Source organism: Spea bombifrons, chromosome 10, assembly GCF_027358695.1.
Source record: "Spea bombifrons isolate aSpeBom1 chromosome 10, aSpeBom1.2.pri, whole genome shotgun sequence".
Classification (NCBI taxonomy): domain Eukaryota; kingdom Metazoa; phylum Chordata; class Amphibia; order Anura; family Pelobatidae; genus Spea; species Spea bombifrons.
Window position 1 is genome coordinate 8,010,102 of NC_071096.1, and position 288,358 is coordinate 8,298,459.

At 37.2% G+C, this 288,358-nt stretch overlaps 1 protein-coding gene across 1 annotated transcript; it reads left to right on the forward strand.

Annotated features, from left to right (window-relative positions):
• The first annotated feature begins 39,981 nt into the window (after positions 1-39,981).
• On the forward strand, positions 39,982-187,230 carry LUZP2 (leucine zipper protein 2). The gene is made up of 12 exons (XM_053449640.1): positions 39,982-40,311; positions 111,250-111,367; positions 111,795-111,865; positions 114,173-114,254; positions 114,765-114,827; positions 139,012-139,074; positions 139,718-139,780; positions 161,582-161,656; positions 162,486-162,635; positions 173,112-173,207; positions 184,112-184,186; positions 186,782-187,230. Exons 1-12 carry the CDS (start codon positions 40,244-40,246, stop codon positions 186,881-186,883), a joined length of 1,026 nt encoding a protein of 341 aa, XP_053305615.1. The 5' UTR covers positions 39,982-40,243; the 3' UTR covers positions 186,884-187,230.
• Positions 187,231-288,358: the final 101,128 nt, after the last annotated feature.

Here is a 288,358-nt window from a genome sequence, read left to right on the forward strand (position 1 = left end):
GCAATAATTGAAGCTGTACTTCTAATAAGAAACCCGAAGCAGAGAGGTTTATCTACGTGCAACAAAGACATTTCATGGACCAACTCACCAATGTCAATGATTTAAATGCAAGAGTAGTATGAAGTCCTCTTTAATTTCTTAGCATTCTGAAAAAGTTAATGCTTAATAAAAAGTTAATAAAATGATTAATATAGCATAAAATAAATGGTAAAATAAACGTAGGGGGTGTGAAGTCCAGGGAGCTATTGGTCATTCCCTGGCTCCTTATCCCACACTTGGGTGGGTTCTTCTTATAAATTGAGTTTATCCTGATCATAGCCACAGACAAGAATTTGTAGATGGTGTTAAGAGAAAGTGGTGACAGTTACTGTAAAGACCTTTAAAAATTAACCGAATTGGTAGAAAAAGTATTAAGGGGTTAATATAATAATTAACACATACTACTTAACCTGTTGATCTAAGAAATATTATGAAGGAAGTCATGAAGGAACTCCCCCCTATAGGCATAATTGATGTTTTAAAAATAAGTTTTAAGGCATGAGTTGTATTAAGGCTTGACTTATGCCTTAATAACCGTAGTATAAAACAGTTAAAACATAATGATTTACACAAATTGCAGGGTCATATTTAAATAGTAAAACTTAATGTTCCCATTAATTCCATGTAAACTAACACTTCTATAAAACCTTTGCTGTCTTACCAAACAACATAGTAATGACTATGTCTTAACAGTTTCAGGTATGGTACATAAAATCTAATAAATCGTGGATGTATTCCTCCCATTTTATAATTAAGTGTCGAAGTTCTTTTATAGCTAAATTAAAAAAAAAGCAGTAATGTTTCTAGGTTAAAACTTCCTGTGACATGTTGCCTCTGCCCGTGTCAATATAATTTATCTTAAAGCAAGCTTTGTCTCGCTCTTGGTAAAAAGTCAGAACATGTGTGAAAGGGAATGGCAGTCAAATTAAGCAATTTTTTTCATTTTTGTTTATTATTATTATTATTATTATCTTTTATTCATATAGCGCCAACAATTTACCCAGCGCTTAATACAATACATATATTCAAGGGGTATGACAAGACGAGAATTGACAGACTAAGACAAACCGATACATTCAGTGGAGAGAGCCCGGCTCGCAAGCTTGCAATCTAGAGGGAATGGGGTGACAAACATAAGGCACAGAGAAAGGGTGAGAGGTAGTGTGGTTTTTGTATCAATGACAAGGAAGTTCTAGCAGCTAAGATGGTGCGGCTTCTCTGAAGAAGTGAGTTTTGAGATGTTTCTTAAATGTTGGGAGAGAGGGTGAATGCTAAAGGTTTGGTGGAAGTAGATTCCAGATATGTTTATGTTCCAGTGCACTCATTAACATGCAGTAGACTGTATTGGTGTGGTAAGTAGAGTTAAAGATTAACGAGACTGACCAGACTTTACTCCAGTCACATGCACTGGGTGACCTCGCATGTCCTTGCCTGAAACTTGCAAAATATAAACAGCCTCTACAGTAAATGTTCTAAAATAAAAAAGGAATACATTAAATAAATAAAAAAATGGGTGTTTGAATCAAAGCAGATGGAATGACTGTCCCCTCTTCCTCTATCCTGTGCAGTGGAATGCAAGGTAATGTATGAATGTGGTCGGGTATATTGTCCTATATACCCCCCCATTTACATCCCCTGCTTAGAAGGGTTGAATTATATAGAAAAATCCCCACTGAAGCATGGGCACCCAGCCTTGCCTCTCAATCCCTTTCCAGACGGAAAAACAAAATGACTTACCTTTGGAGAGCATAGTTACAACCATCCAAAAGGCTTTAGATATGGTTATATACCCTTCAATAGTCATTACTGAACACATGTGAAAGGTAAGGGAATTGGGAAGAAGACGCTATAGTTTTAAGACTTTAAAGCTTTGGCATATTCCAAAGAAAATCATTCTTATAATAAGATTTATGCCGCTGGAGTACAAATGAAGAAAACATTAAATATGAAACTAAAGATTGATCTAAGTTGTATCTGTCAGAGATTAGTAACAGAACAAAATGATTTCATCTTCTTTATAACAAATGGCATTTTGTGTAACTGCATAAGTACGGATGAATAAGCTTAATTATATTCTTTACAAGACTTACACACTGACCTGTTGAAGTGCTGGTTATGTTCATAAACTTTTCATGGCAAATGTAAATTGTAAATTAGATAAATCAAGTCAAAGAATGCTAACGCATGTACCGTACCTTTTCGTGTATGCTAATGCTTCTTTAACTTCCACTTGACTAAATAAAAGGCAGTATTTCATATTTTAAAGGTGATGAGTAAGTCTGGTCTACAATAAAATCTGCCACATAAAAGCGAGCCAATTGCACTATTGGGTTGTCAGGATCCAGTCGGAACAACCGCTCTATGGGATGGTTAAAAGGGAGATCACAAATCTCTCTGACTGGCCCACTAACAGTTAATTTCCGCATGACAATATGCATCCGTTATTGCCATATCCTAATGCCCCACTTCTTAACGACACATGGCAGTAATGACAGCGACAACGAGGGACCAGCTGGTGGTGCTGTCCTGGGTTAGGCCTAGGTCAGCTCTGAAGGTAAATAAAGCACTGATGCTGGCAAATTGTGAGGATGTACTTAAATAGGAACTGACATTCAGATGCCATAAGGGAGCTCAGTCAAAGGGGGAAGACAAGGGGTGCACAGGGGCATGTCTAGTCCCTTATACATCAATAATGAGGGGAGTAGTAGTGTATCTCATAGATTCCATATTAGCGCGTCATATAGATGCACCAAACTGATACTTGGAGACCCCAAAGAAAGTCCAGAGACATAGTATACATAATTAAATATATGTGGTACCTACCCTATTAAGAAAATAATTTTGCTAAAGAAGCACACCGGTTCATGAGTGTGTGGGCTGCTGTGATCTTAAAACAAAAAGATGTAATTATGGCCATGATCTTACATCCTGCATTTCAGATCCTTGTAAGTTATCAAAAGAATGGAATGGGAAGGCGGTTGCATTATGGTCTTTTAACGTCCTTTGAAAAGGTGACAGGGCTTAGAGAAGCAGCAGAAATATGTTCCAGCAAAAAGAGTAATTATCAGACTAAAAAGCCTTAATTATTGGACCTATAATTTTTCACCTTCAAGCCATGTCATTTATTAAATCTTACAATGTTCGCAGGCTTGAAAATGTTAATAGGAATGAGATTATTAAAATAAATTCAGACAGGGTGATGGTTTCGATAGAAGGATTGTGGAGAGGGTTTAAGAACTGTCTGCTCACTTGATCTCAAAGTCATCAAAATATAATTCAAATGATATGAATGAGCATGGCAATGAATAATGAAGGTCATACGTAGCTCACAGAGAGGATCCAACTTGCATTGAGTGCAATGAAGGCAGGTTCCTAATAGGCCACTGAATTACAATCCTTCTGGTTTTGACTTCTAACACATTCTCAATAAAAGGGTTATTATAGATTGAATATTTTTTGTAATAAGTGTTATTACTTTTGGTCATATTCACATTTTTAACACCTTAAGGACAATGGGCGGTCCCAAAACCCATTGAAAACAATGCATTTTAAGCCCGTATATGTACGGGCTTTGTCATTAAGGGTTAAACATAACTAAATTAAAACCAAGACCAGATTAGGACACTTGGGGCCCTAGAACAGTTATACAAAAAAAGGCCCCTCTAGTCCTCCCCTCCTCTCTCAAGATGCTGACCACATCTCCTTCCTCACAATTCCGTGGCTGGTGGCTCCCTCACTGTGCTGCAAAATGACATCACTTCCAGGAATGAAGGAGTGAACAAGCATCGTTATCAGTGCTACATTGAAAGAGACCATGTATCGGGAGGTCAGATGGCCTCCTCATGGAATAATTACTCCATGTTTTCTTTTATCAATCTGGTACTGATTAAAGCTTTGGCTTTTTGTATGACAATTAGTATAATGGCTTTGGAGATATATAGGTAAAAAGCTTCCCCCAGGGAAGCTGACATGCGTGGCATATAGTGACAGCTTCAACTAATGATTAGCTACCTACGAGCATTGTTGAAATAATTTCCTGTCCTGAAGTCTTCTCCTTTCACTTCACTTTTACAAAGGCTGCTTGGACCAATCAATAACGATCACCAACTTCATGAGTCATGAGTCTAAAGTAGACCAAGTGGGACAAAAACCTATTTTCAGAAAAAATTGTCAGTTTGTTTCTGGCCCAATTGGATTTGGCCCAAAATTTGGCAAACAAAATGTGTTGCCCGGTGCCCACAGTCATGCTCACTCACACAATCATTCTTTTTCACACTCTCATGATCCTTTAATATTTCCAAACTTTCTCTGCTGACCACTTCCGCTTCTGTTGACCACTTCTACTTCCACATCTTCTTCTTATTATTCAATCTGCTATATTCAATCTTCATCCACATCTCTGCGGACATAACCCGGAAGGAACTTCCGCCAAAATGGCAGCCCTTGCAGTGATGTCTTTTTCCTGATCCTCCAATTGGAGAGGGAGAGGATGTCACCAAAAGCACAGTGATGTTGGTCTAACTTGAACTCGAGTTTAGGGTAATGCTAACACTCCCAAAACAACTTGCACATTTACTAATATATGAGCTATTTGCTATTGCATGTGAGTGTATGCAACATTGGCATGTTGTTGGCGAGGGTCCCAATTCTAAACCTGAAACTACACCCTCTCCCAAAAAAATAACTACATAGAAATCTACATTAATTTCCTTGTATCTGCTCCTGGAGTGTACGAATGTTGGAGGGCAGAATGGCTAATTTTTCTATCTCCGGGCCATTAGCGGTTGCCTCCCTATAGCTTAGCAGACATGAATCAGCAATCAAAATTCAAAATTGTGTGTAAATAGTGTGCTAACATATACACACCAACATATAAGTAGTACATAAAATCAATACTTAGCTTATTATATATTTCAGGGAATCCAAGATCATCAAAAAGAAAATGGAATAGTGTAATATATCTAGCATAGATATAAAAAAACATAAAAATGCACTGCAATATACTACTCTATAACATTATATAGATCAGCCCTTTAAGGTATCTGTACTTTAAGGGACAGGAGATTAGTAGTATACAAAAAAATATTTAAAAAAACGCTTACGTTAAAAATAAAGAGCAGCAGATAACTACAACGCGTTTTACCCAAGGATATAATATATAATATAATATAATCGTGGGCTCAGCAGTCATGCCTCTCCCATGCCGTCCAGAACAGAGCTGCCTTCTCACTTATTGATTGAAAGATTTCGGATTTCCAAAGCCACATGATACCTATTTTACTAGAAGCTGCCAAAAATGTGTTCTATCCAGAAATTAATGTAAAAATGAATACAACAGAAATGGAACTTTAATTACGTTTTCTACCAGAGCCTTTAAGCGTTTAACGAAATATTGTTAGTTGCTTCATCTGTTTTAATAACAAACTACAAAAACTACATTAAACCGCAAATAATGACTGTTAACGCATGAATGCTGTTATTTCAAAAGAATGCTTTATTATTTCAGTTCTGCTGGATTACTATTTTCCATATATAATGAAGACTTTCTAAATATCACAGAAGAAAAAGGTATGTCGGCCTGAATGGATTCATTCTATTTCTCTACCTATGAAGCAAGTTCTTAATTTTTCTTGTGTTTAATTATGTGTCCATTGGCTTCTGTATTTAAATACCAATTTAAATTTAGAGAAATCTCAAGTTTGGGAGTTTTTAATAACATCTGAAACGTCTGACATTTGCTAGTACAACGGTTACATGGAAACTCAAGATTTAATAAACAACTACAAATGTAATTTATTTTCTTACAGCTGGGCTGCCTCCTTGGATATATCGTGCCAGTACCGCAGAAGCCTGAAAAAGGAAAATACATTGTAATTGTATATGGGTTTTTATTTTTTATACCTTTCCCTTAAATGACGTGGAATATAGCATAAGTATGCATTATCTTCTACTGTAGCTACAACGAGGGGTTAAAAATAGTCCTGCATTCATTTTTGAGTCTTATGCTATCCAAACAGAAAAAAACTTGACAGGTAATCAGTCTGTACTGTATATATACATAGTCATTACTTTTGTACTTCGATGTGTTACATGAGGAGCCTAATGAGTTGTGATATCTTAAGACATTGTACTGTCTATCATGTGTAGCACATACAATATATAGAATACACTGTAGCGTTAGGGAATAAGGGGCTTGTGCGGGTGAAGAATCTTAATTCTTTTACATCTAGATCACCAGGAAAGAAACTCTATACTTTCATTTGTGAGCTATAGTGTAGGGATTGAAGGGTTTTTTATTCTCTTGGAAACCGGTAGAGGGCTGAGAGCATTTAGCCCAGGGGTCAGGCTTAGCCATGTGACCCAGTAAATCATCCCAGAGAACACGGCTACTGTTCTGTCCATGGCACATGGAAAGCGAATTAAAAGAAATACACATTAATGATCCAGTCGTGATGTAAAAGGTCTTATTGCTCTAGATACCCTTGTGGCTATATGTGGAATTGCAAGCAGTGGTGTATTCTGGCCTAGGATGACATGGAAGTCTCTGTAGGATGATCCATGGGCCAGTGGGAGAGATCAGAGACTTCCTTTGTAACCAGGTCATAAACAGTATGGAACACTGGGATATGACATCAGAAGAGTGGGCAGCTGAGACGTTGGTCTGGGTTAGTCCTAGGGTAACAGCCAGCCAAGATATGTCACATAAAATCTACAGTCAGTAGCCCAAAATGCTTAAACCCGAGCATTGCAGGAAGCAGCTAAACAATAGTTTCAATTTACAGATGATGACTGTAGTAAGATCAGTGTTAATACCTGGTTAGTACAGACGTTTTACCAAGAGAATATAAAAAATAGATTTTTGGAACTAAAGGTTGCCGTTTCAAGGAACCCCCTATGTAGACAGGTTGTCTGTCTACATATGTCAATCAGATATAAAAATATATAACCTATAAACATCCAGTAGCAACAGAATAAACTACAAATAAGTAATTTGTAAATAATAACAATCTCACCGTAAAAGTAATCAGGTGTATGTAGACACAAAGTTGGAAACTTGTAAACTTTTATTGTGATTGATAGCGGATCGTAACTCTACTTTAAAACTAGTGTTCGAGGGAAGATAAGCTCGTTATTCTTTATTAAAGATAAAAATCTCAGAGGAAAATGTGAATGCTTTGCCTGCTAATAAAATGTTTTTCTGCATTAAAAAAATAATACTATTAATTGCCTAATTTTCCTTCCCAACTGTGATTTACAGATTAATCTAGCATCTATGGTTAAATTCTGCGTGGAACAGATCACCTAAATGTAAATCCTATTCCCAGTTACATATGTTGTGCTGCAACATTGCATCTTTTGTAGCTTTTTGTGCCATCAGTGTCACAGCGCTGTCATAATCCATCACCACTTCTTAGAGGAATGTCAAGTCTCAACTCACACTTTCCTTTTTTCTTCTTTTCCCAAGGAGTACCGCTGAGCTTTCATGTTCTTGTATTAAATTTGTACAGACCTACAGCAAAATCTGTTTCAGGATCCTTCACTTCATGGGTTAAATAACTAGCTGCATTCTGTTGTTATTGGTTTTAACGGCATTATTTTAGCCAAAAAAAATTGTTACAAAAATGGTGGAACCCCGTACCCTACTGGGAGTTTGAAAGTCTCAAGTACCAAGATAATAGTTTTCTTAGGAACAGATGGGAAACAATGTATACGTTCTACATAGTGAATAAATTATTAAAATATTTCACCATTTTTTTTAATTAAATAATATCTTTTGAAAACAGTTGATTACAATAAATAAAACACAATGCATAAAACAAACAAAAACATAAAACAGCAGGTTCTCTTATAAATATATGTATTCAAAAAATCTGTATAGCTTATAACGAGCATGGTTAATGTTGTGAATTTGCATTACAGATGCAGTGTATAAACTATTAGCATTGTATTTAAGAAAATTCTAAATAGGATTAAAAAGTTGCATGAAGAAACAGTGTATTTTCACTTTATAAACAACGGCTCCTATTTAGAAAGACCTTTACTTGCTCCAAGTTCTAAATGTAGGGAAACAGTAAAAAACATTCTATTGGTTTCCATGGTGATTGCTTGAGATTTAGACATTTGCCCCAAAAGTAACTGCTGCAACAATTTTATTTCTATAAATTAAAAAGATTATACTGCTGTAACAATTTTATTTCTATAAATTAAAAAGATTGTACCTACTTTACACCAAAAATGATCCAGGCAAGAAATAACACTGACAAATCTGCAACTTATCTTGCAAATCGAACTCTGTATAATAAATGCTTTATAATATGTGATGTGTGATCTTTGACCATATATACGATTGCCTAAAATGCCCTTCATGTTCTATCAGTCCATTCTTTTAATATTCTACTAATATTCTACTGCTTTCGAATTTCTTTTTGAAGTTGGAACACACTGCCACATTACCACTTCCCTCCACGAAAGTATCAAGGCCGAGCCAAGAGAAATTATTTACTTGGCTTCTGCTCAAAGAAAGAATATCCTGAGCCAAGCTGTCCAGTCATACCCCATATGTTGAGTTCCATTTTCTTCTTAATTATTTTTTATGAGCGTCTTCTTTCCTAAAACTACCCTGTTGACGTCTAGTCTCAAAAGCCTACTTAACAAGAGAACAGAAGAACATACACCGATTTCCTCAATGTCTGTCCGTAAGTATTTTTAAAGGTTAGATGTATTGCCCTGAAATATGTTTACAAAATATTTAAATACCAAAATACCAATATATTTAAATATGTAAACCTATTTTCAAGAGATGTTCTTTATTTCCAGGAGTTCAGAATTTTTAATGGGTCTGGGGGTATCACTGTGTTCTATAGCCCCAAGAGTCACAATAATGGATATGTAGGAAGCTTTACATTAGTTTCAAAAGTCCCACAAGACGTCTTAACTCCTAGCCATGTCTTTAACAACATCTATGAAGCAATTTGAAATGTTGAGAGGGATGGTATAAAATGTTCACACAAACCGCATATATATGACAAAGGCACTGTGTTTGAATCTGGTGACCTAGATTCAGGTCTTGACTTTCTGACTTCCGCCATTTTGCTTTGATACCTTTTGCTTCCAGATTTGACCTATACATTTGTTGCTTGGGTGACTTGTATACATCTACATACTCAATGATAGTGTTGTTTTTTTTCAAGAATGAATATCATTTGTGCAAAACATGTTTGGCTATTTATGCACCACATGTCCATCCTGGTCTCCCTGCCAGTAGTGTTATGCTGCCAGCTTCTGAATTGCTGCAACTCTTAAAGGTCCTAATGAAAGATGGCATAGTGATGGCACAGAGCTGAAAACAGTACATGCGAACCTCAAATATTTTATAGCACTTTACTAGAGGATATTTTAGCTAGCATGCCATAACTGGTATGCCTTCTTGAGGACTGAAGAGCTGATGTATGGGGATGAAGGTCATCATGTGACCATTTTGATGTGTGCTTTTATTTTTAAAGTTAAAAAATGGATTTGAATCATACACCACTTGTTGATCCGCCTAACATGTAAGTACATATACCATCGTCAGGTTCTAAAGGAATGAAACATCTTGTTGTAGAATGTTCAGCTTTTTAGATCACCGCAATAATAGAGAACATTCATTGATGAGAAATTATCAGCATGAGTTTTGTGCAAATCACATTTCTATTTGCATATCGTAACAGACCAGAGTCGCACGCCATACATATAAAGCAAACAATTAAACGAGGTACCACAACTAAATCAACTCTTAACAACTGTTCAAAAATACATTTGACATTCTTAATAATATATTCTTCTCACTCAACCAATTGAATTTAGATTAGTGGTCTTATCTAGAAATTTGCATTTTAATGAATTAAGCCACGCTCTAAATGTCACATAATGCTGGAAATATGTGCTTTCCCGTAACTACTTTAACCTATAGCTCATTTTTTTTTCAAATAGCTGATATTGTTTCATAGTCATAGAGCTATTTTAACCAAGTACTCCCCTCTGTGGCAGTAGTGACGTCTTGTGATGAATGGCTACCTACTTGGTTCCACTCAGCAGTAGGAAGCATTCAGGTATGACTTGCGGTGAGTGATCAAGCACAAATTGCATCATCACCTCTATCTGACCTCAATTGAACCCAAAAATTAGGTCCCTATACACTGTCCGCCCGTGACAAAAGCTGATTGTATGGCAAATTGGGCCAAACTGGTATGTTAAAATAAATTCCTGCCATGAATCTCGCTCCCTTCTCCTCCCCTACACTTACCAAGGCTTCTTGAACCAATCAATAGTCATCAGCAATTTAACTATAGTAGACAGATAATATAATGTGAATTACAGATAGACTTGAATAACACTCTATAAAAGTATCAACTTTTATGCTAAATCTCACCAGCAAAGACATTCAAGGACAGTCCTTCTCTGACATTTGCATGACTACAGGACCGGCAGGAGTACAGTTATGAACTGGCTCAGAGGCCCGTGGCTCTGGATCTCTCAGAGGTCCCTCCATTGATCATTGATGGGTCCAAGATGTCATATTATGTTTTGTTCTCTCAGTGATAGAATGCACGCTGGGAGACTGGATCTGCCATTTGAACAGTTGTAAAAGTAAGTATGCTGTGTGGTTGGCCAGTGGCCCAGAGGGCATTTGTCCAGTTTGCTAGATAGCCAGGTATATCTAGGTATATCCTGTTCTATATCCTATTATTAGCACTATAATAGAAGAGAATCTTAATAAACATACCTTTTTACTTGATTTGTCACTTATTTGTATAGAATTTTATTTTTTCTGAAATACCAAATTTAGGCCTCTGCAATTAGAGCATCTTTATAAAGAGCGACCAGCTTGTGGTTGACCTACAGCTGACCATTTTCAGCTTGACTCTATTCAAAATAATTCAAAGATGCACCCATTGATGTGGAAAAAAGTAATAAAGCTCTCTAGACGTTAAAATCCATGCATAGTTGAGGCCAAGACAAAAATCTGTTCCTTATTTCATTGCAAATGTAGCTGCAACCTTGGCAGATACTATCATAATAATGCTGATCCATATATTTTAGATATCTTTTGAATATATTTATATATAACGTAGAAGCTTGATCCAAATAACGACTTATCACTTTTTCACATGGTGGCAAGCAACTCAAAGAGCCCCCATCAGTCCCTGTGGCCCACCTACATATAAACATACACTCTAACACTTGCACTCATATGAACTCTTTTACACACAACACATGCACATAGTCATGAATATAACACCCAGTATTCTTCATAATTAAACATCTATTACCCTTCTGTAAAATATCACTGAGGTTAATACATGATCGTGTTTTTTAAAATGTCCGCAGCTAGTACTTCATGTTTTCATATAACATGTTATTAATATTCAGCTCAATTAAATGTAGACATCTTCTTTTTGGATTCTCGTTCTTGTTGATTTCTGTCAACCTGCCGTCAAGTTTCACCTCATTAATTGCTGGTTTGGCGGAATGAGGTAGACATCATATGGTGCAGTGAAAAAAAAGATATTGTTTCATGAGAAGTCGAGATACTCAGTTACGCTGCTCTGCCATTTGCTTTGAATCTCATGTTCAGCTGTGCCGCATAACAAGTTAATTCTCTCAGATGAGATTTACGTAACCATCTTCTTTGCAGATGATGTATTTTCCTTTTCAGGTGTCTTACTTGTTAATAATGACATGTACTGAAAGATGGTAGCATTCAGCAAAAAGGGAATTATTAATGGGTAACCACAAACTAGCACAGACAATATTAATCAAAAAATACGCACTAATAATTATTTTGATATACTTCAACTGTTAAAGGTGATGCCTAAAATAATTCGCCAGTCTCAGGTACTCATCAAATAAGAAATGTGCTTATTGAATAATATTCTTTACCAAGTCAGAGGCCAAGTTTCCAGCCATCCTCAGTGGGCGGTCCCGTTGACATTGCGGGAAACACCCACATTTAAAGGAGAAATGGGAGGGGAGTGGGTTGTGTCAAGACCCCGCTCCAGTGACACAGAGGATTCGGGAGTTGACCCAGAGAACTGGAGAAGTGATGCTTCTCCTGGAGTTCCTCGGGCTGAACCTGTGATTGATTATAAAAGGTAAATATAGAAATGTGTTACTATATTTTTTATCAGGACACCAGAAAGTAAGAATAATATGTGTCTTTTGGTTTTGAGTCTGACTAATATATAATCTGGGGCTACTTAATCTCCGTCGTGGCAAAATGTGACAAATATGGCATAACATATAAATCCATGCCCTGACATACTCTCATTTCAAAGTGGAGCAGCAACATAACAAATCAAGAGAAATTGCTTAGTGGGGAAGAATAATCAGTCAGACTCAATGAACAGGAAGCTAAGATGGCTATGATATATAAGGTAGGATTTAAATACATACATTTTTCTTATTTGATTCTCCAGGAGTTTTTTTCCTATTCTTTTGTCAGCTGGACTCCTGGTTATGACCATATTATGCAAGCCTCATTAATTATTAACAACATTTTTGCCATCAACAAGGTCCAATATTTCATAATACTTGTTTTCAGTCAAATAAGTTAAGAGAACAGAACACAATGCAACCATAAAAAATATTGTATGTTTTATTTCATTTAAAGTGTCAGATATTTTCAGATATTTGCATTAGGCTTCGTACCAATTGCAGATTTATTTTAGCAAAGTGGACAGACCCCCCCACAAAGAGAATTAAGAAGAAGCAAAACGTTCTGATTGTGCGTCGAAATTATCGTGCCTTTCAACTCACATTCTTTCACTCACTCTCTCACATTCTTGTTCACTCTCTCTAACGCTCTCTAAATGTTTCCCTACCTTCTCTGTCGACCACTTCTGCTTCTGTCAACCACGTCTGCTTCTGTTGACCACTTCTCCATGTTCTTGATCTTCTATCTTTTCTCTTTCATCTTCTCTCTTGTATCTTCTATCTTCATTCGCAATTCTGCAGACATAACCTGGCACAAACTTCTGCCAAATTGGTAGCCCTTCCAGTAATAGCCCTTCCAAATTGGTAGCCCTTCTTTTAGCCCGATCCTTCAATCAGGTGGGAGGACATCACCGAAAGTGCTGCAATTTTTGCAGAAATTCACCTTAGGGCACCTTTCCACTCTACATGCGTTGCACATGCTTGCATTTGCACAATAAAAGTAATGAGGACTATTTATAGGAATATATCATAAAATCAGACAAATTGGCAAATAAAATCCCACTTTTTTCTTTCATCACAAAAATCCCATTAATTTCTTCTGTTGGATAGATCTGAAACAAGGGGAGAGAGAGAGAGTGAGAGAGAGAGAGAGAGAGAGAGAGAGAGAGAGAGGGGGGGAAAGAACAAATGTGGGAGAAAGAAGGAGAGAGAGAGCAAGAGGGAAAAATAGAGAGACAGAGCAAAAGGGAGAGCAAGGGAGAGAGTGCTATTAGGTAAACTCGTAATTTAGACAAGCAAGTCTACCACTGACAGCAAAGATTTAAGATCTCCAAAGAATGTTATCATAAAACACTATGAAACACTAATAAAATTCTGTACAGAGGAACAACAAATGTATTAGAGTCTTTAAATATTTAGCAAATGCATTTTAAATTCACAAAATTGGCATGACTTTTCTTTTTTAAACGGATCGTTCTTCGAGATCCATCTTCATCACTGAACACTAAAGGCTTGCGTTCATCATGTTTCACGAGCTGACTGTAAAGAATATTGCTTTGATAAAGAAACAATAAGAACAATCAATGGCAAATTATACTTTAAAAGGCAAATAAATGACTCAGAACACTTTAATGCTTCTATACAAAAAAAACAAAACAATTCCCATTGGCATATACAGTGATGGGAATTCATTAAGCAAGACATGTTAATGATATCCTAACTAGAGTAGTAGATGTCGAAATATAAAAATAGTTTGCAAATAAAACTGAAATGTGCGTGGTGTTATCACTAAATGGCTTAGGAATGAGAAGCACGATTAGTTATAGTTATTTGCAAAGATTTCCAATTTGCGTACGCGTTCCATAGAGGACTGAATACAATTCTTGTTTCCTTCAAACAGACTGACAAACCCAATGGGCAGCTCAACACTCAGCTGGTAGAAACATTAGAACCTCTCAGCCTGTCTAGTCTGCTTTTTTCCCTTATTTTGGTTCGTGGTCTTATCTTAGATTCAGGATCCATATACCTAACCCGGGAGGCTATTTTACTTGCCTACCACCCATTCAGTTAATTAAAGCTTCCTTACATTACATCTAAGCCTCAGAACCCTCTGAGCTTTAACCTATGACCTCTTGTTCTAACATTTTTCATAACTTTCCCTCTTGATCGTTACTAAATCCCTTTGTTCATTTAAATGTTTCGATCACACCCCTCTCTCTTCTCCCCGTACACAATGAGATGCCTTAATTCTGTTGCCAGTCTTCCAACTCAATGGTTGTCTATATTTATATCTATTATGTGCATCTCCACAAAACTGTATAAGAGGGTTGAAAATGTAAACTCAACAACACTCAACAGCATCTCATCTTTGGTGAATAACCAAGTGCTTGAGGTAACTCAAGCGACTGACCACTCAGCCTTTAGTGAATGGACCTGCGTGTGAAATACCATCTCATTATGTTAAATTATATGTTATATGTTATATTATATGAATGAGGTGCTACTTAGGTCACGAGGTGCGTTAAGCTTTTCTCTCACTGTTTATGAGTGTGTGCCAGTGCTTTGTTGCACATTAAAGTACTTTACATTTATTCTTTATTCTGAATTTGTTTTTTATCAGTCTGGGTAGCCTTTATAAAGAGAAAAGAAGGCACTTCAAGACAGGACATTCATTAAAGATGCAAGTCATGCCACCATTTACTACTTTAATAAGATTAAATTGTCCATAAATGCTACACCAAATAATTAGCAAATTAAAAAATATCAATTAATTGTCAAAGATATATATTATAATATATATTATTATAATATATATATAATTATTCAAAATGATTTGCTTTTGGATGAAAAAGTACAGTTATTAACATTATTTGATGCTAAAAAAACTGTGTAGGTGATGGTCCCTCCATCATTAACTACCTCTCTTTATGTATTATTGAAATTCGCTGTGTTTTGCTTTGGTGATATCTTCAAAACTTTGAAGTCTCCGATCTTTTAATTCCTAATGAATGAAGTGTGTGAGCCTCTTAGAACCTCGGGCCTAAAAAAAGGAGTAGGCTTGATTAACTATCACACTTAAACCGAGATACTCGAGTAGTCTAAGACAGCCGAGATTGATAGAACTATAGACTGCAAATGTCCTTATGTGACACAGAACTTTAGCTGTAATGAGGAGGAAATACAAAGCTAGGCGAACGTTAATATATTAAACTCAAGCATGAAAACCTTTCACAGGTTCATATAACCATGTCTATGAAGAAAATGTTCTGTCAGGAAATCAAAATGGCAAACCACGGGATTAACAAGATTCGGAGGGAAATGTAATATCTCGATACATTCACCTTGTTTCAAGGACCTTTAATTTCTAGTTAAATCGATCACAGAAAAATATCTTTTTCTTCTGAGAAGAATGATCGAACTGAGTGTTGTAAAACCATTTTGGCTTCTGTTCTTTAGTTGGGGAACTTGTGTTTCTTGCTGATAATTCCACAGTATAACTTAATAAATAAATCATCCTTTCAGCGTCTCTTCTTCGAAAACTCAATTTCCTTTTAATGTACAATGTTAGTATGTGGCCTTACGTTTTAAATTAGTTTTGTTATTTTACTTCAACGTGAAATTCTAGCTTTTGTCACCTTGGATTGTGTGGGAAAAAAACACACACACGCACAGTATGTGGGTACTGTTGAGTCTTGTAAGCAACGGCTACAAAAACAGTTCTTTATATACCAAAACGTGTCCCCTACTGTTCCTAAATAAATAATGCTCCCACGGATATGTGTAAGTCTACTTTTAGTAAAACACATCATGTACCACGTATTAATGAACAGTTTCTGAAAAGCATCAGCGCTTTTGAGGCTTATAAACAACAATGTACAAAGATGGTTAAAATAGACAAACCTATTATGTTTACCCTGCTGTCTTTATTTCCGAGCATGGGGACGGCCCTCCATAGCATTGATGGTACAGTTGGGGAGATCAGTGATCTTCTTTTTAACTGGCTCATTGAGTACTGGAGTTGTAAGGAGCCCGAGGCTCGCTGCGGCCCCTCTGGACCAGCCAGAATACGTCACTGACCATATTAGAAGGCTTTGGGTGCAAAGACTATTGACTCCTACAAGCTACAGAAAAAAGGTTGTGTTGGGGGCATTAGGTAAAGCATAGTAAAACATAGGTTGGGTATGGTCAAAAATTCTCCGAACACTGATAGGAGAGCCAGGCACGTCAGAAGAGTTGACAAAGGTGGAGATATGCACAGAAGGACTTGATGAGTACCTTTTCTTGATTCCTTACCAACTTTTATTTGTTCTCTTAAGGCTTCACATGACACCATGGTCCCTATTTTATCCCTTAACTCCTAATCACCTAAATTGTAATTGCTAAGAACATCACTAAGCAAATTACCATTTTTTTTACCATCTCATCTTCTAAGAGCCAAGCCCATTAAACCGATGAACTATGTAACCCAATGCGGTAATGAGAGGACCACTGTCCTTCAATAAACCTGGCAGCCTGATTATAAGTGATTCTGAGAAATAAAGATGGATGTCTTGGTCCAACAAGCAACTCCTTGAGGAACTGCCCCACCTATTAGCTGTTCAAACGACAACTCAATGTATTGGCACTTTACGTATGTAACAAAACACTAGTTTTTATGTTCATCGCTACAAGTGCGCTTCATAAATTCCCAGTGATAAATTATTAACCATAAAACACACTAAAATCTTACTGAGCAAACAGAAATTCAGTTTAAAGTAATCTCATTAATATTTAAAAACGTTAGGTTCCTAAATGTAGCGTTTCATATTGTTATTCATAATCTTAATAGCCCTAATGTTGTAGTAAGCAGATCTGATTGGTAACGTGGTATCTGGTGTTATAATCATTTTTTTTTGCTGTATAGTTTTATTCCAGTCTGCTAATATCAAAGGTAAGCTGCGGGATTTTTATATTTTGTATACCCTTTTTGTTTCTTTTTTTTTTTACAAATGGTCTAATGTGATATTTTACTGTCACACCGTGCATTATCAAAGTTTGTTTGATGTAGAACTCTTGCAGCTGCAAGCAAAACTCGACTGAGAGCTATTAACGGCATTTACAATTCACTCACAGGTACTGAAACAAGACTCCTGACTCTTTTAGTATACAGGAAAATAACAGATGATTGGTATAGTAGAAAAACAGTATTTGTGTTGTGTATGATAAAGTACAGTTAAACCATTTAAGGTTCCATGACGAGTAATCGGATCTATGAGATTGTCAGATGCGTCTAAGGGATTCTAACCAAAAAAAATGAAATGGAGATCAACCCTGTACCAAATTATGAAGATGAATCTATCCCATGTGGATGCCAGGGCTCACAAATGGGTGGGTAGGCAACAGGCAGCTCTGTAGCTTAACTGGTTATGTGAAAAAGAAAGTACGCCTTCTTTGAATTCTGTGGTTTTACATATCAGGACATGATAACAATCATCTGTCCCATAGCAGGTCTGAAAATTAGGTAGAAGCAACCTCAGATGAACAACAACATCTGTGTCATGATTTATTCAACAAATATGAAGCCAAAATGGAGAAGCCATTTGTGCAAAACGAAGTACACCTTATGATTCAATAGCTTGTGTAGCCACCTTTAGCAGCAATAACTTGAAGTAATCATTTCTGTATGACTTTATAGGTCTCTGACATCATTGTGTAGGAGTTTTGGCCCACTCTTCTTTACAAAGTTACTTCAGTTCCTCAAGGTTTGTGGGCATTTGTTTATACACAGATTTCTTGACGTCCCGCCACAGCATTTCAATCAGGTTGAGGTCTGGATTTTCTGGTGTGTTTGGGATCTGTTTTATGATCCAATCTCAGTTGTCAGACAGATGGCCTTACATTTGACTCTAAAATAGTTTGGTATACAGAGGAGTTCAAGGTCTACTCAATGACTGCAACCACCATGCTTGACAGTTAAATGAGGTGTTTTCGCTGATATGATGTGCTTGGTTTTTTCCTACTGTAGATTGATGGGCTATGATATTGATGAGAAGAAACAATTGCTTCTCTAAGATCATTGCTGATGTCTTTCTTCCTTGGCATTGTGTTAACAGACACACCTGAATGATCCAGATCAGCAAACCGCTAAAACTGCGACACTTGCTGATGATTAAATAATCAAGGACATTTGATTAGCAGCGTCTGTTTGCTACTTAGCATCTTAATTCCTATGGAAGCAGTAATGATGTACTTAGCTCTTCACCCATGGCTTTTCCATTTTGACTTTATTTTCGTTGAATAAATCATGACACGGTGTAATTTGTCATGTGTTGTTGTTCATCTGAGGTTGTTTTTACCTCATTTCTAGACCTGCCAAGGAACAGATGATTGTTATTATGTCCTGATACGTAAAACCATAGAATTCAAAAGTAGTAGTAGTATGGTAAAAAGGTATACTGTCATTTTCACACGACTGTACATCTACCAGAATGGACAGCCAGCTGTAGGTGCATATTCTTTCCTTAATGGGACAGTTTAATGCTCCAGATAACCTCACCAAAACAAGAATACATATGAACAAGAGAATGCAGTTCCTTTTCTTAAATTTCAATTGCTAATTCTATCGTTCATTTAGGTTGATGAATTCACCCTTCTGTGAAGTAATGAGCTAGAGGTTGACAGATCACCACCTACAAGCATTTATTTTGCAGATACTTCAACTATACTCTGCTGCCTTCTTTGTTTTCAGTAATATCAATAAAGCTTTTTGAATACAAAAAGATTTAACAAATCAGAATCATGGAACATTAACCTCTACCTACCTGGGGGATATTTTTGTACCTCAAATTCTGGAGCTATTTTGTCATTTCTTCCATACGTTGGTTCAAACATTATTACCCTTTCCTGTGAATAGCGTACCCATGTAAATTATATCTTGTTTATTCGAGGAGAGTGAGAACTTCTTTTTTATACCATAGTTACATGATTAAACAAACATTTAGTATGAGTAGATAGAAAATAACCACAAAAATGAAACAATTCAGGCTGGTTGAACATGGCAACCTGGGTAAGGTCAATGGAAACCTTTTTATACAAACTTTTGGTTTTCCGTAACACCAGGTATGGCTGTAGAAACTGATCAGAAAGATCTACCCCCCCATTTTTTTGCTGTAGTTGATGCACTGACATGCGCCATGCATATTCTTTTTGTTCCGTGTACCTAAGTGCCAATATTTCATAAAAAGTGTGAGTGAATATTATTCTTTCTTTTTATTTTATGCTGGAATTTTATATTTTATTGTCCCATGGGGTTCTTGTTTTCTTCTTCGTGTATATGTGTCATATTGGATATGGATATTCCCTTAGGTGAACGTTAATTACATAACATTTCTTGTGTGTTCACGAGGCACTTTGTCTAGCGCACCCTACCACACGAGGTATGTGTTGGTGCTCAGCTAGCACTTGGCGCTTTTTGTGTATATAATTTCCTTTATAAAAATAACAATAAACTGACATTTTATGGATTAGCTAAATGTTTTCCTTTTCCATTGATTTGTGAAACACTTTTGTACCATAGATGACAAGCGTTACTAATAAAGTATAGGGAAAAAAACTTGCTTTTGTATGGGTCCAAGAAAAAAAAACATTTTTAATTGCTTCAATGATCACAGGTCTCAATTTTTGTCAGTGATAAATTTAATTTAAATATCCTGAAAAATATATGCACTGAAGAAAATGTACAACGTGATGCCTGAGTTTCCAAAATATACAGTCCCAATTTTTTTTGGATTTAAGTAAATGTTATGTGATTGACACATATATTTGCTGTGTGAATGAGATACAGAACTAGGTTCCTGGATTCCTTCTCTATGCCTGTTCGCTGTAATAGTAGAATATAATGGTTGTGATGCCTTCCCTGGGTATTGCATGTAACGTGACACTTTTAAAAGCATTATGAAGTGAAGGCGGATTGCTAATCCATGGAGTGCCAAAGCAGTCAACATGGTACATGGAAAAGAAAAAGTGTCGGTGCGCTAAGCTAGTCACAGGCTCAAATAATACAAATGTGTAATACGAGGCCTACCAAACAGGTGTAAGCATGCTGCAAAAACAGTGTATTGGCTGTACAATGTATACAAAAAACAAAAACTGTCTGCGCTTCTTACCCTAATAAAGTTGGCAACAAATATATAAACATAATATAAATGAGAGGTTTTGGTTATATGAATTGGCCAAAGCATAATTAAGCTCACCCGCCACGTCAAGGCACACTCTCAATAGGGTGAGATCCTACTCTCACCTCCTACATAGTGGGCACACAAAGCAGTTTATACTGCTACCAAAACCTTATTAATGTGTTGGGGGAGGTGTTGGGGGATGTAAACATGGTACATGGCCAGATCAAAACAAAACGTTGGAAAATACTCCAATAGGGCAAACCAAATTTTTTTCCTGTTTAAGTAAAAGTGGCAGATATTGCCATTTTCTGCCATAAGACATTACAAGGCTGCTTGCATTATAACTTCATGAGTCGTCCCTTGGAGGAAATGCCCCTCGCAGAAAAAAAGTGGAAACTCAGCTGTGGTAACCTTCCACCATTTTTTATATATGGATCAAAATGGTAGATTCTGTAGCGCAAACCTTAATATTTAATGTAGTGTTTATATATGTTTCATTAATTCAATAGCTTTCAATTAAAGCATACAATCATGTTAAAAGAACAATTTTGTATTTTTTTTTTATTTTTTTTTTACACAAGATAAGTAGTAGAGTTTGATATTACTGTCAGGGAAGTCTCCAAAGTAGGTTTTTAATGAAACACTGTGGCAGTCATGTTTCAGGTCCTCATATATCAGTATAGGTCAGTATATAATTATATACTCAGGGGCCCTTGCCATCTATATATATATTGAGGCCTTTACTTTTATTTTTCCTGCACGAGGGGGCTGGGGGGGGTGTTGTGTTGTTCCATTCTCAATAATTTATCTTGATTTTGACATATAATTGTTTTTTTTCCCTCTAAAACACTTTGGGGAAAAAAAATGAAATTGCATTTACAGTAGTCTAATCCAAACAGCTCCTAACAAGGGGATTGAATTCTCCGTTCTAATGTGTCTGGGTCTGTCTCCTGCATTTTCACACCAGCTGCACTGCTACTTGCTGTCATCAATTGTCAGTATCTCGACTGGATGCGAAGGCTCTGTGGGATAGATGTAAGGGGCTAGTTGTTGAGTATAGATCACAAAAATAGGACAGAGAGAACCAGTGTTATTTTAAACAGCTCCAGTAGAATACACCGCAGCCACTCTTAAAGCTATAGTTAAATAAGATGAGATTCCAAACGAAGTTGACTAAGGAGTGCTTCCAGTTTGATACTGACAGCTCAGTTGGAAGCTAATAAGAACATTCTAGGTCAGCAGCAAGAGGTCCTATGTGCTACAATGTTTCATTGATCATCTCCGGGTTTGTGTTGACAGCTAGAAGGTGAGGATGGTCTACCCTTTCAGGGGTAAATTACTGTTTTTTGCACACACTAGCATTTATCCCCTTTTCATCACATTGTTTTAGGAATAAGATCACTCGAGAGGGCATCCCTTTCTACCAAAAGCAGGTCTTCTCCAGGCAACAGACTAGATAACAATTAACAAAACATCTCTTACAAATCACCGTTATTTGTATACCAAGAAAGCAGCCATACTAACATCCTCTGGGTGTGTAGGATTTTTGGGCCCCCAAGTTATTCCTGCCCTTTGGTTCGTGATGTTTCTAGCAGGATAAGAAGAAGGAGCCAAGGTGTCTTGAGTTTAGCACAGATAATTCCTTGCCTTATAATCAGAATCAAGTTGTAAAGCAATTATAAACAAAGAAAACAACATTACAACAGTATGAGCTTCAGACCATTTTAAGAAGTTATTTTTTATTTTTGCTAGTTGTGTAGATGACATCACACTTAAGTGCTGGAAACTGAGTCACCAACTGCATGCTGAGGAAAGGGCAGGTGACGAAAAGTTTTTGTGCTTTAGGTTTGTGTAGTAGCTGAGAAAACACTTTTGATTTGATGCTTGCTGTTTTAAATGAAAGCCTTAAAATGTAAAAGCTCCAAAGGGTTCATTATTTCTAAATCCACCTTAGGGAAGACTGACATTTGCACCGACCTTAATGATGCTGGATATTATGTGAAAAGGTCGACGGTGTCCAGCTATTCAAACTAATTCCACCCTGAATGCAGTGTGAACCAACCTACAGTGTCCAAAAGGCAGGAATATTTCACACGGTTCACGTTTTAATGTTTTTTTTTTTAAGTAAAAACTTTTTTGATGAAAATGAGGCAAAGTAATTGCAAGTTTTTTTTATGAATTCTGTTTTCTGCATTGCTTGATAATCTTATATTTAGTCTGTAGTTTATATTGTCTATGGAGTCATTCGATTTGTATTAAGATCAGAGGTTAGGTCCACAGTGAACTAAGTTGGCTGAAATTTAGTAACTTGTGTAACCACTTGTGTTAATTTAGTTATCAAGCTGACTACAGTTCATGTTGGTTCGCACTCCATGTAATAGTGATTTGCTATTGAAATAAGGCAACGTATCTATTCACAAACATTTGACTTGAGGCGAGAAGGTCTTCTCTTTAGTAACCTATCTCTCTTCTTCAAGTTATTCTTCACATTCCAATCAGCCTGCGATGCTATACAATTCCAACGTACACCTGTTTCTTGTTTAGGTAACCTATTTAACTTGCCGAGTCCTGTCTTCGTTGATCAGTTGCTCAGGTCTTGGCTTGGGCACTACAGTTTTATATTTTACCCGTTCGGCTTTGACTCACTGAATTATCTCCTTTATTAGATAAGTGGCCTTGGCTTGGGTTACTGACTACTCACTTGCTTATGATTCGGTGCGTCTTTCCTGTTACCCACTTGAGTCAACCAACAAATCGACCAAATCAGTCACCAACTCAGAGGTCTTGGAAGGCCACTTGACTTTGTGCAAGTAGATGATCTGCTATTCAACTTGGACATTTAAGTCAGTTGAGTTACCACTACAGCTACAACTTAAATTTTAGTGGGTTAAAAATCCCAGCATTTTTATGTCTGCTTATTTATCTTTGTAATGGGAACAGAAAATAATGAGACTGCTACAAGAAGCACAACGCATATATAAGCCCATAAATATATACAAACATGCTGAGTATATCGAGCAATGTTTTTTTTCTGGCTCCAGATGATTATTAATCCAAAAACACGCAGGTCGAAGCTCTCTTTTCTCTGGATAAATGTAAAGCTCTAAATAAGTAAGTCAAGAAATGTCAGGGCACGCATGTGAATTGAACTGAAAAGACACCCGGTTTCATATTCATCTAGTCTATAATCTTCCTGGTAGAGGATGCGATATGAAAAGTTCCAGCTGTAATGAATGGAATTATTTGAAGTGTGAGATAGACAGACAGACTGCACGGTACGTAATGAGCTCTCACAATGCCCAAGGCAGCTTGAATAAGTATTGAAACCCCATAGTCCTGCTGGCTGCGTCGGGGAGTATAGGCTATTATATGACTTCATCTCTTTTTGTACCCAGTGGGACTGCGTTGAATTCTCTCCACATATATTTTGATTTGATCCTGAATTGTTTGTTGTATTATCCAAGGAACTGAAGCCTTTGCTACCTGCGATTAACGTCATGCTGTAATACTAGAGTAGGTAGAGTATTTATTTTTGGCAGCACTTTCATGGGACTCGTACCTTCTATTAATATTTTATTTTCTTGCTACTTTTCAATGTATTATAGTGTTATAGAGCAGCATCATAAGTGCAAATTACATCTTATACCAACTGTTGTGACGTTAATTGGTGGTTAAGATAGGACTGTTTCCAAATACCAAACAGAAAAAAATGTGACTAGAAATTTTCAACTAAACAGCAATATTTTAGAATGCATTTTTTAGATTGGCATCCTTACCGGCCATTTCATTGTAACATATCACCATGGAGGTAGCAGGCCAGAAGTTAACGTATACAGTCAGCTTGGAATGTTGGGCAAATAAGTATTTTTACATGAAAGATTGGTGAGAAATTGGTGGACTTCAGCCCGGGGCGGAATATCAAAGTTTTTCCAAATTCCTAGGTAGTCAGATCTTAACATCCGCTAGAATATTAATAGCTCGGGCTGAGTCACTTTTCTCTTGGACCGGTAGCTCAAAATGGAACAGAAAAGTGTGATGAGAAAGCGTGTAGTCTAAATGAATGATTGGGTTAAAAGTTTATATGCTTTATATGTGTCAGATTTTCACATTCCCAGTATATATGAAAGAGATTTCCTTTGGCTTTATTACATCAGAGACGTCTGACTGTATCTTGAAACATTTGGATACGGTAGGGTACCATGTACCAAAGGTGTAAAACTTTATGAAAGGTTTCAAACAGAATTGAAAAGCTTTCCTAGTCATCACCCAATGTTAATCTAAATAAAAGTTTTGATCTATATTGTTTATCTATGAAATGTGGGGAGACAAGTTCATAAGATTTATAATTATTATATATGTATAAAGTTGGTGCACTGGAAGAGAATATTCTCTTAAATTTCTTTAAAGGATAGAATACACTGTTCTTTTAGAAGATCGGCAATTGATTTAATCCCACATATTGTCCAATTACTTAAATTAATATCAATACTCAATTTGAAGAATTCCCAACATGTTTTTGTAAAATGGACAGCATAAAAATCTAAAGGGACCTCTTGGGTTTCTTATACATTAAAGGGCGTATGATGGCTGGAGTGTCCCTTTAAGTGAAGAACAAAACCTAGAAAAAGTAAGAAAGTTGCTAGAAAAATAGTGACATATGTATTTGATACACAAATAGTTGCTGTCAAGAAGAGCTTGTAATATTACACAGAAAGAACTAGATGCTCGGCTCGGCTCTGAATTTTGAAAACGACCAAATTACTTTTTTCACAGATTGTGCACCAGGGGACTATTGAGCATTTCAAGGTTTTGCAGTGGAGAAGGGAAATTATATTGTCAGTAAGTATCAAACTGGGAGAATACCTTAACAGTGTCTCATACAATTGAGAATAAATGAGTCCTATCTATTTTTTATGACAGCTACATGGTTTAAATATAGAAATCACAGAAACAGCAAATCAAAATAGCTTCAAAAGGTCAAATATAACATAAAAACTCCAGGAAAGGTTTGTACGCTATGACAAAGCAAAAAAAGTGCTAACAAAGTCCACACATCTGCAAACCTCAGGTACACAAAATAGTGTTTTATATTTTTTATTTTAGATTTATGGCACTATGTTTTTCTTGGTTATGAGCTGACGAAGAAGGTTGAATTCAATCATGAATTGAGAAATTTAAGTTTAAAAATAAATCAATGTCCATTTAGACCGTAGTCACTTTGTAAGTACTTTAATATCTATTATTTTTCATGCCTCACCAAAAAAAAGAACTTATACTGGGAAAAATTCTGCACATTTAGAGATATAGTGTTCTGTCCTCTCTGCTGTCCATGTTTGGAGCAATTTTGGAGAGTGTGCAGCTGCAGAGAGAAACTTACAGGAGAGAGAGGAGGGGGAGTGCAATTGGGAGGGTGAGTGAAATAGGGAGGGTGAGTGAGCTTGTGTAGTGAACACAGTGCCTGTAATAGAAGATGCACTAAATTATAATATACCCCTTGCTTGCCTGTAGAGGTAAAATAATGCACAGCATTCATTACAGGTACTAAAATGGGTAATTTGACAGTTTTCAAAAGATGTGTTGATTTAAAAACATTACCAGTACCCAATATTATGGAAAGATATACCTCCCTGGAATGTTTTTTGTAGACAATCATGAAAAAGAATTTGACAGCACATTGTCCCATCTACCCTGCCTTTTATTTTCTCCTGTAAATGCTCAAACATTAATCAGACCTCGGTCTTCTTTTAAATCCAGACGTGATATGCCTACCTCATGCATGTTGGCCATTGTAATACCAGGGATACTTATACAGAATCATTCTAATCCTTAACTCTTAATTATATGTTTAGAAAATCTGAACTAAAACACAAATCTATAACAGGTGCAAAAGTATCCTTCAAGATGAGAAAATGAAAAATAAAAAGCCCTAAAATATAATATAATTATTAGGTAAATTAATACACGGCTTTTCTTACAGGCACTGAAATGGTTAGCGTTCAATTGCGTATTATTTCTGCTCTGTTAAGAACTACTTGAAACCTTGCCCAGATTTTCTGGGAACTCTGCCAAAAAGCCAATTACATTGTGTTAAGCTTCCAAACGTGACATTTGCTAATTAACTGCTGGCAAGACTGTCAGAACATGTGAGAGGGAGAAAAGGGGCCTACTGGGCTACAACAGACTAACTAAGCAAATTGGCCCTTTTCCATTTTTCATTTATTTAGTTGAGGGTCCATCCTTATCTTGGGAGATTCGTACAAATTCACCAATTAGTAAAAATTAATTAAAGTTAAAGTGCGTATGACTCTGAATGAACTCTAGTGCATATGATGGCTGGAGTGCCCCTTTAAACACAACAGGCTTAAACGTAAGAAAGTGCTTCTTTACTGAGAGTCCATTTGATAAGTGGATCAGTCTCCCAGCAGAAGTGGTAAACGATAACACCATGCATTAGACAGGGATTCTGAATACAGAAAAAAGCCCAAAAGAGTAAACCAACTTTTAACATCAGATATAAAATGGATACTTGTATAATGGTTCTCATTGGCTGTCGTTTTATGTTATTCATCAGGTATGTGTATACACCGCTTTCCCCCAGAAAACACCATATATATATCAAGGGATTGAGATCCTAAAAAAACAAATTTGGATAGCAGGCGTCACTAGTCTGGAAATAATCTTTATCATCTCGTTGATCCAAAATACCATGGCCAAACCATTTCAAGTCACATTCCTGTCTCTGTGAAAGTAAATGACAAGTCACACAGCCAGTGAAACGGTTAATTCGCATAAAAATCAATCTGACGATGATATGCAGAATTGTCAAAACAGGAAAAAAACAGTGCTATCCACATGAGCGAGCCAAAATAATATAAATCAAGGCAAGTTTTAATTTAACTAAGACAAATACTGGCCATGGAGATCCAGCTTCCCGTGCTTTAGAAAAATATTGTTAAATTCAGCAAAATTGGAAAACTAATTTCAGATACATATTGTCAAACGTAAACAAAAATAAACTTCTTGCAACGAATAGGCATTTGATTTAGGAATGATTACAAATCTAATGCTGCTAAAATTTACAGGTTCAATATTTTTAGTACTGCCAGCTACTTAATGTAATTGCGATGCCTAATTTTGTTGCCGATCAATAATTAATTTATTTTAATTACCCAACATATGCATATGTCAAAACACTGCTTTCTCTTCCCTGTGGTTTCAAAGAGTTAATATCCATCCCTGTGGTTATTTTTGTTGTAAAGTGATAAAAATGATAAGTAATAAAATGAACAGCGGAGTTTGAGCACTTATTGCCACAACGAAGAGTTTGCTAAAAACCTGGAATTATTCTTGTTATTGAATTTCTATAGTGACTCAGCCCAAAGGACTGACAAAGCCGGCATTTCTATACACACGAGCCGCCTTCAAGCAAATGCCAAAAGCTGTCAAACAAATCCCTTATTTATTGTGTGTTTGGATAATGTGATTGCTTTGCCCTGTTCAGTCATATTGAGGGAAATGATGCATGAACCGCCGTGTTTCCGTTGGTCACACTGCATCAAAGAAAACTGCCAAATGCCAACAAATGATTCACTCGCCTCAAAACAACAAGAAATTAGAAATAAAAAACAAATGTTCTTCGAAAAACTCACAATAGTTGTTTGGTGGCCTTGAGATATTGCAGAGGGGGGCTGTCCAGTGAAGGCCCCCCAATACCAGTGCCTGCAATACCCCCCACAGGGCCGGGCATACGATGTCATTTCCCAAAACTCAGATGCAGGCAACATGTGAGGACCAGAAGAGCTGCCAGCCACTGGATACTGTATCTCCCTCCTCAGCAAGCGTGTTACTGTGTGTGTGAATATTTTTCTGCATGTTATTGTGTGTGTATGTATGATACTGTGTGTGAAAGCATGTTATTGTGTGTGAGTATATGTGTGTATGTGAGTATGGTACTGGCTGTGTGTGTCTATCTTACTGTGTTTATGTTTTAATGTGTATGTAAGTATGTGTGTGTAAGTATGTTACTGTGAGTGTAATTTGTTACTGTTAATGTGTTCCTATGTGTGTGTGTGTAAATGTGTTACTGTGTGTAAGTATGTTGATGTATGTCATTTACCTGTGTGTGTATGTACGTTACCATGTGTTTATGTGTAAGTAGGTTACTTTATGGATGTGTGTGTGAGAGTATGTTAGTGTGTGTGTTAGTATTTTACTGTTTGTGTTAGTATGTTAGTGTGTGTAAGTAAATATATGTAAGTGTGATTATGTGCGTATTGGAGTGTGTAAGTATGTTAGTTATTTGTATAAGTATGTCACTGTATGTGTTATTATGTGTGTATGTTAGTATGTATGTATGTATGTTAGTATGTTAGTGTGTGTAAGCACGTTACTGTGTGTATTACAGTGTAAGTATGTTAGTTATTTGTGTAAGTATGTCACTGTGTGTGTTAGTGTGTATGTTAGTATGTGTGTATGTTAGTATGTTAGTGTGTGTAAGCACGTTACTGTGTGTGTAAGAGGTGTTTAGGAGCCCCACTGTAAGTCTTGCAGAGGGGCCCTGCATTTATTGTTTTACAATTGGGGAAGGATGTTGCCTACCAGCCATGAATCCAGAAACTGCTGTGTTTTATTTGAATCAAATTCTAGGAGCATATCTGGGCACTTTTTAAATGAGCTGACCCTGGCACTTTTTAAATATTAACTCTTAGCACACGTGAGTGTATGTCTGTAAGCACTGTGAGTTCTTGATTGAGTGTGTGTTTGTGAGCACTATGAGTTCTTGTGTGAGTGTACATCTGTGAGTGAAATGTATGTTCTGCCCACCTCTGATTGTTGAGTTGTATAGTTGTGTCTCTGTGTATACATATGGATGCTGTGAGTTGTGTGACTGAGAGTCTGAGTTGTGTCTGTTTATGAGTTGAGAAAGACCTGTGTGTTGAAACGTTACCTGTGTGAAATAAACTCACCTTACCATTTGAGTGCTGAGCCTCTGCTTCTTTATTTTGGATATATTGAAGGACTTGGATCTCACAACTGAGTGCTGTACTCCAACCTGTGTTTCTGTGTTTATGAGTTTTTGAGTTGTGTGAATGCCCGGAGAGTCCTTAGTGTTTAAGATGTAATGTATAGCTCTGAAATGGATAATTTTATGGCATACCAAGGGTATTTACAAATGTGCAGCTCATGACAGGTGCCTGTAGATTGAAACCAGACCCAAATCTGCCGTTTTGAGTGTGACACCCCTGCTTTCGATTAATGTCCCCATGTGACGATTCCACATAAACCGCAAAACCGGAAACAATAGTTCCATGGTAGTTACCTAAGTTCCTGTTCCGCTTCTTCATGTTACATGAATGAAGTAGCGTCCAGTTTCCGCCCCCCCCTTCTAAATAAGACAAGAGACAATTCTTTATTTCAAAACTTTATTAATCGTCAACTATGGATTTTATTTTGTCTGCGGTGCGGACCGCATATAACACAGCACCGCGGCACTCAACCTTAATTAAATGTTTACATCATTTATAAGTTTTATAACCATTTATTAGTCAAACATATTTTGACACAGTATATAAACATTTTACCTTCAAAATAACAACAACAATGATAACCAATCCTAACCATGAAGTAACCTGCTGGTATGGGCGTATCCACCTGTATCCCTGCTGGAACTGCCGGCTTCCCCCAGCGCGGCAGTCACATGACCATACGATTCACAGGGGCAGCTGCCCCTGGAGTATCCTGCACTTATATATATATATCGTATAGATGGTTAGCTCCTGTACCGTACCAGCTTAAAAAACCTGAGCCCCCGGCCAATGCAAAAAATAGGGGAGGGATGGGCGGGAAAATATTCTTTAAAATGATTGCCCCTATAGCAAAAGCCCCCCTTAATATATACCCCTCAGGGAGGGCAATAACCCCCTCCCCTCCAGTCTTGCACGTGCCTCAAAGCATTAACACCTTAAGTGCCAAAGTTTTGCCTAATCATCCCTTAACCCTTAAAAACAGGCATTCAGCAGGGTAACTCGTCCGGCTCTTCATTCATGGGGCCCCTCCGTCCCATTCTTTCCCTACGGGGCTGTTCTTGAACAGTGTTTGTAGTTTGGCTTCTAAATATATATGTATCATGCTCAAATAAACTGTGTAATTACAGAGGCTAGAAATAAATACTTCATTAGTGTGAATGTAAATGTACGCTAGTAACTAGAGTAGGGCTGGGACCTGTAGCACACATTGCACTTAGCTTGTAATGAGTATTACTCGAATTCTCCAAACAGCTACATGCAAGTGGTAAATTATTTATTATTCGCATCGCTCATCAGATTATACTAATTGCAATGCTTCATGTTTTATTCAGTTGTTCAATATTCAAGTTGAGTAAAATATGCTGTCAATATTTAGTCAATAAAACCTGGATGTTCTGGAAAGTGGTTAAAATGGTTAAAATACTTTTTTTTTTCAATTTGCATAAAAAAAAACTATTGCCAGTAAGCACAATTTGCATCATATGATATATTTTGTTTTATTATTCTTGTTCTTACTTTTTTAGATGCCCTCCATTTGCATGTGAATGCTCTAGCATTATGATGCCAAGTGATGCCAACTCTAAGAGGTTCAGCTGCACAGCCAACAGGTCATCAAAGTCAACAAGGACCATCTGGTGATAGCCCTGGCCTATGCGGGGCTAGCTCTGGACAGGTCTAGCTTCACCTACACAGCCAGTAAGCCTCTCTCCCTCAGAAACTGTGTTATCATTAGTGAGAGAGAAAAAAAATCTAATTTTTCTAAAGAAAATCACAATTTTGCCAAACCTTTTGACATACCCTTCTGCGGATGTCACGAGATTAGGGACTGATCTAGATCACTTTGGAGAACTAGACTTGTTCATGTACAGAAGTTCCAAAACATCTTGCTGGGTTTCTTAATAATGTCAGTAAAATAGGTAGAAATTATCTGTGCTATAAAAAAATTAAATAATGGGTAAAAAAAAAAAAACCCCAAAAGTCTATGTTTCATTCTTTTCCCCATACTGAAAATTGGAACACCTACTCCTTTAAGTCAGTCCCTGGGTGAAGTGATTAAATTAAAACTGCTTATGGTTTGCAAAGCCTTTTTGCTTGTTCATCAGCAAGGCAGTTTCCGCAGTCCTGGAGAGTGTAAATACATTGGAACGATGCTTAGCTATTACAATATTTTTCAAATTGTAGTAATACAGCCAAATGTACTATTTTACTAAAGAGTTTTCCCAAATTATTCTAATGTACAACACAAGAAAAGGCCACACAATTGCCTTTCTGATTTGATGTTACAAAAATCGTTTTCCTTTCCAGTTTTTGACTGTTTCCTCTCTATTTAGCAATTGCTACAAAGGACAGAGAACTCTTCTCGCTTCATTTGCTGCACATTTGAATGCCCACCATGCTCAGCCAGTCTTACTACATACAATATTTAGTGTCTTATGTATCTTCTGCACTGCCCTAGGCTTAACCCAGGGCAGCTTCACTGGCCATCTCTGTCATGGCCCTTAGTGATGTCATTTCCTGGCACTCCACTGTTTAAAGACATGCAGCACTGGGTGGAAGTAATCCATAGCGTCCATGGTGCCCACACACTGCTGTTCTCATTAGTGTTAACAATCAGTGATCTCCCTTTTAACAGGCCCATTGAACAGTGGTGCTACAGGGACTCTGATCGCCAAAAAGAGTGATTGACTTCCTGTTATGCGGCTCCCCTGGACCTGCCACCCTGGGCCTAGACCTAGTCACCCTAGGCCAAAATGTGTCACTGACCATAAGCATACCTGGGAGCTTTCTAAATGAGCAGACCATGATGCACTGGAACCATTAACCATTTAATAGCCCATTGTGAAGATTCTAGGTAGTTACTCGCCAAATCCAAATGGCGCTAATCATACCTGGTAACTCTACGGGTTTCGCCTGGAGACTCCGGGAGAAGCGCTGCGTCTCTGGTTCTCCTTGTCGTTACCCGAATCCTCCAGGTTGTGGGAACAGGATCCTGACACTCCCCACTCGCCACCCAGTTCCCCCTTAAATGGAGATGTGTCCCACAACATCGGCCACAGACGTATTCGGGAATGTCCACTACCTTCAGCAGGACCACCCACTGATGTCAGCGAGTAGTCCTCGCCATGTCTCGCAAGGGTGGTCTCTGGATAGCTGGAGCTCAAAAGTTCTCAGGTATGGCTATAATACCTGTTTTCAAGGGAACCCTTGCCTTGTGATTAATTAAGTCAACTGCATTCAACCAGGGATATCAACAATAACATACTGCTAGAAAAAGCACCAATTGGCAGTCTTATATCTGAACACATTTTTTCCACTTTTTGACACACCTCTGAAGTATTATCCGTTGTCTTGGATAATTCTAAAAGTATGCCTGATAGTTAAAAAAAATATCATTCTCCAGTTACTTTCCAGACTTGAGGAGAAAACAATGTGTCCTGCTGTCACTTCATACTGTAGAAGTAAAGAGATGAGTGAATATTTTTCCACAGGTTTTCCAAAACATCCAGAAATCGTAGTAAATGTCAAATTTTTCACTTAACAGATAGATGAGGGAGCATTTCTGTGTATGGCTGATGAGAGGGGAACTCCTGGGTTTGCTGTCAGCAAAGTCTTCTGTGACATTTTTTTTAATGCCAACTATACCATTTTATCAAAAAGGTGCTCTCAAATTATTATTATTAACTGCTGGATCTTTAGCATTGAAACGGCCATATTTATATTTTTAAGTAGATATTCATATCTGAAATTTAAAATGACAGTTAATGGTCCCTGACTGCCTTACCAACATAGTCAACGTGCACAGATAAGCAGATTCATTTTATTTGTAATTACAGATGCATTATCAAGTGTTCTTGCAGTGTAAGTAAGTTTCTTACCGTGGTTCAACATTAGGTCAAGCACAGTAGCCAACTATGCTTGGAAAATTGGCAGCAGCACGTGGCGGCAGGGCCTCACTAAGGAGGTGCGAGGGATGCACTTAGTACTAGGTGTCCCAGGGCTCCTTCTAACTGGCCCAAAATTGATAGAGCCGGGGGTCTGTCCCTTCATATTTCTGCTCCAGCGCTCCCTAGGACTGTGTGCCGGCGATTGATGCCGAGCATAACGCTATAACATCATAGCCCAGTGTTCTCTATTGAAGCCATGTCCCCTGGAAGGGAGCACTGAAGCAGAGGTTTGAAGAAATAGACCTCGCACTCCTGCACTGGATTGTAGCCCATGGAACCAGCATAGCTAAGTGGAAGGGACCTTGACTGGGTGAGGAGGTGGGCATAGGTTTATGGGGTTAAGGGACATTGATTAGGGGACTTTGAGAGGTCCTGTATAAATAGGTCCCTTAAAGTTGTGTCACTTTTAATCAGTTTTTCTTACCTGAATTTCCAACCCTCCCCCCTGTTATTAGTAGGATGATTGGGGGTCTTCTCCTCACTGTCACAGTGGCAGGGCTGGTCAGTGTAACGTGGGGGTGGAATAATGGTTGGTTAATAGGAAATAGTGTATTTCTGGTTTGGTTGGTGGTTTCGAGCTGGTCAGTGGCTCAGAACCTGGTGTGGGAAAGGTGCATCTCGGTATGATCTTTCCCGATTGGTTTTGGTGTTGGGGTTAATGGTGTTGTTATATGTATGGGAAGGGGGGTGTCATTGTTAGGTGGATGATTGGAAAACAGTGGGGAATTCTGCTATTGACTTTATTGTGTTAATAATTGATTCATATACATATTAAAATCTGTGGTCAATATAGGGGTATAAGGCATTTCTGGAGGCAGGGTGGCATATAAGGGGTTAAAAGGCATATCATGGGGCAGAGGGGCATTTAGGGGGTATTAGGCATTTCTGGGGGCAGAGTGGCTAGCCTGGGGGCACATGTGCATAACTAGGGGGCAGGATGGCAAATACAAGGAAATAAAAAACAAAAAAAACAAACATTTCTCAATCATAGATTTTATTAAATATGAAAAATTGTTTACATTGAAGAATGATGTGATCACTGTTTTGTTCCACTGAATAAAATTGAACTTTTTCATCTAAAAATGTTTGCAGTAGCAAATGTTTTGATTCCAAAATCAAAGGGCAGTGTACATGTATATGTGTGTGTGTACGGGCAGTGTGTATGTGTGTATAAGGGCAGTGTACATGTATGTATGTGTGTACGGGCAGTGTCCGTGTATATGTGTGTAAGGGCAGCGTACATGTCTATATGGTTCTTTAAGGGCAGTGTACATGTGTTTCTGCGTGTGTAAGGGCAGTGTACGTGTATATGTGTATGTAAGGGCAGTGTATGTGTATATGTGTGCGTGTAAGGGCAGTATACATGCATATGTGTGTGAGGGCAGTGTATGTGTATATGTGTGTTTATGGGCGGGTGTGTATAAGGGCAGTGTATGTGTATATGTGTGTGTAAAGGCAGTGTATGTGTATATGTGTGTGTACAGGCACTGTATGTGTATATGTGTGTGTAAAGGCAGTGTATGTGTATATGTGTGTTTATGGGCAGGTGTGTCTAAAGGCAGTGTGTAGGGGTCCTGGGAGGGAGGCTAACATTAGCCTTTTTTAATAAAATAAAAAAATCTCTGCTGCTGTGGACTACTCTTCCAATGATGCTCAGAAAGCATTATGGTGGACACCTGGCTGGCTAAGAATCATAGGAATTTTAGCTCACAGCTAGCATCTGCAGCTTTACTGTTGCTACACTTCCCATGACGCTCAGCCAGCATCATGGAAGTAGTATGTCTGGCTGAGCCTTATGAAAATTCAATTCAATGGGGTGGTTATTTTTAATATGCATAACTGTGCTGAGAAAAATGAAGCGTGTTTTAAGTGGCGATGCAAGCGCGACATTTTAAAGTGCAATTGCTTGTATTGGTGAGTTCCGTGAGATTTAAAAAAATGTTTTGAAATGTTGGGAGGTATGCACTCACAATCAGCCAACGTTGTGAGCTCGTAAGGCTAGGTTTCCACTTGGGTTTTTGTCCGGCGTTTTTTTCTTGATGAAAAACGCCAGGAAAACTGCCAAGAAAACTGCCACTGCATTTACCTGCGTTTTGGCGTTTTTCTGCAGTTTTTTCTGGCGTTTTAGCCTTTCTGTGGAAATTGCTTTTTTTGACCTTAGGCAGTTTTTCCAGCCTTTACACGTTAGAAGTTTCACCCAGCTAAAAGGGATTAGGATAAATGGCAAGTATCTGCCCTCTCCTGATGTCATTTACTTGGTAGACCCTTTTGTCTCTTTTCTGTGGTTTGTAAGGCATGCTTTATTCCGAATGTCTGCTCCTCTGGGAAGATTGGCCCCAAATGATGGTGCAAATTGTTTGCTGTTGCTTTTGGCACGCAGGATCCGGTCGCGTATGTTTGTTTGTAATGGCATGTTTGTTCCAAATGGTGTAAAATTCAATATGAACCAGTCCAGGACTTTGTTTTGTGTGAAACTGTTTGTTTTCAGCCTATTTCTCGTAGGACACACAGATACTGGGTCCATCCTCTGCATTGTAACTGTGGAAAAAACGCCATAAAAAACGCCAAGGCAATAAACCCACATGGCTTTTTCATGGCGTTTTTTCTCTCCCATAGACTTCTATTGGAGAAAAACGCCAAGATTTCTTGCAAAAAACGCCAGAGTGTGAACATGCTGCGATTTTGAAAAACTGCCACAGAGCCCAAAAAAGCAGAAAAACGCCAAAGAGGACTGAAAAAACGCCAAACAGAAAAACGCCAAGTGGAAATGGCATTTTGCGATTTCCTATTGAAGAACAGCTAACATCTGGCTGCAGCGTTTTTCACTAAAAAAACGCCAGGTGTCGCTATTGGCGTTTTTATGGGCGTTTTTAGCAAAAAAAAAACAAGTGGAAATCTAGCCTAAGAGACATGAGATGAGGACAGGGGCAGAGAGAAGTTAAGATCCAATAAGGGACTATAGGGAAACTCTAAGCCTGGGAGGTATAAATGAATGGCCATTTAAAACCACTCAAGCAGTTAGAAGTATGATGTCTTTTCTTAGGTTACAAATCTTTTACTGCAAGGGGTTAAAAACAACTCAACATTATTGATGTCGAGGGCTGATTGGAAAATCTATTATACAAATCTTGAAACCCATATTAACAATAGAATCAGCGTAACAGGTACAAATGGTTTCATTGAATCTCCAATTGCTTTCTTAACACTGGAAAACAAGTTTGTCAAAAGATGTCAAAGAAGGAGGTGGGGGTAACGAGTGGTGTTATTGTTCATTTTTGGCACAATCTCTTACAATGCGGAGAGAACATTATTCACATTGTCTAAGCTGCTGAACGGGATTGTACATTGTCCAAAATATTTAGGCGAGGAGGCATTATTCTGCCAGGAGTATGTACAAAGTGTATTTAATGACACTTAAACTTGAATATTTTTTAAGATGTTTAAAAAGTCATTGCATTTTCAGTAAATATTTCTAGAATTGTTTTACCTTTCGCAAGTTTGCTAATAAAGGGGTTAATTTGTTGCAGCAAAATGTCCTGTTTATTTTTATAGTTAAGTGACTTAAGAACCAGTGATATATATTCTCTTTAATGGTTAATACCTTAATATTACAGTTTTCTTTATGATGAACTAAGAAAAAGAGAATCTTTATGAGAAAAGAGAATCTTACTGCTGCATTCGATTTTCAGCAGTTAGAATACTATAATATATATATATATATATATATATATATATATATATATGGGTTTTATTGTAGATGATACTGAAGGACTAACGATTCACACGCAGTATGGTCTACAATGGAATCCTTATTATAATGCATAGTTACATGTATTACAGTTAATAATATTTAACCCTTTTTTTTTTTTACAATATTACCATCTCTAATCACTCCAACTCCAATATTAGATTAATTATGTGTAATATTATATGGTGCTTAGGATAAGATTATGTTTGTGAATATCTGTGCATTCATCCCCAGCATATAAATCACTGAAATGGTACATTTCCTTGTACACCTTTAGTATGGGTTAGAATGCCCAAGAGCTCCCCCTACTGGACATTTTGTTTAACTATTAAATAAAGTACATATTCACAGAGCATGTGGCATTCTATTCAGTATAATATTTCACAAATGTAACTTAAACAATAATATGAATAACAAATGTTTCTCAAATTACATTAAAAAAAGATTTGATCACACACAGAATAATGCTTTGTATGGAATGGTGAGATAGGGAAATGAATTACAGCTAATATCACCATGGCGGTGTCAAAAATATAGTTTGCATGTAAATAACTCTGTTCACCTTACAGCTTATTTTGAAATATTTGAGGAAGCAGTTTTGGACACAAAGTTTCTCAGCCATAAATTGATGTCCCCTGAATTATTCATTGTGCATAAAGCTCTTACAAAGCATGCAGTGTTTGAGAATATATTACCCCATCCATAACTGGGGTAGGATTATCGCTGGTGCAGTAGTTGCAAGATTGAAAGAAGGGCTGATTTAAATTTGAAGTTGAAATGTCATTATTCCCAACCTCCTAAAAACACACTACTTCTAAAACAGGTTAGTATGAATTAAAAATAAGCAAACTGTGAGTTTTACTGCATATTTTGTTTAAGTTTTTAAACATGTCAAGAAGTTAAACATATTGATGTTGTGATATTTTTATTCTAAATGGTACAGAACTAAATGTATTTTATTAAAGGTCCTGCCCCATGTTGGCATAACATATGTTTTTTGGAAGGGGGCCAGGGGCATCGCTGCCAGACAGCTTAAGTGTGTCGGTCACCTTGCGGCGCCAGGGTTGGTGTCCCTTCTTGTCCCATGGTAGTTACAGCCCTGCACCTGGTATAGAGAGTTGCACCAGGTTTTGCTACCATAACCATGTCGCTGCAGACTTAAATGTTCCAACATCCCTTCTCCCCTCTTGTTAAGGTAGATATGCTTTAGAAATAAGGACCATTATGTTCAGGATGTAGCCTTCTCTAAAATGTCGTGCCTCCCTTGATATGTATTTAAGAAAATTCATCGCTTTAGCAAAATAACGGCAATATCTAAAGATAAAGGACTGCAGAAAAATGTAAAGAGTGCAATGTTAAGGAAGGAAAGGGCATGCAGCTTGTCCATAGGATACACACCTTGCAATCTCCTGCCGATACCCTGCAAAGGATGGATGTATCTATCACATTTGGTGTCATCGTCACAAGAGGTGGATGGGCACAATACCTACCAAAATCATATTACAATTTATAGCAGAGTTCTAGAACTTTCCTTTTCCCTAATGCAGAAAAGTAACACAGCTGTCATTCCATTGAAAAAAGAAGGGTGCACAGTCCTCGAGGGCAGCAAACAAACCAAGAATTTTGTGTAGTTTAATGAAAATGCTGTGCTCAAGATGGGATACCCCAAAATTGTGACCTTCAAGGACTGCAGTTACACAGCACTGGAATAAAGCTTGTATAATGCAGACAGTTCCAAATAGTTTGAAGACCAATAGGGGCCCTAGGGACCTTCCAAAGTCATCTTCAGAATGATTTAAGAGATGCCACCAATTATATTTGTGTATCTGCAAAGATTGGAAACTAGAAGGTAGTAACATTTTAGGCTTTGTTCCAAACTTCTTGTTCTGGCAAAGGTGTTCCTTGTGGAGCAATACATTTCAAAACTGGTCCCAGTGGTGTAGAACGCATATAATTGCCTTCATGTCAACAAAAGAAACCACCAACTTTCTGCAGCCCTGTGTCTCCCAAGGAGGCAGTTAGATAATGGTACCTACGCCTTAGATATGTCAATAACAGACAGTATTTAAGCAAATAAGAGGGTTATCATTGATTTTAAATTGCAGTCAGTTAGTGAGATATTGACATAGATAAAAAGATGATCAATAGATGGAAATTTCAACTTTTCTGCATTTTTGAATATCCATATAGTCTTTAAAATATTTATTAATATTACTATAAATGGGCAAAACAAAATATTGATGACATAACGATGTGTGCCAGTCCAGATCCTGAATTTTTCCGGATTGCAAAAACACCCTATGCACAATGATGGGTTTTATTAGACCCCTGTCCTTAGCATTAGCGGAGCCAGCTCTGACCGGTGGTAAATAAATCATGTGTCAAGAGATGTGTTTGGCACATCTTACACATCTCCTGTAATGCAAATAGCTTGAGGGTTGGGAAACAGGGAAAATGCCTATGGGGGGCTCCTGCAGAATCCCTCCAAGAATTTGCATAAAGAAAAAACATACATTTAAAGGGAGGTCTCAGCTATAATATTCATTAAAGTGCATATGATGGCTGTAGTAACTCACAGTATATTTAGCTAAGACCCTGGACATGTGTTATAGCTGGTACTGTATTTTCTGGGTGAAATACACATTCGCAGGACCTATTAACCCTTTCAGAAGTCCATTTTGCAGAATCAGATGCTCATGATTGAGAATTCCAATGAATTGGCTTTTTAGGAAAAAAATTGGATCCCCATTTTTAAAGAAAGAGTTAAGTAGCATCCAGCAGACTCTCCCCTCTTTTCTCCCTGACTGCCACTTAAACTGCTGGTAAAAAAAAAAAAAAAAGACACCCCCCCTGGGGATATGAATAGAGTCAGTGTGTTGAATAATCACAGACTATCAGGCAGGAGCCTTGCAGCAGCAGCAGGTCCATAGCCTGTGACATCACACTTGGAGCTCAGATCCAGCTCAGAGTTGCTTTCATTAGCAAGTCTGTGGGTCTCTCTTGCATTTGCCAGATCTGTGGTATCTTTTGTACTGGATCATCCTGCTTTGAGGAAGGGCTACTTCAAAACCAGGAGAGGCTGGGTGGAAAACAATCTTACAATACACAACAAGCACAGACCAGGAAAGCTGCAGTATGAAATCCATCTCTGCTTGCTACTTATCCCTGTTTGTTCTGATGCCTGCACTGGTTTCCAGTACCAGGTAAGCAAAGATGCTTTTTTTTTGTTTTTTTTTTTACTAAGCTTTGTGTTCACATACACTCTGCATGTGTGTGATTAGAATGGAGAGATTGTCTTTTATTGGTAACACTGAAAGCATTTTGCCTGGAGATACACAATAGGGGCAAGTTTGAAGAATACCTTTGTTGATCTTAGGACTATTGTACTGGTTTTATGGGATCTACTCTGGATGAGGGATAGTGGGGGGTGACTTGGGGGGGATAACATGACTGAAAGTTGTTTTATTTATAAATGTGCATTATTGAATAATAAATCTGAACAATGTGTATGTACATTTTGAGACTTGCTCAATAAATGTGTAATAACACAAAATGCACCATACAAATATGCCAATATTATGTGTTGTTGTGTGTGTGTGTAATAATTGCAGTTGTGATTTCTGTTGCCAAACTGTGTTATAGCTGTGATTATATTGATAAAAAAAATCACCTTTGCTGATTAAAACTAAAGGATTATAATTATAACCTTCCTGGTTCATACATATTGAGATGAGGCAAAATTGGGGGGGGGGTAAAATGATCATCAAATTAGATGTCATAGGTGTGGGGCATCTAAATATATAACGTGTTGGTATTCTTCATATTACATTGTAACGTTTGGGATTAAACATTAAGAAGTACAAAGTTACCCATGCTAGTTTAAAATGAAATATATGTTGGAATAAATCCAAATTATTTAGTTCTTCTCGGAATTAACCCATGCATGTTTTTGTTTTTTTTTTTAAAGTTGGTTAACCGGATGTATTTAGATATTTCCTGTAGGACAGAAGAAGCTGACTGGTACCCTGTGCTGGTTAAGTTATATGAACACAAAGTGTGTCCTTCACAGCAGTCCAATTTAGAAGGACAGATTGTGTGATCTAACTCTGGTTATTCCCTCTAGCTATGAGGTCCCTTTATAGTTTTGTGCTGTGTTTTCTCATTAAAGCGATTGCGTGTCGATATATGGCGCCGTGGGACTTTACATTTAGCCGGCTTCTGTGATAACAATGACAGCATCCACTTTGTAACTGGGTGCTGAGACTTCTTTGCAGATAGAGAGACAAAACCTTGAGGAGCTCAATGAAAGTTATTAACTCCATTGACTTAAAGGGCATGTGGCGAGGGTAAAAATTGACGTGTTTATACAACTGGATTAGTTTTGAAGAAGCTGAGGCTCCATATGGAAGTTTTGATAAGAGACTGTGTATTTTTGTCACGACACCAAAGCGGAGATAGACCAAAGCATATCTTGATGGAGAGTTCTAACTCGAGTTGGAGAAGCCTTTCAATTTATGCAAGCTTGCGTACTGGGAACTTAAATATGGTAGCATATAGACTATCCCATAATATAATACATACGATTTAAAAATATTATCACATTTCTTATCTACCCCGCCATGACTCTATGAAGGTTAGTTTCAGCGTTAGGATCTTAAGTTAGAATCAAAGGTTGTCCGGTTGTCATGACGGATACTATGGACAGTCCAACTGTGATTATGGATCCTGCGCATTTACATATGTCATAAAACATACATATCGCATAATAAGAACAAAGGGACTCTGTTTAGCTTTTGTTGGAGAGAGACCGCTGTATGTTCTCAAGTTTTCAGACATTCCACCATTAGTCACTTTCTCTATTGTTGATATCTAAAATTGGTCATTTTTTGATGATTAATTATTACCATGATATTTCTGACCAAAAAAAAAAAAAATAATATATATGATAAAACGTGAAAATGTGATTCTGATGTAAAGTTTGAAAAGTGGTTTTGTCAGCCTAGAAACCAGTGCCATGGACCAGTCATCAGGAACATATAGTTGGTTGCTATGGTGATAAGAACACTTCTAACACTTTTGCACCAGAATCACTTTATTTATACACTACCTTCGTGCTATTACGTCATCAAGCAGCCAAGCTTGTTCCAGATTCTGAATATCTACATAATCATACCATTTGGCATACAATTGGTATTTTGAGTCCATTCAACCCAAATCAACCATTTACATGATGCGTTTAAAAAAGGAAAGAACATGGAATTGATTAGATTACAGAGAAATATCAATAATATATGACAGTCATAATATAGAATGCAAAATGGTATTTTATTTCCGAATCCTCTGTGTTTCTCTTGTCATTTGTTCTCAAATATAATTTGCAAAAGCTTAAGCAGAGGATATTGGCTGTTGCCATAGCGATTATGATACAGTAGTTTTGATTAGCGGCTTTTATTCTTTTGTGTTCGTTTTACAAAACCACAAAAAAAAATGGCTGTATTCCAAAAGAAACCATAAATTTAAAAAAAAATACGAGTTTTCTCAAATTAATTCATTTTCCTCTGAACTTTCTTTGTTGTTTTTATTCCAAGAAATCAATGCACACACACAAAAAAATCAAGGTTAAACTACATGGGGGGAAACAAGCTTTTTCATATGTTAGGATTGTCTCTGTTTAAAAATATCGGTCCATTTAGAAAAAAAAAATAATAATAAAACACAAATCAATTGCAAAGAATGAATATTCCCGAAATATCACAGCATGCACACGGCTCCCTCCATCAATACAAAATCAGACTCAAGACTATTTTAGAACAAAATAGCAATTTTAATACTTTGGTTATTGAACTTATGCTATTTTCCATCATCTGCTTCTTCGTACAAAGTTCAGGCAAAGGCGTGGAGTTTTAGGCAAAAGGTTTATTCACTAAAAGGAGCTCCTTGGCTTCGCTTTTCATTATGAAAGAGTCTATTCACAAAGTGTTACGGGGGGAAAGTTAATTTCAGAGGAGAAATGTTAGAAGAAGAGGTCATAATCTAAAACGGAAAGGTTAGACGTCTTATACGTGATTTAAGGAAGTTTTATGCTATTTAGAGCGTGCTAGAAAAATGGAACAGCCTGCCATTGGAGGTTTTCGAGGCTTATACAATGAGGGAATTTGATCATGCATGAGGCATATGGCTCCTGAGTCTATGGCCAAGGACTGATTAAGCTCTGAGTTTCTACATCAGAATAAATGGGCAGACTTGATGAGCTGAATGGGTCTCATTTGCCGTCACATTCTATGTTGATTATCTTGTGGATTGTGTTGGTATTAGAGGAATATGCAGGATTATAGAACGTTCGACATGTCACCTTGACACTGAAACCATAAAAGGTACAACATCTCCCTGAAGCCATCAGTTGTTCTATGTTGATGGCAATTAAGAGTATCCAGATGATGTATGAAGTCTGTTTACCATCTTGATAAGTAGTGGAATTAAAGCTAGATATTTTTTATACAAATGAAGAGTTAGAGAAATGGAGGAACCAGATCAGATAACGCGAGGATGTGTTTTAGCGATGATGTCGTTGTGCGTGAATCACTAGAAGACTTCTGGTAGTATCTGATAAGCCGGAGAAGTGATACCTCAGCTGAAGCACCTAAACAGATAATATGGGCTCGTCTTTCAGCTATTGAATTGATTCTTGACATGACATGAATTAACACATGTATCTGATCAGATGACAAGATGACAAAATGAAGCAATGACACCCACATGGAATATAATACATGTAATATATAAAGGTAAGCATGATGAGATTAACAAAGAAGTCCCTTGTTTTCAATCACTAAAAATATAATTAGACATATTTCCAAACCTGTCTCTCTTTTCTACATGCGTCTCTTTTTGATTCATCTGCTCCATAAACATTTCCATTGTTGATTTATTATATGGCAGGGACCTTACGAAACCTGCTTCTTCGGAAGATAAATTTTTACCGTCCCACAAAGAAAATGTATGTATATCCCAAAGGCACAGCCGTCTGGCTCTGCAGTACAGTATAAAATGTGATATATTGGAATTCTGTGTTCTTTTTTTGAAGTTGCTTGACCTACCATAGACATGAATTTCCTAGCAAAATATGACACCTTCAAAAACAGCTGGTATTAGTCAAAAAGTTGTCGAACTCTTCCAATGCACGGGAAGCCCAGCCTCTCAGTAGTAATAGTAAATATATCTAGGACAGGGGGGTAAAATGTGTTGTTAAGTTTCATAGTGTAATTTCTTAGCCCAATTGGCTGGACAAACACACTGACTCTTTGTCGTACTGCTAGAGGTAAACACCTGAATGGCTCAGTCTTACTCACCAAGTCTATACTGGAACTGACTTCATTAGCACTGCCGTAAAGCATCAGCTCAGTGTGGTGACTAAGCAGGGAAAGTCACCCAAAATATACCATGACTGACAACAATGGCGGCCTCCAGGTCTGCAGATAAAGGGAGTTTAATGGATCAAAATGAAATAAGACCAGGTTTTTGTCAGAGCCGATCTACATTACTGTATACAGGGCTGGGGTTTATGCTTTCATCGTTAACTATAATTCTACATCATCCATGATTCTATGTACAATGATGTATTTATTGTCCGAAGTTTAATATTTTGGTTGCCTTTCAAAGTGATTGAAAGTAGTAGTTTTTATAAATGAATCGCAGAAACATAGAAATCAGTTCTGTTCGACGATTAACTAGTGCAGTATTGCGCATGTCAAAGTTGAAAATGGTCTTTGATTGTTCCTATGTTGTTTTTTGTTTCCTTAGGAACAAAATGAAGGCGTTATTATGAAAGATCAAAAGGAGAAATACACATTTAGATAGGCTGTATCATTTGTGTCAACTTCATGGCTAAGTAATTTATTAAGGGATTCTTAGAATCAAATCGATTTGAGTCCTTAAGGAACGTCTATAAATCATTATGATTACTGGTTTAAAACCTTCTCATTATAATTAATGTTCATTTAATCAGGATATCAGATATCCACCCAGAAGTACCTAAAAGGTCAACCTTGGACTGAATGGGGCCAGCGTCATATCTCGCACCTCCTCACTGCTTTAAGTTTGGGGTCATTCTTAAAGCAGGGGTCATTTGCAGACCCTTAAACCCCTATATCCCAGGATTTAAAAAAATCGGAACGCGCACAGGCGTTAAAACATATAACAAGTCTGCATGGTTCATTCTAAAAGCTTGTCCTATGGCCAGTGGTGTATTCTGGCTCAAGACAACTAGGTCTAACTCCCCGACACACTACTGATCTACTGCACCTACTCAGCCACGCATGTCCTTCAAACGCAGGGTGTCGAGATATAACATCATATGGCGAGATCAGCATACAAGGAGGGGGGGCGTAGATTTAAATGGTGGGGGTCGACTGGGGCATTACCCTGGGTCAGCGTATAGCACTGAATTTGGCCCAACTGCTAATCTGAGGCTTTGGATCATTTGTCCAACCTGCAGGCATTTATGACTTTGTTTAACCTTGCCTTTTTTTTTTACCCTAGTACAAAATGGTTAATTAATCGCTACTTTATAGACAACAAACCAGCATCTTTACTGGGTTATTGGTCTTCAGAACACAAGTGTCTCATTTTCTAATACTAAGAAATGGCAGGATTGTTATATTGAATGTACTGTTGTCAATTGGTTATTTAAATGTTATCCCAACTCAACAACTCAATGGCTTTACTTCTCAATATATTTATTTGTTAGTTTTATAACTTTGCACTGTAGTTCGATGACGTCTAAGGCACTAGGGTTCATCTAGAGTCCTACTCAACCACAGATATACCAATCGAATCAACAGATCTCCTGATTAAATCACTTGTGCTCAAACGGGGATTACCTTGTAATGTTGACTTGTTAAAAGCTTTTGGGAAACTGCCCTTACCCTTTCCCTGCCTTGAATTGCTTAAAAACCATACCTAAAGCTAATTGTTTCATGGAGAAGACTTTCTGGCCATGGTGATAAACAACCCAAGATGATAAGATGAATTCATTTTGTGCCCTAAAGTCGTTTCTATACTAGTAGTTCCATCCGTACAAAACAAAAGAAGCAAGAAGTCCTAAGAATCTCGATAATAGGAATTTTAAATGGCTTTGAGATTATAAAAATATATAATTTAGTTCTATATAGAAAGAGAATTTGACCGCAGTTAAGAACTCATCTAATCTACCTATGTATCCGCCATCATCCGTTTATTTAGTATACTGCTCTATAAACCGTACGGCTTAGAAAAGTGAAATATCTGCTTTAATATCATGTTTTTTTTTATTACTATAGAAAATATAGATAAAAAGACCAACAGCATGGAGCGGTGGCGTGTATGGTGTGTAGGAGCTGGATATTTGTTCCAAATGTACCAATAAAGTCAAAACCATAGAGGTGCAATCCAGGAGAATGAACTGTAAATTTATTTTAAGGAGGAAGGGCGGCCTACACCAGCAGATTAAAAAAAAATATATATCTGCAAACGCAGCACGACATGTAGAGATAAGGGATTAAAGTTTAATCTGTTTTGCAATGGGGTATTATGTCTGGAGTATTAAGAGTTCACGGTGTGCAGACAACTGCTGGAAAGTGAAAGGTTTCAGGAGTCTCAAGATTTATAAAGAAGTGCCCTTAGAGCTGAATGTACACATAGAAGCTGGAGCCATAGCAACGCTATTGAAGATTATTGCCGAGATCAATGTAGACATCAATGTTCGAAAAGGGGAAACCTTCAGCTTTACCCGTTTTATAATGTAATCCGGTTTCATGATCTAATATTTATATATATATTTATAAAAATATTTATATATATATATATATATATAAATATTTATATATATATAAAAATATATATATTTATATATAAATAAATATATATATATATATATATATATATATATATATTTATATATGTAATATATAAATATATATTTATATATATATATATATAAAAATATATATATATATATATTATGTATAATATTACAACATAATGGGTAAAAACATGGCTTAGCATTTGAATCATTCACTTATATTTCTGCTTATTAAATGGACCGTGGAGATTTATAAATGTACGACCAATCAATTATTTTTTAAGACACGGGGCCTTAATTATTCTTCTATTTGCCAAGATATTGGCCAAGTCCTATCCTAGAAAAGATAATTGGGGGAAAAAAAGCTTATTATGTGAAGCGTTGGTGGGATCAAGGATAGAATGCAAGGAAAAAGGTGTGGAACCCAGGAACCCAGTCGGGTTGATATGAGTGGACAGATCTGCCCGGCCAGCTATTCTTTCTATAGCCCCCTATAAATTGCTCTGGTAGATACTATATATGTATATTAGAGATGTTATAGGCAATCTAGCCTCATGTATGCATTTAACTCCTTAAGGATAATGGGCGGTCCCTAAACCCATTGAAAACAATGCATTTTTGAGCCTGTACATGTACGGGCTTTGTTATTAAGGGGTTAATATATGGCTTGTTTTTTTTACTTTCCGGCCCAGTTGACATTTTCTTAAGTATCTAAGTAGATTGTAGACAAAAGCTTCTTAGTATGTTCATCAGCCCTTTCTTTCGACCTAGGGCCACCCTAGGCACAAATGGCGTGGGGGATATGAAGAAGAAAGTATGGAACAGCGGTGGAGCCTCTTCCCTTTTACCTCTTATAGGAACTCAAAACATGTTGCGTCTAATGGACACTCATGAGATGTTTATCAGGTCTCCAAACCTAGATTTAGTTTTTTTCTATAGAAATAGTGTGTTGAGTAAAAACAATTCAATATGTGCAATGGTTTTTTCTGATGACATCAGTATTTTGGGAAACTGCCCTTACCCTTTCCCTGCCTTGAATTGCTTAAAAACCATACCTAAAGCTAATTGTTTCATGGGAGAAGACTTTCTGGCCATGGTGATAAACAACCCAAGATGATAAGATGAATTCATTTTGTGCCCTAAAGTCGTTTCTATACTAGTAGTTCCATCCGTACAAAACAAAAGAACCAAGAAGTCCTAAGAATCTCGATAATAGGAATTTTAAATGGCTTTGAGATTATAAAAATATATAATTTTGTTCTATATCGAAAGAGAATTTGACCGCAGTTAAGAACTCATCTAATCTACCTATAGATCCACCATCATCAGTTTATGTAGTATACTGCACTATAAACCATACGGCTTAGAAAAGTGAAATATCTGCTTTAATATCATGTTTTTTTTATTACTATAGAAAATATAGATAATAAGATCAACAGCATGGAGCGGTGGCGTCTACGGTGTGTAGGAGCTGGATATTTGTTCCAAATGTACCAATAAAGTCAAAACCATAGAGGTGCAATCCAGGAGAATGAACTGTAAATTTATTTTAAGGAGGAAGGGCGGCCTACACCAGCAGATTAAAAAAAATATATATATCTGCAAACGCAGCACGACATGTAGAGATAAGGGATTAAAGTTTAATCTGTTTTGCAATGGGGTATTATGTCTGGAGTATTAAGAGTTCACGGTGTGCAGACAACTGCTGGAAAGTGAAAGGTTTCAGGAGTCTCAAGATTTCTAAAGAAGTGCCCTTAGAGCTGAATGTACACATAGAAGCTGGAGCCATAGCAACGCTATTGAAGATTATTGCCGAGATCAATGTAGACATCAATGTTCGAAAAGGGGAAACCTTCAGCTTTACCTGTTTTATAATGTAATCCGATTTCATGATCTAATATTTATATATATATATATATATTTATATATACATAAAAATATTTATATATATATATATATATATATAAATATATATATATATTTATATATATATATATAAATATATATATATATATTTATATATGTAATATATAAATATATATTTATATATATATATATAAATATATATATTATGTATAATATTACAACATAATGGGTAAAAACATGGCTTAGCATTTGAATCATTCACTTATATTTCTGCTTATTAAATGGACCGTGGAGATTTATAAATGTACGACCAATCAATTATTTTTTAAGACACGGGGCCTTAATTATTCTTCTATTTGCCAAGATATTGGCCAAGTCCTATCCTAGAAAAGATAATTGGAAAAAAAAAGCTTATTATGTGAAGCGTTGGTGGGATCAAGGATAGAATGCAAGGAAAAAGGTGTGGAACCCAGGAACCCAGTCGGTGACTATTGATATGAGTGGGCAGATCTGCCCTGCCAGCTATTCTTTCTATAGCCCCCTAAAAATTGCTCTGGTAGATACTATATATGTATATTATAGATGTTATAGGCAATCTAGCCTTAAGGACAATGGGCGGTCCCTGAACCCATTGAAAACAATGCATTTTTGAGCCTGTACATGTACGGGCTTTGTCATTAAGGGGTTAATATACGGCTTGTTTTTTAGTTTCCGGCCCAGTTAACATTTTCTTAAGTATCTAAGTAGATTGTAGACAAAAGCTTCTTAGTATGTTCATCAGCCGTTTCTTTCGACCTAGGGCCACCCTAGGCACAAAAGGCGTGGGAGATATGAAGAAGAAAGTATGGAACAGCGGTGGAGCCTCTTCCCTTTTACCTCTTATAGGAACTCAAAACATGTTGCGTCTAATGGACACTCATGAGATGTTTATCAGGTCTCCAAACCTGGATTTAGTTTTTTCCATAGAAATAGTGTGTTGAGTAAAAACAATTCAATATGTACAATGGTTTTTTTCTGATGACATCAGTATTTATACTCAGAGGTATAATCGTACAGGACATATTCTTTAGGCTTTTCATATCTGTGCTACAAAAGAAATGGTCGAAATTGTTATTCTTTTTGAATTGCTATGATCAGCTCATTGTGGTGCCCTTTTTGATTATTTTAAAATAAGCGGTTAGTTCACTTATTAATGACTGAGTGAATTTACGTGTAATACGGAAAATGAGTATTGATTTATTTTCTGCAATTTAATTGCAGCCGTTCATCTGGTGTGCCGGATGTACCAAAACAGTGATGCATGTGATGTGCCTCCTATACCCCTTTGTAATTTCATAAGACGTCTTCTGAACGATGCGGATATTTTATTAGATGTATAGTAATTATACATTTGATGGGGTGGCATCACTAAGCAGTGTTAAAATGCAATATATATATTTTTTTTTACTGACAAAGAAATTTTTTTGGGGTGATATTTATTTATTTATTTAAATCTACATGTAGTGTAAGGTTCAATTTTCTTTGTTGAGTCTAGATTAAAATGATTGTATGAAAGCTGGCTTGAACTTCTCCGTCATTGACCAAGGAGTCTCCCGAGCACCGGTATCCGAAGGTTGGAAGCTTTGTGAGCTGAGCATTTTTTACCAAATGTATTGGCTCGTCTTAGCCTGTGGCTTCTAGTTTTGTCGGACCCTTTGAATGTATGGACTGTAAGAAGAAGCTCGGCAGAAAATGTTGATGCTATATAAATAATAATATAAATAAAATAGACTAGTGTCTGGTGAGTTCAGGTTCACTCTTTCCATTAAAAATAGTATTTTGACTTTTCCTTTTAATATTTGCTGTGGTATGGATATATTATATGCCATATTATGGTATATGTCACCTGCTGTCATCAAAGAATAATCCTTGAAACTGAATTGGCAGTTGGTTATTTTCTGTAATTACTTATTGAAATTTCCATTTAAATGATTTGTGTGTTCACGGTATCATTAATCTATTGTAATTCTGAGATCGTCTTATTATTAAGGTCTCCAAATGCTATCCATTCCACCTAATTTGGGAAACTCGTTTAATGAATGAGAAATGACTTATTAACACAATGCTAGCACTTAAATTCTTTTGATTTTGACGCACCCCCCTGGGAAGTTTAGAAATGCTTAAAAACGGATAATTAACGAACGAGAATGTTTCTTTTCAAGACAAAATACCACATTTTTAGAAAGACTTGACGTATTGTATTTTAGACCCATATATCCACTTATACAACCAGCATATGTGAATAATAAAGGTGCGCTAATTTACCTAAAGAGGCATTATTATCTTATTCTTATTCTGTTAACTACATGTGGCGTGGTGAAAGACTAACTTTGCCTTGTCCCTACGATGGGGATAATTTATGCAGAAGGATAATTATAATGCTGTATGTATTGTTTCTCACATAATTATCTTGCACCAGCAGCAAAGAATACTTATGCTAATAGAGTTGTGTAATTGTATTAAAGAGGGACTAATATGCATATTTTACCTTCTAAAATGAAAGACAGCGTTAGTTCACATGTGTCTGCTTTTCCTGATACTTTAGTTATTGCAACTGTATTTTCTATATCATAAAGACTGGCATGATGTACCTTCTGGTGAGAAAACCACCACTTTTGGCTTCACAAAGAGTAAACCTCTATGATTTGACGCTAATGTTTTTATGTTACTTTTTAGAAAATAATTATTAATTAGAACATGCAAAAGCAAAAGAAATATAGGTTCATCTCACACATCAACAGACAACTAAACAAAGTGCCCACACTACTGGCATTACCATATTGGTTGTAATGAGCTTCTGCTGTAGCAATAATTCGGGGGAACACAATTATTGTAGTCTGGGGAGATCAAAAAGTTTGCTAGGACAGTAGACATATTCCTGGAAATAATTAGACTGAAATTATAGGAATTTGTGGTCTCCCTTACTGACCATCCTGGCCAAATCAGACCAAATATACGTAAGAGTTATAATGCTGCTTTGATTGCTAGGCAATGAATCATTTATCGTGGTACGCTCTGTGATAACGTTTATGTGATGTTCTCTGTTTTTCTTCAATTATCAGTGCCATGCACTGCGTGAACATTTATCAGACCCTCCAGTCCTTTGCAGAAATATACTTAAGAGTTTCAATAGCTCATTGTTACTTATCATACATTGGATATAATTACTATCTATTCCAGCCTTTCAGGACAGAGCATATTCGCAATCCAACTGGGAGTTCACCATCTAGTGTCAGACAATGAAAGATAAAACAAAATAATTGGTAGATTATGTTTAAAGTTGTACAAAAAAAAAAACAGAATTACATAAAGATGACGTTAATGGAATTTTAATGACTAATTCAGAACTTATTCCAAACAGAATACACGCAATACAAAACAAACAAACATAAATCAATCAAGTTCAAACTTCTCAAGGCCCTTAATTGCATTGATCCACAAAATTCACGTCAACTTTGCACAGTAGAGAGAAAAAAAATCAACTGTTGAGTAAGGTGGACCCCTGAAAACCATTAGTTACCAAAAATCAATATCAGTTTATTCTTAAAAGCAGCCCCATCACTTGGCATGGAGTTCCATAAGTAGTGTATTGAAGAGCTATAAAGTTCGTATTGTGGAGAATGCCGTTCTGTTTCAGCAGACGTCTTCAGGTTTCATATCTTGGATTAATATTATGACAATCGTACACTCGAATGTCTCCAGCTCAGCAGTAGTTCTAGGTGATACTAGGTGGTATCAATTGGAGGAGCTCAGACTGTTTGGCACCACAGATGGCGCAGCTTTAAAAATCGGGCGATCTTACCCCATGTGATGGATTAACGTGGGACCTTTTGGATCGCTCTCCATTGTTTTTAAGTAAAGATGGATTTTATAGTATTATCAAGGGTGTCAAAATCAATTGGCAAAGGTCCGGCTGGAATCTATCAGGGACGGCACATTTGTAAATGCACTTTACCAGTTCATACCTATGTTTAGTTATATGATGTAAAATAACTACAAGTACATTTTTTGGGTTGAACAAGCACTTTAAATCATTTGACAAAATACAGAAAAGGAGGCACCCCCTAAAGGATCCTGTGTGTGTTTTAATGATTTATTTCATATGTACATATCAAATTGGAGTTTGACAGAGCCCAGTACATGTGTGAATGACACGGGCACTTTCTATACAGACTTTACTTCAAACCATAGTATTTCTCATATGTAAGGAAGGTTTACCTTACTGGGAGAACTATAGATAAATGGAACAGCCTCCCAGCAGAAGATACTACACCGAGGAAATACATTTATTGAATATGACAAATTGAATAAATATACGTGTAAATAACTAAAAACACATTATTATTTTAAGTAGTAAAGGTAGTATCAGTTGAAAAATATGTTGTAACCATATAAATGTGGTCAGAACTCCAGAATATGAAAAGCTATTCTTTCAAATTTGGATGAGGCAGAAATGACATATAATATTATTTATGCCTTGGCTACTAAAATGCAGAATGCAGTGGCATTTGAAGACAAGGTATTAAAAGGTAAATAGCATAACCTTGCTGGCTTCATATACCTGATTCAGCAAGAAACGTAACACTTTGTGAAAGAAATATTGTTCTTGAAATACATTACACTCTGGATCAAAAGAGCGCTTCACAGATTAATGGAATCAATAAAGCTAGGTATAAGCCTGATGCTTAAGCCATCCTGTCTGGAAGGCATATGATTATATGATCACTCCGAATTAAATACATCTTAAAAAGTGTATTAAGGAAAGGCATACCCCTTCTTGGGTAATTTCATGTCTGCCAGCCAGGCAGGGGTGGGCCAGTCCGAATGTACAATGGAGGCAGGAGCACAGTGGGGTCAAGTAACTTGACCTTACGTGACCCTGTGGTAATTGCGTGGCCACTCGCCCTGGTGAGAGCACCTATAAAGAAAGGCTGCAGGTGAGGTGTGATATAGAGTGAGGTGTGATATAGAGTGAGGTGTGTATATTGTGCCTGTTGATGTGAGTAAGTGTGTGTTAGAGTGAGTGTGTGTTAGAGAAAGTGTGTTAGAGTGATTGTGTATGTGTGTTAAAGTGAGCGTGTTTGTGTGGTGCAAAGGTTTAGAAAGTATTTATGGAATCGTTCCGCTAATTCAACCATTCATTGGTTTCTATGGTGACTGAGACAACCAAAGGCCAGCAGGTCCCTAGACCTCCTCAAAACAACACTGCAATGACCGACTACCATAGGAGGGTCTTTTACCTCCATCCAATTTATGTCAATAAATACAAGGAGGACCACTTATTTTAAAAACATATAGTGCAGGCATCGTTATAACAGAATCATGTGGAATTAATCCATTGGAATCTAAGGCTGAGTGCTCAGCAACATACTGCTTGCTATATTTATGTACAGATTTCAATAGATTGTAAGGCTACAATGTACCAATGCGGCTTCTAATCATTCTAAATAATATTATATGGGGGGGGTTTTCCTAACATTTATGGCTGTAGAAGTGGCATCTAGGACATTGTCTAATTGTCGAGCCATGCAATGCTTTCCAGCTGCTGTCACCCAACCTTATCGTAGACGTTTTTCATTCTGTGTCTTTTGCTATCACTTAAAGATTACGTTTGTCCCATGGCTGGAGTTTCCAGCACATGGCGAAAGAGATTTTTTTCATGAAACATAACGAGAAGGTGGACACAGACTGGCTAACCCGACCTGAGTTTTCAAACACCCGCTTAGTCTCTCTCACTATGGAGTCACCCGGACCCTGAAGTCAGGGTTTTATTGATGCACGCAGTGCTTTTGTTGAGTGCTGCGTATCTTCAACCGATAGCTAGGAAGCATGCTGCTCTATTTCCAGGTGGCAGAAGGAAGAGCGGTCTCTCAGGGGACAGCCTTGTCTCCATAGCATATATTTCTTCTGATAAAAAAGCCCCGATGCACACATTACATCCCAGCAAATTGAGACAGAATAGTATACACGACTGTTCACAGCTTAACGTACGGGACATGTATATATTTTGTTTAAAATCCAGTGTATTCATTAGTGTTTGAAATATCTCTCCGAGTGCTGATGTCTGTATTATAGAGCACCGGTTTTGTGCCTAGAATACCAGATTTCTATTGCCTTATTGCTCTCTCTCTCTCATGGTTTCTCTCCTGTGGTTTCGTTTCTATTAAAATAACAATTATATGAAAGCAGACACACAACTCAGGTTAAAGTGCTCACATTTGTGGTGGTACGGCATGACCTGTGAATGCGTTATCAGTACAGCCTACAGTCGCTATAGGGAAAGCTAACACTTGTTAAGATCTGATTACTCTAGGATTTACAGGAACTGAATGAAAATGTTTGGGTTTAATACATAAAACGCAAGCAAACCATTTAATTATATATTTGCATGAAAAAAAATAATGTTGCAAGATTTGGATTAATCTGGTTCACACTGAAGAATTCTTAGCCTTGAAGTCATAGTCCATCCATTACTCCAATTACTCCATTACTCCAATTACTAGACATATCCATGTAATTCACATCCACGTTCCAGCGTTGCTCTGCTGCCTTCCCACTCTCACATGGAGGAAAATGGAGCACTCTCTGTCTCACTAAAGGGATACTTGTCAGGAGAGTTTTCATTAGAGTTGATTTTCAGCTCATTGACACCATTATACGCTAGAAAGGTGTGCTGGTCCTATGTGAAGTATAGTTAAGTCACTGAGACTTCAATCAAAGTCTTTTGACCCATTGAATGATACATTTTACAGGACCCACTCAGCTCTTCTTGCTGGAGAAACTTGGCAGTGTTGGCAATGTAAGTAAGGGAGTTGAAACTAGAAATGATATTTCCTTCCCTTTCAGTTTGGACAAAATGTAGAGGGCCTTTTCCATTCCGGAAAAAAGTTGTCATTTACCCTCACTCACGCTCTCTCACACTCTCTCATGCTCTCTCACATTTTCTCTCAAGCTCTATCTCAATGTAAGCCTACCTTCTCCACTGGCCACTTCTGTGCCCCTCTCTGCTTTTCCTCAATTCCCCTTCTCTTGCCTCTTTTTGTTCTTCTATGTTCTTCATTCTGTCCTCGTTCTTTATCCGCTTCTCCCCGATATCAGCTACGTTATCCAGTAAAAAGTGAGAAGCCTCCGTGCACGCTCTCTCCCTCGATTGCCTGCCATGGCTTCACCCTTTTGCGGAAGTGTTCCACAAAGCCACAATATTGCAAAAGAGTTCATGGAGAAAGAGAGATCCAAAAATGCTTCTCTATCTTCGCAAATGTAATATTCTGGTCTCCTGGAGTACTTCCGCAAAAAGGCTTATGATACTAGGGAGAAGCGGAAAAAGAAAGAAGACAGAAAAAAGGAACACAAGAGAACAAGAAGAGACAAGAGAAGAAGCAGGGGTGTGGAAATAGAGACAGAAGATAGGTGAAGAACATAAATAGACATTGAGACAGACCTTGAGATTGAGAGTTTTATGAGAGTGTGAGAGAGAGTGATGGTGTAAGTGAGAGAAAGAAAGAGTGTGAGAGCAATGAAAGCAACAAAATGCAAAATTCAGAACTCGCTGCTTCATTTTCATTTGTTTTGTTGGGGGTCCACCCTAATTTTCAGATATTCATACAAATTAACAAAATTGGCAAATTTGGGTAGAATTAATAAGAATCTGAATGCAACAGTCTAATTAAAACTGTATGTCTGTTTTTAGTCAATAAAATGTGTCTAATATAACAGTCAATGTATATGTTTCAGTTACTAATACTAAGTAAAACATTTTGGAATGTTTTAGTTCCAAAAAACTATCACCAGTTCTGAAACACTATATTCTCAAAAACCTTCAGGCAAATAAACATAACAGGTTAGTTGGAATGAACTGTATCTGAAGAACTTTTCCCCGCTGTAGTTCACAATTTGATTCAAAAATCATTTCATTGGGACAGCCAAAAATGTTATATTTCACTGAACGATCCATGAGTGCCAGAAAGGAAAAATATTGATTATCCAATATTTCAGCAAGCAAGCAATACGATCATGTACTTGCCAAAATATTCTGTGATTAAATTTAACAAGTCCCATGATTCTTCATAATATTTAACTACGAAATAAAAACCTGCCCAATTGGATTGTGAGAATGGGCCCATTTCAGGTTTCAGAGGTATCTTTTGCACATTAATGCTCAGTAGATTTCTCTTGGAACTCTAACCCACTCAAAGGGAGAGGGCACATACAGCGATGTCATCATAAATATCTGAAATCCGGAATTTGTGATGAAGAGGTGTAATATTTCTTAGAATTTGTTTGTATTGTTACAGCGCTACAAAAATGGAGGCCATTGATGGAATTTCCAAATGTGACTCCTAGGATAATTGTGCCGAGACACTCTTGGCGTCATTGGAGTAGATGTTTGTTTTGGCCGTTAACGAGCTAACAAACAGTTTAAAAAAAAAAAAAAAAAGAGATGAAGCCAATCTGTTAATAGAGCTTCCATTGACTGCCATAATATATACTAATAAAAGCTTGGCTACCGAACAAAACAGTAAGCTGGAGCTAAGCATTAATCCTTAATAAAAACAACCGACAATTGGATCCATGTGAACTAGACTACATCTTCCTTAATAGCCCAAACAAAGGAAATAGATGTTAAAAAAAAGATACCTACAGAAAATCATGTATCTTGTTAAACTGTTCTCTGGTAAAAAGATATAGGAATGATGTGTGACAACAGGGGGGTGTAGATCTAATTGAGATGTTTAGTTTTACCAGTTGTGTTCGCTTATGAAACATTAAATTGTGCACCTGTAAAGATCATTTATGATCATTTAATCTTACTGTTCCTGAGTTATTGAGGTTGTAAAAGTCTTCATGCGCTGTTAAATTTTGTTTATGAATTATATAATTCGTTTTTTTTAGAATTTGTAAATTGTTTGGAGAGACAGACCCCCACTTGGGGACCAATCCAGACACTCTATGGGAACCAAGTCCTTTAGTCCCTCTTACCACCGTTGATGTCCCTCTTTAGTAGGATTTCAGAACGTTTGAAGGTTATCTTCATTTGCTGAGGTTGAATGGATAAGTGTAATATATATATATTATACCTCCATACTCTCTCATTCACTTCCTTTCACAATCTTTTTTGGTCTAGTCTGCAAACGCTTTTACATAAAACTCACCAATGCTCCAGGGGCAAATAGAAGATGAATAAGGATACAACAAAGAGGTAGGGAGAGGGAAGTCTGTTGACTGAGAAATATCTCTGTCATCTGGTTGATCCACATATCAACGAGGGGCGCCAACCGGTTGCTAGGAGCCCCTCTCTCTCCTCCGCATCAAAAAAAAAAAAAGACAGCGTTGGTGCCAGCTGCTTCACTGCTGAGTGCCGAAATATGGCGTCATATTATGGCGCTCAGCATGAAATGCCGGCACCGGGACGGAGGTATAGGCCTCGTGGAGGAGAATGAGGGACGCCGAGCAGTTGCTAGGCACCCTTCTCTCTCCTCCGTATCCAAAAAAAAAAAAGACGGCATTTGAAAGCCGCTTACTGGGTCCCCCTTTCAAATGGTGCCTATGGCACGAGCCATAGGTGCCATACCCTAGATACAACTCTGCTCCCTTGACAGAGAAAAGAGAAAGCCACAAGGAGAAGTCTCTGCAATGTCTGAGTTGGGGTTAACAGCCTAATGTAGAAAATCCTTCTTGATGTTTGTCTGACAATGTCAGGGGCTATATTCCTGAACTATTTCATTTCCAAGAAAACATAAACATTGTGCGATAATAATATACATGATTCCGTTTACGTTTAGATTCTTAAAGGTTACCTATAAATCGTCTAGAAGTGTCTTCGTCTTCTGATATTACGCCCGTGAACCGGAATGGCGCTTGGAGTATTTTGTCTAAAAGAACGTTGCTCGTTCAGTCAGAACTGAAATGCCATGTCTAAAAGATGTGGCATTTTACTTAGCAGTTACAGAGCACAACAAATAAGGCTGCTTCTCAAGACTAAATGTATTTGAATTCTGTAAGTTTGCAGTAAAATTCAGCCATGCGATTCCCAAAAATTAGCCAATTTCTTACAGCTCGCTATATTCAACAGAGAACTACATATCTACAGATGTGAGCATGAAATAATTACTTTGAAATTCTGCTTATTAGACTTGGGCGCCGGCCAACGCTTCATGTTCGTCTTCGTGGGGGGAAAAAATCTTTGTATTCCGCGAATATTCGCCCATTGCTGTGTTTGGTTCGGGCTACGCAGCAGCTTTGGCACCAGGAGTTTAAATGTCCATACGAGCAACTCTATTGGTCACCTGCAGGGGCCTCCTCTACCATCAACCAATTAAGTACACCTAGTATTCATTGGTTGATGTCAGACAAGCCCCCTGCTGGCGACCAATAAAGTCGCTCGTACAGACTTTTAAAATCCTGGTCCAGCAACTTGGCCAGCAGAGACCACTTGGTTGATGCCAGAGGAGGACCCTGCAGGCGACCAATACAGTCGTTTGCACGGCCCCTTAACCCCTGACAGCGAACCTACGGATTTCCGCTTCCATCAAACCCTGCGATGCAGCCTAGATAAGGTAGGCTAGATGGGGAAGGGACCAGGGAGATTAGTAGATGAACTTTGTGTACGTTTTACCGTACGTTTTATCTTCATAGGCGTACAGAGACCCTTTATCACTCCCATCACTTTTGTGTTCCAATGGCACGTTGTGTTCCCTGATCCAAGTTTAAAAGGCTAATTGATTGGTAGAAAACCCGTTTGCAATTATGTTAGCACAGCCCGAATATTTTTTCCAAGTAAACAGCTAAGTGACGCCAAACATTTGAACGGTGGTGTATATACATACCTGGGAACTATCCAGGTTTGGCCTGGAGAACTCCGTGGGAAGCACCGCTTCTCCGGCTCCCCAGGTCAACACCCGAATCCTTCGGGTCACAGGGTCCTGACACGCCCCACTCCTTGCCCATGTGGGGGGTGTTTGCCGCGTCAGTGGGAACGCCCACAGACTTTGATGGGAACGCCCACTGACGGTAGCAGGCAGTCCTTGTCACGTTCTAACGTGTCAGCTGCTACTTCCATTAATTGGCAGCTGCATGTGCAGGATGGATACCATAGTATGCTTTCAGTAGAGTTAAATGAAACTGAAGAATTCCAAGTAAAGAATGGCAAGAAAGAACAAAAGACGCTTCATTACCTTCCATTGCTTTCTCCACCAGCGTCTGTGTGTTTCCAGTTTTCCTTTTTATGTTTTTAAAGAAGACTTAAAGGGAAAGGTTTGAGTCAATGTGAAATGACAGCTGAGATTTTAACCAAAGGCTCATTCAGTCATTCATCCAAAATAAACTTTTTTATTTCATGGCTGAGAAAACAGCTTTGTCGGGTGTGCAGTTGAGTTTCGTGACCTTGCCAGCCACTGACTGTTAAATTATGAACCGTAAAGACAAGTAGCATATGCAGTATGTCTACCCTGTGTCCAGTATGCTCTAAAAGCAGAACTAATTGCCAGATTCTATCTCGCTATTTTGTAGTGATGGAGTTCTGCAATTGTCACAGCTCTGTACACAGAGATGTGATATCATCCCTTTAACTGGAAGGTGGTTTATAACTAGCAGCCTTGAATGAGCTCTTCCATTTACGACGAGACCGAAGACTGATTACGGGCTGATTCTTTACATCAGGAAAAATGGACAGACTAGATGGGACTAATTGGGTCTGATCTGATGTCATATTCTTTCTATGAAATAAGAAGGTAGCCTTTGTGGGACAGTTAATATTGTCTTAGACACACGATTGTAAGATGACACACAGCTCATCGCGGCTTCAAGAAATCCTAATTAAATGAATCTAAAATCTTTGGCAGCATGATGGTAGCTGGGGACTGAACTTGATATTCCCAGATAAAATGTATTAGTTTAAATGCACAAACCAGTGGGAAACCAGATGTGTAGAATACACCTGCGGTAGCTATAATGGGATATAATTGCCATTAGACACCAGTAAATACGTTTAGACCACTGTGTTTACTGGTTCGCACCCAGGATCCAGCCTTCTCCATCACAAAGTAAAACCTACGACAAATGAAGGATATATCTGCCAGCACTCAGTGGAATTGCTTCTTAAAACTGCAATGTGTCACGTAAATTGACAGTGCGTTTCAATTACATTTGTATCATTTTGAAAACGAAGTACCTTCTAATTGTATGTTGGCCACAAAACGTTCACAATTGCCATGTAAAACTAAGTAACCAAGCATTATTTTAATTAGAAAGAAGTATTTACGGATTGAAAGTTTAATAATTTGGCTTCAGTGAAGCAAACCGTAATCAGATAACAGCTGTGTTACATTTCATAACAGATGGCTCCATTCTTGTGTTTAGTTGTGCAAAAAAAAAAATCCAAAATGATGTATGGTAAGTTATCGGCACGATGCCTGGAGAGAGAAGATGCAGAATCTTGTGAGAGGTTTTGTACAACAAGATGTGATGTGAATGTAATATAATAAACGGCTTCGTAGATACCTTTAAAGTGGACCTATCACAGCTTAACAGTATATTACACCCAGTTGATATTAGCAAATCCACCGAGTGCCTCACTTTTGGGGGAATGTGTCCTCGGGAATTAGCATTTTTGAAAAATATTTGGGCGTATCTTGGAGGACACCAGTAGTCTTTGAATTTAGGCACAATGGGAATACAAGTACATAGATCAAGAGATCTAGTGATGCTTTGCATTACAAAAGGCGGTCCACTCATAGAGGCAGGAATATTGAGCGGCCAATTACCCACCCATTCTTTTTGGGGCTGCGTTTCCGCTCATTTGGTCCCACATTCACTTTAACTCACACTCTCATTCACTCTCTCTCACTCTCTGAATGTCTCCCTACCATCTCCGCTGGCCACTTCTCTGTCTTGAAGCTCTACTTTTTCTCTAGCATCCTCTTCATCGGAACTTCACAGGAGTTCATCTTCAGTAAAAATGGAGGAGCTTCTGGAACATGTGTGCTGACAGCCTGAAAAAAGCTGTACAAGTTAAGGGAATGAGGGAGGGAGGGAGTAGGTGTGTATGTTAGAGTGAAGGTGTGTGAGTGTGTATGTGTAAGTGTGTTAACATGAATGTGTATGTGTGTGTGTGTTAGCATGAATGTATATGTGTAAATGTGCTAGCGTGACTTTGTATGAGTGTGTTAGGGGCAGTGTGTTAGCATGAGTGAGTAAGTATGTTAGCTTGTGAATGTTTTAGGATGAGTATGTAAGTGTGTGTAAATATGTGTCAGTGCGTATGTTAGTTATGGGGGACAAGGGGCCGCGTGTACATGCAGCCTGAAAGAAAGACAAGCTGCGCTACAATACCTTATAATACCTTCCACCCATTGTACAACGGAGAAAGGCTTTTAAGGTATTGTAGCGCAGCCTGGGTTTGTGTTACTTTGAGCCCCTGAGGAAGTCGATAGTTACAGATGGAACACGTAGGGCACTGATCCTATCATTTTCTTGTTTCGGCACTGAACCAGCGTGTTAAAATATCCTGTGAAAGTACTTTGATATCAGTGTGGTGGATGTATGTAAGGCTCCTGCTTCCGAATCCTCTATACCTCTTGTTTAAAGCGACAGTGTACCGGTGACCTGCATACTTTCTAAGTTTTTTTTGCACTTGAGCTGGATCTCAGTGCAATTTAACTTGTGAGTGCATATGTAATAAGTTATCTACTATATACTATTGTTTCTTCCTTCATTCCTATTAACTCATTTTGGTTCTAGGAGCAGAAGATCGCTTTCGCTGTATCATTACACATATATTTTTTTGGGGGATCGGAGGAATTCTTGCAGAGTTTGGCTTTATAAGGGGGGTATTTTTTTCCTTGGCTTTTTTGTAATTTTTAAGTTTGCTCTATACTATATTACACCATATAACATTATTAGTACATATAAAAATAATCTTAAATCGTGTACATAAATATGAGCTAAGTATCGAGCAGGAACTTCCCTGAAGAGGCCAATAGTTCATTAGGGAAGTTATATCTCTATAGCAGCCGCATGGAAGCACACTGCTGATTGGACCATTCCATTGGTTGCTATGGCGGCAAGAGCTCCCTGCAGGCGTGCATAAATATAGACCTAGCACTTATAAGTTAAAGATAGTTAGAGAATCTCATGTGTTTTGAAAACAACAGAGCCGAGGATTTACAGACGACTGTAAACTGAGCTATATTGATCTGAAATGTATGCACGTTTAAAGCTGTGCTTAAAGGTAACTACAGTGGTAATGAACATAAACATAACACATTTATATAACGATTATCTTCCCAAAGGAACACAGTAGTAATGGGAGAATGCCATCATAATGTGCTTTTAAAATCAATTGAATAAGTATGTGTTAATCTCTGTTTTCTAAGTCATTTTTTGCCCATAGATATCCCAGCATGGAGGTTATTCAGTTGGCTTTTTACCAATGCGTGCTGTACAATAGGTCCATTACATTTAATAGGAATGGATAAACATGAAGTCTAGATGTGCATACTAGTTATAATAATTTACGATAAAGTGTATTTTAAAACCATAATCCATACAAATGTTCGTGGCTTCCAAAGAAATGTAAATATTAGTTTGGTTATCATAATTAGCCATTTAAGGTAATGGTGAGAAAGTGGGCAGAAAAAAATTGCTCCATATGGTCTGAAACATGTCTGATAAATACAATTATTTACTAATAGTGGTTTTATGCTCACTATTACTAGAAGTCCTCCTTTTAATAAAAGGTTCTTTATTCTGATCCCTTAAGGTTATTTTGGTGACCTTATGTTTAGCCAACATAATCAAAATTGTTGGTAATAACAATTAAACTTGTGGTTAGATCAATAGAGTTAAAATAACGAGGACTACTTATAAAGCAGCTCTAAGGAAACAATTTATAGGTATTTTTATAACTCAATGTAATTCCCACTCTGTTCATATTTACCATGCCATTGGTTGCTAAGAAAATAAGACCATAAAAAAAAAACTTTAAAATGAACCCCTGACATGTCCCGAAACCTTGCATCTGTTATGATGTCATGAGCTGTGATGTAACATAAATATTGGTGGAAGCCTAAATCTGGGATCAATGTTTGTCCCACAAGAGTTAGGGCATTTTTAGAACAGAATTATTATTATTATTATTATTATTATTATTATTTGTCTTTTATGGGATTATTTTTCTAAAAAGAGTATGTATGATGTCACATATCACCAGCTGCCTGTCTACCATGTTTTCCATGATTTCTCATGCCCACATAAAATGAAAGTAATATATTCAGCCGATGTACAAGGTGGTTATATGCATCTTGCATTATTTCTGTTTAAAGCATTTAGTCAAATGCAATATACATGTATATATATATATAGAATGATGTTTTTGTAGAAAGCCTTTAGTATTTAGTCGGTGACTACTCGAAGCCTGCATTGGTCATACAATTTAATGTAATACAACTAATTTAATCAGGCATGGCACCGCATCATAATGGTGTGTCTGCTTCTAAATATTCATTTGTTAATAGACGGTGGTGTTGTTGAACAGGATCTGCCACCATCCAACCACTTGTCTGTGTAAATGCCACAGTGCAAAATGTCTAATCTGACGGCACTTCAGATGCCACAAATCGCAGCCATTCTAAAAGTTCGATCACATGACACTGACAGGTGCTTTTTTCCATTCTTGTGAAACAGAATTGCTTAAAAAGACCACAGAGTGTTTTACCGGCATTTGCTCTTCAATAATTGATTGCTGTGAAACTGCGTTTCACGTTGTTATAAGACGTCAAGGGAGGAACGACTTAAGTTTTTAAGTTTATGGGACTATACATCCATTTTCATGGCATCACAACTGTACACGGACGAAATAAACCAGTTTTTACATGTTCTCTGGAAATTACTATTCTCTATGCACATAATACAAGTAATGTTAATAACAACCTATTTAAAAATAAAAGCCATTGAAACCAATCAAAGGATGTTAATGCAACACCAAATGTATTCATGGATCTAAAAGTCTTATATGCTAAGGCTTCTCTTTAATGTAAAGCATTTTACATCTTCTATTCATACCCAGGAGTAATGTTCTTGCTCATCTATAGGATGTAATTTGCAGTTACATAATTGGAGCATTTTATATGAAAAAGGGTTTCAGAGCATGCATGTAGTACTGGTAGATGTGGGGGTTCAGAATTATACAAATGGGTACATAGTAGACTTAATTGCACAAATTGGCACGTTGTTAAATATACGAGCTGAAGATAAATTACGGTTGATACTATGTTGTCTTTTTACTATGGAAACAAAGTAACGGTTCTAGTGGGCTTTATAGTCTATTCTATGTTTGGTTAAATAATTACATGGTTGGAAAAAAAGTCCAACAAGTTCACCCTTTTCAAGTAGCAATTTATCTGTTGATCGCGAAGAAGATCTTTTAATATTGTCCCAAAGAAAAAAAAGTCCTTATCAACTTCAAAATCAAGCAGATTCTACCGTAAATTGACCTGGGTTACCATGGTAAAGTCAAAATATCATAAACTCAAGGTTTTTTTTGAATGCTCATTAAATTTGGCCAAAGCACTTCACTTGGTAATAACTTACCTGAACATGAAACTATGAAACTTCTCTTCTTCTAACCATAATGGATACCCTCATTATTGGCAACATTCTATAAATAAAAAAAGGACCACCAAGAGTTAAATATACTTGAAAATGGTAATTATGTCCCCACCTAGGCAAATTTTCTTTATCATAAACACATCAAATCTTCAATTCCTTTAATTTTTTTGGTTGGTTTCCTATGAACCATTTCCAGCTAAATGGTATATTTTTGTATGAACCAGTGCCCAAAATTGTACTGCATATTCAAGGTGCACCAGTGTCTAACCAACGATATATTGAGATATACAACTACATTATCATCCTGTACACTCATTCACCTTTGAATAAAGGCTAACAACTTACTTCTGCAGCAACTGCTGAACATTGCCCACTGGTTAAAGCCAATTATTAACTGGTATTCACAGATTCTTCTCTATAGAGGATTCTCTAAATAAGCAGCTCTTCAATGTATAATTAGCATGTGTTCTTTTCCTCATCAAATGCACACTTTTACATTTTGAAATACATCTGCAATTGAACTAACCAGTCTGCCTATAATAATGTATAGTATGGTACGGTATCAAAAGCCATTGGGAAACTCATGTAGATCACATCTACTACAACTCCCAGGTATCTCCTTGGTCAATACTGCTACTTACAGCTTGACATGACTGTATGAAACCATGTTGACCCATATTGATGATATTGTTGCATAGAACTATTTCCTAAACAGCACCTGTTCCACTTCCAGTTAGGAATTCTTGAAATAATGTTCCCGCAACAGATGGTAGGCTTAACCTTATATAATTTCCAAGCTCACAATTTGTCCCTTTTTTTAAACAATAGAAACAAAATTTCTTAATGTTATGTTTTTAATAACAGTATTATAAGTTGTTCCTTTACTGTCCTTTTTAAACGTAAAGACTACAAATAAAATAGGGAGCAGTATGTATCTATAAGTAAATGTAGGACTCACCCCACCTGCCACACAGGTGCCTCAGTTATGGAGTCTACAGAAATTGCTTGGTGGGTTAAAATGCAACGGAGTCCCACTGATTCAGCTCCTTGGTAAGCAATATACCAATGGTGTAAAATTAGAGAGGACATAATTGGTCTACTTATTATTTTAGCAGCCACCCGGGAAAGTAAATATATATTGTTGTAATATGCTTTTACAGTTGAGCTTTCCCTTTGCTATTGGTCTGTAATAGGCTATTTTATTAGCGGTTAGACTGTTGCTCTCGTGAGTCGTGAATTAAATATATTTTGCACAGTCGACTCTAAGTATATTGGAGTTTAGTCACATATCACTGTGTTTCGGTCTTCAGCCGCACTTCAGTTTTCTGTTTGAAGATGTTCTTATCCTGCTACTTGAATGTGTCAAAATAGTCTCCTTTACTTGCCATAAAAATCCATATGTTTTGTCGGTTCTAAGTTCTTAAAGCTTTTATGACTTGACACCGCTTCACAGTAAAGTAAAAGGAAGGAGGACAACTTGAGCACAACACAGGTGTACTTGGATTGAGTGAAACAGACAGCACTCAACACCAACGATCCTAGTGGGACTTAGCAGAACTTGATACTCGTTACTCATTGGTTCCTTCGTGGACAATCCTCCATAGGATCAGGTCTGTCTTATCTTAAAGACCCATTTGATGTCAGGTCCTGGGCAAATTCACATATTTCTATTTCAGTAACGCAGATTGTGAACGTTCTGCCGATAATTAAGGGTTTAGCAATGAATGTTATATCTTTAAATATCTATCATTCAACATATTTTTATGTTAATTTTCCTAAACTATTTGCCCTCTGGGGAAATTTAAACTCACTTTGTATTAAAGTAAATCAGAACGCCGTATGCTTCTTAACAGTTATTCACGTGGGATTTCTAGATGCTTCAGATAATATTAGAAGGTTTTTGAGAACACTTCAATTATTGAGGATAGCTTTTCTTATAATTCCTCAACTGGTTAAGAACCATTTTTTACAGCTCGGCCTCAGAGCACCATATGATGTCTGGGTACCTTGCTTAAACTAAAAATGTTGTGTCTGCACTCCTATAAAGCAATGAAGACAATGGAAATCGCAGAAAAAGTTGTGTTTTTACTATAGAGGCAACATAACATATAAATCAGCCAAGTAGCAGACAGGCATATGGGATCAACACAAAGTTTCAACATTCAAAATGAATTTCTCCATAGCAATGATGGGCCATAAAAATACAAAATACATCTGTAAATACGTATATTCGTAGCAGAAGGTGACCCAATCCAACATGGGATGAGGAGAAGCCAATATGTCACATTTCAACATGATGATAACATCACATTCCTTACCAGGATGTCTTACATAGTAAGAAAACATCCAGAAGAACCTGCCAATATCATGGGGACATTGTTAATCTCCATTATAACAATAAACATAAAGAAAAACCTGAATACAAAGTGCAAATGGTGATATAACATGCACTTAAACAGTCACCGTCATGCTAAATTGGCATATACGTATTCATATGTCACAATATATACACATAAATAAGAGGGCATCTGAAAAAAGCAAACAGTTTATAGTAAATAACAAGTCTAATCATCATAATCTAATAAAAAAATGTCTATGTAATTACAAATTTCATCGTATCACTTACAAATACCATCAGTGTAAACAAATGTAAGATATCTTAAGTAAAATAAGTGCTGCACCTGGATTATTATACAGTACATGTCATGCAAACACCGTCCCGGCACATGCATGAATGTGAAAGTTGTCGAATTACAATACAAATTACCTACCATAGGTGCATAGGCTTCAGCATCCTCAAGTATCTCATGCGTCAAACTGACAAGCAGCATAAACCGCCACATGGTGTGTGTAAACTTCATCTGTTATGTTAAAACAAAACTTTATCTAGGGGATTCATGAAAGAGCAGTACTTAAAACTATCAGCTTTATTACATTTTGAAATAAAAATTAAAAAACAAAACAAAAGACATACCTTGTGTAATGACGAATGTATCATCAGTCACTATACTTGCCTACGTGTAGAGGCATAAAACAGGACCTTCCAACGGGAACATTATAGAACGTGTGGTGCGATACCAACTTGTTAATGTGGCAAAATTCATTCTTCGCCAAAAAATACTGTCAACTTAATGATGCAGCATTCAATAATGCCATGAAAACCTAAGAGGGCTTCAGTTTTTTCTTCTATATTGGCTATAGTAGCAAATATGAAGCTTTAAATGTGAATATTTAATCGTATTAAGATTACATTTTTCTTAAACTGCATTGTAAGAGAATACAGAAAGTGTCGAGACTTTTATTCCTCCTTGACTGCCATTTTATGTTGTGTTTGAATATGTTTTCCCGCATGTACATCGGACCTTTTTTTGCAAAAGCAGTCCAGATCTTTAAAATCGTGTGCTTAGATTTTAGATGATGAAAGAAAGACGCGGGTACTTGGAATGTGCACATATAGACTTCATACAAGGAACTCCATGCAAACAAGTTTCATCATGTACTGCTTATAGGATGATTTCCCTGGAGACATTGGGGTTATCTCCTCTACATGGAGGAATGATCCAGCCACATCATACTTACTGGGAATTGGTATCCAAAAGAGAAGAGTTTTTAAACATAAAAATAGCAATTGTAGAACAGAAGAACATGCTTTGAAGGTGGAGGAAATAAGACTGATGAATGGACTTTATTTCAGTAAAGGTAGTAGATGTTCAGGATAGAAAACAAGTAGGTTGAATGAGTTGTTAGCAAGAAAACTAGATGGGGCAATCATTTATGCTGTCATAGTCTTCATTTCTGCATTTTAGTGTATTTACTGTTACTATTTTGTAATAAATGGTGTTGTCACCTCAATTCATGTAGGAGAACATAATTTAAAGTTAAAAATATCCCAGAAAATCTAAAAAAAAATACTTTATTGACTTTTCACTGTGTTAGATCTATTTACTTTGGCCACAGATTCCATTATAGAATTCTGCTGTCATGACATTACACATATTTTTGAACATTGTTTCATTTTCTTTTAAAATGAACATCTTTGGGAACTTTTCTAATTATCACTGCTTGAATTATACTATGTCTCGCCAACAGTTATAAAGCATTTCAAAATAGCAAGAATCAGCACAAGCTCATTCATCATAAATAACTTGTTACTTCTATAGCATTACAGATGCCAACAGGCCAGGCTTTATCCTACTCAAGAGTTCCAATGCACAATTATTCATTGATTTGATGCCACATAACCCCCTGAGTTATGATGAGTGGGTGAATGATGGGACATCACACAAGAAAATGGCCTCCCAATCAAGATGGTACAAAGAAAACCTACATTCAAGAGTCTGCATTCTTTTAAGACGCTATGCCCCAGACCTGACACCTCCAAAAGTATAATGTCCATTATAAAACGTCTAGGCTCTGTAGAGTGAGGTTGGCCAAATTAACTCAAGAACAACTATATTGTCATCCATAATGCAAATCAGATGCTCAAGGGGTAAAATAATATGAAGTTGACTTCACTGCTTCAGCAGAAGAGAGTAAATGACACCTGACAGCCAAGAACATCGCTGGTGTGACTGACACATGATTACTCTGGGTCATCTTCGGTATCATTCATCCTTGATTTAGTAATTCCAATCCGCTCACTAATATACTTTTCGCTATTGAGTATATTTCATCATATTAATAAAATGCAATTGATCCAAAATACAAAATAATTTCTCCAGACATTATCAACAAATCCAAATGTATTAAAGACAAAAAAATATATATTTTTTAATTAATTACCTGCCTACGGTAAAATTATTATATAGATGTAATGTAGAAAATCAATGTATGTGTTGCATCTGGTTAAGCAACAAAGACTCTTCTAAACAGAAACTAATAAGTATATCAAGATTCCAAGTTTTCTGAACTAAAGCAAAGTTGTACAAATCAATAAAATCATGAAATATTGAGAATAATTGACTAGCAAGAGAAACTCCGTCTATTTTTGTCCTCACCCACCACATAGGGCTGCACTGGCATTGACGCGGGGGGGCCTGGTAAGCAGCCACCTGATGATGCCATAGCCGTCTAATCCTAGGCATGCGGGCCTTAGTACGCAAAACAAATGATGTCATTTTATGCCCTGCCGCCTCAAATTATTTAATTTGTATTAATATGATTAATTAAAAATGAATTGATTGATCAGCTACAGCATGTAACCCTTTACATTTTATAATAGTTCCCATTTTTAATGAGGGGTGGTAGATATCAATGTGTTTGTTTTCAATTAATATATAACCCATTATTTTAAATTACTTTTTGCACTTCTAACTAATTATTACCTGCCTATTAATAACATGAAAAATGTGCAGTGTTTTCTTTGTATCTCTCTCAACTGCTGCTCTTGAAATGAAATTATTATCTAAGATCTGAGTAATCATCTTATCTTCAGATATTTGAATGCAATTATGAGTCTGTCATCTCGGATGAGAAAGCATCTCTGAAAAATTCAAATGCCAGACAATTTAGCGTGCGTTGTCTGAAAGTATTAAAAGTGTAGCCACACTATTTCAGTGTTAACATTTTCTGTATTGTATGATTTGGTATAAATGCAGATAAACAATATATAAAACAAAAATATTGAGAAAAATGTATTGCCAAAAACCTTAACTTTCTTGAGACTGCCCGACACATTGGGTTTATTCAACACAGTGGGAGTCTGAGGGAGAGTTACAGTTTGAACTCATAGACTTCACTATATCTTATGAAGAGCCAACCCCAGTGAGCTTCTAATGCTGTAAGGCTGAGCTGGCTCTGTTTCTTCATCTTCTTGTTCTTCTGTCTTCTATGGGGGAGAGGGTTTTGACAAAGTTCACTGGCAGGCCAGAATAAGGAAGACAAATTTGTTGAGAAAGGGAAGCGTATATGCACCTCTCTTTCCCTTCTAAGCTAAGTCTTATTTTGGCCTCCCTGTGGACTTCCGCAAAAGAGCCACAGGGAGAGCTTCCGTTCCGCCGATTGGAAGTTTAATGGCACGTCTAGTTGTTCAGAAAAATACTTTTTAGAGCAACCGAAAAATTAAAGAAGACAGAAGAACAAGAAGATGCAAGAGAATATGTGAAACTGCACAGCAAGGAGGCTGAGACACAGAAAAGGTCAGTGGAGACGTTATGGAGAAAGGGCTTGAGAGATAGTGAATGAGAGTGTGAGAGAATGTGTGTGAGAGAATGTGTGTGAGAATGAAAAATGAGATGAGAGAGTAAATGAGGGTGAGTTGTTTGCTTTGTTTTTGTTGGGGGTTCCTCAGTCTACTAAGCAGATGCTTTTAGGAGCACATAGAAAAGATCTTAAAGGTGGCCCCAAACACTTCTGCTTATGTCCTACCCATTTTAATCAACCATGCCATCTTGTTTTACCTTTTCCTCCTACAATCCCTCCCCTTTTTATTCTTGTGCCCTCCTTATAATAAATTAGTCAATAAAAACATACTGTGGAATACCCAAAAACTTGTTGTGAGAAGAGCGTCTAGGCAAAAGTTTTAGCTCATTCTCTTAGACTTGTTTACCAAACCATTACTATAATTGCTACATATTACTAGCTATTTTTGTTAAATGTCTTTCAGTTGCTCTGTAGATTATGAGCTGTAAGTGCTCTATTTCGCTTTTACTCCTCTGTTATCCCCTAATAGGCCTCTTTTATAGACCATAATGCTCAATTTATCCGATTTTTGGTCAGCATTTTGAACGTAATGACCACCCCTTTTATCTTTAGAAATGCTGGTCAGGTAGAGTCAGAGGTTTTTTATAAAATTGACAAACGGCATATTTACTCCATGATGAACAAGAAATCCTATTTTACCTTCATTTCTCGAGGTTCTTTAGTATATAGATATTAGGATATCAACATAATGGTCAGAGAATATAGGGTTAGGTAAAAGACCTCAATTGTTCTGCCCTTCTGTGAAATGCTTCGCCATTATCCTTTATGGTTTCCATGCTGATTGCTTTGGGAAGAATACACCATTTTCTGGTGATAAATGATCTTTTGACTATGTATCGACAAAACCTGCAGAAGTGAGAAAACTACATGCTGTAAAACTTACACATTGTCCAAATTGTTAGACTGTGAAATAACCTGCCAGCTGAGCTTTATTAATTAAAGTGAGAAGCTCCTATCTTATAATGGCATAACAGCACAAATGGCTATATATTTAGCAAACTGCATTTCAGGTAACAAGATTAATCCCTGCATTTTAATTTCAAAACTTGTATATAATGCATTCTCTGAGCAGTACAAATTAAAGCAAAGCTTTTTACCATTTAAACAATATAGAAAACATATAGAAAACAACAAAAGTAACAAAAAAATGTTAGGTTGACTTAGAAAACCATAATTTTTTTCTCATTGGAGAATTCAGAAAATAATATATTCTATATTGAAATGGCAGACAATAATGACCTTCCTTTTTTGCTGAAGGACAAGAATCCCCAGTTTTGTTTTCTTGGCTAGTTATTGTCAACATACAAAAAAGGTTTAAACAACTCGCTGGTTCCCAAGGAAATTTGCCTCACCTTTCAGTTCTAGAATTTGTGGCGGAATCAGGCTGATATGTTGATGGAGATTTTACCTCTGTAATGACATAAAAAGATCTAAAACTCGAGATGCCTCCGGGCAGGGACACACCATAGGGCACGCTGTGAAGCGGCTGCCTGTTCTCAGTTGAGTTATTCTCAAACTTTTTTGTATGTAGTTATTATTGATATTATCCTTTATTTCTTCACTTTTTCAAACCTCTTCGGGAACGATAGTTTTCATTTTATATCTACATAAGATTTTTGGGAGCTTAAATGTCTCTCTTTGGAATTGCAGACTAAGCAATGGGAGTTCTTAAACGCACACATCATGAATAGAAATAGACAGTGGTCGAGACGATTAACAGATAGTGATAATAAATAGGAAAAATCAGAGATGGGGATGGGATTGATTAGAACAGTTTGTAGCCTTTTTTTAGATCCATCTCTCTGAAAGACGAAGATGTTGACTTATGAACAAATGATGCTCGTGATGTCACCCTTAATATGAATAAAGTGAGGTGTTAGACAATGTGTCAAATATGGGTATATCCAATTTTCTTTTTTTTCTTCTTCTCTGGGACCCAAATCATTGCGCACCTCTTTACTATCCTGATGTGCCTCTTTTTTTGGGAGCTCAGAATGTTGGCTGGATAGGAGGGTATCACAGTATTCTACAGCCCTAAAAGACACAATACCGTGTCACAAAAAATGTGTTTAGAATTTAAATTGTGTCCACACATAGCTATTGACAGGTCATAATGTCACAAGTCCTAAAAGACGATTGCCCCTCTTTAGATGATGGCAGGGATGCTATTTCCACCTGTTCTTTGTCTTAAGGTCACAGGTCACTTATACAATATGAAAAGCTTTTACGGTTCTGTTAGTGCTTTTTGCCAGCAACAATCGGATGACACCAGCATTTAAACTCTTTTATTTGATTTCTGGATTGCAAACCGTCTTTTAGTGTTGGTATAAAATATGTAGGCAGCCCAAAACCTACATAAAGGTTATAGTGGTTTTCTAATATAAATATGATATCCAATACAGCACGTAGAGCAATAAAGACTCAGCCTTCACACAGTAAGATAGGAGAAAGCATATCTCCTCAGAAGACATTAATTACCTTTTTAACACTAATTAAGGTGACTGCTTTGTTTTTGCTACAAATATAAAATTGGACTTTATCCAAATGTATTGAAAAATCTTAAAAAATGAATAGGAATAAATGAGTGAACCAGAAAATAGTTCAGGTAAAATAAGGCGTTCTAAGCCAACTTTATGGAACAAAGGTCTTGGTGGGTGACGTAATTAATTGAGTGCAGGGCAACGATGATATTGCGTGAGTGATCATTTTTGAAATTATTTGTTAAATCCAAAAATAGAGTCATATTTTAGGAAACATTTTTTGGTGGTTATGGCTAAAACAGGCTTTTTAGAATCCGAATTCATACAAACTAGAATTGTGACCTAAGAGCAGTAAACATGTCACTATAACACCAGCATGAGATGGTAGAAACAGGGAAGATTAGAAATCTTTTAGAAGTGTATTGTACAGGTCGATGAGAAGACATTTCAATCAGTTCTAATCAACGTGTAAGAGAGACCTTAGACCATAGGAGCCCTTAAGCAGCTGCTTAACCTTCCTATATGGTAGTACCAAGCCCTCTTATGAAAAATCCCAAGCATGAAGCTTAAAAGTCACTTTGACAGCAAAATAGATTAGAGATTATAAGAATCCACTTGCTTCAATGCATCTTTCTGTTAAATTTTGTAGACAGCCCATAGTGACATATTTTCCTTTTGATGGCAGAATATATATCCATGAAGTGCCTTTGTTATGCTCTGTGTTTCACCCTGTATTCTTCTTACTCTAGTTTATATAGTAGAATATAGTGCACACTTTTTTATTTACCCAAATAAAGTCAAATTTTATGAATATCCTTTTTTCCCCATTTTTTCCTTTTTTAATATAAACATGATTGTGTCCCAGGAACTTGCAGGAGGGTCCAGCTGCCTCCATATGCTTTATTAAAGGCTTCTCCTTCAAGAAGCATTGAATGACCCTTTATTATGTATTAGACTTGTGCATTCAGATTTGTATAAATTTTATTTTTAACAAAATTTGCCAATTTCAACAATTTGTAAAAATGTACAAAAACGAGGAGGGACCCCAAAGAAATAAAACAAAGCAGGGAGCTCTGAATTTTCCTTTTTGTTTTTTAGTATTTTCTTGTGCGCTCTCTCACTCTTTCACACTGTCTGTCACTGTCTCACATGCTCTCTCACACGCTTAGTCAATGTCTCCCTACCTTCTCTGTGTCTCCTCTTCTCCTTAACTCTGCTTCTTCCCTCTTTGTTCTGCTTGGTCCTCGTGTGCCAGCCCTCCGCAGCATTCTCCCTGCCTGGTGTTGTAGTTTTGCAACAAGACGGAGCCGTGGCATACACCAATGAGCAGCCTATCCCCAATTGCTCCAATTGGGGGCGAGGGTGCACCCTGAAGCTTTGCCTTGTTGCAGAACTATGACACCAGGTTGTGATAAGCAGACCACCAGAAAAGATAGAAGAAAGAAGACAGAAAAAAGAGGAAAAAGAGGACAAGAAGCAGACGAAGTAGGAGTTAGAGAAGCGTAGGCACAGAGAAGGTAGGGAGACATTGACAAAGAGCATGAGAGAGTGAGAAAGAGGGAGAGAGAGTGTGTGACAGAGTGAATGAAAGAAAGAGAGTGACAATTAAATTTCCGAATTGGAAAAGCCCTCTGAATTTCATCCAAGCTGAAAGGACAGAAAACATAATTCAATGTCCGAAAACGAATGGACCAAAAACAAAACAAAAAAATTATCTGAACCGTTTTTGATCCAAGCACACAAGTCTATTACGTATGGTGATATACGCTGAAATGTTAACTCCTGCAAGTCCAGAGTTAGTGAATGCAATTCTCCGTGCTTCTGAACTCTATAGGGCTATTGGGAGCGTAGCAAACCTTCATATCCTGCACAGGTATAGACTAAGTGGACTAGTTTCGTCTGTGGTTTAGAACTGGTTGCCCCCATGCTGTGTTAAGCTGTGTCGCGAGTCATTCATTTGTAATGATTAGTTGTCTCTAAGATAAACCTTTGTTTTTCAAGCTTTCTCCGCTCGCAGAGATGTTTTCCAGTGTAATTTAGACCAGTGGATTCACAGTGGGATTGCAAAGCACCAGCTAAAGCTAAAATGAACTGCCTCAGCTAAAATCACATTTGGGTTTGTTTAAAACTCAAGGGTGTCTTTAAGTTGCTTGAATTTTATTATAACAACACGGCTTTCAGGTTTCCGGTTAATACAGTAGACCGATTCTTCACTGGAACTGTTGCTTTTTTTTTTTGTATGTTTCATGCCTCATTGACCTTCTGCTGCAGTGTGAAGTCTCTCCAATGACATTATGAAGATATTATCATGGTTGGGTTAAAAGAGAGGAATAAGAATATTTTCTGTTTACTACATATTTTGGATAAAACCAATAACATATGCAACTGATTGAAAAACAATATGCCTTGATGTACTTTACATTAGGGTGGCAAAAAGTAATAATTGTAATTCATCTAATCATTTTAAGTCTAAGTTGATTACAGTTTTCCAATGAAGTACTGAGTACCTTTCATTGTTTCCATTTTTCTTGAAGATGATTATTAAAGTGAAGCTATATTTTTTCCCCAAATCCTATATTTTTACAGTTCTGAAAAATTAAATATATATATACCTATTGAAAATCTATCAAATCTTCCTTTTCTCAGTATTTGCATGATAATTCTACACCATTATGTTATCCCTCCACTATTAAGTCGCTGATTGGTTCAGGCAACCTTTATAAGATATGAAGTGGGCTTTTGTTATTGTAAAAATATAAGCATAACTGGGAAGTTCTAGGCTCCAGCTACCCGGAGCCCTCCCTCTTTGGGTTTGTACGGGGGTGGGATTAATGACAGACATGGATGGGGATTATAGCACACATGGGCGGGGATTATACCATATGTGGGCAGGGTTAGCCACATATATGGGCATGACTAGCCCCAAGCACCTTAAATAGTTTGGGGGTGAGAAGGGTATAAACATAAGGAAAGTTTTTAATGCATAGAGTTTTTGATAGATCCACAAGGAATTTTTCTACCAGTAAACCACGTTACATTTTTTTCCGCAGCTTCTATACGCCAGAAATAAAAGGACAAAAAAAAGATTTCATAGCTGTGATCACTGAAATAATGGAAAGTCTAATACATTATCAGCCCTCTGCAAATAGAGTGGATGCATAATATGTGCTCTTTAGTACAATTTAAAATTAGTTTTAACTCATTTGCATACAGACAAAGACTTTTGCTGATGCATTTTAAAATTGAACTTGGTACTTACCGTATGTAGATGAAATCATAAACCTACACGGGAAACCCTGATTACTTTTTATTTTAATGACTTACACCGTACCTATCCAAAAAATATATTTTTGATGAAATCATTAAGAAATCTGCAAACTTTTGTAATCGTCGTTGACCCAGAAGTGACGATCAATAATGAATTTAAGGATTTCCAGGTCTTATATTTTATGATTTGATTGATTATATTATTAATTGCACCAATGTTTAAAATATGCAATATATTTGTATTTAGAAACACATCTTATCGTGTGTACCATAGAGACAGAGATCTTAACTTTCTGCTTTTAGCATCTGCCTGGCTGCGGTTCCCCATTCAGTTTTTCCTTGTTTTGCGTTGTTATGGCTCCGCTTTTGAAGACGCTGATATGCCCTGGCATAAGAGATTGATAAATAAAGTTTTATTATTAATAAATAAGGTTATGCTAAAAGTGATTCTTCTTTTATATATAACTACTGTTCAGAAGTTTTGTTCACTGAGCGGTTTGCATGGAAAACAGGACAATTTCCGTCTGTAACTTCATTGCGAAAGGGTTTTCTAATTGGCGAACACAACGTGCCATTTGAACACAGGAGTTATGGGACGCCTATGAAGATATTCTATTAAAAAAAACAGCTGTTTCAAGCTACAATAGTCATTTACAACATTAACACCATATGTGCTGGATTTCTTATCCATTTGATGTTATTTTAATGGACAAAATTTGCCTTTCATTAAAAAACAATAAGACCATTTTAAATTTCTAAGTGACCCCAAACTTTTGAGTGGTGTATATATATATATATATATATATATATATATATATAGATATATATATATATATATATATATATATATATATATATATATATATGTGTGTGTGTGTGTGTGTGTGTGTGTGTGTGTGTGTGTGTGTGTGTGTTTACATTTAATTCCCTTTAGGCCCAACTGTTTATCTGGAAGCAGACAAAATGGTAATTAAACAGTTTCTCAGCAAGGGTTGCTCCAACAGAAGCTGATATAAATGCAAGATTTTCCTAGCTTTTCTTTTTGTTTTTTATGGATATCTTTTTCACATGAGAAGACAGATTGCAAAAATTGTGCAGAATTTTACTTAATATGGGTTAAAATGAATCCCAGAAAATACATACTTTCAAATTTAGTAACTACTAGTATAGGTACTGCCACATGCACATTTACACACATATTGTGAGATACAGATATATACACACACACTTACACGTCAACACACACTCTAACACACATAGGCATTGAAACGAGGCCCAGGCCTCAAACCCAGTAACTAACCAACACCTTAGTACACATATTTGCACGCACTCTAACACACTTACACATGCGCACCAACACACACACTCTAACACAAACGTACACATACACACTCACACACTTTTACGCATGCACATTCAGCGTATACAATTTTTGTTCAACAGATTTTGAAGACACCACTTTAAACCCGGAGCATTTTTTTTGTCCATGCTGCAGTTCACATCAGTTAGAAGCCTGACCTTTCAGACAAAATCCCCTTTCACTTGAACTGAAAAAAGTCATAGAAGGTACGTCATCTCTCGTCAAGAACAGAAAGGAAGGCAGTTTCTAGAGACCGCAACAAGGTCAAAGGTTACTTCAAACTCAACGTTAAAACCTGCAGAAGAACAACTGTGAGCCGACCTGAAATCTGTTCCGCTCTGGTGATCTTAAATGAGAATATCCTACTATCCCGGCAGTTCATAATTTGCACTTGAAGCCTATGAGTGCTGTTTAATAGATGTGGTTTTCCAAATAATATTACTTGAGCGTAACCTCAGCAATCCTTATTTATTTTCAAGAAACGAAGAGCATTTTATTACTTCTCGCAATAGTTATTCACCCTTAGAACCTGAAGAACAGACTGTGAATACCGATTTGCTCCCGGAAAGAATCTCAATTTTAAAGCTTCTATAGTTTTAAGAAGTATTACTACTATTTTACATAACAATATTTTTTTTTTTATGGTGACTTATTTGCGGGTTGTGAAAAGCAATTTCTATGTTACCGAAACACCTGAAAAAAACCCTTCTTGCAGGTTCTGTGAAAAAATAAAGTTGCATGGAAAATGAAAAGAAAAAAACGATGCGCTAGTTATTAAATTATGAAGCCAGAGAGAAGGGGTCAGAGGAATAGAATTCAAGCAGTTTAGAAATGGAATAAATATCTCAATAATAAAAGTAAAGTAAAATGGCTAAAAACAGACTATATAAAATCCACCTAATATAAATTTGGAAATATGCCACAGTCCACAAAAATACTGGTCATAAAAAATATTAAATACATGAATACATGCATGCATACCTTCATACATACATACATACCTTCATACATACATACATGCATAGCTACAGACTTTAGACTCATGCATTTTGTGTGTTTGTACAAATCTACAAGAACGAGAAAGACCCCCATTCATTTGCCTGCTATAGAGAGTCATCTTTCCGTCTCACACATTTTCTGGGGAGGTTGCCAGCTAATTAGAAGATGTTACTTTGGTTGGGGTTTACAGGCTTAAACATGGCATAATTAGTATTTTTTAATTAGTATTTTTTTGTGAATACAAGCATTTGGGAGTCTAAAAGGTGCTGCTTATTAAGTATTAGCAAATGCAAACTCCCCAGGAAAGAATTAAGGACAGGATGCTCAAGAGGTTACATCACAGTGTAAAAGATTCTAATACATTTTCTAACCTCAATTAAGAAATGGACCATATATAATTATTGGTATAGGCAATAGTCAAAGATATGTAATCATTGTTCATAAATAAATGATTATTAAGATATATTAATATGTTTCAATAATAGGCTTCAAGGTTTCCTTGACCTTAAATATGGAATGAAGGATTTGCTGAACATGCATTCAATTTTGTGTTTGGCCTATATTTTCTTACACACAGCAAAAGGAAACAAAAAATAAAGATAACCATTGTAGTACCAAAGCTTTCTTCTGAGAGAGTGGCTCTGTATGGTGGTTTGGCTAGCTGCATGTAGGGCAGACCCAGCCTTCCAAAAGCCTTACGTTGGAAAGAAACTGGGCAAAAACAGGTGAAAGTGGGCAAGGAGTAGGTAGAACGTGGTTGAGAAGTGCTCTGCCTGAAGGAAAAAACTGACCGGGAAAAGCAAGCTTCACCTAGATACTCTGGATCAAGTATGTGCTTGGGAAAGCTTTGGTGAAGCAGCCTAAGCACCGTTAGGAGATGTTCCATATTCAGATGGCCTGGTTTTTTATGATCTATAAAAAATCAGCCTTGCCAAATCAATATTTTAAGATTTGCATGTAAGATTTCTCATAGGAGACAGTGATAAATACATATTTTATATTCATATGCAATTTTAACTCATTCACATTCAAAACTTTTAATTGCTTTTTTGTTGTCCAGCCGTGAACAAAACAAAAGAGTCAAAGTTAATTTCACCATTTGTGGGGAAAACAGTATTTAAATATGCTCGATTATTTATAAGTTTACTAAAGCCTTAATTAGTTCTTAGACAGCTGTGTATCTGTTCTGCTCTGCAATGATCTGATTCGGGTTCTTAGCTATAGCTATCATAAATAAGTAGTCTTTTAATTTATAATAGATAAATGATCAGCATTAAATGCAATGGGACAGTTGTTTAATTTGAATACCTACCACAATGTCAATCTAAATTTACTTCTGCTGATTTAATTAGCGGAATTTAGCATTAGTCAGTTTCTAATTAAACATCAGCAGCCACGCTGTGAGGAACAGAAAATAAAAACCTTAAACAAGTTTTAAAGGGGGGAAAAAAAATAATAATACTAGCGCAATAAAGCTCATTTGCATATTTAAAAAAAAATTGTCAAACCGCTCATGAATAATTCACCAAGTGTTTTCATATTAACATATTTTAATAAGCTCTTTAATCCGGCTTCACTTTTCTCACTTGTAACAGTAAAGCGATTGAGTGCTTTTTCGCATCATGTGAATGTATTATGTGAAAGCTCTTGACGTATGGAAAATGACATCATTAACCTACTAATGGAAGGGTCCGTCACTCTGATAAACGGTTATAATGCTGATGTTACGGCATAAAGATAATCACTTTTTAACATTACTCGTAGGCAACACTGCTTTTTTTTACTTTTTTTTTGCTGCACGTGATATTAGGGGTTTCTGGTTGGACTAAGTTGTGCATAATGATCCATTAAGCCTGATTTTTAGACACCATAAAGCAACAAGCACTAATCTTCCGCTTGTGTAATATACAGTATACATTCATAGGAAGTCTTGTATTTTCGTAGAGATGAGGATAATTAAAGACTCTATGGGCTTTCGGGCAATATATTTTTATCTGAGAGAGAAAGGGAGACTCAAGCTGGACCAAAAGGGCACAGGAAAAAAGAAAGATGGATCCCACAGAATATTGGGACAACCTAATATGAGGCTCAGAGCTGCAGCCCAATTTCCCTCTAGTGTTCCTGTTCTTGAGCCACCGATTGGCTGCTTAAATTGGCCAATCACTGGAGAGTACTTCCCCTGAACTCAATGGGAGTGCTTTCTACCCACGTGCATTGACAGGGGAACTCTCACTGAGCCAGTACTGGAGCTGACTGGTGGTGAGTATGCCGGTGGCATTTGCATGGGGACCACATGAAAATGTCAAGGAGTGTCCCTTTAAAAATAGTTTTTATATAGAATATTTTATTAAAAGAGAATGGGAATATTTCCTGTTTAGGGCTCTATAGAGCCTTAGCCCAGCTCAGATCCAGTATGAGGAACATCAGACATACCAGTCAGAGTATAAATATGCTTCTGCACTGGGTCCTCCACTACTTGTTATGCGACTAATCATACATTTATTTCTTTAGGCCATCTTAAAAGATTCAGAATTCATCCATTATTTAATATTCATAAAATAATTATTCAAGCCCACCTATGGCCTGTCACGGCACAACAACAAAAAACTGCACCTCCCTCAGCCTTAGGGAAATTAAGGACGTGGCTTCTTTGTAGAACATCTTCACAATGTAGCATAGTTAGCACTCTTCAGTTCTGTATAAGCTAATTGTAATTGCCCTGATTGCAGCTTCCATTTTTGTACATGTACATGTCTTAAATGATTTATTTGTTTCATAAGATCTTGTCTTTTCTTTTTTTTTTTTTTGGCAAAAGTGAAACAGTTGCTGCCCAACAAATAATTTGCAGTCCAGCAGAGAAAACATTTTTAGAAACTTCTCTGGAGAAAGACACATCAAATAAAAGACACAGATGAAAGCAGATCCTCATTTGCATTCAGAGCCTTGCGCCCGTGCTTACAATGTCACAGTCGGGAATGAAACTATGTCAGTGGTAGTACGGTCAGAGCAAATATACATACCGCTAAAAAGATTGTGCACGGTCCTTTTTTATGCCATTGGGGCAAATCTGTGCTACAGGAACCCTGCAGTCTCTTTATATCAGTCTTCGTAACACATACTACGTGTGGTTATGAGGGCAAGCAACATGTAGCATACCGTCCAATATTTCAATTTGTCAAACATGTCACTTGGACTGAGGTGTAATTAGGTAGTAACTGTTGTAGTAAGTGGTGTATTTTGACCCAGGGCAGCGGGTTCATGGGGTAGCAGCCCCTCTGCCTCATAACAGCAAAGATCTCCCCCGCCAGCCCATTAACATTATGGAGGGCTTTGCCAAGTCAACACAGTCCTCCATAGTTTCTTTCCACTCAACGGCACATATTACTTAAAGCGGTGGGATATGACATCATTGTTGGGGGTACCTTGGTTCCAAAGAGGGAATTTACACTTGTGATGCATGGAAGAATCTGACTGCATTTGGTTAGGGGAGGAAAAATGTCTCAAAACAGGAAAGAGGGGGCGAACTAATTTTCCACCGACCTCCAGTCTACTCGGGTAAAACCTTTGGGTTTTGCTCTGCGACATTGCCCATACAGAGTGATAGTGAAAATCTGTAGCTGAAACTCTCTGGAAATCAGGTCTTGAGAATCATCTCAAGTAATGCACACCCGTGTATCCAGCCAACAGCCACAAGTGCATCATTTAGTAGCCGCTGGTCTTACATCGAGAGGTTCACTTCTTCCCCCAATTCCACTCTAGTAAAGTAGGTGATGTCCCTATAACCTTCATTTGTAACATTGTATCCATCGTACCCTTTGTGATGTGCTCAATGTTATTGTACGTTACTGTATTAACACTATGGTGCTGGGGTTGTGGAGTAGATTAAATATTTTATGAATGGTTTGATACTCTTTTCTTTTCTTCCCAACGTGCTTAAAATATATGCATTTTTTTCATACAAAAAGGATCTTTTTGAAGCTTACACATAAATCTGGGACTGTGCCAGATTTCTGTAAACAGAATAATTCCAAATCTGTGCAGTGTTAATACAGTAACAGTAACATGTTATTTTCCTTTTCATTACGCATCCAGTATTATTAACTCAATACTTTCTGCGGAGTCAAAATATGTAAGAAAATATACAATATACAGAGAAAGTGGATCAGGGTAGGGCTTGGAAGCTTTTAGAAATGGGGGACAAGCTCAGTCCTCTAGAATTCCAAAGGACAATATACAGAGAACTCTTTCATTTGCCCCCACGCCCTCCCTAAAATATTAAATTATTTTGCTACAAAAAAAATCACCAATATTTATTACACTTTGGTGTTGTATATTGTATTACATTATATATAAAGTGCCAGCAGATTCCATAGCAGCAGTTCAACAGGGGAGAGTGAAAATGAGCAAAAACATTCAAACTGGCAAAAAACGCATATTAAGACATTCTGGTACATAATGTGATGACCCTGCACTTGCAAACAGGGGCAGCACCAACATTGCTCATGGTGGACTATTTCTGGGGTCTGTGGTGGACAATTTAATGATGTGCTATGGACCATCAAGAACTGTGCCACAGACCTTGGTGTCCTTGTATTTACACTTTGCCTATCCTTGCTTACAAACTTACACTTGATTAGATTTATGTAAGATTTAGATTTTTTTTTTTTGGCCATTTATTATTTTTTGATTGTATGAAGCTATACTAGACTAGGACAAATGAAAACTGGTCACAATGGTTCCCATCTGAATCCCTTGTGCTGGTGTTTGGAAATCACTTCTCCCTCCCTTCTATTTCTCTTCAAAGAGTACAAAACTAGCGTTATCACTATGTTCTTCTAAATTTAATGTTTTATAGAATTTAAATAATTAGGAGTCATCTCTCAATAGTCCTATCTTTATTGAATATCATATAATATCTAGTATCTGGTACCGCATTGCAAACTGTGGTACACCAGCTTTAATCGTCATTTTTTTGAAGTTCGATCTCATGGCATTGCGTAATATAATTAAGTCTATTCACCTTTTAATAAAAGCCCTTAGCTATTTTTAGGGGACATGTACTTGAAAATCACTAAATATGTGTTCTGTGATATTATTAATGAGGTTTGATCCGTCCAGCCTAGGTGTACGGAAATGTCAAAAAGTTCTGCATAGGCTGATTTTTTTTGCAGACGTTGCAGTTATTTTTGGCTCAGTCAGACACACCTGCAAAGACTTATGAAAAAGTGCAGGTTACGATGATATGATGGCAATGTCAAAGCACAACAGTATAGACAGAACGGAGTTGAAGGACGTTTTTCATTGTACGATGGCTACATGGAAACCATCTAAATTAACTCAATCCATTACAAGGTTATAAAGTCATATACAGTATAGAGGGACTGGCTCGTTATGGTAATCAGAGGGTTTTTCAGGTCTGACCTTGATGAACTTAAAGACCACGAGAGCTACATGAACTTCTTTCTCACCATGACTTGATGTGTATCATAGAACATCTGAGTCATGCAAATTGCAACTGAAGAGATTTTCCAATCCTTTGATCGAGAAATACGCGTCTCCCCTTGATGTCTCATGGTTGTGGGCAATTTGCTGCCGGTTTCAGAACTGTGTCTGACTAATGTGTTTTTGGGTTTGCTTCTTCTGGAATGCCCTCCGCTAGCCACGGCTGTGGCAGTCATGCCTTCTGTTACATTTGACTCCCGATTCCATTTATTGGGAATGATCTCAACTCACACTTTGTCGCTTTGTTGGTAAAACAAATCCGGAAAAAAATACAGTAAATGGTAATGTCATCGTTTGGACAACATAGCCAGTTTGAGCTTTAATGGATCTCATTCTTGGCCCCAAACTTCTTCTCTAGCTAATTGGGTATGATCTCAATGTTACAATGTTATAATTAATACTTACATACTTACGTACGTAACATTTACAATGAAAGTAACATTTAAGGGAGGGTTATAAATGCTCAGGTTACTCTGAAGGCTAAATGATCAGTGTAACAACTCAGGTTTTAAATGTCATTGTATTTAATGTCTCAGACGTTGGAAGATATCTTCCAATGGCTTTATATCTATCGATCAATGTTTCTGGCAGGCGTACCGAAGATTGGGAGAGAAATATTTAACTCTAAAGCCAATACGCCTGTGGCAGACACATGTCATGGACATATTTATACCCCAGGCTTCTCTAGGGTTGTTATCGCTCCTGTGTGTTGTCTGCTTTATGTACAATCTTTGAGATGTTTAGCTAGACGTGTCTTTAAAGCCAGCTATATTTTTTGGGGGTCGACTGCATATTTTATTTTAGAATACAAGGTGTTTTATGAAAAGTTAGAAATGTAATTACATTAAAAAACAAAACATAAATTACGTTACAGGTTAAAAAGGCTCACGGGGTGAGTTTTGGTCATTATAATCAATGAAAATGTACGATAGCTCTGTCTAGTTGCTCATGTGATGTGAAAATATTTAACTATAATGTTAATTGTTTATAAAAAAAACATTTTCCACTTTCTGTTAAATGACCTTAGACAGAATTATTTAAATGTGTTAATGTTGTAATGTATTGTAATAAATAATTCAGCAAATACAAAGAATGATTGTCCTAGATTAATATCATTTTTTCACAGATCATTGGAAACTTCACTTGTATTTGAAATGCCTCATGCTGATAAATTTCAGCTTTTGTGCTCACATATGTCGGGTTTCCTTTCAAGATCATTACAATGTTACAATTAATTGATTCACTTCTGAAATAGTTTAGTATGATGTATTAGTACGTTGCATCAGTACGATGTTATTGTGAATGCTTAATGAAAGTTATTTGAATTTTCTTCACAGAATCTCATGATCACATGATATAGAACGGGCAAATCAAGGTCAGGGATGAGTGAATGGAAAGATATTAATAGTCACCTGAATTATGAAGTCTTATGCCCAAAAAAGATTCACTCACTTAAGGCACTGGAGGAGTTCAAATTCGTATTAGGTGGTAGATCATTCATACTTGGCCAGAAGTAGTTGAACCTCTTAGTGGCCTTTAGCTTTGTAAGGCTTTCTTTTCTCCTGCTCAGCTTAGTATATCTCGGAATGTTACATTAAGCCAACCTAGAAATCTACCATTGTTGCAGCTTGAAAATTATATGTCTACCGTTTCAGTTACTTTGGCCATCATAGCTATAGCTGAGCAAATTGTTTTGCCCATCTCCAAAATATCATAGAAATTAGGACTTTTCTTTTCTTGCACTTTTCATTGACATTTGAGTCACAAGTATTGTAATGCTTGACCATTCGTAGCTTGGAGTGCGTTGTGTTGTCAGTGGGAAGAGGTGTCCGCTAAAGTGGTTTTGAACGCATTTATCAATTCTTCACAAAGTTCTAATCTTTATAAGCTAATGTTGGGGCCTCACAATAGTCTTCCTCAGGGTCATCCTGGTAAAGGCATATCAGGTTCAGCTGTGGTAACATTTTTTGTAGCATGTGTCTTGAAATCAGGAACAGTAAACAGTAAACAGATAGATATTAATGTATTTTTTAGGGAATACTGTACAAGAAGGATATCTAAATTCTGTCCATAGTATCTACTTAAACTGACACAACCCCCAATCTTACTAGAGGATATACAGAATGCAAGCAAAGATACAAAAGACATGGACAATTATCAAGCGAAACAGGTATGAGATGCTCAACCAAGAGCTCACAGGCCGCATTATAACCTGTCCAACGGTGCATCTCCCACTTGGGAGCATCTCAAGTTATAGCTCTCTTGTGCCATTACAGAAGAGAAATCTCCATCATCATATCAATCTGATCCTGCACAGAGGCAGTCCAAAACCGAAATATGAGGCAAATTCCCCCTGCACTAGGGAACCTACAAACCTTCGACATATGTCTGGCCGCCATTGGCTTCATCAGTGGGGCATAGGTGGTGAAAGATAGTTTAGTTCTTGAGAACAATAAAATAGGACTTAAAACATAAGCAGGCATCGTATATAAGGGCTTTCAGCCTGAGTGTTTCTGACACACTGAGGGGTTGCGTGTTTTTTGGCCAAGGGTGATGTTAGGATATAAGAATATATAAGACTTACAAACTGGTTTTGCTGTGCAACTCCACATCCTAGTGGAATAGTGAATTTATTTTAAAACAAGGTAATGTTTACACCTCGTAAAGCACAGATTGCATATCAAACTGGTAAAACGCACTGCTCGGGTCCTCGTCAACACAGCGGGCCCCCGGAAAAGGTTCAAGTCACCAAATGATATTGCCAGAGCATGTAATCTTCACGTAATATAATTCTACTCAAAGCAGATGGCACTCAGTCTGATCATTACCGCAAATCCATTACTTCTGCGTGATCCAAACTACCAGCTGAGTGTCAACAAACGGCAGGAGCATCCAGCCTCAGCGTACATGGAGGAAAACAGAAAATACCAAATATTTGAGAATAAAGCATAAAACATAAAGTTATAACACAAAGCTCATCTATATAAATACATATTCTACTATAAAATGTATCATCCATCATTCCAACAACAAAAAAAAACGATATGCAATATGTAATCATGTTTCTATATTACAAACATTATAGATACACTGTACAAAAAGTATTTTGCCAGGAAGCATATATCAAGATACTTCCATATTAGTTGTATATTGATTTTTAGAACACAGAAATGAATGTTTGACTTAAACTGGTATCCGATGTTCTATGTATAAAATGCGGGAAGAATAACTCCCAACTTTCCTTTTTTGTTAGGAAGTACAATCCCTCTATGTGGCCCCAAATCCTCTGCCCTGCTTTGCTTATGTGTAGAAATAGTGTTCGCAAATTAACAATTGTAATTAAAAGGCATTGTTCTTTTATGTCTTTATAAATAGGATAAAAGAATGAGGGGCAAATTGCTCCCTGGAACTCAGGCTGTGCGGTGCACCTCTTACTTAATGCGATCAGCATTCTCCATTTGATCCAGATCATATGATGTGGAATGCTAGTTTATGATGTCATATCCCAGCTCTCTCTCCCCAGCCTAAATACACCATTACAAACAAGACCTACAATAATAATTGTAGTTGTAAGGTAATAAAGCGAGCTCTACCTAGTGCGTTCAAAAAGTATCAAGTTAACTTCAAATTTAAAAACCTTCGATTGGATTCATTTTACTTCTTTCATGTTTTTTAATTTCTGTGGAGTGTCCAAATAGTGAACTTTGCACCTGGTGCATTGCGCAGGAAAATGCCTGAAGGATGCTCATTCCCTTTGATGCCTTTAATGTTATGTATAATAAAATACAAAGTTGAATTTCAAGGGCTACATGACATACATGGTCAGCCTTTAAAGGTTTTTTGTATTTTGTTTATAAAATCGCATTGATTTTCCTTCAATTTAGATATGTTGCCGAATTAAAACATGTATAGAGAAAATATTGAAATATTTATATGAAGCATATGAAGATTAAGCTAGTGTCAACAATCGAAAAACCAAAAATGGACTATGTGCCAAATGTCTCAGGACCATGGACAGCAACCAGGATAATTGGAGTAGAATGATCATCTGTTATCCATTATTTATTGACTTATACGGTACCATCATATTTCGAGATATTGTAAAATGGGATGTATAGACAGATAAACACACTATGGAGGCAAACATATTCTTTACTGAAACCATACTCCTTAATCAGCATACATTGTATTGTATAAAATAATTCAATTTAAGTAAATTTGAGGATGGTCCTAGTACAGGTTGCACATTTGTGACAAATACATCTTGCATGTTTAGGTCAATATAGAGTATTGTACCCTTGTTTCATAATGCTAGTCCAATTATGTTTCAAAGTTTCAACAGTGATCAGAGCCATCATCATAGGACAGCTACATGTGCTTAATCTTCGTAGGCCTTTTCTATGTCGGGGTAGGACAGTCCGTTCTAAGTCACTGGGCACCCAACTGCATTCTTACTCCTGCAAGCTCTGCCCCCGAGGACCCAGTGTAATGCAGGAAGATTGATGCCTCTGTCAATACAAATATCTCTTCTCCTGCAATGCATATGTTGCCACAGTCATGGGGGAAGTTGGGATATGATGTCATTGTTTGGCTATTTTACTGTTGGAAAACAATCTGCAATTCATTTTGTTGAGTGGATAAAGGCTATGGATCAACAGGTTGTGAGTCATATTCTACAAAAAACAGCACTAGTACTTTTCACAATATCGCTGGAGGAGGATCTGCCTCCCATTGCTTTATAAGAGTAACTGTATGTATGATTCCATTAGAAAAGATCTTAGTTCATAGAGGTAAATACGGGTAAACAGTTTTAATGAGTGTGATGTCATTTACATTCCCCTTGTAACAGCCCTACGGAATCTGTTGGCGCTATATAAATACATGTATTGTAATAGTAGTTGACACATCGATTTATTTTTCCTTTTGCACATGTTTTCAACATTTTCTATAAATACGCTGTTTCAGAAGATTTACATAATGGATTCCCAGATTTCATGCAATTTTATACCATTTTATGATGATTGCATCAAACGAAATATAAATGAATGCAGTTCCAACAAAAAAAAAAAAAACATATTTCTATAGAAGCGGCTAAATAGAAAGAAAACTTACCAATCGTTTGCAAAGTATAATTCGAAATAAAAAATGTATTATTCTGCACGACATAGAATATTCTATTCATTAAAGATGTTAAAAGTTACTGTCTACCGATCAAAATGAACTTTTGCCTTAACGTCTTTTTGTTTCTTTCTTTATTAATCTCATTCTTCTGCCTTTTACTAATTTAACCTCATCTAAGTTGTACCTGAGCTGCATGCAAATTGTGTAGAACAAATAAAGGAGACTCCAATGAATGTCATTAACGGCACTTATAGTCGTGACTCATGTCCTCAACCTACTTCCGATACTAATTTCGATCTTAACCCCTTAAGGACAATGGGCGGTCCCTAAACCCATTGAAAACAATGCATTTTGAGCCCGTACATGTACGGGCTTTGTCATTAAGGGGTTAAGGAGGGACTGAACCTTGAATGGCGGCCAATTAGGACAGAAGTCTAGTCTTTTTTTTGTGTGACTGTTTCTGTTTTATGGGATTTGTTGATTAGGGAATGAAAGGATACAAGCTGTTTGGGAGCTGGATAACATGTGTTTGCTGTAGATGTTACTGAATTTACTATTCAATTAGGCAGCTCACTCATGTTTAGCCGGGGACAGGAAAACCAACTTGGATGTCACTCACTGATGAAGTTCAAAGCTGAAACACCTGCTTCCAGGAGAAAGAACCGCAGATGGTTTTTTTTTAGTCTAGTTTTATTATTTTTCTCGTCTACGGCAAAAATACCTGAAAAAAACCACTCAGAATATCCTGTTATTTTCTTTATGGGATTTGTAGCAAATTATTGCTTTCGGTTCAAGCATTTCCTGCCAAATTGTTTATTCTTTTGCCAATTAAAAATATAATGAGGCTTGAGCTGGCCAAATGCAGGAATTTACACTTGAAACTAAACTGGGTGGTCACGGTATCGAAAATGTATTCTTTTTTTGTATCATTTTTGCTTGTCCTCTCTTTTTAAGATTTTTGATAATTTTATTCATCTCACTGCTCAAGTGCATTTACAAAGCTCTTTGCAGCTTTTCTAGAGGTAAAAATCTTCTCCATACTGATTTGCTCACCTTATTCTATATGATCCTGCTTTTTGGAGCTCATCTTTCCTATGTAGTCCTTGTCTAAGTAGTTCAGAGAGCTGTCAAAAATAAAAGAAATCAGGGCTCCTTGTTCTAATGACTTTGTCTGTTTGTTTTGGGTTGTTGTCACACTGCAGAATACTGTACACTTCATGCCGATTAGCTGCCTCCCTGATGGTATTGCATGGTGGATAAGTATCTGCCGGTACTTCTCAGCAATTTGCAGAAATGCTGTCCTTTCAAGGAACGTCCACCATGCTTCACTGTTGCCTGCAAACACTGATCCTTGTACCGCACTCCAGCACTTTGGCAAACAAACTGCCTTCTGCTACAGCCAAGTATTTCACATTTTGATGCATCAGTCCAAAGCACCTGCTGCCATTTTTCTGCACCCCAATTCCTGTTTTCATGACAGTTGTGTGACTAAGCAAGTCTTCCATGAATACCACTTTTGACCAGACTTCTCATGGCAGTAGATGGTATATCATGGTCCTACAGTTTTCTGCCAGTGGGGAGCTGATGGAACTGCCTGACATCTTCGAGGGGAAGTAAACATGATGTGTCTTTCATCTTCTGTGTCTTTCATCTTCTGCACTAAGTTTCCTTGGCTGACCACTGCATCTACTGTCCTCAGTACAGTAATGTCAATATTTGAATATTAATATATTGAGTTACTTTCTCCAACTTGTACAGTCCATAGACATCTCTACCTATAACAACAATGTTTTGGATTATTAAAAGAAACAAGTATAATTGCCTTGTATTATGGTGGTTATCTATTCCACCACATGGATTATAAAAGTTATATTCAATATAATGTACACTAGGTTCATGTCCTTCCAGGTTTGTTAGAATGTTCTTCTAAGTTCTTGATTCTCCCCTACCTAAAATGTCTTTAATTTAATTTGTAAATTATGGTTTCCAGTAGCATTTTGTGCCAACTGGTACCTGGTATGTAAAGCAAACTAAATTCTTACAAGCAAAGACCACATTTGAACTAAATACCATGTAATTAAACTACACAGGGCTCCTCCCCCCCAATGATCCAAAGTTCTGGTCTGTATGTACCTTGTATTCCCATGCAAAATACTATTTCAGAATTTGACCCTCATGATCAGAATATCTATAGCCTGAGTTAATTTTAAAGAAGAAAAGCTAGAATATTTTTTTCACATGTAAACATCTAAGACCTTAGCAGAAATGACCCCAGAATTCCCAGTCCCCAGGTTCCCTATGTTGAATTTTTAATATTTGGTTTCTGGATTTTATACTCAGAACTCTGAAACACAGCCACTGGGCAAATTGCTAAATGTTCTGAACAGGAAAATTCTGGCCCCAAATCATAACATTTAACAAGCTGATGGACGTGAAAGTGCCTGCAAAGATGTAGACTACGTTTCTACTGCCTTCAAAGTAATTAATTGTACACGGATACCTGGAGGCTTCTTGGCTGTCATTTATATATAGCTATTACAGAATTTACAGCAAGTTTTGGCTAATATCTCCTTTTTACAAACAGGTTCATGTCTTAGGACCATTTTTTCATGTTTTTGCTTAAGAAAATAATAAATGTACAGTTCCTATATTCCAGGGCTGAATTTGTTTTAGGTGAAAATTCAAAAGAAACATTACTGTCTTTGAGCCAATTTAATTAGATTAAATAATAAAAAAAATAATAATAATAATAATAATAATATATATATATATATATATATATATATATATATATTAAGTATATATTAAAATATATTTAAATGTAAATTCACTTGGTCTTTTTTAAAATTGTAACTTATTTTTCATATGTTTTTATAGAGGGACATTAATATACTTTTATATGTCATGTGCCAACGTCTTTGAATCTGTATATTCTGTATCAGTTTTAATTCTAGTCTTCAAAAGGTGTGAGAGAGCAAAAACCAAGAAACTATGATAGTTTCTGTTTACATATTTCTGCAAAAAATAGCTGTGGTTTTGAAACTTAGAAGACCAGACCCACATGCAAGTTGAAAATTGCAGTTTTTGATGATCTATGTTTGAGGAAAAAAAGGGCAACCATTGTTCATAAAAGTATACTTTCAGAAGATGTCCATGTAGGTGGGGAATATTGCGTCCTTCTTGAAAAACAATCACAATCCCCTTTATATGAATCTTAATAGATATATGAGAATTGTACCACAATACTAACAATGTTCAATTGAACTAACCACAATGGTATTCAATTGTATAGCTTGATACAAATGTAACATTTGTATTAAAGTATACCATTAAATAGTTTGGATGTGGCTGGGTCAATAACTCTTTTACTGCTTTGGAAGAAATCTCGGAAATCTATGAAAGGGAAAATAAATACTAATTAAGTGAACTGTATTTAAGTTTTAACCCTCTTAAGACTGGTACATGTGTCATGTCTAATATTGAAAGGGTCAAATAATCCAAAGTAAACTGTGGCTGAACTACTCATATGCTTTTACCTTTACCTTTACGCATGTTAAACTAGTTTAGACTCTTCTAAAATGGTAATGATCTAGATCTTCTTACTAAAATGTATCAATGTAATATGTACTAATGTTTGAGCACCTCAATGTATCACTTCAAGTGGTCTCCTAATAATCCCTGCGTAAGCTTTTTCTAGCACGAGCAATCTTAATTGAGCCACCGCTAACTAGATTTTAGACATGTAGCAAAATGACAAACCTTGCTTTTTTAACAGCTGTTAACATCAATGAATGTGCCGATTGTATCAAGCCTGATGTGTTTTATTTAAAGAACTATATATTGAATTTGTTTATGCATTACTGTGACTTTTATGGTTCTGACACACTGTGGATACGGTTCTTGAAGGAAGGGCAGAGATATTTGGAACACAAAGAGGGAATGTCCCTAAAAAACAAGGACACTTGGTTGGTATGGAATCACTTGGCTTATCCACAATTGACATTATTGGATATACCCAGCCGCACATAAAAACGTAGCATGCAGCCGCACATATCTAGGAGTCTTATATGGACGCTGGCATTAAAGTGCCGGGCCGCCTCATGATCGCCAGTCCAGGACTGTTAATATTTCATATACCTTTACATTTAACGCTGAATCTTGATTTACATGCTTTATGAGCTCTGTTTACGATACATTCAGTACACCACAATCCAAGTGAGGTGAATCTTTTTGTTTAACAAACAATATTTGTATTAATTTTTCCCATGTGAAAAAGTACAATCCTCTCTGTATAGTGAATTGCACACAGTTGGTATTGCTGAGCATCTTCACAAAAGTTAACATTAGATAAAAAAAAGACAGGATTTTCTGGATTACCGGTGTTGACGGAAAACAAGCAAAAGAGCATAAATAAATAGATAAGGAACCATCGCCTTACTCAGTTTCCCAGCAGGATTAAGAAAACTTGATCAGGGGTATAGAGAAACTGGCATTTTATTTCTTCTATTCTCTACCTGCACTCTAGATAAATGGATTTTTATTTTCTGGCTGTATTGATCTGGCGTGTTTTATGAGCACTAAATCTAGTAGGGAAAAAAAAAGAATTTTGCTGAAAAATGGCCACATTCAAAAGTATATTAATTCTGAGATATTGTTCAGCCAAAGGACACAAGCTTTTTTTTTTTGTGTTTTTACTTTGTATATTTTTGTGTTGATTGTTTGCAGAAGACTGTGGATTTAAGAATGATGTCTCATTTGACGCTGAAGGAACGGTTTACTGACTAACAAAGCACAAAAAATAAAAAATGATTAAGGATTAAGGATAAGCAAATAATAAATGTAACCAAATTAAGATTATATTAGCAGGGCTCTAAACAGCTATGTTATTCTGTATTTAAATAATAATTAAAAAAAAAATAATAATAATATAAAAAAAATAATTTATACTTGCATTAAAGATAATGTGTAATTAATAACAGTGAATATTTGTAGAGTTTTAAATCTTAATGAGACACAGCATAACAATGAGTTAAATGATGAAAGTAATGAGCTCAGCATTTTAACTCCCGCATCAGACATTAGAGGAGTACCTATGAACTAAAACGCTCCCATCTACTTTGGGATTTTGGGCACTAAAAGAAGAGATGGGATCCTCACTGGGATCACTAAAGCATATTGATGTGGGAGACATTAGATTCTATACGTCATCGTCTCTCCCAATGCCTTCCTAGTCCAACTGGACCGCATTGGTTATGAAGGTATCCAAGTGGAGACTATCCTTAGGTAGGCAGATATGTTTACTGCATGTGTTCCACCTTTTTGGGTTAAAGGGGTTTCGTTCAGTAGGTATAATCAGGATTATTACAACAACCTTGTAAAAGTATCAATAAGTAATATGAAAGCCTAAGTTTGGACTGGGATAAATAAACCTATTCAGTTAACTGATTGCATAATCAATACCTATATGTCATGAAGTGGATATCATGTAACCTAAATCTTTAGTATCATTTAACACAGGGCCGGACTAGGGAAGAAAAGGTGCCCCCGTCCGTGGCTATTCAAACAAAGAGGCTTTGTGGTATATAGTTAAGAATGCAAAAACACATCTAGAATTCCGTAGATACCCAGCGAAGAAAATAAAACACCTTGGCAAGAAAGTGAGGACTTAAGTAAGATGTTATTGTGTCTATAGATGGTACTGCGCGAAGGGGAGTTTCTGCGTGATCTTTACACTGTTGTAGGTGTTTCATTACTTTATATGACACGTAAAGAACTGTAAAAGAAGCGGCAGGTGACTGAAATTCTAAAGAAAATGGATACGATGTTAAAGTTTCTCTGTAAAAATAAAAAAAAAAATTACAGCGGCAGGCTTTTTTTTTTTTGGCTCTTACACATAAAAAAGACAGAATGATTTAACCAATATGTGATATCACTCAGTGTAAACATTTCAGCGCCCTGCCATGCATTGTGTAGAAACACAGGCGTACAACGGGGGGTCGTTTTCTAACTCAATATACAGTGCTAGCAGATTTTCCATGTGGCATTGTTAACCCCTTAAGGACAATGGGCAGTCCCTAAACCCATTGAAAACAATGCATTTTCAGCCCGTACATGTACGGACTTTGTCATTAAGGGGTTAATAAGGCCATGATGTTTTCCGTTACACTCTGTCTGATGAGAACATGATGTTCCTTTCTGCATTTTTTTACAATCATTTTTTATCCCTTTATAGAATTTTCTTTAGAAGCTGTGTATCTTTTGTTTTAAGTCCCCGAAGAAGAAGGTTCCCTTTTCAACCTTTCTTTTCCTTCAATAACTATTTGGAAATCTGAGTTCAGCTTAATAGAACCATGGGGTTCGTTAATGGGGGCTGGGGGACTGTTTTGGCAGATCTTCGCAAGGCAATTAATGAAACAGCAAAGAGTCGAAGTATTATTGTATGTTTCTTCTTATGTGCCGACAGTTTCTCAATAAAGTATAATTATGGGCAAATCAGTACACCTCATCTCCAGTAGACCCATCATACATCAATTACGATATAAAATGCGAACAGCGCGACATACATTGCTTTTGGTTACATAAAACATTTGTTTTTGTGCTTAGAAGAGAAACTTTTTCCCTTCTAATTTGACCTGAATTCTAATTTAGCACAGGCACACACATATATACAATATATAGATATATATATATACAATATATACATATATATATATATATATATATATAGTCCAAGGGGATCAGCGCAATCACATCAAACTGTTTTTTTTCCTAAAAACTACAGTTAAGGCTACTTAAAAACATCTTTCCAAAATAACAACATTTGAGAATTAGTCACATTATATTATATGTTATACTTAGCCCATCACTACACCAAAGTACTCCAATATAGGTGGGTCCCAACACAACCCTAAATACTGTTGCTTACATGGAGCTAAAGCTCTTCAATTATATTTCTTACCAAGGACCAAAATACCTTCCTATTTTGCGCATACAAAGACATTCCAGCAACTCTTAGGGTTCTCTGGACACCATTAATGGAGCATCTGTGATGGCAAGGGGCGCCAAACCCAAAGCTTGGTCAAAGCTTCAAGTATACAAACAAGTGGAAAATGGAACAAATATCATATTCCGTTACAGAATGTGTAAGTCTGTTACATACATGCATGCAAATCTTAACATAAACATTAAGTAGCTGTGGCGTGCCGGACTTGTGTGACGTAGAGGAGTCTGATGCAGAGCCAAATCAATTTGTGTTGAAATATATTTGCAGGTCAAGAGCGATTTCAAATACAAGTACTTCTAAGGTTTTATATCCATCTTTGTAAAGTACATTTAAAACTCGTTTGTTATTCCGCGGACTTCTCGAAATAATTGTCTTGTTTCTTGTCCTTCCATTCACTAGCTACAGTTTCAGAAAGGCGGACACACACTGTTGCTCCCCAGGCTCCCGAAATATGCTGCTTCAACAGTCTTGCTTAATAAAACTGAACCAGATTAAAGCGTACTTGTAATTAAACTAGATCAGGTACGCAATCAACATCCCCATTAAAGGAACAGGGCTGACTTTTGTGTCACTGCGTTAATTTGTATTTATTTACCCCGTTCCCGCCCTTCTCTGCATGATTGAAACACTAATTTAAAGTAAAGCTTCGTTAGCGGAAGATGACACCCTGTCACTTGCTGGCATCAGGAGGAAGCTGCTATTAGTTATGACTTTTCAAACTTTCAATGCTGTTTTTGAATTTAATGAAGCGCTCATTTTTGTTTAACAGTTCTTTATGTACTGTTTTACAATAATTTTGTATGACAGGCGCATCGTCAAGATAGGGCTTAAGAAAAAGCACCATAACCTTTTTCCCCACCATAAACCCAATAACGGAGACCACACCGATATGTTGGAAAATAGTTGTCCACAGCTTTATTACAACCATAAAATTATATATATATATATATATATATATATATATATATATATATATATATATACACATATATATATGATATAAACATATATACAACATACCAAACAATAAGTCATTGTCCACAACAGATAACATACAACATAACCCCTCACACATTCCCAACATGTCAACACATCAAGACAATGACACCCCAAGTAAATTATATATAACACATAAACCTCACCATACCTGTAAGGTGCCACTAACATTACCAAACCAACAGTAGGGGCATACCGAGATACCCCTACCACCCCAGGTTCTGAGCCACAGACCAGCTCGAAACCTAAGAAACATACCAACCAACCATACCAACCAGAAAACCATAACCAACCAAAACACCCCCATTCTACCCCCCACCTAACCAATCCAGCCCCGCCACTGTGACCAAGCGAAGCTAAAGAAAAACAGAAAACAGGGAGGAAGGGTGGGACAAAAACAGGTAAGTGGCTCAAATTAAATGTGACAGGAATCTAAAATGTCCGCCCATTTATACCTCTCACCAAACCCCACCTACTAAGAACTGTCACCAATCCCAAACCATTAACACCCTAAAGCCCTCCTCCTAGCTCTGTCAAGGCCTGTTCCGCTAAGCTGCGCTGCTCCTCTGGCTACATGTAGGTAAAGTAGGCAACATAGTACATATAATTATAACTATAACTTGTTCGTGATAAATTACATTTAAATTATTGTTTTTGCAAGAAAAAGGATACCTGGATAAAGCAAACTGTTCAATGGCTACTGACCTATCCAACATGTTTCCAAAAAGGGATTCTTAATCGTGTCCCCGTCAAATAAAAGAGTAATTGGATTGATATTTCCATAACATGTAATAAATCACTGGCTGCTACAGCATATGATGGAATGGAAGTGACAATGGAACAGATGTCGTCATGTTGCTAATAAGGAAATATGTCAATGTCTTTTTAAGATGATGTATACGGGTTCGGCAGGATCCTTTATCTCCTTCCTCATCTTCTACACACTCTTCCATACCATTTTCCAATACTGTAGTTTACATTTAATGAATTGATTCATCTTTATGAAATACAGTTGCTTAATTTATAAAATTGAATGTATCTGCCATTTTCCTGTTGTTAACATTTGTATTGTTTTGTAAAAATCAATAAAAATTGTATGGCAATAGGCAATGTTGGATTTATGAAACTTTTGCTAGACCAGAAGGCCTATATCATTTTAGTCTACTACATGACACAGATATTCTGCTAAACAAGGTTAAAAAATAGTGCACAAAGTGGCTCAAATCTTAGGTACCTTTTATTTTGTTATTTTCGTAAAACGAGTAACATGACTTATGAGTAATAAGCGACTGACGCTTACTATTTTTTTCCACATGGAAAACTGGGGTCATATGACTTCACATGCTAACACTTATTTGATAAAATGCAAAGTGTTTTTCCGAAAATTTGCCGGTTTGGGAATTTCAGGCGAGGGCATGTGAGCTGAGTGAAAACTCTTATGTCCTGAAACGTACAAAATTGTACTTTTAAAGACCATCCCCACAGTATATTAAACAGTAAAAAGTACCAGTACCCCCTATTATCCTAGAAGGGGAGTGACAATCACCCACTCCCACCAAGAGTGGTGGAGCAGGGGACAACAATTCACTCCAGAGGGTCTAGTCCCCACTCATACTTTCCTCACGCCTATCAATTGCCCAGAAGGATAAGGAAGATACAACCAAAATTACTGTATGGGAGGTACAGATCATATCCAATGCCTCCATCTCAACGCTATCTCAATGGTATGAGTAAGGTAATATTGAAACCCTTGGGGACATTAATTTACCCTGAGAGGAAAAAATGACCCCTCTAATTCTCACAGGTAGGAGAGTGAGGTCCATTAAAGCACCCTTTGGGTGACAGTACCATGTTGGACAATATTGCAATGGGGTACTGCAATGGAGTAAAGACTATCCAAGCACCCTTTGAGTGCCAGTTGGGTGGACAGTGATGGACAGGACTGCAAGCTCCCATTTTTGCCAACTCATAAGCACTCCCAGTTTGGTCACTAGACTAAATAAATCTTAACCGATTTACTGGTTGCTAAATTCTGAGTTCTAAATGATGTGTTCTGATACATCTCACATCTCTATGCTAAACAGGCTGGTCTGTTTTCTAGGCTTAATGTTGGTAATCAGCTGTGTGGATGGCCCTGATTGTCTATGTGTGAATAACATCTAGTCCTTAAGAAGTCATGCACTTGTGTTTAGAGTACACCGTACACTGGCTAACCTCGCTGTATGGCAATGAAATATGAAAAAGTATGACCAGCTCTCTGCATCGAGCTATTACAATCCAGTGTTTTAAGTCAGAAAAAAGGAAAATAATATGATATACATTCACTGTAATGTATGATCTCCAGGGGACATAAGAGAAAAGTTTCCACTTGGTATGCATTGGAAAAAAGGTATTGCATTATACATCTATATACAGCAGGAGACAAAAAGACGTTTTTCGTAATCACGTTCTACCTTGAGAAAAGACTGGATTATGGATAAGTGAAGGGCATTACTGTCAGAAGCATCGTTTGTCATGACTTGCCCTATGTAGATTATTTTAGAAAAATGTTTCAATGCATATCAAGTACAATCTGATCTGTAGAGTATATGGTGAGATCAAAATCTATATATACATCTTAAAGGTATCTTTGGTAAGTGGCTAGCAAATGTTTAAATAAAAAGAAAAAAAAAAAGAGTTACTTATTTGCATCCACACTAGAATGTATAGGTAAACATATTTTATACTTGTACGCATAGGTCATTTTAAAGGTCATTAATATAGGGCTCACCTTTAGACCCCAGCTTTGTTTTATTATCTTTTATTATCTTTTTTTTTATATACTTTGGATTCCGCTCGTCCTTCGATGCGCTTGTTGAATTTTTAACCATTCTTGGTGCATTTTTATTTTATGAAGCCTGTGAAGAAGCAAAACTTGAAGCAAATATAGTTTATAGAACAAGCTAGAGGCAATTTTTTCTTTTCTTTCCTGGTCTATCCACAATTCTCTTGTAACGCTTTGAAATGCTGAGGGTATAGATTTTAGCTCTGCCACATAATTATAATAATGCCTGCGTACAATACATGGCTTGACCCTGGCAAACCTCAGTATATTCAATTAAAGTTTTTTTCTGTATGATAAAGCAAAGACACTATATATATGTATGAAATATAATATTTAAGGCTCATCTTGTTGACCATAAAATTAACCCTTTGTCATGCAAACCAAAACTCTTGCCACTTTGTATAACTGGTGGCCCCACACATAATGCTTCTGATGAGGATGTGGTCTTAACAAAGGTTTGACAATGTTTTGATGGGCCCTATGGTCATTGACAGTGGTGTCTGGACAGACCAGAGGGGGGAGAATTTGGGGGCCCACAGCACCTATAGCTGGAAAATGTTTAGGGCAGGCTACCCGGAGCTCTTCCTATTTCATTAAATGGTGCCACGAAGGGAACGGACAAACCCTACACGAGGTCAGGGCATGACATACAAAGGGCACGCTTACACAGGGACAGGGCTGGCTGCAGACAATGGTGGGGCTAGACCTAGCTAGTATTAAATTGCTCCGGAGAGAGGGGAATTGGGCAAAGAGTGGGCATGCCTAAAGGTTACTCTCCTTCCCTGGAGAAAAAAGAGAGTGACCTAGAGACCAGGGAACGCACCGCTTCACCTGGAAGCCTCAGATCAAACCCAGAGAGTTCTTATGTATGCAGGCATCCGCTACAAGAATAGTTGTGAAAGACTTTATTTTCCACACAGATTAATTCACCAAAACTCGACAAAAGCAATAAAATGTCAGAATTGCAGCACTTTCTTTGCATTGATGCTGGGTCTTTCTGAACATGCAGCCTAGGGGTAACTGCATGAGTTCTACCTTTGAATCGGAATGACAAAAGCATTAAACTGGTTTTCTTTTTTGACAAAATTCTTAGCATTTGTAGTTGAGTCTTTATTGTTGATACTAAATTCAACAACACTGCTTACCTGCAATTCTCTTACAATAAAGTGGCTGGTTAAAAAAACTTTCCTCTTTTAAGGAACTTGTAGTAGCGCGGACACCAAGCAGTGGATATTTGGCAGCTCAAATCAAGGTGATTAAAACATAGTAAAGACAAAAAGCCAGGAAACTGTTCTTAAATAATGTAGACAATGCCCTTATTGAAATAATAATAATAATAACAATAATAATAATCTGAGTGCATTATCCTGCTGTAGCGTCCTTTTTAATACCAGAATGATAATTCTATGAATGTAAGTTTTCAATAATGGTTCTTTTAACAGTTTATGGGGATGAACACAGTCAGAAGAACCTTATTACCTCTACTCACACAGTGTGCGTGTGTGTGTGTGTGTGTATGAAACACATAATGGTTATTGACACATTGTCAAATATAATTGCAAGCAAATGTACAGATCAAAAGAAAATGTTTTGTTGAGCGAGGTCCCTTATTTTCAAACCTTACGGGACATCATTAAAACTATCAATAAACTAATATTAATTAGGATAAAGAAATAGGAATGTCATATGAGTGACCAATCCTGAACTTGTACTTTTGAGTATTTGTATTTGTTTTGCGTAAGTAATGTATTGATATTAGCTCTCTGTGCTTCATCTACAAAGTGTCAATCTAAGTAAAAGTAAATATTTAGTGGATAGGCCACTGAATACAGAACAGTCAATGTTTTTATACGTATCACAAGAATAATAGAGTTAGCCATCCAACGTCCAACGTTCGAGGGCAGACAACTTTTACTGTAGTTGAGTCAACGGTTACATTCACTTTCCAAGATGAGTAGTTCACTTTCAGCCAACTCAGTTGACCTAGATTACCACTCAACTCGACTGCCAATGCAACACAGCTCCAATGTTTGTATATAGACATGAGAGGACAACAATTGTATAACGTTCGTGGCTCAACATTGCATGAAGCAAGGAATCCACTAACACATTAGTTTAACAGTTACTAATATGTAGTACTCTATTGATGCTGTATTAGTTTTAATAAATCCTGCAAAAAGGAATAATGTTTATGTTTCTCTAGAATAACTTGACCCATATAAGCAGTATTTGTTAAAAATGTTGGCGCTTGTGTAAATGCTTAGTTAAAATACAGTTGATAACCTGTAGCTCTGCATCGGTCATAGTTAATGGGAGTTATATTCCTCCATCTAACATCTACTCTGACACATTACAGAGTAGGGAAACTGCTTTTTTATTTATTTTTTCTTTAAAAAAAAACTGTTTGCAACAATTTGGGGAGACATTTTAATTCTAAAAGAGAATTATGTGTCTTGGGAATATATTCTCTCATTCCAAGGTGTCCTGTCAAAATGAGATGTTGACGATGTTTAGAAACCTAATTTAGTCAGACAGTTTTGCAGTGGTAGCAGCTGCGCCATGTATAAAACGGTTCAAAAGCAATATCCATGTTGTGACATTAGATGGCATCTGAATTTATACAGAACATAGATCAATAGATTCGACACAGAAGCCAAACAATGCCTGCTATTATATTGCAAATGACCTCCACAAATTGGCACATAACCGAGTGCCGTTGCTTTTCACCTTCATTAATATAAATTCATGCCATGACTCCGGCTATTACAAGGTGACATTTTGTATCTTACAAACCGTCTGGCTATTTTTCTTTTTTTTTTTCTTTTCTTACATCATACATTTAAACAGAAACTTTAGGCAGAACAATTACAGCCATGTCTCTGCTTCTCTGCTTTGTGATCCAAGTGGCTGTCTCTTGAGAGAGATTGCAAGGTACTTAAACGACATCGCCACAACTAGAAAAAAAACACGCCGCGTTACACTTATTGACAGTGGTATATTTAGCCTGACGGCTGTCCCGTCGCTTGCGTCTGTGCAGCCGTCCACTTCGTCACCTAGGTCTGGTCTAGAATACGCCGCTGATTGACACACTACTAGATACACAGTGATAATTTTAGCTGCGGCCAGCATACTTTCATGGAGGAAATAGGGAGTATTTGCTCCTATTTATGGAAAATAGCCAAGGCGGCAATATGTCTTGTTTAATGATTTTATTAATATGGTGTATGGAGTCTTGTTGAAATGTCATGTCAAAAAACAGGATTCTTTTCCATCTCACACAAAGGAATTTCTCCTTCTAGGGCATTAACTGTGTCATCATAAAGAAAAGAAAGACAACATCCTAACATCCAAAGATCCATGTTGTTACCCAGGCATGGTCATTGTGCCCCTCATGCATGATCCATATTGTCAATATATCTAAATATACAGATGACCCAACGGAGTATCTTGGAGCATCAGTGACAAAAACACAGGAGTTTGTAATGTTCCAAACTAGACTTTTGCATGTCCATTGGAAGGACCCACCCAAAACAAGCAAAAACAAAACAAAAAAATTTTTGTTTGCATTTTGTTGCTTTCATTGCTCTTACATTCTCACACTCCCTCACTCACACTCTCTTACCCTCTCCCTTAATGTCTCTATACCTACTCTGCCGACCACTTCCATGTCCCTGTCTCCTTTGCCTCATTGGTCTCATTGCCACAATTAACCATTACAATTTCATTTTTATATATAATAATAATAATTACAAATGCCTTGTTCCTTCGTCACCTAGGTCTGGTCTAGAATACGCCACTGATTGACACACTACTAGATACTAGATCCGGAATTATCTTTTCTAAATTTCTTTGTAATGTTTTTGTCTTCCTGCTTTATTATTCTGATAAGGGTCTATAGGATTAGCAAAATCCTTAAAAAAATTAAATTAACATGCAAACTGCCGATGCCTTTAGCCTCTAGCCTACTGAAGAAGCCAGTGCATCTGTAAGTCTTTATCAGAAAGCTCTGTAGGGGACAGGGATGATGGCGTTTAAGAGCTTTAATATTTAATAAAAGAAGAGGAACCCTTGGGTAGAGACACATAAAAAATAAACCTACCTTATAGTAATACATTTTATTGAGTCTTTAATGTTGCCTTTAAGTAAATACAAACTCTTGAGCATCTTGAAAATGTGGTCCCATTGAGTGCAGTAGTAGTGATCATTACATGCAATAAAATATTCATCTTCATCACAAGTATATTTACTGCTTTAAGAATGTCATATTTGCATAATTCTTCAATTTCCATCTGGAAAATAAAATGATCCGTACCCACTTTCATTTTCTCTTTAAACCGGGTTTAGATGAATTGCTCACAAAGGACAAACTGTTATATATTAATGTCGAACTGGCATATAATATAAAGGCTATTATTTTGCTTTGCATATAAAATGTGACAAATGTACATTTGCTATAGTCAGACAATTTATCTGCTCTCCATAAAAGTTCATTTTAGCAATATAACAAGAAAGACAATAAAATGTGTGTGTGAATTGGAAGCTATCCCTCTGATTAGAGTGTTTGGTGTTAATATCAAAGAGTCTGGAGACAAACACATTTTCCTATTTCTAATGGAAATGCGGGAGCCAGACAATGTTTTTAATGAAACTCTGAATAAATGTGTACATCATTGGTATCTTCAAAATTTACCTATGCACTACTACTAGAAAATCGATTGTTAGTTTTACTTTCCCTTTAAGAAGGTTTGTTCGACCCAGGGCCAAGAGAAAACTTGGTGATAATGCCCCCTAACGGACAGATGCCATCTTCAGATACCTAGATCTCCTGTGTGGTGGAGTAATACCTAGTTGCGGCCAGCATACTTTCATAGAGGAAATAGGGAATATTAGGTGGCAATATGTCTTGTTTTTAATGATTTTGTAAATATGGTGTATTTTAATTTTCAAAAAAGACATTCTGTCCCATCTGAGAGTCTTGTTGAAATGTTATGTCAAAAAACAGGATTCTGTTCCATCTCACACAAAGGAATTTGCCCTTCTAGGGTTTTAACTGTTGTCATCATAAAGAAAGACAACATCCTAACGTCCAAAGATTCTCACTCTCCCTCACTCACACTCTCTTACCCTCTCCCTTAATGTCTCTATATATTCTCTGCCGATCACTTCCATGTCCCTGTCTCCTTTTCTGCAGCTCTGCTTTTTCTCTTACAAATTTACCAAGGGTCTCATTGCCACTTACTCTGAAATAGTTCTCACTCAATGAAGCGTGTAGAAAGGAGTACAATTAACCATTAAAATGTCATTTTTGTAAATAAGTATTAAAAATGCCTTGTTCCTTCTGCCAAACTTCAAAGAAAATACAACCTCGTTTACTAGGTTTTCCCTTCAATGGATTTTTAAAGGCTGAAGTATGAATAGTAACCACTAGGGGCGCTCTAGCATCAATTCATGTCTAGTCACGGGAGGCTACTTTCTCTGATGAATTGATGTTAGAGCCTTATTCCAAGCTATACCCACTAGTCCAAGTCCATCTACGCTCGTCTCCATTGACATGTAGAAGAGCAGAATAGTAGAATCGGCTTAGCTGCAAATCAGTATAATTGCATAATTTCAAACAGCTCTGTTTCCAAAGATACTTAAACAAGAAAACCCAAAATATATGGAAGGTTAAGTCACAAATAAAAAAGCTATTGTGTAAAACAATACATGGTTGACCACTGTCCTGTTATAATTAATAAAGTCTTATCCTGATAGAACTTAATAAATAAGAAAGTGAACCAACGCAGGATAAAACTCTCAAGTATTGTACACAGTAAAATGTATTATTTATGCTTGTACTAATAAATCTATTTTACAGTTTTATCTAAAAGAACTCTTGTGTTCTTAGCACATTGCCACAACAACCTTTCCCTTCCTTGGAAAACGAACTAATATGTGAAAGGACACATTTCATTATACATTATAAAATGAGTTACTTAGTGTCTTGATCCAAGGTCATGCGGTATTTTAGAATAGAAATAGGATAGAAATATCAGATTTTTGCCCATACGCATTCAATTTTTATTCAAATCTGTGCAGTAACACAATGCAGAGATAATGTTACTTACGGAACTTGCAATGTATTTGTCATCCGTTTTATTTCTCCTGCTTTTTACAGTCGATTACTACTGAATATGATTTTAGAAATAACAAAAGGTCATTTACATCATTTCTTATTTCTTTCTTCTTTGACCATGACCAGTATGCAAATGGATGATTTTCGCTAATGCATTTTTTCTAAATAGAAGAGTTATGTGTGTAACATGGCGCTAATATTTGCGGTTCTTACAAAGATTACAAATATTGCCGTAAAACAACTAACAATAAAATTAAGATCTGCTGCTATGTAATTAGCGGCATATTGTTTTATATTCAAGTTCATTCTTGTTCTTTGTTTCTAAAACGGCTGTGTAAAATTGCGAAATACGTTATTCTCTGGGGCTTTGTTAATTATTATAAGCTATAAAAATGATAGACATTCAGAGAATTACAAGTCCAGAAGGTTAACTGGAATAAACAAAGGTGTTAAATAATTATGATTTGCAAGACGCGTTTATAGAAAACTGTAAATTTTCATTATTTTTTAAAAAAAATAACTAATGTTTCGCATTTCTTCAAAGAGTTAACATTTTTAGACTTTTCTTAGTGGTTACTTTGTACAGTGCAAACTCTGTAGAGAATTTTCAAACATAAGTTTTATGAGTTTTATTAGGAATAATATATCCTTGTAGCCATACACAATATATATTTGTCAGAAATGTCACTAGAAAAATATACACTTGATAAATGTTTTGTTCAGTCTTAAATTTTTTTACTGCCAAAATAAGTTATGGTTTTCTATCTATCTGAATTAATTACATATATTTCTCAGGAATTTTCTCAATGATTTACTTGCATATTAATAAACAGCAGTGATTTAACAGCAGAGTAAGTTTTGGGTAGGTTGAAGAAAATTGTAACTATACTGTTTTAAGGATAAATACAACGTACTTAGCTCAAAAAATAGCAATGTCGAACCAAAATGCAGAATAAATTATGGATATAGCCATATTAGTTTAAGAGTTTTTTAGTCAAAATTGACATGGAAAAACGTCATATTAGCTTTTTGGATCTTGAAGGCTTCTTCTTGATCTGACATTGGGAACTATGAGGTCCCAAAAGTTAATACGACTTTTTATATATTGGCTCAATAAAAGATCTCAACTTTGACCAAAAACTCAGTGTAAAGGGAATCATACTAACGTCAAGAGGAGAGGAAATAATAAGACTCGGCCATTTGGATTTGTATGAATTTAAATTTTAATGCATTTGGTTAAATTTGTTCGTGCATACAAATGTTCAAAAAACAAGGAGGGACGAAACAAACAAAAATTTAAGACAAAAGCTCAGAATTTTCTGGATTTTTTCCTCACTCTCTCCGTAGCTTCTCTGCCAACCATTGTTCTGTCTCCACTTACAAAAAATTACTGCAGTTTTTCTGAAGTAATACTGCAGTTTTTTGGACATGAAAAAACTGCAATACTGTACTTTTACTGCAGTATTACTGCACATTTACTGCACTTTTTTTTTATATTGCAAACCTACAGTTGTACTTCAATGTACCGCAGCTTTATTGCATTTGTACTTCCGTACAAAAATAACTGCAGTAAAACTGCAGTACAGTGAAGTACAAATGCAGTAAAACTGCAGTAAATGTGCAGTAATACTGCAGTAAAAGTGCAGTATTGCAGTTTTTTCATGTCCAAAAAACTGCAGTATTACTTCAGAAAAACTGCAGTAATTTTTTTGTAAGGGCCCTGTCTCCACTTCTCTGGGGGGAAGAGGTGGTCCTGCGGTGTGTGCAGATTGAGAAGCGGAGATAGGTAGCGGAGACACGGAAGTTATTGTCAGAGATGGTAGGGAAAGAGAGAATGAGAAAGAGTGAGGGGGAGTGTGAGAGAGAGTGAGTGAGGAAAAAAACAACAAATATAATTTCTAAATAAAAGAAAACCCTTGAATGTTTATTTCATATTGGGTCCGAGTCATTTTTGGTCCATGTGCACAAGTCTAATGATTATTACTGATGAATTTTAGATCATCAGACTATGTAACTGTGCAATTAAAGCAAGTTTATATAGGGAGAGACATTAAAATGAGAAAAGAAACATGCTTTTACTATTTACTGGTCATTCCTCAATTAGATTGTTGAGTACTAAAGTGAAAACAATTTTTAGAAGGGTATACTGTACAGTAGATGCAGGATTGTTTTTAATGATAATGGCTCCTTGACAAGCCACTTCTATGCGTGTCTCTTCTAGAAGATTCAGAGAATAGTATGGTTATGGAACTGAGGAACTCATGCCGGTCTCAACCGCTTCTAAGAAGCAGGAGAGTGAGCATTGTGTGGGACCAGCTCTGGGAGCATCAGAGACAATGTATTAAACAAAAAAATATACCTCTAGACATCTAGAACGTACACATTTTTGAAGACATGTATAAGTTTTTTTTTTATTCATGGGGTGATACCGTGTTCCTGTCAACACTTCATCTGTTATTGCAGCTATTCTCAGGAGAAACAGACTGACTGGCATAAAATGTCACTGAATATGATTTCTAACATTCCGTATGGCTCTCTCTTTTTATGTCTGTGACATGTTATTTAATGTGTAAAATGCAATTTTTCTTTCTTAAAGTGAGAAGAACTACAACATTTACAATCACTGTTAATGGAAATGTACAAACTTAAGAAAAAATAAAAAGGCATCGTAAAAGTGTAATAGGCATAAAAATGGCGGAAGGGTGTGGATTAAGTAGCATATGTTTAAAACCCTGGATATACCGGAGTGGGCAATAGCCAAGACCTATAAAATCTGAAGGACACATACATTGGGAAATAACGAAGAGTTAAATATAATATATATACACCAAGGGTATCATAAGCCAGTATGGGGCTGTTTTGCCATGGATGGCACAAACAGTCAGTATCAAACGTAAACAAAACAGCTAAAGTATTGATGCAAAAAAGTAAGAGAGCATTAAGTGATCGCTTTCCTTGGTAAAATTACCAAAACACTGGAAAATCTCATGAATTTCTACCTTCAATAGCGCTATTTTTGTGTCATTGTGTCATTGTATATCTATATTTTTGGTATGATGGACTTATTTAGTTTACATTTCATCATAGTTAAGCCTTGTCACTCTGTTACTTGTGCTACCCTAACAACATATGGTGTCTAGAATCTCTGCTATGTTCTTAGATGACTGATGAGTAAAAAGTAAAGAGCCACTGTTTTTAATGCTTTGGAGTCATCATATGCCAAATAAAAAGTGGGTACGCTTGTAACCCTCTAATGTTGTTACTTAAATATAGTTACTTAAAATAGTTTTTCTGTAAAATTTACTGATTTCGGGAAAGCCATCCCGTATATCCATCATGCGTGAAAGACATAACTTATGGCAAGCATTCTGATCAACTCAACACTACCTTTAGGAGTTAATCGTGTGATCGTGACAGTTTTTCGCTGAATAAAAAATTAAAATGAAGGCAGACAGACAGGAGTCTCTAAAGCATTTCATGAGTCAAAGTAGAGAGGCTTAAGGATAACTCCAGTGGTTTTTGCCCCGTATCAAAACTGGACACCTTCCACCCACGTCTGAGACATGACTTAGGGTACCTGGAACTGAAATCTAGCCTTGTATAAAATCTTCAGACTTCTTTTCCTGGATATTCTAGGACCTCTTTTCCTACATGTTCATTTTTAGGTCTGTTCTGGATGACTCTATATTGGTTCTACCATAATATGGACACTTTAAATGTTGCTTTCCATTCATTTCTCCCAGTTCAAGCACAGAACAGATTAGTCACACTGGTATATTTCTTATAATTAATACACTTTGCATTTAATGTTCTGTGAGGCAGTAATATCTGTCTCGCGCCAATATACAGCTTAACCTTTCTCTTTACCTTACATTTGAATACTGAATCACAGACATTTATCTGACCTGTGTATTTTCTTTGCTAGACAGGGCTATGGCAACTTGGAAAAACAACTGAAAGAGGTGTTTATGGAAAGAAGCAGCATTCTCCACCAACTTTCCAAAACATCAAAAGAACTGGAAGGCATCAAAGGGAATATTCAGGTTAGACTGCTCTAGGCTACTCAATGTACATTCTTCTAACCCTTTCAAAATATGTGAAAACTCATCAGCAAAAACACGCATTGAGCTTTTTTTTTATTCAACACATAGATCAGGTCACACATTTAAACATTTGAGGTGAGTAAGTGTGTATAGAGGCTGGAGGAATCACTCTGTAGCTTAAAACCTGGACCATGAAGTGTTTTTTTTAACTTAGGAGGAACTTGCTGCTGCTGAGGCTGCTGATCTAGAACCTCAAAGTAGCTGGGTTCTAAGGAACTCACTGAATTGGCACACGTTAAGATTGTAATCTAGTGCAATTTGGAATCTAATAAGGAATTTCTTATATGTTAAAAGCTCTATGCAGTCTACATATCCCATCGTAATATAAGGCATCGCACTCAAAATGCTGTTTTGCTTGTGTTTCTAGACACTGAAAAGCAATGAAGCCTCATCTAAAAGTGATATGCAAAAGCTTCTGGAGTTAGAAGAAAAACAAAGGTAAGGTCTTTCAAAATATCGGGGTGTCTATGCATTCAATGTGAGTTTATTTAGAACAGTCTCGCGTCTTTCAAGAGTACCTGAAAGTGTGGAGCTAAAGGCTCTACATGAATACACAATCCGTCCTGATTCCATCTTCAAAGAATGGTTGCAAGAGATAGAAATGGCTACTACTCCACTATTACCTAAGCAAGTTCTAGACAATTGGGTTGTTGAGTATAAGGAATTAGGGTAGTCTAGAACGCCTCCCAGCCTTTTCCAGTAAAAAAAAACATGTGTTTACCTTTAAACAAAGATAAAAATGAATTGCACAATATTATTGTGTTACTATATTACAGTTATAATACATGATATATTTATTTCAAATACTGATATGTCTTTTGTGTTTTAGTTATAGGGTATAAATAACTCCACTTATAAATGTATATTCTTTTCTGTAACAACTGTTAGATTAATGTATGCAGACTAACATCAGATATCTGTCAGTTCTGTCACTCACTAGGAATAAATGAGCACTTTATTTTCTTTAACTAGGTCACACAATATTTTAAATGACTGCAGAAAATGCTGGAAATTATTTATTTTATTTTTTTTGTATTTCCTTAATCTGGAATAATTTGTGAATTTAGTAGAAGGAAAATAAAATAAAGTTTTGAAAAATGCTGCTTCTTCGAGGTGGGGAACAGTGAAAACGATGGAGATGAAATTAATAAAATTGCATTATTATTGTAAAGCAAATGTAAAAACTTGAAATGATAAAAAGTATCACCTTTTCAAATAATTTATATTTTTCTGCTTTGATAGTCTACCTATATTTTTATAAAATATTTATTTCCAGTTGTCCTGTTATATTATGTTCACTTGTGTACAAGCTAAAATATTTTTTCCACATATTCTTTAAAAAAATAGCACTGAATAAAAAAAAAAACTGCAAAAAATATGTTCAATGTTTTAATGTAAGTAATATATTTAATGATTTTTACTTTTGGAAAGAAGAAACAAGAAATATTTGATATTGTTGGCATTATATTTTTTAATACATATCCCTAGATACAATTCATATTTTGATTGCTAATGACCTGCATAACATTACTAAATCTGTTACTAAAAAGTAATAACGATACTTTATATGCATTATGATTTTTTTTTCATGTAAAGGAGATCTGTCACCAGCACAGCTTTTAACATAACTCATTTTTAAAACAGATTAGTGTTCTTTGACAATTACTAGAATTGCTTTGGGAGTGTTTAGTTTTATACTTAGTGATGCCCTTTGGCACGGTCATTATTATCTAATCAGCTTTCCTGTGTGAAGTTCTCTCTTGTCCCTTTACCTGACCTTTTAAAGGCTTTCTGAACCAATCAACAACAACCAGCAACATAGGGGAGAGGAATAATTATACAGACCCTGAGATCAGGAAGTTAAGATTGCTCCCATATGGGAGTATACAGGGCTGGACTGGTGATGGTTGGTGGGCCCTGGCCTGATGACGTCAATGTGGCCAATGGCTTGATATTTGCTGCCGCACGCTACTTTTTTAAGTTCATGTAGCATGTGGCAGGGGTTATCCAGCCACTGGCCACATGCTGGAGCAGCAGATCGGTTACGTTTGGGGAACTGTTCAGCCAACGTTCCGTCGGGCATTTAACCTCTGTGTCAGATAGCCTGTCCAAGAAACTGAGTATCACCTTTAAACTAACATTTTTCTTTAAAGTATAAATGCATGGAAGGATTCGTCAGAATTCAGTAGGATCCCACTCTATGCATTTTCACCGTTTCCCCGTCCCTCAGCATCTTGGCTTGCAGTAGGTGCGTTGAGCTGAGTGCATCTCGTATGCACTAAGAAACACGTGGGCCATACTCACCGCCAGCTCGAACACTCACTTGTGTAATAGCCTCAAACAAGCCCTCGCATGCACACACCAAAAGCTTTCCAAAAAGCAGACAAAACTTGCTCCAGCCATGGACAGCACAAGGTGTGTCTTGTAGTCTTTTTAACCCCTTAAGGACGATGGGCAGTCCCTAAACCCATTGAAAACAATGCATTATGAGCCCGTGCATGTACGGGCTCATTTTTTTTACAGGTAACTAATTAGAAAGTACTGGTGTATTCTGTGTATGTGAGGATATATGGAAAATGATACTGTCCCTTAGTGATATTTTTTATATTTGTTTTTTTCTGAAAACTGCACATATTGGCTTTATTTGTTGTAAAAAAAAAACAAGCATTAACTGAAATACATCTATATATTTTATATAATTCTACCCTTTTCCTAAACGTGTCTTGTTCCTTTTTAATAAACTAGGAAAGAAATGAAATCCCTGCAGGACGCGTTTACAAAGCAGCTTAATGAGGTGACTGAAAAGGCTGAGCAGCAGCAGGCCACAGTAAGTATTTGTTATCAGGTGACCTGCCAATTACCGCTTCCTTCCATTTTTCCAATTTCCTGTTTGCGATCTGCGTGTGCAGGCAGAGCACCTTTGTTGGGTGTTAAAGGAAAGCATTGTCGCTTTGAAGTCTTATGAAATCTCCTTCTTTTGTAACGCTCTGGCTTTGTGAGCAAGAACTGAAAATGATGGAGTAGCCGTGAGTTTAACATTAATAGAAAGACGTGTATCTGCAGGGTATAAAAGAACTTCTTATCTCATTACCGCCAAACGCATTTCACGGCAAAACCTCAAAGCGAATACAAAAGTATTATGTGCACCATCAAAGGGGATGTTATTAAGTGGGCACATGTATGTATATATATATATCGGAATATTTTTTTCCCCATTTAATTATTGCCAAAACATTTAAATGCAGTTTTAAAAATATATAAATATATATTTGACTTGTTAACCCGTGCATTAACGCCTCGCAGGGAATACATTATATCCCCAATTCATATTTTTCAGATTAATTTCCTCAAGACTGAGATGGAAAGAAAAAGTAAAATGATCAGAGATCTTCAAAATGAGGTAAAGAAAATATTAGATTATTGAATGGTTTCTAGAAAATCACGAAATGTCTGAATATTATGTTTGTTTTTTCTGTAGTAACATTCGATTATTGGTAAAAGCTTCTTAAACTTCACAAGACCTGCTGTTTTTAAATTCTAAAGAGTGTTGCATCTTTCATAAATAGAGCACTAGCAGATTCTGCAAAACTATTACAACACCGGGGAATACAAATTACCAATAACATTAAAACTGATGATATACAAAAATAACACAGACATTTTGCTGTTCTATCACCTACGCTAAATGTAACACTTTTAGGGCTTCTTGCAGTTTAGGCACTCAGCGGCACTAGGAGTGAGGCTGCTAAAACTCTTCCCAGAAATAATTATTGAATCGTGTAAAATTCTGCCTTATTTATGATTTGATACGGAATGCTTAATCGTTATTTGACAAAGGAACATTTGCGTAACATTCTAGAGAGTGTAGTGAATGGTTGGAGCAGCAGCCTTAAAGGGACAATTAATGAAACATGTTTCTTAAAAACTGATGTGAGTTGCCATATGTGCTCTGCAGACAGCTTCTATGAGAAACACACTACAAAGCTACTAAAGCGGCTTTCTATTCCATGTACCTGCTTGTTAACGGGATACTGCAGCCACTATATGCAGTTTATTACATGTGACGGCAGTGTTGTCCCTATTCTATATGCCTGAGATGTTTTCAGCTGAACATTTCTCCCTGCATGCGTTATACTCAGCCAGTTCCAGCGCTGGCTATGAGACCGCTGTGGCTAGGGGTCTGGTCACATCCTATGTGTGAAAAAGGCTCCTAGCAATTTCAACGGGAACATTTTCCTGCCACTGATTAGCTTGAACCACCCAGTCACTGACTACTGTTGTCGGGCCACAGAGGAGGAGGGCAGCTGCACCTTCTACCTCACTTATTACTTTTTATTTTGAGGAATACATACTAACATATTCGTTTAATATGCATTCTTCTTTGTGGGGCCACAACGGGTCACTATCGAGTTCATCAGATACGTATCTCTTCTTTAACAAAAGAAAAAAGTAGATACAGGGCCAGACTGGTGATGACAAGGAGGACCTGGCACTTTAAGGCCTGCAGGCTCCTGATGGCGTAAGTGCAGCTGAACATACTCACTGCCTGCCAGAGACTGTGGCACTGTCGGGCAGATGACCAAAAGTATGCGCCTGCATATATACAAAATACATGCTAAAAGTTTAACAGGAAACCAGCCTTTCTAAATGTGTAGTTGTAAGACACCAGCATCTATAATTATTGACTTTTTTTGGATTATGTTTGTGTTTGCTGTTCTACAAAGGAAGTCATTTGCATGTCATTATATTTAATGAAAAAAGGATGCAAGCGCAGCAGTCGTACATTGTGCTCCGTGTCTTTTGCCTTAGTAGGTTTTTCTAAGTCATTCAGCACAGCTCCAGGAATCAGTCAACTTCTATAATTTCTAAAGCTTGAAATTTTCATTATTGCATCTGTTTTAGAGAACATAAATTCATCTTCTGCCTGTCTTAGCCCAAATGACTTTCAGGTTGTTCATATCTAATATAATCACGGAGCCACCGGTTTTAATATTGAAGGGAAATGTTTTGGTGTGATTTAGATTTTAATCCTGATAAATCTCTAAAAAAAAACAACATTTCTCATAAATGTTAGATTTGATTTATAATTCTTTTTTTTTGTCTTTATAAATCAAACGATTTGCTTTTTCACTTATCTGCAGTGTAGGCTTGAACATTTTGAAAACCAAGGTTTTTTTTTATGCAATTATCACATAAAAATTCAAAAATCATACTAATATAATAATCAGGGACTGCAGAATACGGGCCTATTGATTGTGTGAATGGATTAAAGACAATATTGTTTTCTGTATATTCTATAAGGGGATGCATATGATGAAATAATATGAAATAAATACCTGAGGCAGAAGCTGCAGCCCTGCCGCTGCCCTCTTACAGTAAGCATAACATGTGCATGGCGATATGTTTGGCTGAACACATCACCTGTATGCAAAATAGCTGGTTGGTGGGGGAAGTGGGCAAATCCATATTGGGGGATTCTACAGACCCTATAATACAACATTTACTGGGTTAACATTAGAGGTAGTAATTTATTTTGGCTCACCCAAAGCATATGTTGCTCTATCCAGGGTACTTTAGGATTCTGCAGAACCCCCTCCCAATGCATTTCCAAGGGGAACACCATGAAAATGTAAAGGAAGCATACAACTATCATACTCATTTGAGTGCATATAATAGCTGGGTTGTACCTTTAATGCCATGATTGAAAATAAGCATCCTTTGACGAAGTATGTAATTCCATTGATTGCATTTTACACAGAAGGTGGCATATGCATAGCTCTCATCAACCAAAAAACAATAGCTCATAAACAAGGGCACTTTACATTTTTGTAAAAGTGTATTAGATGACATAATGTAGGTCAGTACAAGGGGAAGCTGCTCCTCAGACTCTTTGGATGTGACAAGGATCTAAAATGTTGATTAGTAAAGGATGCCTTAATGACCCAGAATACTTATAACCTTCTATTTATTATATAATAACATGATGTGTCACAGCACCAGGCACTTGTGATGACTTAGTAGACATTATTGGAGAGATGAATTACTAGGCATTAAAATACCTAAAAGTATGTGCTTCAACCCCTATTTTGTCAATGGGTTTTTTTTAATGCAAGGAAGAAGAATGAAAAGACCAAGGCTGCGTTGTAATTCTGTTTGAAGAATAATGGCAACATTGTATTAGCCTCTAGACTAGATATCTGGGAAAAGATCATAGGAAATTTCATTAATGTTTAAGGTTGTTTAAGGTTTATCATTGTATATATATATATATATATATATATATATATATAGCACATGGATGTTATAGAAGGTAAAGTACCCTCAATTTACTATTAACCTAATGTTGCTCAGAACCACCAATAGAGACCAAATCAGTGACTTTAAGCTGGAAAGTTGCCAGCACAGTGAGATCAAAATGGTGCAAGTCCAGAGCATTTCTGGCAAAACATTTTTATGTTTCGCTATGGAAAATTGGGTATGTATTATTTTTGTGTTATACGAACATAGATTTATGGATAAGGCGGTAATGGACAAATAAACCCACTGAGAGACTCCAGGTGTTTCCAGATCATGTCTTACAGTTCTAAAGACCCCAGGGGATGATAGGAAGCATTGAAACTTCAAAGGGTATAGACATTACGAGTCTTGGGCGGAAAGTTCATATTCATATTTTGGGGGAAAATGTGTTAGTATTCAATAAAATTCGTCCATTTCTGGCTTCCTATTCGACGGAATTCCTCCAACATTTTTGTTTCTGGAAATTCCATTCATTTGTCCGGTTGCTATGGAAACAAGAAATAAATGCGTAGAAGAACTTAGTTCAACAGGGAATTTGAGAACAATAGAAGGTCAAGATTAACTCTCAGCAAGTATCTCTGACTTGGAGTTGTGGTTAAGGTGTTGGACTTCCACCCCGTTATTCGTAAGTTTGAATCTGGCCACTGCCAGCTTGTTCCCACGCCAATAATCTCATTATTAAGGTTAACTGACAGTTGAGGATAGCAGTGGACTGGTTAAATTATTTACATTAATTAATGATCCTAATTAAATCAAAACTTTAGAGAGTCCTAGATACTGTGAGAAATGGCAGGCTGAGGCTCACTGCGTCTCACGCAACACAGCAGTTTCACATAAAGCAGTCACAGTGAAATGAACGGATCCCCAGCCAGCTCTGCTCTTATATAGCCTCTCTTCATTACTAGCCTGCTTTTTTTCTTTGAACAGCCATTGGACAAGCCCTTAGCATGATGTGACAGGAGTGAGCTGATTGGACAAAGATCAGCTTACTCAATGTCCCTCCTCTTAGTGCAGGCAAAATGGAGAGATTCTCCTCCTTTTAGTGTAGCTAAAATGGCGGCTGCAGTGATGGAAGGAATGAACAAAAATGTTTGTATTTTGCACATTCATTTTTCATTTCTTTCATCCAATGTTGCATTTGTTGTTTTGTTATTTGGACGAATAGATGAAATGGCAACATTTGGCACAAAAACGCATATCAAGGGGCAGCCATCTTAGTTACAATAGACAGTAGGTATGTGCAAATGGGCCAAAAACGATTTAGACACATTTTTTGGCTCGTTTTTGGCCCATTTGTTTTCGAGTAATAAATTTCCTGCCTGTTTGTTTTGGACGACAATTGGGGGGCATTTTCAATCATGAAACAAAGTTCTATGTCCTACACTAACATGTACTTATTTGCTCTCCCACACTCTCTCAAACTCTCCCTCACATGCACATTTTGGCCAAAGTTCACACTAGGTTACCTTAGGGCAAACTGGTGTAGCTTCCGGTGATATCCCCAATCCTCTAATCAAGGGGAGAGGATGTCACCATCCTTTTGGTGGAATTTTACACAGGATTATTTTAGGGCAAAATGGCAGAACGTCTGTTGACGTCCTCTACCGTGACCCTCCAATAACCTTGGGATGATGCTGCTGTAGAAGTCCAGGAGTCAGGGATAAGGCCCCTAGAATGTTGTTTGTAAATCAAAAAATACCCCCCGGATTTTGTCAGAGTCGAAAGGCCAGGAAATTAAATATGTTGCCTGAAAACTAATGCAGCAAATGTGAAATGCAAATTTCGTCTGAATCAGTTAAGCAATGTTTGTTTTTCAGAAGGGTATCAAGTAGAAGTGGTCTGAAAAGTTTTTCCAATCTGAATAACTGAGTTAAGCATTTAAAATGGTGACAGGTACATAACATAAGGCTGCTTTTTATAAAGAGCATGGAATAGAAGTTGATTAGGATGTATGGTCAGGGGTGAAACAACTAACACTGAAATACAAAAATGTAAAAAAAAAATGCCAGGATATGATGTCATATTATAGATCCTGGTCTCTGCAAGTTCCCTGGAGCAAAGGTAAAGTCTTTATGGCCCATGAATCTAAGACAAGACCAAGGACTGATTAAGGTTTGGGTCTTTACATCAGGAAAAATGGACACACTAGATAGGCCTAATGGCTCTTATATGTCATCAAATTCTATGTTTCTAGTATCTCTGCTCCATTACAATCCCCCACCATAGGACAGCCCACCCACCTTAGCAGAGGTTGAAATACCCATTATCTACCTCAACACCACACAATCATACACAGCTTGTGTAGTACATGGCATCAAAGATAACTATACATTGTCCTAAGAAGAGTAGCAAGAAATGCAAATTGTGCATACTTTAGCAACCATTTAGAAAATCTAAACTGAAAATAAAATGGAAAATTGATTATATCTCCTACAATATTTTGTATGTGAAGTCTATTTTCCCTGCTGGGTAATATAAAGAGCATTCCTATTTACAAAAAAATAAATCTAATACCATAAGTGCCAAGCTGTGTTTAATCTAAAAAGGGCATCGCTTTATCTGGTTCCTCTTGTGAATGCAATCAAGAACATCTTGTTCTATTATTAAATATGTGTGCTATTTAGATAGTGACCTATGGTTCATGCATGAAAAAATGGCAAAATGCTCTTTTTACTTGAGCATGAATACCATAATCTGTTTTCTGACATACTGGTCTCATTATATATACCGTATTGGCTCGATTATAGGCCGCACTTTTTTCCCCCACTTTAAGTTTTTAAAGTGGGGGTGCGGCCTATATTCGGGCTCTAGCGCCCGACGCCCGGGACATGCAGTCCCGGGCGCCGGGCAGGCAGCGGGGTTAAGATACAGGTCCCCCGCAGCGGTGCAGGGGACCTGCATCCTTCTCCCCGATACGCTCAGACAGCCTCCCCTGCCAGCACTTCCCACGGGGGGGGGGTGCCGGCACGGGAGGTTATCTAAGCGCTTTACCTCTGCCCACCCCCGACTTACCGGAGCAGACTCCCGGGTGTCTTGCGGGGCCGGCGGGAGACATTTACGCAATACGCGCATGCAACTTCCGGTACCGGAAGTTGCATACGCGTATTGCGTAGATGTCCCTCGCCGGCCCCGCAAGACACCGGGAGTCTGCTCCGGTAAGTCGAGGAGGGGGGGGCAGAGGAGGACAGCGGCAGCGTATCGCGGGGAGGGAGGACGGCGGCAGCGTATCGCGGGGAGGGAGGACAGCGGCAGCGTATCGCGGGGAGGGAGGACAGCGGCAGCGTATCGCGGGGAGGGAGGACAGCGGCAGCGTATCGCGGGGAGGGAGGACAGCGGCAGCGTATCTCGGGGAGGGAGGACAGTGGCAGCATATCTCGGGGGGGGGGAGACAGAGTGGCAACATGTTTTTTTTGGTGCTTTTTTAAAGAAAAAAAACTTTTTCTTTAAAAAAGCACCAAACTTTTAGGGTGCGGCCTATATACGGGGGCGGCCTATATCCGAGCCAATACGGTATATATATATATATATATATATATATATATATATATATATATAATTTATCTATTATAAATATAATTACTTATATGCCGTGTTAATGGGAGTATAATATATGAAGAACGTTGAAAAGTGGGGAAATGTCCAAAGATCCTAGCAGATAATCTCACGTTTATTGTTTATTATTTCAATGTAAGCACTCTTTTAATATACCGTTATATATTATTATACTTGTTTTTGGTTTGTTTTTTTTTTTGTTTTTTTACTTTTTACACAAATTATCTTTAACAGTACTATATAAAATGTAATATAATAAACAGTGCAATTCTACTGTGTTGCAGCTCTAGTTTTATTCTTGTATTTGAGGATTCTATCAAACATAACTGTTCTGTGTCCATGAGCTTCCGTATTATTAAACCCATACGTTTTCTTAAAAATGACCCTGTCCCCCAAACTTGGTATACTGAATCTCAGCAGACGTGCCTTGTGGGTTCACCTTTTTACAATGTGATTTGGTATAATAGTTTAAGACAATTGAGCTAGAAGTCCCCTTAGTACTGTAGGGATTCCACCCTATACACTTGACTGTGTATGTGAGCAAGAAAAATATTATTTGTAGCACCTTGCTGTTGACTGATTAGTCTTTTGGGTTGTAAGATCTTGGAGCAGTGACAAGTTCTACTGTACTTTTCTTAAAGACAGACAGTAAAATGTTATGGTATGGTTCTCTATAAACCAAGGCATCCCTGTTCATCTGGCAGCAGTTAAATTTATCTGCCATCCCAATGGAGCTCAGTAAAGTTTTCTTCCATCTCGCCGGCAAACTGAGGTTATTAGATGTTTTGCCCCTTGGGTAAGAGTAAGGTACATAATGATGTTCAGCGTATAACGTCAAATACTCATGTACAGAAAAAAAGAGTTGGAAATGAGTTATATCCCTGTACCATGTTCAGAAAATCCTACCAGATTATATAAAGTTTTAAATGTAGCCTCAGATCCAACCCATGTGTTGTTTTAGGTGCAATAGAGCTCTTCAATGCATGTTCTTTTATTAGAGCAGCAGAATAGGTTCATACTTTTTATTTTTAACCCTTTAAGGACTATGGGCGGTCCCTAAATCCATTGAAAACAATGCATTTTGAGCCCGTACATGTACAAGCTTTGTCATTAAGGGGTTAAAAATAGAGACATTGCCCAGTGTATATTAAAGGGACAATGCAGCAATCACATAGACTTTAACGTACATGATAGCAGAAGTCCTCCATTTGCATTTGCCCCTTACCCCATACCCAGCTATTTTCCATGCAGGAGGCATGTTAGACTGAACATATCTTCCTTCATGTGTTATGTATAATGGCAGTCAGCTCCAGTGCTGTTTCAATGAACACTCTTCGGTTGGGGTTCACATGAATGGAAAGTGCTGCCATTGATTTCATTGGGGCAGCTTTCTTGCCTCTGATTGGCTGCTTAAAGCAGACCATGGACGGGATGGGGAGCTGCAGCTATGAATGTACAGCTTCTCTCTAAATTAAGTACTTTTTCTTACTATCACATGCAATCATTCTTCAGGAGCATCCCTGGGGCACTGATGTGTCCCCTTAACGGCCCAGTATTTGAAAGATATGCACACATTCGGTTGAACTTACTAGTCATCCCTGGTTGAAATGCATTACACCAAATACTTTTTAGGTGTTGTCTAGAGAGTAATAAAATTCTGCTTACAGTTGCACATACAATACTGCATTAAATAAAAGCTTAATTAGGGTTAGGGTTAGTTTAAGATATGCAATATACTGTACATAAATACATTCCCAGGGTTTTGCAGATAAAATGTAATTATGGTTACAACATGTTTTACTGTAAAAACTTGTTACTGCCAAATCCAAACAAAATCAATTTAATTCTATTAAAAGTGACTTCAATGTATATATCTTAGCATATGTCTATGCTAAAGGGAAGAACCAGATCTTTATTAGGAATGGTGGATACTTTCACCATGATCCACTGATAACCATTTTATCATCTGTAAATTGTTATGATCATAATCAAAACCTGCACAGGATCTATTAAAACCCTTGCTTTTAAATACGTGAAGGCTAGGATATTTTTTAAATGGAAAATACACATGAATCAGTAACTTTATCCTTGAATGTAATATTTATGGGGAAAAAATATGTGATTTGCAGTTTCTCGAGGAGTGGCACACTATGTGTATGGTGAATCTGGGGATCAGTGTGTGTACACGGTGTGTGTGTGTGTGTGTGTGTGCCTCTAAGATGCTTGGTCACTGAAGCAACTGTCAAAATTGTAGATAATTCAAACATAAATCAGAACGAGCCAGGTAATCTTATACAATAACATTCCAGTAATTGTCTTAGTGTTTATGTTTTGTGTATGGTCCTTTTAGAAGGCTCGTGTAGCCTTTAATATGTTCATGGTGTCCAACAGACACCTAAGCCAGTCTTCTTTTTTTGGCCAGGTATAATAAATTTTTGTGATAGAATTTGGCATTTCTCACTAGTGATCATTTTTCTCCCATTATTTGCTCACCTTTCATGTCACTAAGCACTTACCTTTAAAAGCAACTTTTAAGACTTTTACATATAGTGTTGTTACCGAAGTGAAACCAAAGTAGAACAAAAACCCACATTTAATAAAATAGAAGCAATTTCACCTAGATGTTCGACATACAAACTACTAAGGTTTTAAAGTCCTGGGTTACGTTTCCATCAAAATGATTAGTTATGGGAAAAATTCTGACTATGATGTACTATATCCCTGGGGCGTGTATGAAATAGTTTTAAAACAACTTTTAATAAAGAAAAGGTTAGATGAGAAAACACAATTATTTCCTTACACGTAGAGGTAGAGGCTTGTAAGTCTATACAACTTAAATTCAAAGAGCATTTTTTCTTAGCATCAAATATCTGTGAACTCTGCTGGATATAACATTTTTACAACTTAATAAAGCATTAGAGAAGAATGTCTAGTGCTGTTGAATTTTCAAACCTTGGAAGAAGAAATAATTCTTTAATCAAGTTTCATTTTTTGTGTCACGCGATTAGGACAAGAATTAAACATTCCCTGGAAAAATCTGGATGTAACAAAATGTAACTCTTAGGTTAAAATACTTTATTGAATTAGAAAACAGCCTTTCATCTTTATAAATTTGTTTCACATTGACATTCAGGTTCAGATTTTAGAAAACATGTACAGGCTACAGATTTTCTGTGTTACTCCGTTGACCAAAGTTGAAGAAATCTAAAAAAAAAAATCTGCCTTCTGGTTCTATAATTTGATTTTGTTGAGTAATGATTTCTTTATGTTAAGATAGAAATCACACAATGTTAAAAAAGTCCTAAAACTCTGAAGCATAACCCAAACATTGTAATAGACCAGAAGGCTAATCATTATCATTGTGGTAAAAATTACAAAAGATAAAATGAATTACAAGACATAATACCATAGGGATTATGAATTATTGGTCCCTTAAGAAAACTGCCAGCATCTCTAACCTAAAAATTACCTATTTTGAATTATTATCTTGCAAACGAACCAAAAACTATTCAGAAAATTGTTTTGTTTTTGGTGCATTTGTTTTGAGATAATGAATTTCATTTCCAGTCTTTTCGGTTTTGGACCAAATTCAGAGGGCTTTTTCCATTCATCCATATGTCTCTGACATGTTGTCACTCATGCTCTCTAACACTCTCTCACGCTCTCTCACACTGTCTCATACTCTCTCACACTCACTCTCTATAATGCTCTCTTTAAATGTCTCCCTACCTTCCCAGCTGACCGCTTCTCTTGCCTCTTCTTGTTTGTCTGTCTTATTTCTTCTGTCTTCTTTATTTTGTATTCTTTCATCATCCACTTATGAAACAAGTTAACAAGTTAACTTCCATACAATTATCACACTATTACATAATTGATAGTATTCTACAAATGACTCGACAAATATTTAGGGTTGTTTTTTGAGACTATTGATTTGTTTTAGTGATTTCCATGTTAAGAAATCCTGTTGAGTCACGAAGCCCTGATGAACATCTCTGTGTACATCTTTGTCCACATTTTGGTCTATACAGAGATGTTCCTTGTGGCCAAGAAACCATGAAGAACATCTCATGTAGACTAAACAATATCACAGGAGCTGCGAGCATGGCTGTTTATATCAGAAAAATCTGATGAAAATAGATATGAGGGTTATCTTACACCCCATTCTCAAATCTTTATCTAGGTTCCGTCCTAAAAGCAAGTTGAGTGAAAAATACATTTACAAAAAGTAATGTTTTTTTGACATGGACAAAGCAAAAATCAAGTTTTTTTCCTTCCCTAGATTTTTATCCGACCATTCACCAGATACTCTTTGTTGTGGAAGTGTCTACTGAAAATCCCAGTAGTTGGCGAACTTTAAAGTGTCAAATTCAGATAATATCAATTCATTTTCAAAATCAGTACTCCTGTCTCTATATCAGATTTAAAATACAAAGGACAAGATGTACACTAATTATATAAACTATCAACAGAAACAAGAAAGTACACATCAGTACACATTTGGTTGACTTAGTCACTTACTGCTGTAGAAAAATCATTTTAGCGACAATTACAGTAGCTAACAATTCCACCTGTACCGCAACTGTGTGTTAAACACCCAATCCTTTTCCAGAAATATTTTTTAACCATGTCAAATTTTGCCTCGTTCGTAATTTAAGGTGGGAATACTTAACAGGCATGCGACACAACAAGAAGACACTAATGGGCTGTTGAAACTGAAAATGCTACTGTGTTGCCTTCGTGCGATTTAAGCGTTAAACTAAAGGATGGTAATACAACTTGCTAAAGTTCACATTTAATGTCAATTGTGTCCTTACTTATTATAATTGCTGAATTCTGGCATGCAGTTTCAACCTTTTCTTTCTCCTTTATTGTGGTGAGAATACATCACTTGAATTATTATTATATAACTCAAAAGAACAATTATTGTAAAATTCATAAAGTGTAGATGTGGTGTTCGCATTATTTTTTTTTTTATTTAATATTATTAAGTAATGAAATCTGGGTCTATGAATTAAGGCAGAACAAACCTTTTGTTATATTACAAGAAAAATATCTACTTTATGAAATCTGAATTATTTTTTAATATTTCCATTGTCAAAAATAATCAAGTTTATTTATTTATAGAATAATTTATTAAAAAATCTTTACATCTTGTAATTTACTCACAGTTTAGAGATAAAAAAAACAACAACTCAACACTAAGAAATATTACAGGCAGGTTTACAGATGGCTTGACATATTTTCTCACACATTTTTTTTTTTTAAATAATTTGCTAATGAGGATTTTTTAGCACCAATAAAAATCAATTAAAGGAAGCATAAAAAAGCCAAAAAGATTAATTGGACATAAAGTAAAACCTACCAACCATTCAATGTTTTTATGTCAATAAACTGATATGATTTTACTTTATAAATATTATTAATTACTAGATTTGATCACAATTTACAACAGTACAAACCTATCGAAAGAAAATTAACAGAGCGTAATTCTTACTTAATGCTATTTTAATATTTACATTTTTAATTACAGTATTTGGTAGTAGACTCTACTGAGAAACTGGTTGATAAGTGGGACAGCCTCCCCATTGGAGTGATAGAGGTTAATACAGTAAGGTAATTTAAACATGCATGAGATAGGCGCACGGCTATCCTGAAGATGAGTCCAAGGGCTGTTTAAGGTTTAAGTCTTTACATTAAAATCTAAATAACCTTAATAAACCTAAATATTTGATGGTCACAAGCTGGTAAAGCTAATCTGAGCAACAATCACGTAAGATCTAAAACTTCCAAGATATATACACTCACTGGCCACTTTATTAGGTACACCTTTCTAGTACAGGGTTGGACCCCCTGTTGACTTCAGAGCTGCCTTATTCTTTGCGTCATACAAGGTGCTGGAAATATTCCTCAGAGATTTTGGTCCGTGTGGACATGATGGCATCATGCAGTTGCAGCAGATTTGTCGGCTGCACATCCATGATGTGAATCTCCCGTTCCACCGCATCCCAAAGGGGCTCTATTGGATTGAGATCTGGTGACTGTGGAGGCCGTTGGAGTTCAGTGAACTCATTGTCATGTTCAAGAAACCAGTTTGAGAAAATGGCATGTAAAGAAAGCCTTTCTTGTTCTGAAGAAAACAATATATAACTTTTATGGGTACGCTAAATTGCAGAGATGAAAATTACAGCTAAACCTGATCCCCGCAAAGGTGTTAAAACAGCCTTGGTCACTAGAGTACAAAAAGAAAAAAAAAAAGAAATACAAAGAATTTCGAGATATAGTGTAGAAACCACAATGACAGGAGTATTCTCTACTGTTTATTTTTAGCTGTCATTTTCACATAAATTCTAGAGTTATAAGAAAGGGATTTCTAGTGCATCGTTACTATATCTCTTTTATTCGATATAGAGTCAAATTGTAGGTATATGGACTGTCTCTCAACTGAACAATCGAAAAGGCAGACAAGGATGGCTGACAATATGACATGAAGCTGCACATTTGTGCTAAATAATTTATATTTGGTAATAATAATACTGCATACCAATAAAGATGGCGGCTCTGTGCATCCTGTGCTATTGTTGCTTTTGGCCGGTGGGTCTTCATGAGTGAGCAGTTCTCTTCCTCCTAGAATAGTAGCGTTGATGGCATTATGTGAGCAGTGGGTAGTGAAAGTGATCCGTCTTTGAGCACTAGAAAGGGTGCAGAGGCGGGCTACAAAATTAATAAAAGGAATGGAGCACTATAGTTATGAAGAAAGGTTAAATAATTTAAATCTGTTTAGTTTAGAAAAACGTCGCCTCAGAGGGGATATGATAACGTTATATAAATATATTCGGGGCCAATACAAACTATTGTGTGGAAATCTGTTCATAAACAGGACTATGCATAGGACACGTGGTCATGCATTTAGACTGGAAGAAAGGAGATTTAGACTAAAGCAGAGGAAAGGGTTTTTTACAGTAAGGACAATAAGGATGTGGAATTCTCTGCCTGCAGAGGTAGTTTTATCAGAGTCTGTACAGACGTTTAAACTGCAACTGGATGGATACCTGGAAAAACATAATATTCGGGGATATAATCTTTAATTATGGGGAAACAGCTTATTGATCCAAGGAGAAATCTGACTGCCATTTTGGGGTCAAGAAGGAATTTTTTTCCCTGGTTTGTGCAAAATTGGAAACAGCGAAACCAGGTTTTTTTTTTGCCTTCTTTTGGATCAACAGCAACAAATTAACAGATATAGGAAAGGCTGAACTTGATGGACGCAGGTCTTTTTTTTTCAGCCTATATAACTATGTAATTATGTAACCATCTGTCATTGGTAGTATGGATACCCATTAAGAGTAATGCACCTACCATGACCTCTTAAGTGTAACATGCGCTTAAATGATGCATGATTCATTTAGAAGCAAATATTTCTGAGATGACATGTTATTTATGCCTTTCCATAAGTGTACTAAAAAAGGGAAAATGTGAGAAATAGATTTTGTATATGAAAAGCAAAAGAGTCAAAGTAAATCTTTTTTTAAAAAAAGTATATATATATATATATATATATATTTACAAATAGTATCTGAACATGGAAAATGCTTTAATTTTATTTGCCATGATAGTCTAAATAATATTGTATTATATTTTAGTGAATCAACATCCTTAGAGTAAAATGTTGGAGTAAAATGTAGTATTAAATAAGATTAACAACTCAGAAGTCCTTTTTTCAGATGTCAGGAAGGTTTGAAGATGGACTTGTGAGGTTTGACAGCTAACACAATACTACTGTATGAACGTTTGTTCCAATAAAATGCAATAGGGTATTTTCTCTAGGACAATTTAATCAGTATAACTCTGTGTTAAAGAAGAGTGACCCTTCTGCATAGTCATTGTTTAATACAAGCTTAAAAACTATGTCTTCATGGGTTCCAGATGTGTGTGCAGAGCATGGATGTGTAAGTGTCTGTGTGTGAGCATGGATGTGTATGTGTGTGTGAGGGGGAGTATGTGTGTTGGCCTGGGTGTGTAAGTGTGTGTAAAAAGGAAGAAAACGCAAGGATAGAAGACATAAAAAGAAGACAAAAGAACAAGAGGCAAGAGAAGATGCTGAGCTGCGAGAAAGGAGACAGGGACACTGTAACAGTAAGTGAAGAAAGTAGAAAGACATGGTGAGAGAGCATGAGTAAGAGTGAAAGAGAGTGTGAGAGAGCTTAGTGAGAGCGAGCTTGAGAGACTGAATTTATTAATCATTATATAACATAACGAATGTGGTTTTGGTTGGTGTGGTTGTAGTGGGGGGGTCAACATTTCACCTTTGGATCCAGGCAGAACAATGTCTTGGGGCGGCTCAGTTTCAAAAGTACTTTGAGTAGTCACCTGTAACATTCATCAATTTGCACCAAAATGCTATCATTAAACAGACTGAAGCATTAATTAAGTTGGTGGCCTAATTCATGATACATACACTAATGAAAAAAACAACAGTCTGTTGACCTAGTGTTAATTTCTAATAATTGAAGAATCCAACATAACAGGCTGTGTTTTATTGCACACGTACCAGAATTTAGATATTTCACTTTGTGGTTCCATTGGACAGCTTAGTGGCCCAAAGGGTTAATCTAGGAGAGGGAACAATTTTATTTCTCTAGCGGAGTAAGAAAGTGGAATTAAACTATGATGGGTTTTCTCTTGCACGGGCTTAAGACTGTTCATCTTACTAATAAAGTCTGTCAGATATTGGAAAACGCCTCTCTACGAAATTTGTAGATGTTGAAAGGAGCCTTTCAGGACTGATGGCTGTTATTCATCAGGGCTGGGAGCCATGCAATAAAATAAAATAGTTATTCCAGCAAACTCATCAACTTTGATGCAAGAAACAAGTTGTTTTAGAATTCATTCTAAATCAGAGTTGTAAAAAACATGTAATTTTGGAACTTATATACCACTGTAGGCTTATAGCCTAACATATATACAGTACTGTGCAAAAGTTTTAGGCAGGTATGAGGAAATGCTTTAAAGCAAGAATGCTTTCAAATAGTTTATATTTTTCATTAAACAAAATTCAAAGTAATTGAACAGAAGAAAAATGTAAATCAAATCAATATTTCATATTTTTCTAGGTACTCTTCCACACAGATTTATAAGGAACCCGGGAGGAAGGTTGTTCCAAACATGTTAGAAAATGAAACATAATTCTGTTGATTTAGGTGCCTCGGCTGCTTCTCTCTTCATGATCCCAGACAGACTGGGGGACAGGGCTCTGTGGGGGCAAAACCATCACTTTCAGGACTTATTGTTCTTCTTTTTTGTAAATAGTTGCCACTATAGGCCACGACCCTTCCTTATATACCCCCCTAGGGAGGGTAATTAACAAATTACCCCCTCCCCCTCTGGCCTTGCACGTGCCACCAATACCTCAGCTTTCAGCGGGAAAATTTTTTGCTTAGTCATGCCTTAACCCCTTAAACAGGCTTGACCATGGGTACCTCGTCCGCACTACATTCATGTGGCCCCTCTGTCCAATTCTTTCCCTCCAGGGCTGTTCTTTACTGTTTTCTTCTACAGCCAAGTGTTTTACATTTTCACTCAGCTGACATTTTTCTGTACCCCACTTCCACAGTTTTCATGAATAGTCACATGACCTTGCTTTCACATCAGAATTATGGCTTTTTTACTGCAAGACTTCCATGATATGAATCAAACCAATATTGATTTGATTTAGATTATTCTTCTGTTCACTCACTTTTCATTTTTTAAGTTATAAAAATTACACTGTTAACATGACTGTTTTTGAAAGCATTCTTTCTTTACAGCATTTTGTCACACCTGCCTAGAACTTTTGCATGGTACTATATATATATATACATATGAATGTGAGAAATGTATTATATTGAATAAAAAATTACAACATGTTCCTATATGTAAATATATTTCTCATATTCTTTTCATAACCGACTTAACAACTGAGATTCAAGATAAAGTGGTTCCAAAGAGTAAATCAAGTTCCACAAATATATGATGTCAAAAAAGCTTTTCAGAATAAAACAGAATCAGAATTCTGGCAATTTCATTTTGATTTGCACAGATTTCCTGTCTCCAATTCAATCTGCTTTAATGGATTCATGAACAAATCCCGTGAGTTCTGCAGCCTGATAACATTTGCAGCTCAGTTCATGAAATCCGTAGCACCGCAATGGAATTTTCCTTGGCTCCGTTTATGTTATTACAAAGAATTTTAGGCAAAGGTGTTACTTTCTGTTTATTTCTGATCTAGGTCTAGGTGTAGAGGAAACATACATTGCAATAATTTTCCAGAAGCGCAAAAATATATTGACTCTTTACATCAAGCAGTCGGATGTTTAATGCTATTCGCTGTTACAAGTGTATTCAATACAAGTGTATTCATGATGCTTGAGCCTCTTGGATAATATGGAATAGACTTGCGCATGCGGATTTGTCCCAATTGGAAATTTACTGATTTTTTGGTGAATTTGGTGTCGGTTCGTACACAGCCACAAAACCGGGACCAGACCCCCAACAAATTGGATAAAAAGAAGCGTAAAGCTCCAAATTTTTATTTGAAATTCATGGACCCACATTCACTCATACTCTTTCACACTCTTACTCACTCTCTCACACTCTCATTCTTGTTCGCTCTCTCTAAATGTGTCTCTACCTTCTCTGTCGACCACTTTAGCTTCTGCTACTACTTCTGCTTCAACTGAACTTCCGCTTCTTCTTCTTTATCTTCTGTCTTCTTTCTTTTCCCTTCTCTTCTTTCTTCATCTTCTATCTTCTATCCTCAAACTGCTATCTTTATCCACATCTCTGCGGACATAACCTGGAGGGAACTTCCGCTAAAATGGTGGTGCTTGCGGTGAAGTCCTCTCCCTGATCCTCCAATCGGAAGTGGCGTCATTTTGCACTCACTTGCAGTGACACCCCCCCCTCAATTGGAGGATCAGGGAGATGACATTGCAGCAAGCGCCGCCATATTGCCCTGAGTGAGGGCAAAATGATGACGCTTGTGGTGACGTCCTGTACCCCATTGGAGGATCATGGAGAGGACATCACCTAATGCGTCACCACCAAGTTCCTGCTGGGTTATGTCTACGGAGATGCGGATGAAGAGAGAAGATAAAAGATAGAAGATGGAAAGAAGACGCAGAAGTGGTCGGCAGAGAAGCCAAAGTGGTTGGCAGAGAAACATTTAGAGAGAGTGAGTGAGAGTGAGCAATAATGAGATTGTACGCTGATTTCAGCAGGAACTTCATCATCTTTTATTTGTTATGATTGTTAGGTGATGCACTACTTGTTATTTCTTGTTTATCTGTTGTACAGCACTGTGGAATATGATGGCAATATATAAATTAATAAATAATAATGGTAAGAAGAGATACGCATGACATTTTAATAATACATCCAGCTTTCTGTTCCTGTTGAACAACCGTCATCTTTCACTGTACAAAATGACTGTTTTAGCATCAAATCATGTAGTAGTTTGCTCATGTCCCACGATAGGGAATGCATGAATTTAATGACTAATAACTATTTTCCTTGTATACCTTTTGCATGCATTTGCAGCATTGACTTATGAATGGCAATCTACTTAGCATTTTATTGGCTAATTTCCTAGGCAGCTCCTTAGATATTGGGCGTCAAGAGGAGAATCGCCCAAAACAAAATTGCTTGTGGAACTTCTGTCCTGCAGCATATAGAATTTCACATGTCTTGTGTCTTCACCATAGCAGATGGTAGTCACTTCGGGGGCTTAATCGGATTGAAGGAAAACTTGTATTTAGCAGAACTTGAAGTTGTCAAGCATATACATTGCTCATTATTTAAAACAAATTATAGCAGATTTCTTAGTGTTGATGGCTTACCAGCCAAAGCTCATGTTAAACCAAAACGTAGGTTTATGAAAATATGTTTTTATTATTTGTTTATAGAGCCATATAAGATGTACGTGGGAACATAAAAAAACCCTGTATCTGTATTTAATTAAAATACAAAAGTGATAAAAAATAGAATGTCAATATTGTAAATCAATATTGTTAAAGCTTTCTATATATGTATCTGAAGCTTCAATCCTATTACATATTGTACAAAAGTATTACCTTGAATGCATAATCTGAAATATATTTTATTTATAATACGTTAGTTGTATTATACATTAATTCTCATACTTCACCCGGAACTAATGGAAGCAATGTCACCGTATACCATATCAATAGTCTATATGCAAATAATATTGGTACCGTTTTAATGTCCACTTCAGCATTAATGCTGGTACAGGTTACAGGGTGGGTCGAGAGCATCTGACTTTTTGATGGATTGACAACCATTAGTATCATTTTTAGTGTGTATCATTTTCATTAATCAATTTGATGTTAAAAAAAAGCTTATTTAGCTCTTTAAATGCTCTGGATTTTTATTGAGAAGACTGCCTTCTGCTATACTGAGACTTGACTACTGCCCATAAATCTAAAAAATGAATATGCACATTTTCCCAACCTAGAAAAAAAAAAACACATGTAGAACTACCAGCTTTGTCTTCTTAAACTATTAATAACTTTAAAATATGACCAGGCCTGGCCATTGCGCAATACCCGGTGGACCAGAGCCCATGAAGCTGCCTACTAATAGCCGCTAGTGCAGCAGATCTGGTCCTTCAGCTGTGAGAGTGTTGCATGCAGCGGTGTAATCCCTATTCCGACCCTCCATATATAAACTAGAAATCTGTAATGTTAGCCTTTATGTTAAATTCTATTAGTAGACTGGGAAAGTTGTTGTTTGTGTTGACATAATATCCCCCCCCCCCGGTAATGGGGGATAATTGTTTGATCCTTTGCAAATTGCCCCACCTATGGCTACATCACATTGGCACACGACATCAGTCATCAATATTCTTTAAAATGGCCCAACGATTATCGGGAAATGAATTCGTAATTAAACACCAGTCAGGCACTTGTAAGGTTAATGCCTAAATTTTACATAAAATGTGGAAGTAGGGCCATAAAAATGTGTCCTTTAGTGTTCAAAAGAGCTTTTTAAAATGCTTAACGTTATTTACATATACATTTATATGAGTAAATGCCTGTGCTTTTATCTTTCGCTTCATGTGCTTTCGCCATTAGGGAGGCTGCTATTTATTGTTACTGTTTCGGGAAATTTCTTGATCCTTGTATTAGCATATTCCAGCTCTCGGATAGAAAACCATCACAGTATGTTCCTTTACTTTAGGTTTGACAGCACAATGTGCATTTTGTGGGAGAAAAAAACCTTTCAGGATAACCATAAAAGGGAAAGACAGCAAAAAAATCAATTATAGTCTCGGGAGTCGTGGATATTCGACTTTTAATACACAGTTTAAATGTCTAATCCTCTAATGTTAACTTTGCGCATTGCTGCAGTATCAGGGATGCTTGCCCAGTGCTTTGAGGAAGTATTAGATTTTTATGGATTATCCTGTATAGCAAAGCTCTTTAATAGGTAGTCTTTCCTTGGTTATATAAATAACATTTCTCTGATGCTTTGCTAGCTTATGACTAAGCACAGTTTGTGCGAAGCGCGTCAAGCGGTTTAGCCTTTTTTTTGTTTGATTGTGTTCACATACTGTTGTTCCTTTCGATTTTATTGTCCACGGACGCTCAATAAATGTATTTTTTTATACATGCATGGACTTCCTTGTGTTATACTGGTGTCGGCTGGCGCAACTATCGGTTTTGCGCCCTACTTTTATGGGAAGCAAGTGGAAGGAAACTATGGGAGACTGTGGTGACCCTCCATAGTGTTAACATGCCATTGAGTAGTGGTGTTGCATGACAATGGTATGACAAATGATACCTCCCCCTTGTATCCCAATAAGAACACAGACACCAACGATTGGCTGAAAAGGTTGCAAGTTTTATTTGAAAATTACTGCAACATAACCATAGCAGCTAGATATGGTGCAACCAATTACATGTTAACATAACACTCAATCTTGTTGAGCATACCCAAGGATAAATAACATAAAATAAACTAAAAACTATTTAAACATTACATAGACCATAAAGTGGTATCGTGACCATAACCAGATCCTAGTTCATCTAGGATCGAGGGCCCCGAGGCTCTGGCGCAGGAGTAAACCATACAGAAACCAAAGCTACTGCTACCTGGGTTGGCCATACCCAAGCCGACCAACCCCCAGCTCTGGCGTCAGACCTCGGGTACCCCTGAGACATATTAGAAAATTTGATAGGGAGGGAGGGTGGGAACATGCCATTATATAGACAAGAATTATACTTTAACTTTATCCTACTTTTAAGGTTGTAGTTTTTTAAAACAGGTCCAAGAAAAAGTTGCAGTATTTTTTTTCATATTTATCTGAATGCAGAACTTCTACATGCAGATTGCTGAAAATATTAAATCAACTAGAGAGCTAGCTTATTAATATTCGGTAGGCGAAATATAGTAGATCATCTGAGAAAAAAACTAGGATAGTTACAGTACGCAGGGGCTACCTCACACTGGTTTATGGCAGATTAGAAAAAAGGACATTTTCAGTCAGCAGGCGATAATCAGAAATATGAACCATATCCACATCTCCATGCGGTATCCTGATAAATTACGAGTAAATCACTACAACAAGCACGAGTTTACAAAATGCTACACCGCGATATGCTTTAGCATTTAAATTGCCATGAAGTCGCAGAGGCAAGAGTTTAGGTATATATCAAAGTGCAAATTAAATGTTAAGCATATCAAATATTCTAGGTAGTGCAATGCATAAACTATATTGGCATATTAAAGTCTTTTTATACCAACATATAGCTTGAACTCACAGATTTCGGATGATGGCAGCTAAAGATGCAACAATCTGCTCATAGTCTAATAGCGATCTATCCTAATAGATGAGTCAACAGTCTCCCTGTGTTTCTGTGGTTCAAGTTCAGGTTACACTCTAATTGTGTATATATATATATATATATATATATATATATATATATATATATTGTGACTTAACGTCTTTTAAAGCACAAGGATTTTATTAGAGATCTTTAAAAACCACTTGTCTTCTAGGGTAACATAAAAACAAATTCCAGATCCAGGTAAAATTGATTTTCTTCAAATCAGCAGAAAAAAAACAAAATACAAAAGAAATCCTTGCTCCTTTGAGCACCTAACTAAACAGAGAGGTTTTTTTACTCTCTAGGTTGGGGTGGTTTTCCCACCTCCCAACAAAACACTCCAACCAAGTTTCCTTAGTTTCCTTTAATACGCTTGCTCAGAATGTCTCCCTGCCTCCCTAATATAATCGTATTACAGCCCATTAAGGCTTTTATTCGACGCCGCGCTATATATTTGACCGTCACTGTATTTATCGCTTGGGATATACGAATGTCCAACTTTTTAGATCCGAAGAGGCTCCGACATGAAGCCTATATCACTAATTCAGACGATGGTTTTACCTTATGGCTGTTATTTATACTATAGGATCTATTTGTATTTATCACATTTTTGTATGTTTAATTACTAATAAAAAATAAATTAAAATAAAAAGAATGTCTCCCTACCTTCTCTGCCAACCTCATCCACTCCTCTCCTTCTAGGAGCTCAGAATGTTTGCTGGGTAGTGGTGTCTATATAAGTTGTTATAAAATAAAATACCGTATTGGCTCGAATATAGGCCGCACTTTTTTCCCCCACTTTAAGTTTTTAAAGTGGGGGTGCGGCCTATATTCGGGCTCTAGCGCCCGACGCCCGGGACATGCAGTCCCGGGCGCCGGGCAGGCAGCGGGGTTAAGATACAGATCCCCCGCAGCGGTGCAGGGGACCTGCATCCTTCTCCCCAATACGCTCAGACAGCCTCCCCTGCCAGCACTTCCCACGGGGGGGGGGTGCCGGCACGGGAGGTTATCTAAGCGTTTTACCTCTGCCCCCCCCTCCTCGACTTACCGGAGCAGACTCCCGGGTGTCTTGCGGGGCCGGCGGGAGACATTTACGCAATACGCGCATGCAACTTCCGGTACCGGAAGTTGCATACGCGTATTGCGTAGATGTCCCTCGCCGGCCCCGCAAGACACCCGGGAGTCTGCTCCGGTAAGTCGAGGAGGGGGGGGCAGAGGAGGACAGCGACAGCGGCAGCGTATCGCGGGGAGGGAGGACAGCGGCAGCGTATCGCGGGGAGGGAGGACAGCGGCAGCGGATCTCGGGGAGGGAGGACAGCGGCAGCGGATCTCGGGGAGGGAGGACAGCGGCAGCGTATCTCGGGGAGGGAGGACAGCGGCAGCGTATCTCGGGGAGGGAGGACAGTGGCAGCGTATCTCGGGGAGGGAGGACAGCGGCAGCGTATCGCGGGGAGGGAGGACAGCGGCAGCGTATCTCGGGGAGGGAGGACAGTGGCAGCGTATCTCGGGGAGGGAGGACAGTGGCAGCGTATCTCGGGGAGGGAGGACAGTGGCAGCATATCTCGGGGGGGGGACAGAGTGGCAGCATGTTTTTTTTGGTGCTTTTTTAAAGAAAAAAAACTTTTTCTTTAAAAAAGCACCAAACTTTTAGGGTGCGGCCTATATACGGGGGCGGCCTATATCCGAGCCAATACGGTACATATATACAGTGCATACAAATCTTGGGAGACATGAGAGAATATACATTTTATAAAAGCAGACATCTTTTTTTAGATAATATTTTTATTGCATTGCTAAAGGAAATCTATATAGGGTTAAAAAAAAAAATCTATACAATATTATGCTAAAGATTATCCAGATTTTCCTTCCTACATATAAGAATAATGACCGCGTAGCTACTGCATGGTGAATAATGCATGCAACTCAGCAAAATGAATTTGAAACCAATTATCTAGAAAAGGTATTTTACCTTGTGGAATAAACATAACAAGAATATTCAGCAAGAGAAGAGCAGATGTTCCTTTTATGTTTATAATCGCTTCTGAAATGCACACAATTAAAACTAAAATATATAAGCAAAGTATTTATTGATTACCATCTGTTTTCTTTATACATATATATATATATATTTTTGGTGACAGTTTCCTTTTAAATATGCATTACGTATCAGGAAATGTAAGATCTAATACTCTTCGTCAAGGTTTATCTTTAGAGGTGGGATAACCCATAGCCTGCACCTTTGTGTCTCCCTCTGCTATCAGATTCCAACTTGTCATTCATTTCCCAATATCAATGCTCCTTTCCTCCCTCTGTGTCCCCTTTCTCGCTATCCCTCTCCATCTCCTTCCCTCTTGCCTTTCTTTCCTCTCATCCATGTACCCCACTATTAAGATTCTAATGAACTCTGTTGTCCACATTCATTTTGCCCAGAATGTATCAGAAAAGTCTATATGGGACTTTTTAGATGATAACTTAATGATGAGGATGGCTATTGTAAACTCTCTAAGATGCCATAGTCGTACCATTTATCATACCTTAATACACAAAAGCATCAGCTCACTTTTTTGGTGACACACTCTAGTTTTCTGACGTTTTTGGTTACTTAACATATTTTAAATAATTTCCTATTTCTCCTTTTATTCATTTGAGCTAAAAGTGAGCCTTATGGGATTTCATCGTTAAATATTGTATGTGAATAATGTGCAAACAACTGTTAATTTTCACTAATACATAAGGTATACATATTTTAATTTAATTTTATGTTTTTTCTTTATTTACTTAATCAATTCTGGAAGCATGCAGGAACTGTTATAGTCTTTTGTAATCAAATCCATTTTTCTATTCACTTTCCAGAATAAAAGCCTCAAAAACAAACTGTTATCAGGAAATAAGCTCTGCGGACTTCGTGCTGAAGAGGTAAATGGAATTTATTTTTTAAACAGACCTCTTTTTAACAGAGATGTCTTATTCATAAAACAACTGTTTAGAAAATGAGCACATACTGTAATTGAAAATTTGTGTTCTCTGATTGAATCTGTCTATTTAAAATGTTATTTCTGTTTTCCAGTAAGGTTACATGATACTCCTCGTTGTAGGTTATGTAGATTTGAAAACATTTACATATATATATTTGGTAACATTTACATGTTTGTACGGTTACCAAATGTTCTTTTGCAAAGGAACATCTTGTATTTTACAGTGCTAGAAAACAGACCAGGCATGTACCTTGGCCGCCATGTTTTCATGGATGCAAAAGGAGATGGAAGAGATGTGGCTTAACAGTAGTATGTCTCTGGCTCATGACTCGTTGGAGTAAAAAAATTGGTTTAAAATGGCTTAATAATATTGTGTAGTCCACCATAAAATGATACAATAGGTTCTTGTATAGACTGGAATCTATTTAGGCCAGTGTTTCTTTGTACATGGTGCATGTTCTGTATTTTGCCATTTGATAGGCCAATAGAACATGACCGTTTGGTGTATACAACAGACTTAAAATGGATTCAGTCGAAACTTGAATTTGTTTTTTCTTAATCTCTTATGTTTCCTGGTTTTATAGTCAAAGCGGATACAAGCCCAATTGAAAGAGCTCCGGTATGGGAAGAAAGATTTAGTTTCCAAGGTGAGTTAATGTATTCAGATTAGTAGAACTCTTGCTTTGTTAGATAAATATTGATTACAATTTGCTTAATAAATCTATTTTAAAAGTTATTAAAAAGGTATTAAAATTGTACAGATGAATTTATTACTGTTGGTTACAGAGAGACAAATGTAATTTGTGTTTGTCTCGAAAACAATTTGTAAGTATTGCATTTAGCTGCTAATCCAATGCTGGAATTGGCCAATGAAATGGGATTTTAATTGAATCTTCTTCTCCCTTATCCACATTAAATTAACGTGGTGTGTTTATATTTCCGGAAAATTGCTCCAGTGACAGAAAACATATAAAAAATGTCTATGAACGTGCCCAATGACACAAACAGTCAATTCAGATATCATTTCATTCATTTCATACTACAAGTTTCCAAAAAACACAATGCTTTAGAGAGCCACACATCAACTGGATAGGTACCTAGGCATCTAGAACATGGTTTATAGAAGTTAGTATTAATTATACTACTAGCAGAAAACTTATATTATATGAAAATTGAAACGTAAGACCAAATATATATCCTATGATAGGAATAAATAATAATAATAATAATAATAATAATAATAATAATAATAAAACAGATTTTAGATATTCAAGATCTTTGCCCAGGGAATATCTGAATCTTGATTTTTACATCATTTTGGTTATATTGGCATGTAAATTAGGATGCATAATGAACAGAAAAATAGTAGTATTATATGGATGGAACTTGGGTATTTACATTAACCCCTTAAGGACAATGGGCTGTCCCAAAAACCATTGAAAACAATGCATTTTGAGCCCGTACATGTACGGGCTTTGTCATTAAGGGGTTAAAAACACAGCTGATTACACACCCTGTGATATGAAGAACGGTTGTTTGCTTTATCGAACAAATGTAAAAAGTGACATTTTCGTTCATACCATTTTTTTTATTCTTTCAGAGTCCAAGGTGCCTTCTCTCTCCTTGTGAATGTAAATGTGGTTATAAGTAGCAAATAGCTCATTTAAAGCTAATGCTCCTCATAGCATTGTCTTGCTCTGTCTTCTACATACAAATTAGAATGTGTATTGGTATAATTGATTCTCCATTTAATCTCTGCAACTGATGCTACACGCATTTTCAGTGACAAAGAGATTTAAAGAGATCCCATTCTTTTTTTCTATAGCTCATTAAATCGCAGTACGTCTTTTTGTGCACGCTCGGTTTTTCCCTAGTTTTGTAAGACGCATTTTTTATTCCCCATCGGTAAGCATCTAATGAAGAGCCGTACAGTTTTAAAAGTTCACACGCAACAAGGATGAAGGGAGAGTTTTATGGAAGTCTAGTTGTACCTTGGGATGCTTCATTTGCTCTCGCGCTATCGGAATTTTCCCATTTATTTCAGAGCAGGAGAAAGAGGCACACAATATGAGAACGTTTTTTTACCAAAAATGGACGTAGTGACCACACTGAAAAGAAAGAATAAAAAGAATTAAATTTAGAATTAAAATATTTTGGCCAAAGGAAATTTGATCAGTGGCAAAGAGTGGCATTATCTAATCATTATCCCACTTCTCGTCACCTAACCATTGTTTTGAGGAATAATCACGTAGATCATGCAGACAGAAAGTTTAGCTTTCTGATATTATGGTACATATACAAGACGGACATCTTATGGACCTAATTTTAATTGTTAACTACCATCACATCAGACCAATGGTTTTGTGAAGCTTGATTTGGATGACGAGGGCTTCCAGTTCTCCAGGCTTCGATGCTTATTGTGTGTGGAGTAATTCTGGACTGGAGTTTATAAAAAAATCGAATCTTGGGGTATGGGAGCAAATCCAGCTATATTAAAACTCATCTTGGCCCAAATTCAAAATCTGTGAAGCTCTGATTTTATAGTTAAACCGAATAAAACTCTGGTGCAATCAACCCAAAACTCATAAAAACAACAATAAACATATTTACAGGATCTTAAATCAACTCTATGTGATATTTGCTTCTAAATCTGAAATAAGATCTCTTGTAGAGCTGGAAGGACGCTTAATACACTTGACTTTATTAGCTCTATAAGATGTTTCTTGGTGCCCGAGGGTATTGTATGACAGAATTCAGCATTCTATACGTTGATTTATAATCTATTACTATCACATACTTTCATACTTTGTTATAAAGTAGAGGCTTACGGTCTACCTAGCAAAGGAATATATTATAGACAAACTGTGAAGAATATATATGGAAGCCTCTTTATGGTAGAATGATTTATTGACACATTTGTATGTATTTAACAACAAAAGGCTTCCTGGGAGAATATATTATATTTTTTATTACAATGGGAGATTTTCTTCTTGTTGTAATATACTTTAAAGTAATTAGTTGAACTTTATGAAATCCATATCCTGTTTTCAACAACACAAATTAAAAAAAAAGTTCCGTTATCTGTTCTGTTACTCTATTCCATGTGGTATTTGCTATAAAGGCCATGATTTTACATAAAAATTGTGTTTGAGTTTATAATACCATGTAGAAAGCATTCACACGACACAGTCGACTTCTAGACACAATGATATATTACATCTGCTCTAAACTTTGATAAAATGCCATAAGTCATTGCTTCAAGGTCAATCAGTGGTTATGAATGACTCCGAAAGGGCTCTGCCTTATAAGCTTATTATAGGTCTACATGCTGCATTTGAAATGGGAATTTTTAACATCAGTTTATTGTTCTTCTGTCAAGGAGTGATGACAAATCTTTGCTTTTTTTTTGAATCATCGCTTATACAACGAACAGCATAGGGTTCATGCCATTTGTATTTGTATAGGAAATGAGAAACGTAATGTTTTGTGCAAGTAAAGCTAAATTTCTATATAATAAATATTAGCGGTTCCACTGAGTTTAGAAATGATTGTATAATGTGAAAGTCATTTAAAAATATTAATGCTTGTAGGGGTGTATCTTCTAAGTATTCAACCATATGTAAGTTGTGAGGAGATGATACAACTAACCTATAAGGAGTAATTTTGTTACCAGGGCTGTTCTAGTTCATATTCACCAGAAGTGTCTTTTGGACATAATTCATAAAGTATGTTATACCATTGATTCAGTTATGCGTTATACAGATCAACACCTGCAATAAGGACCAGGTTTACTGTTAACCCCATCCTTACAAAGACTACCTGAAACAACCCCCAACAATCAGAAGCTTTAATCGCCCCGGAACTGGCCATCTGGCAAAAGAGGCAAATGCCTAATGCCTGGTAGGCCACTGGCCCCAGATCAGGTGCTGCAGTGTGTGGCCACTGGCTGGATATTCATGCAACCGCTGCTTACATTATTTTGTATAAATATTGTGAAATATGGGAACCCGGGTAAAGATGTTTACATAGTAACATACATGTATTAGAAACCTACCTTTTAGATATATATCCATACCTGGGAACTTCTCAGCTCCGGCTACCCGGAGCCTTCCCTTGCGGGACGCGGGCCAGGGTGGTCCCGCCAGCTTCGGGGGAGTTCCAGCTAACGTCGGGGGAGTTCCCGCTTATGTTGGTGGAGGGCGGAGGAGCAGCGCTCACCCAGCAATCTCCGGGTTAAACCCGGAGAGTTCCCAGGTATGTATATATATATATATCCCAGTTAATGAACCTCTCTTTTCGTTAAATTGCTGGTTCAGGCAGCCTTATTAATATTGGGCAGAGGAGAAGGGAGATCATTGGTTGACGTGAAGTTGATTAGACATTGATAGTTGTGCCGTGTTCTGCCACAGAGTACAGCTTCCATAAGGTGACTTTTTAAAATTAATATTTTGAAAGCAAATCCATTGATTGACAAACAAAAATACAAGGTATAAGTAGATCTAAAAATGATTTAAACAATACTACATCTGTGACCGCAACAGAACCTACTTAAATGATTTTACCCCAAGCTGTCTCTGTTTATTTCCTGATTACACATCAATTAATTAACACATTATACTACTTACATGACATATCTATTATTTCTAGCAAGCTAATGACATTTTTAAAAATCATACCTTTGGTATCTTTCAATATCTTTCAATAAACATTATTTTTTTCCTGTTTTAACAAAATAATTCTTTGAAATAGACAAAAAAAAAGTCTTAACCGTATCTTTTAATCACTTGGTGATAAAATAAGGTAGATGATTAATATCTACGATAAGCTAGATGTACTACAGAAACATTCTGTGTAACTATACCGATTGCTGCTTAGAGCCAAATATGCCTTTCTATTAACCTCTAAATGCATGAAAAGTCATATCCGTATCCCTGATACTACAAGATCTCATTATAAACCTGGCTATGATGTCTTGGGTAGCCCGGGGGTTCTTCGGCATGTAGACACACGCTTTTCATTTTAAAACTAATAATAAAAGTAAGGTCTGGAGATAAATAGATATGTTTAAAACCTTTACTGGTTCTTAAAAGCATGTACACCGATCTTAGACATGTACACAGATTTTAAACCTCGTCTATCAAAATATTAGTGCTGAGGACTCGAATCAACTTGGCAAATTAACTATTTACATGCATTCGTCAACACGCTGCGCTGGATTCAATGCCAGAGATAAATCTATCACAAGTAATTGACTAGTAATTCTCTCATAGATTATATCGTATCTAATGAATCTGGGCCAGTATTTAGCCTTCTTATCACATTTTTGCAATCTATAGGGAGGATTGCTATGTAATTACCTGTGTCAGATTTATCTCCGGCATTGACTTTACCCCGTCAGGTGTTTTTATGTCAGCGTTTACTTAATACAACAAAAGGGCGGTCTGGTTTTCCACAACTGTAAAATATTCTAATACATTTTCTAACCTCAATTAAGAAATGGACCATATATAATTATTAGTATAGGCAATAGTCAAAGATATGTAATTATTGGGCATAAATAAATGATAATTAAGATATATTAATATGTTTCAAGGTTTCCTTGACCTTAAATATAGAATGAAGGATTTGCTGAACATGCAGTCTATAGATAGGATAGTAGCTTGCTAATGCATGGTATAGTTGTAACTCTAAAAGGGCATTACAATATACGTACAGCGACCACCTAAAATAGGGTTTGGGCGTGTAAGACCTAAGTGAACATGTTTGAACACCTAATTAGGTGAAGACCAATAGACTGACATCATTTTCAAATGGTATATAAGCTTGGTGTACGAGAGGCATGGGAGGAGAGGTAGAGGAGAGATGTACTTGCCATCCACAGACTCTTCTTGTCCCAACACTCCCTCCCTCCATCCTCAGGAATGCATAGGACAGATGCCATCAACTAAATTCCTTTCCAAGGTTTTGTAAGACTTGTTTCGTATTATTTTTGTTATCTTCTTTTTATATTCTTCTTTTATTTTTGTTCGTATTAAATGTTTTACCTTTGTTTGCATCTAAGTGACTCTGCCTATTTTTGACGCACATACATTTATATGTGATCCAATTATTTGAAGTTTGTATTGGCCCTATATATTTTCTTACAACAACTATTGATATTCTTCTAAAACTCCCATGACATGTAATACAATGCAAATTCAGATACTGTTTGTTGTCCTCTATGCTTGAAAATACAAGATAGGCAATTAAATATGTTGAAATATGTTATTGTAGCACTCCTCACTCATCTTCATTTTAAGTCCTTCATCTCTACAGTGCCTACAAATTCACACTGCATCCCTAACCTGCATAACGGGGAGACCAGACTTGAGCTGTATGAGCTCTCTTGAATTTCATCTGACCATCATCATCACTCCGGGTTGAGCGTACACCTATTGAATACACTAAAGTTTTACTGTACACAATAATATAAGAAGGTCTATTCACCAAAGTGGGAGATGGTAGGAGAGCTTCCAAAACACTTGTGGTTTCAACTTGCTGAATTTGGCATGCCAAGGGCCATCGTTGGCAAGTTTCTGCTGCCAGTCTGTCATTATACTGTATGAAGGTCCCACCCCAAAGAGCTTCTCCTACAAAAATGGCTGGGCTCGACCTGGATTAATGTATAATTTAATTGGGTGACTTCTCATTGTTTTCACAATGTAATATGTGGAGCCATTCAAGCTCTTTTCTGCAGCAGAAGCTCACTAGGATGGGACCTTCATAATGTATAATGATGTTGGTGATTTAAAACCTTAACTCTTCTGCAAACTCTCCGGCAAGCTCTTGCTCTAATGGAAAAAGGCTTTATTATTGCACACAGGACAGAGACTCAGATTATTTTTATGGAAATGTAAAAAAAAATCCCTGAAAATACTGTTACATAGTATATCTTGATAAGTAACCCAGAGAAGAATTATGATTTGAAGGTTCTTGGGTATAACTGTTATGCTAGGTGGTAGTTCCATCCCATAGCGCTGTAATGCAGCCCCAAGCTATATAAATGTTATTATAACTTTAATGAGCTGCAAAATCCAATGCAAATGTTTTCCATGAGCACACAACGTGGCCTTGAGGTTTTCCGACATATATTTTGAAAAAGCTTGGATACTTGTAATTTTCCTGTATTTTAAGACAAGTCACAACTTTTAGAGCAATGGCGATAGTTATCCAGCAAGACCCAGGTCCATTTAACTCTTAACCTTATTTGGATGGATCTGGAATATTTGATCTGGGTGAATCACAATGTTCCACAATAATAGAATTCTGAATATTGTGTGTGTAAAGTAAAGTTAAGACATTTCAAATGTATTTACTCATCTAAGATACTTTGGTCCTCTTCAAAATAGTTTACCCTTAGATAGCTATTATTAGACCTTGGAGTTATTGGTCAATATAAAGCCGTACATATAAGATTTCTAATGGTTTTAGGTTATTTTCATGCAATTACTTAAAGTACCCTTGTAACCACAATCAAACATATTTATCATATTTATGCATGCTTTGTTTTCATATCAGTTCTAATTTGCACACAAAGGCAATTATATCGCTAGCATAACCTCATAGCTCAGAGAACAAAACAGATGTACAGAAAACACATTAGACATTATATGGGCTGGATCCCATCTGTAAAGATTTTTCACCAACCTAACCTTGAAGAGTAAATCAAGTAGACAAACAGAAAATAGATGTTTAATTATCAGCACATTTGGCGATGTACATCTTCGCACAAGTGATGGAAATTTGATAAGAATAAAATAAAACAAATGTATACTGTTACACTAAATGTCGTCTAACAACTGCAAACTCTAATGTTATTTTAATTTTGTGTTTATGTCTAATGCTGATTTAGAACTGTCTGTTCCTCGTATTAGCGAATCTACTATAATGGCCCAAAAAGTACTTATGCATGACATCAGATTTTAGGATGTTTAATAGGTGTTCATGGTTGGGTTATGACAAAGTTTTTTTAAGGTCATCTTTTTTCAGAAAAAAATTAAACTTCTTCACCAGGGATTTGGGAAGTTCATATAAGTAACTATTTTTTTCAAAATTTTTCAACGATTGGGTTTATCAATCAGGCCCAGACTGGTCATAGAGCAGGATAGTCACAGGGCACCCCAATGAAACAAATGTAAAATACATTTTAGTTTGTATTTTGTTCAAATGTGTTTTTTTTTATTTTTGTTTTACTATAATGACCACTTACAGCAGTTTCTAAAGGTACGAATAGATTATATAAATAGTATGTTCATATTAAATAAAATAAAAAAAATATTACTGGGTGCATTATTTTAAATAGTTTTGTTTAGAGCTGGTAGAAATGAGGCAGAAGAGGAAATGGCTTCAACTAATGAAACTTTATTTATAAAAAACATTAACATACACTTGATATGAAATCTCTGGGTTGTGGGAGTGATGTAATGACATGCCCCCTCTTTCCGTATTTCCTTCTTAAAAGAGCAGCGTGCCCCGCGACATCAATGGGAACACCCAGTGATGTCAGCGGGACATCCCACTGACATCCGTGGGACAAACTGCCTGCGTCCCGTAAGGGGGTGCTCTATTATTAGTGGTATTGTTATTATTAATAATATATTTTTCAGATGTGCTTCATATTTTACATATTATTGTAATTATTGTATATTATTTTGTATATATGAATTAGCCTGTAAATCTAATCCACTGTTTTTTTTTTTATTATTATTAAATTCTAAGGACTTTCCTTGAATAAGAAGTTAATCTTTGAAGTTTTATTGCATGAAATGAGGAGGAGGAAGGGATCATAAACATATCCCAGATACAATTAAAACAAAACGAAATTCGTCTCCTCAGAAAAGGTTTAAAATTCGCCCCGGCAAAAGGACCCAACCAGTTTGAACTTTTTTTAGACACGCAGAAATATCTTAGAAAACTCACCATTAAGAGATTCTTCTGCAAATCAGAAAAACCCACAGAAACATCCGTTGAACTTATAGACAACACAAATAATCAAGCTCAAACTAAGTTTATACATACAGATCTCAAACCCAGATCGAGATTTTTTCCATACAACGAAAAGAGTGATCACATAAGCGTGTTCACTGATTTAATTCTGAGGGATATAGAAAAACTAAACCCTAAACACAAATCATTTAATTTAAGCAAGGAGGAACAACTAGCTATACGCACTATTAAAGAAAGATACGATATAGTTGTAAAACAAGCGGACAAAGGGGGGGCCATAGTGGTCATGGACAGAACATATTACATCAAAGAGGCAAACAGAATATTAGGGGATACAACCACATATAAAATACTTAACCAAGACCCAACAAAAGATTTTAGTGCTGTATTGTATGCCATACTGGAGAAGGGTCTAAATTCTGAGGTTCTGAATAAGAAAGAACATTCTTATTTAAAGGCAGAACATCCTAAAATCCCGGTGTTCTACTTCCTACCGAAGATACACAAGGACCTTAAGGAACCTCCCGGGAGACCCATAATTAGTGGTTTAGATTCCCTCACCTGCAACACGTCCGAATATGTGGATTATTTTTTACAAAAATATGTTCCAAACACTCCATCTTTCCTAAAAGATACTACACATCTACTGAACACTTTAAAGGACATACAGTGGTCTCCTGGGTGGCTATGGGCCACCATGGATGTTTCCTCACTCTACACGGTCATAGACCATACACAAGGAATTGAAGCAATCAACAATACACTTTCTAGAGATAGAGATATGGATCCCAGACAAAAATCATTTATCCTGGAATGCATAGAACACATCCTCAAATATAACTATTTTTGGTTTGAGGACACATTTTATTTACAATTATGCGGTACAGCAATGGGCACCAGGTTTGCACCCAGCTACGCCAATTTATTTGTAGCAGAGTGGGAAGATCAATCGGTTTGGAATAACAATCCATACGGTGCAGACCTGGTGCTCTGGAAAAGATACATTGACGATATCTTGATCATCTGGAAGGGGACAGAGGACAGATTACAAGGATTCATAAAACATATAAATGACAATAACTTCAATCTCAAATTCACTTCCAACATCCAGACCACCCAAATTGAATTTCTGGATGTAGAACTATTCATAGAAAATAATCAAATTTTATCTAGAAATTACACTAAGCCCACAGACAGAAATGGTTATATCCACTATACCAGTTGCCACCACCCACAGTGGCTGAACAATATCCCTAAGGGCCAGTTTACACGAATTAGGAGAAACTGCTCAAAAGATGACGATTTCATGAAAAAAGCAGACGAAATAACAAAAAAGTTCATTGATAAAAAATATCCCATAGAAACCTTAAAGAGCAGCCTATTACAAGTCCAGGGAATAAATAGAGAACACCTCCTTGACCCCAAAAACAAGAAACCAGACTTAAAAAAAGATTATAGCTTTTCATTTTTCACAAAATATAATACCCACGCCAATCAGATAAAAAGAATATTTAATAAACATTGGCATGTATTAAAAAATGATGAGATTTTGGGGACAGTCTTACCAGATAAGCCACAAATCATCTTTAAGAAAACAGGTTCCCTAAAAACCATGCTTGCACCCAGTGTACTCTCTAAACCAAAGCCAGATACATCTTCATATACGTTTCTAGGGGCCAAACCTAACGGTTTCCATAAATGTGGCCACTGTAAAATGTGTGGCCCACTACCCAGAAAGACCGAACACTTTACCGGACACAAAACAGGTTTAACGTATACCATCAAACACTTTATCAATTGTTCCACCAAAAATGTCATATATTTGCTCCAGTGCGGCTGTGGCTTGCAGTACGTGGGAATGACAACAAGACCACTAAAAGAGAGAATTTTAGAACATCTGGGCAACATCAGAAATAAAAATCTCAAACACAGTGTCCCAAGACACTGTAACGCTTGCCCTCTTTTTTCACAGGACACATTTAAAATCATAGGCATAGACTGGGTGCCCAAGAATTGGAGGGGAGGCAATACAACGGAGGACCTCATTAAAAAAGAGACAGAGTGGATATTTAAATTAAAAACCTTCAAAAGTGGGGGATTAAATATGGAGCTAGATATCCTAGCTCACATTTAGACGTTTTTTATTTATTTATTTATTTATTTCCCCCCCCCCCCATACACCACAGCATACAATAATTACGAACCTCTTCAAAGAGTATTTTATTGGTTTTATTAACATTCATCATGGATGTATTCACAAAATATAGATCATACTATAACATAACAATAGAATCAGCTATTTATTTATTTGCATTATTCCATTTCATTACACTCATTGAAAAGATTTTCCCACCAACATGATTTGGATGATTATACAACAAGATATTCATTTCATTTCTATTTAACCTTACTTTACTTGATTTTCTATTTATCTACAAAAAAAAAAAAAAAAAAAAAAAAAAAAAAAATTTTTATGATCCACATGATTCACCTTATCAGCAGCACATCCAGTACTCTGGCTGTAACCCCTTAAAGAGTTCTTCTGCCCACGTCCTCTGGAAGCCATAAATGTTGTCAGACATTCTTGCAGAGACCCATGTCCCCTTCCCCTCCTCCCCCCGTCTCTGATCTATACACCGGCAAGCAGGCCAGGGAGAATACACATTCTACACGGTGACGGCTCTTTCCATTTCTCTTCTTGTTCTGATAAATCTGCCCTGTCTTCTAGTGACCTTCTAACCTAAAAAAACGAAAAAATCTATTAGTATGATTGAGACAAACATTATTTTCACTTACCTTAATTTTATGGTGAAACGAAACTTCCAACCGGGACATCTGTTATGCTGAAGACAGTGACCTCTACAGGCAGACATCTGTTATGCTGAAGACAGTGACCTCTACAGGCAGACATCTGTTATGCTGAAGACAGTGACCTCTACAGGCAGACAAACGAATGGAATCCGGAAGCAATTACTGGACTGACGTCAGACGCCACAACAGATGGTGCTGCACATTTAAAAAGACCTCCACATACGAGAAGAAAATACTCCTGATGAAGCCGCACACGGCGAAACGCGTAGAGTGACTTTTTTAAGGACTTTTATGATATATTTTTTATTTGTATCAGTATTTTTATTTGTACCAGTACTTTTTATGTTATTTTAAAAAACTTTTTAAAGCTGCAGCTGAGATGGATCCAGCTGGCTGCTAATTAAGAATAAATATTTCTTTTTACATACCTTCTATGTGGATAGTGGCGGTTTCTATACACCACACACACATTGGTATCCAACTATTGGACCCCTCAAACCAGAAGAATACACGGATGTGACCAGATCATCGCCAGAAATTACGGGCATCTTGACACTTATTTAAGTGTAAGTATATCTCCACTTGTTGCGTATCTAGCGCTATATACATAATACACTATTGGATTCTTTTCTGGTTTGTTTCCTCGGTATATATCCCTGTATATGGACCTCAAGGCCATCTCTACGACGCACTGAACCCCATCAACACACTGTGAGTGGGAAATCTGCGATACGCAGGGCATTACACACTGTTTTACTCCTACACTATATATTTTTTCTCTGTTTTATTTTTCATTGAATGGAACACACGAGCGCCCCCTAGTGGACTTTTTGCTGTATTACTTCAACACCCGGAGAGTGTTGCTTAAGGGTTGCAGCTGTGGTTCCAGATACACAAGGAAAGCCATTAAGGTTGATTATTCCTACCATTCACTATCCTATTCCCTATACTGGTTTTTCTCACTTTTTTTACACATATGAAATATATAAACACAGAACCACAGATGTTTAGGAAGAACATCATTCATAAAGGTTACAAAATGATATAACAGCTTGTAGCATTTAGAAATAATTTAGAATAAAAAAGGAGATTAAGCATGCTACCTGCCCACGCATCCAATAGACAGGAACATTATCTATGCCTGGCACACAACAGAGTAACAATGAATAAACGTACAACAAAACAGATTCTCTCTGAGTATATATTCTGTGAAGATTTAAACATATTACATTTTGTTTTTCCCTTTTCCCAATTATCACTTTAATGTGTCACTGCCAGCGTTGGGACAACATCTGTATCTGACTGTTTTCTTGATTTCGAACAGTGATATTTAGCTATATTCTAAAACAAGATTCTAGATATATTCTAGAACAATATCAAGAATGGTCTTACATTAGCCAGGAACCGACATATTTAAGTGACTGGTGTGTATACCACAAATGGCATTAGCCATGGCTAGTCATCTCAGTATACACCCTAATCTTCTATGTGTATCCTAATCTTCTGTGCATTTGTTACTGAATTACCCGATTTATTTCTATTATCCTTGAGTATAGTCAACCTAACATTTGGGAAGAGGTGAAGAATAATACTTGTCTCGTGATGCAATGGAAATTTGGTTCTTGTGCTGGTGGCTCGTCTCTAAGGTAGTATTGGAGTAGAGGGAATGATCACCCTAGTAGTTTTTATGCCTTATATCTCATCCTTGGCATTTTATGTACATGTTGCCATGCGGCTTTAATGTAATACCCTTCAAACGACCTATATGTCCGTAGTCAGTAAGGTCATTACTTTTTTATATGGTGGTATATGGGCAGGCTTAATGAAGTTCCGTGACATCTTTCTTCAGCTCTAGAACCTGGATTCTGGATATTCCTCATCATGAATAATAAGATTCACCCACATTATAAACATTTGAAACAAAGCCTTATAACGCAGCTCAATATACAATTAAAATGAGCGTCTCCTTAAAGTAAAATTCAGCACTTCTTACATATAATTCTATTTCTTGATTAAGCAATAACATGGATGTATAATGGCCTTGTAGTTATATGGTGTTGCATGAATGTTATAACACAAGCCCTTTGCTTCTACAAGGTTGACATTTCCAAGACTTTTGCATTCATTACTTTTCCCACTGTTGTATTTCAGTTTCTTGGCCTGTCTAATGCGGCAATTTGTTTTTATAAGGTGAAATAATTATTCTCTGCTAAAAATTTCTTTAGGATGTTTACGGTTGAAGGTGTTCTTACTGTATGTAGATTGTCACGCTGCTTGAACTGTATAATATACTGTTTTATATTCATGATGGTGCTTTAAATAAACACACATTACAATTTCCCAGTCCTTCTCTGCTTGAGAGATTTACTCTTCTGGAAGTGAATAGATAAAGAATATATTCCTTAGACATGCAAGACTTTTGAAAGCAGAGGATACATAATTACTGTTTACCCATATGGGTGTTACTTTATAAAATATAATACATGCTGCTGTCTTAATAAATAGGACCAAAATGACTGGAATTTCATTGACATACTTTAAGCTGCAAAGGCAAGGGTTGTATGCATTATGCAAAAGGATACCATGTAAGTCAGATAACCTTTGGTAATTGAGAAGGTCTAAGCTAGCTAGTTACAGTTTGATACACTACATTGTCACTGTAGAAGGACTAAAAACATAAAGAAAAATATATAGATTATATTAAGGGGAGCTCTTGCCTTCACAGTATTTAGCATAACTAAATTGCATTACTGCCTATCACAGTAAGTACAAATCACTTTTTCATTAGTGTGATCCTTTTGGCTTTTTTTTTAGTTTAACCCCTTAATGACAAAGCCTGTATCTGTACGGGCTCAAAATGCATTGTTTTCAATGGGATTAGGGACCGCCCATTGTCCTTAAGGGGTTAAAGTGACTACTTTATCTTAGAAGAAACCTTGTTTACTCTGCTAAAGTGACCTAACTTTCAATATCGAGTCATTTTCCTGTCCTGTCTCTTTCGCCAAGCTTATAAAGGCTGCTTGAATGAATCATCAGCAGCTTAGCAATAGGGGAGATGTCATTTGATTGGCAGGGAAAGATGGTTGGTCGCGCCTCATACACATAAGTTGGGTTTCTAGTCTGTTTGCAACTCTACAATAGAGGCATTTGGAAAAGTTGTTTGAACGCACCACAAAATTAGAACATCTAACTCAAGATGAAATAATAAGGACCTGTTTCCCACCATGTAAGTAAACCAGAAAGAGATTTCCAGTAGCAATATTCTGTCATCGGTATGCAAATTATAATTTTCATCAGTATCCATTGGACTATCTAGCATTTGTAGTCTACATTAATTAATTTCCATGACTATTGTCTAGGGAAGTAAAATCCAAGGGGAAGTTAGCCTGTACCTATGGAACAATATTGGTTTGGGTCATGTTTCTCCTAAAGAGCTGTTTACTATATGCTTTGTTGGGTTCTTAGGTAGCTTTGAAACTGTAGTATGGATGGATGTCAAATACGTATAGGAGAAAAGCCATATTATTGTCCTTTCTGTACAGAATGACAAAGTAATGTGTTCTTATTGCTGTTTTCCACCAGAAACACTTGAGAAGAACTAGATAGTAAAAAGTATCATATCTTTAACTAAAACTCATAAAAAAGCAGAGTACAAAAGTGTCAACCCTATTTGGTTTGAGGTTGTCACTTTGTCACATAGAAGGACAAAAGGGAATAAATAATGAGTTGAAAAGAGAAAAATGAAATATGAGTAGTTATAGCTGAAGACCATGAACAATATATTCAGTAAATATTAAAAGGGGATGAAGGGAGGCATGTAACAAGAGTCTGGGCATCAGACCCTCTCCTATAATAAGAGATAAGGGGGGTCCTTAACAATGTTTGGGGAGGGTCATATCTCAGTAAATATGGTATTTAAACTGTTAGAATGTTAATGCATGTCTGTTAAAGTAGATGGACCTTAGTATTATTTATAATACTGGGACATCTGATTGGCACCCTGAATGTGAACATATTCTTATAATAATTTGATCTGGTAAAACCTGTATCTGTTTCAGATGGCCTATGTCTACCTTGTACTATTTGCTTTTGGTCATTTGAAGATATGTCACCTGGAACAATCTAACATAAATTCACAATTTCAAATGGTTTTCAGAGTGCATGAATTGTATTGTCCGAAATAGACTGTCTTGCTTTTACAAAGTTTGCACAATATTCTTAGGATTAGGGATTTAATCTTCTTTTTGCTTTTACTAAATAATTCCAGAACTGTGATTTAAGATAATATCAACAAAACTAAAATACCAATGACACATTGCATTTAAAAACTGAAATGTATCTACATAGTATCATTGTGAATCACAGAAATATGTGAGATTTTGGGACTGTAACCAAAATAAAATTATGGTTTGTTATATAACTAAAGAGACTCCTTTTGTTATCTGATACCCTGTAATGCTGATCTTTGTTGCAAATCACTGAATAGCTTCATCTCTACTGTAGAACATTTTAACATCTACAATTAACACAAAAAATGCTTATAATTTTCTTTTTACTGCCAAAACTTGTGCATGGTTTTTCTTTTCAATGTGTAGGAATTTATCAGTTGGTATGATGATATATAAAGTTGCCTTGGAACTAAAAGATAAAGTTTTTTCAACTATCACACACAAATAAGAATACCAGTCTTTCTTTATATGCACGTCTCTATAACATTTCAGTGTTATTAGTATCCTCGGTTTGTAATGTATGAATTATGAATAAGATCAATCCATAGCCCAGACAAATAATGAATATCGGATATAATAGGATTATCATAATTATTACTCATTACCCAATAAGCACTTGGATTTTTATAGTGTAATAGTCATGATGATGTCATTAAGGTACTTATACTTTATATACCATCTACTTTCTAAAACACGGTGGTCTTGATGTGGATCTTTTTATTGTAAAGCTTTCCATTGCATACATTAAGTTCATCCTACAGAGCTGTTAAACCAGATGAATGTTCATTGGATAGTAAACCAAATACTCCATTATTCAGCATGCGGTACAAAAATAAATGAATCTTCAACAAGTAACAGGTAGGACTGAGCCCAAGTTGTGGATTTATAGAATGTCCTGAATTTTTCAGTTTCAGAGATTAGCGCTTCTCTAGAACACTAGACTTTGTGATGATGAAATCAATGGCGTTAAACAATTGAGCTTTTAAAATGCAGGTCTCTGATTGGCTGGTAATAACTCTCCCATTGTATCAGAGTAACAACTCTGAAGGCAAAAGAAGTTGTTTATCTAGTCTTCTACAATGTGGACCCATGTAAATAAAATTAATTCCTTTAACTACTTATACTCAACCTATAATTTAAGCTGATTCTTCCAATTCTTCTACTTTTTAATATTTTTTTAAAAAATTTCCCCAAAAAATTCTTGATCATGTGCACTCAATATCAATGCATGTGTTTATATAGTTGGGCAATTGGAATACTCAAAGATGTTGCGCAACAAAGTAGATTATCAATGACAAGTTATTAACCTATGCTGGTGAGGATTACCTATGCCTCGCTCAACTCCATTGGTTTCATTGTTCTGCTAACTTGTAGGAAAAAAACTGGAAAAGGCCAAACTTTTTTTTTGGAAACCATGTCTTAGGATGTTTGAAGCAAAATCCTGCTCATGAGTTCTTGTAAAATGTATAATGACTTTGCATTATATCATGTCCCAGGACTTACAAGAGTCAAACAACAGTTTGAACATAATTCAACAGAACGAGCAACTTGTATGTTGGAATTTGGAACTGGAATAACTTTTTGTTGTTTCAAGACAATGCAAAATGTTCTTTTCTTTCTTTTTTTTACAGATAAAAAAGAAATATTATTTGGAAAACTAATAAAACATTCACTGTAGACCCTTAAGCATGGCATCCTTTATAAATGATAAGCCAGAATAGCTACAAAGAAATCCATTTGCATACATTTCACAATGCTTCATTACAATTTTAGATTAAAAATGATAACCATCTGGTCCAATATCCTTGTTCTATTGTCCTTCATTTGCCCCAGAGGTAATGTAACAAAAAAAAGAGCTGTGCCACTTGGTTTGCTGTTATTAAAACTACACACATGCTCTCTGTCAGTAATGCTTATTAAAAAAAATGTACTAGGGAGCTGACTGTTGTGATGAGCTAACACAACGTACACTTTTATTGCTTTGTAAATTAAGAATAATCTTAGTAGACAGTGCATTTTTATTTTATTATTTATTTATTTACCATGGGGTACGTGCAGCTTACTCTCTCTCTCTCCTCTCTCTCTCTATCTTTCTGTGTGTTTTTGCCTTTATGTGTAAAACAAATCCAGTACGCTTGACAAGAGGCAGGCGTGCTCTAAGGTTGGTGCAGCTGGTATACCACACACAGTCACACTTGTAACGACGGCAGTGTTACATGACCATGGACGTAGTTTGTGTGATGTCTCTAAAGATAAGGTTACAAGATGAGCGAGTCAGTGTGTGTGTGTCGGTGTATAGTGTAAAAGCGAGTGTGTATCTGGTTATGGTGGAGAACATTGAAAGGACTGGTTCTGGAAACCCTTACATCTTCGGTATAATTTCTGTATGAAGTCCTGTGTTGTCACTGGGTGCTTTGACCGTTTTTGATGCTTTTTATATTTTTGCTTTTGTAATTTTGTTTCTTGCAGTTCCACTAAAGTGTTATAATATAGTATAAACTTGTTTTTGCCCCTTTTTTTCTGAGAGTTGAGAACATGTCATCTGGGGAGGCCAGACCATGAGTTCATGATTAGGCAACTATTAATTTTACTTAATATTACTGCTTATAATATAACAGTTCTGGTAATTGGATCAGAGTCTTAGTAGTGCCCCAAACTACTGTGGGCCCAATTAGCATAAACAGAGCTAAAGTCTTCTTTCCTTTCAGGCTCTTTCACCTTTAACTCATTTTTAATTCCCTGTATTGCATACATGTATCTTCTTTTCTTCTTAAATTATCTCTATGCATCAAAATAGTTTTGAATGTGTTAGATTTTTTATATTACATATTAAAATCTATGTTTTTAATACCTTGGTTGATACTCCAAATAAAAAAATATAGCTAATGTTTATTACCTACCCAATAATAGAACTAACGTGGACACGTTGTTCAGACATTTTATTGATTTTTCATAATTGCACAAATATATAAACAAAATCAAAATTGTATTTTCAGATTTTTATAGTATATAAAGTATATATATTTTATAGTATATAGAAATGTAAAAACGTATTATGCATCAACACAATTGCCTGAACAGCCAATAGAAACTTTGCAGGCTCTTTAAAATGACATCTCGTTTGATATGATATAAAAGAAGACAACAATGTAGTAAGAAAATATTTCATCTGCATCCATTGCCATGGTTAAACTCTCGGAACACTCGGAACAGCTTAAGTAAAGGGTCATTAATCACAATATGCGCCAGTATTACTGAAATAGCTGCTATCTCACCAGGAAAAAAAGTACAAGAAAATATTGCCACCATGAGCCGTAAAAATCATTTTCAGGAGAAAAGTGTAAACTTGGGCGTGATTCTAGTGCAAAGTTGGAAAAGCAGTCTGATCATTTTAGAATCCAAAAGAATAATCCGCCCAGAAGAAATGTCCAGTTGGTTGTAATATCGATATGGTGACTTTCAAACTTTTCTAGCCTTAACTAAACTCTTCTTGTGTTTATTATAAGCGAATGTACTGTAGGGTTCTGATTATGCTAGAGTTACCCCTTATGGTCAAAAGGAACCAAACTTTTAGACATCATCATTAGAATTTGACTCTCTACCAAAACATTGAGACACATTTTACAATGATAGACAGTAGAGGGGTGCCATAAATGTACTATATATACACATATATTATTTAAAAGATAATCAATATAAATAAACTAAACAAATAAGAGTGCAGTCTTCAAAATCACAATAAATACACAATACTAATATAAATAATAAATATCAAATGAAGAAAAAGTCATCATAGAATACATAAAAGTTATTGCCTCTGATTCCAGTGTATTATCCAAATGCAGGCATCAAGATAATAGAAAAATATGCCAGAGGGTTCTGGATCCTATTCACAAGGCTGTGAATATGTAAACTTACAGCACAATAATGTAAAGCAATGTTGGAGCAGAGAAAAATAAATGATGAATAATGCGGTACGTAGATCCTGGCTGACACAGCCATATAATGCTTCATATCAGCTGCACTCCTCAAACAAAACAGCAAAGCACCTTTAATACATAGAGTTAAATAACTTTTACAGTCTTTTACATTTATATTTTGTGTTTCTTTCCCATCCCATGCTTCCAAAACAGATCTTATTAACAGATAATTTTGGTACCACTTTCATGTGTTATATCATTATGTCAGCACACATGACACCTAGATGGAAGCATCAACTAGAAAGAAGTAATCAACTCTTAAGTAAAGATATGTTTTTTACTTATTTCTGCTAAACTGCACCCCAATAGCAAGACCATTCCAACTTGCTCAAGAACCAAGAACCTCTGCTTTAAATATTTCATGGCACTTTGGTTACCAAATCCTTAAAATATAGTCACAATGCTTAGAGTACTAACAGATGGGCTTTTCACATTGCAATTTGACTACAAAGTACTTATTAAGCCAATTCTTTCCTAACAGCCTCTAATTTCATAAGACGTGTCAAGTTTTTCTATGTTTGTGTTTATTCCGTGCACTTGACTGAAATCAATGTATCGGTTTCCGAAAAGAATTTTGTTTTATTTCATGAAAGCTTTTGCATGAGCTGCCAGTCTAATTTTCCTTTCCCTTCATCTTCTGCCCCACTGTGCTAATTGCTCCATTGGCTCCCTATAGACTTCAGAATTAAATTCTGGCACTGACCTATAGCGCCCTCATCAGCTCTCCACCTCCCTACATCTCTACCCTTGTATGCAAGGACACTCCCAACCATCCTCTTCATTTCTCCAATACTTGCGTCTCTCTTCTACCATCATCACCTCTTCCCACTCCCGCATTCCCAATTTCATATGTGCACTTTTTTGGAATTCACTACCATGTTCCATCAGACTTTCTCCCTCTTATTCCAATTTCAAGTGCTCAGTAAAAACCCACCTATTTTGAGAAGCATCCAACCTTCCTTCCTAATGACCTCAACCAGCATGCCAAAAAAAACATTTGCTATGTCCACTTACAAGAACAAGATAGTTTTCCATATCACCCTCACTACAATCAGCTCACCTCTTATGGCCTCTCTTCTTCCTTAACTTCCAAATAGATTCTAAACTTACAGGAGCAGGGCCCTCTTCTCCTTATACCAGTATGTTTAACATCTATTAACCCCTTAAGGACAATGGGCGGTCCCTAACCCCATTGATTACAATGTATTTTGAGCCTGTACATGTATGGGCTTTGTCATTAAGGGGTTAACAATATTTAAATTGCCTTATTTACGTTCACTGCCCCCTATCGTAACAGCACTACAGAGCTTGCTGGTGCTATATAAATAAATGTAATGTAGTGCTTAAATATATATATTGTTATACTGAGCTATTTCACTAAAGCATGTCAAACATATGCAATTTATAGGCACTCCATCATATAACATCATATATATATATTCTTGTGCTCTCCATATCAAAATCATTTCTGTGGTGTGCTACAGTAGAATTCACCCATGAGGGATAAACATATGCTACATTCAAGCATACAAGACACTGAAACCCAATTAATATATTAACACAAGGCAGGTGTATTCCCTATAGAAGATGGTAAGTGCTTTGTTTTTCAAACATGAAGCTTTAAATGTTTACTTATGGGAGCAGAAATCCTTTTTAGAGACTTTACTAGAGGAAAAAAAATAGTCATGATTTTAAGTCGCCATCTGTAAGTTCATCATTTGTTAATGAAATAGTACATTATAAATGGGCATATGTGTTTATGGGTTACATTGTCACTTTTATTACAATTCTGCGTTACTGTGTAGCAACACCAACGGTTACAGCATCATCTAGATTGTGTATCATAGGGTTAAACCTTGCAAACATTAACCGAAAGGTCCATTTGCACAAGTATGTTCAGATTTGTACAAGTTTTAATTTCAATGAGGCCTCAAAGGCTTTGAATGATAGTTGTTTACTTTACAGAATATTTTAGGGACTAATAAATTACTAATAAACTAATAAACTCAGAGTTAGAACTTAAGCAGTCTTCTTCAGAACAACCGGCTTGTGAGATAAAATAATAATTCAGTCTGCAAAACAGTTGGCCACATTTGGCTGCCAGTTACTTGAAAAAGACAGAAAGGCTGTCAATTGCTACAAATATATAAAAAAATGTAATAATGGTATACCTTCTCTGTAGCCTAACTTCATAGTGTAACTCCTTACTGCAAGTTCTCCTAAAGTTAAGGAGAAAACATTATGATGAAGAGCCACTAGCCACTAGAAACTCATTGGGTGCTGTTGTCCTCCTTGTCCTTTTTGGTGTCCTGTGTTCTGTTTTTGGATCAAAAAAGACTTTTTATATTTTTACTTATATATAAAATATTAATCTTCACGTGCTCTAGGTATTCCTCTTGCTGCCAGTTACTTGACTCCAACTTTGTACAATTTTGTTTTACAGGCACAAATACTAACTGATCTGGAGCAAAAACTGACTGTGGCAAAAGATGAGATGGAAAAGGCTTCCCTTGATAATGTAAGAGAGTTTTGTGTTCAAATATTTTCATTACTACATAAATTTTTTTTTTATAAATGTTACTATACATATCCAATAAAATATACCTGTTTAGCTTTCAGGTGAGTCACTGCACTGCAGGTGGAGGCATTAGTGCCTCTCTAGTAGCATGGGGTCACATAATCCTATTTCGCATGACCCACAGATGCCTAAACAGTCAATTATGAGCTCTGGGCCCCCCAGGTATCTTCCTAGTGTGCTTAATGGTCAGCCTGGGACTGGAGATGGTGTAGTTTGTAGTCGCCTGAGTTTTAATATACTAACTTATGTCTTTTCCAGTTTGCACCCAGTCTAAAATATATGTATGTAAATATTTTCAAATATGTTATAAATTCTTATGACTGAATGAATATAGCAAGACCCCCCCTTCCGCTTTCTTGTCCGACAGCTCCGCTACTTCTCTAGGATCTCCTCTCTCTCTCTTTCATCTCCTTTCTTCGTCCACATTTTCTTTGGCATGACCTCCCAGTGAACTTCTGCAAAACTGGTGGAGCTTGCAGTGGCATCCTCTCCCTGATTGGAGGATGTCATCAGACGTCGCCATTTTGTAGAAGTTCACCAGGAGGTCATGTCCGCGTCGATGCGGACAAAGAAAGAAGATGGAAGACAGAAGAGAGAAGAACAAGAAGATGATGCTAGAGAATAAGCGGATCTGCAAGACACAGAAGCAGAAGTGGTCAGTGGAGAAGGTAGGGAGAAATTCAGAAAGCTGGAGAGTTTATTAAAACTTGAGTTGCTCACTGTTGTCAATAACCTACCCTTAAGTGTATGCCTTCTTATATTTTCACAGGAGTCACAACTGAAAGCTTTGAAGGAGACAGTACAGGTCTGCTTATCTTCTGTCCTGCACAATCAGCCTCCCACCAAGAATATAATTCCATCAAAACCCAGAGAGCGGACAATATCTTTAGCTTCGAGAGTGCCATTTCAAACAACAGAGGTGCATTCATATTTTTTTTACAAATCTATATTTTTAACTTGTAAGTCTCCACAAAGATTCTCTAAAATAGTAAAAAAAAAATGGTCTAATTCTTACTGTCGCTGTTGCCTCTGTATAATTGTTTTGTGGTTAAGCATGGATCAGATGCATTAGAGCTTTCACGAAAATATTTTTAAAAAGTGAAAGCTTTCCAGCCACTAAAAATGATGAAAAATAAGAAAGCAAGACTTTTGATCAGAAATAAAGCTTATTTGCTCAAAAATCTGAACAATGACTACTAACCACTGAAAGATATTTAGTGAGTATGACTCAGAATCACGGCATAGTGAGCTGTGTTTTCAGTTGAGAATGACTGCAGGTCTAAGCAGATAAAAGTATTGGAAGATCTTTGCTGATTAAAAAAAAGTTCAATTTGTCAGAAAAGAAATGTATAATTTAACAAATTTTGTGTAATTAAAGTATTATACAGATTAGTATAGTGTATGTAGTGGAGGAGTAGCCTGGATTTAATTTATCTTTTTAATTAAATAAATATTAGCATTGAAAGGGCTAAATTGTGAAACATTTTTTACTGTGTTAGAATCATGCTCTCGTCTTAATGTGGTCAACTCTTAATAGTTTTCCAGGATGAACAGTAACAAGGCTCAATTGAACTATAAATACATCAATTGTACATTCTGATACAAATGTAGCACACTTTAATTAAAGGGGGTTTTCACCAAAGTAGTTTTTTTTAATTGTTTAGATACTCTGACTAAACAATCTTTATTTAAGACATGCTAATATAACGTACTCCCCATTCAATTACTTTGGGGAAATTGTGTTCCTAAAAGCTATATTCATATCACTAAGAAACAAATACACGGGGAAGAGGTGCAGAAACTTACACTATCTACTAGCTGATGTCCTGAGAGGTTATTATGTCATACATTATGACACAATAGATCACTCGATGTAAACGTTATCATGCACATTATGTAGTTGGCCATGAAACCCTTTTCTTGTAGTTCCCATGGGGAGAAAAAATTAATTTTCCACCATTTTGAAGATCTTTGCCCACCTCTGTTATTGCTTATTAATAAAAACTCGACCAGTGGATGACATATTACTCTGCTACAATGTAAAGTAGTGAATGTACAGCCTGTGGAACAGTGTAAATGTGCTGTCCCCTCAAAATAACTCATCACACGGCCATTAATGTCTAAACCTTGGCAACAAAAATGAGTACACCTCTAAGTGCATGGTGGTCATACAAAATATGGACACTTTGGGCCCAATTTGGACATTCCCACTAAGGGGTGTACTCACTTTTGTTGCCAAAGTTTAGACATTAATGGCTGTGTGAGGGAACAGCAAATTTACACTGTTACACAGGCTGTACACCCACTACTTTACATTGTAGCAGAGTGTCATGTCTTCAGTGTTGTCACATGAAAAATATAAAATATTTACAAAAATGTGAGGGGTGTACTCACTTTTGTGAGATACTGCATTACCGAATCTCCAGACAAATGAGCATTTTATAAAGTCCACTTTCAGCTACAGTATTTTATTAAAGTAATGTACCTTGGGTACTGCATTTTTAGTAAATCCTAGCAGGTACTAGAAGCTTCTGTGCTTCCTAACCTGCTCATAAGTTACATTATGGAAATCTTTTCACAAAGCTATTTCTAGCTATATTTGTAGGTTGGAATTTGGATTATTTATGACCGGGTACTTTGTATGAACTGACTATCTGCTTGTTCTTTTCCTTGGGGCTCGCAAACACATTTTACACTACGGGTTATTAATTTATTTCTGAGTCTGTATTTTTTTACATAATGATGGTGGTCTCAGCGGAGTAATCCTCCTGGATACCGTCCCTTTTGATAAGCAATGGTGTGGGGGGACATAAATTGGAGCTTTGCCCATAAATATTTCTACTTCAAAGTATCACTGGTAAAGCTTAAAAATACATTTTCATATAAAAATGTAACATTTCAGTATCCTTTTCTTCAGCATCGATTGTTGTAGCGAATTCCCTAAAAACCTCTGAGGTAGTTATTTTTAACTTATTTTATATTAAAATATTTTAAAAGGCTAGTTATTAATAGAAAAAAAAATGTTTTCTCAAATAAATCTATTAGGTGTTAGTGTCCCAATCAGCTAAGACAGGCTAACATTCCCCAAACATTCTCAATAGCCAATGAGGGGTGCTTTTGTTGTAGAGGTGTGGATAGTTTATTGGCTAAAGGATAGGGTTCACCATGGCCTTTGATGTGATTTTGTGATCAGTGTTTGGCTCTTTGTAAATTAAGTTATGTATATTTTGTGTACTCTTTTTGTAAATGCTTTTCTGTATTACACAAACACAATTCCTGTAGTTTTTATGCACATTATTGTGACTTTAAAGAGCTGTAGACCACTGTGATATACTGATATCTAGCAAACCTTCTGAGATCCTGGAAAAGAGGGGCCAGATTGCTAGTTGTGAACCCATGTTACCAAGCCTTAAAAATGCCATCACAAAGCCCTTTCAAAAATCAAAGTGCTTCATTTGGAGCAAGTATAACTGAAGCCAGGTTTAGGACTTTAGACCAAAATTACCAAAATTACCAAAAAAAGAAGAATATACATGCCAATCTTTTCGTTACATGAACGTTCCATGCTTTGAGAGTACAAAGCCTTCATTGTCTGCGCATGTAGTTGACCCAATGGTCCCTCAAGCCAAGAAGTGGGCAAGGGTCAACATTGAACAACACTTGGAGGAATTGTTGGGAAATAATAAATTTAAGGAGGCAGTAAAATCAATGAAGACTACATTTAACAGTGCAAATTTTAAAATCTGATATATGGAGACCTTGCTGTAGTGTATTTGGGGTGGAATGTTTGCAGGTGTATTGTTTCTGAAATCCTTAAACAAATGTTTTATTCTAAAAGTTTGTTTTTCTTCATTATAGCTCAATGTTATTTTAAAAAAGTACAAACAAACATAACAGAAGAAAACACACCACTAATTATGATTTATTCGAAGGAAGTAATTCCACAAAGCGTTTCTTAGCAACAATAGAAGCTTGGAGACAACTGGGAACATGTGAGACATTCATCTGAGATAAATGATAAATTGTCTTCAAGCGTGGGCTTCCTACCAGCCACCCTGTGTGCGTCTTACAAATTACAAAATCCAAATTGCTCTGAGATGTGTGTGTCTTATAGAAAAAATACATGCATCAAGTTTTTTTAAACCAGTGTGATCTGGGATGATAAATAGTAATTTTAATTCTATGGAGTGGAATACTTTTTTATTGGCTTAGAAATAATCAGTTTAACAATAAATTCCCTAATATACTAAAAAGTAAGGATTTTTTTTAATTAAAAATATATAATGGAAAGCAGTCACTGAAAAAATTAGTTGGCTGGAAGATGTAATGGAAGATGTAAATGGAACGAGCTGTAAACAGTAACATATTCTAGCGTAGGCTGGTTAGGCATAGGATAAAAGGTCCAGGTTGGGGGCAAACCCTGTGCACACTGCCGCTGCACACTCAAGGAGGCTTCTGATCTCCCCAAAGGGCCCATTAAATCTATGGAGGACAATGCCAAGTGGGCACAGCCTCCATAGTTCCTTTCTACTCATGGTTCCTAAAAAGATGAGCGGTAGGATATGACATCATATCCTGGGGCTCAGCAATAAGGATGGCGGCGGAGAGGAAGTTGCTGGTAGCACTGCCATAGGCATAGGCATAGCCCAGGATTATGCTACTGAATGTGGAGAGGTGAAAAAGGGCACATGCATACGGTGACATCTTTATCATTTTCTCCCCTTGGCTAATGCATGGAGAGATTATAATTTACAAGGGGCACTTTGCTATCACTACGTTATTCTTTCATTTAAGAAGTTGTAATTTTTAATGTATTTAATGTACTTTTTACTCTGCTAAATCCTAAGAAATTAATATGTCAATCTGATGCTCAACAAACATTAATGAGCATTTGAGTATTTCCAGATTGGTTCCTTTTTCGACATATTCTGCACATGATAACTTCCTAGTGAATGTGTTCAAATATTTAGAAGTTTGGTCTGTCTTTTTACAAATCACACTGTGCATTTTTAGCATTAAGAATTTAGCAATGATTCATAAAAATAATATCTGTATAATGTACAGCTACCATAAATGCGTATGGTAATGATGTGTGTTCAAGGCATATTTTTCTCTTTTTTGTTAACAAATCACATTCCATGCTTTTCTTAACCCATGCCTTACCTAAAAAAAAATATTTTTAGAACAAAACTACAAAAATAATTTCTTTGTTCTTTTTTAGCACATTATGCTAAACCATTTTTATTCTTCTAATATCGTGTTAATAGTATCATACTAAGATAGAATCACTATATGATAATATAAGAAATTGTAAAAACAAAACTATTTTTCTTTTTAAGGGTATTTTTAAAGTTATAAAGCCATCTTACCGCTTTTTTTTTACCCAAAGCCTTTAAAACAATGACAATATAACATTTAAGGCTTTATATATAAGCGCTGCGTAAATTGTTGGCGCTATATAAATAAAAGATAATGATAAAATAATAATAATATACAACACCTTTATGTTACGATTTAATTTTCAAAAAAGCTTTCTAAGATTTGTAAATATAATAATTTCTTGTGATGCATAGTACATGATAGGAGAGAGGGTGCGTGCATGTAAACGTATTGAACACAGGCTATGTTAGTAGTTGGGATCTATGGTTTTTAGGAGAAAAAAATATGTTAAAAGTCACAGGCTCCTTATTCTGTGTCCTTTAAAGCTATATGAAACTCTTGCTGCTTCTATTGTTTCCAACAATGGCCCGACAAAATGTGGTAGTGTCATACACCAAAGCAGTAAAATGGCATCATATGCTCCACTCGTAATACATGTAATAACTTAACTTTTACCCACTACAAACATGCTCAAAATGTGTTTTACTAAAAAGCTTGTGGAGTCAGGCAGTCCTTACCATGTCAGGACAGTTGGCACCTATGTTGTGTTATGTGTATCATAACATGGTGGGATCAGAGGGGATGCATATAAAACACGTATCTTTTAGTCTTTTAAATGCAGTCAGATATATTGACCGATGACCTGTAAATTGTTAGTAAATATATCATCAAATATATGTCAGCTGTTGGTGTCCTGGTGGTCTTCTTACCTGGACCTAATGGAACAGCTGAACAAAATGTGACAAATTAATCATTTATTTCTGCCAGCGCCATCTGAAGTAGTCGAGAACATAATAAATTAGTTAGAATTGTCATATCTATGGATACTAAACCACATTCTAAACTGGACCTATTAATTGTTATGTGAACTAAATTTGTGTTGTGTGTTTTGTATTTGTTTTCAAGTCAAAATTAATTCCAACACATGGACATATGTGCATAATTAGCTTCTGTCGTAGTCACTCATTTTTCTGTTCTGTATATATTTGACCACAACAATAGAACTATCATAATACATTAATTTAATAATTCTGTGAATTAAGGTTGGAGACCAGTTTAACATCTTTAACATTAACATTTCCAAACTTCACAAATGTGAATGGAAGCTCTTGACGGATGGCCATGCTTTGTTTTTTTATGTTTTAATTTTTTTTTTTTTAAACGATTTTTTTAATACAGTAAATAAAGTTTAGCACCATCTGCTCGATCAGTGAAGTCTTGCCAATTTTTGATGAGTCCAAAATTTGCCAGATATCTTCTGGCATCTGTGTTTTGTCTTGGGTCCAGCTGCTAAATGGTTTCAATATTGACTTGAAAGCACGTGTTCAATACGTTCTAGGACTTTGTCTCTTTGTCTCCTCTCTCAGACCTCGGACTCTTGAAAAAACTACTTGAAGGACCATCTACGAGTATGCACGTAAAACTGTAGTTGAACTTCTCCTAGAAAAATAAAATACTCTTGAATTAGCAAATATTAAGTGTCATCAGTCGAGCAGCCGCATAATGTATAACGCGTATAGTAATTATAATCCAAATTAGATCATTCTAACTGTTGCCTACAGATAATTTTGCACATAATGTATGTGACCAGGGGTTATTTTTAAAGCTAATTACCAGAAAAAAAGGAAATGGAGCAAGGAAATAGGTTATAGAAAAGTGGATTGAAAACAATAGATTGTGTAAAACTATGTTTTACTGCTACTGAAGAAAATGACTATAACTATTTGAAAAACAAAAAAGGAAATTGAAAAACATATAATGTGGTCCAAGGCAGAAGGCATTTTGCAATGGCAATAAATGTGCTTTTTGGAAAATCTGTCACAAATAAAAAATGGAAAGATAAAAAGATGAGCAGAATATATAACTGATTTATGACATTACAAAGTGTCTGACCGTTCTGCGTTAATACCTGGTGTGCCATTCAATACGCGGGGCAGATAAATAGCAGTGTTCTTTGCAGAATCCGTTATATTTCCTAGTAGGTATAACATACCTCTAGGTGCACGTTTTCTGCTACAGCTTTTATTGGGCCGACAGATTTTATTTGGTATAGGTCTTGAGTGGGTACAGATTTTAAAGAAAACAGTAAGGAAACAGCAAGATGCATCCGTGTAGATATATTGGATGCTGCTGACATCTTAACGTCACTATTAACATTTCAAGGATGTTTATACAAGTATAAGGCCGTAAAAAAAGGGCAAACTAATTTATAGACACATTAAAATGATGTATCCATTTAGATTGTCTTTAAAGAGAATAAACATAAATGGAGTGTATTATATCTGATTCATGGATGGAATAGAATGAATACTAAGTTGGTGGCTTGGAGGTCCAGGATCAGCCCAAGGTTGATATTTTGGGGGTTAGGATATATATATATATATAATATGCATTGAGCCCTACAGCTTGCATACTGTGTATCTTATACACAGGATTGTGAAACATAAAGTGGTTTGTTCAGTGGATCCTTTTATAGTTCGCCTTTGCGGCTGCTTTAAACTAATCCCCTTTCAGCTCAGCCTAAGCTAGAAAGCATAAAGTTTGTGAGCTGTGGCAAATCAGTCTTGAATCTTCTTGGATACCAGAATACTGGTGATGAGTTTCAGTTGAATTCCTTTTCTCATATTACATGTCAGCATGATCTGTCATGCAGCCATTAAGTATTTATTCACAATTTTTAGTGGAAATGCTACCATTTGAGGAAGCAGGACTAAATCATTCCCTATGATCATTACTGGCTTTGATCACTAAAGGTGGACGAAAGGCTCATCTGTAAAACATTTGGTGCATTTTGCATTCATCCATACATTTTTTTAACTAAACATTCTACATACAATGCCATTCATACAAAAAATACAATACTACTTTTATATATATTAATGGATATTTAGTTTAACTGTTTGTTGACCTTATGTATGTACTATTATATCCTAAAAAGAGTTGACACAATGGAAGGGCTCAAACAGTAAGGTAGAGGACATGCTGAAAATTAAAAAAAATAGTGGCATTAACCCTTCCAGTAGAAATGTGAAATTTGGCAACAATAGTAAAGGGACTAACAGTTCACATTGACCCTCCAAATACAAGAAAACATGTGCAGGCTATATATTACTTTACATGGGGCATGCTTCTTAACATACATAGTTAGGATTGCTCCATGTTCCATGTATGAAATCCATACCCAATTTCAATTAATAATTGTGTAATTAATAGAATTGTGTTTGTATGTTATGTGCACATGAATGTATGTATGAAAGTTACAGTATGGAATATTCTGGCACATGATCTACATCAGTCTATAATGCACATGAACATATCGTAGGGAAAAAGGTTGATAAATAGGCACATTTGGAACCAATATTTCCATGAGACTGGTTGCAGCTAAATTATCCCCATCCTGGGGACCTTGATACATGCATCTTTTTTAGAGAGCTTGCAACATGGTGTCTTATATACATTCGGTTGATTTATGCAGCAAATATCTTTAGCCTTGCAGCTGCAGCAACATGACTTAAACACTTTATAATTCTTACCAAACAGCCTTCAGGAGCGCTTTGGATCAACCATTAATTCCAGGTGAAAAGAAAGCCTAAGCTTTTAAACCACTTCCAACACCTAACTCAATTGCAATTAATTTTAAATTATTTTCTCTGTGTGATCTTTTCATTATAAACAAACTTTAAAACAATGATTGCTGTGTATTTATTAAGCGGATAGACTGACTAACCAATGACTAAACATTGAAGTTTTGATTTTCAGTCACAACATCACAACAGAACAATTATTTTTCTTTTATATTTCTAGGCATGATTCTGTTTTTAAATTTGTTTTTTGAATAGATTAGCCCATTTGTTTTCAGACATTGAATTTCAATCCCTGCCCATTCGCTTCTGCCGAAAATTTAAAACATTTTTAATTCAGGAACAAAATTTGTTGCCCGGGGCCCACATTCACACTCACTCTCTCACATGCTCATCCTCGTTTACTCTCTCTCTCTCTCAAGCTCTCCAAATGTTTCCCTACTTTCTCTGCTGACCACTTTCGCTTTTGAATCTTCTTCATGATATATTTTATCTTCTGCCTCCTCTACTCCCTTCTCCTTTCTCTTCTATCTTTAATCTGCTCTCTTATTCTGCATCCCTGCGGATGTAACCCGATAGGAACTTCCACCAAAATGGTGGTGCTTGCGGTGACTTCCTCTCCCCCAATCCTCCATTCGGGTAGAGGACATCACAAAAGTGCAGTCATTTTGCCCATACTTGATCTTGGGGGATCTGGCCTCTTCATTTAGATCAGTGATTGACAAATCAAATGTTCTACAGATCTGCATTTAAAATCCATTTCTTTTTCATTCAAGCATTGTCTACAGATTTTATTTGACATAAAAGAGAAATGGCTTCAAATGTACGACCATCGCCTCCTTCAACATTTAAGGGAAATGTTCTGGACACAATAATTATAAGTGAATCATACATAAATGGAGATCATTTTTTTTTGCGCCAAAAAAATCTATATTCACATTTTTTTCTTAGAACAGCTATAGCAGTTTTGCACATAAGTGCATCAATTTACTTCCTACAGTCCAAAGAAATGTATTTGGAAAATGAAAAGAGTTAGTTTATCATGAGCAAAAGAAGAAAAAAAATCACTTTGTGTAACACATTTATGCTTTTTCAATGGCATGGTAGCCTGACCACGCAAAGAAAAATTGAACAACAAAATCCATTTCCATTTGTTATGTTATCTTTAATGACCAACTTGTACCATGCAAAGTTTTTAAAGTTTCAAATGAGAAGCTTAAATGTGTTTACTGTTTCTTGATTAAATGATTTGATCAAAAAATATCAATTCTCTTTTTTGATATACATATTCATTTTATTGTGTCTCCTTAACAGTATATATCAATTTACGATACAGAGTGTAAAGAAAATAATAACTTTCTGTCTTTTCAAGACTCTATATCTTCGTGGATAACTCCCATATCCCATTTAAAATTAAAATTGCTATTTTGCAAAGTCAGCATATTGCCTATAGCTATGGCTAGCCTTGAATGATAAGTAAATGTATCCACTAGTTGATAGTTCCTTTGGTGCTTCGGGTACTTCTACGCTTTCTGTTTCATAGACTTAGAATGCTACTGCCCAAAGCGTTCAAATAGTGTTTGTTGGTATTTACTACGGTTTCCTAGTATCCTACATCTATACATTTTCACAATGGGATTTGAAACCAATGATCAAGCACTGGATATTTTTTTTGGTGTACCTTGATTGGAACATTATGAGCTGCCAGACCTTAACTTGTGAGCTTGATCTTCAATCAAATGTATGATTTCACATGTCCTATTTTTCTAAGTGGTTTCTGAATTTCTCTGTAGCCATGTAATGTAATCAGTTCATTTACACATGGCTTAAATGATTTGGAAATGTTTATATTCTTTGGTGTTTAATATTTTACTTTCTGACCTATTTTGGCCTATTAATATTTGAACATAAGTGAAGGCCACTGCTTTCATTTAGATAATGCAAACCAATAATTATAAAATGGAATAAACACCTGATATATGTGAATGTAAATCTTTTAAAATTCTTATTTTTAAGCAGTCTACTGATTAGATATATTATAAAACTCTCTGCTGCACTTCTATTTGTCTCATTCCTGACCTTCCTATCACCCGTGTAAACAAATTTAATTACATTCTTCATACCCCTTCTTCTTTTCACTTTATCCACATTACTATAGCTTGAATATGTCCTAAAAACCATTTACAATATGTAAGTCCTGTAAATGTTTAGAAGCCCTTTTAATTAAAATAAATATGTTAAATAGTCCATGCTCCTTCTACTTCTGTCATCTTGTTAATATTGTTACTTCATATTTTAAGTAGAATATGACCATATATGGGCAATGCTACCTTTGACACACTCTTATTATTGCGAATCCAGCTCTTACTGTGTGTAATCCTATACTTTGTTTTTGACAGCTGCTTAGTTTTTCTGTTTTTACATTTTTCTTACAGAACCAAAGGAGTATATCATTAAATGTAAGCACAACTAACAGTGAGCTAACAATGAAAGAACCCCATCAGCAACCCAAGAATTGTGACTCCCACAAAGTAAGCATATACCGAAACTGATAAAGGTTGTATTTGTCTATGTTTATTTATCAAAGTTTTTACATAAAATATTTCTTTCCAGCAGAGCAAATTATTTCCCAACTGAAAGTGTTCTAAGATGGATTGAAATATATTTAATATTTTAATATTTGTTAAAATACGCCTACATCTTTTTTAGGCTTCTAAATCATTTTGCCATTTATAGTGTTTCTGAAAGTAGATTTCCTATTGTGCTGTGATACAGCATTCTCTTGCAAAGCAATATTCCAGTTGATGAACTATGGATCTCTTTCAGCAATGACATATAAAGCACGACTGAACTCGTGACCCGATATTTTTCTCAAGAGATTTAGTTATGTCCATTCCAGATTATATCAAAAAGAAGTGATCCTTGTCCATGGACCCTTTATTAAAGACATGTTGAAGATAAGGGGATGTTGATAGCTCGGATAACTTATTTGGCCATAGTTTACAAAATGCTCACATACACTTAGCTTGTTTAATAAAACTTTTTAGCTGACGGTTTAATGTCACGGGTGTTTATAAGATTCTACACTAGGGTTGCACAACTCCAGTTCTCGAGGGTCACAAACTTCTGGTGTATCCTGAAAACAAGTGGTTTAATGAACTTGTAATGGAGATACCCAAGGCCAAGCTGGGATATCCAAAAACTGCTTGTTGTGCAGTTCCATTACATTGTAATAGTACTTTTGGCCAAAAAAGGATAGAAGTCCATCAAGCCCAACACTTTTTGTTGATCCAAAAGAGGGCCAAAAAAATCCCCTCATTTAAGTGATCTCAAAAAGGGGAACACTTCGTTTTTGACTCCTGGATCATCAAGCTGTAGTTAATCATTTGCTTATAACCTAAATCCTATACTTTATACATTTCTTTTTTTACCTTTACTTTTAGATGCATATTTTGTGCACTTGTGTATATATACAGTATGTAGCATGCAGAATGCAATATATGTGAAAAAAAATATTGGGCTAGATGTGTCAAAATGAAAACAGTTTTGACAGAGTAAATATCTTTACATATGTCTAAATAATTAGTTTTGGGGATAGAAAACCAGTAAATTAGCAAATATAATGAAGACTTGGCAACCACTTCTGCATTTAAACATTCTACTGAGGGGAATTTATACAAACACTATTTATATAAACTTCGAGTCTAATTTTTGTTGCCTCTGTGTAGGTGATGGACATGTTTTCAGAAGTATACACAAACATAGCCAGACTAAATATCCTTTTTTCCGTGTTATCTAGATCTAATAAAAAACATAGAAACATAGAATTTGACAGCAGATAAGAACTATTAAGCCCGTCTAGTCTGCCCATTTTTCCTGATGTGGAGAGTCAGACCTTAATCAGCCGTTGATCTCGTCTTAGATTCAGGAGCCATATGCCTATCTCATGCATGTTTTAATTCCAACACTGTATTGACGTCTACCAATACAAGTATCTACCATCTACCATCTGCTGAAAAAGGTTTCCTTAATAAAGTCAATACTATGACTTCTAGTCACTCTGATGACTATGTGGCAATTTTAAGCAAAACGCATGTAGGCATGTCTATGCAAAAGCCGGAAATGGTGGCTAAAACCAGGCTTACACGTGCATGGCCCATCTATGGACTCCAAATATTTAACATGACCAAGGTTCCCAAGTAGTATGCCATTTGGCCAATAATACAAATTGGCCATCTGGGAACCCCATGGACCAGTGTCTGATGGCACCACACAATTACTTTTACTACCACTTGTCAGATCTGGTCTGCTGGCAGGGTATGCACAGTAAGGCTGTGAAAGGGCAAAGGAGCAGCATACGGTTTGGGTGTATCTGGCAGGCTGCCACACATATGTCAATTCAGTTCCAGGGCCAACTTCAATCTCTAGTCCAGCACTGCGTAAACTCATGAGAATTAATTCACGGTATGTGATTAAGCCATTTTTTCTAGGGTACATGCCCTTAAACGTTGCTCTTTTGTCTTATTGTTTGAATCAGTTATGACTGTCAATTATACAATCCAGTGATACTTCACAAGCAATAAATATTACAGCATAATCCTCAATTATATTGAAAATGTTATTATAATCGCAGTTCTAATGGCTTAACATTAACTAAATAGTTGTTTTTAAGACCTGATTTCCTTATCCCACTTCGTTTTTTTTTTTTCTTACTACTGATAAATAAAATAAATATTATAAAAAAAAAAAGAAAAAGAAATAAACAGATAATTTTATTACCTTACATGTAACAACATACATTTTGATTGTATAAAGGAATGTCATAGCTCAGGCAGCTTTGCACGATTATTCTAAATCCATAGAAAAAAAACAAGAATGGCAAATGGTTTGATCTGTCTGTTAGGGATCAGATAAACATGTACATACAAACCCTTAACAATAGACGGGGAAGCTGAAAGGACTCTGCAGTAAAGTAGAATTTCTGAACTATAGCTTGCAGCAGCGGAATGTTTTTAAATGCCATGTCGTAGATGTAAGCTATGATGGCATTAGATAAAGCAGCCCGTGCTTTCAAAGAAAGCCCAAATTGTTTGACCTTTAATTAAATCCATCAGGAGAACATCATTAGCTTAAAGAAAATATGTCCAAATGTCTTGCAGACATAGGATTATATGTATGTTCTTCCGTCTCTTTATGATTTGTAAGGAATTCTAGAATGGCGCTGATAAATATGATGATTATATTTTAGGTGGTTGACGACAATACTCGTTGTATCCATCTCCCCTTTTTTAATTCCTAGTAGACAGTAAAGTTAATCTATGTTCGATTCTATAAACCAGCATCTCGTAGAAGAAATTATACTTTAAAATTCCCGTTGCTTAAAAATGGTGTGAACATGTGTAGGGAAATTATTTAACATTTAGAGCTGGTCATAAAACTACTCTATAAAACAAAAAAATAATAATGTTTTATGTATAGAGGGGATTTGAAAGCTCTCATGTAACTTGAATTTACTCGCGCATCTGCCTGAAATCGAAAAAGCTAACGTTTATTTCTTAAAGTGAAAAAAAAATGTTTATACTTTCGGTATTCGGTAAATGTTTTAAAGAGGTACTGTGTGTTATATCTGTAATGATATATTGTATTTATTGTAGTTATTTGTTAACCTAGTTCAGTTAACCTAGAATGTTATAATGCAGTATTAAAAAATATATATATAAATTAAAAAGGTTGCCTGGGCCAATCAACAACAATCAGCAACTTAACCATACACGAGAGCCAACTTAATGGCAAGGAATAGTCATAAAGATCTTGAGAAAAAGGAAGTTTAAGAGTACACCTTTAAAATAACTTTGGGTTCATTAAGAGAAGACAAAGGTTCTTTTTACATCTCCTGTTTGAATTTTCAGAAAACAAGGTCTGTCTTTAAAGATACTCCTAAGTAGAATATCAGCTGATAGGCTGTGGATAAGTGCTGATGCTGTAGATAAGTGCTGATGCTGTTAGTGTGTGTCTCTGGCAATAAGATGGGACTTAGAAGACTGATCTCTCTCTCAAGTCTGCTGAAGTGAAGAACACTTGTTTTGGCTCAGAATGATTAAGGGGATCTAATTTTTTATCTTTCCAGAATACCACAAATGGGGGTCTCTAGAATTATACACAGAACTCTAGGTGAGATATGATCAGAGAGTTGCCTCTTCTTTATACTAATGCCTCCAGCTATCTACCTTCAAGTCCTCAGAAATAAATACCTCCAAATTACTTTCCTTTGTTGTCAACCAAAATCACAGTACATCAGGACGACTTGATTTCATGTATCAGACATAAATAATATCACATGTTGTAGACCATATTTAATAATACAGAAAGCAGAACAAAACAAGGCTGATTAAGATTAAATGGATTTTTGCTTTGACAGAAAATTGATACTTCTACAAAATGAGCTACGGTATGTATGTACACATTCCCATCGCTAATGTGTAGGTGAAAGAACAAACATTTTACTAAAAGCAATATGGTTAAAAGTGTATTCTTCAAAAGCACTGGAATGTTCCGCAGTGCAAAGCCTAGAGACCTATGGCAACGTTGGAATTAATTGATCTAAATAGAGTTTAGCCAGGAAACCAGCTCTACAATGATTGGATAGATAGACATTGTGGTAGAATGACGGGCGTCATGAGAAATATAGTTCCACAGCAGATGGAGAGCAACCTGTTTACTACTCTATTTTCATATGGTAGGATTGTTCATCCACATCGCTCTATATCCTCCTGTCTATTGGTCTGTGTCAGGACACCATTGGAATAAATAGATTAGTAAAACATGATACATGTCTTTTTTCCAGTTTCTTATATTGCTTTCCTTTTCTCCGTTCCTTCTCTTCCTCATTTTCCACCCATATTTCACTCTCTTCATATTTATCATATGCAGTCTTTTCATCTTCATTTGTGGTCCAATGAAAATGTATTTTCAGTGGGTTTTTTTAATATAAATATTTTATGTCCATGTCCCCACATTTGTTTTTTTTAGAATCTGTTCATTGACATGTCTACACTTGGCGCCAATGTAAATTTTCATAAAGGAATTCGCTTACCCTATGTCACTGCGAATATAAATAAACCTCCTGATTTATGACCTCTTGTGTGATAGATGTTATAGATAGTGCCCATGTAAACTCATTACAACAACTTTAATATTGACCCTGCAAACATCACACCATGACGGTACAAATTCATGACTCACAGAATACACACAGGATAGGTGAATACTCATAGCTTTCGATTATCTGTATAAGTCAGTGAATGACAGAAGAACCGAGGAACAACACCATGAGCTTGTGATTCAACAGAATACCAGAACCTGAGGGACATTAAATCTTTTTCTTAGGGTCATGACATCCATGACTGGTAACTGGCAGTTTACCGGCTACTGCCTAAAGAAGTAACACCGGCTTTCATACTGTATATGTAGCAGTTTATTTTCTATATATATCATATCCTGGGCATAGCTTTCCCCGGGGAAGCTTATGTAAGAAGTATATTGGTACGGACCCCCTTCAAAATGGTTATTGTTTTGCTGCATAAATTTTTTATAAAGCCTAAGTATTGACCAGGGATAATGTTTACATTCATTTTTAACATAATACCACACATAAAATACTTTAATACCTATGTGTAGAATGTGTTCAGTGCTGGCACTCTAAAATCTCACAATCCCTCTAGTGTTGATCAGCCAGTTTTCTAGCATGTAAGATAGGGTCCATGGCTGTCCAGATGTGCCCTTCAGGCACCAGCTAACACTGAAGAAGTCTCCTGGACGAAACGCGTTGATTCTTTCTGATCCTATTGGGCTTCCATAGAGAGAGAGAGGTGTCCGCCCGTCTGTGCCAAATCTAGCCTGAAAGCACTACTCACCGGCAGCTTCTATAGCATATGCTGGACGCTGTCTGTATGCCAGTTTATCTCTAGCGGTGTGGACTCTATTCCCCTTGGACTACTACATGAAAAGCCCTGTCTTTTGTTCTACCAGCATTTGGATTCAGTTACTGCTTGTACATCCAGCGTGCATTAATGTTCCTACAACAACATTAAACATCATAATTTTCGGAACCTACTTCAGTGCTTAGTTGCTCCATTTGTATTATTGGAGCCACAATTATCTCCATTGTTACTGCCTAGTAATTATATTCATCCCCCATTTTTAGTAAGTATTTTTATTTCCCACTTTTACATAACACATATCGATGTTCTATGTTAGGTCAACATTGCGTGGGGTTTATTCCTCTTCTCTGTTATCTTGACTCAGGTTTTGTGTACTGTTTTTGAACCCTGCTGCAGTGTGACCTTTTTTTCTATGGGCCACTCCTTACCCTCACTTTTCATTTGTACCAGTTACCACTGGCATGGGTTTCAATATGGTTTTTCCAGTATTGCCCATTGACATAAAACTGGAGATATGGTATCTTGTACTGGTATTGTCTCTCATTAGACTGTGTACAGTTGGGCCACATTTAAGACTGAATTTTAGAGATCAAATTATGCCATATCCTTCGAGCTTCAATGACTCCTAAATTTCAGGGCCTCTGGGCGCTTGTCCGTTGAGGATAATCCAGCACTTGTTGTGTTACATTCTATTATTAAAGCCAAAAATCCAAAATCTATGTGCATAGCTTTCGGAAGACATGCGCACCCATGCTTTAGTTAAAATGCTCATTTTTGAAGATTTGTTAATTTATTACAAAGCCTGAAACTTTGACCAGCCAACCAAATCATCTTAAATGTCTCTTAGCAACAGAAGCATTTCAATTCATAATTAACTTACAGTGCCAATCAGACCAATGCAACATGGAAATTGCTTAAATTTGTGTTTTCACTGACTATATGTTTTCATTAGCCATCTTCTGGAATCCTTTGTGTATTTCAATTTTGTAATGATATTACAACCAAATATGTTATAAAAATGAATTTAGTTATATTTATTTATATTTATGGTGTATTTTTATGGATGTTGGTGATATTTCCGGAAAGAATATTCACAGTAAAACGGAAAGCAAACCGGAAACTGAATGTGAGAAAAGTTAAATACCTAACAAATACTTATTAGTATTCATGGAGGAATAGTTATGCCTTTATACAGAATTAAGCACATGTGATTAATGGGGTATATTTGCATTTATAAGAATAGTAAAAATTGATTAGAGAAAACACTATCTAAGTGAATTTATGAATGTATCTGGTTTTTTTTGTGTATTCCTGGACTATAGTCCTGAAGAACCCTTAATAGATCTAATTCTAGTACCTCCCTAATGTTGCCCAATGATATTTAATTTGTCTGATATATTTTCCATATGAACATGAGAGGCTGACATCACAGTTTCTTGTATTGCCATTTTTTGTGTATATCACCTCTACCCAGATACAAATTGACATGAATCTGACCTTAGTGCACAATGGGGCCACAACCTAAGCCTATGTAACACCCTCTGGCAGTCCAAAATGGCTGACCTGGTATCTTTGCGTCTAGAAAATAAGCCCTGGCCTTTCTAACAGATCCAACTGAGCTAATTAAAGAACAAACTTACCATATGCAATGCCATTGTGAAAACCTTTAGTGTTAGAGTGCTTTAGGACCAAAGCTCAAGACTGTTTTCTTTATGAGGGCTGGTGAGGGGCATATTAAAATATTAAATAATGAAGTGGAACACACTTTGTGACGCTCAATGATCACGAGTTTTCGACTGTCTTTGTAAATGGTCTTATCAAGTCATTTAACGATTTCCAGCTCAAGATGTTAACAAAAAAGCAGATTATTTAATGTCATGATTTATGCGAGTTAATTATAAAACACAGAACGGTTTGTATGGTTTATTGAAAGCGTTCCTACATGTTGTTATATAAACAAATGGATTTCTGTATAATAGGCAACATAATATATTTTTCAACATCTAACAATAACATTTCTATTAACAAAGAGAATATATATATATATATATATATATATATATATATATATATATATATATATATATATATATATATTGTATATTCCTAAATTTAAGAAAGTAATTACATTTACAAATTATGTTTTACCTAAGATAGCAAATATGAAGAACAGTTGTGAAAATCTTGGTCCAAATGGAGCTCCAACAATTTCCTTTGAAGGCTATTCATTGGTTAAATAGCAATACCACCAAGGATATTGACATCATTTATTTATACAATACAGTAAAGAAATACAGGTACATTGCAGAATAGTCCAACTTAAGTTGGACATAAGAACATTGACTGGATCTCTACCACTATAGCATGTGAGACCTGAAAGTAGAAAATATTTAAACAATATCTCAGCTGTGATCATTTAAGATTAAACTTATTGTGACAAAATGCCTCCTTAACTTTTTTATGATAAATGAAAATGCACTACATGCGATGAGTACCGTATTTGCTCGATTATAAGACAAGGTTTTTTCCAGAGCAAATGCTCTGAAAAATACCCCTCGTCTTATAATCGAGGTCGTCTTCTAATCAGACCTCATTCTGCTGGGGCCGTGATGCTTACCGGGCTTTGATCGCGAGCAGCGTCTCTGCTATTAGCAGCAGGAAACAGGAAGCTAGCACAGTCCTCACATAACTCTACCTCCCCCCTCCTTCCTCTGGGGGCGGGGCCAGAGAAGTTGCTCGCACAACCGGGCCCCTGCAGAAGTCTGCGAGTGGGAGATCTGCAGTTCAGGTAAGGGGGTGGGAGGGTGGAGGGTTTGAGCGTGTGTGTGTATGTGTGATTAATGGAATGAATGAGTATTTAAATGTTTGTGAATGAGTGTGTGTGTGTGTGATAGCATGGATGTGTAAGGGGGTGGGTGGTAGCATGGCATAGGGAGGCTGTAATCACACTTCTAGCATCCCCAGTTCCAGCATGTACTGGCTGCTTTGGCTTGATAGGAGTGTGATTGCTGTTAGCAGTATATATATATATATATATATATATATATATATATATATGCATTTTAACCCAGTATATATCAGAGTGGCATATAGGGGTATAAGGCATATCATGGGGCAGAGAGGCATATAGGGGGTTAAAAGGCATATCATGGGGCACAGTGGCATATAGGAGGGTATAAGACATTTCTGATATGCCTTTTAACCCCCTATATGCCCCTCTGCCCCATGATATGCCTTTTAACCCCCTATATGCCAGAGTGGCATATAGGGGTATAAGGCATATCATGGGGCAGAGGGGCATATAGGGGGTTAAAAGGCATATCATGGGGCACAGTGGCATATAGGAGTGTATAAGACATTTTTGGAGGCAGAGTGGCATATAGAGGGTTAAAAGGCACATCATGGGGCAGAGTGGCAAATAGGGGAGTATAAGGCATTTCTGGGGGCAGAGTGGCAAGCCTGGGGGCAGATGTGCATAACTGGGGGGGCAGGTTGGCAAATAAAAGGAAATAAAAATATATATTTTTCTCAATCATAGCTTTTATTAAATATGAAAATTAGTTTACATGAATTAACATTTACTGGTAAAACTTTTTTCCTATAGGGTCGTCTTATATTCAGGCTTTTTGTTTTTTTCCTAAATTAATATTTTGATTTTGGGGGGTCGTCTTATAATCAGGGTCGTCTTATAATCGAGCAAATACGGTAACTAGACGTACATATGGTCTTCGTGTCATCATGTAATGAGCCAGTGGCACAACAGCAACAATCGGGCAACCTTTTCTCTGAAGCAAATCTGCAAACTCAGATACAGTGCTTGAAGTAGCAAGTTGTATTATGCATTTTGCTGATTTGTGCACGTAAAGTGCATAATAAAGTGTAATGCTTCTACCTGGCCACTGGGGGCATAATTGTACTGTGAGACAATCCAAAAATGAAAAATGGGCATATAAAATGAAATAAAGAAGAGGTGCTTCTGGGTTTGCATGTACAGTACATAATATTACGTAGACAAGCAGTCTTTATCTGGATCAACTGTCATGGGCAATAATTTTACTTCCTAAAGAAAATCTACTGATTATCTAATTGTTACATTAATAATAAAAGCAATCCTTTCAAATAGTAGTTTATTTCTGTAATGTACTTTTAAACACATTTATCAAACATCAACATAAAATTGAACAGGCAAAACAAAATAGTAAAATATACTCCGCTATCATCAATATTTGTCAGAGTAGCTGCAGTTTCCAAACCCTAAGTGAGATTTACTGCATGTAATAAACAGAAGCATATTTATAAAGATAAAAATAAATTGCAAATGTGGTTTACCATGTGGAAAAGACATTTAAGTGAGTGACATGCCACAATAGGCAAATGGCCTTCCCATTAGATGAAATGTACATGTATATTAATCTGCTTTGTTATCAGATATGACATGTCAACGGCTAAAACAAATATATATTCTACTTTTTATCATGGATAGTCCTTCATCCAAATGGGCAAGAATATTTGTATTTACTGATAAGGAAAAGTCATTAATATGTGATACAGCATTGCACCACTGGCTGGGATTTAAATAAACCCTGCACCTAAATGTGTCCCTCGCAAATATTTTCGTTTCTATAAATAATTTAATAAATAATTAAAAAATATGCATATTGTTTGTACTTCTTAAAAAGTTGAAAGCTATAAATCAAAATGGCCGCGCATAGATGGATCTATGCATCTTAAATTTAAAGTATAATTATGGAAAAAACTGTTTTCTGGTCCATGAAATTCAGTATTCCATGGCAGTAGCCATATGTCTTTTAATCTATAGATTGAAAATTGAAAATAAATATTTTTACAATAGAGTCAGTAAAAGGAGAAAAAGGCCTTGCTCTTGAGTTGATCGAGGATGATCTGTAGAGGTCGTTGGTCATTCGGAAGGCTTGATTAGGAGCCCTTGTTATCTTAACCCAACCTGCTAGACAGAGATAGAAGACATACAAATTGTTAATATGCAGCATCCTGAAAATATTCCATTTTGCAAAAACTACACCTGTTCTTTTTTTTTACTGAAACATCACATAAAAACAGCACTTTTAAATGCAACCACATTAATTACAATGGGAACCAAAGAAACCATGATGTTTCTGCTCTCCCACACGAGAATGTTTTAATGTTTACTCATTCAATCTTTCCAATCAGATTGAATCCACAGGTGAAAGAACTTGATATTTGAAAAGTGAACTATGTCTTTAAACTATAGCAGAAATAGAACATTCGTAACTCATATAACTGCTTAGTATCTATGAACCAGGAATTGTCCGTTCAGGTTTTAAATGACACTTTTGCCTCTTATCTACGTAATGCATTTTTAATTATCATGCTGTATTAGTCTTCTTCTGGAATGATGTTCTACTTACAAATTCTGTTTGGTGTTTGAGGTTTGAGCTTAGTGTGCATTTAGTTATTTGCTAACACTTTACTAACATCTTTATATCCCTTTTTAGGCTGGAGAAATATGTAGGATACATCACAACAACTCAACGGTAAATCAGAATGTCAAATTGGAACCAAATATCCAGGTATCTTATGCATGATAGTCTTGCTTATGTCTATACTGGGGAACTTTCCAGGTTCAACATTTTCTCTTTCTCCCGGGATGGTAGTGGCATTTTATCATGAAGCCACTTCTCCAGAAGTGCTTTGAGTAGACTGCCATGGGAAGTTCCAGGTATTCTAAGTTTAAATGCTATGTTGTATCTGGTGCAGTATCTTTGCTTATCTGGATAGATGTTTATTTTGTCCCATATATATTATCAATGAAGATGGTACATGGTAAATGTACCATTGGTCCCTTTGTGATTTGTATTCTGAGGCCAACTGGGTATCCATTAAATATATCTTCCTTCCTGTTTTCTGCATTTTTTATAAAACAACTTCACAAAAAGTTTAGGAACCACCAATAAAGGCTTATAATCATGTTAGTAAATACTAGACTTGTGCAAATGGACCAAAACAATTTAGAAATTTTTTTTAGTTTCCTTTTTGGTCCATTTGTCTTAATTATTTTGGCCTCCCGGTGAACTTCCGTAAAATTGTGGAGCCATCGGTCATACCCTCTGCCCAGTTCCTCAAACCGGATGAGAGTGTGTGCCTAGAGGCACCACCATTTTGTGGAAGTTCACCAGGAGGGCATGTCCAGAGACAAGCAGATGAAGAAAAAAGACAGAAGAACAAGAAGATGCAAAAGAAGAAGTGGAACTGCAAGGCAAGGAGACATCCAGAAATTGCATGATACAGAGTGAATGGGGGTGTAAGAGAATGTGTGTCAGGCCCCATCCAGGCTGCGGAGCTGCATGTCTTTTGTTTCCCTGTCTTGCTGTGGTCCATTTCTGGATTTCCGTATGTTCTGTCCAGAACCTCTGATTCCTTGATTCCAGTCTTGCTCTTTGCTTCAGCTCTGTTTCCATTATAAGGTGTGCCCCACCCGTGTGTTCTGTTTGTCTCAGTCAGCAGTCTAAAGGTATGTCTCTCTGATATGTGTTTAGATTTCATGTTTAGTTTGTTTAGTACCTCTGTGGGCAGGGTTTAGCGTTAGGATCCACCAAAAATTGGAGTACTTTGGCGTAGTTGGGGGCCATAAGATGTGACGGAATCTCCAATTATTATCACATAGTCCTAGGCTAGTCCTGTATTTATGTATACCTTGTCTGTTATGCTCCTTGCTCTGTCCCCCTTGCTTGCTTTCCTACTCCCAGCCTGCAGCATCATGCACATGATTCTAGTGCTATGTCTCATGCCTGCTCCATGGTGCCTGCAGGATATCTCCAAGTTCTGCTCTGTTCTGGACAACATCCGCTGCTATGTCAGGCTGCGCAACCCTAGATGCCCACCTGGGAGAGTGGAGTCGCCCCGCACCAGGCCCTGCCCAACTCTGCTACTGTGCAATAACTCCTGAACTCCATCTTTGGGTGCTCTGGGTCATTACAGTTGTTTGTATGGACTCAGTTTCTGACAACGTGAATGAGAATGTAAGAGAATGTGAGATACAGTGTGTGAGAATGTGATAGTAGTGTGAGTGAAAAAAAACAATTTGCCAATTTCACCAGTTCATACGAATGTCCAAAAACAAAGAGGGACCCCAAACGAAACAAACAAAAACAGAGCAAGGAGCTTTGAATTTTCTTTTGTTACATTGGGGGTCTCGCCTCGTTTTTTGACATTTGTACGAATTGACGACATTGGCAAATTTTGTTTGCACAAGTCTAGTAAATACCATCTGGTAAACATAAAGCAGGTGTAAACAGAAAACGTAAAATTAAACTTAACTTGTAAAAACCACATTTCCTTTAAATATAGCTAAACCAAATATCTTGACATTCCCTGTTCCAGCGTGCATACAACATGCTGAATTATTATTCCGCTGACGACGGCATAGAGTATTTCATATTATGACTTTCATTTGTATTTCTTACTCTGGCATCCTGAATAAATCTGTAGTTATATGACAAGAACATTACTAATAATGCACCAAATCTAGACAGAAGACACTTGTGACCTGGGGGAAATTTTAGAAGATTAAATTTCTTGATGGAGTAGGAGTCAAAGGTCATTGAATTTATTTTTTTTTGGTGCAATTCACATTTTGGTATAACAGATGTCTTAATCAGCTTAAGTTCAATCAATATTTTGTTTCTCGTTTCAATTTGTATTGAAGTATTAGAGGAGAGGTACATTGTTAGCCACAAACTAGCTCCAAAATTCTGGAGGTTTGCCCCATAGTCTCCATGTCAAGCCTAATGATAGCCTTGTAGCCTTGTAAAATACTTAACTGAGCTAAATTACCCTGTATTGCACCGTTATCATTGTTTGCATAACCTATACAATTGGGGCGATATATTGAGTTTTGTACAATATATTGGGCTAGTTAAATACTTGGGCCAACGCGGTGATTCCCTGCCGATGCTGGTGTCTATATGTTGATCTTATTGACCATTGGATACAGAAGCCATGCTTAAATTAATTGCTTAAACTTAGAGCTCACATATATTCCTTGTAAGAGCTGCGGTGATATAGTGGTATCAATATATATATATTGATTTCAAAAGAAAATCTGAAACCATCTTTGCTAAGGGAGAATGCAGGGGGTGTTTACTATTCTTTATTTATTTTGGCAGCAACTTCATGGGCCACCGTGGATAAAACCTGAAGATATAAAGACAACAAATGAACAAAGAAATAACAATGGAAATGAGAATATTACGGAAAAGTCACTGTAAAAGGAATTGTTAAAAAAAAACTTTAAAGTTTGCAGGCATCTTCAGTTTCTTTTGAGTCCAAAAAGCATGAAGATGTGCTAGGTTTCTAAAGCATGTTATTTGTATTGTTTTGGGTTTGTTTTCTATTTTTCCTTCATTTTCACTAAATTATGAATGTTTGTAAATTAGTCTCCAAAATAAATTCAGATGAAAATAGATTTGTTAATAGGTTTTTAGCAATAATTAAATGAAACACATGGGTGTATGATGAAATGCTTTGTAAGATAGTGGCTACTTTTGACACGTGACACTAGATTGTTTTATGGGTTTTTTTTTTTTGCTTATAATAAATTTATTTGTTTTCTACATTTGGTCAGTATCAAGATAACTTATTTCAGTGTATTTCTTCTTCAAATGTCCATTATTCAGACATAAAGCATTCCTTGTTCAGAAGTTATTCTGGTTAATGGAAACTTGCTTTACAAGCTGAAGTGTTATTCTTTCATAATGCACTTGATTTATCAACCAACATTTTCAGATGCCTACGAAAGAATGCCTACAAAGTGCATAATTTTTCTGCATCCAAGCTGAGTCTTAGAATGGACATTCCAACTAGAGCCCTGCGCGGGACTACATTTTTAATCCCGCTCCTGCCCGCTCCCGCCCGCTCCCGCCCACTCCCGCGGTTTTTAATCCCACTCCCGCAATGTGGGTGTTCCGCTCCCGCCACTTTTGTGGCAAATCATGCCCGCCTCCTTACCTGATTTCCCGCGCAGTCCCGCGGGAATGCCCTCGAGTTGTTCGCGTCTCTTCTCTTGCTCCGCCCAGGAACAAGGCGGAGTCACAGGAAGTGACATCACATCACGGGACTCCGTTTTGTTCCTGGGCGGAGCAAGCTAGGAGACACTGTAAGGGAGCAGCAACAAGGCAGCCTCGAGGGACTGCGCGGGATTACCGGGACCCGCAGGTACAGTGCCTGACCGCCCGCTCCCGCCCGCAGCCCCAGCAAGACCGCCCGCGCCCGCAAGTTTTTTGGACCAGTGCAGTCCTCTAATTCCAACTACTGCTACTATTAATTTCGTACTAATGTACGCTTCCTGGTTTCAGTAGAGGTTGCCATAAGGGAGCGAGAGAATGAGACAGTAACTAAAGAAACTCCAGAAAGAATGAATGCACCAATGCAAATGCAGTAACATGTATTGGTGTCCATGCAAAATGTACTCCAATATGTATTTATAAATCAAAAAATAATTTTGGGGACTAAACTGTTATTTGAACGTTTCACAGGGTGAGACATATTTATTGTGCATGACATCATCTAAACAGATTTTGCAATCTTGACCTATAGCAGCCTGAAATAAATTTAGTGTGAAATGTAGCCACACAAGATCTAATAGCCAGTTAACTTTTATTTTTATAATGACATAATATGTCCTGACCTTAAATGTAATAACTGATTCTTGTGATCTAAGGTCCAGCTGCTCAAATTACAAAATAGATCAGATGACATCACATCTTATAGGCAAATTAAATGAATAGAAACTAATTTGTCCTTCCAGGGTAGCCATAGATCCCTCTGCCTATCTATACCATACTGAAAACTAGATAACGTGCATTAGATGGACTATATCATAGACATATATTTTAACAGTTATGGACTAGAAATCATCTATACATACAAATTAACACAATTTGGTCAATTTTGCTATTCCCGCATTGTTGAAAATGTTCCTTTATAAATATTCTATTTGCAGTTAAGAGGCGTCATCAAAAATGCAAAATATACACAGTCACCACTATGTGAACAAATAATTTGTGATAATTGCATTGTACTTTTGCCAGTTTTCTGCAGGGCAATTTTCTGCAATCAAAGTTAATTTGCATCAATAGATTTATTTCAGCAATTTCCTTGGAAAAAACTAATCTTAAAAGCAAGAATCGCTTTGGTTATTTCTACCTTACAGGTATCTATTTCGGAGGTGAATATATTAGCGTATTGAGAGTCATACATGTTGCAAAAAAAAAGTCAAAACTCTGTAGTTAAACACTTCACTAACATATTTTCAGCAATAACTGGTACATTTTTTTTTAAAACAACAATGGTTAACCTTGTTTTTTATAGCATTTGTTTAATTTAGTGCATTGGTGAACACATCAAACCACTTTTTCCATATGGAAAGAGTTGAATCTACAAGGAGATGTTTGTTTTGTAAAACCCATTTTGGAAAGGACTGTCTTATTTTCAGTATCTGCCAGAACAAACAAATAAAAAATCATATTTTTATTAGCATAATTTCTGGATTAAAAACTTCACACGTGTCTGATACATTACATATACTTCGATTACTAACACAAACAAATACAAAATATACCTGATTATTATTTTCATGATGATACATGCTGTTCCCTTAAATAATTATGTTTATATTTTTTAATTTGCACTCATTTTTTGTAGGTTTTTATAAAATTTATTTTTTTTTTCAATTAGTAGTTTACACCCAACTTAATTTTACTACATATTGATAAGGCATCGGACAGTGGTTAGTAAAATGTTCTTTTCCATTTTTTTATTTAACATTTGAATTTATTAGGCGTTTATTTTTTTATTATTTTGAATATTTCAGAACAATTGTACATCGTCTTTCTACCTGACAATTATAAAAAAAATACATGCAATGGGTTAAAACATACTTTACAACTGTATATTAATTTTAACCTTTCATTATACCAAATGGTCATGAAAGCGGAAATTAGGGCACACATTTCATATTTCCCACAGAATATGGCTTTTGTAGAAATGTCAAAGTAAATTACACCAATATTTGATTATATACAATGAACACCCAATCAGGGTGAGGAAAACATCAGGTACATAGTGGAAAATTGGGTTTTTGATTAACTGTTCAATAAATATTATCCTAAAAACATATTTCTGATCAAACAATTTAATTGGTAATGGGATTTTTAACTTCTGCAATACTTCTGCCACAAAACCAGTAAAACCCACAAAATCAGACATGTAAATAAAAAATAAAACATGCTACTGAAACCTGAAAATCAGTGTTACCGAAGATCTAAAATTTTAAGGCAGCTGTGTGCAATGTGCAAGTCTATTTGATCAGTTATGCGGTGTTATTACAGTTATTACATGTTTATTCCTTTTCTGTTATCCAAAATAGTGATATCAGCTTCTATACACTTCTAAAATCCAACCCATAAGCATTTTATTAAAACTATTTGTCATGTATCATTAAAAGGAAACAAACCAATAATTAAATTCTTGCACAAAGATGACTATCGCAGTAAAATATTTACACATTTCTAAACTGCAAATTGTATCTTTGTAATATGCATTAATATTTGCATGACAAAAATATGTGCTCATGTTCTTTTAATTAGATTTTCATTTAGCTATTGGAACATACATATATATATGAAGGCTGAAGGGAAATGAGTTGTAAAAATGGCCATAAAGCAATTATTGAGTGATATAATACAATCATTACGAACCGTTGTACAGTGCTACAGAATATGATGGTGCCATATTAAACAATACATAATAATCATCATCAGTGGCGGAACTACCGGGGTCGCAGGGGTCGCGACTGCGACCGGGCCCTGGAGTTCTGCCAGTCAGGGAGGGCCAAGGGGTGCCGAGCGGTTGCTGAAAACTTGACGGTAAGTTGACGGTAAGTGACCTACAAATGGGGGTAGGGAGGGAGAGGGTAGATTGTGAGAAGGGGGGTAGGGAGGGAGAGGGTAGATCGTGAGAAGGGGGGGTAGGGAGGGAGAGGGTAGATCGTGAGAAGGGGGGTAGAGAGGGAGAGGGGAGATCGTGAGAAGGGGGGGGTAGAGAGGGAGAGGGGAGATCGTGAGAAGGAGAGAGGGAGAGGGGAGATAGTGAGAAAGGGATAGATGGGTTTGGGTTGGGTTTGGGTTGGGGTTGGGAGGGGCCCTTAACAGATTCTCGCACCGGGGCCCTGAGGTTTCTAGTTACGCCCCTAATCATCAACACATACGCTTGGTAGTAATGTACATCATTGTTTTGATTTCCTATTTGGCAAAGAAAAAGATGAAAACGTAGTATACAGAAAAAGTGGCGTTTTGCTTCAGATACTGTGACCCCAGATATCATGAATGTCTGTCAGGACCCCTACCCAATAAACGTTACCTTCAAGTGTCCGTTGCAACGATTCAACTTTATTTTTACGTGCATTGTACCCAATCTCGGAACAGAGACATGCATACTAATGAATGTGGCAAGAAAAAGTAAAACAATTGTATAAAAAAGTCAAACCCCCATAAATGCATGAAAAAAAAAGCCTAAACTAATCCACTGAAACCTTTGGAGGCACAGTCATTATTATTAAGACCACATTAGGAAATTTAAAGGGACCTTCATCCCTAATTAGATGGATAGGAGGGTCCTGAACCTAGGCCTGGCTCCTGACCTCCGCTGGATTCTGGTTCTTCTGCTCTATGCCAGCGTGTCTCTTCTGCCCTTGCTGCACCCGTGCACTGCATTTAGCTTCATCTGTAGCAATGTCTCCTGGCGACCTCTAGGGGGCAGCTTTCTCCATTCTCTGCAGCGAGGATCTTCAACAACATAGCTGTAGCTCTAGAACAAATCTAAAAAAACAGTTAACCTTATTGTGCAAATGTATGCAAAATTACTAAAACATATTCACTTTTAACCAACCATGACATGAGCTTGAGCTGAGCCAACCCATTTATTTACCAACCATACCACTGACAACCCATTTAACTGTAACACCACCACAGCATGGCATAGGCGTATCAATTTCATCCCTGTCGTGCTCCTGCTGTCCCTTATCCACCAAACAAAATCTTAAGGGCACCAGCCCCAGAAGCGTCCTGCACTTAACCTGGAGGGTTGTGCACCACAGGTCCAATCACCTCTATGGGTGGTTAACCCATGCCCAACCACACTAAACATAGATCAACACTAAATAATGAGGAGGGCGCTCCCTGAAAGGGTCCCTAACATACCCTTCTGGACCCCTGCATCCTGCCCCTCCAATGGACACCCACCTTATGCAGCCCCTTAATGCCCTATTTGCATAATCTTCCCAGATACAAAGGGCGGGCTGCCTGGCGTCCAATGTTTTCTCTCCGGGGCTGTTCTTTATGCCATTAATTTACATTCACATCTCTATCTATAAAAGCAAACGAAGGCTATCTGCACCTGCATTTGATCATAGTTAAAAGCACCTGTGCACTATTGATTATTTTTTTATGTTACATTTCTTTGTGTAGACTATAAAATTTTAATGAGAAATAAAATTGATAGGCGGGGGGGGGGAAAAATCCAGAAGAAAACTATTCTGCCGTTTTGCCAACAATCATTTGATTTGTTTAGACACCGAGCCACTATTCATCTGCCAGGGAGCCAAGGCTTGGGATTTGAAATTCTTCGTTTTAAATACATTGTGTGAAGCGCTTACTTACCATTTGCACAGTCCATGTTTTATACTAAGTGATCGCCAGCTTTAACGCCCCAGGCTGCCCATAAGACACTGCTGTCTATCCGACGAAACATCTGCCCGTAGCAGTACTCGGAAGCATGGGTGCCATTTCTTTAATGTGAAGTTATAACAGCTGCAATGGAATAGATCAGTTTAGCTTTTCAGGTTGAGTTTAATGAACCGGTGTAAAGGTACGCGTACTGCTATTTCTCTCTTTTTTTTGCGTGCTGTGTGGATAGATGTTCTCCCTCTACTGGACAACCTTCTTGTTCTGTATGCAGGTCTACAATACCTTTTTAATGTTCACAACCCTGAACGAAATTTATGGTGGAAAGTTAAAGCATTTGAAATACCAGTAGTCGAACAATTGATAGACATTTAAATACATTTATAACGTTTAATTTAGTCCTAAAAATGTTAAATTCAGCAGAGCGCGTGGAAGACACATTTGACGTAAAATCTATTATTGAATAAATACAAACATACCGTATGCATTAAATCATTATTGATTTCAACTTGCTCATTAATTTTATATAGCTAACTTTCTGGAAAGTGCAAATTAAAAATTTAAAGCAGTAATTTAATCAAAGTAAACCAACTCTTGGGGCAGCTCCTTCCTCAACGCAAAGACCCCCAGATCTCCCCAAATAGCATTAGCATTAAAATATATATTAATAATATTAGATAGTTTTATATGTTGCACAATTAACATCATGAACATTGCTACATTAAGAATAATATTTTATTTCAATAAAACATTTTATTAAGGGCGGTTATACTATATGGTCCAAATAATTTAATCCGCTGTTCAAGAACACCAAAGTTCTTTAAAAAGGAAACAGTAAACCATTTTGGCGCTTTTATAGTCATTTTGGAGTAATCATCAACAGGGAATTGCAACAAATAGAAAAGTGTAATATTTTTTTTACTAGCTCTAAACGCTATAATTAATGAAATATTAAAGGCGAGAAAATGTAAGTTCCATATTAGTTTATTCCACATGATTTTTTTAATAAAACAAGCCAGAAATAGACTCGTTGTCATTGGCAATGCCAAGATATGACGACAGTTTGGGAGAGAGGAGGCAAGAAGACAAGCAGTCAAGAAGGGTTTTTTTCTATGGATGGATGGATGGATGGATGGTCTGCTCTCTACCAATAGAAAGGGAATAAAGCCAATGGGTTTCCTTGGCACTAAGATTTTTGATGTTATACCACTGGCTAATTGACAATAAAAGTGGAAAAGATTATCCGTAGGAATGAACTGAGGTTCAGCTCTATGGCAATAGTTTAGTAAAGTATGGATATGGTGCTAGATGGTAGTAAAATAATAGTAAATGGCTTAATGAATGGGTGGATTTGTATAAGGATGTGAATCAGACAATGGTTTTTTGTAACAATTCATACTTTGAATCTTTTACAACCTTATTAACCTTTTTATTAGAATATTTATATTTTAAAGGAGACCACAAAAGAGAAATTATATGTAATTTCATTTTGGGGGGGTGCCAATGAAGCTGTTGAGATGGAATTATTTTTATTTTTTTACTACTGTGAGTTCTATGTCTACATTTGATATTATGGTCAATTCTTGAAGCTGTGAATTAACACATAATTTAAAGTATAATGGACCATGCCTGAAAAATATTGATATCAACTGTAATCATTTTTGCATGCTACATGCTTAATTCAGCTGCTCTACAATAATCATCCATTTCGTATGTTTACATATTAACATTATCTATTATTTGATTTGGCATAAAGTAACAAAAAAGCATAATATTGAACCTTTGAATATGTATTCAGAATTAATAGTCTTAAAGCTAATTACACAAGTGAAAGAGCACAATCATTTTGCCATAATGGAACTCGATAAATGACAGATCATTACTAAAAGTGACACAAATGAAGACAAAGCGCTGTCATATGTTTAGCACGCAATTACAAAAAAATAATTAAATAGATTGTTCATTAACGCAAGAGGCTAGGGGCCCATTATTTGAATCATATCAACTGAAAAGTTTTCTATTTTCATGTGATTGTCATTTCAAAAAAAAGACATAAGTCCTGCTTCTTAGAGATCTTTTTACTAACGTTATAAAATAAAAATCTACAATTATAGAAAGCTTTCTAGTTATTGGTGAATTATACCGTGCATGATCATCAGCTTTCATTTACCGACAGATAGAAATACTATACTGTATATAAATATATATATATATATATATATGTCTCCAACCTTATATAACTTATATCATACTTTGAGGTATGGGGACAGTCCAATGGATGACTCTCACCTAAAGCCAAGTGCTCAATGAATGACCCAACCAGATTTTATGAGCATCAAGTCCGCAGACTAAATGTTCATTATGCATATTAAATATATCATACATAGCATATGAAAATAATCAGACATGCTAGCTAAGTTACCCCTCCACACACACAAATTTCATGAAGAAGAGGAGGAATAGTATCATGGAGATCCTGAAAAAGGACCTGGCTTCACAATATGCACATAAGATACTTTTTTAAATACATATATGGGTTATTTTAATCTGTAAACACTTTTGCATAGGGTTATTCTGGACTGTAATGTGAAATGTAGGATTGTGAGAAGTAACAAATCCCATTTGAGTCTATAGAAATACATTTTAAAGCTAAGCTTAACCTTCTTATTCTGTATATGTATTTTGATTTAAGAAAAGTACCAGGTAAGAAATGAAACTAAAGAGGTCAGGATCATAAAGACCTATGGAGAATCTATATGTACAGTAATAGGGATCTCTATATGCCTATATCCAAAAAAAAGAAGTAAATGATTTGTATATAAAAAACATGAGCAAAACAAAATAATAATAATAATGTGTAGAAAACAATGAAAAGTAGGGCGCTGCACATTAATGTATTGTGGGAAAATTACTGATATCTCTTTGCCAAAATTCCAGAATTTCAGAATATAAATTGTTGTCTTTGCGATTAGATGCCTCTTAAGAGTCATCTACAAGATTAAAATGCCAATGCATGGCTTTCATTTTTGTTAGTGCGTATGATAAGTGGAGACATGTGCAAGAAATTCCCCAATGTCGCACGTTATGACTAAATCTAGCGATACCAGCTGGAACAACTTCTTAGGGTTCTTATAAAGCACAATACTGTCTTGGATGTGGATATAGTGTTAGTATTTACCTGTGTTATAAGTAAACATATGGAAATGGAATGTGTATTTGCTGATGATAAGCTTGGTATAGGATTACAAATACTGTGTTTGCTTTTCATAGACCAGGGGTTTTATCCGGTGCTTCCAAATATAAGCTTTACATACTTAAGAAATTTCATCAACATAAGTTTTTCATAAATAATTCATGAGACTTATTTCTCACTCTTCCGTCTGTAACATGACTGAGGCATAGCCGAGTTCTTCTCCCACGTCCTGCAACCGTGAATAAACACACAACGCAAGATATTTGGAATAAGAAGGCCACAGCTTTTATTAAACAGAAATGAAACAAGATAACCTTAGGTAATATGAGTGGATAAACACAAACAAACAGTATTTGCATAATCGTAAACAGAGATCATGCCATAATTATCACTGCCTTTGTATTAACCATTTAACCACTGAATGGACACAGATCGAACCACTAGACACTTTAACTCCCTAATATCACCAATGGTCACCAGCTCAGAGGGACCACCATTACCAGACCAACCGATTATCGTCACCTGCTTGTTAGCTGGTATAATGGCTTTGTGTTAACCATTTAACCCCCAAATTCTGTAAACAGATAGAACCACTAGACACTTTAACTCCCTAATATCACCAATGGTCACCAGCTCAGAGAGATCACCATTACTGATTATCATCACATGCTTGTTAGCTGTTACAATGGCATCACCCTAAACTCAACACCATGTCTTAAAATCAGTCCAGATCTTAACCATTATCCACTCAACCAACCTGCCAATTATATAATTGTTCTGTATTATCTTCAGCAAAGGAACTCACTCATCAGACCCCCTCCAGAGCAGATATACCCCTCCACAGATCCAGTGATGTATAGATGACCGGGCAAACTTTCTCTAGCGCACACTAACCAATATTGTTAACTCTTTGTGGTAGCACTGTCTATCCTAGTCATGCTGCCCTTTTGCCTTTATGTTTCCAGGGCTGTCTATAAAAATATAACAGAATATTTTTTTTTTTACCGGCTCAAAACTCCACTCTTTTATTGCAATTGGAAATTAAATAATAAAATATAAAATTACAGGGTACTTATTTCTTTACAGTAGTTATTTATAAGCGGTCATACAGAGCAGTCTGCCTTGTTTTTTTGTGCACCAAATGGTTAAATGTGCAGTCTCACCTATTATTCTGAACTCTGGACATCTAGCAGTACATGTGTGAAATGCTACATGTGTAAACACTTTTCAGAAGTATTTTTACCTGGACCACTTGTTAATAACTTGTCGTAGAAAATAATAGAAACATAGAAATAATTAAATGACAGGTATTAAAGCTGATTTGTCATACATTTGGGAATGTAAATAGCCTAATTGTTTGTCCTTAAATATATAAGAGAACAATGATCATTTTAAGAGCAATTCGATGGGTTATTTAGAAAAGAAAATCACATGTCACAAGTAAACACTGTTGTTGAAGATTTTTTTTAAGCCCATTGAGTTAACTACCCTTTCTACTCCTCCTGACAAAAGAAAAAAGTGCATTTTCTATTGATCCAGAACAATGAACAAAAATGAAGCTCTTTCTTCTTGGCATGCACCCAGATGGTTTTGTACCATTAAATGTAACCTCTAACCTTAATCTCTTTTGGCTTTGTGTGGCAACTTGTACCAAAGTGTTAGTAAATGCCATATCACGCTTTCGGTTTCAAGTTTTTCAACTCAAAATAATGTAGACATAGGATATATTTTCAGATCTGTCCCTTTTATTGAAGTGATTGAAATGTAAAAAGTTTAAATAAGAGCACGACGTTTAAAATAATTATGTCAGTATTTCGTGCTCCATCATATAAAAACCTAAACAATTAAAATATTTAATTAGCTAAAGCGAATTAAGATTAATTTTCATGGTTAATTTTAGTTACTCCCCATTACATGTGTTTCTTAGATTTCTTACCACTTAGTATATTAATATTGATCTACTAACGTTATGTCATTATATCAGTTAGCTACACTTATTCTTAAACCACAGTAATCATTTATTGTTTTTAATTAAGTAAATTTACCTGTAGCGACCAGTGTGGGGCAGCTGCTGCTAAGGCAAATAAAATCATGGGGTGCATCAAAAGGGGCATGGATGCCCATGACAAGGAAATAATTCTACCATTGTACAAGTCACTAGTCAGACCACACATGGAATACTGTGTACAGTACTGGGCACCAGTGTACAAGAAAGATATAGTGGAGCTGGAGAGGGTTCAAAGACGGGCAACCAGAGTAATAAGGGGAATGGAAGGACTGCAGTACCCAGAAAGATTATCAGAATTAGGGTTATTTAGTTTGGAGAAAAGACGGCTTAGGGGGGACTTAATAACTATGTATAAATATATAAGGGGGCAGTACAGAGATCACTCCCAGGACCTATTTATACCCAGGACTGTATCTATAACAAGGGGACATCCTCTACGGCTGGAGGAAAGAAGGTTTCTACACCAGCACAGACGGGGGTTCTTTACAGTAAGAGCGGTGAGACTATGGAACTCTCTGCCAGAGGAAGTGGTAATGGTAAACTCAATAAAAGAGTTTAAAAGGAGCCTGGACGTGTTTCTTGAAAGCAATAATATCACAAGTTATGGATAGTAAATTAATAGGGACAGAACGTTGATCCAGGGATTTATTCTGATTGCCATATTTGGAGTCGGGAAGGAATTTTCCCCCTGGTATGGGGCAATTGGCATCTGCTTCATAAGGGTTTTTTGCCTTCCTCTGGATCAACACGGTAGGGACACAATATGTATATAGGTTGAACTTGATGGACTTTGGTCTTTTTTCAACCTTATGAACTATGTTACTATGTTACTATGTTACTAATTTAAAAAAAACACCCATATTCAGCTTTTAAAGTTCTTGATAGGAAAATGGTAACTAATCATCATAATTAAGAGATCTCTGGATTTGACCCAGAGTCTCCAGGTGAAGTGTCGCTTCCCTGGGCCTCCAGGCCCAGTTTCTTCTGTGTTGAGGCAGGAGAGCAGCATTTAGAAAAGCCCACTTCCTCTACTCCCCACCATACTCCCAAACCATGTAACGCTCCCTGTGCTAGCCCCACTCTTGTTGTGGGTAGCCATGCCCACGCACATCTAACCACTTCCATCATACAGCTAGCCCTGTCCTTGTGCGTGGCTTCTTCTGTATTCTTGCAAAGCCATTCTCTCAGGATTCTGCCCTTGGAAGCTCCTGTGGTCAAAGAGACACAACGAGAAGTGTGTTCTCAACCGTTAATAGAAGATAGAAAACAACAGTAGCTGGATTTTGAAATATGTACCAATATTTGATAGCATTATTTGCACATTAAAATTTTTTTTTTTTTGCAAATTATACTGGTTTGAATGATTTCTCTAGACCCATGCTCAGTAATCATTACTTACTCAAGTAATATACAATATTATAAGAGAAAATGCGGAGACGTTTTTTTTTTCCTGCTAACAGAAATCCAAACTTTTTAAAGCAAGCAGTATATCCTAAAAAGAGGCCTTTATAAATACCGGATTACATTTTGTTATCACCAACTTTTATTGCTCATTTTCCGAGGCTTAGACTACATATGCATTAGAATGCGGGGATTATATTTATAGTATAATGCTGTAAGCAGTTTCAGAAAGGTTACAAAAATGCTAATGCAGTCACTATTTCTATATTTATAACTTTATAGCGTATTGTAAAAGTATTTCTGTCTACTAATGACGTCAGATTTTGTAAATATATGTAATTATTGACAATTTTTTTATATTGTAATGTTCAATGATGTGGTTAATTGAAAAATGTTTCTTTTACATCAATTTATAATCAGCATGGTTAATAACATGCAACATTCATAATTTAATTATTCCATTCATTTCTTCGTCAAACCCTATTGGATCCTTGGTAAAGCTTTGTATTAAATATATAAATAGAAATTACTGGAAAATATAAATAGAGAAATGTCTTCTATGAGTAGGTAGATTATTGTCTACAAAATTGAAAAATCTATTGTCTCTTTCATAAAAAACCCTGAATAATGAACATTAGATTAAATGAAATGTATTGTTCTATTATACAGGGTCACCTTGGACTGCCTTGCTGCGAACTATGTTGGACCTTCTTGACAATTTCTTAAATCAGTGAGATTAAATGTTATAATTTTTAGATTACTTACAGTAAATTTAAAGTTAAGTGAGTAATCACTTTACTGAGTGTGTGTTTCTAAAACTGGAAAGAAATTCCTGAAAATTATCTAAAAAATAATCCAAAAAATAAGTTTTTTTTCCAATTCATAAAATCTATAAAAAGGATTACCATGGATTCGGTACACCCATTGACATAGTCACCTGAACTGACTGGGCAAACTTTGTAGTTGTCTAGATTGTTTTCTCCATTTTATCGTTGCAAAGCCATTTTCTCTACATGTCAAATACTTTCAGATAATTAGAAAAGGACAGTGGGTTAACTCTCAAAAAAGAGCTAATTGTATACTAGTTAGCCAAAAACTCAAATAGACTTGAATATGAAACCGATGACATTAAGTTATTTGTGAATAAGTATTTGTCTGTGTCCAATATTTCTTTTTATAATTCAAATTTTTGGCTAGATATCTTACTTTTCTTGTAAGAAAAAGAAAAAATGTTTCTCTTTGTAATTCTCTGTGGGACAAAAGTGTAGTAATAATTGGAAAAGTTCTTAATAAAGAAATGCTATGAAATGAATAATGATTTATATCTAATTGTTTCCATCATTTATATGTAAGTTACTATTAACTATTATTTTGAGTTATATTTCTAGTCTACAGGAACAGTCTGAGGAACTTCTCAGGGTAGGCTACCTAGAGCCCACCCTCTTGTGGGGGAGTGTCTTGATGGAGGGGAGAGGTTGGTTATACCTGGGTTGGAGCTAAGTGTGTGTGTAAGTGGGAGACAGGGCTGGACTGGCAATCACGAGCCGGCCCTGGCATCTTAATGCCAGCGATCACTCGATGAGATATGTATTGCCAAGGCCTGGAACTGTGTAGCCGCACATTATGTTTTTATGCCTGGCCACATGCTACATGATCCCCTGGTCCTCTTGACCAGCGACCCATCGGACATTTGCCCAGTGTGCCAGTTAGCCCATAGACAGGAAGTGGGCATGGCCAAATCACTCTGACCTGGAGTCTCCAGATGAAGCTTAAACATGAAGCGTTCCCAGGTATGCTGGTCTATGATTGGCTTCAGTATGGGGCAACACATGCAAAAATATATTTAATATAATAAGTTGCATTCATGAATGCAATGACAAGCTCTGCCACATCGACACCCAAACACACACACCAGGACAGGCTCTGTTACACCTACACCCAAACACACACACACCAGGACAGGCTCTGCCACACCAACACCAAAAACACACATCAGAAAAGGCTCTGCCACACCAACAACCAAACACCAGGACAGGCTCTGTTCCACCTACACCCAAACACACACACACCAGGAGAGGTTCTGCCACACCAACACCAAAAACACACATCAGAAAAGGCTCTGCCACACCAACAACCAAACACCAGGACAGGCTTTGCCACATCGACACCCAAACACACACCAGGACAGGCTCTGCCACACAGACGCCCAAACATACACACACCAGGACAGGCTCTGCCCCACCAACACCCAAACACACACACACACACACACACACACACACACACATCAGGACAGGCTCTGCCACACCAGCACCCAAACACACACACATCAGGACAGACTCTGCCACACCGACACCCAAGCACACACACACACACACACACACACACACCAGGACAGGCTCTGCCACATCGACACCCAAACACACCAAACAATGTATTTTCTACACTGCTTTGTCATTAACTGACTCTTGTGTATTGATGCCCCAGAAAGGCCCCCTTTACTATTAATGTGCCCCCCCACAACCTTGTGTTTTTCCCCCGTTGTGCATAGGTCAAAGCAGCCATTGTGCGGCTGTTAGATGCCTCCGCTGGCCGCCTAATGGAGTTAAAGCTGCTGGTGGTACGGTCTTACAGCCGCACAAAGGCTGCTTTGAACTTCGCGGCCGGGTGGCAGCTTTGAATGTCCGGCCTGCTTGTTGGCCACATCAGCCACGCATAGGCCCAGTCAGTCCGGCCCTGACTAAGCCTATTTTCAGGTGGTGGCCTGGAGCTGCAGCTCCATCAGCCCCTAAGTTAATCCAGCCCTGTGTATAAATAATAATCATTATAATGATAACATATAACTGTGAGTGCCAAGATTTGTTGTTAAAGTTTTTGTTTTATTGTAGGTTGCTAACATACTGTAGGTTTTAAAAAAAAAATTTGATGGGTGTATCTGAGAGCCTGAAATATTTTCAGCAGGGTAGAAACACAGATTTTAATTATGTGTCTAACTGTCTGCTAGAACATAAAATGTAGGGATTACAAAACAAGTGAGCCATGTGCATGAAATATTTGCATTTTTGGAAAGCAATTGTAGTCATGGAGACACCTGTTCGCTTTCTGCTTAGAACTGTAAGTAATAATAAATAGTACAGAATAAATGATTTCTCACTATTTGGTATTTCAAACCAGGCTTACAACATTAATTAAAACAATAGAACACATTACTATTTCTTGTGATGTATTAGGGCCCCCTAAACTTTATAAAGGCACATTCTATAAATTGTACACTAAGTAAAGACAAGTCAGACAGTAAGTGTCGCTGATCCCAGCAAATGCTTTTTTGGATGGTATTAATAAGACTATTTTAATTGTGTCAATAAGGTAACCTTACGTAGGAGATCCACATAGTTTAAGAATGCTCTTAATAAACCTACTTTTAGACAAGTTTTGTAGCATAACTCCATCAATCAATAATGCTAGTTGTGTAAAGGAACATGTAAAGTAGTATCACGCTTAGAGCTCTCTCCATGGTTTGTTCTTGCCATTAGAATCCGTGACATAAAACTATGAGGGGTAAGATCCACAGGACCTATTTCAATTAAACTTGGTAGCCCACGCACAAAATTAGCATGACTGAGTAAAAAAGGTATTTTTTATCTCGGCTAGCAGAGGTACCAACAAGGTTTTTGTTCTACGCATGCATAAATATAATTGCACTTGAACTCTATGCATGAGTGCCAATGCTTTAATGCACAGGAGAATATGCAAATTCTCTTCATTTTCTGTATTTATTAAAAGAGTGATAGCTTATTGAATGACACCTTCATTTTATTACATTATAATACACGTCATCCATCTCTAAGTCCATCAGTGGCTTTAAACGGAGTCAAGCTAGATTAAGAGCCATTTCGTTTGAGACTTAGTCAGTGTTTTTAATGTTGCTTTAATGACATCATTATCTTTTGCCGTGACATAGCTAATTATGTAATATGTCAGAATACACCAGCCATAATTGTGCATTGAACATCAGGAATCAACAATTACACATACATCCTTTATTTAAGGTTCGACTGGCCCCTCTTTTGTGATCCAAACACAAAAGAGTGTTTGCTTGTTATGGGTGTGTTACAGTGTTCTACACCCCTAAATGTCACACCAATGCATATAACATATATTTTATCAACTATCCTGTGTAAATAAAACATATTAGTCTTCTTCTAAATGCTTTAATAAATATATACTAAGTAATGCAATCATATAAAAACTCTTAGTTAATCTGTGAGGGCATGCAAGTTATAATTTTGTTAGCATGCAAGGGCATGCCTTTTTAGTTGAGTGTTGTCAGTCATGGTAACCTTTAAACAACTGACCACTCAACTATTTTGGAAAAGGACAATTTATCTACAAACAGTTTGCCAATTAGTGAAGCTTCAAGTTGTTTTGTGAGCTTCCGAAAAGGGTAAGTTCAAAAATTGTTCTGCAAAATAATTATTCACTAATAATCGAAACGTAAATTAATTAACCTGTTAATGCTAGCAACTTCAGAGGGTTTATTTACTTGCAAGTAGTGACTTTTTTTGCATTTACTAATGCGAGTTGGCTTTACTGTATTTGGGACTTGATCTGTCCAACTCATGCACGTTTGTCGCTGCAATAATACAAAGGTTTATTTTACATTATCGAAAGTAAGTAGATACATGGAGGACAAGTGGTAGATGCCAATACAGTGAAGGAATTGAAATACCTAGGGTATAGGCAAATGGCTCATTAATCTACAATTAGACCAAGGACTGATTAAAATCTGAGCCTCTACAAGATGAAAAAGGGGTAGATTAGATTTTCCATCACCCTCAACTAAAATCACTAAAAAGTGTTATTGTTTGGAAACATTTTTACTACAATCTTTGGACTATTGTGCACCATATGGAATTTTTATAAATACAAAGTGCATTTTAGTGTAACTCAACTGGAATTCCCCAAATCTTTATAAGCCCTAAATACATACAATCACGCTCATTCTACAATGATATTTTAGGTTGCTGTAATTCTACTCTGGAGAATTAGTATAGGAGAATATTTAATCACACTGTATTATGTGTCTCTGCTTGGGCTAGGCATGTAGCAAAGGCCCATTATGCTATTTCGCAACGTGAAAATCCCTTGAACGAGTAGATAAAAGAGAAGAAATGTAGTCATTTTGGAGAAACGCTCACAATTGTACATTCCAAAGCTCTTTTCAAAGGTATTCAACATTCCATGTAACAAGTAAATAATGCGATCATTCAGTACAACTCCACATGATTTGTCTCTAATATGTTCAGTATCGTAATTATAAAAGAAAGGGGATCAGACAAAACATCTTATCAGTAGAATGTGGGTGGGTATGAGTGGTGCACATTTATTCTTTTTACAGAAAGTCGTTTTTTTCAAAGTTTTTGCGAAGATCCTAAACTATATTCCCCTGTACCATTTAATACTTTTTCTAGTGAACTAGATATGATGACTATTGATTAGACGTTTAAAAAAAGGGTGTATCCTAAATATATTATTCTACTTCTAAAGGATTGGTCCGTTCTGGCAGCAATATAATCAAATACGGGAATCTCGTATACATATTTAAACTATCATGTTTAAAACGCAAATATTATTTAACTGTTTACTTTCTTGGCGGTGGGAATTATATTACAGGTTTGTGTGCTTATTGAAATAATTGAGATGCATTCCATCTTGTTTCGTACAATCCTAGTTTAAGAAACATCTTTTTATTTAAAGAGTCTTCTATGTATTATTTACATCCCCAACAGTATGTCAATGAATTAGATAGGTGTTTTTTTTTCCCCACAAATTTTTTTTTAAGCCTCATCAACATTCGTTCAACCAAAACGTTCTTTAATGTAGTACTGGCTTCCTAATCCCATCCTTTAATTATTAGTCATGCTTGTAGCTCATCTGCAATGTCAATTATTTCATTATCTCAGGTTCTATTGCATTACTAAAGTTCAATTAGCGTGCTTTTTCTGCGCACGTCAATATTTTGCCATTGAGCATGTAATACAGACAATTATTCTTTGTCCACATGCACTTTTAGAATCGTCTCAGTTTCTCAATTACGGGAATGATAAACATCTCTTTTAGAGTATCTATCCATTTAACCCTGAATGTGTTTGCAAGGAAGAAAAACAATACACCAGGCATGTGGGCTGTGTGAAAATGGAGCAAACTATTTTTTTTTATATAGGATTAAGGTGACTATTTGTAATGACACACATGCAAACATGTATAGAGGACCGTGCTTACCTCTTAAACAATTACCCCCCCCTCCCTAGAACCCCAAAACCCACCAATAAAAACACACCACAACATCATGGATTAAATAGGCAAAAGCTTTATTAAAACATAAAACATAAATATGCACTGTGTTAGCCTATACCTTTTATTTACAACCTTTATAAACAACCAAACAATATATAAATAATAAATAACAAATATAAACAAATATACATACAATATAAACAAAACACATTCCATGTAATACAAACTCACATAACACAGTACAAAACTAGCATCGTCCTTACCGGATCCTTCTAATATCGGTTCCAACCACACATTCAGAGGGAACCCCCCCATCCAACAATACTGACAGCTCCCTCCGCTGCCCCCAATCATGAAAACCACCAGCCGACCTTAAGCTCGGTGGGCACGTCCAATGTCATTGACCATACCATACCAGAGGTCAGGGGAGGATTGAGCCTAACTTCTTTTCCTTCACACCAGCACAATAACCGTAACTTACAAACCACTCTTTAACCGGCAGGGACACACCAACCACCTGTTGTGACAAGGAAAGAAAAAACAAAAGTGTTAAATACCTAAAACAGACAACACAAAAGGGGAGGGCGGGAGTAAGTGATTGCTGGCCGTCTAAAAAAGTGGCACTGACCTGGGTCACAGAAGGGTCTCCTTTTATCCTCAGGAACTCCCACCCCCCAATTTACAAACACCTATCACATAGCACTCACCCACACTCATACATGCTACTTGTCTATTCAGCTACGCTAATTCTCAGGGGGCCTAAACAATGTTCCACTGAAGGTAGCTTAATAAATAAGCAAGGAAGGGTAGGACTATATATAGGCTTTAAGGTAGGTATCTCACGTCCGGAGAGGGTCTCTTTAATTGATTTGTGGTTGCATTGCTATGGGATTAGCAACACTAATGGAGGTAGGAGTCAGGTTGTCATAGGAGGCCGTAGCCTGAGTGTGGCGGCATAGGGGGATGCTGTCCTGCATACCGTAGACATGATCCCATGTCAGCAATTGGGTCCGATGCAGGTAGGTAAGTTTTGTTAGTAAGTCATTGCTAATGTCCAGGGAGACTTGTAAGCTTTAATGTGTTTCGTGCCCCCTACTGACTCCTTCTCATAAGCTTATTTTGCCAATGGTAGCTATTGCTGTCTTCTGAATAATTTATTTGATTTTGTTTTATCAATTTTAATAAAATGTATAAATGGTCATTTCATCATGTTAATGATAATTTGTCTGTTGGCTAATATGTTACCCTTTCAGCTCTTTTAAATTATTAAAAACCATGTTGCTCACAATCAAAAGATTAATATAAAAAAATGATCCAAGTACAAAACTGATATAATGATTATAGGAAAACAGACACAATTCCGAATCAATTAATTTATGTAATAAATAATCAAGTACATCCTAGTGAAATAATAGTATGCTCAAATAACATGATAAGTATTTCTGTGCTAAAGTATTGATTATACATATATGTGTAAAAATGCATTTTTCTATTGCTGATATAAGCAGCAGAAAACTGTATATGAGATAAGTTAGAAAGTAATAGGGACCACAAAAAATAATAAGTAAAATATACTGGAAAACGGAACAGGATAGGACATGCAAGGATTTGATTTGGCCAAAAGTGAAAGAAAGAAAGAAATGTGAAGGTAAATAAATTGTATTAGGAATGCAATTTTGAAAGGGGCACCTATGGCATCAGAATGGATAGTGGAAGAGTTTGTGGGATAGTTTGTTTTGGCTCTTTTGTGTTCTTGACCCTGCTGTGCAAAGTGGCCCTTCAGTCCTTCTAATTAATTCTTAAACCATTTAACTTTCTCAGACTCATCTTCATATTCTGCATTTGTGTGGTCTTAGCCCACAAATCCCAACTCTGTGGACAATGTGGTAAGACCACACAAGTCAGGTCTACTTACTTTTATTGCATGGCTTTTGTAGCATGTCCATGAAGCAGCATCCTCGGATCTAAAAACCAAGAACGGAATAGTCCGGAGCTGGAGGTTTCCACTTATTATTAGATGAGATCTATATTTATATTGAAAATAAAAAGTCACCTTACCTAAGATGTCATTTGATCCTTAAATTCCTTTAAGAAGAATCAGTGTTCCACTGGCTTTTTAGGGGACTGTGACAAATTGCCTAGAACAGGAACAGCGAAAATTACCGTATTTGCGCGATTATAAGACGACCCCCCAAAATCAAAATATTTTTGATTTTGGGGGGTCATCTTATAATCCAGTAAATATTAATTAATGTAAACTATTTTTTCTTATTTAATAAAAGCTATGATTGAGAAAAAAATATATATTTTATTTCCTTTTATTTGCCAACCTGCCCCCCCAGTTATGCACATCTGCCCCCAGGCTTGCCACTCTGCCCCCAGAAATGCCTTATACCCCCCTATTTGCCGCTCTGCCCCATGATGTGCCTTTTAACCCTCTATATGCCACTCTGCCTCCAGAAATGTCTTATACCCTCCTATATGCCACTGTGCCCCATGATATGCCTTTTAACCCCCTTTATGCCCCTCTGCCCCATGATATGCCTTATACCCCTATATGCCACTCTGGCATATAGGGGGTTAAAAGGCATATCATGGGGCTGAGTGACATATAGGGGGTTAAAATGCATTTCTGGAGGTATATATATATATATGCTAACAGCAATCACACTCCTATCAAGCCAAGGCACCCAGTACATGCTGGAACCTGGGGATGATAGTAGTGTGATTACAGCCTCCCTATGCCATGCTACCACCACCACCCCCCTTACACATCCATGCTATCACACACACACTCATTCACAAACATTTAAATACTCATTAATTCCATTAATCACACATACTTCACACATTAATCACAAAAACCCTCCCTCACCCCCTTACCTGAACTGCAGATCTCCCACTCGCAGACTTCTGCAGGGGCCCGGCTGTGCGAGCAACTTCTCTGGCCCCGCCCCCAGAGGAAGGAGGGGGGAGGTAGAGTTATGTGAGGACTGTGCTAGCTTCCTGTTCTCCTGCTGCTAGTAGCATAGACGCCGCTCGCGACCAAAGCCCGGTAAGCAGCACAGCCCCAGCAGAATGAGGTCTGATTAGAAGACGACCTCGATTATAAGACGAGAGGTATTTTTCAGAGCATATGCTCTGGAAAAAACCTTGTCTTATAATCGAGCAAATACGGTAGTAAACATGAACACCAACCATAAACATAGTGACAAGAAATTTTTTTCACAATAAATAAAGAGAGGGAGGGTAGGACAAACACGGGGTGAGCTGGCACAACAAAACAGGCCAGAACCCCCCTTTAGCTAACCTTATATACCCCCCTTCACTTCCTCCCCATGCCATCTGAACCGGGCCTAGCCGTTCTCTGCATTCCTGTCAGGACCCTCTCTAGTCCTTGCAGACCCCGTGGGCATCATCCCATCACACAACTAGTATGAACATTTACAGGAACCCTTTCCTACTGTTATTACCTTTGTGAATTAGAGTTAGTTAAATGACGGGAAATCACATATTTGAATATAATAATTAAATAAACAATTAATACATTTTAGTGCATCCCACTCCGTATTACCAATTATCATTACTATTTGGGAAAATTAGTAAGAAAAATGTGCTACTATTATAATCATAACATTTTCCCAAATAAACTATTTTTTTTAGAATGTTACTATATTGCACAGATTCCAAACAAGGTATTTTAAAGTTTGATGTCTCATACACTGAATCTTGATTTTTTTTCTGATGCCTAAATACCATTCATCACCATAAGCACTCTCTAAATAGGTACATGACTGCCTGGGAGTCAGATAATCACTGCCTTTTTTTTTATTTTTCAGATTAATGTGGGGGTATTTTGATTCTGCAAAACGCATCATTGGTTTGCCTTTTAGAAATCCTTAAGAAAAGTCACTTAATCAAACTAAACATCTTGATCAATTGTTACGTTTAGGCATTTATTTCACAAACTTTCCGCTGCTTTTCCAATTTCAGACCCTTCAGGAACATTTTTCAAAAGCAGACAATGCAGGTCTTTAAGGTCGTTTATGTGCTTTCCTCATGCTTGCATGGATTTTGTTAAAAGATGCCTCATAAAGGACTCAGACATTGTAATTTTTGAATTTTGAGTCAAATCCCCCGGTTCTTCTTCTCCTATTAGTGAATTTGTTCATGAAAACGGACAAAAAGTATTCACATTTCTACAAAGACCTCTACCAATAATAATATTTTACTGCTTCTGATTGACCACGTGTCATTAAGGAACAAGATAAATGTACAGCGAAAGGAACCATTATTTATGGAAAGCTACATTGTTTTCCCGTGAAATTTAATAAAAAAGGCAAATAAAGGTTAGATTTTTCATACCAATGGATAACATTCTTTATTGACTGATGACTAAACATAATTTAAATCCTTCTACTGATTTTAATAAGATAAAACACACTGTTTAATTTGGAAAGCCAAATGTAACTTGCATTCATTATTGCAGTTTCCTTATTAGCTGTAATTGATATAAATATACACATAAGACATACCTTTTGAAGCTAAATTACTCTGCACGCTAGCTAATTATAACTAAAACATAAAAGCTTTATTATAGCAACATGGAATGTACCACACATTAAGACAGGGTCGAATTTAAATGAACAAAAACTCCTAGCATGTCAAGAGGGATTCATAAAAATTGCTGTATTTCTTAAATATGCATATTTTTTTACGGAAACTGTGAAATTTTCAAAATCAGATAAATCAGGTGTATTGAACCCCATTTTCCCCTTTACGTCTCACTCGTCTTCAAGTTGTATCAAGCTGACAGCTAAGTCGAGATGCATGAGCAAACTGGAGTGAGTTTTTGGTGTCAACTTGACTATAAATTGGCTCAGGCGGCTACAGTATGCATAATAGAAACATGACAAATAAACTCAACTTAATTAAATGCGATTTAAATAGAGTGGAAATGGTCTTTTGCGTTACAAAAATCAACTTAAATTTTGATAGTCGACAGTTCTCTCTACAAAATGGTTGTCAAATTTGAGACCCTATTGAATATAATGAAACTGATCTAGTTGGGTCAAGGTGCCTTTTAAGTAAGAGACTCTCAATGTTCAGCTCCAGAACGTTACTTCAAAACAGCTATTTTTGAGCACATTAGGACTCAGTCGGACTACTTCAGACCTAAGTCATGTCCGCAGAGAGGAAAAATGCGGTGGGCACTCAAATTATTTGAGTATAGCACCAGCTGAGCTGTATCAAACCCTAGCCCGGCTACATATAAAGACAGGTCAGCTGTCTCTATATATCATTAAAAAAAATAATAATAATATGTGAGGGCCTTCTCCTATCAAATGTGTTATATATATATATATATATATATATATATATATATATTTATTTATTTTTTTAATTATTATTTTTTTTTATTTTTTTCAAATAATAGATATGGGATTGGTCAAAAATGTCAATGGATACATGTGTTACTTTACAATGTTTCATATTATTAATGTTTTAGCCTTAACATCAGTAAAAACGGGCAGACTATATGGGTTGAATGGTGGATTAAATCAAACATAAACATTATTCCTAGAAACAAAAATGATATTATTATCTCCTTGGTCTCATTTTAGATTCAGGAGCCATAAGACTATCCCATGCATGTTAGACTTCCCTTACTATATTAGCCTCTAAAGCTGTTCCAGTAGACCTCATGGTGCCTTTCAAGGTACATTTCAATTTCAAGTTCACCTTCAATCATTTTTTCCCCCATGTTACTTTAATTGATCCTTTAATTGTGAGAATGAATGACCTCTTTTTAACAATTTGAGCTTACTGTAGCAATCGCTTTACTTGCATCCTAACCAATGCAGTTTAAATGATAGAGGATTGAGTTGTTATGTTTATCTCAGTCTTGAACTTTGGCTTGTCCTTGGGAGAATTGAGTCAAATTGAATGTGATATAAAAAGAACAATATCAAAGCTGCTGGGGCATCCAATGAATTTAAGTTTAATTCTGCTGTAAGACATGTACCTTGACATTTCATGGACTTCTACAAAATGAGATTCTGACATTTCCCTGACCCTGTGCCTTAATACTTATTAAAGAAATCAAAGGAATGCACCAGGTAACAAGTTAACAATTCAACGTCTATTTTTTCGCCGCTCACACGGTATTGCTTCTGGAAATTACAACCAGGAGGATTTAACAAAATTTTTTTAAAAAGTTGACATTTAGTGATAAATGTCCTTTGGTGAAACCATGGAACAAAGTTTAAATATGTTTTTGTGCTGTTAGAATAGAAAAGTTTTTTTTAAAAAAAATGTTTTGCTTCTTTTTAAATTGTCTTCTTTTGAAATATGTCAAAAGTAGGAAGAAATACTTTTTACTAAAGTGAAAAGATCACAAATGTCTATATGTTTTTATTTTGAACACACTATGTGTCAATCTTTAGGTTGAATTGTAATAACAAATTTGTACTTAAATGTCCAATTTTCTCCATTTTCTCTCATCTTCTTCATTACCCACTTACTTGACTTCTTAAACCTTTTTAACCTTTTATGAAAGCAGAAGTTTAAATAAGTACCAACGTTTCTTAAGCATCATAAAAAGTAGAGTAATAGCTCTATATTACAAATAGGTGAAAAGTGATTTTTTTTTTAGAAGCGAGGGTCTTCACAAAAATTGAATTCAAGTGGCCATGTACTTTACACTTTTAAACAGTTTTGTAATAAAAAAATACCGTTGATTACCCGATTAATGAGAATGTTGTCTAATTCATAATTGTCCCGGTGAAAGACACTATGTGATAAACGTTCAGAGGAAAAAGTTGGATCTGCTAAGGTTTATTTGCTTGGAGTATTAGAATTTAAACTAAAAGTATTAAAATAATTCATTCTCTATTACAAAACATTTTTAGTAGCTTTAGTTTGAGTCATTTTGTTTTTATTAAGCATTTAAAGTAACTGTGAATCTGTAATTGTTTTTCACATCATATCCACATTAAGTTATACATGCTGTTTTCTTGTAGGCGCTGGTTAATCGTCCATAATGCTTAAAAGACGGAGTTCTCAGATCTTCACAAATTATAATAATGCAAAGCTTTCAAGATCTTCTACTCAACTATGATATGACTAACAAAACATATTATTAGCATTCTGTTGAGATTTTATTTCATGCTCATTCTGGCTTAATTTAAAAATGAACTATACAGCAACCAAAGTATCTCTGCAGTCATAATCTATATAATATAATTATGGTATATTCTATTATTATTTAATATAATATTGTAGACTGCATTGATTTTAGTACGGAAAAGAAATTAAGGTATGAAACCATTTTTTGGTGTTTTTTTGTTTTCTTTTTAGGTTTATTGGTTTTCAAGATATGTCGATGAGTATGATACTCAGGGAGGAACATCATGAACAGCTGGTAACCGGAAAAATGCTCATTCTGCTTATTGCCTTCCATTTAATCTCACTTACTGTTATGAACCGAGTATGTGGAGTGCATTCTGCATTCACAGATTTAATTGCAGCTTCTTAGAGACTTAAAGGGAAATTGTCACTAAAAGAAAAAAAAAAGCTCAGATTAGCTCAGCCAATTTGATACACTGATTTTATAAAGAAAGCATGATTACATCAGTCTTTTACATATTTTAGCTAAAAAGTATAAACTCCTTTTTTTCCATGTGGCTTGGAAAACGTATTGCGAAAAATATAAATATATTAGACTTGTGCACATGGACCAAATTCGGATAAGTTATTTGATTTGTCCGTAAATGAACAGATCAAAAACTAAACAATTTAGTTTTCTATTCCTTCAGTTCAGGCAAAATTCAGAGGGCTTTTTCCATTCGGAAATGAGATTTATTCATTTATTCTCTCTCAAACTCTCTTTCACTCTCTCAGGGTTGATCTACCTTCTCTGCCTACCGCTTCCTTGTCCCTGTCTCCTTTTCCGCAGCTCCACTCCTTCTCTTGTCTCTTTTTTTCTTCTGTCTTCTTTCTTCTGTGTTCTTTTGTGTCTACTTCTCCTCGCTATCCACTCCATTAACCAGGCCTCCCAGGGAGCTTTTGAGGAAGTACACCAAGAAGTCAGAATAATGCAGACGGAGAGAGGTGCATAAATGCAGGGAAGTTAAGCTGCACCCACTCCCTCTGTCCTCCTACTTTTTATCTGCGTCATGTTATTTTGAGCTTCCTTTGTCTGTCTACCCTTGCCATTGGACAGCCACACCCCTCACAGGGCTAACCACTCCCCTTATAGATACAGCCCTGCCCATGTGCATGGTTAGCCCTACCCCCTCACAAAGCCACTCCCCCAGAAGAGGGAGAGCCCTGGGTAGCCGCTCTTCATTGCCAACTTCTATAAGAAATATGCCCATTATAACCATTGTGCTGTAGCCAGTAGGGCCACCATCTTTAAAAATACTAACCCCTGAGCACCTTGTGGTTTAGTGGAGGCTGGTAAAGTATCATATTCATAATACCCATCTTATCCTAAATGTTGAGGTTCACAAATCCCCAACTTCTATTTTTTATTTGTAATACACTTAATTTTATTTGTAAAAAAATTTCAAAAGGTAGGGGAGAGGTAGGGAAGAGGGTTGTTCTCTTTATTAATTGTTATTTATCATATATTATTGTGTATTTTGCACTACTGACCAGCTGGATACGTGCATTAAAAGTAGATATACAATTTGCAGTGAATGCACTTGACAAATAAGGTTATATACAAATTCGGAAATAGCAAAGAAAAACTGTTTATGATCAATACTTTAGATAATTAAATCCCTCAAGCATTTGACAAACACAGAGTCATAATATGATGTAGGATCAGATTCATGCCGAGTTTCGTCGACGGTTCGCCATATTCTAATTTTAATCTGTGTAGGTTGTATTGATTTATAAGCAGATGCAGTTAAGTTGCAAAGTTTAATGATTTAAAGAGTTCGACAATATAATGACCCTCTTCTGTCAATCATTTTGAATACTGGCACCTGGATTCATTAACATTTTCTTAGTTATGCATGTGTCTACCCATAGGCAATTATCTCTATAACAATTGCTTATCTGTCAAAAATAGCAGTTTTTTTTTCTTTCAATGATTACAAATATAGGAAGAATAAAGAAGGTAATTCCTTTGTAGCTGCCCTAATTATAAAAACACCCTATAACGTTTTTTCAACCAGTAGACATATTTGGTGAGTCATTTTATATCATCACCATGAAGAGGCATACATGTTTGTGGCTTGTTGCTGGTTGTTCCTGGTTGAAGAATATAACCACAATGTAAGGATTTGGACATTGTAATAGTAAATACCAGGCAGTAACATCAGAGCTGGCCTTAAGTGTTCTGGCGTCCGATGCGGACTAAACCTCTGGCGCCCCCCATCCCCCAAAAAAAGGAAGGAAAAAAATCTCCCCCCTCTGCCCCTTCTCACTCTCTACCACCTCTGCCCCTTCTCACTGCCTCCCCCCCTCTGCCCCTTCTCACTGCCTCCCCCCCTGCCCCTTTCTCATTGCCTTCCCCCCTGCCCCTTCTCACTAGCTACCCCCTGCCCCTTCTCACTATCTACCCCCTTGCCTCTTCTCACTATCTACCAAAAAAAAAACAATGTTTTAATTTAAGTCTCGGGCAGGCGTCCCTGTTGCTATGGCGCCCTGTGTGGCCGCACAGGTCGCACACCCCTAAGGCCAGCCCTGAGTAACATCGATTACTATCTGATTTCCTTAATATGGGAACCTATGCAGTCCCATATTTACCTTCAGCGGTGCACTAAGCGAACTTAAGGCAGCGTCAATTGCCACCCTTCCAGTGCTGCCATTCTGACACTGAACGCCTGGGCAAATAGCGCCATGTGAAAGTCGACAATTGGTACTGTGTTGACTTGCCACAGTCCTTCATAGTGTTAATGGGCCAGTTGGGGAGATCAGTAATCTTTCATTGAACCGGCCCATTGAGCACCACAGGAAGCCTGATTACGCAATAGGGCAATCGGATCCCTGTTGTGCGGCAGAGGGGCTTAAGCTATAATACGCCATTGAAAGTATGGTTTCCTTTACGTACTCAAACTGACCATCAGATGACTAATAAATTTACAGTTTTTTGAAGTAGCTCTGATTTTAGGTCTCTGTACCTAAAATCAAACTCAACCTTATTGATTAGAGGACACAATGTTTAAATGATCCTTGAATACAATAGAAATGCCTCAATTAAGCAATGCATAAAGAAATGAGTCACATTTATTTTTCTGTTACTGGATATTTGGGAAATCTGATTACAACATCACTTTTCTAGGTCCAGAAGAAAATAATATTCTAGAAAATCAAAATGCAGTCGCAATCGATACAAAGTAGAAAGTATATATATTCAATACATATGAGACATTCTGTTCTGTTACTCCCAAAGTTCTTTCGATAAATCCCGGACTGTTCTTGTCACCACATTCACTGTGGGGAAGTAATTACTTTGTTTTCAAGCTAGACAAATATGCGCTCCCTTCTGGGTACAGACTTTTTTTGTGTGGCATGTTATTCTAGAGCTTTTAACCATAATATGTTTAAAGGTGGGAGAAACAGATTTTTATAAGGTACAGAAAAAAATGTACATGAAGCGTATAATTTAATATATTTTAGTTTTATTCTTAAAAAATGAAGTATACAGCAGACATCTGCATTAGAACATTTACCCCGCCATCTTAGACTTTAACCCATTAAAAACAATGCATTTTAAGCCCGTACCTGTACGGGCTTTGTCATTAAGGGGTAAAAAAGGGTTTTTTATTTTACAAAGATTGTAGAAAGCTGCTTGAAACAAATCTGATGTGTAAATTATACTATTATTTAGGACAAGTATTTTAAAGGATATCATTATTTATTGAGTCATTGTTTATTTTGTCAAGGTTTCTTTATTACTTTAATAGGTGTTTGCACCCTTTTCTAACACCTTCCTGATAATTTTACTTTGTATAACCTCAATAACTGGAAGGATTACTTACTAAACTGTTCTAGGACTCATACTCAAAGCAATAAATAAGGAACAACGTTTTGACACAAGTAGAAAGAAAGGAATATGAAATGGATATATTAGTTTTTATCTAACATCAAAAAGGTACTTTTAGTAAGCTATTGCTCTTTAAAATGTAATTTTCTACTTAAGCATTGAGTTTGTTAACTGTTTCAATAGTTAATTAATGTACCCAAAAAGTTAGACGAGAAAAGAAATATGTCAAGGATAAAGAAAGAATTATTTTTGTGAAATGGATAAACAGAGGTTCAGGTCCCAGAAGAAACGATGAAACTAAGTAAATAAAATATGGTTGTGGGTTAAAACAAGCCACATACAACAGAGAAAGAGGAATTTAGGCGAGGGAAATACTGTATATTTTAGGGGGAATTAAGACCTGAGGATAGACAACAACCTAAAAATAAAAAAAAAATAATAATCATATGGTTCTCCAAAAACAAAATATGAACTATATATTTGTAATTTCAAATTGTGATGATAAATCCATTGTAGGGATGTAATAATAATAATATACTATATACAAAAAAGTTGTGAATTTTCCATGAATGTTGCGTCATAGTTCTTAAACACTTTTTTTTTCAAATAGTCAACTAATTTACAGCAAACTGTAGTTCACCGCACAAATGTTATATCACAAAAATTACAACTTGGCTATAATGACTATTCCTTCGCTGTGTCTGTTTGGGGATTACAGTTGCAATGCAGAACGTATTAAAATGTTAAACTCATTTAGTGAAATGCACCCTTAGTAACAACACAATTCCTTTGGGCTGACAACTCATTTATGTAAAGTTCAGTACAATTACCAACTTTACTAGATAGATTTCTCAAATTAGCTAATGACTAAATGAGACCTTTCTAGCAAAGGTGACCTCCAAACGCTTGCTTTAACACTGAAGCGGTATGTCAGTCCACATAAAATCTAATTATGATACAAATAAATGCTTCAATGAAGTACTTTGATGATAATACATAGTTGAATAAGTAACATTTATATCCAAAAGATTAAATAGGTAAAAAATCAAATATATTGCCAAAGGAAATTGGCCATTGAGTGTAGAGGATGAGAAGGTCTATGTTAATGTTAAAGACAATGTGGAGTGAAAGAAAAATTGGGCAACTGGGTCATTATTAACCAACTTCTGAATGTGTGAATCCCCTGTGTTTTGATATGAAGGCGCTTCACCAAAAGCTGATGTGTAAATTTAGTACAATGGCATCATAAGCTGAATGATCTTTTCATCTCTTAGTAAATTCACCCAGAAATCTATCTTGTAAAAACAGTGATGGCTTATACTGTCAGATCTTCTTAGGTGTTTATGATGATGTCTCAGAATGCATGCTATGAAACAGAAGAGGGTGATTGATACAGGGTGATACTGTAATCCCCCCATCATAAAATGGATAGGTGAATAGAAACTAGATGTAAAAAAGAGGACAGTTTAGGGGAATTAGACAAAAACTGGCCAGAGCAACTGACACTAACCAAACGTGCACTCTTTACTCTCTATATTATGACTGTAGTATTATCAGGTAGCTTTCGATGGTGTGATGCCACTGAAATTATAGTGGACACCAGACAGGCTATGAGGCTAATACAGAGGTTACTAAAAGCTGCAACTTCACCCGTTGTCAGTTCAGGTAAGTTTCTATCTTTTGCTGATCAATTTCCATAACTGTTGGAGATCTACCTTGTGACCACCCATAGGCCGAATAGTTAGGTTAAGAAAATTGAATAGTTTGGTATTTTACTGAAGTTAGCCCCGTATTTGTTTATATAGCTTTATATGCATTGGTGTGCTCCCTCTTTTATATTTTATATTTGGTAACAAATTAGAAATTAAAGACAATTATATCAAACCAATGTATATACCAAATTACCAAATACATTTGAATATAACAAAAAATAATTTGTGACAGCGATTAATGAAATTGTGAAAATTGTGAATTTTTGAAATATTTTTTTTGTTATATTCACATTTCTCTAGGGGCAACTGTAAAGTTTATTTCCAGTAATTCAGCTGCACTTATCACGTTTGTTAAGCGCGTCACCAATACTCACTTATTTACAGCCAAAAAAGTTGTCTAAATGTTTTTTCTGTTTGCAGACTAGATGGGAAGACTAGATGGACTGAATATTTGCCATCAAAAGAGAGATAGAGAGAGTTTTGGAAGACGATCAGATGAACAGAAAAGTGCAGTGTAATACATGCCGATGGAATCTTACATATTCCTGTTAACAATAAAATGTGTAATAATATACACGGACTCGAGAGAAGCAGAGTGATGATTAAAGATTGCAAGATTGTTCTATTTGCAAGAAACTCTTCACACTGATTGACATTTTGAAATTGGGTAAAATATGTTTTAAATTCCATTTGGAAAGGTCGATCATGCTTAGCTGTCAACAACACTCCAGACCATTACTACAAAAGTACCGTGCATGTTACAGTCATTCTATTAGATGCTCGTTATTTATTAAACTGATATACAGTATATGTGTTATCTTACACAGTGTTCTATGCATTTTCTATGCATATGCATTAGTAAAGTAAAAAAAAAAGTCGATTCTTCTCTTGAAGAACTGTTGGTTGAAATGGAGAATAATATAAGGATTCGATTACGATATTTGTCAGTTTTGTCACCTATTGGGACAAAATGAAAGAAACAAAGAAGGAAAAGCTTGCATTAATAGCTGTGTAGTAAGGCGGAACAGCAGAATAATTACTTATCCAGAGATGGAAGTCAAGGGAATAGATTTATCTCTTTTGGAGGAACATTCTCTTTTAAGTAACTTTGTCTTCCTATTGTTGTTTAAAAGTGTTGGTAATTGTGAGGCTGTAAACCCCAGGGAGATTTGGCATTTGGGTACAGGTGCTATGCAGATCATACATATAGGTCCCTGGGTGGAGCAATTGGGAGCAGGGTGGGCCAATGCTCCGTTTCCCCATTCTGTGGAAAATCCATGCCGGCTTTTCCAAGAGGCTAGAAGTCTGCAGGATCCAGTCCTGGATTTAATAGGGGGCCTGCTCCAGGTGCTAGGCATTAAAACCCCCTGAAGCCTAAAGATCAGGGAGACTGTTGGGGAAAAGGAAGATCCCCTGTGCTCCTGGGACAAAGAGAGGCCATGAAGAAGACCATTCCTGAGCCAAGTGAGGCATTACCTACCTGGAACTTTGTGTGCTGTCTGGGGGAGGTTTTCCAGAGCCTGGCTTAGCTGGGTCTGGCTGGGAGGTCGTTAGTGGGTGTTTAGGCTGGTCAGTCTGGTTGTTTCTTTTTATGATTTTGTTTTGGGGTGTTTTGTTCGAACAGTTAAAAATAAAGCACTGTTTTGTTGCTAGTTTGGTGCTCCTGAGCCTGATTGCCCTAGAGGGCTGTGCTTAAGACCCCCTAACTGTGACATTTTATGGCCCTCATGCTACAGGGTTTGTGACAGTATGTATTTAGTGAAATTCTGTGAGAACAGAGTGCACATAAAAGAGGGACAACCTTTATTCACGTTGAAGTTGAGGCCTCCTCTATGTTTATATTGGCATTGATCTTTTGTAACAAATGGTAAAAAGAGTACTGTATAGAGAGTGTGCTGAAACATGACTCTTCTACTGCTCAACATACACATGTAATCAAAGACAGAGTGGCAGGGTAAGCAATATAAGCCACATGGTGTGACTGAATCCCCAATATTTATGCCTCAGACAGGTGTTTTTTTTGAACGGCGTTTGCTGGTATGCTCTTAATTATCGCTTTGTTTTATGTATTTATTGGTCATTATTATTCTATCAGCAACCCGAGAATCTGAATGTGTATGCCTTTTATGTTTTTTCAGGTTGTGCACTTCTCTTTCTGTGTATTTTTTGTGCATGTTTGCAGGTTCTGACCAAACCTTATAGTTGAGCAGCCTCTCCAGCCACACATGGTGTCTAGAAAAGGCTTTAAATGAGAAGGGTCTCATTGGGTTAAAATGCAGCTTGTTTGGTAAGCAATATATATTCTCTGTGAGTTCTGCTTGGCTTTTTGCAGTTGCATTTAGCTTGGACACACAAGCGAATCCTGAGCTGGGGCGAATCTCCTAAGTGACATCTCTAAGTGAGGAGTTACAAGCAAAGAAGGAGTTAAAAAGCAAAAAGGAGGGGAAAGTATACATCCTTGTTATTCCATATATATTTATATATATTTTGCACCTTACTGTCTGTTTTTGCCAGTTATTTGAGCTATCCCCATTGCCAAGATGTCCTCCATGTTTGACAATGCGGTCAGGTGTACATCTTGCTCAATGTATGCAATCATTGATCAGCGCTTCGAGGGTGCATATTGCTGTGCGAGATGTGTGCAGGTTGCTCATTTGGAAGCACAAATCCTGAGTCTAGAGGAGCAACTGGCAACACTGAGATCTATTGACAACTTGGAGAGGAGTCTGCTGCTCACTGAGCAAGCTCTCTCGCCGGTAGAGGTGGGGGAGGATAGCGGGATGGAGGTACAGGACAGTCAAGCAGCTAGCTGGGTTACAGTTAGAAGGCGGGGTAGGGGGAAAAGCGCCAGGGAGGCTAGTCCTGATCTAGCACACCCCAACAAGTTTGCCCGGTTGGCAGATGAGGGGGATGTTAGTTCAGAGTTAGCAATACTGCAGCAAGTCACTGCCTCTGACCTCCAGAGCGGTGTCTGCTCCAGTAAGGAGGGAAGGACGAGCACAGGGCAGGCCAGACAGGTGCTGGTAGTAGGGGACTCTATTATTAGGGGGACAGACAGGGCAATCTGTCACAAAGACCGGGATCGCCGAACAGTGTGTTGTCTGCCTGGCGCTCGAGTTCGGCACATCGCGGATCGGGTTGACAGATTACTGGGAGGGGCTGGAGAAGACCCAGCTGTCATGGTGCACATTGGCACCAATGACAAAGTAAGAGGTAGGCGGAGTGTCCTTAAAAATGATTTCAGGGACTTAGGTAGCAAGCTCAAGGCAAGGACCTCCAAGGTAGTATTTTCTGAAATATTACCTGTACCACGTGCCACACCAGAGAGGCAGCGGGAGATTAGGGAGCTAAACAAGTGGCTCAGAAGCTGGTGTAGGAAGGAGGGGTTTGGGTTCATGGAGAACTGGGCCGACTTCTCTGTCGGATACAGGCTCTACGGTAGGGACGGGCTACACCTCAATGGGGAGGGTGCAGCTGTACTCGGGGAGAAGATGGCCAGAAGGGTGGAGGAGTGTTTAAACTAGGGAAAGGGGGGGAGGGAAACTACAATATAGAAGGGGAAGATAGTATAGATAGAGAGCTGGGGCATATAAATGTACCTGGGGGTGGAGCGGAGGGAGGGGTTAGAATAGTTAATAGGGATAGGCTTGATAGGAGAAAAAACCATACACCTCTAAATTGTATGCTTACTAATGCCAGAAGTCTGACCAATAAAACTGACGAACTGGAGTTAATAATGTCTGCAGAAAATTATGACATAGTGGGTATAACAGAGACATGGTTGGATGATAGCTATGACTGGGCGGTTAACATACAGGGTTATAGTCTATTCAGGAAGGATCGAAAAAAACGAAAAGGGGGAGGAGTTTGCCTTTATGTAAAGTCCAGCCTAAAGGCCACACTGCGGGAGAATATATGTGAGGGAAATGATGATGTGGAGTCATTATGGGTAGAAATATATGGAAAGAAAAATAATAAAATACTGATCGGGGTTTGCTATAAGCCACCAAATATAATTGAAGCAGCAGAAGATCAATTATTAAAGCAAATAAACAAGGCAGCAAATCACAATGAGGTGGTTATTATGGGGGACTTTAACTATCCCGACATAAACTGGGAAACCGAGACCTGTGAATCTCATAAAGGAAACCGCTTTCTGACTATAAGTAAAGATAATTATCTGTCCCAAATGGTACAGGACCCAACCAGAGGGGGCGCTCTACTGGACTTAATATTAACCAACAGACCTGACAGAGTAACTAATGTGCAGGTCAGAGGGCACCTAGGAAATAGTGATCACAATATAATACATTATAACTTGTCCTTCAATAAGGGAACTCTTAGAGGAGCCACAAGAACTATGAACTTTAGGAAGGCAAAGTTTGATCAACTAAGAGAAGCCCTTAACACTGTAAATTGGGAAAATGTCCTCAAAAACAAAAGCACAGATACTAAATGGGAGATTTTTCAAAATATCTTAAATTCTCACTGTGAAAAGTACATACCGTATGGGAATAAAAGTGTCAGGAGCAAGAGAAAACCAATGTGGATAAATAAAAATGTAAAGGGGGCAATAAATGGCAAAAAAAAGGCATTTAAGCTACTAAAACAGGAAGGCAGTGAGGAAGCACTAAGAAGCTATCGGGAAAAAAATAAAATATGTAAAAATCAGATAAAAGCAGCAAAAGTGGCGACAGAAAGACTCATTGCCAAAGAGAGTAAAACAAACCCCAAAATGTTCTTTAACTATATAAATAGTAAAAAGGTTAAAAATGAAAGCGTCGGCCCCTTAAAAAGTAATGAGGAAGACGTTATAGACGGGGATCAGGAAAAAGCGAATCTATTAAATATATTCTTCTCTGCTGTATTCACAGAGGAAAATGAAATGCCAGGTAATATACAGCAGGATGAGATAAATGCCCCAGTACATGTCGCCTGTCTAACCCAGGAAGAAGTGCAGTGCCGCCTAAAAAAAATCAAAATAGACAAATCACCAGGTCCAGATGGCATTCACCCCCGCGTTCTAAGGGAGTTAAGTAATGTAATAGACAGACCCCTATTTCTAATATTCAAGGACTCTATAGTGACCGGGTCTGTTCCCCAGGACTGGCGCATTGCAAATGTTGTGCCAATATTCAAAAAGGGGACAAAAAGTGACCCGGGGAATTATAGGCCTGTTAGTTTAACTTCTGTTGTATGTAAACTGTTTGAGGGTTTCCTAAGAGATGCTATTTTGGAGAATCTCAATGAAAATAAATGTATGACTCCATATCAGCATGGGTTTACAAGGGATCGGTCCTGTCAAACTAACCTGATCAGCTTTTATGAGGAGGTGAGCTCAAGACTGGATCGGGGAGAATCGCTGGATGTCGTATATCTTGATTTTTCCAAAGCATTTGATACGGTGCCACATAAAAGGCTGGTACATAAAATGAGAATGCTTGGGCTGGGGGAGAATGTGTGTATGTGGGTAAGTAACTGGCTCAGTGATAGGAAACAGAGGGTGGTTATTAATGGTACATACTCTGAGTGGGTGACTGTTACTAGTGGGGTACCACAGGGGTCAGTTTTGGGTCCTATTCTTTTTAATATATTTATTAATGACCTTGTAGAGGGATTGTATAGTAAAGTATCAATCTTTGCAGACGATACTAAGCTCTGTAGCGTGGTTAACACAATAGAGGACAGTGCACGATTACAAATGGATCTGCATAGGTTGGAGGCTTGGGCTGGGATGTGGCAGATGAGGTTCAACACGGATAAATGTAAGGTTATGCACATGGGGAAGAAAAATCCAGGCTGGGAATATGTATTAAATGGGAAAACACTGGGGACGACTGACATGGAAAAGGACTTAGGAGTCTTGGTTAACAGTAAATTTACCTGTAGCGACCAGTGTCGGGCAGCTGCTGCTAAGGCAAATAAAATCATGGGGTGCATCAAAAGGGGCATGGATGCCCATGACAAGGAAATAATTCTACCATTGTACAAGTCACTAGTCAGACCACACATGGAATACTGTGTACAGTACTGGGCACCAGTGTACAAGAAAGATATAGTGGAACTGGAGAGGGTTCAAAGACGGGCAACCAGAGTAATAAAGGGAATGGAAGGACTGCAGTACCCAGAAAGATTATCAGAATTTGGGTTATTTAGTTTGGAGAAAAGACGGCTTAGGGGGGACTTAATAACTATGTATAAATATATAAGGGGGCAGTACAGAGATCACTCCCAGGACCTATTTATACCCAGGACTGTATCTATAACAAGGGGACATCCTCTATGGCTGGAGGAAAGAAGGTTTCTACACCAGCACAGACGGGGGTTCTTTACAGTAAGAGCGGTGAGACTATGGAACTCTCTGCCAGAGGAAGTGGTAATGGTAAACTCAATAAAAGAGTTTAAAAGGAGCCTGGACGTGTTTCTTGAAAGCAATAATATCACAAGTTATGGATAGTAGATTAATAGGGACAGAACGTTGATCCAGGGATTTATTCTGATTGCCATATTTGGAGTCGGGAAGGAATTTTCCCCCTGGTATGGGGCAATTGGCATCTGCTTCATAAGGGTTTTTTGCCTTCCTCTGGATCAACACGGTAGGGACACAATATGTATATAGGTTGAACTTGATGGACTTTGGTCTTTTTTCAACCTTATGAGCTATGTTATGAGCTATGCTATATAGCCATGACAAATTAGATAGGACTCGCCAAACTTGGGGTACTTTGACGTAGCAGCAGGCAAAACCATATATGGCCATATAACATGATGGAATCCCCAATATTAATGTCTTTAGGTATTTTTTGAATGGCATTCACTGCATATGCACTGCATTCTTTATTTGTTTTCTATTGAACATGTAAGGGAGCTCACAGAATTGAAAATGGGCTATAGGAAAGGAAAACATTGTAGCAAGTAAGGGACATAAAGAAGGTTATGGCTGTGTCCGCAATCTATTGATACATCACACTCCATAGCTTTCATTGGTCCTCCTGTGGGAAGGGTAAAAATCCCAATTAAAGATACCGTAGCGCATAAAGAAAACATGTTGTTGCCATTCTAGTATTAATTCTTTAATGAAAAAAAAAGTTTTGGTTATATAGTAACAGACAAAAAAGCCACAAAACAAGAAAAAAAAAAAAGCAAGAATAAAATATCACATAAAACATGCTTTGTCCCTACAGCTTGGCCTTGGTTCCTGCTGGAACCCCAAATTTTCACAATTTTAATTTGCCATTTCCATCCTATTTATGTATTGGAGTCTTTTACAGACATTACAAATTATTGTGAGCTATTTCCACGTTATTATATTTAAATGTCCATAAAAGTCAATTTGTTTTCATTAAGCAGGAATCAAAACAAACTAGGTTATTAACTTTTTAATACAAAACTATAATTCTGCTTAGTTTAATGGGCAACTAATTGAAGCACCATTTTAAGGGAGCTTGATAAAACCAGACTTTTTATTATGTTTTCTACTATAGATATATTATTTCCATGTTCTTTCCCCAAAAAGGAAACATTTGCTTTTTAAAAAAAAAAAATAAAAAAAAGGTAAGACTAGCATGTGGGATATATCTGATGACTTTAGTCACTCTACCATTTTATAGCATCATCTGGGTTTATGATATTATTTTCTCTTTTCTCATATTAGCTTAAAACACAACATAAAGCTATCATAGTAATAAAATTATTATATTATGGAGCTAAAATACTTAAGTGTTATGCAAAGCAAATCTAAGGCATAAAAATGTTGCATCAATATGGCATGTATAAACAAGGGATTATATGAGTAATTCTGCCACTTTAAAATGTTTCTTAGGGAATAGTTCCAGTGCCAAAAATTATATTTTATTTTGTAATGCATGTTGGAGTCCCTATTGACGACTTAAAGATCATGTTGTCCTGGTAGAGATTATCAAATGTTTATGTCATAATGGTAGAAACTATAAGGAAACAAGCAACTTTTCACCTTATTGGACCATACTGTGGACGTGAGCTTCTCTCTCTGCCAAAATTTTAAACAGATTTGTCACATTTCTTTAAGCTTACATATTGGTGTTCTATATGCAAAATAAACCTATATGCCATTGTTTAAAGGTTAAGATTAGCACACGTTAGGGTTATGTTAACTTCCTATTCTCAGGATTCTGCTTATCTCTGCCCTATTGCCAGGGCCGGCCCGACAATGGAGCCGAGTGGGGCAACCGCTCCAGGCAAGCCCTTTTTTTTTTTTTTTTTTTTTAAAGCTGAGAAGAGAGAGAGAGAGAGAGAGAGAGGGCGCAGAGTGGTTTTATCTTACCAAGTTGTCCGTACCCGCTCGGCGCCCCTCTCTCCTCTGCGAGCCCTCTAGCTCGGTCTCGGTGCCGGCTTGTAATGTTGAGCGCCGGAAGATGACGTCATTTCCGGCGCTCAGCATTACAAGCCGGCACCGAGACCGAGCAGGGAGACTCACCGCAGGACTGCTGAAAGGTAAGTACGGGGGAGGAAGGGTAGATAATGGGGGGGGTGGCAGGGAGAGGAAGGGCAGATAATGGGGGGAGGCAGGAAGAGGAAGGGTAGATAATGGGGGGGGTCGGCATTTTAAACTTCGCCCCAGGCCGCATTTTGTCTTGGGCCGGCCCTGCCTATTGCCATGTTGCTGATCGTTGCTGATTGGTGCAAGAACCCTTTGTAAGAGTGCTACATCTAGACCGCTGACCTTCTAGCTTTACATTATGACCTCTTGTTGCCAATTCTCTTTATTATGTCTAATAGCAAGTATTCTAACATGTTCACACATCCTAATTGACAGCAGAACATTCCAAAGATACTATTTATAAATTATTAATATTTTTTTTTTTTTTTTTAAGAATTTGGTTTTAAATTAAAACTGAATGACAGAAAGCAAAAACAGTGTTATTTTTAAGCAATATGTTGAATAAAATATGTGCCTATTTTCCTCTTCAGTTGTTCAATGCTGCAAGCCATATCTTAATTATGTCCCTTATTTTGCAAACAGGAATCTTTGATGGTTAATAAATGTTGCCTTTGAGCTAAATATTAAAATTAAAATAATGCATTCATTGCTTCTTCTTCCGATAAAGATAAGTTGGAATCAATTCATCAATCAAGTTAATGTTGCTTTGTTGTCTCATAGACATGATGATTAACTGCTGAAATAATTCTTGATGTATGCAGGAAAATATCAACATTTGCTACAGTTGAGAAAGACCATTATGAAAGAAATCCAAAGGGAAATGAAATACCCAGCACATTTCAAATATTCTCTATGTTGCTGTTATTAACTAACGTTATTGAGTTTAGCAAAGTAAAAAAATGGACCATCTTATCTTTTTACATTTTATTAAGAATTTTTTTGTACTGAGTACTTGAAAAACTGAAACAACTGTGACTCAACAGTACAATTGAACAAATATTTATTTGTTATGGCAACATTAAAAAAGTATGGGTGTTTGGGGATGAATAGATGCTAAAGTATGCTAATGTTTTAATCATTTATTATTTTATAATAATGCATTACAATCCGTACAGAGATCTTGAACCACTAGACAATGTTAATTATTTGGCTATTCAGGAGAGGAGGGCTACCACCTTCTGGTCCGTGAGGCAAGTGCTCCCCGACCTCTGCGCCCCATTTAACTAAGATAACAATAAACACACATACACATTTATAAATGCTCACATACACACATTTTGCACAGGCTAAGCTCTTACCTCCATGACCAGGTTGTCCCAGTTCCAACCAGCTCTCTTAGAAGAACCTGAACCAACCTGTGCCTGCTATTCAGTACTATGTGAACATGTTACCTGGGAAATATATATGGACATTGAGTAGCTAAATTGCCTAATTGCTTAATTTATCAATGTACTTAGGTTTTAATCCATTTGCAACCTAACTTCTTTGTACAGTAAAAACCCATAGTGATTGGTTCACACAATCAAAAATACACAAAAGAGTCCAATTACTTCCCTTTTGGAGAGGATACATTTTCTTCAGAAAGAGCCAACGTCAGGATAATACATAATGCCATAATGGCACGATTATATCAAAGTCTGGAATGTCCAACTAAATATGTTGTAGACAAAAGGGCTGGCCGCTCATAGGCAACATAATGTACATTGTAAATAACATTGTGTAGAGAGTAGATACATAACCAGATACACACACATACCCAGACACACACACACATACCCAGACACACACACACATACCCAGACACACACACACACACATTCAGTCAGATACACGCAGCTAATTTACCCTGTCGTCAGCTTGTCTGCTGCCACTCTACTCCCACGGGCTCACACAATGTGATGTTTCCTGATTCCTTTCAACCTTAGATGTTTCTGCCCCTCAGTTTCAAGAAGTCCAGTTCTTGGGACTTAACTCTTTCCCTTCTTGTAAAGCACGCTGCCTGCTTTCTCAGGGGCAGTTGCCCTGTCGTCCATGGCTGAGTCAAAGTTTAGCCTTCCTGAAACTATTGACTCAACCTGTCAACACGAATGATGGAATTCCTGTACTGGAAGCCAAAAGCTTAAAGAAATAGCCACTCTTGCTTTCTTCTGTTTGCTTGAAACTCATCAGTGGTGGCTGGCAAACATTCATCGCTCATGTGTGTTATATTAACCATGATAAACATTTCTCCTAAAAGAACGTACATCTAACATAGCATATGTTTTTACAAAAGGTGAGGCGCAACTAGTCTGACGAGTAGAAGTCATCAACTCTATGAATACCACTGTTTTCTTCTTCCCACCTTACAAGGTTTTTTAGCATCCTTCATTGGCATTGTTATGGTTATCCGATTATGGTTCTGGGACAGGTTTCTCCAACACGAAAAGTGTATTCTAAACCATCTGTAATATATAAAAAATGGGTGTTTGTTTTATATTCCGTCATTTGAGCAATGTGGATAGCCGCTTACTAGATACTATTTTCAAGGTAGTAAAATCTATTGCTTACAGATATTTTTTCTGTTTTGTTGCCATGGTTTAAAAGATTTTTATGAATTCAGTCAGTGTCTCTTTTTAAGATTTTACACAATTTGTGTTGCTGATCCATAAAAAATAATGAAAGCTTACATCCCCCTGCCTTCGCTCCGAGTTTTATTATTTATGACAATAATAAGGCTTTTTTAAGATGAACTAGCTAAAAATGTTGAGCGTTCTATCATCGAGAGAAAAATCTTTGGTCTACCGTAGCTTGTAGTAATGCATCTTCTATTACAAACACATCTGGCCTGTTGGTTAGCACCAGTATAGTAGGAGAAGCTATGGGGAAAAAATACTATCAATAATTCTGTTTGTGTGACCTTTCTGAAGGTCATCCTGGTGACATAAGCATTAACAATAAATTTTATTCTGTTCACATCTCATGACAAAGCCTTTGAGCTCCATTTGAATTCACAATAGACTTCTTCATGCCTTCCTGTCTTCTAACAAATTCTTATAGTTATTTATTGCCCTATTTTGCAAATCCTGAATGATGTGAGTTAGTAGAGCAATATGCTACCGGAAATAAATTGTAGTTTAATAAGGTCATTCTAATATAAAACAGTCAAAACTACTAAAGGGCAGTGAGTGTGTAACAGACGCAAACAGAGCAAAGGGAATGTGCACAGGAACCACCAGAGAATATGCTAATTCTCAAAATCAAATAAAAGTTAATTGGCATGATTTGTGAGAGATCGTCACTAAGTAACTCTGTAATGTCAAATGTCCATCCCGCAGGCTCTTCTTAAGGTACTCAAAATTGCCCATCATCTTAGAAATAATTACCAAAGAATAATTGTTTTACATGTGAGACTTGTTTTCTTAAACAGTCATATGTGTAGATAAATTCGTTTAAGATAGAAACTACAACTTATAAATAGAAATGGAATTTAGTTATTCACAGAATACATTTCCTAGTTTTCAATCTCTGATAGATATTAATATTTTACTTTGAAAATCATCAATCTCTCACTATATATATATATATATATATATATATATATATATATATATATATATATATATATATGATACAGCTGAACGGGAGTAATTGTGCCTTTATTGTGAAAGTTGGCAGAGTTGTAATTCTTTAAACATTCTATAACAAATCAGAAAGTCTGTCATTTTTTCCCCCTTAGAATTATTCTGTTTTTATTCCCTGTAATAAATACACAAAACACTAGTTATCAAGTGTGCATGAGTGACCTTATAAAAAGAAAAGAATTATATTCAAATTCATGTCATAGACAGAGCCAAGAAGCTGTGACTTCAGTTACAACATGAATAATGACCTCAGAGGTCTATTCAAAGATACCAACATGCAAGGAATTCCATTTTCTCTAGAACCAAGACTAACAGGTAATTTATTATTCAAGTCGATATAAAAGATAAGGTGTGGATATATATAGTCTATGATCATACAATAAAATCTCGGAATACAGCATATAGAATGTTCTTTTGTAAGCATTCTCCAAATGGCCTTTTGGGTCTTGTTAAATTCCCAAGAGTACGTTTGTAGAATACGCAAATAGAATACTCTGAATATTATCAAGTTTTTTTTATTGTTACACTGAAGTTGACACTTCTTAACATTTTTTTTAATTAAAAAGAGGTGATAAAGACTGTTGATCTATCTTGTGAACATACATATTTAATATTAATATGTTGCTATGGAAGTCAACTCAATCCAATGAGGCAAGAGCTTCAGGGATCCTCTGACTACATCTAGGAATGTTTTAATCACATGTTGGAGGAGGAAAATGATCCAAGCGACTATACAAGTTGAATTCTTAATCTACTATGGTATAACGGATAAACGCTTCAAAACCATAAGCATAATAAGAGTATGAGTCTCATAGCAGCTTTTGTATGAAGAGATATTTTGAGTGCTGGTACTTGAATAATGCATTTTAATGAAATGGGGTTCTCTTTTGTTAAAAAAAAAAAAAATTGTTCAAGACATTTAATGTAACGTTTTACTTTTAACACAATGAAAACCAACAGTAAAGATAGAACTGCAAAGAAATTCGAGATTAAATGTTTGGGTAAAAAAACTAAAGCAATATGTTAGATGTTAAATGTATATATTATACCGATAAACGGTACAGCCTACAGTAAGGTGTGCTGATTCACATAGAGTTCTGGAATATGACATCATAGCCCAAGACATTGCAAGAGCACCTCTATGAAGTCTGCAGCCACAAGATGGCTGTCCAACTGCTGCAAGGCCTTTATGGACACACACACCCCCTGTAGTAACATATTTATTTAAGATAAAAAAAAGACACAAATAAATCAAGTTTTAAAACTCACATGGAAGCAATTTCAAATTGTGTCTCAAAAAGGGGAAAATAATATTTCACAAAATATACTGTCCTCAGAAGATTAGAAAAAGTAATATATTAAGTATAAATGTAATATTTCAACAATGGCAAATATATATTTATTATTCTTCTTATGATTATTATTATTAAATCTTTCTAAATGGGTAACATTTCACAAGTACATTTTCCCCCGGAGATCACTAAATGGAAGTGTTTGTAGCTAGTATGTTTTTAATTATTAAAAAGATAAAACCAATGGACTGTAGAGCTACCAGTAATAAAATAAAAACGTATTATGTGAAAATAGTTCATTTGATCTAAGTTCAGCTCTATTTACTGCTGTATCCTCTCCTTTACCCACACAGACAGTCTCTAATTTATAAAATGTATACTTTAACTGTACAAAGCTGCATTTTTAAATACATAATTTCATCCATCTGTCAAACGTTAATCTTGTGATCATATCTGACAGCCGTTGTTTTGTAAAGCACAGTGAAATTATACAGTGTTCAGGTTCATTTTTACATGTCAAAATTCATACATACTGTACATATATGTCCTGATGTACGAGACAACCGAAGGCTTGCATAGGCTTTTTGGAAACTTACTATACTATATGTAAAATATATGTAAAATATAAAGAGAAATATAACAGAATATTAAAATGTTCTATGTACTTTTTTGCATTACGGGGCTCTTTGCGCCATTGAATATACCTCTTGCTCTGGAGTAAGAATGCGCCAGTACTGAACTGCAGCCAATTCTAGTATTGGTTCATGAGAGGTTTCTATGAAGCCTGATTAGACCTTCTTTGCACATGTCCCACAATAACTCACTTTGATTCCAAGAGGAGCAAGTAGCCATACCACTATATAATCATGAATTATACATTATGTAGGGTCAGTTCAGTACTTCTTCCTGGAGAAACCTTCCAGTGTTGACCTTCAAATGAGTAGTGAAGTGAGCCCACAATTATCCTGCAAACTCTCCCTTTAGTGAATTTATTGTATTCTTATGTGCATGTTTTAACCTAAAATTACCAGTGCTTTCAAAACATTATTACATTGTATGATAGAAGGCACATTGTCGGCATTTGTGGCTTTTATTAGACCTGTGCACTCAAATTCGTAAGCATTGTAAATTTACAATGTGCTGATTTCAGCCACTCAGACAAAAACAAAGCAAAAAGCTTAGAATTTTGGAGTCTTCTACTCCACTCTCTGAATGTCTTCCTACCTTCTCTGCCGACCAGTTGCGCATCTCGCAGCTCTGCTTCTGTGTCTCGCATCTTCTTGTTCTTCATTTTCTTGTTCTTCTCTTTTCTTCTTTCTCTTTTCTTTCTTCATCCGCATCCCCGTGGACATTACTCAGTTCAAAAAGCAACCTGATCCAAGGGGCGGGTCTACAAGTGACAGCGACGGAAAGTTACCCGGACGCGATACAATATGTAGCATGACCGGAGGTCCTAGGCAGCGGCTACAAAACCCCGGTCTTCAGATGATGAGGGAAAACCAGGCTTCCCGAATGAGATCTCTTTCCGGAACCACTTGGCCATAGTGGCGTCCAGCATGCTCTGGAATTCTTGGAAATTCCTATAGTCCCCATGTGAGGCATCCTCAGTGGTACAGGGTTCAAGAAACTTTTTAGTGTGAGAAACTTGGGTACTGGTAGAGGACCCAGACCTCATGGTTTCCCTGTCAGCCAGCATCATTTTGCAGATATGGTCAGTCTGATGTAAGCAAGTATAGGGATTCAAAAGCCAGGGAGCAAACTCAAAGAGCAGGTAACAGAACTCACAGGTGTCTAAACAACCTCACAGGGCGCAGGGTACCTAATGACAGCGTAGACGTCGTGAAAATCACGCCACAATACATCATGGTTACTTCTAAAAACGGAAAAAATAAAAAAAGCCACATCAAAACCGTATGGTAAAAAACTGCCTCAAGACGCTAATAAAATGGCCGCCACCAGAGTTACAAAGTTTTAAGCACTAGGCCGCCGCAATAGGAAAAATTACATAGGGCTACAAGAAAATGGCAGACAGAAACCAAAACCTAACAATATTAGATGCAGCTGCACCCTCTAAACAACCAGAAACACAACAAACTAAGGATAGCGAGGGAGAACAGGGGACACCACCAAGATAATAACATTAATTACACAAGAGACAAATCAAACAAACTGTGTACTTATCTGAGGGAGCAGCAAAGAAAAGAGGAGGAGCTTTGGATTACAGCCTACTTTATATGGAGGGGAGGGGAATGTTGTAGGTTTATTATTGGTTCTTTTTTCTGATTTGTATTAACTCTTTATGTTATGCTGTTGTTAAATGAAAGAAAAGAGTAATGCATAATGTTCGCCTCTGTGTCTTTATAAATCATGACTTTATGTCATAAATTTGCAAAATCTGGTAAGTATACTTTTTTATGGAACTCGATCTTTTATGATAACCCTGACACTTTGTTGGGTTAATCCAAGAAAGGTCAAGCTCAAAGGAACAAGAATTTGAAAGGGGATATTCAAATAAATCTGGATTACTGTTGGAATGGCAAGGAACCCCGACTGATCAACTAGATTGAGAGAGATGACAGAACATGAAAGTACAAGACAATTAGTTTTTGAAATATTTCCTCTTTTACGTTAATGAGACACACAAAGACACTACAATATAAAAATATCTACGTAATCCTAATGCATTTTTAATGCATGTAATGTCCTAGAAATCAATAAAATGATTTTATTTATTTTATGTTGAAAACTATTTAAAGCTACTTTTTACTAGCTTACAAAACATAGTAACACCATGCCTTGAAATTGAATGAATTTGCATATCCTAATGTTTTCCACTATCCATTAAACGTTTTGCGAAAATGCATACTATGCGCTTCTGATATCCGTATTTGACACAAACACACACCAAATAAATACATAAATTAAATCTGAATTAAAAATTACATGTTATGCCTCTCTGCATGAAATCATAAAAATGCATCTTTTAATTGTATTAACTGGAAAATGTTAGCATGCATTAATTAAAAAACAAACAAAAAAATGATATCACTGGAAAGACATATATAGTGTACTCAACATTTCTTATCAGATTTTTTGGTATTGTTGGATGCAAAGTAAATGTTAACGTGATAAAATTATGAGGCGTCAAAACGTTACAGAAGTTTTCTTGTGCGGTGTAAAATAAAAAAAAAATACAAACAATAAAACAAACACAGTTGCAATTTACTATTTTCTGTTCAATATACACTGAAATTATGTTTTAGAGAAAAAAAAGCTTATCCTTTGAATGTAAAAATACTGGAAGTTTCACAAAGATCTTTGTTGAGATTTATTTTTCTTACTTTTAGTTCTTATAAACATGTTGTCTAAATTATACACGTATTTGGATTATAAAAATAAAAATGGAAGTGAGCATTTAACTGAGAGCCAAGCAGCAGGCGCATTCTCAGTTATGTGGCTCTGAAATAATATTCATGCATATTAAGTTTTAACATATAAAGTTCTATGTCTCACATATCAGTCTAGTTAGTCCATAAATGGCCTTAAGCCATTGATTATGATAAAGTTCTCAAACTTATTGTAGCCAGAAATCCAGAATGTCCAGCCATGTGAGTGCTCTTGTATAAACGATGTCTGTTCTGCTCGCTTGTTTTAAGGAGTTTGTTTTGGATAGAAATTCCCAACAATAAAACACTGAACAAAACTAGACAGACTTAAGTTACCTACACACCACCATCTTGCTGTACATACCATCAGTGATCTGGGCAGGGCAGCCGCCTCTGGACCTCTTCACTAGGAACCAGTCTTTCTTAGCTCTCAGTGGGCCACTTGCAGAAAATAAAGATCTACCTTGAAACTGACCCAGTTGTACTATGGGTGTCTAAGCATCATTTTCTCATGAACTAATAGAGAGTTCTAGGGTAAGCTGATGGAGTGGCTGTGGTACTGCCCTTGTTCACTGCATACCACCAGTGGCTGTATGGCCAAATCCATCAAACCAGAGCAACCTAAGGACAAGCAGATGTCATTCCTGGTTTTCACTCTTAAGTCCTGACTTCAGTTAATATATATATATATATATATATATATATATATATATATATATACATACACAGTATCTCACAAAAGTGAGTACACCCCTCACATTTTATCAAATATCAAAATAAAAGCACTCAAATAGTAAGGTGAGTTTATTTCACACAGGCAACGTTTTGACACACAGGTCTTTCTCAAGCCTTAGAAACATAAGTGCACACACTCAAATATTTATGCAAAACAAGTAATTAGGATGTGGGACACACCGGACCCTACATAACAATTTAAAGTGCAAACTGACCAGTCTATATATAAAGTGACAGTGCAAAGATAGCCAGTCAATGTGTATATATAAATAAAAAAAGAATATCAATAAATATATCATCATTATATTAAGAATCTGAATAAATATGAAAGTGAAAGTATCAATTGTGAAAAATATATCACAAATATATATCTGGGTTATCATACCAAAAAAGTTTAAAAAGTTTAAAATCAACACTGTACTACAAATACAGACACTATATAATCTAGAAATATTACTGTAAAAAAAATTAATTATTATTAAAGAACGGTCTGTCAGCGCAGCTACACCAGTCAAATATTTCATAATCTCAAAAAACTACAAAGGGGCATTAAATAAACCTAAATAAACCTGCGTCCCGGAATAACCATCAGTCCAGCTGAAATAAAGAGAATCTAAAAGACATAAAAAATAATGCATGAATTAATAAAAATATATGAGAATGTCAATATGTAAAAATATATTATTTTCCCAAAATAATTTAATATATAATCATCCTAAATACTGAAGAATGGCTTTCACTCAAATTACAAAGCCTATGCCCAGGGAGTCTCCCATCCAGGTACTAACCAAGCACAACCTTGCTTACCTTGCAAGGTCAGACAAGATCGGATGTACTTAGGGCGGTATGACTGTGGGCTCATAAGACTGGCATTAAATCTAATCCAGTGCGGTATTCCAACCTTTGTTCCTGTGAACACTGAAGAAATGACACTCTGCTACAATGTTGCCAAGGTTTATACATTAATGGCTGTGTGTTGAGTTATTTTTAAGGGAACAGCAAATTTACACTGTTATACAGGCTGTACACTCACTACTTTACATTGTAGCAGAGTGTCATGTCTTCAGTGTTGTCACATGAAAAGATATCATAAAATATTTACAAAAATGTGAACTCACTTTTGTGATATACTGTATATATTTTCAACTCCGCAACAAAATGCAAAATCAGAGTTATTACATGCATATTATTAACAGCGAAAGAGACCATTAGATTGTAAGAAACTCCAAAAAACCATTAGCTCCACACTCAGCATTTATTTTGCTTGTGTAAGTGGCAATGGAATCAATATCCCTTAATGAGACAGTACTGCAAAGCGAATCGCACCTAGCCGATGACCTTGTTACAAGACAATGCTCAGATTCAAAAGTCAACAGAATAATTTGTGTGATGATCAGGAAAAAGTATAGCCTCAAGCAACCCTACAGTCATCAATAATATATTTACTCATATATTACTCAGCTAATTATTAGTAAAAGATACAGGTAGCTTATTAAATGTACCCTTTAGTGTAGTGATGTTTTTTGAGAAAACAAGATTCCATTTGATTTCTTGCTATTTAACTTGTAAGGTGATATTGGATTTGTTAAGAAACATTTAGAATCCTGATTTTAGTAGGCAATTAAGCTTCTTAGATTAATTAAATGATGGTATGAACCTTACCATAGCTTTGCCTCCTATAGGCAGTGGAGGTAGACTTTGTATCATTTACCGTAGAACAGTTTTCCCAAAAGAAACCATATTAAATGTCTACGGAAACATATTAATTTTCTTCATATAGCCTGATAAACCATTAATTGTTTACTTAATTAATAAAACTCTTGCAAATCAACCATGAAAAAATGGCCTAGTAAATACAATTGTCCTTATTGTCCTTACTGTAAAAAACCCTTTCCTCTGCTTTAGACTAAATCTCCTTTCTTCCAGTCTAAATGCATGACCCCGTGTCCTATGCATAGTCCTGTTTATGAACAGATTTCCACACAATGGTTTGTATTGGCCCCGAATATATTTATATAACGTTATCATATCCCCTCTGAGGCGCCGTCTTTCTAACCTAAACAGATTTAAATTAGTTAACCTTTCTTCATAACTATAGTGCCCCATTCCTTTTATTAATTTTGTAGCCCGCCTCTGAACCCTTTCTAGTGCTATGATAACCTTCTTTAGAATAGGTGCCCAAAATTGCACAGCATATGCAAGGTGTGGCCTTACCATTGATTTATACAGAGGCAAAATTATATTTTTATCCCGCGACTTGATGCCCCTTTTTATACACGACAACACCTTACTGGCCTTAGCAACTGCTGACTGACACTGCACATTGTTGCCTAGTTTGTTGTCTATAACAATTCCCAAATCTTTCTCATTTCTCCTTATCCCTAATTCACTACCGTTTAGGGCAGGGGCGTCCAAGTTTTTTCTGCAGTGGGCCACTTCATCAGAATTGTATACGTGCGCGGGCCGCACTCATTTTTCACTGTGACAAAAAATATGGCCTTTAATAAAATATGCAGATTAAAATAAAGTAAAATGACACAAAACCTTTACTCTTCCTCTCACTGATTTCTGGGCCTAGAAAGTTTTGCGACTACAAATTCAGGATTCCCTAGATTTATTCTAGGGATGAACTAAAATGAAAATTCTGGACCAAAACATTCAGGGTTCACTTAGCCAAAACCGAAAATGACCCCCACCTTTAAAAATAATAATAAAAACTCACATTTTTAATAAAAGTAAAAAATGTTGGCAATCACACTCACACAATCATGCCAAGTCAGCCAATACATGCTGGTACAGGGTGGCTGTAAGTGATGTGCAGACCCCATACTGCTGGCAGCATCAATACACAAGGGGGGCAGCTAGCTAGGTTTCAGCATGTACTGGCTGACTTGGCATGATAGGAGTGTGATTGCTAACAGTAGTCACAGTCCCATCATGCCTAGGTTCCAGCACTTACACATCCATCCAGTAAATACTGGAACCTAGGCATTATGGGACTGTGATTGCTGTTAGCAATCACACTCCTATCATGCCAAGTCAGCCAGTACATGCTGGTACAGGGTGGCTGTAAGTGCAGACCCCATACTGCTGGCAGCATCAATACACAAGGGGGGCAGCTGGCCAGGTTTCAGCATGTACTGGCTGACTTGGCATGATAGGAGTGTGATTGCTAACAGCAATCACAGTCCCATCATGCCTAGGTTCCAGCACTTACACATCCATGCTATCACACACACACACACACACACACACACACACACACACACACACACACACACACACACACACACACACACACACATTTATTCATATAATCATTCATTCACAGATTCATTCCCTCAATCACACACACTCATTCAAACACCCTCCCCACCTCCTTACCTGCAAGGCAGCTCCTCGATGCCGCTTACAGACTTCAGCAGGGGGCGCGGTCTCCCTCTGCCTTCTCTGCTAAAGCACAGAGGAAGTAGGATGTCACGTGAACTCCGCTTCCTCTGTGTGCAGTCCAGAAGTCCCTCCCACAAGTAAGTAGCAGGGCTTGAGGTGCGGCTCGCTTAAGATCGGTTGCCCTGGCTGCCGATCTTACGCGGGCCGCACCTCGAGGTCTCGCGGGCCGCATTTGGCCCGCGGGCCGCATGTTGGACGCCCCTGGTTTAGGGTGTAGATTGCTTGTGCATTCCCTACCCCAAGTGCATAACTTTACATTTATCTACATTAAATTTCATCTGCCATTTGTGGGCCCAGTCCCCCAGTCTATCTAGATCCCTCTGCAGCACAGTAATATCCTGCTCGCCCTGTATTACTTTACCTAGTTTAGTGTCATCTGCAAACACAGAAACATAACTTTCAACGCCTACTGCCAGGTCATTTATAAATATGTTGAATACTTACCACTTTTGTCCAGCTTGGAAATTTACCATTTATAACAACTCTCTGTAATCTGTCTAAATGCATTGAGTTGCTGCCATGTGATTGGCTGATTAGCTATTTGCGTTAACAAGCAATTGAACAGGTGTACCTAATAAAGTGGCCAATGAGTGTATATCCAGGTTTAACCACCAAGTGGACAGCAAGCCTTGGCGAAGATAAGCTTGGATCAAACAGAAACATCTTTAGGGTTGTCATGTCTCTTAAGCAATTTTGCCGTATACTCAACAAAAACTATTTCAATGGAAGTCAGAACTCCTTCTTAAGAAACGTTTTAGAAGCATCAAAAAATCCGCAAACAGATAAATAGCCACATTGGTCAGAATTAATTGTAACTAAATTAACGTGGCAATGGTATCTTGCTGGGATATGTTTTTGTAAAAATGTTTCTTTAATACTGAAACAAGGCACAAGGCACATTTTGTACGTCTCTGACAGTTATACTCTCGCTATGTTATATGTTGGTTCTAAAAAGCACATCTCATTAAATATATATAAAAACTAAACTTTCCCAAGGTGTTTGGTTGATACTGTATCTGTTCCTTTTCTAATAATCCAATCTAAAACAAACCCGAGATAATTTTATGAACCACAGAATGTGTCTTTTGAGATTTGTGATGCTTTTTCCTTATATCCGGCAAGAAATACAATTTAAACATTAGAGTTCACACATCGGGAAACTACTAGCTGTGTATACATATTTTCATCTTTCTTTAATCAATACTCTATTAGGTGAATTGGTTCGGCTTCAGCCAACCGTAGCATTATATGTCAGGGTTCCTCTGCACACAGAAACCTCTAGAAATGCTTTTTTTTTCGGTTATAAAAATATTAACTTTTTAGTATCAAAAATATGAGATACATCAATGAAAGACTGTTATCAATCAAAATCATTTGCATGTTTGAAGCAACATTTTGAACATGAAATTCTATACACTTTAATTGGGATCTAATGGTTTATATTTCTTCTTGACTTTTTTTTACTCGATAATCCTTAATTTCCCCTCTTTTGTATTTATTGTCAATGCCTGACGTGGTCAGTTTCTACATGGAGAAGAATGTTAAAATGAGTTCCGAGTAGGATACATGGGCTTGCCAAGTTGCCAGAAGGTAAGAGGGTGAAATATTATTGTTACATTGGCAGAATATTGGATAAATAGACCTCTGGAGGCTTTTTACTTTGCATGGGATACTTGATGTTCCCCTAGTTTTGTTTTCCTCATTTCAAGACCCTTAAGGTTCTAACGCATCGTATTTTGGAAAGAATAAAAAACTGCGTTTTTAGCTTGGTAAGGCTTCCATTTTTTTTAAATAAAAAGATTGTAATGCCTACTAGTCTACTATTAACATACCTACGATTTTATTAACTGTGTATTAAAATCAACAAAATAACGAGGAACTCTCACATGAGGGCATCTATTCCACAGCACATATTACAAGGTAAATAGATATGGTGTGGTTATATGCTTTTATTCTTGTAAACAATTGTTTGTCCAAATGATATGGTGTGGTTGAAGAACCAGCAAGAACAAAAATATAGACAGTTATTTACAATATTTCTTATGCAAAAAAAGTGTGGCCAACCTCATATTTTCCTATTAATTTTATAGCTCCTGTTGGCTGTGATTCACTTATCCTGATCTGAATATATATTACTTTAGAGAATGTGGTCAGCACAAATTTCTAACTTTTAATTTCTATTGACGAGTGTAACGTTGTTTATGCATTTGTAAGGCACATTTTAAGTTTCCTTAAGAAAGAATGAGAAACGATATCAAACGTTTTGTTGCTCTACAACTTTGAAGCTTTGTATAGTACAAACAAACTCTATGCCTCTGTTCTATGTTTACACGCTGATTATTTTTCTTTATAGTTTGTTCAAAGACAGACAAGATTATTTTTTTGGTTTGATTTATTTTGTGCTTCTAACGCAATATTAAAACCGAATTTACCATTAGAAAACCAAAGAAATGAAAACCAATACGTTTGAATCTTCTTTCCGGCATTCAAAGTGTTGTTTGCATACCTGGGAACTTCTGGGCTCCGGCTACCCGGAGCCTTCCCTTGCGGGACATGGCCAGGACTGCCTACTGACGGCAGTGGGAAACAACCCCATTTAAAGGGAAAATGGGTGGGGAGCAGGGGGTGTCAAGACCCAGAGGATTCGGGTCTTGACCCGGAGAACCAGAGAAGTGGTGCTTCACCCCGCAATCTCCAGGTCAAACCCGGAGAGTTCCCAGGTATGGTTGTTTGACCTCAGAAGTTCCCGGGTGAGCCTATTATGGAGTCAAAAAGTATGGACGTGGATCAAGTATCTAAAACATTGGTGCACTAGTCCAGGCCTTGAATGCCACAAATAGGCAACAATCTTTCTCAGCACGGGCATTTCAACAACAAAAAAACCTACTTGCTTTCAAGCAAGGATTCCCATAATCCCGTGTCTGCTTGTAGGCCTTGAGGACTAGACTTGTGCTCTGTTTTTACTTTGAGAAATACAGTATGTTTGGATTTTTAATGAATTGTTGGGTCCTTCATCAATGGAAAAGATTGAATATATATTGTCTGCTTCTACATGAGAATTTAGGAATGTAGACATGAAAACGAAAATAGTTAAAAAATGCCAAATGTTCGCTAATACTCTATCATCAATATCATATATTAATGGCAAAACATGCCAAATAAGAGTTTCATATGACAAAACATTGATAAGACAAGCAAGCAGCTGAATGTAATGCAACGTTCACGTATAATTAACCAACTGCTATCTGTTTTTTTGTTATTTTTTTTTAAAGGTCACTTTACAAGCAGGAGGAAACACTGTTACGTTGGAATAATCTATTTATCTTTAATTTCCTCTCTGTGACAATAAACTGACAACATCTAGGAAACTAATGTGAAGATAACAATCTTAATTCGAAATAAGTGCAAATAGGACAGGGGAGCAGTTTTGTTTACTGCTGTAATAAAGAATATTGGTGTATATTCCAACCTCCCATGAAAGACAAGCATATGATGTCCATTAAAATAACATGAAATGGATCAGAAATCCAGCGCAGACGGGGTTAATGTTGTAAATGATTATTGTAGCTGGAAACGGCTGATTTTTTATGGAATATTTTCATACGCGTACAGAGACCCTTTATCACTCCCATCACTCCTATGTTATATCTTAGCTAGAAATTTCCTTGGCTTCTATGGAAACAACTTAGTGACCCCAAACTTTCGAATGGTAGTGTATATATTTAAAGATTACACTTACAGAGGGTGCAATTAATCGTGTGAAAACTAGACTTGTGCATTCATCTTCAGCCGAACGTGAAAACGAACACGAAGAGTGCGTTTTCGTGTTCGTTCCGAAGACACGAAGAAGAGAAGACAACGGCGGTAAAACGAAGACACACACCACGAAGATCTTTGTGATCGTCTTCATCTACTAATCTCCCTGGTCCCTTCCCCATCTAGCCTACCTTATCTTCGCAGCATCGCAGGAGTTGACGGAAGCGGAAATCCGTAGGTTCGCCGCCAGGGGTTAAAGGGCAGTGCGAGTGAGCCTATTGGTCGCCTACAGGGACCTCCTCTGGCATCAATCAATAGATAATGGGAGCAGAAATCCATAGGTTAAAGGGCCGTGCAAGTGACCAATAGGCTCACTCGCACGGCCCCTTAACCCCTTAAGGTGCAACAAGTTACGGCACCAGGATTGTAAAGGTCTGTACGAGTGACCAATAGAGCAACTTGTCCCTGTTCTATCAGTTAAATGTCCATACAATTGACTTTATTGGTCGTTCGTACGGACTTTTAACTGTTGCAGCAGGGAGACCAGTGGTATCTGCCGGACAAATCACGGCACCAGGAGTTTAAAAGTCTGTACGAGCGACTCTATTGGTCCCCAGCAGGGGGCTCGTCTGCCATCAACCATTGGTTGATGGCAGACGAGTCCCCTGCTGGCGACCAATAGAGTCGCTCACACGGACATTTAAACTCCTGGCGCCAGAGCTGCTGCGGTACGCGTTAACCCCGTATTAACCCCTTATAAAAAAACCCGGAAAAAACGAAGAAAAAACACACACGAAGAATGTATACAAATATTCGCCCGAAGAGAAGACAGGAAAAGGCGAATATTTGCGGAATGCGAAGATTTTTTTTTTTGCCGAAGACGAGCACGAAGACGAACATGAAGAGCTCCCTGGTGCCCAAGTTTAGCGAAAACTACAAAGGAATTTAAAATACTGTTAGTCCAATAAAAAAGGTATTACAAGATTTTGCAACATTCTGCAAGTATTTTGGAAGTTCCAGACTTTATTTTCTAGCTGTTTTTGAAAGTTACATGGGGATTTATATCAGTCGATTCCATCTTGTCTGTTCTCTGCTTCATCCTTAGAAGATGAGTACTCATAAATCTTTGTTGGGTTATCAGATACAACAGTGAAGTCTTTAAAAACGCAACCTTTATCGGGCTGTGCATGAGATAAGAACATGTTTCCAGCATGGTATAACCCTGGCAAAGCCAGCACTGACCTTACCTGAGACCAAATCTAGGAAAGATAACCTTTGTGAAAAATAAAACCATAATAGGAAATCAATGTTAAGATTCATTTAATTAAATTTGCATTAAAATAAAAAAAAATGTTTATGAATTGTGTTTTCTTATCTAAAATAAGACAAAAACATTTCTGTCTTTCAAAGTTGAATTACCTCACGCATTGCGCTGAGCTCATTTGGACAAGAACACAATATATACTCACTTTGATTATTACAATTTTACTTGATTAAAATTGTTGCATTTCAAAAACTCCAGTATAATTGACAAAGTGAAGGAGAAATCATTTTAATTATGGGAAATTTAATTCTAATCAAACATGAATGGCTTGTCACTATCAAATGAAGGGCGAAAAAAAAAATAATCTGCATACAGATTAACGGCTTCACTACACCAAAGGATATTTTGCTTTTTTTGAAAGGGCTAAACGATGGCGTTTTTGACATCATAGCATCTTTGGAAAATGTTCTAAAGACAATGACTCAAAAAGTAATGTTCCCTTCCTCATCACATACATCACATCTCATTAAGATGAGACTGTCAAAGGGCAGAGTTCACATGTATTGGACAATAATAGTATAGATGATGACATTTGAATGAATGAATGAATTTGTTAATCATAGTGAATGAGACAGGATGAAAGCTATAACGCATGAATAATTAAATCCATTTTCAATGTCTCATAATAAAATGTTCTTTGGATTTTTAGGGACACCTCGATAATTTCTGAAACACAAGGCTTACTAATGAGCAAGAGGAACAGGTTTTAGCTCTATTCAGTTCTGGGTGGCCGGAAGAGGAAACATTTAACCCTGTTTATCGAACAAAGGGGCTAATTCTGGCCCTAACAATCTTGCACAAGCAATGTGGCCCCTCACAATCATCTTTTTTGTGTTTTTTTTAATTATATCCTCATACATAGATAAAAAAAATTTGACGGCAGATAAGAACCGTTCAGCCCATCTAGTTCGCTCATTAATTCTGCTGTGAAGACTCAAACCTCAAATGCAACAAAACCATCTCCATCTTCCTGCCAGGGCAGATTTAAATCCCCAGTCTAGCTCTGGGTAAAGTGATCCAAAATATACGTCCATAGTTACATAATAATTTCAATAAAATATTTTCCACATTGGTACCTTAATAAAAATGTCCTAATATTGACAGTATTTTTAACATTTCCTAAAAAATATAAAAAATAGTGAAAACCAACCAAGCACAAGAAAAGAAATGCTGATCTATGATTTTTGAGATGTATCATTGCTTTGTCTTTAAGGTTTTTAAGATTGGAATACATTTTTAAGGAATTCTTGACTCTACCCAGAATATGTATTTAATAGCTTTTTATAAATAATTCCTTTCTGCCAGAAACCTGAAGAGCACCCCAGGGATCATTCTTTATGTATGCATCCTGTATGTGATTTTAAAAGATGAATAATATGTTACTTAAATTGCAGAAATTGTTCAAATTGAAAACTTTTATTGTGTGTAAAATTATTACTGTGTGATCTACATATAAAATGTTATATTTTTTCAGCTTGCGAGTTCTGCAATGTATAATCAAAGACTGTTGGCATACTCAAATATGTTAACAAAACATATTTATATGCATTTTATTTTTTTTACATATTTCAGTAGCTGTTGACATTAAATTTAAAAGTTGATAAGAACCCTTTGCCCCACCTAGTCTGTCCATTTTCCCTGATGTAACGACTGTGTCAGGCTCCATCCTGTAAACCGGGATTACGCAATACTTTTTTACTCTCCTGTTCTCCTGCAACCACTAGTGGCCACCCTTCCCTCTCTGAAGCACCCAGATCTAATTACTGAGAGCAGCTATACCTTGTTACCTGGTGGAGCCCTGCCTTTATATACCTGCTCTGCCTTTCAGTCAGGTCCTTTGCATTGCAGTGTGAGCAGCCTATTGCTGTGGCTCTGTACCTGGTCCGAAATTGTTCCTGACATCCTGCTGTGTGTCCCGCCAGAAGGGCTTCCAAGTCGTGTGTCCTGCCTGAGGGCTTCCAGGCCGTGTGCCAGTCCTTGCTACAGTTCCCCAGTCTTGCTAACATCCAGTCCTGCTTTTTGATCTGTTGTGTGCCTGTCTGTACCCCTTGATGCATCTTGGTAGGTAGGTAGGTACAGACAGACTCTCTAGTAGCCCCTGCAACTGGGCTCCTACCTGACCGGCTTACCTGTGTCCTGACAGACTGATCCTTAATCAGTCATTAAGTTAGGGGCCATTTTGTGTGTCACCCTACCTTGTGTAGTTTGTCCCATCTTCCCTCCCTATTGTTCGTGGGGTTGGTTGGGCAATTAATTTTAATTTTAAGCTTACCAGGCATTTAAAGGTTGAATGCTCTGGGGTTGAGCATTTATGGGAGGTTCCATGCTGGTCATGCTTGGAGCCTCAGGTCTGGGGTTGGGCATCCAGGTATGTCCTCCCCTGTGTTGGTGATACCTAGATAGCCTGGTAAGTGTAGGGGTGTTCGGTTTTTATTTATTCATGTTAATAATTTGTTATTTATTGTGTTTAGTTTTGGGTAGTCATTGCTCTGTTAATGTACCTAGTTTTGGTTTAGGTTGCGTGGCAATGGCTGGGTTAAATAAATAAATCGGTTGTGGTCTTTTCAACACGACTCTTGGTGTGATGTCAAGTGGGTAGTTAAATTGGTTGGGTGGGCCTGGCCCGGTCATCGCGGCTACATCAGTCATACTATCTGTCAGGTCCCATCCAGGCTGCGGAGCTGCATGTCTTTGGTTTCCCTTGTCTTGCTCGTGTTCCCCCTTCACTGTAATCCATTCCTGGATTCCCTTATGCTCTGTACTTCGCTTCTGGTTCCTTGATTCCAGTTCTGTTCTTTGCATCAGCTCTGTTCCCTTTATAAGGTGTGCCCCACCCGTAATGTTTGTCTCTGTCTGCAATCTACAGGTATGTCTTTCTGATATGTGTTTAGTTCTGGTGTTTAGTACTTCAGTAGGCAGGATTTAGTGTTAGGACCCAGCGAATATTGGAGTACTTTGGCGTAGTGGTGGGTTAAGCATACTATGGCCATAAGATGTGACAATCCCCAATTATCATATAGTCCTAGGCTAGTCTTATATTTGTGTAGCCTGTCCCTGTAACCTGTATTCCTCATTCCGCAACCTGCTTCTACTCCTCTAGCTCTGTCCTGCCTTTTCTGTTCTTAGCTCCAGATATCTCTATATCCTGTTATCTGTACTGCATACCTCCCATGGCTGATGGCCGCTGATTGTGTGGTCCTAGTATGCGGCCACACAATCCTGATGGCCCGACACACAGGGAAGTGTGGTTACTCTGCATCTGTTCCTGTGTCGCCGCTCTTGCACGGTGACTCCTGCAATACCATCATCGGGCGCTCTGTATGGACCCAGTATGTGACACTATCTACCACTTTTGACGGGAGGCTGTTTCATTTTTCTACCACCTTCTCAGTAAAATAAAATGTCTTTATTTTAGGATGAGCAATCACATATAACTATAATTGTTAATGGTAATATTATAACATTATAGCTGAATCTAAGATGAGACCAAGGACTGATTAAGGTTTGAGTCTTTACAGCAGGAAACATGGGTAGACTAGATGGGCCGAATGGTTCGTAAAAGCCATAAAATTTTCTGTTTCTGTTTTTCGGTGTTTGGTTTGTGGAGGATACTTTACATAGTTAAATTAAAAACAGCTTACAGTCTCTTACTGTGGTTGTATGATTCCTATGAAAAGTAACCTGCTCTTTATTATTACATTGGTATATAAAATAATTATCTGTATATAAAATTTCCTTAATATACTTAGTATTCTAGCTTGTTCCTGAACTAGAATTTGTATCATTTGTGTATTACGTATAATTAGATGAGCTGAGGAATGCACGCAGTTTATTAATTAATGAGGTTAGGAATTATGTTGCTAAGAAACTCTTCACTCTGGGATTTCAAAGGTTGCTCTATTTAAGTCCCAAAACAACCCTTGTTGAAGTAGTCTAGAACAAGCCTCGTTCGCAGACATTAAATGTGCGTTGGTATTTTATTTGGAGGTAGCAAGCACCAAACCTTGTTTTTTTTCTAATTGGATCTATTTTGTGGGTTTAGTCAATGTCTGGGCTCGGTGACAAGTTACAGAGCGGCATGACTTGGGCACTATATATTAACATACAGTGAAACACATAAATAAGACACAAGAGACTTGAGGTCGTTGGAAAAAGTATAAGGCCACAGCGCTTTATTACTGTGACAAATGCAAGAAAATAATTTAAGAAAAATATGAGATAGGTTATGCATCAAATAACATGTAAAACCATAACCATCCCGCCAAATACCACATGGAGACCGTTGGGTCGGAACACCCTACCCTTCGAAAAGTTCCCCCAGGAACTGAACCCGTGGAGAAATTAAAATGAACATAAATGTTGGTATAACAACCAATTGTAAACATAGCATACCTAACTCTAAACTCAGATTACAGAAAGGTGAATAAACTGGGGAGGGAGGGCAGGGATTCACTGATTTATAACGCTGGTCAATAGTATCTGACCAGTGGCGGGAGAACGGGTCCCCTAAATAGCCACCCAAAACCCCACCCAACAGGTTGAGGAACCCCATAGAATGTCCGTTAAATGACCCCTAAATCCTGGCCAGCATGGTTACTGTTAATCTATACCCAGTCATGCAGTCCTTCCTCTTAATATCCAGGGCTTGTCTGTTAAGAAGTTTTGGGCCATGGAGAAATTATACAAGAAGGTTCTCACTGCAATAAAAATTACCACAATACCTGTTACGATCTGCAGTTACAAAAAATGAATACTTTTGTTTATTGCAAACAAAGCATTGTATGTCTCAGAAAACACATTTTAAAAGCTTACTTTCCTTTTCTGGTTTTCCTGCCTTTACCAAGCTCTTTATTTTCCTCTTTCTTTTTGCCTCTTGCAGTCTTTTTCCCCCGGTTTTTTTCCTTTTGGCAATTTACCCTCTCTATTTTGCACCTCACTTTACATCTTTTCCTCAACTTTTTCTATCTTCTTTGTGTTTCTTTTATCTAGCTTGCCTGTCTTATAGTTTTCATCGCCTTTCTAACTTCTGTTTTGCTCCCCTCAACATACACAGGTCAAGAGTGGCCATCTAGAACATTGTGCAAATGCCTGGACCGGTGGCCTGGACCTCTATAGATAGATAGATAGATAGCTATATCTATTACACATACATTATACATGCAAACACATATGTACACACACATGTACGCACATACATACATATAAACACACAAAAACACATATATATATTTGTATACACACAGGCTAAAATATTGCAGAAAGATAGACAGAAATGCTTGTTTCTCAGCAGATCTCCTCAAGAAGGAGGACCTCTTCCCCATTCCTCCAATCAAAGAAGAGGGTGTGCACGGAGGCTCCACCCTTTTGCGTAAGTCTCCTGGGAGGCCTGGATAATGCATCGGATAGTGTGAAGAAGCAGACCGAGAAAAGAAAACAGAAGTCAGAAGAAGCAAAGAACAAGAAGAGGCAGGCAATAAGTAACCCTGCGGAAAATGAGAGAAATGTGCAAGTGATTGACAGGTTGACAGTGAAGGCAGGGAGACATTGACAGAGGGAGTGAGTAAGTGAGAGTGAGTCAGAGTGTGAAGGAGTGACCAAGATAAATAAATTACCAGTAATTTCTCCTATAAATCTTTAAAAAAAATGAAGCTGTTTTTATTTCTTTACATTATTTTTAACTTTAAATATCGGCGAAGTTCACTTTTTTAAAACTTGCATGATAATATAATGGTGCCATCTGTTGATTTGACATATTCTAAATGTGCAGTCTGCTATTCCACCTACTCACTTTTTGATAGGTTGTTATTCCACCCCACATCAGCAGTTTAAACATGTATCTGTTGTTTAAAATGACAGAAAACCTCTTGTGGATCTCCCTGTGCTCAATTTTATTTGTTAGAAGACTAATTAGAACACTTTTTTGTATAAACTTTTAGATTTGTGTAATATATATGAAAATGGAGTATAGCCATATTACCCTAAGAGAAATGGAATATTTAGTAAATACTTTTTATTGGGCCAACATTGAAAAATCACTTACGCTTCTCTTTCTCCGCAAATCCATCTTCATTTTTTTGTCCTCTCTAAGTGCTTCTGCAAAAGTGCAGAGCCACAGGGAAAGCATTTCCCTCATTCCTCCAATGGGGGAGATAATGTTCCTGGAGGCTGCACCCTTTTGCAAAAGTGCCCCAGGAGGCCTTGTTCATGGAGAAGTGAACAAAGAAAGAAGAGGCCAGAAAAGAAGCAGATCTGTATGGCAAGGACAATGGAGAAGGTAGGGAGACAATGAGAGAGATCATGAGAGGGAGTGAATGAGAGTGTAAGAGAATGTGAATGAGTGTGAGAACGAAAATGTGAATGAGGGTAAGTGACAAGAAATGTTGTTTCTGAATGTAAAAAGCTCTCCAAATTTTGTCTAAAACAAAAAGTCTGTCCAAATCATTTTTGGTTAATTTGCACAAGTCTACTAGTGAGTATTTGAAATGCTAAAATGTATGCTTTAGTGCCTGGCAGGGCCTCAATTGGCTGATGCCATAGACAATCAAGTTTATTTCTTGCACTGTGGAAAATAAAGGACAAGCAATGACTACCATATTTCACATTCTATGATTTGTAAGATTGTGCATAGAACAATAAGTTTTAATCTTATAACATAAATATTGGCTTCTATTGGTTCCACCTCTAGATGTTCATCTTTGGATCTACATTATGGAAATCTGGTTCCTGGTATTTTCAGTCATTGTGTGAAGGGTTTAAAGCATATACCATACATCAGTACTATTTATCTTGTCTAGTGCCATGATTGGTTCCCTTTTGTGATTCAAAATTCTGTAAAACATGGCCAAGGTGAAATAGTGGAGAAGTCATGACCCAAAAGCATGCATTACTCTGACCCCAACAGCAGATGCTGCTCGCTGAACGACACAATCACTTCTTAGATAAAGCTTAAGGTCAATTAGAATTATACAGCCAACCTTCTGCATGTGCTGACAATATGTCCTTTCTGCCCCATTGCAACGCTCGTTCATGTATTGGTTGGTGTTTTCCCACTGCTAATGACTTTGTCACACAGAATATGATGCTTTTGACAAGTGAACTTGTGCCTCGGTGTCTTTGAAGACTTACATTTTAAGATGTCTACCTAGTAGCCAGTTTCATACTTCGGTTGAGATGATATACACAGCTAGTTGAAGCATAATTCAGTATTTTTTTTATTTTCCAGATAACTATAATTGTCTGCTGTTTTGCTGAGCTCACGCTCTTTTCGGTACATCTTCACTCTCATGAAATTACTACGTACCTTTGATTTCTATTTGCAGACAGCTGAGAGTGAATTTGGATGTTTCAGTTTGCCATCCATCTCAACTAGAATTCTATGTTTTGAGACATTTTCTTTCTTTCATCAAACAGAAATAATAAATAATAATAAGTTATGATTTGCATAACTTTATGACAAATTCAATGAAAGGTGAGTTATAATGAATTAGATTTATATGTGACAATAAACAAATACACGAGCGTAGTAATGGATTTAAAGGTATTCTTCACCTTTTACGTGCACTTTCAGGCATATGGAAGCCAAGTGCTAAAGAAGCTCATATTTGCGATTTTTCAATGCAAGTGCATTGTGGGTTTGATCATAATTCTCTCTATACATTTCGTCCCCGTCCCCTAACCCAAATTCTTTGCAGGAGAAGCATTTTGCCGAATGGACCGCGCCACTGGATTAAGCTCTATAAGTGCTCACCCTTACAAGTCCCTTTAAATTTGCAGAAACTTAATGCCGAAGTGTACACGGATAGCACCACACACTTACCCGATCTGCCTGTAGAATGCGACCACCAGCTATATATATTCTGCAAGCTATGGGAACATTCAAAAAGGGCAGTACAGCCATGTATATTAGGCTGTTGGATGTACATATGTCATGTTTTTTTAAAAATGTGCTTGCCTGCTTAAGAAATTGTTAACCTATAGCTTACCCTACCTGACATTTGGGAATGGGCCAAGAACATACAGCAGCCAACCAGTTTATAAACTACATCTTATGACAACATTTTTATTGTGCGTGTCTTGAAGTTTCTGCAAACAGCTCTGGCTCGCAACAGAATAGTTATTTCACTCTCAGTTTGATATTTGTATGATCATGGATTTGTGGAAGGGATTTAAATAGACGATAGGCAAGTGGAAAGCGATGTAGGATCGCTTTTAAAGTGTGTGACGATGTCAATAGTGGATTTCGGTAAGATGGATGTGCTTAACAAGTGTTTAACGCAGGATGGAAGGATGCCAGTCATGAGCAAGAAGCGAAAAAGAATGAGCACCAAGAAAACAGAACTTCAAAAAGATCAGAACAAGGTGCACTTTATTTCTGAAACAACGTTTATCATTTCTAATGTTAAAGGCAACTGTATGAAGCGCAACACGCGGTCTGTCGTTCGTTCCTAAATGTTTGCTATAAAAAGTTGGGGTTTTTTTTAGTAAGCGATTCATGCTTCAATATGTTGCACCACCTGCAATGCTGTTTGGATGAAGTGTTAACTGTGATTCGAATTTAAACATGCTGGGGACTATTGATCGATGAACAATGTAGTCGATGCAGATCTTAAAGTGAGATTTCTTTCCTAATAGCCAAACGTAAAGATCTTAAAGGAAACTATGAAGTGTCTTGCATACTGCTGTTGAGTTTTTATTTATTAGTGTTCACTACGACTGGACACGTAAAGTGTTTAGTGATGAGGGCAGCAAATAGGACAAGTACTTTCTTTTACTCATTATTTATTGTCGGATTGATTGTCTTTGAGGATGTTCCTTGAAGATACAAGTAGAGCATATAGCGTCACTGGAGCAAAAAATGAATTAACACCATAAAACATCATTTACACAATCTCCATATTTCTAATCATTGACTGAGCTTGTTGCTCAGTAGTAACTGTTCTATGCAATCTCTATTGACTTTCGAACAGAAACAGTGCAGTAACGTTATATTTAGTTTAAGTAAATCATAAAAGATATCAAGCGCCCCTTGGGGTAAAACTCTTTACATGCATCAGCTGGCATCTCCAGGAAGCAGATGTCCAAAATCCAACCAAATGGTCCAGTACTTTTGTCACGCTAACAATATGGCCTTGGGGTAAAAATAGAGGGATGACACCACCCCAATATGCAATATTCTGCAGACAAATGGTTTTCACATACAATCAATTTTTAATGTGAGATTTTTATCCATAAAGAAATATTTAACTTAAAAGGTCTATAGACACTGCTGGCAGGGGCGTAACTAGAAACCTCAGGGCCCCGGTGCGAGAATCTGTTAAGGGCCCCCCCAACCCCCAACCCATCTATCTCTTTCTCACGATCTACCCTCTCCCTCCCTCCCCCCCTTCTCACGATCTACCCTCTCCCTCCCTACCCCCCTTCTCACGATCTACCCACTCCCTCCGTACCCCCCCTTCTCACGATCTACCCACTCCCTCCGTACCCCCCCTTCTCACGATCTACCCCCCCTACCCCCCCTTCTCACGATCTACCCCCCCTCCCTACCCCCCTTCTCACGATCTACCCCCCTCCCGATCTACCCACTCCTCCCATCTACCCACTCCTCCCGATCTACCCACTCCCTCCCTACCCCCCTTCTCACGATCTACCCACTCCCTCCCTACCCCCCCTTCTCACGATCTACCCACTTTGTAGGCCACTTACCGTCGCCGCCGCTGCTGCTGCTCCCGCAGCCTGCCTCAGCGCTGCCCAGAGTGCTGTGTTGGGAGCGTGAGGCGTTTATCTCGGGTGCTGGCGCTCAGCGTGAAGCGCTGGCACTCGAGACAAACACCTCACGCTCCCAACACTGCACTCTGGGCAACGCTGAGGTAGGTGGCGGTGGCTGCGGCTGCGGCAGCGGCGACGGCGGCAGCAGCAGCGGCGGGGAGCGGAGGCATCCTGTATTTCTGTCTGTCAGGGGGGCCCAAGAGTTGCCGAGCGGTCGTTTTCAGCAACCGCTCGGCACCCCTTGGGCCCCCCTGACTGGCAGAACTCCAGGGCCCGGTCGCAGTCGCGACCCCTGCGACCCCGGTAGTTCCGCCACTGACTGCTGGGTTGATTCCCGTTTTTATAAAGATGGCGTTTTCAGTTGAAGGTCATTACTGTTATTGAACCAACATACAAAGAAAATAAGATGAGGAGCGACATCAGGACCCCAGAAGTCTCTTCTTTAGATGAAAATCAGCTTCTTCCATTTCAATTAAACCTAATAGGTCAAAAGAAAGTACAAAAAATATTTTAAAAAGGCATACAAGTTCTACATTTCTTCTGTGGTTATCCTTAATTAACAATGTTTTAAATTGTAGTCTATACACAGTGCTACTATTTTATATTTAAACTGAGAATTTTACTTTTTCTGCTTTGAAAGAGAGAAAACTGCAGCTCTATGGACAAAAATTGTTTAGGTATAAATTAAGGGTCATCACACATGCTAATGCCTAAATAGAATTAGAAACCTGTAGTTAAATATAAATACAAAGATAAAAAAATATCAGTATCAATGAAACTAGCCACCAAATAGGTATAAAGCCATTATAATGTAATACTTCCCAAATGCACAGCAGCGGCTTAAAACAAGCACTCTCTAATGCGAAAAAGGAAAATGGGGAGCTTATGCAAAAAAGAAAAGAAAGAAAGAAAGAACTGGTTGTATTGTTTGACATTCTATACTTTTTTTTTTTATTTTTTACATAAGTTCCCCATTTTCCTTTATTGTGGCTAAATATAAATGAACAGCCAGATAATCTTAAGGGCAGCAAGAAGACTCCAAACCTGTCTTTCAAAAACTAAATAATTCTTCTACAATTATTAAGTACTTAATGTGAAATCCCCATTGTGGAAAAACTATGTGGATTTAGGTTGAATGTTAGTACTGTTAAGATGCTTAATCCTCTCCTCACAGAAAGGGATTTATCCACAATATTTGGTCGTCCTTTTCAAGCTATGGAAATGTCAAGAAACTGATATGTGCTGAGAGCCCCTTTAATACCGGTTATGAAGTATGTGGTGCTAAAAAACAAAAAAACATGGAAAGGATTCATTATGCATTTCCCCATGCCACGTATACCAATTAACTAGCAGCTGACTTTATTAAGAGATTTACAGTGCAGAAGGTAAGCAGGTTTCAGAGAAGCAAAAGTGTCAGCAGGCTGTGATCCTGTATGATGAAAAGGCGGAAATTAAAACTGCAATGAAAATGAGGGACGATACGGTAAAGTTTACAAAACCTCCAACATGCTGAACTATAGGAAGGACATGCAATCAGGCTACTCAGAATGAATAACAGTTAGAAACCAATAGGTCTGGAGAACTCAGGCAGTCAGGAAATAACAGCCATTTATTTAGGCTCATGGGGCACACATTAGAACATCAAAACTGTATATACATACATAGATACATGGTAGACACATGAAACTTGGGTTGAAAAGGCCACAGCCAATTTTATGTATTAACCAAGTCAATGCCACGCATCCTTAGGCCCGACAGCTTGTTGCGTTAACAGGACAAAGTGTTACGTTCTGCCCAGGCTGCGGAGCTGCATATCTGTCCTGCTGTAGTTTCTCTGCTTTGCTTTGATCCATTCCTGGATTTCCTTTTGCTTTGTTCTATTTTCCATTCCTTGCTTCTGCTCCGGCTCTTTGCTTCAGCTCTGCTTCCTTTATTAGGTGTGCCCCACCTGTGTTCTGTTTGTCTCAGTCTGCAGTCTAAGGTATGTCTCTGTGCTGTGTTTGGTTTACATGTGTGGTTTGTTTTGTATCTTGTCTGCAGGGATTAGCGTTAGGACCCACCGTCATTGGAGTACTTTGGCGTAGTGGTGGGCTAAGCATACTATGGCCATATCATGTGACGAAATCTCCAATAGTTATCTTGTAGTCCTAGGCTAGTTTCTGTATTCATGTTTGTCTGTCTTTTATGTACCTTTGCCCTTCTTCCTTGAATCATCTGAGGATTCCGGTTCCTCTCTCCTCTCCCCATGTCCCAGTTAAGATTTCCTATCCTTGCTTATAGGAAGAAGCGTCCGAGGGTTCCGGCTCCTCACTCCTTCCCCTGTGTTCCTTGCCTTCTTCCCTGTCCTTTGTTGTGCCCTGTACCATGTATGTCTTGTCAGGTTATGTTTATTCCTTGTCTTGTGCCTGTTTATACTTTACGCTATTCATGTCATGTTTCTAGCCACTTCTCATGTATATCCTATATCATGTTTCTTGCCTGGTCTCCCTTTCCCTTGCTGTGTTATGTGTCTGCTACATTAACCCTTTGCCTAGCTTTCATTCTCCCAGCCTGCAGCATCCTGCTCGTGATCCGTGTGCTATGCTTCATGCCTGCTCCAGGGTGCCTGCAGGATTCGTTTTGTTCTGGACTCCATCTGCTGCCATATCAGGGCGCTGGTGTTTGGCTGCACTTCCTAGGTGCTCATCGCCTGGGTGAGTGTGGTCACCCTGCACCAGGCCCTGCCCCAGACTCCACTGCTGCATCGTGACTCCTGCAAACAACCATCGGGCGCGCTGGGTCCTTCCAGTCACCAGCTTGGACCCAGTCCGTGACACATGGCCGCAGGTAAACGGCCAGGAGTTCGCGGAGTGGAGTTTGCAGCGTCTGCCCTTCCAGTGGGCCTCCGTACCCGTCAGCCCTTCCAGTGGGCCTCCGTACCCGTCAGCCCTTCCAGTGGGCCTCCGTACCCGTCAGCCCTTCCAGTGGGACTCCGTACCCGTCTGCCCTTCCAGTGGGCCTCCGTACCCGTCAGCCCTTCCAGTGGGCCTCCGTACCCGCTTGCCTGAGCCTGTTCCTGCCTGAGCCTGTGCCTGTTCCTGCCTGAGCTTGTGTCCGTTCCCGTACCCGTGCCTGAGCCTGTACGCATGCATGATCCACTACCTGAGCTTATGCCGGTACCCTTGCATGAACCAGTACATGTGCCTGGCCTGGTGGTACTCCGTTCTCGTCCGCCCTTCCAGTGGGCCTCCGTTCCTGTACCCGTGCCTGAGCCGGTACGCATGCATGACATAGTATCTGAGCTTATGCCTGTACCCATGCTTGATCCAGTACACGTGCCTGGCCCGGTGGTACTCCGTTCTCGTCCGCCCTGAAAGAGGGCTTCTAGCCATGTCGTGTGCCCCGCAAGAGGGCTTCTAGTCGTGTGCCCCGCAAGAGGGCTTCTAGTCGTGTGCCCCGCAAGAGGGCTTCTAGTCGTGTGCCCCGCAAGAGGGCTTCTCCTTGTTCCAGTACCTGCCTTGTTCCAGTACCTGCCTTGTTCCAGTACCTGCCTTGTTCCAGTACCTGCCTTGTTCCAGTACCTGCCTTGTTCCAGTACCTGCCTTGTTCCAGTACCTGCCTTGTTCCAGTACCTGCCTTGTTCCAGTACCTGCCTTGTTCCAGAACCTGCCTTGTTCCAGTACCTGCCATGTTCCTGATTTGCGGCCAGCGCCCCAGTAAGTGGACTCCTAAGTCGAGTACCCTGTAAGTGGGCAACCTGCCGTGTACCCTGAAAGAGGGTTTCCTGAGTTGCGGCCAACGCCCCAGTAAGTGGACTCCTAAGTTGAGTACCCTGTAAGTGGGCAACCTGCCGTGTACCCTGAAAGAGGGTTTCCTGAGTTGCGGCCAACACCCCAGTAAGTGGACTCCTAAGTCGAGTACCCTGTAAGTGGGCAACCTGCCGTGTACCCTGAAAGAGGGTTTCCTGAGTTGCGGCCAGCGCCCCACTGTGGACTCCCAGGAAGAGTGCCTGCATCCGGGCTACCCTGGTCGAGTACCCTGCAAGTGGGCAACCTGCCGTGTGCCCTGCAAGTGGGCAACCTGTTGTCTGAACCTGAACCCGAGCCTGAACCTGAACCCGAGCCTGAACCCGTGCCTGACCCTGAACCTGTATCTGTCATGTCTGCCCAGCAAGTGGGTTACCTGCCGTGTCTGCCTTGTCAAGTGGCTTATCTACTTTGCCTTCGTCTGGACCTAAATGTCAGCTAGAGACTACTTCCTCAATCCTGTTCAGACATTCTGATTCCTGTTTTTGGAGGAGATTGGTCTACTAGCGGCAGTGCTGGTCCTCGAAGGACTCCTACGTTTTTCAGACTCCGTATGCTGGTTCCTGGGTTGCCTTGTGTCTTCAGTCTTCCGTTAGAGAGCTGGGCTTCCTTCTGTTGATGTTTCTGTTCGCGTCCAGAGGCCGCTCTTTCGGAGGGGGATTGTGTTACGTTCTGCCCAGGCTGCGGAGCTGCATATCTGTCCTGCTGTAGTTTCTCTGCTTTGCTTTGATCCATTCCTGGATTTCCTTTTGCTTTGTTCTATTTTCCATTCCTTGCTTCTGCTCCGGCTCTTTGCTTCAGCTCTGCTTCCTTTATTAGGTGTGCCCCACCTGTGTTCTGTTTGTCTCAGTCTGCAGTCTAAGGTATGTCTCTGTGCTGTGTTTGGTTTACATGTGTGGTTTGTTTTGTATCTTGTCTGCAGGGATTAGCGTTAGGACCCACCGTCATTGGAGTACTTTGGCGTAGTGGTGGGCTAAGCATACTATGGCCATATCATGTGACGAAATCTCCAATAGTTATCTTGTAGTCCTAGGCTAGTTTCTGTATTCATGTTTGTCTGTCTTTTATGTACCTTTGCCCTTCTTCCTTGAATCATCTGAGGATTCCGGTTCCTCTCTCCTCTCCCCATGTCCCAGTTAAGATTTCCTATCCTTGCTTATAGGAAGAAGCGTCCGAGGGTTCCGGCTCCTCACTCCTTCCCCTGTGTTCCTTGCCTTCTTCCCTGTCCTTTGTTGTGCCCTGTACCATGTATGTCTTGTCAGGTTATGTTTATTCCTTGTCTTGTGCCTGTTTATACTTTACGCTATTCATGTCATGTTTCTAGCCACTTCTCATGTATATCCTATATCATGTTTCTTGCCTGGTCTCCCTTTCCCTTGCTGTGTTATGTGTCTGCTACATTAACCCTTTGCCTAGCTTTCATTCTCCCAGCCTGCAGCATCCTGCTCGTGATCCGTGTGCTATGCTTCATGCCTGCTCCAGGGTGCCTGCAGGATTCGTTTTGTTCTGGACTCCATCTGCTGCCATATCAGGGCGCTGGTGTTTGGCTGCACTTCCTAGGTGCTCATCGCCTGGGTGAGTGTGGTCACCCTGCACCAGGCCCTGCCCCAGACTCCACTGCTGCATCGTGACTCCTGCAAACAACCATCGGGCGCGCTGGGTCCTTCCAGTCACCAGCTTGGACCCAGTCCGTGACACAAAGACTACCAAACTGAACACATAAATATAATAATAACATCAACAAACATAAATAACTAACAAAAACCATAAAGCCTACCAGGCAAACTAGTAACCACCACACAGGGACGGACATACCAAGATGCCCAAACCCAAACCTGAGGCTCCCAGCACCACCTACCGGGAACCTCCCATCAAATGCTCTTCCCCAGAGTATTCACAACCCCCGGATGCCTGGTAAGCTACCCTCCCAGCAGTGACAGCAGAAATACTCAACATAACACAATAAGCAGGGAGGGAGGGCAGGGCAAACAACAAGGGGTAAATGTCTCTAAACCTCGTGTCACAACCCCTTAAATAACTACCCCCTAAATGCCACCCTAATCTTCACAAACTGGTGCCAAAGCCTGGCCCTACTCGGGAACCCAGTCAGGGCCCACTCTGGCCATTCTGGCCCCCGCGGCCATTAGTACCGCTTTCATAAGCATGTGTAATGTGTGTCCACATAAACATGCTCACACATACACATTTATGCTCACACACTAATACATACACATTCATGCTGACACACACAAACACTTAAACACTCTCACTCTAACGTACATACAGTCATACATCCATACTCAATTCCTTACCATGCCTCACTCACCCCCTTACCACAACTACAGTTTTTCATCTGGCTGTGAGCAGCCTGGTGTTTAAATGCAGGGTCACACAACCACTCATAGTCATGGAAAATGCTGCCCTTGTCAAAGTGCCGTTTGGGTCCCATGGACCAACCAGGACTCACATAAGGTCTGGCTCTAGTGGGCCTCTAGTTGCTGGTGGGTCCTTGACATGTGCCCACTTTGCCCACCTATCAATACGGTCCTAATTATGAGGTCTATTCAATAAAGGGAGAGTTGACACAAGGGTTTGCAAGAGATTTGTGTTCAATCTTCTATACATTATAAAGGTCCATTCCTGGTAGGAAGATATATACATAAAAATAGTGTCACTTTGTTGAAATTCAGCAAAGTTTTGGGAAGAAGCGAGAGCAACCAGTACTGTCAATGCCTGCTCAAGGCAGGGTGCACATTGCAACTTCAAGCTGGAGACATGTCTGCATTAGAGCCAATAGCTATGAAACATTTAAGTTATTTTGAATCTCTTACTGAACCCCTCCGTTTACTTAGACAATAATCTCTACAAGGCAGAAACCCCCTTGCCTAATTTATTCATACCTATTGTCTTCAGACTACTGTAGTTATTATATAACAGTACCTGCCCTTTCACCATACTGTAATCTATAAAACATGGGAAGTATTGTGCTTAGTCTATCACATCAAAAATTCAAATGGCCCAGGAGAAAAGTATAAAACTTCTAAGTTTATTTGGTCACATGATAAAACAAAATATAAACACGTAGCTCACGCGTTTCACCTGTATAGCTTAATAAGAGATACAAAAACAGCAAGATCAACTGCTTTATGTGGGCATCTAATTAATCCTATGTAGCAGATCACATGTGAGTCTGACATCCTTAACCATGCAGAGATTCCAATGTTGGAATGTATATATATATATATATATATATATATATATATCTATATATATATATATATATATAGATATATATATATATAGTTACATAGTTATATAGGCTGAAAAAAGACATGGGTCCATCAAGTTCAGCCTTTCCTATATCTGTTAATTTGTTGCTGTTGATCCAAAAGAAGGCAAAAAACCCCGGTTTCGCTCTTTCCAATTTTGCACTAACCAGGGAAAAAAATTCCTTCTTGACCCCAAAACGGCAGTCAGATTCCTCCTTGGATCAATAAGCTGTTTCCCCATAATTAAAGATTATATCCCTGAATATTATGTTTTTCCAGGTATATATATATATATATATATATATATATATATATACACACACACACACACACACTTGTTTGTGTTGGACAGGGTTTGGGTAATAATTTATTTAGCAAATTACGTTGTGCATAATGCTTTGTGGCCCTGTGGGTTTCAAAATGCTAAAATATATAGATTATAAAATCAATCTTTGTCTAGAGGAAAGAATAAGCAATCATTTTAATTAAAATAATTACCCTCTCTAATGAATTTGTTCAATTCCCCCTCCTCTTTTTCTCTTCCCTACTTAATAAGCTAGAATAGTACTACATGTAAATCAGACTAATTCAGTGTTAAATTGTTTCATACATTAAGGAACATGTATGCATTATAAATCAATCAGCCAAGGTGAGGGTAATTACTTAATTACAGTGCTAAGACATTTGGTTGTTGAGTTACGAACTTTCCACAATGCACACAGTACTATTTTTTTATATACATGGAAACATAACAATTTAGTTATCATTATCCAGTCAGTTTCTTTATTATTCATTGATATTAATTGATAAATTATCAGCCTCATCAGATTAATTAGTTTACACTAATATGAATGTATTTATATTTATAGGAAAGGAAAACTAAATTCATTTATGAACATTAACTATGGTTTGTCCTTTTTTGTTAGTTATATTATTTGAAGATATTTTACTTATCTGTCAGTTTAAAAAACAAGAGAGCTTAGATCTGTGTCTCAATGCGACATAACAAGAATTATCTTATTAATATCCTGTACTGATTTTATCCTTGTATTCCTTAGTGTTTATTAACCCTGACAAGGCTTCCTGAACCAATCAACATCAACACTATTCAGTAGACATGTGAGAATGGGCCAAAAATGAATTGGGTGCATTTTGGAGTTTTGGGGAGAGGATGTCACCAAAAGCCCCACCATATTTACCTCAGTTCAAGTTATGGCAAAATGACATTGCTTTCGGTTACGTCCTCTCCCCAGATTGCAGGATCAATTGTGCTGCCCTATTGACCTTGGTTCAAGTTATGGCAAAATTACACTGCTTCCGGTGACATGCTCTCTCCTGATTAGAGGATTGGGGAGAGGACATCACCGCAAGCGCCACCATTTTGGCAAATGGCCCCTGAGTTATGTCCGCGGAGATGTGGACGAAGATCGTAGAGACCAGTAAGAAGTTGCAGAGAGCAGAGGATGCAGAGAGCAGAGGATGCAGAGAGCAGAATATGCTGACACGGAAGTATAATGGTCGTTGTAAATTACAGACACTGTTACTTGGTGTTATTTAGTGCACTGAATTAGAATTTGGGCAAAGCAAAATGATAATCAAGAAAAAATTTAACAGTTATGTTGCAAGGTGGAGAGTCATGACATCACATTTTGATCACAGTACAAAAAGTCACTATCCTGCCAACATGGTGTCTTGAACAATAGGGAAATTTATATGTCCAGTAGAATCAATGTTGACTGTTGAACCAAAATATTGTCATACAAGTTGTAAATCCATGTTTGAATTTATAGTGTTTTGTATTCTTGGAGGTATTGTAACATTTTAAGGTTGTTGCTCCCACAGAACCATCAAGTACCTAAACAGACAAGACTTTCTGGCACACAATTATGTTACCTAGATTTTTTTTTTGAGTTTTCACTTACCCCCATAGACAATTTTTATTTTCTAATTCAGTTTTTCCGATCTGAAATTTATCATCTTGGTTCTTAAGCACCATCTGTCTTGGAGAAAGCCACTGTGTCACAATAATTACACATCAATAGATTTATGTGACAGAGCTTTAATTGCTGTATCATTCACAGTCAGGAAGTCCCATAATTGGAAATATTATTGTTTTTTCCTCTACCCAGGAGGACAAAAAAACCAAAGTGCCTTACAGCAATGATTGTTCGCGCCATTAACACTTCCAATCCCAAAGTAAATTTGACTTACTATGAATGTTGGGGTTACAATATTGAATGTTTGTTACCTGCTATGAATATCTGAGTTACACCTTGTATATTGATGAGTCAGAATTAAAGTATTGAGATGGTCAAGGTATACCGTATTTGCTCGAATATAAGACAAGGTTATATTCGAGGTCATCTTGTAGTTAGACCTCAAATAGAGGACCTGGATCCTTCTCTTTGGCAGCCAGTGAATATCTACGTGATGCATGCAGACAACCTCCGCTGCTACCCAACACTTCCGCCGGGGCTTCTAAGACAGAGCACCGCTGTGACATGACCTTCCAGTGCTCAGTCATAGTAGCCCTAGCAGAAGTGTCGGGTAGCAGCAGAGGTTGTCTACACGTATTGCGCAGATCGCACCAGGAAGTCTGAAGCACTGGGGACAAGTCTAACAATACATTGGTAAGTCTGTGGTGCACTGTGGCATATCAGGGGACATAGTGGCATATAGGGTGGTATAAGGCATATCTGGGGGGGCAGAGTGTTTACATGTTAATTAATGTTTACTAGTAAAACATTTTCCTATAGAAAATAGAAAAAGCCTGAATATGATATTCACATTTTGCGGGGGGTTGTCTTGTAATCAGGGTCATCTTCTTTGGAAAATACTGTATTTGCTTGGTTATGTTTTTTTTTTTTTTTTCTAAAAAGAATATTTATCAGCAGCGGTATTGGAAATAAAACCAAATGAAAAATGAAAAAAAAGAGAAAAAGAAAATGCGCTATGCCTCAGGTGCGTTTATTGCCTTCATCTTGGCCAATAATATAAAATAGAGTACAACTACTTTTTGAACTAATACCACAAATGTACTTTTCTATGGCTACAAGGACTTTACCGTAACTTTAAATACATAAATTCACAACTATAAATATAAGCACAAAGAAATGAAATACATGTGACCAACACATACATTTCTGACTATGGGGTACCTTGTTTTGAGACAACGTGGATGCTCTCTTATAGGCAGCATAGTCTAGAAGACAACTGATTCCAATGGAGAGTTGGCTTTTGAGATCAACATGTGAAAAAATCATTAAGGATTTATAAAACTGCTGATCCCTTTATTGCTATAGATATCTTTTGGACTTGTCTGTCATTGAATCGCCGCAAAGTAGCATTTTATCTTCACAGTCCAAAAGTAAATCTCTCTTGACAGGGGGTACACCAGAACTCATGGGTAAGAATGGTTAGTATGTATACAAATCATGGGCAGAAATAGGCATTATGCAGTGATGAGCAAGCATTAAACTATGTACCTTTGGGTACACAACTGAAAACCCTTTCTAGGCAAATGTTTGTTCTGGAAATGTGACTCCAGGTATATAGGTTACCGTTGATTTGTGAACTTATCAATGCTTCCGAACCATTATTCCTGGTGAAACCTCAATCAGAAAAAAAACTCCTACATTAAAGATTCCTAAATAAATTCATATACAAATATTCAACTAAATCTGCTTTTTGCACGGTGAATTATTATTCCCTATCTGAACATAGGTTATAGCAGTTGTATTAATTGTTAATTACCAGCATATCCTTATAAATAAATAAGAAACCTGGGAATGAGGTGAAGGCTCTAGTGGATAACTTAAGGGTCTTATTAACACATTTTTTTATGACTCTCATTAATATTGAAATATACATCTCGCCTCTACTATAATTCCCTTCCTTAAAAAAATTCTGCCAGCGCGACGAATTTTGTGCCATTTTCTGTTGCCCAATTAGCATTTTACTTGAGTTTTATATAATAATGCTGACCTAAATGTTTCAATATCTGCATTGCATCTTATTATCTCAAATGATTATCTTGAACATCACTTAATTGGTGGCCTTATTGTTACTGTAAGTCGGGAATTTTATTACCGATGAAACACACACATTATATATATATATATATATGTAAGAGGTTTGGTCTAATGGCGTACCTTTCAAAATTTTCATCCAAAAAGATCATTATAATCCACTCAATAGCAGACAAGTCACATTAATACTTTTATAATCAAGGTAGCATGAACATAAGGAGATAAACAAGAAATGATGATTGATATATATATATATATATATATATATATATATATAGATATATATGGATAAAAATATCTTCTCCAGGTCTGATATTCTAAACCAAATAATCCCTTGATTGTGAGCCGTCATTCAGCACTGAGTGAGTTTATGCTCCCAAATTACTCGCTGATTTCATATGTTCACTAAGATCTGATATATACTAAGGAACACACAATAACCCTTAACTGAATTGGGGAAAAATGGAATAATGTCTTTTAACTGCCAACTGGGAAGCTTGGTTGTAAACCCATCCATTTCCTTCCTGAAAACCAGCCTTGATTATATGTAAAATGGTTAAAAATTGAGATTTGTTCCATTTCTAAATACAAACCTAATTTGTTATGTTCTAAAAACAAAACATATTCATATATTCAAATGATCTAAGACCATTAGAATATGTTCTGAAAAAGAAAAAAAATATCCACATGATATATCAACATGGATCATTGGTATAAGGAAGCTAATTTATTCTTGCAATTGCTTAATATAATAATTTTTATGATTTTATTATAAAATCACCCATGTTCCTGTTATAAAATTGTAATTTATATTGTTAGACTCAATAAATAATTCTTAAATGTACTAAATTTAAAAGCTTTGTAAAGGCAATAAATATACTTGAATGGTAGACGGGCAATTAAAAAAAGAAAACATTGCATTACGTTCACATTATTATTACTGTATACACATTGTATTACATTGTTATAAATTCAATCAGTAAAGGAGTTGCTTGTTGCTGCACCAATAAACTTAATGCAGTTGATGAAATAATGGAGTGCTTGAACGCATATGTTTTTATATTAACCACAATTTTTATATTAACCACAATTTTATCAATAAAAATATAAATATAATAAAATCAGAAAAAAAACACTTGTGTACAAGGTACCGAAAAAAACATTGTAAAAGTTTTCATGTGATTGATTTTAAATCTAGTGTAGACTTGCCATATGGCAAATGGCTGATATCCAAAGGAGTAGCCTATGTACCTGCAGGGGGGGGGGCAAGATAGCTGATAATTGTCCACATTTGCAAAGCAAAAAACAAACTGGTTTTGCCATCTGATGCCATCTTTGATCTATGGGTGGTTAGTGGGTTAAACTTGGTTTTATGCGTTAAAAACAAAAAAATATATATTTTTCCCCCTATCAAATTTAATGTATCTTTCATTAGCATCTAGAGGATCGAGAGTTGCCCAAATTATAAAACAAAATGGCGTGTGTGTATAGACAAAGCATTATCAATTGCATCTGTAGAATAAATGTCCATTCCACTTGAAAGTATAGATAGTCATGTTGGCAAACAATTGAAAAATGTTTAAAATATTTTATGCCATATAGCTGTGTGGCCTTTGTGTCTTTATATTGTTGAGGTTTTTTTTTCATGGGTGTGTTGGAAAGTCTTTAAATCTGATTTCAATCTTGACTCCATTTTTATTCCATTTTGTTTACATAAACAAAACAAAGAAAAACATAGAAAGTGTATATTTTTTATAGTGCAAGTGCAAGAGGAGCGCAACTGTTTATTCACTGAAAAAAATCCACATTTTTGATATGCAGATCTTGAGAACAGGAAGTTAAGATGGTATAATTATTTCTCCCCTTTATGTGTTTTGTCCGCTATTGCTAAGTTGACAATTGCTATTAATTGGTTAACGATTGGTTCTTCTGTCTTAAATCACTAAAAATTATTTTTCTTATATTTTAAGTGGAAAAAAAACACCCCTATAATCATGTCTAGGTTAATCAAAACAATTGTGAGCATCACTTTGTGCTTCAGAGATCTGAAACACTTTTTCAATACATAATCTAAAAACTGAAATTTATTTTAGCTATTTAAAAGTCACATAATGATTCAGTTTTGTAGAAAACAGACATTTTCTTGCTTCTTTTGTTTGTAGGTTTGCATTTACTACTTTAAAGGTATTAAGGGAATATATTATTAAAAATCAAAACGCTATGTACGTTTTTAGTAGTAAAAGTAAAACTATAGCATAATTGTGTCATTTTTTTCCACGTTGACATTTAAAAAATTTTAACCCTTTTTTTAAAATCTATTTTTGGTTTATTGGTACTGTGTATTGCAAAACAAAGTGATTATGAAATAAACAGAAGATTGGGTTAATTTAAAGGTAGAGAGACGAGAGATTGAAATATATAATTAAATTAGTTAGATATGAGTTGGTTGCTATTAAGAAGATTATCATGTCTAGGTAAAGGGGAAATGTAAGGTGTAATTGTCATGAATTTAGGCACTTGTTATGCATATGGAGGACGTGGCTTTTACGGATGTATGGTGGAGCCAATTATAGCCAGATCTATTCACTAAACCATAAATTGAAGTTTCCATTACCAATCTCATAAGAGCTGGATAAAAGCCCAACTCATAAATTCACTAAAGCCAACTCGAACTAGCACTCGTAAACGATAAATACATGCATACACTCACCTGCACTCAAATTTGTGAACTTGTGAGTTGTCTGCAGAATCAATAACATCTTCCACAAGTGGTTCTGGGAATAACTGTAACACATCATTAAAATTGTATTACACTTTATTGAGTGATGAAGTTATTGCTACTTCTCAAAAATGTTTGGGTAAAGAATTTGGTTCCCTGCCTACTGGCTGAAAATTTTGGGGAAATTTTTAATTCAGGAACAAAATTTGTTGCTCAATGCCCACAGTTACTCACTCTCTCACACTCTTGTTTGTTCACTTTCTCTCCCTCATGCTCTCTAAATGTTTCCTTCTCCTCGGAGTGCTTCCCCTTCTATCTTTAATCTGCAATCTTCTATCTTGGTCTGCATCTCTGTGGATATAACCTGATGGAAACGTCTGCCAAAATGGCAGCGCTTGCATTGACGTCCTCGCCATGATCTTCCTATCAGGATGTTACCGCAAGCACCGACATTTTACACTAATTTGAACACAGGACAATATGGGTGCACTTGCGGTGACGTCCTCTTCCCTAATTTGGAGGATCGGGGAGAGAAATGTCACCACAAGCGAAAAGAGGTAAAAAGGTAAGGAAACACTCAGCGAGCATGAGAGAGTTAATGAAAATAAGGGTGTGTGTGAGAGCATTAGAGTGAATGTGGGCACTGGGCAAAACATAATTTGTTGCCTGAAAGTGAATGGGCCAAAAATGTTTTTGGCCTATTTGCACCTGTCTAATAGTAATTTTCTCCATAGACCTCCATAAGTCAGAAAGTCCCTGTGAATGAATAAGAATGAGGAATTCTATTGGTTATCGTAAGGCAGTATGAAAAAAAAGTCAGTGTTTGTCTAGAAGATTAGGTTAAGATAACTGAGCTAGAACATGACTAATATGCAGCTGCCTAAAAATATTACATAATGGAAAAACTAGAATTAACTTAAAACAGAAAACAACATTTTGAAAATCTTGCTTTTAATGAGATACTATTAATGATAAATTGGTGGAATTTTCATTTAACAAATATGTGAAAGAATCAAGTAAATGCAATTTAATGGATAAATGAAGCTCTTTAACAGGAATAAATTATTTAAGCTGTGAGGGGTATTCTTCTGTACTAACGATCTTTGATTTCAAATATCAGATTTAAGACTCATTATAACATAATCTCGGTAATTAAATCCAGGATTCAAAAATACAATTTTGAATTTAAAAAAAGCCTTCATTTCTAATGGGCAATGGTGAGAAAAAAATGTCATCCACTGATCAATTCAGAGCACTACTTGATTTAGCATGCATAGTTGTCATGAATACTCCTTTGGATCTTATGTTATATTAATATGCAGAAGCATTAACAAGTAAAGAAGATAATATATCATGCATTCACCTCCCATTCAAGATATTCTGCATGTGAATGCAGAGCTAAAATAAAAGACTAAAAGAAGATTTACTTACAAGAACACATTATTGACATAAATATTACACTATTAATCCCCTGTATTGTCTTTTAAACTGGCTCCCTGTTCAAAACACTTTGAAATACATTACATGAAAGGACACTATGCGACTTAACTAGAATATTCAGAGCCTACTGGCTGATTCTATTTTATGCAGCTTCCAAGTAGCAATTAATAGGATAACGAACTGCTCATTAAAGAGAGGATTGACCAAGCAGTTAGATGTCCGGTGCATCGTGTGGATTTTCTTATTCTTTAGGTACAAAAAAAGTCTGCGAATCAGGAGAGCTAAGTAACCCGTATGCAAGTTTCATGATATGATTTAAGAGAATTTTACATCAAAGGGCATTGGAAATTTGCAAGTAAAAGTGAGAAGAACATTTCCTATTATGCTGATATTGATGTATGGCCCAGGGGTACCCTCGGAGGTAATTTTTTTTGAAAAAGTGGGCCATGGATGCAAATCACAAATCATTGGAGCGTATACTAAGCAGTAAAATCAAAACTAAAACCATTCTGAAAACGTAACCCACATTGTTTTAGGTTGCATGACATTAAATAAAACTAAATAATAATAGTTATAATAAATATATAATTTATAATATTTTTCACATAAAATTTAAACTTAATAGTTGCATTTTATATGATTAAAGAATTCATTGATGTTGCTATGGCAATAAAAGCCTTCAACTGATTAATAAATGTTTTTTATTAATTTGTTAGATAGATCTGATATTGTATAGCTCTATAATCATGTTAATTTGTACTCCAGGACAGGTTTGCCGTCATCAGAAGTACTTGGAATGACGTTCTTAATGATAATATTAAATTATAGAGTATTGTTACATACCTGCATATGCGGTGCTCCTCTTCCCTGACTTCTTCTCGCCAGCAGCAGCCAGTGCGGAGAAGAGGGAGACCCTCCTCTACTTCACGACCGCCACAGCAGCAGCTTCCACAGAGAAGGGGGAGACCCTCCTCCACTCCAGCCACCTCCACCTGAACAGCCACGCAGGAGAGGGAGACCTGAAGATTCTGTGTGCGTGCAACCCCGATACTACAGGGCTTTATAATGGGAGATTACGCCACACGCAAGATGGCAGCAGATCCTGACACAGGAAGTGATGTTTTGACTAATATTGGCGCCAAACTGAATTCCACACCCATTCCTTCCGGTTCCTATTTAAACCTCCAGTTTCCTATGATCCTTGCCTTCTGATAGTCGCCTATGCCTAAAGTGCTAATCCTGAGTCTGCGTTACCCTCGGCAGTCCTTTCGTGTTTGACCTAGTTTATGTTGGTTCTCCGGTATCCTGAACATGACTTGTTATCTGCTGATCCTGAGTCATGGTATCCTGACCTCGGCTTGTTTTGACCACATTACCGCTACCCTTGGGTTCTACCTGACTCCGGTGTCTCCAACCTTGCTGTGCGTGACAAGCATTTTATATTCGACATCCTCTTTAAAAACACTGAAACACTCTTGAATCACAGATCTAGAATACCAAAAAAAGTTTCTACAAATGACATGATAAAACAATGTTTTTTTTGTATTGTATTATTATTATTTTTGCTGTTGTAGTTGTTCTTATTACTCTTTTATCTGTATAACACCAGCAATTCATGCAGCACCTTTTTTCATTACATATATTCAAGGGGAATGACGAGACTAGAATAGAGAAATAAGACAAACCGATACATTAAGTAAAGAGTGCCCTGCTCACACGCTCATAATCTACAGGGAATGGGGTGAGGAGAAACAGCACAAAGCTTAATCACAATCTTCACTAATACATAACCTTTATCAGTTAATTACATGTTCATTTTAACTCTTGTAAGCAGACTTTGACACTTTGCCAGATGGCCAGTCTGGACCTGAATGGAAAACTGGTCAAAACCCTGGTGGGCCAGTGGCTGATAGCATCACATACTTATCCCTACTGCCACTCCAGCCAACGTGTGTCCTGCAGCAATGTACAGAGTACATGTGGACATGCATATCCAGTGACAAACACACATAGGTCATTTAGCATCTCTGACCTGGCCTGTTTGCATTTTCCAGGGTAGGAGATATTAACAGTCAGTCAAGATATGTAAAAAAAAAAAAATCAATTTATGCATAAGCAGACTTACTTTGAGAATATGATTGCGCTGAACATAAAAGCCTCTTTCACAGCATTGGCTGTGTTGCAATAAATTAATACTAGCAGGTCTGATACCTCTCAAAAATATGCACCAAATATGCAGGTGTTAAATATTGAACTAAATGTCATTAAATGATTCAGAGCCGAGGGCATTTTTCCCATTTATTTCATGTAGACAAAAAGTCAGGCAAACAAAAGTTATTATATATTCGCAAGTAATTTTTATGTATTTTTTCATAGTAAATTCTCAAGTGTAAAGTCTTATCCTTTGTCGCACAATTCGTGCACAACTTCATTGGCAAGGTATTAAAATAAAATGTAGACTTGACCTTGCCTTCAGCAATAAAAATGCAGTCATTTAAAGGCATGGGGAGTTCTAAGCTTCACTTGAAAATTTCAATCAATCAACTAATTTATTAAAACTTGCAGCTTTCCTAATATTCAAGATATATGAATCCCTTTACTTCTGGGTAGCTTTATTGTCACACCATTACTTTCAAAATTAATAAATAAATAAAGGAGCAATATTTCTTAAGCAGAGAAAAAAAACAGCTCAAGGCCTGAAGTAAGTGGATTAAAATTGATTCCGCAAGCAGATTCATTCAGATTCATGACTTGTAATTACAAATCGTACTCCAAGCAGATGGCTGGAATCACAGAATAGGAATTTTAAGCTAAATCTCGTATAGATTTTCAGGAGAATGAGCCATATTGATTTTTGGTAATGTGTGATGCTTGGTATTGTATGTAGACAATGAGACACTTCATTGATTGTCTTGGCTTTCAGTGAAAACCTATGTGAGGTCACTGTTCACTGTTCTTCAAAACAAGTGAATCAAAGATAACTGTTGTCCAAGATATATTAAGTGTTATTTGATGTGTTTCAGAAAGTAAAATGCACGTTAGGCAGCACTTTTTTTCCATAAAAAAACTGCTTGCATGTTATACTTCAAACACGTTAACGAAGACAATGATGGTATGCGCCATACCTTTAATGGTATGCTATTTTAATCACAAGAAAAAGCCAGCAAGGGTTAAGGAATACTACCCCCCAGTACCTTTATAGAATTTAATGACAAATTAGAACCATCTAGTCTCCAACACTGCTTACAACACAAAGAGCTTGAGTCTTCAGCATGCAGGTTTCACGTATGTTGGCCTAGGGCAACATTCCCAGGGGCTGCAGCCCTTTCTACTGCATAACAAGATGCCAATCGTCCTATAGGCTGATCAGGCTGTTTAACACCACTGCTCAATGGTGCCAGTTAAAAGGGAGATCATTGATCTCCCCAACTGACCCATTTGTATTATGAGGACTGTGTTGAGTCAGTGATGCCTCCTTAGTTTCATTCCATTTGGCTCGGTTCCTCCTTAAAAGGCTCAGCACCAGGATATGATGTCATATCCCGGAACTCAGAAGAATGATTGACCTAGGGCAGCGCTGAAGATTAATATGGCACTGCAGCCAGGCATTAATTCTGTTGGTCAATTTCTAATTAGCAAAAAAAACATTTTTTTGTCCTAAAATGCAGCAGATGATTGGCTGTTACTCATTGTATTTAGCATAACTCAAAAAACGAAGCGCGAATGGAAGAAATATTTTAGAATCCTCATTTTTTTTATTATTAGTTATTTCTATAGTTGTGGGATTTGTTAAGCCTGCAAGATATTATGACATAACGGAAAAATACCAGCATTTTGTGCAACATGATGTTAAAAGAAAGAAGAGAACTGATGAGGACAGCCCTTAACAAGCTAAAGACATACATTTAATTGATAGGCATGGCAAGATATGTTTAGTTCTAGGCAGATTAAAGCCTTCTTCATCATGTTGAATCACCATTTACTGTGTGCAATAATGTTTGGTCAATTATGATAATCAGCCCAGAACTATAATTATCACCTAAGCTTTCTCCTTTCTTTGAAGCCTGCCAGAGTGCTCGTTAGCAGCTGTAAAACTAAGGTCACCATATAACTTGAAAACTTTATATTTTATGTACGTCTTAATCTGCAAACCCCATTATATGAGTTTATTTATTGTACTGAATTATAAAAATGAAAAATACGCTTTAAAATAGATTATTTGTTTTTCCTTTTTTTGTGGGAGCTGGTTCTGTTGGCCTTTGGAAGGGATTAAGTGATGAGACGGAATTATCAATCAATCTCTGAAATCACTACAAATAATTAGTCATGTGCAAAATGATTAATAATTGTCACGTACAAGTAGTTAGGAGACACCGTGGTCAGGTAGGACTCCAGGACAGAACAGGTATAACAAGCCGAGGTCAGGATTCCGGAGAGCAGGATAGTCGTATAACGGAGCCGAGGTCAGGATACCGGAGAGCAGGATAGTCGTATAACAGAGCCGAGGTCAGGATTCAGGAAAACAACGAAGTCAGACAAGCCAGAATCATACACAGGAATACAGAATCAGGAAACGCTATCTGGGCACTAGCACAAGGCATAGACAACCAACAGAAGGCAAGGTCAGATAGAACTGAAGAGGTTTAAATAGAAACCACAGAGGAAGTTCAAATCTCCCGCCAAACCTCATGACGTCACTTCCAATGACCGGGAATCACCACCATGATGAGTGTGGCGCAATCTCCCTTCATATAAGCCTGCAGTTCGGGAGTGCCGAAACCGGACGCCGTGTTCCAGGAGGTCTGCCTCTCCTGCGCGGCAGTCCTGTAGACGACGGCGGAGGCGGCACTGTGTTGGAGGGAGGTCTCCCTCTCCTCCGTGGAGGATCCGGTGCCCGTGCGTTGGAGGGGGGTCTCCCTCTCCTCCGTGGCGGCTCCGGAGGTCGTGCGTTGGAGGGGGGTCTCCCTCTCCTCCGTGCCGGCTCCGGTGGTCGTGTATTGGAGGGGGGTCTCCCTCTCCTCCGTGCCAGCTCCGGTGGCCGCGTATTGGAGGGGGGTCTCCCTCTCCTCCGTGCCAGCTCCGGTGGCCGTGTATTGGAGAGGGGTCTCCCTCTCCTCCGTGGCGGCAACGTGGGAGCCGGGGGCAGGTAAGTAACAATAATAATACAATTACCAATGTTACATTTTAGTATGACAAACATAGTATTTATTTTTCTTTATTCATTCTAAGAATAAATATTTGCAGTGATGCATCTGAAGTTTTGATTCATGTTTCTACTTTGATGTATTCAAATTAGCCAAAGAGAATCACAGTATGTTTCTCTGTTTGTTCAAAGTCATTAGACTACAGAATAATGTCCTGTGGTTTAGCAAAGTCAGTTTTGGGATCAACAATGCTTACATGGAGAGAATTATTAGCAATTCCGTTTCAAACAATAGGCTTGATAAATTCCATATTGAAATAACTGCTTGATGTACGTAACCGGGTATGAGAAGTCTAATTACCACTTGCATTACTTTAAGCTTATATGTTTTTACACACAGTTGGAAATTAATTTAGGCAATGCAAAGTCCCCACACAACTGACGGTATTAAAAGAAGGGATGCAAGGACAGTTTATGTATGAGATTAGGAAATCAGGCATAGACACTCATTACAGCATTCATCCTACAATGTATTTTCTGGTACAAATAAATCTGACAAATATGGAAGTACATAACGTAGTAGGCAATCCGAATGCACAAATTAGGCAATTCATACAAAACCACGAAGACGAGGCCAGACCCCCTACAAATGGGATGAAACCACAGCAAAAGTTTAGAATGTTTGCTCAAAGTTAGTGAGCCCTTCCGCCCACACTCTCATTCACTCTCACACTCTCTGCTGACCACTTCTGCTTCTACTTCCGTGTCTTCTTCTTTTTGTTTATCTTCTCTCTTGTATAGTGTTAGTGTATAGCGTTAGACTGTGTATACAGAATAAGATTGAGTAGAGTGCCCACAAACAGTGTGTTGGTGTAGTGTTTGAGTGTCCGTGTATGATGTTAGGATGCACATTCGCATTTGGTGTTAGAGTGAGTGTGTGTGTTTGCATAAAGTGTTGCAGTGTCTGAAGGTGGTGCACAGAGTGACATGGAGGGAGCAGAGCACTGAGCAGTATAGAAACTGTAGGGAGTAGGGGCAGAGCAATTCTTTCTTATGAAAGTTAAACCATGTATACAGGGTGTATCACACCCAGGCATAGGAAATAATTACTCTGCAGCCTACTCTATATAGCTTCTTCACTGCCCAATTCTGCTAGGATTTAAAATATTGTCATCTATATAAAAGAATCAGAGAATATTGCTTGGGGTGCCAACTGGAATAGGACTGGCCCTAGGCGCAACTAAAACAAAGGCATAACATTGCGTGACACTGCAGTACTAATGTGACTACATTGAAGAATAGCCAGAGGCACGGGACACCAAGAACCACAGGCCTACCCCAGCTAAATGATACACTTATATGAGCTACACTGAAACAAGTGTGGATAAAATGCAGGCAAGATAAATCCAGAAGTCTAATACAAACAAATCAATTCAATATCTTTTTATTTTGCTTGATAGGCTAGTGTGGGATTGAAGGCAATCATGACCACTATGTACTCCTCTAATGTGAGTACAAAGAAGCCAGCTAGTCCCATGGAAAATTACATTTAAAACTCTTTATAGAAGCATAGCCGAACACTATACATTAGCATGCTCAACTACTTCCTTCATTAAGTTCATATTAAGGTCTTGCTCTATAACCATGGCAACTTCGATAATTCATTTCAAAGTCAAAGAATATGCAGTGTACCTGCTGTTACAAGTGTTGGTGCAGCTGTTAGAAACTGAACTCTTCACTGTACAATGTCGGCCAGGGAAGGTAGTGTATATTTTGTCAATCCCGGGATATCAATGGAGAACTCAAGGTCTGAAGATGTTATGATCCAAAAAGCGACGTGATCCGTCGCCGGGACCCTGAGTGACAGCTGCCCTTCATTGATTGATGCCAGAGTAGCCCCCTGCCAGCGACTAATAGAGTCGCTCTTGCGGACCTTTAACTCCTGGTGTGAACTTATGGATTCCTGTTAATGAAGACTTACGGTAGGCTAGAGGTAGTGATTAGCTAGGAGATATTTATGAAGATGAAGACGGACACAAAGAAATGAAGATTCTTTGTGTTGTGCTTCTTCATCTTCGTGTACGTTTATCCGCCGCCATGTTAGTTTATTCGGTTTGAACAATGAAAACACAACATTCTTGTTCGTTTTCATGTTCTCCCGAAAATGAATGCACAAGTCTAATGTGAATAACATAAGTTATGGTGGGTAAAGGTGATGGAAAACCCTTCCACTTATAAATAAGGGGGTAGTAGAAGTATTATTAAAACACTCATCTACAGACAACAGACAAGCCAGAAGGCTAGTTTTTCCCTCAGAAATCTCATGGTGCTGCTACAGGGGATTCTGGGTAGGCGCATGCAAATAAGGTCAACAATGACCACCTTTTGCCTCTATATCCACTTTATACATGGAACCCGCTGTACAAGACAAGTCTGTTCACATATTACTATTATTCTGATCTCTTGATGTCTAACCTGTAAGATAGAATCAATATAGGTACCAGGGTGTAAGGTCTCATACCGAAAGACCTTCTGACCTTCAGACAGAGGTGTCTGTCTGCAATTTGATGGAAGCTGCAAAATGTCCCCTTACATTTTTGTCTATTATTAATAAGGGTTCCTAGTCCTACTGCTTATTATTAATTTAAGTATTCCTTTATTTGACTTTTTGTATTATGGACAATGTGGTAGTTTATTCTATGGAAATTGAGTATAACACATGCATTTTTTAAAATAAGTGTTCCTGTTAGTTTTCTCAATAGCAAGTAATATTTCTGAAAATATTGACTGTTGAGCTGTGTCCGTAAAGTTCTTTTGCTTATGCTGCCCAGAAAAAAAAGCCACTTAAACCCATCTTGAGAAATAAAAACATATTTTGCATGCTGATTACAGACACACACAGTCCGCTTTAAAAAACATTCACAAATCTTTAATAGAAGGAGAGCTTTGCCATTTAAATCTTGTCCAGAGACTCATTAGCATTATAGACTGCAGAACTAAATTTATAAGGACAATTTAAACTATTTTTCCCTAAATTAAAACCCTGCTCCTAATTCGGCTTCATACTGTTTGGCTTACACAGAGAAATCCATAGTATTTAATATGCTGCACCTCTCCCCCGCAGGGAACCACTTTTTAAACCTATTAGACTAGTTACAGCATTTTGAAGACCACTGCTGCTTTGAAAATCAAAGTGGTACAGATATACTCTTTCGAGTAATAAAAAAAAAGATAACAATAAGAATTGTCATTACATGAAGAATTGATTTCATGTACGTGGTAACCAAGTGGAATGGGATTGCATGCTAACTGCAGTATTAAACAATCAAAGAGAATCCATTCTTGTTAAAACCCAGAGGACCACACATAGGGGTCAACCATCAAGACGTACCAACTGCAAGATGTTGGTTGCTGTTTGCATGACTGCTTAGAATCCCTTCACCCAACAACCTGGTTTATTAACATTCCGTTCTGGGGTATTTTACCCCTGCAAATCCAAAAGTTCTGGCCCCAGCTGCCATTAGCCGCCTCTTGGACCCGTCTACCCAAAACCACTCAGGAGCAGCCTCCAAGGTACCACTAATTCAACTCTAGCCTAAAGGGGGGTATTCTGCTGCTGCAGCGCCCAGCAGCTTAGCTGGCCATGGGGTTGCACCTCCTCCACCATCAGTGCCCTCTTAATACCTGCCTGGAGACCCTTATAAAAGATATCTAAGCGGATAGCCGAGAGGTGAACTCCGTCTTCCTGTATAACATCCCTGTTATCACTTTCCTGTTCCTTGGGCCTGATGCCTATTCCCCCTGTCCTCGTGACCAATTTTAAAATTACCAGATTGAGTTTTCTCCTGCAGAGCTCTACACCCTAGAGTTTGGGAACTCCATCCATGATGGCCTAGACACAACCTCTGACCACACTAAAATCACCTCCTTTGAAACTATTCATATCCCTAATGATGAGGCAATTGCCCTTCCACATTTGGCTTCATCGTCTCTATTGAGCACATTATGGTTGCTTCCAGAGGTGGGTATGCGGACTCAAGCATCCTGGTTCCATACATCTTATAGGACAGACTGAGGTTCAGCCTTGAAGGAGGCCTTGACCTACTGGCCCTCCTCCTGCTTCTTCCCGTGCGTTCCTCCAGCTCTTCTCCTGGTATAGTGTCCCTGAAGGAAGACTGTGCCCTCTCCTGGAGATCCATGTTTGACAATGTAGTCTTTCATGGGTGACTACAGACTAAAGTTTTTGTTCATCTCTTCTCGCAGGAACAAAGGTGTGAAGTGCCTGTCCTTAAGATCCAGGCATGAAAGAGGTAGGGGTGACCCATCTTTACCCATATAACTCCTTTGCCCTCAACATTGGTGTGCAACTGCTGGCATGCCCACACTTCAGCCTAGACCAACAATCATATTCCACCTTCCCTATAGGGTCTTTCTGTTTCTCTAGTACTGAACTCTTGTAATAGATGCAACATGTAGTATGTTAATGAGAGAAATCCATTATTGACTAGAAAAATAACACACAGCAAAATATTAGAGAATTACGGTAGATGGGAATAAATGCAGAATTAAACATTCCTTTATGTTTTATAGACCACTTTATTTATAGGAGGTTAGAGAACTTAAGGTCACTTTTTATGGAGGAATATAAGATGAAATATATAACTTCTTTATGACATGGTAAGAAAGATTTAAATGTACCATGTGTGTGTGTGTGTGAATATTTTAAAGAACAGGGCTTGAAAAACAGCAGATGGTTCCTAAAGGACATTTGCTTTTAAATATTTTAAACCAATCAAGTGTGATAAAATATAAAGATTAGTCTTTCCTTTGACTAATTTCACTTTTTGGGGGGTTATTTGTCTTTAAATGAAATGTTTCTGTTTGGCTGTTGAAAGATTAGTGGGGGAAGTTAAGTCCGTGGACAAATTAGCCTTATCATATACATAACAATTTAAGCTCGGAAATGTTTCCATTGACACCACAAGGAAAGTGTGTTTTCTATGGTAACTTACATTTTGGGCAGTGGCAGCATGCTAATAGAGTAAAATACAGGAGATATTGTTGAACTTCCATGTAATAATCTGTTAACTATCACTTGAACTAAATCAATGCCTTCCAACCTATATATTTTGGAACATGGAACGTGAAAGCTTCCTAGAATTCTCAAATAGGGTTGTATTTTGGACAACCATGAGTATGAAATCTTGAGACTTGGCTCACAGATCATGGTTGGGAACTGCAAGTAAAGTTACAATTGTAACCATATGCTCTTTTGTGTTTAACCAAAATACACTTTAGTATTAGTAGTCCCCTTTTCTTATTTATATTATACCTGGAATCCCAGATGAGTTAGTTAATTCACTATTATTTAAGAGTATATGAAGCAATATATGGCTCTCTAAGCACAAATCATTCCTTGGCTGCTGCCTAAATGTGACAATATAGATAGGTGTGGGGATAATAAGTTATATAATTCATTATCTCTGTTATGTATATTATTCAACAAAGGTGTGATCAGCAAGTTTTATGTTGCATATATTATTTCATGCCCATTTTCAATCTAGTATAAAAAAAACCAAATACAGAAATGTTGAATAAAACCAGTTTAACAAGACCTGCTTTACCTGATATGTTGATGATATTAAAACCTTTTCCATTTTTCTGATGATATAATGATGATTTTTTTTTCCAGTTTTATAGCATGCCCAATAAATGTCTATATTATTTAACCAACATGCCTGTTCTAATTATACGATTTGGCAGATGTAATTACATTCTCATCAGAAAGTCTGATTAAATTGCTTTCATAAGTTTAGTGTATAGATGTTTCATGCATGTGCTTTATGCAACAACCAAGGCTTTCTGGTGCAGTGACATTTTCTATTGAAAATGCTGAAAGGCACTTTATTTTGCTGAGAGTAAAGATCATCTAGGAACCTCATAGATCTTAACCCCTAACCATTCTATTTCCTGTCGTTTTGGGAGGTAGGAGTGGTGGAAATAAATCAAGGAAAGGCAAAATAAGCCCCAAATAGTTGTGTTTGGGTGAAATTAGGATGGGTTCCTGAAGTAAGAAGAGCCCCATTTCAGTCAAAGGCTGCCATCTTATGTGATTCTTGAAGTATCCATGCAAGCCTCCAGAGTTCAGTTGGTGACAAGGCCTTCTTCCATATGGCAAAGATTACAGAATTGCAAAGAGTATGAAGGTGTCTCCCCATAAATGAGGGGTTCCACAGACATAGTTTTCATAGGAAGCAAGAAATTAGAGGCGGCCAAAAACTTGAACCGTGTTCAAAATTGGTGGGAAATGACACTAAAAAAAAAACACGTCCTGCACTAGGTTAACTGGAGGTTTGTCACAACAAGGTATGTGCAAATATTCCAAAGTGAAGAAAATTTTACTTTTGCACAACTCTGCAACTTCCTAGGGCTTGCCTGTAACACCAATCTTACCTTTACTTTAGTCCACGAGAAGAACCAATTTGCTAATTCTCAATGAAAAAATGAAACATAGTAGTATGCAGAATTGTTTCCTAGACTTACCATATCAATATTTTATAGACTAGAGAGTCAGGTCTTATGTGGAAAAATTAACTTTCAGAAATGACAATTAACTGTAGAGAAATGTCAAGTATGAAGCACTCGGGGCTATTTTCCTGTACTTAGAATAATTGCTAATAATCCAATGATTAGTTATATTAAATATGAATGTATTGAACAAAGTTCTTGCCACTTATTAGAAATGACTTTCTGTAAAATGTTGTTAATCTATGACATATTTCATTAAGATTCCCAGAAAAAAAATTTTTTTTTAGGAACCCAACAATTTAATACTCCTCTTGGAATTTATCTTTGATCTAAGAGGAGACCAAGGACTGATTGAGGTTTGAGTCTTTACAATAGGAAAAAGCAAAGAAACTATCTGCCATCAAATTCTGTGTCTCTGTCTATACCAGGGGCGCCCAACATGCAGCCCACGGGCCAAACAAGGCCCGCCGGAGATCCGGCGTGAGATCCGCAGGCAGGGCAACCGGGATCGCAGAATCGCAAGGGCCCTCCTGCTTTCCTGTGGGTTGCTCGCACAGCAGTGTCTTTTGTACCGCACAGGGGAAGCGGAACCCAGCGGAGTCACGTGAATTTATGTCACATCACATGACTCCACTCACATCGCGATTCATTGCCCTGAAAATGAATGGGCCAAAAACGAAGCAAAAACTTCATCCGAATTGTTGTTGGCCCATTTGCACGTCTACTCCTAGCAGATACTCTTCAGTATCGATGATCTAATAGTGTAAAAATTTCGGTACAAAAGCAAAGAATTATTTTTGCAAAGGATTTGGACATTCAACAGTAATATGAATGATGTTCCTAATGTTACATTCATTTCAATCTTCTAATCTGCAGAACACATTTGAACTCAATGAAAAGAAAACAATTTTGTGATAAATTACTAAAGTGACAAACTAATTTTTCCCACGGAGATACCATATGTTGTATATGAAGTATATGTTGCAGTTTTATTTTGTTCCCCATAATGCGTAACTTTACATTTGTCTGTATTGAACTTTATTTGCCACTTGCCTGCCCAGTCCCCCACTAAATCCTCCTGCAGAGAAGGAACATCAATGTTATGACTCCTGGGGTACTATACTTAATACCTTTGCATTCTATCTTTTAGTCATTCTCCAATCAAAGTACATACATTTGCCCCTAAGCTTATTTCTGACAATTTGTACAGTAAATGTTCGTGTGGAACCATATCAAATGCCTTAACAAAGTCCAAATAGATCTCCTGCCACTCCTAGATCTATATTTTTACTGACTTCCCCATAGAATGCTATTAGGTTGGTTTGACAACATGTGTCTTTCACAAAACAATTTTGACTTCTACTAATTATTTTGTGATTCAAGATGTGTTCAACAGATGTCAAGCTCACTGGCCTGTAGTTGCCCGGCTTTTGAATATTTTTAAATGTGGGCACCACACCTGCCTTACACTAGCCTAGGGATTTTTTTTTCAGTGCAGGTAGAGTGCCTACATGAGCAAGATAGGGTATGTAAGTAGGGGGTGTTATAAACATAGTTTGCCTACAAACCCTAGGGCTATTCATAGTAATTTTCACAAGGACAAAGGTTTTTCAACCTTTAATTTGATAACAAAGACTTATACTGAATATATTGAAAGCTACTATGAAAGGCAAATTAAAAATCAAGATAAAATATTTAAGTATTTAAAAAATATTATTTTAAATATATGTTTATTTAATGGATTTTTTTTCAGAGGGGTGCTAATGTTAGAAAAGATAACTATACCACCCCTCCAAGTGAAATGACGTACACCAGCAACTTGAGAGCTATCTAGTGGTAGCCAGAAAAATAGCTCGAAGCAAGAAGCAAGCTACTTGTTCAAGACCTCTAACCTAGAATGTACCAGAATTATTTGCAGAAATAATAATACATTAAGCTAATTAAATTATAATACAGTACCCTGCTGTCAAGATTCCTCCCTGTTAGCATGGACTCTGTATTTATTTATAGGTGTCATATCCATTTCAGCCTCTAGACATCCCCTTTCGGACCATCAGTACTCCATATGCTAATGACCTGACCAGCTGTGTACGTTTACCTGGGTGCAGCCTTCCCCCATAAATACCTGCTTATTCCACCATTCCGGGCCCTTGCATCGCAGTGTATCTGCCTTCTGGGTAGCTGTGTGTTTGGGCCCTGTTGTATTTAAAACAGTTATTTAAGGCAGCAGGCTGCCTACTTTAAGCCGGAGTTATTTTTGTTGCTCTGGTGAAAGGAAAATGCCTGCAACCATCAAGTTTGTGTCTGGTAAGGGCCAGAGACTTAGAAACTTGATCAAGATTGTTCCTTTCTCTTCCTTCTCTTTCTCAGGAACTTCAAAGTATGCTGTAGAGGAGGTGCTAATGAAAACACAGACTGGATCTTCAAGACATCTACTGCCTGCAAGACCAAGTTAAAGGTACATATAAAGTAACACTACTGAATATCGGTGTGTGTCACAAAATCTATAAGAATCTCAGAGAAAAGAAAGATGACCCTCGATTGGATGGGCTCTGCTTTACATTGCTGTATAGCGGTGAGGAAATTCCTGTTACTGTTCACATGTATAACCCATATGTGTCTGATGAAGCTATCATAGCCTGGTTATATCGATATTCTAATAAAGATCTTACCCACAGAAAGTACAGAATGAGATGGGGATTTGAAATGGTAAGAGGAGGTTCCTTGTGCAGGTAAAAGAGCACAAGGAAGAGGTTGATGGAAAAGTGCATCCCCCCCGAGTTTCTCGATCGGTACCAACAGAGGATACTGTTTCTACCCAGGGATGCCATTCCTGTGCAGGAGGTTCGGGGGCTATGGGCACACACAGGCGACCTGCACAGCCGATCCTAGGCCCCTATGCAGGAACTGTGGAGAACGGTGCCACCTCACCGCTAGCTGTAATAAGTCCCAGTTGTACAATGGATGTGGCAAGCCAGAGCATGTGTATAAGGACTGTCCCAGCAAGCCCCGGCGGTCCTGGGCAGATATGCCTGCTGGACGGCCTGGAAAATTAGATCCAGGTCCAAGTAAGCCCTCCTCTACAGCTGTCCCGAAGGTGCCTGTGATGGTGATGCCACCACTGGATGATCCTGCTGTGCTGGTTGCAGTGGGATCAGTAATGCCACGCAATCAGAAGAAGGAACAGGCTGTTTTGGGTCCAATGGATTCCCTCCCCAGTGGTGGGTCCTGCGGATCCCAATGTGTTTTTAAATCCCTGTGTAGGTCCTTCTACCAGCCATGAGAGTCACATTCCTGTGAGAGACCCTTACAGCAGTCCTGACAAGGTGGAAAGCCCAGCAGTGAAATCTCACCATCACGTCCGGAACAAGTTTTAACTACAGCTGGTGGAGCAGACTGTCCAATCACTAATCTCCATTAACCCTGCGCATATGATCGCTCTGATGGAGCAGATGTGGAGTATCCATCTGGTCCCATGCCTAAGAGGGAGAGGTCTGACATTGAATCCTGTTTGGCACCCCCTTCCGGAGGCTGAAGTGGAGGTCCTAGGAGACAACGCGGAGGAGAAATCCAAAGTAGAATTTTCTGGGAGCCCTGGAGATGACACCGCAGAATCATCCAAGCAGAAGTCAGAGCTAGGAGACCTTCCGGAGTCATCTGTCCGGAAGGTGGCTCAAAGCATACACAGCTGTGCAGGTGTTGGTGAGATGGGACTTTCACTGTCTGATCCTTTTTACATCATGGATTACAGCAGCATATCAGAAGTTTCAGACTCTGAAGGTGAGAGGGAATCGCTATCGAATTTTATACATGTTTTTGGGAACCTTTAAAGGACGATCTTTTTAATATTTTTATTAAAAAAAAAGCAGTGGTCTCTCCCGCCCAAGTTACAGCACCAGGAGTTTAAAAGTCTGTACGAGTGACTCTATTGGTCCCCAGCAGGGGGCTCGTCTGCCATCAACCATTGAAACATTATAAAACTGCACTTTTTTGTCTTCTACAGTAATCTGGTTATCTAATACTAGCTCTTTGTCTTTGTCTGTCAAGCGGAAGAATATAGGAAGTTGATAATTTAATTTCAGATGGCATTTTTTCAGTTGACTGGATTTTTATTAACCTCCTGGCCACATTGGGAACCGTAAAAATGAACATCACAGTTCAACTACATGCCATCAAGGGGCCAGTGTACAAAATATTGCAGGAAATATATGTGGAATATACCCTTAGATGTGAGAAACTAAAAGCTGTGTCCTAGTATTTTTAACTAAATTCGCTTACGAAATCAAATGTAACTGACAAAAACTACATGCAAAAGTTCCTAAAATTTGTCATGATTCATCCATTCGTCCCCACATGTAGCTGCCACTACTACAAGCCATTTTGGCGCCATTACAATCCGTTTTGGCACTTGATGAGGTAAAGTGTGTGAGAGTACATATCAGAAGTGGCCAAAAAAGGGAAGGTGGTCTCATTGTTGGTTATGGTTGTTATTGATAGGTCCTTACTTTTCACTCTTGACTATCAGTATTTACAAAAGGAGGGACAAGCATTAGATATGTAAGTGTGTGGACGCCATTTTAACTTGTCAGTAGCAGCAGTTACAGACTGATGAGAGTTGGAGTGTGAGACAGTGACAGGTAAGCAATGAGCATGAATTTCAGCCTCTGCTAAGCTATCATACTGCAAGTTAATTAATAGTTTATTTTAGTGCAGAAAATGTACTGTTGTGGGGTGGATTGGAGAAGCTGTAGTGACTATTAAAGTGCCTGCTGCAGTCCCTGCAAACTTCTTCACTAGTTCCTGAGTAGAGTTTAGTTGATTAAGACAGTTACCCATTTATGCTACTAGCCAAACCTGTGAATTGTGGAAAACTTATTTTTTATCGTCTTTCTTTTATATCATCTATTATTCTTCATTGATATATATATATATATATTATTGTCACCAATATTTATTTAATATATAATATTTGGGAAATTCAGTCCTGTTTCACGGGGCTACATGTTATCATCTGCCAGTATCTGCCTGCCCAGGGCCAGTGCACTACTACTACTGCTGCACCTCTGTGACTGCCCTTACTTTGAGAGAACCTTTTTACAATTTCTATAATATTGGGGAAATTTAGTCCTATTCCACAGGGCTGCATGTTCCTATCATCTGCCAGTGTCTGCCTGCCCAGGCCCAACGCCCTACTACTCCTGCTGCACCTCTTTGACCATCCTTACTCACCTTTCATTATAGAAACGTTTATAGAAAAGTAGAGTCCAGAAGGTGTCAGGAACCTCCACCATTGGGAACCCTCCCCGAATGTAGTTCCGAATGGAAAAATGCCCCTAAATTTCATTGCCCGAAAACAAACATGTTGATACATGATGGTAAAAATGATACAAAAATGTTGTCTGAAACAATTTTGCTTGCAGTGCACATGTCTACTGAACTATAGCCAGGGGCCCCAGTGCGAAAATTGCCCCAGAGCCCCCAACTTCACCAAGCAACATATCCCGAAGTGCCACCTTTTGCCCAAAAAAGCGTGCCATTCTTGCCCCAAGCAACTTATCAGTGCCATCCTAACCCCCAAACATTCTGCATGTGCCATCTTTGCCCCCAAATAGCTAATCTGTGCTACCATTGCCCTCAAACAGCTTGGTTGTGGCTTCATTGCCCCCAAACAGCTTGTCTGTGCCTTCTTTGCACCTTGCAACATACTCTGGCACACATTCATACAAATGTACACATGCTAACACACATGCTTACACTTACACTTACTCATACTAACAGAATGAGTGCATACATGTGTAACACACTTTCCCTCTCACACCACTTATATATACACATTCATGCTCACACACAAACAGAACACATTATTATTTATTATTTTACTTTATTTATAAAGCGCCGACAGATTCCGCAGCACTGTACAAAGAAGAAAATGATACAGATAACGACAAGTACAATACAGCAATTGACATACAGATACAAGATAAATGAAGGGCCCTCTAGGTGCATAAGGGGTGAGAAGCAGGAGGTGAGGACTGCGTGTTAGTGAATGACGTTAATGTAGGGCGAGATAAGGGTTATAAGTGGGTGAGAGAGAAGTTTTGATGTTTATGTCAGTGGTAGGCTTCCCTGAAGACAGAGGTTTTTAGGGAGCGTTTGAAGGAGGGTAGAGTTGGTGAGAGTCGGACAGCATGGGGAAGAGAGTTCCAGAGGGTTGGTGCTGCGCGGGCATGAGAAAAGGTGATGCAAGGAGCAGGTCATTGTTGGATCTTAGAGGGCGGGCTGGAGTATATTTGCTGATGAGGGAGGATAGGTAGAGGTTTTGAGTGACATTAGTGAGAGCTTTGTAGGATAGAGTGAGTATTTTGAATTTAATTCTGCTATGGATGGGGAGCAAGTGGAGGGACTCGCAGAGAGGTGCGGCAGATGCAGAGCGTCGAGTAAGATAGATTTGTTTGGCAGAGACATTGAGGACAGACTGGAGGGGGGATAGTCTGGAGATAAGGAGGCTGGTAAGTAGGTTATTGCAGTTGTCTAGACGGGAGATTACAAGGGAGCGGATTAGTTGTTTTGCGGTGCTGGCAGTCAGGAATGGACGAATTTTGGAAATGTTGAGTAGTTGGTTGTGGCAGGATTTAGAGAGTGATTTGATGTGAGGGATAAAAGATAGGTTTGAGTCTAGGGTCAATCCGAGGCAGTGGACTTGTGGTGAAGGAGAGATAGTGATACCGTTGACAGTGATAGAAAGGTCAGAGAGGGGGATAGAGTTAGAGGGAAGGATTAGAAGGAGCTCTGTCTTAGACATATTTATCCCGTCGTGGTGAGAGGCCATCCAGGAAGAGATGCCAGATAGGCAGCTGCTGATCTGAGAGAGGACAGATGCAGAGAGATTGGGGGTGGGAGATAGATTTGTGGGTCGTCTGCATAGAGGTGGTATTTGAAGCCAAAGCTGTTGATAAATTTTCCAAGTGAGGAAGTGTAGATGGAGAATAGTAGAGGACCCAGGAGAGAGCCCTGAGGTACTCCAACAGACAGAGGCATTGAAGAGGAGGACTCGCCAGCAAAAGACACAGAGAAGGATCTGTTGGAAAGATACAAGTTAATCCAGGAGAGAGCAGTGTCACGGAGACCAAGAGAGCTGAGAGTATGTATTAGGAGGTCAACTGTGTCAAAAGCAGCAGAGAGGTCAAGTAAGATTAGGATAGAGTAGTTGCCATTGTTTCTGGCAGACAGAAGGTCGTTTGTGACCTTGGTGAAAGTAGTTTCAGTCAAGTTCAGTGGGCAGAAACCAGATTGTAGGGGGTCGAGCAGGGAGTTTGAGGACAGAAAGTGGGTTAGACGGTCGTAGATTAGTTTTCCTAAGAGTTTAGATGTTGAAAATAGTGATATAGGGTGGTAGTTAGCAGAGGAATTCTTGAGGATGGGAGTGACCTGTGCATGTTTGAATGGGGATGGGAATATACCTTTAGAGAGTGATGAGTTGAAGATGTGAGTGAGTGCGTGAGTAAGGCTAGAGGAGAGTGATGGAATTAGGGATGACGGGATGTGGTCGAGAGGGCATTTAGTGAGGTGTGAGGAAGACAGTAGAGTGTGAACTCCATCCACTGTGGTTGGGGGGAAGAAGCGGAGAGAGGCAGAGGGGTTGATCGTAGAAGGAGGAGGAATGTGGAGACATACACATCAATGCTCGTACATACAAATGCTTCCACATACAGATTCATGTTAACACACACTAAT

Coding starts and splice junctions, on each gene's coding strand:
- LUZP2 (XM_053449640.1), top strand. CDS start 40,244: ATGAAATCCATCTCTGCTTGCTACTTATCCCTGTTTGTTCTGATGCCT. Junction 40,312..111,249: donor GCACTGGTTTCCAGTACCAG/GTAAGCAAAGAT, acceptor TTTCTTTGCTAG/ACAGGGCTATGGCAACTTGG. Junction 161,657..162,485: donor AAAAGGCTTCCCTTGATAAT/GTAAGAGAGTTT, acceptor ATATTTTCACAG/GAGTCACAACTGAAAGCTTT.